This window comes from Gouania willdenowi, chromosome 20, assembly GCF_900634775.1.
Source record: "Gouania willdenowi chromosome 20, fGouWil2.1, whole genome shotgun sequence".
In the NCBI taxonomy this organism is placed as follows: domain Eukaryota; kingdom Metazoa; phylum Chordata; class Actinopteri; order Blenniiformes; family Gobiesocidae; genus Gouania; species Gouania willdenowi.
In genome coordinates, this window is record NC_041063.1 from 13429061 (window position 1) to 13704720 (window position 275660).

The 275660-nt window shown below is 38.5% G+C and overlaps 10 protein-coding genes across 11 annotated transcripts; 3 read left to right on the top strand and 7 right to left on the bottom strand.

Moving 5' to 3' along the window:
* Window positions 1-36375: 36375 nt before the first annotated feature.
* myca (MYC proto-oncogene, bHLH transcription factor a) lies at window positions 36376-38793 on the bottom strand. The gene is made up of 3 exons (XM_028434455.1): window positions 38575-38793; window positions 37633-38330; window positions 36376-37363 (listed from the first exon to the last, which is right to left on the bottom strand). Exons 2-3 carry the CDS (start codon window positions 38288-38290, stop codon window positions 36687-36689), a joined length of 1335 nt encoding a protein of 444 aa, XP_028290256.1. The 5' UTR covers window positions 38291-38330; window positions 38575-38793; the 3' UTR covers window positions 36376-36686.
* A 6923-nt stretch (window positions 38794-45716) lies between these two features.
* ankha (ANKH inorganic pyrophosphate transport regulator a) lies at window positions 45717-59492 on the top strand. The gene is made up of 12 exons (XM_028435035.1): window positions 45717-46323; window positions 48959-49175; window positions 49261-49379; window positions 49586-49669; window positions 49757-49927; window positions 51159-51293; window positions 51842-51934; window positions 52019-52111; window positions 56766-56895; window positions 57703-57826; window positions 57921-58020; window positions 58872-59492. The coding sequence occupies exons 1-12, from the start codon at window positions 46228-46230 to the stop codon at window positions 58995-58997; spliced, it is 1488 nt and encodes a 495-aa protein (XP_028290836.1). The 5' UTR covers window positions 45717-46227; the 3' UTR covers window positions 58998-59492.
* A 1176-nt stretch (window positions 59493-60668) lies between these two features.
* LOC114454459 (uncharacterized) lies at window positions 60669-75181 on the bottom strand. 2 transcript variants are annotated; one of them, XM_028434951.1, is made up of 11 exons: window positions 75011-75181; window positions 73608-73880; window positions 69919-70563; window positions 68918-69112; window positions 67767-68090; window positions 67328-67404; window positions 67087-67193; window positions 66827-66970; window positions 64567-64695; window positions 63685-63954; window positions 60669-62164 (listed from the first exon to the last, which is right to left on the bottom strand). In XM_028434951.1, exons 2-11 carry the CDS (start codon window positions 73754-73756, stop codon window positions 61955-61957), a joined length of 2250 nt encoding a protein of 749 aa, XP_028290752.1. In that variant the 5' UTR covers window positions 73757-73880; window positions 75011-75181; the 3' UTR covers window positions 60669-61954. The 2 variants fall into 2 exon arrangements, with proteins under 2 accessions (XP_028290752.1, XP_028290751.1); XM_028434950.1 differs by having other exon boundaries at window positions 74920-75181.
* Window positions 75182-77096: 1915 nt separating this feature from the next.
* Window positions 77097-79702, bottom strand: LOC114454344 (protein ALP1-like). Its single transcript, XM_028434739.1, has 2 exons — window positions 79439-79702; window positions 77097-78447 (listed from the first exon to the last, which is right to left on the bottom strand). The coding sequence occupies exons 1-2, from the start codon at window positions 79696-79698 to the stop codon at window positions 77388-77390; spliced, it is 1320 nt and encodes a 439-aa protein (XP_028290540.1). The 5' UTR covers window positions 79699-79702; the 3' UTR covers window positions 77097-77387.
* A 1384-nt stretch (window positions 79703-81086) lies between these two features.
* Window positions 81087-83009, bottom strand: otulina (OTU deubiquitinase with linear linkage specificity a). Its single transcript, XM_028434664.1, has 3 exons — window positions 82784-83009; window positions 82580-82701; window positions 81087-81611 (listed from the first exon to the last, which is right to left on the bottom strand). Exons 1-3 carry the CDS (start codon window positions 82895-82897, stop codon window positions 81215-81217), a joined length of 633 nt encoding a protein of 210 aa, XP_028290465.1. The 5' UTR covers window positions 82898-83009; the 3' UTR covers window positions 81087-81214.
* Window positions 83010-99544: 16535 nt separating this feature from the next.
* pou6f2 (POU class 6 homeobox 2) lies at window positions 99545-182351 on the bottom strand. The gene is made up of 11 exons (XM_028434653.1): window positions 182289-182351; window positions 179741-179848; window positions 173464-173641; window positions 158365-158462; window positions 152617-152836; window positions 131980-132269; window positions 119650-119784; window positions 114420-114629; window positions 112578-112734; window positions 106587-106755; window positions 99545-101060 (listed from the first exon to the last, which is right to left on the bottom strand). The coding sequence occupies exons 2-11, from the start codon at window positions 179747-179749 to the stop codon at window positions 100553-100555; spliced, it is 1974 nt and encodes a 657-aa protein (XP_028290454.1). The 5' UTR covers window positions 179750-179848; window positions 182289-182351; the 3' UTR covers window positions 99545-100552.
* Window positions 182352-182405: 54 nt separating this feature from the next.
* vps41 (VPS41 subunit of HOPS complex) lies at window positions 182406-200236 on the top strand. Its single transcript, XM_028434863.1, has 28 exons — window positions 182406-182600; window positions 182864-182902; window positions 187363-187470; window positions 188965-189042; window positions 190913-190987; window positions 191887-191949; window positions 193116-193181; window positions 194368-194487; window positions 194566-194712; window positions 194776-194842; window positions 195618-195712; window positions 195791-195920; window positions 196055-196170; window positions 196261-196379; window positions 197341-197422; window positions 197543-197635; window positions 197703-197830; window positions 198097-198241; window positions 198329-198370; window positions 198452-198502; window positions 198587-198724; window positions 198799-198853; window positions 198927-199067; window positions 199150-199286; window positions 199367-199466; window positions 199557-199601; window positions 199681-199760; window positions 199838-200236. The coding sequence occupies exons 1-28, from the start codon at window positions 182583-182585 to the stop codon at window positions 199916-199918; spliced, it is 2559 nt and encodes an 852-aa protein (XP_028290664.1). The 5' UTR covers window positions 182406-182582; the 3' UTR covers window positions 199919-200236.
* A 1382-nt stretch (window positions 200237-201618) lies between these two features.
* On the top strand, window positions 201619-216327 carry LOC114454184 (uncharacterized). Its single transcript, XM_028434452.1, has 10 exons — window positions 201619-201689; window positions 203170-211572; window positions 211653-211719; window positions 212511-212592; window positions 212675-212783; window positions 213528-213659; window positions 213999-214088; window positions 214188-214331; window positions 215147-215331; window positions 215423-216327. Exons 2-10 carry the CDS (start codon window positions 203173-203175, stop codon window positions 215589-215591), a joined length of 9378 nt encoding a protein of 3125 aa, XP_028290253.1. The 5' UTR covers window positions 201619-201689; window positions 203170-203172; the 3' UTR covers window positions 215592-216327.
* A 2301-nt stretch (window positions 216328-218628) lies between these two features.
* Window positions 218629-227914, bottom strand: LOC114454553 (oxygen-regulated protein 1-like). Its single transcript, XM_028435100.1, has 5 exons — window positions 227801-227914; window positions 225857-226511; window positions 225316-225475; window positions 219389-219680; window positions 218629-218932 (listed from the first exon to the last, which is right to left on the bottom strand). The coding sequence occupies exons 2-5, from the start codon at window positions 226496-226498 to the stop codon at window positions 218629-218631; spliced, it is 1398 nt and encodes a 465-aa protein (XP_028290901.1). The 5' UTR covers window positions 226499-226511; window positions 227801-227914.
* Window positions 227915-245940: 18026 nt separating this feature from the next.
* On the bottom strand, window positions 245941-247582 carry sox17 (SRY-box transcription factor 17). The gene is made up of 2 exons (XM_028434566.1): window positions 247285-247582; window positions 245941-246988 (listed from the first exon to the last, which is right to left on the bottom strand). The coding sequence occupies exons 1-2, from the start codon at window positions 247580-247582 to the stop codon at window positions 246090-246092; spliced, it is 1197 nt and encodes a 398-aa protein (XP_028290367.1). The 3' UTR covers window positions 245941-246089.
* Window positions 247583-275660: the final 28078 nt, after the last annotated feature.

Genomic DNA, 275660 nt, shown 5'->3' on the forward strand with positions numbered 1-275660 from the left:
AGACCGACCTAACTGGCACCGTGCCGCCACTCGCTGCCTCCTCACGTGACTCGACCCTATTTGTGGAGGCTCGGCATCTGAGTCACATGCACTTTCACTGTCGCTTTGCAGAAGCTCCTTTAAAAGAGAAACCAGCGCTGTTGGCTCTGATCTCAGCTCTGTAGTAGCCCTGCTGATATATTTATGTTAAGAGCTGCAAACAAAGTGATCGCAGCTTAAAACACGGGGAGACGCAAGATAGTGTGTGTGACAGTTTATTGATGTGAAAGCTCTTTTTATCTGATGTTCAATAAACCAGGGCAGATCACTGATAGCTGTGGTTCTCATTGACAGTCACACACGAAAACAACAACACAGTGAAAACATTAAAAAAAAAAAAAAGCAATAAACAGAAACAATAAATGAAATCTGTCCAAGTTCTGCTTTTGCTTTACAGCAAATACTCACAAACACACAAATATATATGAATCTTTTTACAATGCATTTCATACAGGGTTGAACAATTTTTTTCCTCAATATTGCGATTGCAATTTAATATGCAATTATTTTTTTCCCAGGGCCTCTTGTCATGTATTTTTCAACGAACACAAGCAATAAATCCATCTGTTTCATAATAAACCAGATTCAGATTTATTTAAACTTTAAATAAATATAAAATATAAATGTTAAAGCACAGATTACAACAATAAAGTAAAACAAATCTGTTCAACTCACTGTATCGAACTAACTTCACGTTTCATGAAACATGTAAACACGTGGACAGCACTTCTTAAACACTCTCTGAACTTAACAGGACAATACAAGAAAAACTAAATTTAAATTGAAAATAAAAAAACAAAAAAAAGGCAGCCTTTGCGATCATAAAATCACGTTACCCATCCTGTACAAAAAGTACAGGATGGGTAAGTAGCAGTAAAGCACAACAACAATATACAATGTGCAAGTAGTTGGTTTAAATGACATACCTGTTTTAGGTATAACCACTCACGCCTTCCCTCTGGTCACAGCCACTATCATTATACCTAAGCTTCACACTTGTCACCATATGCACAACAACAACAACAAAATCATATCTCACTCTTCCCCACCCTTTCCATTTCCTACCTTGAGTCTCTCCTCCCTGTTCCCTTCCCCCTCCCTTAAGTGCAACACTGCCCTCTCTTTTTACATCCTCCCTATAATAAAGTGTTTCTTATCCTTTCTTGGGGGCTGGTTTTTTTTTTTGGCTGATGGCCAATCTTGAAAAAAGTCTCTATATGGGCCTGATATATCAGCCGGCTAATATATCGGTCGACCTCTAATATTTGGCAGGATTTGAGGGTAGGTTTTGACTTCTGTAGCATAGAAAAATACAATTATTACATATAACTTAATTAATCTCTGTTTTGTTATTTTTGGACTCAGTATGTCAGTAATATTATTAAATTGGGTCAAGCCGATCAAACGGAAAGGGGTCTACCTCGAAAGTGAATTTTGTAAAATTTGAAACAGAATACCGGAGACCCTAGGTTTGGCACCTGTGCCATTTGTTTTGCAACCCTATTATTAATATGAGAAACAAAACAAAGTTTTATTTTTGATAAAAAGGGGAGATGCTTCATTTGTACTTTGTTTTTAATCAGTATCACAGACCCAAATGTACCTTTTCTTTATTGACATTTTGTTTCCAAGACTCAGAACTTCACCAGAGGCTCCCGGTCATGCATGGTTCATATGGTACACTCACCATCCAAGCAAGGGCACTTACAGGCTACACTGTACATCTAAAATAAACCTTTGACATTTGTGTGTGAAACCAACTCCCATCATGGTTCTGTGCAGCTTGAAGTCCTCTGCCAACAACACACACATTATAAAAGTGCTTTTTTCTCTTTGGAGTCTTTCAAGTTGGCAAACACTGATGCTGTTGCTCAGCTAACATCTGGCACAGACTGAGCCACATCAGCCCAACACGCTGGTTGCTGCTTTATATCAATGAAAAATCTGTTTTTAACAGAAAGCACAGTGTACACATACACTGAACCAGGGTCACCATTCATTGAAGTCAGGGTTGGGGTCAATTATATTTGTAATTGCATTACTGGTAATGAATTACAATTGTAATTTTAAAAATCTGTTGCTGTTATAATCGTAATTAAGTTTCGATAACTGACTTCGTAATTGGAATTGCCATGAAATTTCTATTTCTATTTAACGCAAAACTGGGGAACCATGTTACAGTACTACCCATATGTAGTTAAAAATTAATAAAATATGTTTCATATCAAGCTTTCCCACATTTTAGCATTTAAAAATATAAATCTCGGGGTATACGTACACAAAAAAGGCTCAGATGCCCACACCAAAAACCTATGTTTTCATTGATTATGAAGCCTAACAAGGTAACCAATAGATCGGAAAGAAATTAGATGATAGATAATTGTTTTTAGTGTGTTTTACAGCTGATTTAGGACCCGTTATCATATGAGATGCTAACAGAAAGCTAACACAAGAGGAACGTTAACTTTTATTAGGTTATTTATTTCAGGTTCAGTGATTGTGAATAATTGTAATTGACATTCTGAGGATTAAAAAAACACTGGAATTTAATTTTAATCGGAAAAAATGCTGGTAACTGTAATCGTAATTGAACTGTAATTGAACATGTGTCATTGAAAATGTAATTGTAATTGACCCCAACCTTGATTGAAATCACCTAAGAAAACTTTTCATTGATTGCAGAGAAATTGAATCAGGAGATAAAAAACTCTTTTTTTTTTTTTTGAACAACTCATGATTGGATGTTATAAGACACAGATTCATCCCTGTTCATTTTCACTGACTCATTGATATTAGAGAATCTGTAGGACAAGATGATCTGCTTCTGACCAGCCACGAGTCACTTAACCGAAGCATCTTCAGCTGCTCCGTATCTCTGTTGAAACGTGAACCAGAAGGAATGCGCAGTAATGTCGATGCCAGCAAGATCTGTGGCCCATCTTTCATCGACAACGAGCTCCTTATCAACAAATCTCCATACAATCACAAGGGGAAGAGATGGACCACCCTGAGGATATTCACCATCTTTGGTCAGAAGAAGAAGAAAAGTTTTTTACGGGACCAATGTAATGATTGTCACATCCGAAAAGTAATCCCAGCGCAGCAGGGGATCCTCATCACATAACACTGGGTGGTGATGCGTTCAGGGCCAGGCTTTTCCTGATGTGTATTTCAGAGATTTACCAACCGATGCACTGATGGACAGCTGCAGCCGAGCAGAGCCAACAGGTTAATGAAGGCGCTCAGTGAAACGAGCACTTCCTCAAATCCCCTCCATCTTTACTGAATCGCCGTTATCCACATGAAGCGTGCTACATTCTTCCCGTGCCAAAGCAGATATAAATTGGCTGCGACTTTTCAGTTACTCTTTGTAATGAGTCAGCGTTGCTAATGTTTCTCTTCACACAGCTGCTGGCCCCATAAAGGACCACACATATGAAAAACTGGAACATTTCAGCGCTCTCTTCCTGCCCCTCTTTGATGCCAATGAATAGATATGAATAAGACCAGAAGGAGGAATAAAAGCACAAAGTTACCTCTTTCAAAATCAGTACAATTGGACAGAAATCAACAGCTGATGAGTGCTCGGTGTTAAATCAGGCTGCTATCAGGTTCAAGGTGCAGCATGAAAAAGAGAGCGAGGGTCCCCCCTATTTTAGACGAGGAGCCAGTGAAGTCACCACAGCTGCTGTCGCTCTGCCACAGAGGCTGAGTGAAAGGTCGTCCCCCCAGCTGAGGCTCGTAAATTCAAGACGTAAAACGGGAAAGACGTACACTTCACCAAACAGGTGCAGAACCGGAATGAATGGCCACCTCTTTTTTTCCTCTGATGGAGCGAAGACAAAGAGTCGAGAGACAGGAGCATTCAGACTCAATAACTTATGATGCTTCAATGGCTTGAAGCGAAACAACGAAACCTTCATGGAACCATGGCACATGGAGAAATAAGGGCTGCTAGCATGTCTCTCTAAAGAAGTGTTTCCCAACTTGTTTTGTCTTGTGGAGCGCCTTACCGAGGGGACCCCCTTATTTTTCTTATTTGATGCTTGTATATGTCAGCAAGCTCTTCTACTTTCACTCCTCTCCTATGCCTTGTGAAACTCTAACTCAGGATTTAAACCCTTTATTCATGTATTTCTTGTGTTTTGGAATTTTCGGAGTTTGTTATTTTCCATTGATGCATCTTTAAAGAGTTATGCGACAATTTCTAAATAATGTAATGGGGGAAAACAGCAATATAAATGTCATCTTATTAAGAAAAATATATGCTAAATGATTCACCATAACTCTAGCAATGTGTTCATGGACCCCAGGTTGGGAATCACTACTCTACGGTGACTTAAACTGTAAGTAGCTGTGTTTCCATTACCGTTAAAAATAAGCAAAATGTAAATAGCGCAATAAAAACTGGTAATGGAAACACTCAAATGTCGCTAAAAAGTTTTTACGCTTTCACGAGGAGGAATTTTAGATATGGAAATGAGTCACTTTTTCAGCAAATGCACATCACAGAACGTGAGGTACCTGGTCACATGACCAAACATGGCGTGGTACGTGTAAACAGAACATCGGAAACACTTCCGTTACGGCCATTTTGCATTCGTGTTGTGACCTTTTTGCATTTGCGTTCATTTCTTTAAATGCATTCACCTTACACTTCCCGGCCACCGGGTTTCCGCAACGGAAGTGTTTCCGCAACGGAAGTGTTTCCGCAACGGAAGTGTTTCCGCAACGGAAGTGTTTCCGCAACGGAAGTGTTTCCGACGGACCGGTATTACAGACGGACACGTTTCTGGTGGATGTTTTTAACCCACCAGAACAGAGAAGAACAAGTAGAAGACATCAAAACACGTATGATAGTAAGTGAAAGTTGATGAGGATGCTCTTATATTTTTCATATCAGGCTATCATATCATAATACCCGTCCGTCTGTAATACCGGTCCGTCGGAAACACTTCCGTTGTGGCCGGTTTGCATTCATGTTGTGACCTGTTTGCATTTGTGTTCGTTTCTGTAAATGCATTCACCTGACACTTCCCGGCCACCGTAGATTTACAATGTTGCCTTTGAAATAAAACTGGAAGCTTTTAAACAGTAGCTTGCTTCATTCAAGTTTACAGTCTGTGTGTGATGTAAAACTTGCATGTGGTTTGGAGTCTTTGAAGTGACAGCGTGTGTCTACATTTGTCGGTGTGTGTGTAATGGACTGGTAGTTGGTCCATTGAGGTCCACGCCTTTTCCTCAAATAAACAGGGATATTTTTTCAGCTATCACCAAACAATGAACACAACAGGTAGAAAAGATAGATGACAAAATACTACATTGTCTCATTTTGACCGTGCAAGTTGATCTGAAAACAGATGGAAATTAAGGAATTCACTTCTTGAAAGGGAAATGACAATATTATCAAAAAAATATTGCGATTTCATGGATAATTCTCCTGAAATAGCTTCCCTAACCTCAATGTTTGAGGACAATATCATGCTTTTCCATGATTTTTCACAATAAAACGGGTGTCCTAATGCGTAGCAAATGTAGCAAAAACTACGCAGACATCTCATGATCGGTAATAGTGATTTCAGCGGATGTTTTTGGTGCACTTCTATAGGAAATAATACCAACAGTTACTTAACAAACAATAATTTCACGTCAAGACAAATGTTAACTTTTAGGCGTGGCAACTCTAACCAGGAATATGGTTACATTATTCTACATCCGTCAATCAGAAATATGTTGACCACAGTTGTGTGGTCTTCTGTGTTATAGCCGACAATAAAAGGTTTATTTTGTGTTTTTCTCGATAGACTGTCCAGTCAGACCCTTCCCATCCCCCAGACCTAAAGCAGAACTAAATAAAGCTGAATAAACCGGTTTTCCATGTAAACCTCAATTTGGGAATTACTATTCCCATGTAAACACAAAGCAGAACACTTTGATTCTGAACTATTTAATTTGGAATAACTAATTCCAAATAAAAAAAAACATTATGTAACTGTGGCTATTGTGGGTGAAGTGTCTTGCCCAAGGACAGATACCACTAGGGTGACCGCCACCCCACCGTGGCACCTGGAATTCCCAGTGGTCTCCCATCCAACTACGATCCAGGACCAGACCTGGTTAGCTTCAGAGACCTAACGTGATCGAGCAATGTCAGGCTGGTTAAATTTAATCAATATAATGCATGACTCTTTAATAAGCAGCTGGGCTCCTCAGACACAGTCCACCTTAACAAAGACTTTATGACTCATTTGTTCTCAGTCTCCCTCAGTTGCAAATATTGTCTGTGAATATCAGAGGTGCCCCTGGCTTCACCTTAATGCCTGATGACACGTGCCCCAGTTTTATCCAACGTCACCTCCCCAGCCACCGATGAGTCAGCATCCGCTGCCTGTGTGATAAATCTAGCAAGTGTTAGACACAGGTAGGTCCTTAAAAACACAGATATACAAGCCGCAGTTAATAATATTCATTCATGTCTAGTGAATGTGTAGACATCTATGCTAACTAGCTGTTTAACATAACAATTCAAGAATAAATCATTAAAAATGGTCCTGAGAAAAACAATACTTAGAGATAATTCAAGCTTTGGTTTTTATTTTATTCAAATTTCCCAAGCATGAGTTGGTTCATGGCCAAGTTTTCCAGTTTCTTTCCAGTGACTAAAACGTGCGCTTACGAATAAAGTTTTCAAACAATCTGCCCTTTATCATGCACTTTATTTTGGGGTTTTACAATAATAGGTTTTGGTTGCTTACACTTTATAGAGTATCAATTCTGATATTATTTTACCATTTCCAGAAATGTAACTAAAGGTTAAACACAAGCTGTTCTTTACAAACAATGATTTCAGGCAACAGAGTTTAGAAGAACTACATGTCTTTCCAAAAGCTGTCTTTTCCTTTTTTCTCATGGAAGCATCAGTAAAATCATACGTTATCATCATTTGATCTGGAAGCTACACACATCGCTGTGTGTGTGGACGGTGCGTCAGTAGTATTGTGATTGACGATCACTCATTATCAAACATTTTAGGAACATATTTTAATAAAATGGTTAGTCCTGAAATAATGCAATGACTTTTAAGAGCTAAAAGACATATTGTATGTGAGGCACTAAGAGGTCACACAGGGGTTTGGATTCACTTAATAAATCCAAACGATTGTGTGCTTTGCCTGGTCATTTCCAGACATGCTCTGAAAATGAGTACATTAGTGTGAAATCTCTGCAGAAATAGCCGGAGGAAGCTGATTCTTATGGAAAGCCGACTGAAGGGAAGGCCAAGTGGTCTCAATGACATTTAGGGGATTTCACCCTGTTTATCTTTCTCTCATCTTTACATCCACTCATTAGAAAACATCCCACACACATCCAATGAAGGAACCAGTCCTCACATTAGCATTCTAATGCAGACAACTTTATTTCCTACGGAAAACTGACACGATTATCTAATTTTTTTTAATCCAAATTCCCTCCAGGCATTGAAATTATCAGAAACTCCTGCATTTCTCGGGAAAATTAGCATAACACAATTCGTCAAACTTTAGGTAATATTTACAAGTCAGACTAATTTCTTCTATTTCCCACAGGACAGGTTTGACATTTCCCATGATGCTGGTTCATATGAATGACCCCATCGTGAACCACTGGATGCAGTAGATAATGAAGATGCACCAAATCTCTTTCTTTTAAATGTCACAAGAAATTTCATGCAGTTAATGTGACCGAGGGGCAGCAGCTGGAGCTCCGTGTGCTGAGGAGGAAACGGTGATAAAACCAGAAACAGTCTAGGCATGAAGTTCATACCAAAGTGACAGGTAACAAATTAACTTTGAGAGGAAGAAAAACCTTTTCTCACGCCTTGATAACACAAACCACAGCGGCGTTGCTCATTTCAGTTAAATATCAAAGAGGATGACGTGTCAGGTTGAGTGTTTAATGTTTATTCAGAGGAGAGAAAAAAAAAAAAAAAAGCCTAAAAGATGACGTCTAATGTAAAAATAACATTCCCTCCGTCAGAACTACCAAAGGTTGTATCTCAGAACAGTGGTTCTCAAAGTTTTTTGGCTCAGGTACCCCCTTTCTCTTATTTCTGAATCCAAGTACCCCCCCTTTGTCAGACTACAACATTTTGCTCAGAAATCTCCATAGAGCATAATGACGGAATGAATGAGTGATAACACACATTTTAAAGAATCTCAATTTGTAAATAAGTGGAATTAAACTGAATAGATTTATTTCTACAGTTTTTTTATAGTTTCCTGTCACTCCCTCCTGATGTGGAACCAAGACTGACCCTTGTATTTTCAGTTCATGTTCTAATCAAGATAATTTCTATCGTCATTTTGTGGGTTTTTTGTATCATTTTGTGGGTTTTGTTGTTGTTGGTCTGTTCTTTTTATTTTTCAGTATATTTTCTTGCATATTTTTCTCTCATTTAGTGTGTCTTTGTTGTCGTTTTGTGTGTTACTGGTAATAGTATGTATTTTTCTCTCTTAGTGCCCTGTGTTTTTGGTGTCGTTTTGTTGTTGTTTTTATTGTTCAGTATATTTTTTCTCTTATTTTGTGTGTTTTTGTTGTCGTTTTTGTGTGTCGTTGGTATTATTTAAATTATTCGCCCTCGCAATGTCTGTGTTTTGGTGTCGTTTGGTCGTTTCTTGTGTCGTTTTATATTTTTTCTCTGTTATTTTTGTGTATTTTGCAGTGATCTTGTGTATTTTTTTCTCATTTAGTGCATCTTTTGTTGTCGTTTTGTGGGTTGCTCGTAATATTTGTATGATTATCATTTTTAACTAAAAATAAACATTATAGAACCAAATCTTTTTTATTTGTAACTTTTACTCTCTATCTCACTAAGTACCCCATTTAGTGCCATACTCCTAGCGGTACTCGTACCCCCATTTGAGAAACACTGCTTTAGAACGACGAGAAAAACTGTCTTTACCAAGCTTCTCACTCATGCCTGATGTGACCTTTAAAGACCCTCAGATTTGATTTTTCACCCCAAACCTTGACCTCCATGACCCTCTCAGGGACACATCCCAGCATGCTTGTTATTTTAGGAAACAACCAATAAATAACCTCACTTCACAGCACGGAGGAGCTTGGATTTGTATTCAGCAACTTAAAGGAGATGTGAAACAGGAAGTTTAAGTGTCTTTTTTGGGTGTTAAAAACCTCACTGTGTTGATGACTACAAGTTCAACTGAGGCATTTCATTGTATACATTATATATATATATATATATATATCTTATTTTATCTCAGTTAGAGGTCGGCGCTTCCCTCCACGTTCATTTCATCAGCCACTTTTGAACTCTTTCAAACACAGAAGGATAAATATTTACACGTCAGCATCGTGCTTGTTTAATGTTAAAGGCGCACTCGCACTGCAGAGTAAATGAATGAGAAAGTTTCAGACAAAAACACCTCCAGCTGCTGATGACTACCAGAGCACGTTACGCGTTCGACCTCCTTTTCGGGGCATTGGAGACACGGGAACACGGGTCTGTGCTCGGGGCTCAGCGGAGAAGCCATGCTGACGCTGCTGTCTCTGTGAAAAGAGGCAATCTGTGCATTTAGAGTTGGCTCAGGCCTGAGAGATTAAAACGAGGTGGGCCGGAGCCCCATGTGAGGGTATTACAACACAAAGACGACAGGTTGTCAGATCAGCTGTGAGCACGAGGCTCATTATCACAAAGGAATGAGGCGTACAACGCCGGCATGAGGCCTGATCCATTCAACCCATAGGACTGCTTATTAGGCCCCTCCCCCAAAAATTATATCCACCAATCACTCCTTAAAGAGGTTAAAATGAATACAACACCTTTGCTGACTGTAAAACTGATCAGAAATAAACTAAATGAACACATACAATATATAAGGCCAAAAACTACATCTTTAAACTCACAATCAGATGTGAAGCTGATGTAAAGGAATGCCATGAATACCAATGAAATAAAAGCAGCAAAAAAACCTTTAAATCATTTTGTTTTAATATTTTTTATGATGAAAGTGACAGCAGATTGATTCCTGCTGATGAGCAATACAAATCCCCAATCAGTTCAGACCTTCAAAAGCCTCCAACAGAGTGTTTTAGTGCCAAACTCCCCCCGTTTGAAGAATAAAACCTTTTCAGGGCCCCCCATTGCGACAAAATTTCAACAAAAAGGTAAATCATCACATTTTACAGTAACAATGAAGTTCTTTGAGTGCAAATATAGTTTTTTTAATTTCTCACCGCAGGCGTTCCCTCCCTGTCTGGAGGTCACACCTCCCCACTGACCTAATCTATTAAGCATGTAATTTACAGTATGTATATGAAGGTTCTCACTCAGTCATCCAGGTCTTGTTAGTTGACCTTAGTTCATTCACAGGAATGTAAACTTTTTTTTGCAGTAAATGAACACTGGCAAAATATTTGGGAACTTTTGCCTTTATAGTAACATGTTGTAATAGAATAATCAGTTCTGAACGAGCCCCATCAAAATAAAATCCCAGTTATTGCAGTTTTTACCAGATATATTGACCAAGGAAAGCAGCGGATCGCCCCATCCATCCATCATCCATTCATCTACATTGACTGTAGAATGTAAGATTATGAACTGATTAAGTTCTTTATTGAAAACTGGCAACGGTTTTATTTCAATCTTTTGAGTTCATATTCCAAAAGATTTTCAAGGTTGTTGTTAAGCAACAGCTTCCAAAAAATAAATCTTGAAAGAACTGTTGGTAAATACACATCTGAGGGAGACTGACAAAGCCAAAGCAATGTGTAGTGAGTACGGTCTAATTAGATAATCACATCAAGTGTATTACAGTGATGCCAAAGGGTGGCAAAGAAGTGTGAACATCTGATTGTATTAAAAACTGCCCTTTATCCTTTTGTAATCAACTAATCAAACCACACCAGTAACATTTACAAAGACTATAACATTTAGTTTTAGGGCATAACAATAGAAGAGCCTTAAACGGGTGGAAAAACGGTATTTGGGGAAAGATGAAAACAGCTGAGCATGGAAAGGAACGTGCTTCAGGGACAGGATCGTCTTCCAAATAATCCCCAATCAGTTTACGTTTGGAGACCTTGCTAATTCTCCACCAATGCAGCATCTGTTTTAGTCGGCTGTTAGGTCGTAAAAATGCCGGGTCTGTCAGAAAGGGGATAGAGTTCAGTTCAGCCTGATGGAAGATTAACCAGAGGAAGGAAGTTTTCACTAAACGTGATCAAGAAACAAATGTCAGGTGTCATTGTTTCACTAGATCCGTCATAAATGCTTTCAATGGCGCTTGTGTAACATCAAAGAACCTGTGCTTTAAATGCTGCGTTGTAGTGTAGTTGGCCACAGGGCCTGTACAATGAATATTACTCTGAATACTAGAGTGCAAACAAGGAATATCACGCTCGAGGACAGCCATCTTATCTGCGGCGAATCAGCAACAACTGAAAAAGTCCCGTCCTGCTTCTTCCTGATAGTGAAAGAACAACAGCCATCAGCAGGAAACAGAAACAATTGTCCAATGTCACAGCAGTGGAGACAGCAGGATAAGAATCCAAATCCTAAAGCTGCTAAACAAAAAAAAATCTGATTGCATCCCTTGTAACAAAAAAAAGGGGGAGTTTTCAGAACCAGATCTGCCAAGATACTTTTGAATCCTCGACAAGTAACGGCAACCCTTTGCATGAAAGGAAGACTCACGAGATGAGACTGCACAGTGCACACCTACACAATGTTTTTTTTTGTTTTTGGAAGCATGTTGCTGTTCATTTCTCATTTGGCAGCACCTGACGATCAGATTCACAGGAACAAACGTCTTGGATGCAAAAATGTTAAGAAAGGTGGAATCTCGAAACACAGTAAAGACCCCACACTGCTTCCCTGTGTTTGAGAAATGACTTCTCACTTGTCCCCTCCACGTTATGACTTATTCTAATAATGAAGGATGTAAGTGCACTATTTATGACACACCCACAACAAGAACATTTTTAAATGATCAATGTCCAGTGAAATACACAAATTGCAGTGCATTTGAACCTATATTCAATATTACAACTGCCTGTTCTGCCCACCGGCATGAGGGACTGTTTATGCCTCAAATATTTGTTGTTCAGTGCTTTAAACTAAATAAATGCTTAGAAATGCAAAACATTGCTTCCAGCAGTCCGTCTTTTCTTTTCTTTCTTGATTCTTTACTGAGATTCCTTGTGTTCTGGTCATTTTTTCTCACACTGTACACATCTCAGTAGTATTATCTGATACCTTGCTATACAGAGGATGTTTTCAGATATTTATTAAATACACACAATATTGTTGACCTTGTACATTATTGTGTGCTTGAATTTAACTGTAAACCTTGTGTAATAGACTTATAGTCAATAAGGAAATTAGTTTGTAAGCGACATCTCTACTAATAATCTATCAAACTTCAACAAAATGTGGCTGGGTTATATTTCACAGGCAGTTTTACAGCTTTTCCGCTGAAATAAAAAATACTGTAAATGGAAGTTTTGGTTTGGATAATACACATTAGATTTACATCCACCTCAGTTATATAAGCTGGTTACTGTCTGAGACTCTCCTTAACCGTAATCCTCTGCAGAGGTGTCTGTAGAAAGATTAAATATATTAATATCTTTATGTGCTGCCAAGAGCTGATGGGTCTCTGGAGCAGTGGGATGGTATTAGGATGATAGTAAATCAATCATATATAACAAAACAGACAAATAGGAACAATAAACATATAATAAACAAGCTTGGATGAACCATGGCCAGGCCCGCAGAACGTCTTCGCGACAAATAGCACGAACCATGTTACCGAGAATTCTGTCAAATGACTCGGTTCCACCGAGTAAAACGAGCATTAATGGTGGAGAAGTCATTTCTGACACATACGGAGTAATGGGCCCCATTCATATATTGGTATGTGTCAATGATTCGGTACCACCAACTGTCGCAATTTTTGACTCACAAATAAATGAGAAAACAACGTTCATGGAAATTGCTGAATAAAGGGGGGTGGGCCCCTAATCGAATTGTGCAAAGCATAATCGTATTCTACATTGAATTTTCTTTGATATGATATATCACACGACTATGTTCCCATAAATTTGGAAATTACCGGAAAAAATTGGGGGGTGGGCCCCCAGTCCCCATTTCCAAAAAAGGGCTCCGAGCATCTCATCATATTCCTTCATAGAGTATTCATACGCGTTCCGATCTAACGAGAACTAACGAAGGAGTAGTCATTTGAAAAATGGGGAAATGGGCCACATTTATATATTGGTCGGTGCCAATAATTCGGTACCACCAACCGTCGTAATATTTGACTCGCAAATAAATAAGATCTCGACTTTTTTTTTTTTTCATTTTGGGGCCCCAAATCAAAAATTGGGCGCCGGACGTTGATGCGTACACATCCATAGATGATAGCTACCAAATTGCAGTTCACGAATAACAAAGGATTTTAACTAGTGTACACAACAACAACAAAGTGAGTGGCGTTTTCAGTGCAGTAGCCCGGCCTGAAAAGAAGTTATACATCAATGTCACGTGGAAACAATTAAAGACTTGTAGATGCATTGTCTTTATAATTAAATTCATAAAAAGGTTTTTATGACACCCAAAGTAATATACATTATAAAGGAACTGGAAGAGGTAAGCTACATCTGTAGCCACAGCTGTTATACCCTCACTCCCATTTATATAAGGCAAGTTATGCTCCCATGGACATAACTTTAGTATTCGAGGACGATAAAGGGAAATCGTGCACTTCACCGCTACAAGATAACCTGGCAACCTGACTTCAGTAATATGCAATAATACCATGTAAGGGTGCAACTAACGACTATTTTGATAATCGACTAGTCATCGATTAATGAAACGATAAGTCAACTAATCAGTTAATCAATTTAACATGATCAAATAATAGACAAAAATATTACTTTGTTAAAAAATGGCTTTTATTTTTTGATCTAGTAAAAAAAAAAATTAAACATTACACTTCATTCCATGAAATGCAAAGACTGAAAAGTGCAAATATGAAATAAATTAAATTCTCTGTAATAAATGTCTAATTAAAAAAAGAGGAAAAAAAACAACTTTCTTTCTTTTCAAATACTTTTCTAACGTAAACAGACTTCTGTAGATTATGGACAATACTTTTCAATGTATAAAACGTTTAACCTGTCACATAAGAGGAAACAAGGAAACCTTCCCCAGGTTGAAATAAGAAAGTGCATTTTTGGTCTGACTCTTTTGCACAAATCTGTCCATGAAACCTTAACGGTACTGCATTGATTTTCCTATAAAACAACAAGTGTGATAAAATAACTGAACAACTCTTTTTAAAGTCTCCGTTTAAGTCTTGAGCATAGTAACGTTGGACTGTGTATTGAATTTAACGCCCTTATATGGTCAGGGTGAGTAGCCAAGATGCTAATGCTAGCAACGACAAGTCTCCAGCATCCAGCAGTCCAATGTGCTTTGTCTTTAAATGCTCATGCATGAGCAACATGCTCCCATCGTAGCCGAGCTCTGCTTCACACATATTGCAGATGTTTATTTCTGTGCAGCTTTTAGTGGGAGATATTCTTAAACTGTAGACATTGTCAGTCGTGACTGTGTAGTCATGTTGCTGCATGGACGCTGAAGACGCTTGCAGAGACGTAAACGACAATTATCGATTAACTTTGTTATTGATTTGTATTCACGTCGACAAATCGCTTCAGCTTTAATACCGTCAATTAGATTTTCAAAGGCCGATGCAAATACGGATTTTTTTTTTATTTTTAATTCAGCCGAGCCGATATCTGAAGCTGATTTTAAAAGCTGAGACATGAGGCTGATATACTTTTTTTTTTTTAAAGCACATTGATTATTAAAGACAACTGAAACACTTAATGTATATGATTGATGTATATATTAGAAATTAAATATAATACACCAATAGAACTCTTAACATTTATTGAACTTTAAACATACCCGTACACAACCAAGTAAAACAAAAATCATATTATATCAGGCACTATTATATTATATTAGGCACTATTATATTATATCTTTATCCTATTATATCGGCTTTTTATTTGTAAGCCTATTGGCTTCTACCTCTCATATGCACATGCTATTATTATTATTATTATTATTATTATTATTATTATTATTATATTGTTCTATATTTATACATCCGAATAGATGTTTTTTATGTTCATTCTTTTTTTCTTTAATGGCTGCTCTAAAGTGCTAAATAAATAAATAAATAAATAAATAAATAAATAAATTATCGGCCCAATATATCGGCCAGCCGATATATTGGTAGACCTCTACCATCAATATCTAGAAAGCTTGTCCTTAAAATTTCAGCATTCTACTGGTGCCAAGACTTGGATGTGATCACCAAGAATAGATGAACATAAGAAATAAGTGAAAACAAGGCATTTAAATGCATATCTGAATATTTACTACAGTTGAGTTTTATCAGGGCCTTCCTTACAGAGGAAACTGTACGATAAACGCAAGGAGACTTTCACGCAATCAGACCGACGCCCAAAACCACAAAGCAGAATTAAATGTACAGTAACTGGATTGGATGAGTGTGTGGAATATTGTTTATGATCTGAACAAAGTCCATGTAATTGAAGATGGAGCTTATTGTGCATGTCTGGTACTTAAATGTATGTCACAATGAACCAGGTTCTACCGCTAAACAGTTTGGGATTGGTTCACTGAATGAATCGGATCAAATATATGATGTCTAAGAATAGCAATGTTAAAAAAACCCCTCCATTAGACCAACCCATATGTAATAAATAGTGCTCATATCCATGTCCAGCTTGTTCTTTGTTGTAACACATCGGGTTTAGCTTTGAAACGATTACAACATAAAACTTTCGATATCAATGACTCACTACTATTGTAAGATATCAAATGTTGGGGCGATGGACCAATCCTTTAGAGGTCACTTGAAGGTCAGGTGGTTGTGCAGAGGAACTTGTTCGCTGATTAAGACGGAGGATGCTGAGCGCAGAAGGCAGGAGAGGTGCAAATGAGTTAAGGGGACGCAGGGGGCCCATCTGTTGTGGGCAAATAAACGGGGGTTTCAGTGAATGGTGAAAACAGGGGCTGCCTGTCCCCCTGTGAGGCCCTGCAGACAGCTCCATTAATCAGCACCAGGATAAGCCTGCTGGGCTCCCAGTGACAAGTCAAGCAGTGGCACCATCTCCCCTTCTGCTCCTCACACTGTATCTCCATTAGAAGCCAAAGGTGTCAGCTGGCTGACACTTCGGTTCCTCTGTCGGCACTATCAATGTTTTCACAACTGTTCTCCAAGAATAACTGTAAAAAAGAGAGAAGCAGAAGAATTTACGACCCGTCTGTATTTCCACTAAGAAATAAACAGGCTCAGGCTCAGGTATCAGAGGCTATCAACTCCGTAGAAACTGTGTATAAACATCCAATGCACTAAAAAAACCTAGTCGTGACTGTAAAGTCAAATGTTTCGTGGTAATGCTTAACATGATGGACTTGGGGTTCAAATTCTGGGGTAAATTTTAGATGTTTCCATGGATTTTTCATGTTCTACTTCTACTTTGGTGGGTTTACTTCACATTCAAATCAAGAACCCCCCCCCCAAATTCCCAAGTGAATCTAAAAGAACCCAACAGAATGATGGAGCCATGTTTTCACGCTCATTCTGCATCGCACTGCTGCAACCGCATACAACCTAAAGTCTGAAGATGACATTGGCTGCACATATGTCACAGTGAAATGATGATATATGTGATGAACACACAGATTTCATGTAATCATCATTATTATAAATAAATGACAATAAAAACACTAACTAAATATGGCTGTATATATCTTGATCATTTTGATAGAAATCAAGTCTTACCAAAAAGACAAATGCAAAAGGTCACACAGGCTACAATAACGTGACGTTGCATTAAGATTGGTAATAAAGAAAAAAAAAAAATCACATAAACATTAAAAGGCACAAAATGACAGCAGAAATTACACAAAATGACAACAAAAATACAAATTAACAAAGAAATACACAAAAGAACAACACAAATAGTTAATAGGAGAACAAATACACAAAAGGAGAAAAAAAATGCAGAATAAGACAACAAAAATGTATAAAAGAACATTAAAAATACACATAAAAAACTACAAAAATGTACAAATAAATAGAGAAATACAAAAGGACACAAAAAGAGAAAACATGCACAAAACAAAAATACATGAAAGAACAAAAATAAACAAAAGGACAACAAAAGATCCAAAAGCAGAAAAAAATACACGATGGGACAAAAAAATCCAAGATACGTAACCGAAAAACACACAAAGAACAAAATACACAAAAGTTCTTCAATACAAAATAAGCTATAAAATAAATATATATATATTGATATAGGCAATATTGTAATTTTCTATATCGCCAAAATAGAAAACTTGATATTTCTAGAATCTCAATATATTGCTCAGCCCTATAACTAATATCAAAAAGGAAAAAAAACAGGTTCCTAACAAATGTAACAAAGTTGCTGTTGGACCTCAATGAATTGGATTGTTCAGAAAGACAATGTAAAACAACACAATTCCACAAAAATATACAAAATATTTACAAGAATCAGGTTTTATCTGGTTAATACAGAAAAACCCCAAAAGCAATAAGATATGACACATGATCTTCAGCAGACAGACAGGAGAGGGTGGGAATGCTGCAAGCAGAGATGGAGGAAAGATGGAGGAGCACTTTAATAGTATGATTCAGCAGAGGTATCATTTCTCACAGATGGTAAGCATGCTCCTATTGACTTACATAGGGGGGAGCCAGGAGGCAATCCAACCCCCCCAAGGGACGGATAGTCAGCGCATCAAAAAAGGGAAGAAGCTGTGAGCTGGAGGCCGTCCGTCGGTGGGGATGCAGGGAGACTAATCGGGAAATGAACGATACATTATTAAGTCCTTTAAATGTCACAGTAAAACCTCTGTCCACTATGGAAGCCTGTTTCCACCACTATAAAAAAATTACCATGGCAAGTCATAATTATGAGATATAAAGTCATAATTATTAGATATAAAGTCATAATTATGAGATATAAAGTCATAATTATGAGATATAAAGTCATAATTATTAGATAGAAAGTCATAATTATGAGAAAGAAAGTAATACGTATGAGATAGAAAGTCATAATTATGAGATATAAAGTCATAATTATTAGATAGAATGTCATAATTATGAGAAAGAAAGTAATACGTATGAGATAGAAAGTAATACGTATGAGATAGAAAGTCATAATTATGAGATATAAAGTCATAATTATTAGAGAGAATGTCATAATTATGAGAAAGTCATACGTATGAGATAGAAAGTCATAATTATGAGATAGAATGTCATAATTATGAGAAAGAAAGTCATACGTATGAGATAGAAAGTCATAATTATGAGATATAAAGTCATAATTATTAGATAGAATGTCATAATTGAGAAAGAAAGTCATACGTATGAGATAGAAAGTCATAATTATGTGAAAGAAAGTAATACGTATGAGATAGAAAGTCATAATTATTAGATAGAATGTCATAATTATGAGAAAGAAAGTCATAATTATGAGAAAGAAAGTCATACGTATGAGATAGAAAGTCATAATTATGAGATATAAAGTCAATTATTAGATAGAATGTCATAATAATGAGATAAAAAGTCATAATTATGAGATACAAACTGATCATTTGCAGCAGTCTACTGTCACTGACTGTTACTGTAATCACTTTATTAAATACACTTTGAATAATAATTCATTCAAAACACATATTGTGCCATAATTCACCACATAGCACATATAGTGTAGTAGTACATAAATAAGTCTTTATTGCAAAATGATTTCATCACATTTCTGTATGTTTCTTTACAAATTTACATTAAAATAATTTTCTCATAATTATGACTTTAGTGGCGGAAACAGGCTTGGATAGTCCACCCTCTGCTCACGTCTGCGTGTATCTACCCTACCCTATTCCTATTCCTATTCCTATTGCATGCTGATGCATTACCCTTGACTTGAGTTTAACGACTACCTGCATCTGTCTATCCAGACGGACAACTGGAAACCCAGAGTGACAACTCAAGGCCATCAGAGCGAGGCTGCGTTCAGGAAGGCCAGGATTTTGTGTCACTTTATGACTGTCAAAGACAAGCATCAGGGGGCTCGTATCAGTGTTCACGCTTGGCACACCGGCTGTTTAAAATAACACAACAACACAAAGTAGAGGGAAGGTGAAAAAAAAACCTGCTCCACCTAGAGATGAAATGATCTCACCTCGTTACTACACCAGCTCCTGATGTGGCAACGACAGCACACACGTCTGTGTCATGCAAATACACAACTACGTACATCCATCCACTGGTAATCAGTCCAATGAGTGTCAGTGTCAGACAGCAGCCTGAACTCAATACCCGAAGGAGATAGTTACTGTAGCTTAGCACTTACAAGACGGGATTAATATTTTATAAATGAAGCTTTAATAAACATTAAACTGTGATGTGGACATATGATCAGTAACTCACTCCAACCACACAAAATATTTGAGCCTCTTGCACTTTAAATACCTTTAGGTTCCAACATGTGACGTGCAGAGGTGGCAAAAGCACTAGTCTTCAGTGCTAGGGATGTCCCGATACAACTTTATTCACTCCCGATACGATACCGATATTGTAGCCTTGGTTATTGTTCGATGCCGACGTCGATGCGATGCGATATCTGGCTGATATCGGACCGATATCAATATCGGATCGGGACACCTCTATTCAGTACTCAAGTAAAAGTATAGATACTTGAATAAAAAATGACTTTGGTAAAAGTTAAAGTGTTGAAGTAAAGTAAATAAACTTGAGTAAAAGTAATAAAGTACAACAAGACACAGTAAAAACTAAAACAAATGTCCCTTCAAATAATAACACAGGGTTTTTAAACCAGCAAATTCCATATCTTTTATTTTTTTAAGAACTTGTACATGGAAATAAATTAAATCTGTTACCGTTGAACGCCTGGAGAATTTAGCAGTCATAATAAATACAATTTGTAAATAAAATGTGTCGTGAAAAAAAATGGAAATGCTCAACTAAACCCAGAGCAGCATTGAGTTTAATAGATGGATGGATTTTTAAAAAATATATAATATCAACTATAAAACTAAGGGACCTGCCTAACCGAAAAAAAGCTAAAATTACCAAAATTTTGCCTCTTTTTACGTCGTGACGTCATCTTCAAAGGTCTTAACTGTAACGAGCTAATTCTAAAATGTAAGGAGTGGGAAGTAGATATTTGTTTAAAAAAGTAAGAAGTAAAATTGAAAAGTCACCAAAAAAAATAAATACTGATACCAGAAAAAGCTACTTAAGTACAGTAACAAAGTATTTGTCACCTCACCTGTCATTATGACATGTCAAATACAAACAATGACAAGAGAAAATAACAGGTTACCATTATTATTGTTATCTATTTAACAGCTAACCAACAAGTCTGCAACGGTGCACTCATTTCAATAGGATACAGGCATGAACTTTGTATGCAAATAAAGGTAAGATCATAAATAATTTTCAAACCTGAAAATGTATTTTATCTAAAATAGGATTTTAAAATCTAACACAAGTTGCATGATAGTTTGATACAAACAGATACAGTGTTAGTAAAATCATTGTTTTATCCCATCCACATTTGTTTGTCCTTGTCAAAAAAAACCCATTTAAACTAGGGGTGGGAACCTCTGGGTACCTCACAATACGATACGATACGCGATACAGCGCTCACGATAACGATTATCTCACAATATGACGATACTACAATTATCGATATATTGGTCAGAAATCAATCTACGATAATCTGACATAAGAAAAAAAAAGATTAAGTGAAAAAATACAATTTTTATTTTATATCTCTGAAAGACAATAAATTGAAAAAGTGTCCTATGAACAGTGACACTCTTTTAGTGCAACATTTCTGTAAATAAGTGTCAACATACCAATGTAAACATATAAGTATCTCCAATAGTGCTTTATGTGAACAAAAACTAGGGTTTTTCTTACCAGTGACACATTATAGTGCAATATTCCAGTAAACAATATATTGGTTCCTTCAACAAACAGTGACAAAATTTATGTGAAAACCTACCTGCACAATTTAGTGAAAAAATAGAAAAGTTTTTGAAAATAATAAAATAAACAATATATGCGCGAGCATATCGATAATCGATCGTGCGGAAAAAATATCGCGATATATCGCTGTCTCGAGATATCGTCACACTCCTAATTTAAACCTAAGAGCAGTTTCTCTTATACAGTACGTCGCATTATTGGCCTGCTTTACAGTTTAACAGTTCAATTAATAATAATAATGGTTCATCTGAAGAACCAAACATGATGAACACGTAATAAATCTAAAACAGGAAGCAATCTCATTGTTCGAAGCAACTTAATTCTTAGGATAATGAAATTAGGATTTATTTTTATTTATTTAATAATCTATTTTCCATTTCTTAAAATCCTCTCACAGTAAATTGGAACCCTGCGTGAGTAGGTGAGGGTTTACATAGCACGCTGGTGACACATGTCAGATTAGTCATCATGCTTGGCATCCTTGCGGCGCATGTGGGTTACACCTTTCACTGCTGTGGGTAAACAAAAGGTGTCCATTCCTCTCATGCTCCTCCTCGGCTCTGTCAGCTCTACAATGGAGTTTTGAAACCGGCTTGTTAACCGCGTGGGCGTGTTTTTCCTTTCAAAACTCCAAGTCCTTCCACTCACACAATGGCAGGACATATAAACACTAAAATGTGGGTCAGTTAAACAGTCTGTGTCTTTTCTTTTATTCCATGCCTGAGGTAAACTTACAGTACAATCCAATACGTTATTTTGCCAAGTGTGACTCATCTCACCCGGTGTAGCCAGGAAGTGCAACAATGTCGCTTTCCAATGCCTTGATCTTGCCCCTATGCTACTGTTTTTGTCATTCCCGACCCAATTCCGTCACAATCTGCTTTTTCCAACTTCATGTTTTCTTTCTCCAATGACAGAAGGACCACAGCCCTCCTGTGTGTGTTTATTGTTGTAAGTGACTAAGTGGAATACACTGCACTGCGCTATTTGGTGAGGAGAGCACTGGCATGATTCTGCTCAGCAAATTACACACATAAAACAACTGGCATGGTCAGTTTTTTTTTTTTTTCTTCATTCATTTGGTATAAGACAGCCATAAAAATATGGTTTTATGGATTTCTGTGACAAGGCTTCAGCAGAGATTTGGAACAATCCCATAAAGAATTTGAAGGACAATGTCAAGCAGTGCGTAAAGACATAATTTGATCCAGTTGAAAAAAAAGACTTTAAATGAGACTCAAGGTCTTGCAAAGGTTAAGGACAGAGTTTTGAATTGAATATACCACTTTAGCCTTGCCTTTTCTAACTAGAAACCTGCTTTCACAATGTAACTGTTGAAATGATTTAGTAAAACTTGAAGGTTGCAGGTTCACTGACGTGTACAAGGAGGAAAACAATAGATTAAAACACTGTTAATGGAACTGCTTATGGCTTTTTGCTGCAATGATTTTGACCCAGAATCATTTTTTCATTGAGAAAAATACATTGAAATATGAATGTTGATCCATATCTCCTCGCCCTGAATACCAGCCCATTGAAATGTCTGTTTTTTCAATGAACGTATCGCACGGGCACTTTTATACCACCATATTTTCTTGGCAGTGACCATCCGTACGGTTGCCGTATCAATATACCGACATTCTATCTGTACGCAGCGCCTCTATTTGACCAGTTTAGGTTGCGTGACTAAGACTAAACCTTACCCTAAACCTAACCCTAGCCCTAAAAATTGTTGCAATATTGGGTTATAACCTTACCCTAACCCAGGGGTCTGCAACCTGCGGCTCTGGAGCCTCATGTGGCTCTTTGACTCTTTAGCAATGGCTCCCGGTAGCTTTCAAAAACTTAATAAAATAATTAATTATTATTTCTTGCAGAGGGTATTGATGAATGACATTAACTTCAAATAAAATTAGGATAAAAACAATTTGTTAACCTAAAAATAAATCACACTGTGCAATAACTTGCGCCTGTGGCTAACCTTAAATTGTAGTGAAATCCCTGGTAAGATAACTAAACTAACAAAAAGACTATTCTGGAAGAAAATAGATATGTTGCAAGAAATTAAATCCATTAACTCATAAAATTATTTGACATTATTTCAACTTTATAGAATTTTATACACTTTGTTTGCATTGAGAAGGTTTTTTTTTTTTTTTTTCCCGGCTCCAGAAGGACTTTAATCCTGGTGAGATTAGGCAAAATGGCTCCTTTGAGAGTAAAGATTGCTGACCCCTGCCCTAACCCAAACCCTAAACCTAAACCTAAGACTCTACATACGTGTACGTGACTTCCTTATTTTCTGTTGCTCTGCTGATTCGTGTATGTTTCTCATTATGTGAATATGATTTCTGAATATTAAACATTGACCATTTTAACCATCTTTGGTTGTGTTTAAATGATTTTTCTGTCAAGAAACCTGGTCAAAATATGTGTCAATACATTTCTACCAAGGGCCCTCAACTGTAACCATTGGTTTGTCTAAAGCAGTAAAGCACATTAACTATGATAAAGGTTTTTAGGCTTTGTTGGGAAAATGATCTATACAGCACTTAATGTATAGAAAGCAGTAGATAAGTTGTGTTGTTTGTGACTTGTTGAGAACACAAAACAAATGCGGAATTTTAAACAACTGGTTTTCAATGGATTCTCTAAATGGATGTCGTGAATAAAGATTTATTTTAAAGGCTTCATATGGTGCAAAAGAGAAGCGTTATGGTTGAGCCTTGGCCACAATTATCTTGGTGTGTGTGTGAACTACAGGGAGTTTAGAGGTTTTATGGTAATTAAGAGAATTGTTGGCTTGTAAGCAGATTGCTTTTGGCTTTAGTGGGAAGAAAAGGTGTGAATCAGCTGCTGTCCAGGGGTGCTGCTTTTTCAAAAGCCTGTTTTTCCCTCTCCAGCATTTGAAGAAAGTCACCAAGGACGGAGGCTCCATGGTGGCTGCTTTCCTGCTGAGCCACGGCTGATAACGGGATTCAAAGGAAATGTTTTGGAGCTTTATGTTTTAAATCAACAGTAAAAGTCAGATTCAAGCCTTCGGTGAGAAGTTGATAACAGACCGTATGAGTCACAAATCACAGCTAAAGCCACTTTTACATCACCGTTAAAACCTCACAAACACAGTTTTAGCTACAGAAATGTTGCTAACTAGCTCTAAAAAAAGCTACTTTTTGACGGTCTAACAACTTTTATTATCTCATGAGCTCACTAACAGCAAGACGCAGAAAAAAGTGACAAATGACTGAACTTTTTGCTTTGGATGTATGCCGGAACTAAAGCTTCGTTTTTCACTGGCCACAGTTACATGATGTTTTTTAATTTGGATTTAATTATTCCGAATTAAATTATTTGGAATATAAGTGTTCTGCTTCGTGTTTACATAGAAATAGTAATTCCCGAATTGAGGTTTACATGGAAAACCGGTTTATTCGGCTTTATTTAATTCTGCTTTATGTATCTGGGGGTTGATCCATAACAGTGAAAACACAAGCACTTCACACTTGTGTAGAAAAGGTCCGGAAAACGTACCCATAGTCATCATCATCATATGTCATCATCGCGGTAAATCGTGCACGCTCCAAACAACCCGAATTAACTTAAAGCGGATTTAAGCAAGTTAAGTGTTTCAAGGAAGTTAATTTGGAATTAAAATCGGAATAAACCAGTCACCTAATTCAGATGTAAGTTTCATTCTGCTTTAAAGAGGAATTAAAGCTCCCATGTAAACGTGGCTATTGTCAGCTTAAAGTTTCTGCAGTTTGGGCTATTGTCATTAGAGAGTTTGGGCAATTCTGTCTTATAATAGAGGTGTGAATTAGAGGTTTATAAGTAAGGGACGAGCTACCCTAGGGGCTTCAAAATACTTTGATGAAAACTTGACAAGCTTGTGAGCGAGTTTGAGTAATCCTCTTAACAGATGTAGAAAATAATCACAGAACTCGTCATTAGACAATTTAGTGACTTTTAAAGTGATTGAGTTCATTAAAAGTAGTCATACAGAAGAAAACTGAATAAAAAAAAACCTAGATTTTATATACTATTTTCAACATCATTTTTGTGGCTGGTGCAAATAAACCTTTTGAAGACAAAACTTTCAGCACATTTTTAGTATAATTGAAATTTGTATAATGAACAATGTCCACACTGCCTTTAAAACTGAAAAAATACTACGTTCCACATTCTTCGTTGAAATTTCGACTGACTTTTGTCTTTTACCAATGATTTAATTCCGAATAATTCATTTTGAATTAAAAAAAAAAAACATCATGCAACAGTGGCCAGTGTGAACTCCACTTAAAACCATTGGGAGCTCAGACCCCCCACTGAGGAATCCCAAGATGGCTGTGATACAGTATAGTGTGAAGGCCCCATAAGGAGGTTTTCTGAGTACGGTTTGGATATTCTCTCATAACAAATTCTCTCAACACCATGAATACAAGGATTTAATAAACTCCAAAGCAAACCATGAATATGAAAGGCATTCCATTTACAAAGGATGCTCATGAATTAAACCAATCTAAGCCAACAATTGTATGTGTTGCTTTAACAACAAAGGATAAATTCCTCTCTACTATAAACAGCTAAACATTTCTCACTTAAGACAAATTAAAATATATATATAAAAAAAACCCCATCATTATTAGAACGTCCAATTTGTTTTCCTAATACTTTATTTTTAGCTACTGTATTCTAAGGTTACTTGGTTGAAAGTTAGGCCAACATTATTTTAGCTTAGTGAATAAAAATATAAATGATGCACACATGGAAACTGTAATCAGGTAATAAACCTTAATGGGATGTGACAATATGTGCAACTGGAGCTCGGTGTGTGTAAAAAAATGATTTCTATGTGAACAGTGAAATGCTTCTAATGACCAATAATGTTAAACACTTTGGCAATTAAAATAGAATAACACATAAGTAATGTTTTTCTGTCCAGGAGAGTGTGTAATTTGCAAATCAAGCTTTAAGACGCTGTGCCCCGCATAGATCTATGATGGTGGTGCCAACAGAATAACAAACAGCTGAAAAGAAGTGTAAACCTTCCAGAAGTGAGGAAGATGAAGCAATCCAACAGGCTCATCTTCATCTTGTGCAAAAAGAGAGGCCACAGCGAGATGACTCCTCCCTTCTAGGGCTGGGATAAACGATTATCTAGCCATTATTTTTTCGATGCATCGATTAATTTAATGATTCATTTTTCCAGTTCGATTCGATTATCTCCCCATGAATTGACTAAAAGTAATTTATACATGTAGATTTACATATCTAAAATGAAAAAAAAAACATGAATTCCTTAACATTGCAATATATGTTTATTGCTCCTCAACTCGAAATTCCAAAATAAAGTTCAAGTAAGAATATAAAAGTACAAAATAATGCATTCAGAGTCAGAGGCAGCGTTCAATAAAATATAAAAAGGCAGTGGGAGGCGGCAGCCTGTCATGGTGTCCTTCCTCAACCAACAGAATTTAAGATTTATGTTGAAAACACATAGGCCTAGTTTACTGAAAAAAGTGCATCTTTCAATTCTTCATTCTCATGAAAATAACATCTTAAAGTAATACAATCCCACTCACATTTTTTTAAACGCATAATTCCAAATGCTAATACAGAAAGTGCCACTGCTGATGTCACGGTGGGTGTTTCCTCTTTGTACCGTCGATGCGCTGATAAAGAACGAGGGTTACGGGGAAACAGCGACCTTCGACGAACGAGTGCGTGCCTTCACTGCCTTGCTCTTTTTAAACTTGGAGGAGCCACTCGCATTAGTTATTCTCCGGCGCCGCCATCTTTGTTTCGGTCGGACGACGCATCGGCGCGCATATTTTGCGTCGACGTCATTGATGACGTCGACGCGTTGTCCCGGCCCTAGTCCTTTCCCATCTGCAAGTAAGAAGATCAGGATGTACTGCAGCTTTCATTTTCTATTTGTCACTAATCGCACCATTTCTTCAACAATTTTGGAATTGGAGAAACTGACGTGGATGGATACAAGCTTCACTCCACACACAACATCCACTTCCTGATTTCTAGCCAAACCAAATTAGCGCCACACTGTGAATTTGGATTGATCGGGCAACCATACATGCGGACCATTGACAAGACTTTGGCAAATTGATTTTAACTGACATTTTAGAGGAAAAGCATTAAGTCCCAGCACAGAAAAGTATGGAGGAGAGGATGATAGTGTGACATCACAAATAAATGAGCACAATTATTCTCCTGACAAAAAAGGACTTTTTGTTAATTTGAAATTGTGACCACTCAAAAAATCACACTTGTGGCTAAGGGGGTGCTTGATTGTAGAAAAAAATAATCATCACGATTATTTGACTCTTAAAATTGTGATTGTTCAAATGATTATTTGCCAACCAAAGAGTTATTTATTTTTTTGTACAAAACAATGTTAAATATATTCTTTAAACATAAATAAAATCCTTCAAACACTAAAATCCACCGAGTTCACTTTTCTGCAAAAAAAAAATTAAAAAAAAAATAAAAAATATATATATATATTAAAATAAAACATTATTTGTATTCAAATAAATAAAAAGGTGCAGAATATTAAATAAAATATTATTAAAGTATGTTAAGGGTGGAGAAACTTGCACGCGCATGTATTAAACAACTCAAAAGTTATTATTAATAATCGTTTTGTTGTGTGTGCCAAGCTTTATTCTTTTAGATGTCCTAAATCATGGATGTTTGTTTTATTTAGCAAATACATTATATGTATAATAAAAAAATATAAATTTTAATAATATTTTTTTTTCAATTGTGTCTTTGTAATCATTGAGTCTAATAATCGAAATCACAATCGAATTTCGAGTAACTGCAAAGTCTTACTTGTGTTGTGTCCAAATGTAAGTTTCAGCCTCTGTTTCTCTCCCTGATCAGAAGTTAAGGATTCTCAGACATACCTATTGAATACCATCGCTGGGGCGTTGGGTTAATGCAAATCAATGCAAATACACACCTTTTGTTACTGCACCCCCACCTGGCTCCTCAGGTATGTGGCAAACCTTGAGAAACTTTCAGGTCTGATTTCTCCCTAAACTACATTGGCGACTGCCAACATTCAAAAGGCCTCCATCTTCTCTCAATATGTTTTTGATTTCTATGTGTATGTATGACATCATTGGAAATCTTTGAACTCAATAACTCATTGTTCCTGGTTTTGTCCTGGTCAATCACAAATGTTAATAAGACAAGGGACCAAAACATGTGATTAGGACAGCCATATATTTAATATTTGTCCAATGAGTTCAAACGTAGTCGTATTTGGTGGATTAATATAGGCAGTGTTTAACATCACATGTATTCCTAAAAAGTCCATGTGTTTAAAAGTCCAGGCTGTGCAGGCATGATTTTGCAGCTGAGCTCATAGCTGCTGCCAGCAAAAACATACTGACTGCTCTCAAACATAAAATGCAAATGATGCAGTAAACCAAAAAAGAAAAAAAGAAGCCTGTCTGTTGTTAATAACTCTGCAGCACAATGACAGAAAAAGCCGATACTGGCAGGCGATCTAAGCTTTTGGGAATAACTGCTGCTTTAAACTGCTCCATTTTCCAGGTCTGAGAAAAAACCATTACATAAGAGCAGACCTCCATGTATTCCAGGGCCTCTGGTGTGTGTGTATGTGTGTGTGTGTGTGTGTGTGTGTGTGTGTGTAGTCCTTGTGGCACAGCGGTGAAGTTTGGCTCATAGCACGTTTGTCTGGAAATCACACAGGTCTCTAAGTTACACTCAAACATACACAGGACTGACTCCGAGAAGCACAAGGCTTCAGTGTCTGGGAGCAGCCAGAGGTGATGTAATCCACCAATGCAAACACTAACTAACATTCCTTTGCTAACTCGAGGAAAAGAAAATATCTTCAGATCTGACTTTCTTGTGACTGCATGGACATGACATTAAACACCAAATAGGCAAAATATTGAGCAACAGATACAAGCCAGAGTCAATGATTCACAGATAGACGGAAGAGCAAACTGTTCATAATTTAGAAAATTCCAGAAAAACGTGTCGAAATTGAAATATCAATACAAAATGAAAGTCTTAAGATAGACTAAATGTATATATCCACCTTATTCATGGGGGCTTTACAATAGATACAAAGGTCAAAATGACAGATAATTTAAACAATTTTAATAGATTTAGTCATAGTTTAGTCATCAGATTATTGGCACGTTCTTCTCAGATTAACTCACAGTTAAAGCTGGGGTACTCAAATTACTTTGAGTATAACGTAAAAGTAATCATTTCTGAAAAAATCATACGTCTGTGTGCTGTCTGTGCCTTATAATGAATTATTTTTGTTAATAAAACCCCAGAAGACAAGACCCTGCATGCTATCAGGCAGATGAACTATCGGTACACCACAATGTTGTCCATTAAGTGCATTGTTCTATTGTAGTTGTTCTAATTTAAATGCATGCGCAATAAACTTTGATTACTAACCTCAATAACATTTACTTCACCCTGTAGCAGCAAAACTATTCTTTTTTTTTTTTTTAAACACATAGAAAAAGATAAAAACCAGTTAAAGCTTCTTTATTTAAATGGTGATTTTTTTGTTTTTGTTTTTGGGGCCTGTTCATGATGTTTCAGATTTTCCGTGACGGCAGAAAACGGATGTACAGTATGTTATAAAATTCACTTCCTTAAACAGAAATCGTAATATTGTAATTTTTTTAGTTTGCATTCACATACAATTTTTCCCAGTAAACAGGTAGGCAAAGACATCCTTATTGACATGTTTTGGGACATTATCACGCATTTCTACAATATTTTTCATCGTAAAACTGGTGGTCTAATGTACACTACCAGTATAAAGTTTTAGAACACCCTCATTTTTCCAGTTATTTATTGCAATTCAAGTCGTGCAAGTCCAATGAATAGCTTGAAATGGTATAAAGGTAAGTACTGAACAGCCAGAGGTTTAAAAAAAAAACTAGGGACGTAAAGATTAATCGTGAGGCAGTAAAAAGTGATTCAAAAGTGTCACGGTTCACATTGATACTCTGAAATTGAATCGCAGTACTTTTTTCTTTTTTTTTTTTTTCACAGCGCTATCTATTTCGAATTCGAAATTCAGGACGTACCACCGTGTTTTAACTGAGAAGTGTGGAAGCATTTTGGCTTCCCCAAGACAAAATGAAAGAGGTGAGAAAGAAAGAACATGTGAAATCCAAGGTAAGAGGGGCACAGAGAGGAACGGGAGAAACAAGAGACTTCCTGTCAATCCCTACGCTGCTTCTCCGGTCCATCAAAAATGTTGTGGACGTGAAGGAGTGTTTTCCTCCGTTCTTCTCCCCCGTCTAATAGGAGTCGTGACACTTGCTGACACAACTCTTGTACAGCATCTACTGCAGCTAAAGCTAGTTGGAGCTCACTAGTCATTTTTGGTGTTTTGTTTACCATCACTGGCGCATGCTTGTGATGTCACCTGTTTGCGACGAGAACCGCAGTTTGCCATTTATACCGTTTACACGGTGGCGAGACAGCGGAGCGTCACCAGGTTTTCCACTTTGGAAGGTGGTCTGGGATTCTCGTGTTTTCACCTCATGAAAACAATACAGGAATCTGGGAAAATATTTTGCTGTTTTCAAACGTGAGCGTTCTGGTGTAAACAGGGCCTCAAGCTGATCACGTTCTCACGGAGCGCTGCTGCACTACGCGAAAAATGGATGGACCTTTCAGGGGGCGGTGCACCTAATAAACGGTCCGAGGAAACATTTCCCCATAAAAAAAAAGCGTTCCTTGCCCCACGGTGACGGCGTTTCATACTGATTCTGTCCATTTCTGCGTTTAACCGTTTTCATTGGTCAATTCCGTGATTCTGTCCACGATTCCGTTAACGCTGATTTTATAGGGCCCTATGTGCTCTACTAAAACTGCGTCCACAGAGATAAAATATCTAACCACGTTAAGGAAACAATGAGTCAGTACAATCTGGTGAGTGTGGAGGCCAATGGAGTCGTGGAACTTGTGATCAAAAAACAGTTTGAGGTGATCAGAGCTTTACAATAGTGAACTGTGATCAAAAAGGAAGTCACATGATCAGCAACAACAATCAGCAATTGATAAGAAGAGTCCTGAGGATTGAGCCTGGTCGCTGCTTAAGTCTAACTGCTTTTTGGTTCAACATGAGGTCAGAGACCATCTCCTGCATACCTTGGTTGTAAAGAGCAGCTATTTGACCTACTGTCTCATTACTATAGGGACAAACCAGTCAGGCTTTTCTCCTGTGACCTCTAACACCAACAAGGCATTTGCCCTCTAGCTCAAAAACTGGTTTTAAAGTCAACTTGCCAATGAGTAACAAATAGTCAACATTAATAATAGCAAACAACACTTTTAGTATTTGTTGAGTTTCCTTATTTGAGAAATATAGACACAATATCCCGAAAGTTTGTGAGTAATCCGGCTTAACTGTGGCTAAGAATAAATTAGGTTTATTTGCTTTTGATAAAAGGTATTTCAGTAATAAGAGGAATCCAACAGACAAGCAGCTGACGCAGACTTTAGTCAGCTAATGTCACTGAGAAAATGCTGTGCTGTGACCAAGAGTTATTTTTTTAGTAATTATTATTATTATTATTGAAAAGGTGTTTTACTTGTTTGAAAGTTTCAGGCACCAAAAAAAAACAAAAACACTTAAACCTGAATTAATTAGCAACAAATGGTGGGAAGTTGAAGAGTGACAAAGAAGGTGTAAGTGTTAGAAAACCAATTAAATAAATCAAGGAACATGAGAACCACTTCTTAGTCAGATACTTAATACATGTTGTTAAAGGATCCTCCACTGTTTTTACAAATGTGGCCTAAAACGTTTGAAATACCTTTATTAGAAAATGCATTATTTTGCACCATATTTGTTTTTTTTAACATTTAAAAAGAGGTTTACATCAACTTTTTGAACTTTTACCCTTTTTTAGAGCAACCCAAAGCAGCACAAAAAGATGTCATGTTGACTGAAAGAAGCTGCTAAATGATCCTGAATGCTTCACCTCCTATAGAACTCATTAGACTAAAAGGGGCGATTAGTGTCATCAATGACGTCAATTCAACATAATGCAAAATATTGCGTTTTGTTAAGCATCGATCTTTTAATAAAGACATTTCAAAGGTTTTAGGCCACATTGGTAAAAACAGTGGAGGATCCCTTGAACAGACTTTTTTTCCTTGTTGACGACACTGAGGTTTTTTTCTAAAGCATTTCAACTTAAGCACAAAATATTCTACAAGGGCAAAAACAAATAAATAAATTGTAACAACAGGCAATAGTAACGTTAATGAACGATGTGATCAACAATCACATTAAACAACAGCAAATCACTACAAAAGGCAACAAAACAAACATTCAAATTCAAAATCATTCATCAGAATGAACAGTATTTCTGTTAAGCTCTTAATAATAACATTCTAGTATCAACAGGGAGATGGAGAATAGGCTAAAAGTATAGGGAAATCCACCTATTACTGAATACAAAGTAGTGAAGCTCTGGCTAATCATACAAACAGAGCAGCCATGTAATCATTACCAGGATAACTTTTAAAACTCCCCAATACACTCACTTTTAATGTCACTTACTCACTCTCTCTCTCATTCCTTTTCACACGTCCACGTGACCACACTTGCAGTCGTTGTTGCCGCTGTGGTTTTTTCCAAATGCACATCTTTGCATAGTATCTGATTTTTTTTGAAAATCTGTCCTTTTATTTTTATCCATTATATTTTTTAAATCTTTCTACTGTTAGTTTACACCGTGGCTCAGAGTTTTCTGTATGTCCAACACATGTTGATAAATTTACCATAAAGATGGATTTGACTTGACACACACCTCTGATCATCATCTCCTCAACTAACTTAATAATCTTTCCATCGAGAAATACTCTCTGCCATGAAATCACGACTTTGTTCCAAAATGTTAATGACATGCTAATCCTAGCTTTCTGAGCTGTGCAGCCTTTGCCATCATTAGATGAAACACACTGGCTGATGCTGATCCAGGTGTTGCTTCAACCCTGTTCAGGTATAGCATAAAAGTTGAAAAGTTGAATATAATTTTGTCGGTTTTGATTCTAAAGTTATTCCAGATAGCGCTAGTTTTGTCTCGAGCCTTCATCGTCCCATGCATGTAGGCTTGTGAGGAGCATCCAGCTGCAGCTCCGGAGAGGAAGCCCCTGACATGGCACAAGCCCCTGGAATGACGGAAGCGACGTAGAATACCAAATTTGGAACTTTGGAATACTTACCTTTCTTTTTTACTAACCCTAAACGCTACCGCCGACATTTTCCTTTCTTTTTTTACTAACCCTAACCCTACCGCCATCACTCCCTGGCTAAATTCAAGGTTTGTCGCACATGTGGGCATTTTTGAATGGCGGCTACAGCGCATTCAAAAATAACTTGGTCCAGCCAGAGGCTTGTGTCACGCCAGGGGCTTCAGCAATTGGGCTGCAGCTGGACACTACTGTTGCATCAGCACGGCCAGTGGCAGAACAGGTAGCATTCAATTGCGTCGCAGTTTGACCACTTCACGAAAATAAATGACTGACCGTTGCAGGGAAAGAGATCTGACACACAACTGGATAGAAATGAGCTTTCGAGAGCATCTGGTTAATATTCATGACGCCTAGTCTACTGGACTATACAGGTCTTACATTAAGACTAAAAACAGATACTTTAGGTCAATTAAACCTATTAGCCCTAAAAATCACCACAAAGGAAAAGCTTTGGTGGGAACAGGTTAGACTACAGGCTCACGCTGTAATATACCACTGAGTTTTACATTTAGTAAACTACACTTTTAATTAACTCAACTCAACTTTATTTATTTATGTAGCACAAATTACAACAAAGTCATCTCAGTGTGCTTAACAAAATATATGGTCCATTGTAAGAAAGAACCCAACAAAAGTCAAATATGGCTGAGTCATTATGAAACGACAAGTTTAGCAATTATAATTGGAAGCCAAAACAAGGAAATGACTGACTAGACATTATGATTTTTTTTTTGTTTATGCCATTGATTCAAGTCTCATTTAAGGAAACATTTGCAATGGTAATAATCCGATTATCTTTTATTGGCGTTTTAAGGAAACAAGACATTTTGGACTGAAGGTCATTGGATTTTTCGTTTTATCTAATTTAAGGTTTTACTTTATTTTATTCAGCATCTGAAAAATGAGTGTTTTTGGAGACATCTCGCTTTGATTGAAGCTTCTTAGATGTTACATCTTTACTGGATTTACCAGATTCATTATGACCTGGATGACTCAGGTCCTTCATAGACATACTCCACTTTTGTTCTTCCAGCCCACACAACTTGTCAATTGACCTTGAATCCACCGAACCCCACCCAAAGACGTTGATCCGTTAAGTACAAACTTCCTTTAGCTGCCAAAATTCCTCGGAACGCCTCTTTGAATAGGGATTTGGACTCCCTTTAGCAGGGAGGATGCACATCAACCTTAAACTTGGGTCAGCCTGTCTCGACCTCGCCGACCCACAATGCATTGCCTATCTAGAAAGACAACACAATAAACCCAGTCTAATCCCATCTGATGCGGTTCTCAGCATGTGTCAGAGTGGCTGCACCATCACCAGGTTCTTTTAGATTCATACAAAAAAAAAAAACATGATCAAATTCTACTTTCTCGAGAAAAGATGGTACAATAGATGATTCTGTGCTATAAAAAAATGCATCTATAGAAAAAAGGTTGGTTTTATTTCTTTGGGATTATACAAGTGCATCAGTACACAGGGGGAGCATGCATGAAGCCATGCTTGAGGCAGATTTTGTGGTCCACAATGCAAGACAGAGGCTTTAAAAGTGCAGCATGTGGACGTCAAATCCACCACAGTTGCATTAAAAAGCATTAAATGTGTATGATTGGATCCTTAGATTACAATAGAACACGTGTTTACACACTAACCAGGGTCCAAACTCTGCAGCACCAGCAGGAGTTGAACAAACAATGGAACCAGACAACAGCACCAGCACCGAGAACAATAGTTACCCTCACAGCTTAATAATCCTCTCCTAACTCTTTACTCTTCACACTTCTATAGTATGAAACATTTAAATGAAGTTACCCATTGAAAAGCAGGAGAATTAAAGGTGTTTAGTTACAGGATCATGAGATGCGTGCGTGCGCGCTCCTGGATTAAAATGAAAACAGTTCTTATTTATGACCGCAGCATTACAAAGAGCTCCTACCTGTCCGATCTGCCTCCACATTCCCGTTTCTGTCGGATTATTCCGTTTCGGCGGTGATCAGAAGTCTCTCTCTCACACACACACACACACACACACATCTCCACTCCACTTCCATGTGCTCTCCACCAGGACCACGCGCTCAGGGGAGCGCTCGGAAAACCACGCGTGACGTCACGGTTGGACCGGCCAGGCAAACACACAGAATGGAAAGACGCTGCTAGAGATGCGTTTCTCAGTGTAATGGAAATAGATTTCCATTACACTAAACTGAATGTATGTATAAGGATTACAACCAGATTGAATGTGTTTGCTGATGGTTGTAAATCAATATCTCTACTAGTTTTTTTAGGGCGTCATCAAATCTTGCCACGTGATTTATTAAATATATATATTTAGTGCCTACTCGAGAAATATGCAGGTTTATGTCAAATTAACCACGCTTCAACTAGAATCACATGGCTTGCAATCACAGTAGAAAGGGGTTTCCATAGCAACCGGTTTGTTATTCATGCATGCAAACGTAATAGCACTGAATATATATATATATATACTTGTATTTAAACTATTCTGGGGTGTTTTTATTATGAATAAAACTGCTCAGACTCAACTTTTATCATAATCTTCACAAAAGTATCTTATAATCAGATCCAAACACTCATGATTTCGAATATATGTGACCTAATGTTTGCTTTTATAACCCATTTAGATTGAATTACAAGTAAAAAATTATTTATCACTACTTCTCAAAACACATGTTCTAGTCTATGGGTATAGATAGATGAAACCAATAAATCCCTATACCTCACCCACCTTTATATACAGGCATGTTTTTTCTGAAATCAGTAATGACATGTTATTGCAAGAACAAGGACACAAACTCAAGAAATTTTTTTATATTTCAAAAACAAGTCTATGAACATAATGAAAAACCCCAAACACCAGGTCTGAACATCCATTGACATCCAAAAATACATTTTCATAAGAATTATATACAAAACATAAAAACGTATTTTCATTTGGGCATCCATCAGATCACCACATTTTCAACATTTTATTAATAAAAAATAAACTCTTAAATATTTTCAGCCACCCTTTAAACTTCAGATGAGGCAGTTTGAACATTGAAATCAAACACGATTCCAAAACAACTTGGGCCATCTTGCATTTGCATGCAACAGCAACTGTACACCCAAAAGTTATCAACTTGTGTAAAAAAAACAAAAAAAAAAAAAAAAAAAAACAGTCTTAACAGTCTTTATTTCAAACTCCTAGAACGAGAAGCCTGCAACTGTGCCAGTCTGTGCTTTAAAAGTTCACTCCTTCTCGTCAGCTGCTCTTTGACTGAGAGGAGTCTCTGTTCGTCTGACTGCATGCTGTAGATGCACTCTGTGGCCTTTTTCAGGATCACCACTTTGGCTGCTTTCTCGTTGTTGGCCACCTCGGGGATCTCATCTCGCAGGGCAAAGAAGCTCAACTTGAGCTCGTTCCTCCTCTGTCGCTCCAACACGTTGTGAGTCCTTCTCTTGTCATAGTCCTCAGTGTCTGACGTTCGGGGGCTGGATCGTGGGCTCGTGCACTTGCGGTTGCTGCTGATCTGTTTGAGGACTCTGCTTTGACCACCGCCGCCTCCCGCCCCTCCTCCTCCACCACCACCACCGCCACCATTACTACCGCTGGTTTCAAGCTTTACCCTCTTGACTGCCGGCTGCTCCTGCCTCATAGATGGATGGGCTGCGTAGTTGTGCTGGTGGGTGGAGACATGGCACCTCTTCAGCACGAGCGGGCTCTGGTGCCTGGTCTCCAATGGGCTGGGGTCGCAACGCTTCACTGCATGCCTCTTTTCCACAGTGACTACATCAATCTCCTCCTCCTCTTCTTCTTCTTCTTCTTCTTCCTCCTCCTCATCATCATCATCTTCATCATCATCATCATCTGCAGAGAGAAGTCAGAGTTATTTCCATTTTTTGTCATGTTACAACATTCTAGAAACCATGTTACAAATGTGGCTGATGCTAAGTCACACCCTTCATTCATTCACATCAGTTACATGATTAAAAAAAAATAATGGTAGATGTGATGCCAGATGATTCTACAACCTTGGACTTTAAATGTCAGTTGTCATCCTGATATAAATATAAATATTTTTAAGACATGGATCCTATCCCTGAGGGGCGTGTCTGTCAGACCCATTCATTCCTTACCAGAGTCACTACAGCCGCTGCTGCCACTGTTGGGTGGTGTGTCTAGTCCCAAATCCTTACTGCAGGGCGTCCCCACACTCTGCTTCTGGATCTCCGCTATGGGGTAGGGGAACACCACCGAGGGGTCAATGCACTCAGACGCAGAGGTGTTGAGGTCCTGCAGGTAGCTGCTGTTAAGCCTCCACGCTGCGGCTCCGGTGGGCTCCACAACGCCTTCGGTACCGGACACCGCCTCCTTCTTGGTGGCGTGCAGGGACGCGAGCCGCTCGGACACAACCTTCTCCAGCTTGGCTGCAGCCGAGAAGCCGCTCCACATACAATCCTGGATGATGATGGACTTGAGGAGGGTCTGGGAGTAGTCGGCGTCGCAGATGATGCTCTGGTTGAAAGCGTCGTCCCCCAGGAACTCAGTGACCATCTCCAGCTGATCGGCCGTGGAGGGGAAGAGGCTACACAGGGACGGCCGCCGGCTAGGGGACAGGGGAGGGGTCGGCAGCAGCTCGAATTTCTTCCAGATGTCTTCACTCGGTGCCGGAGGCTGGAGCTGCTGAGGGTAGAAATCCTCCTCCTCGTTATCGTAGTAGAAATACGGTTGGAGGGAGTCATAGTCGTAGTCATAGTCATAGTTTTTACTCGCTAAACTTGAATTCAGCGGCATGGTGGCCCCGGTGTGTCCCCTGTTCCCCACCGTGTTTAAGCTGGACGAGAGGAGCACAAACAGTAGGTTTAGTTACAGGCTCCTGTGCAGCATTTAAGCAGCTGTTCCGTGCATGCAACGTTTTCTGCAAAACACGGACCGTGCGTGTGTGTGTGTGCACGCCGTACATGCATGCACTCGTGCATGCTGCAGAAACACATATGCGAGCTTTGCATGGGTGTTAAAATGTAATTAAAGCACAGTTAATCACCGCAGAGCTGTAGCAATCCACACTATCGTCTTACCTTTTAGATTTCAGACTCAAATGAAAAAGAAAAACGGAGAAATCGACCGGCGGTGCTTAAAAAAGTGAGCAGGAGGGTTATTCCAATGCGGGAGTAGCATTAAATCCTTCCACGGAGGTGTAGCAGAGGGGCTTCAGTCAGCGCTGTGAAGCGTGTGCATGTGAGCAGAGGACACAGAACTCTCTAGATCAGCAGTGGCATGAGATTCACAGCTGAGCGCGCAGCCGGCGGCTTTATATAGAACCGCAGCACAACCCCCACCACTCCTCTATGCCTCCGCTTGTTTTGCCGCGAAACTGTCACTGGCGATTTAAACCTAGCACGACTCACGCTGACTCTCCACTTTTACCAGCTAAAATAGTAACTCAATGTATGTAAGTTGAATTAATACAAATAAAATGCTACAAAGTACTCGTCGGCAATTGTTACGTGGTTTTTGTGTCGGCTCTAGTTCGTTTCATACAAGTGGGCGGGGTCATAGTAGACTAGTGTCTTCATTGACGGCATGCAAAAAATACTAATGCGAGTCATAGTAACATATTATATTGGCTGCAAATATTTACCACTATACACCCAAACAAACTTATTACACTACATTATTTTTAATCCACAAAATGTAACTTGAATATATTAAGTTAGTGAATAAAGTTAAATAATAATAATAATAATAATAATAATAATAATAATAATAATAATAATAGACAATTTCTTTTCGAATTACATGCATGCATGCATGCATGCAAAAAAAAAAAAAAGTGTTCAACCAGGATTGAACAGTTTGCACCAATTTACCTCAATAAATCTGCATGCAAACTGTCTGGAAGATGTGATTCCTGCAGGGACATGTACTCAATAGCTGCAGTTTGTGCATGAAATGTTTATAAATCACTATATTAACGATGCCCTGAATTTCATCTTTGAGACAGAGCAGATTGGCACTAATTATTCCCAGCAAGGAAGCAATTAACAGAGTCAGATGGGCGCTGCAGATGTATGTGGAACACAGGGGCTGATAGAACGGACTTAGAGCGCCCTCTGCTGCTCATAGCAGCACTTGGACATTAGCCAGCTGGGTGTAGGGTCACAGCAGGGGGATGAGCAGAAAACCCTACAGCTGGCATTTGGGATACACTCAAATAGTTCATCACTGACACAGAGCCAAGGTCTGCAAAGGAATCAGATAAAAAAAAAAAAAAAAAAAAAAAAGCTCCATACCAGCAAAGCTCCAGATTTATGAAGGTTTCTGGGTTATCTTTAAAAAATAACTCCTGGAAGTGCATGGAAACACAAATTTCCTCCATTAGAAACTGTAACAGACAAAGATAGTTTGAAAGAATTACAGAATTCAAGAGCAGTGTGTCTTATTATACATTTGATGATAATATCATGCATTTTATTCACAGTTTTAGTTGTTAGTTTGTACTATATTAGGATGATTTTGAATGCTACTTAAAATATGATAATTAATCAAGTGTGGTGTGTCATCCGAAAAGGTTGAAATTGCAAACAAGTTAAGAACATTCTATTCATCTAATGTTGGGCGGCCCCTAAAGTAAACACACAAAATGACAGAATAACACACAAAATGACAACGGAAATGTACAAAATGACTCCAAAAATACATAAAATGAGAGAAGTATGCACAAAATAACAACAAATTGCAACACAAATGACCCTGAAAACACAAAATGACAATCAAAACATTAAATAAGAGAAAATTATACAAATAAAACAATACAAATATATAAAATGCGCAAAATATATACCAAATGACAACAGAAACACACAAAATGACTCCAAAAAGTAATTTTTTCTTTTCTGTATTAATTTTCTGATTGGTCTTTATTCTAAATGCTGACATGAATGTTGATAACATGGCTCTCAGATCAAAGAATCATATTTTTATGCCACCTGCTGAGATAAAAGTTGCCCATCATCACATTAATATTTTGACTGGAAGACAAAGTATCATCAGAAGCACGGCTTTGCACTCAGAAAAATAAAAGAAAGGCTGAGCCAACTCTTATAAATTCTAACAACACATTTTATTGAGTTGAACGTGCTTCGATTTTGAAGGGAAGAACACTTGGCTTTGTGTGGAAAAAAAAACAAGCATCGTTTAAAAAGTGTTAAATGTGTGTTTTTTATGAATATTTCCCATAGTTAATGATTCCTGTTGTTGATGCTAACCCTGTTATGAGTTTATATTAGTTTAATGCACCAGAACTACTGTAAAAGTTGAGTGTAACGGGGTCAATAAGTACAACAGTGCCATGAAGCTATTTCTGAAATGTGTATAGTGTTACCTATTTGTGTGTGTCACATTTGATCCAACATGCAGGTTTTATTTATCCAGTGTGACAATATAAGACATAATTTTGAAGATAAAGTCAAAATAAAAAGATTGACGAGAGAAGATGGGTTTTAGGAGTGGGGGAAATCCCTGCAGTGAAATGTCACCCTCCTTCCTGTCCTCCATCCTTTGTCTCACGCTCTCCTTTCCTCAGGGCGTGTTAACGAATAGTGATCATAACCTTCATTCTCACACCTCGTGTTCATCGTTTCCGGATGTTTCTTCTTATGTTACTGTGCATTATTTTGCCCGTGGACACGAATAGAGAACCCCTGGCATTGATTTCTGTAATAAGTGAAAGCTTAGCAGATTTGATTGTGTTTTTCTTACAGTTTAACTACACTGTGATTGACACACTCTGCGTACAATCAGGCACACAGGGTGATGGTATTAAGGGCAGTGATTTTAATCTAGTTTGGCTTTAGGAAAACCAATAATACAGATAAAACCCCATCAGTGCAATGTAATGTAGGTCAAAGGTCACCACATAATGGATTCATTTGGGATTGTTTGGTGTAACACAGCTGTTTTTAACCACACCATTAAAGCCAATTTTCTCCAACGCTCTTATTAGTTTTAACTATCCAGCCTATTCCTTGTACTGCTACTTCCTGATTACGGGTGCAAATGTCTTTATGATTGACAGAATGAATAAATATATTTATGAAGCCACTTACATTAGGTTTGAAACTTGGGTAATACCTCACTGAGTAATATTTGATAGATTTGTTCTTTACTCACCCATCAGCGCCCCCAGGAATAAGTATTTTATTAATATAATACTTTACAGCGGAGATGGGCAACTTTTATCACAACGGGGGCCACAAATATGTAATTGTCTGATCTGAGGTCACAAAATCATCATTCATGTCAGCATTTAGAATCATAAGAACATTATCACATAAAAGGGGTGTTGTTTGTAGCGTCGGACCAATCAGAAACACAGAGAAACCTTGCAGAGCAGCCTACGTTACATACTATGAAAGAATAGACAATTATTTTAAAATATGAAGAATTAAAATCCATAATCCAGGCTCAAATCAGTGCTGTTGTCTTTAGGATGTCATTGGGTAAATTACAGGATTACATGTTCATTATTATTCTTTCTTTCCTGAGGGCTGTTGTCAGATCTGCTCCAACCAGGATCTTCTATGGATTGACAGGTCATTTTCCAAGAGAACTGATTGGTCAGGAGGCAGGACTTTTGTACTCGCTAAACTGTAGGGGTGTCACGATCCTATATCGATATCGGTCCGATATTAGCCTGAAAATCAGATTCAAATTTCAGGATTTACCAATATATTTTTTTTTTCCCCCAATTAATTTTTTATTTACTTTATTCAATTGTAGAATGCTGTAGATAATATGATGAAGGTTAACATTCATGTAACCAATTGGTTAATAATAAATGGGTAAGTTTTTCAACCTACTGTTGCTGACTATTGTTCTCTGTTTGAGTAACATCACTTGATTCAGCCTTTTCTAATATTCCACACTACAAAATAAGTAATTATTATTACTTTTTTTTCAAGAAATAATAAAGAAAATAAATAAAATGTATGATTCATGCTGATAGCGGATCAATATCGGTATTGGCTGATACGCAAGGCTGCAATATCGATATATCGGAAATGAAAAAGTTGTATCAAGATATCCCTACTAAACTTATATCCAAAACTTAACCTACTCCTGACCAGGTTAGCCGTTCAGCCTAAGTTACCATGATGATCTACCCTTGTAGGAAGTTAACTAGCGTCGTAGTACAGCACACACAGAGTAATTCTCACAAGTTTGCGCAATAAGAGGAAATCCAGCTTCATAGTACAGGCTGTTTGTGTATTTTTCATGTTATTTTCTCTGTCATTTTCTGTATTTTTTGTGTCCTTTTGTGTTTGTACTTTGGGGGACGCACAAATTTTGACAGAGGGCAGAATGTGGCCCCCGGGCCACCAGTTGCCCATGTCTGCTTTATACTTTGATTCAGTTACCATCTTTGCTGGATTTACTTTTAGAACTAGACTTTGGAAATGACCTCATAAACATTTAGTCATCTTGACAACTTTCAAGTATATGTTGGTTTTGTCATTTTATTGAGTTAAAGCTCATCTTTCCTGCGACCCTGAAAACAGGAACAAGCAGGTATGAAAATGGATGGATGGATGAAGCTCATCTTTGTGTCATTGATGAACAGAGGTATGTAAATACAGTGTAGTGTGTCTGTAGCACAAGGTTGTAGTAAAGTTGATGGTGAGAGATGCTGTGTCAGCAGACACATATTGATGAATTGTGGGTGTGACCCCTGCTCACTGATCAGCACGCCGCACGGAAACGAGCGAGGGAATCAATGGCTGCTTCACTCACTCATTCAGAGTCAATGACAGCGTTGCAGATCAGATGTGTCACACTGCTCCACAGCTAATTGTGTCATTAATTATTTACACTGACAACCGACGGCTATCGACACACTCCTCCACAGTTGAGCTGCGGTGTGTGTTAGTGTAACACAATCACAGCTTTGTGTTTGCGTCTGCAGATTTGATTTGTTTTTAAAATCAGGGACACTCAATCACCACAGTGTCTGTTACTCTGAGCATCTACAAGACATATTTCATTATTCATTAAATAACTGAATTCCAATCAACAGCCATCACACTTGCAGAAAAAACACATTTTGTATTTAATGTTTACTTTAATGTCCTCACACAATAATTAAATTACATTAAAAATGACTGACCCTTTATATTTGTCAAAACACTATCATATATATATATACTGTATATATGGGTTCATTGCTCATTGAGTGAGTGAAGGGATTTAAACATCCCAGTCAAAAGCATGAAACTTTAATAGTTGTTTAATCTGCTGGCTATTTACATAATTGATCTAATTTCAGGGCAACACCCACCCACACAGGCTCAGGGTGAGCATTGGAACTCAGAAAGGTCAGGGGTCACACCTAGGAGTCTGACTTTTATAATGAGTTTATGTGCGCTACAAGAAACTGGTTTCTGATGCTAAAATGACTACACACACACACACACACACACACTGTAAGGAAACGAATCTTCTGAAAGAAGGTGATGGATTGTATTACTAATTGTAAAATATATAATCTAATGCAATATTTATCATTGTATAAAATGAATTCAATATAAAGATGATTTTAGGTGATTAAACCATCTCTACCATTAGCATTTTGCAGTCATTCTAATTTAGATCTTTCATTTTGCTGTACTGCAATGTGTTGTTTTTCTTTTATATTTGGTTTAAAAATCATCAAACTTTGTTTTTAGACATTTGAGGTGTCTAAAAATTTCAATTAACTTGGTCAAGACTCAATGTTGAACAAAATACCATAATGCCTCCCAGCTTTGTGATACTGCCCTTGTTAGAAATCAACCCTTACCTTTTTGTTGTCAAAATATGGGTAAAAAAGTGTGTTTACAACAGAGATTGTCCTCTCAGTCTATAGAGAAGGCTTAGTCTTAAAATAATTCATGATGATGACAACATTATGATCATATCACATATAGTCCACTTTAAAATACATGTATACTGTACTGAAAGTCTATAGGAGTGAATAGACATGGGAATATAATTATCTGCCTATGTGTATGGGGTCCTTAAATTTTAACGTTTTTTTTACTTGTGTTTATTTATTTATTTGACTTTGAACAGTCTACCTCAAAAATTGAAGGATTGATTCTGATGTTATTATTAAGAAATATCCAAAATGGGACAAGAAACAAGTGATTAAATCATGTTGGAGGGGATTCGGATCAATATACTGACTCTGGTTCAGTTTAAAAAATCATTATAATTACCTATGTTCACCTCTGTATGCTGGTTCTACAGCACCTCCTGCTGGACACTGGTCTTTTAACAACGTGTGAGTAATTATGGTACCATGATCAGGATCACTGGTCCATATAACTGTCAATATCTGAGGATATTTGGCTCTGGATGAGGTTTGAGCTAGTTAATGATGAAAACATTATGAACTGTCATAATAATAATAATGATTATAATAATAATACATATTTGGTAAAGATATTTTTTAATATCTAAAGATAATAACACTAGTTTTCTGTTTGGAGGTGCAAACTATTCAACCACTAGATGTCACTGTTTCTTCAAATCAAGGATGATCCTGTTTATGATCTTATTTATTCGGCATGTACAAAAAAAAAAAAAAGTGAATGTAACCATGTCGGAAATAAACTGAATAAATAAATAAATAAAATAAATTATTGCAGGTATGGGTTTATTTCATGAACAAAGTCTATGGGAGTGTCTTTATATACAGAAAACTCACTTAAAACAATGACAATGAAGCAATGAACAAATTATTATAATATATATATATAAGTCTCTCATTATTTATCCAGGGAATTAGAAGATAATCATAAGAAATCAACAGTTGTGAGTGGAAAAATGTCCCCCTTAGTAAAAATGTATTGCACGTGATTTAATTATCGTTGTTTAATATGAAAATTATTTATTTTAGCAGCTGAAGCAGATACTATAGGATGTTTAGTGCAAGTGTGTGGTGTACTCAGAGAAAGGGTTAACAAAATTAAATAAATAAAAAAAACATTTAGGCGGACTTAGAAGTTCAGAATTTATGTGTGGGCTACAATAAAAAACAGAAAGACATGAAGAAAAAAAAACTTACACTGTTACACAAAGTCACCCAGAGGCCGAACTCGACCTTCGCGCGGCCGGGTTGTGCACGCAGCTGTTATTTTTGTCACCGCTGATGTGACTATATTTAAAGCTGTTACATTGGTGTGTCAGTGCGTGTACATGGACAGACAATCACACAGAAATGTTCCAGGTGTGTGTGTTTACAGTGCTGTGAGCCGCGCGCGTGTCTGCGCTGTGCTGTGCCTGTCACTAATGACGTCACAGGGATGCCAGCCCCCCATGTGTTGCAGACAGCAGGGCAGGCTCAGAGGATCCGGGCCGTCAGACCGAGCTGTAGGACGCACTTCACTGGACACGCGCCCCTCTGAACGCTCCTTCCGGTCACACACCGGGACGCTCGCCCGCTGATTGATGTCACCGCGCGCCTCGTTTCCACCGCTGCGACGATGATTTTCGAGGAAAATGCTCCGGTCTGACCTTCGGCTCTTCTCAGCAGCGGTAAACCCGACCCAGGACAGGAGCTACAGCCGAACCAGCAGCCCGTCATCCCCGCTGCATAAGCACAGGTGTCCGGGGACTGTTTTTCGGATCCCTCTCCGTTTATCCAGCAGACCGAGGCAGATGCCCGTCGCTCTGTCCGCGAGGCTTGTACTATGGTGGAGTTCCCATCCCTCAGCCCTTACTGGCCTCTCATCCGGTTCTTGGTGCCTCTGGCCATCACCAATGTAGCCATCGACCTCGGAGAGCAGGTAAGAGTCTGAGTCAACCACCCGCAGCTTAGCAGCGGCTAACCGGCCTCTTTAGTGGCTCCATCCGCCCGTGATGGAGCGTGTGTCGGTGTGTGTGTGAGCCTTCTGAGCATCACTGTGCACGGTTTGGCTAAAGCTGTGAGAGGGTTACTGTGCGTTATTCAGGAGGATGGAGAAATGAAGGCCAAGCACAGCAAATAACGCGTCACCACTGCTAGCTTTAAACAAACAAACACACACATATATACATACGTTCCTGACATCTTATCAACACGCTTAAAGCAGCTGTTGTTTTACTGTAAATGTCCTATTATTGTCTCCTGCTGCTGGACACCGGGCATACAGTGTGAAAACTAAAAACACACACACATGCAGGCTTGGAGATGTCAGGATTAAGCTTATGTAAGGACTGCTGATATAAATAGCTTTGAGTCCCTGCAAAGGATAGAGGTAGCTGGATATTTTCTCTCAAGGTGAAGCTGATGTTTAGGAGATAAGGCCTAAAAACAAAGCAGATAGTTTGACAGGTTTATAGCTGTGGGAAGGCTGAGTAACCCCTTACAGGAAGAACAACAAGCTCTATCACTATTTTTAACCCACAAATGCATCAAAACATCATCTTATTTACTGTAAGATTAACCAAAAAGCAAACCTTTAAAAGCCACATTGCACTGCTCAATCTACTCTGGGAAAGTAAGTAAGAAAAACATTCAAATTTCAGCCATTTTAAAATGCAAACACTCTCCTAAAGTAGATGTAGTGATAAACCTCAGGCCAACAATTCAATTCCACTTTATTTATACTGCACAAATTACAACAAAAGTCATCTCGAAGCGCTATCAAAATATAAAATATGTAAGAAAAAAAACCCCAACAACTCCACATGACCAAGATCAGTGACAGTGGGAAGAAACAACTCCCTTTTAACAGGAAGAAATCTCCATTAAAACCAGGTTCACAGGTGGCAGACATCTGTTTCTACTGGTTGGGGTAAGTGGACAGAAAGAGGAATAGAACAGGATAGAATATAGAGATAGAACATCAGAGTGTCCCAGACTAAATGAGCCGTAAACCACAGATCAGGAACTGCCATCATCAGCTTCAAAACACCTGAAACAGAGAAGAGAGAAACTTAGGTTTGGTCGTATACAAGTAAAACACCACAGTCCAGGTTTAGATAATCAAACCAAATGTGTTTAATATACTGGTATCTGTAAACAGCAATTTATTGAAATAGCTCATATTCTGATATTTAAAGAAGAAAGTGTCTATTTGTACGGACAACCCCCAGTGCTATTGGTACGGTTACCAAAGTACACATACGTAGCGTCTTAGGTTTACGGTTAGGTTATAACCCATTATCGCAACAATATTTATGGTTAGGGTTAGGTTTAGTCTTAGTCACGTGACTTAAACTGATCAAATAGGGGTGCTGCGTATGGATAGAATATCGGTATATTGATCCGATAACCACTGCCTTTGAAGAAATAGTTGGCTTTGTTTAGCCTGTATGTGGCCCCTTAACTAAGACCAGTTTAACATCCCAGCCACATCTGTACCTACTTATATGAGGCCTCATCCTAACTGCAGCACTTTTCTTTCTGTATGTTTAAACACACACAGTTTAGGACTTTAGTCTACACAGCTCATGTTCCATGCAGTGAAACAAGTGTTCTGTGAGAACGTATGCCATAGAAAGGCTGAAAATGCTTTCTGTGATTACTTGGACAGATCAGAGGATTATGTTAGAACAAGGGCTGTAATAATAATATCCCTGTGCATACTTGTTGTTGTTGTAATATATCTTAATGTATTTAGTTTGCAGTCTAAACAGATTGTGAATGATCACTTTTATAACCAGCTGCAGCAGCTGTTTATATAGATGAATACATTAAAACCACTTGTGTAACCACTGAGTTATTATAGTTGCTGTAGATGAGAGATGGGTAGTATTTATTACAGTTGGGGCCACAAAAATGGAAATGTCTGATCCAAGGGCCACATTAACAACATTCATGTCTTAACATCTGAACATCTGTGTATCGTTGTTGTCATTTTACATTTCTTTATTTTTATAGTGATCTCGTGTGTTTTTTTTTTGTTTTTGTTGGAGTGATTTTGTACATTTTCTATTATTTGATGTTTTGGTTATTGTTTAGTATGTTTTCATTGTCAATTTATGTATTTTTCTCTCTCATTTTGCATTTTTTTGAGTCCATTTATTTAGTTTTCTTTCTGATTTTTGTGTTTTAGGACTTGTTTTTGCATTTTTTTGAGTCCATTTATTTAGTTTTCTTTCTGATTTTTGTGTTTTAGGATTTGTTTTTGCATATTTTTGATGATTTTTGTAGTCATTTTGTTTGTTTTTGGTGTCATTTTGTGCATTTACTTTGGGGGCATCCAGTCGCCCATGTCTGCTCTTGATTCTTTACTCGCCAACTGCTTCTTCCCTTATGTAGGAACATGTTTCCATTTTCACATCTCCAGTAGTTTTTCCAGGCCTTTTATTCATAAAGTACAATAAAGTATTTTTTTTTTTTCTTTCAATGTAGGCTGCGCTGAAGTTGCAACTATTAAAGATGAAGTTTTAGCAAGTCATGGTCTGAGTTCTCCTCTTTCTCTTTCTCTGTTCCAGGCCCTGAACAGAGGCATTGCCACAGTCAAAGAGGATGCGGTGGAGATGTTGGCCAGCTATGGCTTGGCCTATTCCCTGATGAAGTTCTTCACCGGACCCATGAGTGACTTCAAGAATGTGGGTTTGGTGTTCATAAATAGCAAGCGGGACCGGAGAAAGGCCGTGTTGTGCATGGCAGTAGCTGGAGCCATCGCCTTTGTCCTGCATATCCTCATAGGTGTGTGTTCTTAGGCTTTGTGTGTGCGCGCGTGTGATAGAGACTTGTGGAAATACTGTATGGTTTGTCTCTTGTTTCTGCTCAGCTTACACTGACCTGGGATACTACATTATTAATAAGCTTCACCATGTGGATGATTCTGTGGGGCACAAGACAAGAAAGGCCTTCTTATACCTCGCTGCATTCCCTGTATTGGACGCAATGGTTAGTGTGCAAAGTGACCTGATTATTCAACGTGAGCAGTCGCCTTTATTTTATTATTTTCCTTTTATACACCTGGAAAAGGTTTTTAATCTCTTAACCTCTTATAATCTCTTGAGAGGTTTGCTATGATGCAGTATAGATTGCATTGTTTTCTGCACAGCGCTCCGTGTCTTTGGCTAACCTGTCTATCATTGTTGTGTTTGAAGGCATGGATTCATGCAGGAATTCTTCTTAAGCACAAGTTCAGCGTTATAGTGGGTTCAGCCTCCATCTCTGATGTTGTAGCTCAGGTAATTAAATCCTTTCATTGGTTATGAATAAAAAAAAAGACAACAGTTATTTAGAGGTGAATAACATGTTCTGTTTGTCCCATGCAGATTGTGTTCGTGGCCATTCTGTTGCACAGTAACCTGGAGTGTGTGGAGCCTTTACTCATCCCCATCCTCTCCCTATATATGGGTGCCTTGGTTCGTTTCACAATTGTCGGTTTGGGTTACTACTGTAACATTCACGACAACATCCCAGACTCCAGTGGGCTTGATGTTGGGGTATGTTTAGTTATCTGTCTGTGAACATCTGCTTTAGACACAAAGGAAGGAGTCACTAAAGTTTGTTTTTCGAAAAACTGTGCTACAAGTGTTTGTTGGCAGTTTCTTGGTTCAGTTGGTGTCATTAGAAATTGGTGACTGATATGGTTGCTTGCTTACAGTAATTGTAATAACAAACAGTAAAAAATGTGTTATTTTGCCTAAAATCTATAGACCCTTTGATTGTTTGTAAACATTGTGACGTATTTTGTTGGGCGTGGCTTAACCACCACAGATATATATAACACAATGGGGAGCGACGTAGCAACGTGTGGGCCTTTTTACCTCAGACAGCTGGCCCCCATCGTTACATTGATGTCAATGGTTTATGTACTATTTAAATAATCCTAACTTGCTCAATTTTCAACCAATTTGCAAACGGCAAGCGACATTTTCAACAAGTACAAGCATCCTATGTCATACCTACGTGTAATAAGGTTTATAATAAGGCAAACCATTTGTAAATTTGTCAATATTTCATCAAGTTAAGGGTATTTTTGTTTAAGCTGATCACTCGCCTTCCAACAGCTACCATAGAGTGAGTCAGAATGTCAGAACGTCAGTTATCTGAGGTAGGATGGCTGCCGTTGAGCTACGCTGGCGAATCCCGCTTGTGCCGTAGTGTTCATATACATCTATGCTTTAGCTAGCGGAATTTCCTTTTTTTTTTTTTTTTTCCCTGTTTTTGCCTCCAGCCCATTAAAGGGTTTATTATGAGTCAGTAAACAAATGTATGAGAGAAAAGTAACATTTTGTTGTTTTTTGCTAGTTTTGAATAGAACAGCTTCTATTACTTTCAGCAACGCACTCAGCTGTTTGCCTCAAGTTAAAATGAATACCAGCTGAACTGAAACACTGGCCACTATAACTGATTATGTTCCTCACATTATTGACCTTTGCACCAATGTTTATTTCCTCAGTTCAGACAAACAAACATTCAGAAAATTGCTTTTGTTAAAATAAAAATAAATAAATAATGTTTTCTAATTTTTCAAAGTGATTCTAAAGGCTATTAGTTAAGTTAAAAAGTTTTTTCTACAGTTGGCTAAACGGGGCTAAAAGGGATGTTTTTATAAATTATAGGAATGCTGAATGCACCAATAAATAAAGATGTGTAGCTGTAGCACATTTCTACCACATTTTTCCTTTTCAAAAAACAAAAGGAGCATCTCATTTGTCTTGGTGTTTACAGGGCGATGCCACCATCAAAAAGATGCTGAGCTTCTGGTGGCCTTTGGCTTTAATTCTGGCGACTCAGCGCATCAGCCGACCAATCGTCAACCTTTTTGTGTCTCGGGACCTGAAGGGGACCGGTGATGCCACAGAGGTGTGTGTCTAAGCTAAAACACTTTCTCACAAGGGGCTACAAAACACTTAATTCACCCGCTAATGTTAGTTGAACAGATACGAGAACTCAACACATACTTTACGTCTACACAAAGCTGTTGCACTGATCCTCTCTTAAGTTGATTCACACCAGAAGCAGACAAACTCCCTCTGGAGTTTTCCAGCTCACAAATGCTAACAGCCAATACAAAGCTGTTTACCAGAATGAACTGGAAATCACTGAAAACACCAGCAGCCAGTGGTTTGGGTGATTCACTACGTACATGGGAAACTGCATGATTACAGGGAGTGAAAACATTCCAACATGTCTCCACTGTCCCTGCCCCTAGTGTGACACTTCCCATTGTTCTTCAGGATATGACAACAAAGTCAAGATGTTTCTCTATTATAAACCTGTTATAAGTGAGACGGGAAACCGAGACATCCTTTGATGTTTGCTATTGTTAGACACGTGTCATTAATTTAGCCTTTGATGCTATGACTGGTATTTGCAGCGTTGAAGGTGATGACTTGGTCTTGTCATTCCAGGCTGTGGCCGTCCTCACCGCCACGTACCCTGTAGGCCACATGCCTTACGGTTGGTTAACGGAGCTGAGAGCAGTGTACCCTGCATTTGACAAGGTAAACCACAGCAATGACAGTGTGCCGTACTGTACTGGTCGTAGGGTTGCAGCTGTATCACTAAAACACTTATTTTTTTGACAGAACAACCCCAGCAACAGACTGAACGCCAGCAGCGCTGTCAACAAGTCGCATATTAAAAAGTTCACATTCTGCTGCCTGGCACTGTCTCTCACGGTAAGATGTGGATTTTTTCTTTATCTCTAGAAGTCTGGTGTGTTTTTTTATTCCACCTGAGTATCAATAGCTACAATCACCTACCTGTGCTTTGTGATGAAATATAATATTAATCGTCATCACATTTCTTAGCCACCCAACAGAGATTAAAGATTAAAGCTAATATTGTCATATTGAGACACGTAAAATGAACTGTGAATAACTTACAATGGGGAACAGTTCAAATGCCATATAGTGACTTAAAGTTCTACTCAAGGTGTGTAACAAACCTGGTACCAACCTTATTCCAGGGGCTGCTACTATCTAATTAAGGGTGTAATTGATATAGTTAGGTTTTATTATTGTTCATTGTGGTGTTGTGTAGAGAACAAATGGTGTAAATCTAAGTATAATTATTATTGTTAGTTCCACTTTGGAAAAGCAGTCGACCACATTTAGAATGTTTTGCTGCAACAAAAGGAAACATGTGCGTCGATGTACAGAGCCTCAGTGTTAGGTTTCATAAAGGCAGCTCCACTCTGCAGGGTGTTTGTTTACAGTGTGTGAGGTCCCTCTTTGAGACTGTTCCCTCAAGCCTCACAAACTGTGCTTTTATGATACAAAAGTTCAGTCTCACTGCAGAAAGTAGTAGTTTTTTTAATGCACAATTTTTTTTCTTCCTGAGTTTTTGTTGTTGTTTTTCTTCCTAATCCTGCTGCATCACAGATTAAGGCTCTTTTAGTGGACCATATATCCCAGACTAACATAACCGGTTCAGTGTTAGGCAGAAACATGTTTGGCATCGTATTTGCGCTGTATGCCAAAGGCAAGACTGAGAGTTTACACTGGCTTATTGTGAAACTCAGTGTCTTTAAAGAAGAGCTGAAGGCTTCGAGCCTTAAATAAATGTCAAATATTTAAGGTGGTTTGTCGAAGTCTTAAATCCCACAGTAAAAATCCATCCTCAGTTGATGTTGCAAGTTAAAAGATAGACGTTTGACCCACCTACGCTTTAGGAGCTTATTAAAATAGGTATTCACATAAAACATATCCATTAACACATTCCAAAGCCCTGGTCAGCTCAGTAAAGACTGCTGTAGTCATGCTATTTACGCTGCTGCTGCTGCTGCTGAGGGCTGTGGACAGTCATGACACAGATCAGCAACAACACTCCATGATTCAGCCTCTCTAATCACATTCACCGCTTATTCACAGGTGATGCAATTATTCAGATTGAATCTCTGTCAGGAGCCTTTGCCCCAGTTTGCTGTCTGAGCAGCTTCAAATAAGAAAAACAGGAAGTGTGTGGCGAAGGTTGGGTGTTTTTTTTTTTTTTTTTCTTCTTCTTTTCTTTTTCACGTGCCAGATGTGTGGGACCGAATTTGCAAGCACGTTAGGGTGTGTGCGTTTGCATGAGGTGAACAGAGGCAAATACTGTAGGTATGGCCTGCTGTAGTGTTGAAAACATGCCTTCATGCTTGGACTTGTTCTAATTACTGATGTTGGAAAAAAGAAAGGCAAAGTTTCCTGAGGAAACCATGAGCAAAGCAAACAGTCTCATCTAAAAAAAAAAAAAAAACCAGTCATTGCAGAGAGCTCGGAGGCAGTGAGTGTGTGTAAAGAAAAACCACATGGATGCAAGTAATGGTAGCAGGAGCGGTGACACCAAAGGAATCAAACTCACAAACACATCTGAGACAGTGTAAACAGTTTGTGTGGTTACAACTATAACTTGGCCTGATTAATAACTAAGTATTGATATCATCTACTTTAACTTTACTTATTGCAAAAAATCAAAAAGAAGAGGCAAACATTGTAGAATTAGACATAATGCTGGTTCTTTTACCCAGCTGCTGATTTGAAGAGAATAACATTAAAACATCACTACCTCCTGGATTAATACATTTTTATTAAACTTTTATTGGGGATGAGAGAAGATACTTTTCTTTGGTTTTTCCCCATATTTACACTTCACAAGTGTCAACATTCCCAATGCTGTGAAAACAAATGGAAGCCATTGCTATGATTGGTGAATCTGTGTGTGCAGTGTGAGCCAAAGATGAATTAGTAACTCTGTGAATCTTTCCTTGTATCTGCTCAGAATGTCCAGTGTAGGAATAGTACAAAGCAAATGTGTTTTGTGTGTTTACTGGTATTTAGATGCTAAGTTAGAAATCGAACCAAAGTGCAGTGGTTTATGAAAGACAGGAGCTGTATAGTATATCATCCCTCTGTTACAGTATCTGCTTTATTTTGAGGCACAAATTACAGTTAAAGAGTTGAACTTTGATCCAAAATACACATGAATCAATGATATGGTCCAATTTGTCTTGAGGAGAAGCTGAGCAGTGTTTTCAATGTATTACTATTGGACCTGATTTGACCGAATGGATCAATTTAAAAAAAATGTGACCTCAAATCTACTTTATTGTGCTGATTATTCGGGTGTAAAGGAGAGTTGTTGATTGATCCTACTCCCACTCTTCACATTTCAAAGTATTTAAATTTGGCATATTTTGTTGTAAAAATGTAAGAATAACTGCCCTCTATGCTATTACAATCAAACGTAACTATTGGCTGAGAATGGTTGTTCTTATTTCACTGTTAGCCCCGCCCCTTCTATAAAAACTAACACCTGTGGACTCTGCAATCTGTAGCGAGTAGGTTGGATTGAGGGAATTGTGAATAGAGAGGCACAGCACAGCACAGCACAGCACAGCACAGCACAGCACAGCACAGCACAGCACAGCACAGCACAGCACAGCACAGCACAGCACAGCACAGCACAGCACAGCATAGCTTGTTTTTTATAACTGCTGCAGTAGCAGGATTTATTTACCCTTTAAAATGATCCCATCACCTCTTTTAACACAGATAACACATAGTCTAGGCCTCATACGTAGAGCAATAAATCTAAGGTATTTATTCCTGAAAAATGGGAGAATTTACACACAAACAAATGTTGAGGCTTGAAATTGCCACACGCAACGTTGTTTGACTCCATTTCAAACATTGGATTTGTTGATAAATGGTCATGTGACTTAAACTTTGGAAAAGTTTAGCAGAATCCCATAAAAGAATGTAAAAATGTCTGAAACTGAAAAGTCTAATGGCAGATTTGCCAAGAAAGAGTGAAGTTAGTTTAAAGGAGCAACATCCTTTTTCAAGGTTTCGTTGCAACTTCTACAAAATGCCTGACTTTATGGTGCTAAAAGCACAATACAAGGTTAGTCTACGATGTTCAAAGTTACATTTCTGTGATGACACATTTCAGTTGTACTTGAGTGTTTTCATGAAAAGCCACTAAATCAACATCCACCATTGTTTAGGCACAATTTTCCATCTGTGAACACACTAGAAATGTGTTGGGAAGTCACTGAGGCATCAGTAATACATGAGAGCAACTTCTGGATGAAATCTAGGTACAGTTTACAAATGTTGGGGATCGTCCAGCTTTAACTTCATAGTTCACACAGAGCTGTGAGCAAATGTCTGGTCATCACTATCATGTCTTTATTCCATGTGGAAAAAACAATCAAGCTGAGTCACAGGCTCATTATATGGAGTCATGTCCATGTCTTTATATATGTTTCCTCAAACTAATTTTAACCTCGCACATGAAGATGAATCTGTTTGTTTTTTTTTTTTTATTACCAAGTCTTATTTAATAATCCCATAATTTAACATGTATTATAATACCATTTGTACACAACTGTGTGATATTTATTATGTTTTCATGGTTTTGTGGAGCTGATTTATTTGAACTGGTGGAGGATCTTTTAATTTTGCAGTGTCACTTTTTTTTGGTTTTACACATTTTTCTCACTGCTGCTCTTATTTTAGTCTATTATGGTTAAAGTGTCTCCCATGCCTGCTTCACTCCTTCGTCACCCATTCATTAGAAGCAGGCGTTGGGTAAAATGACATCTTAAATATGGAGTAATGGTTTCTCTGCAGGGCCAGCCTGGGAACATATGGTTGGGAGTGTTTCATGGAACTGTACAGTGCTGTGGTTGCGTCTTCATGAGTTTTAATTGGTTAAAAATATTGAGGCTATGAGACAAAACCTCACTGAAAGTACTGAGGGAAAAACTGCTGAAAGGGTTGTTTTTTTATTTGAGGACATGAGTGAATGATTGCTGCTAGAGCTGGTTAGATATTAGTTTGCATTTAATATTTGTATAACAAAGGGGAACGTTCTATATTCCTGAAGCACATTAAGTTTCCTCGTCTGTTAAATGAGTGAAACAAATAAACTTTTCTTAAACCACATGGTTTGTGCTTTTAACTTCTTTTAGTTTATTTACTAGTTGTTTACGATTACGAGCAATAATTGAAATACAGTGTTTTCAGTTCATGAGCAACAAAACCAACAGGATTTGCAAAAAAAAAAAAAAAAAAAACACATTTAGCATGCTGTTGCTAAAGAGTGTATAGTTTTAGCTAATTTCCGCTAACAAACATGTGGATCTTTGATCTTTGCTTTGAGGTTCTTAATTGTGTTGCACACGCCTCTTCAACAGCTTCTAGAAACAACCACGTTGTGTTTCTTGTTTGTCTGTCCTGAGCTTCAAACGCTCACATCCAGGCAGTGCCCCCTAAGCTAATGAAAGCTAATGAGGTGTGTGGTAAACACTTATTGTGCTGAACCTGCTTTTGTTCACCCTTTGTGCAGCTCTGCTTCGTGGTGTTTTGGACTCCTCACGTATCTGAGAAAATCCTGGTGGACGTGATCGGGGTGGACTACGCGTTCGCTGAGCTGTGTGTGGTCCCGCTCAGAATCTTCTCCTTTTTTCCTCTGCCAGGTAAGAAACATCAGTGCATGTCAGGGTTGGGATCAATTCTAATTGTAATTGATCAATAATGCGGTGTCAGACTGCTCTGCACTACTGTAATATGTCATAGTTATATTTATAGAGATTTATTTTAATATTCATATCTGCACTCGACAATAAAGCTGACTTTGGCATAATCATATTTTAAAAATCTGTTGGTGTCGTAATCTTAATTAAATTGCATTTGACTTCAGACTCTACAATTGACTTTGTAATTGTAATTGCCATCAATTATGATTTAATGAAAAACAATGTTAAGTTCTACATACTGTATGTATTTAACAATTATTAAAATGTTTCATATCTTTTCCACATTTTACCATTAAGAAAAATTGAAATCTAGGGGTATACGACACAAAAAAGTTCATACGCCCACACCAAAAATATTAAAACCTATTATTTCATTGATTAGGAAGCCTAACAAGGTAATCAATAAATAGGAAAGGAATTAGATGATAGATATTTGTTTTTAGTGTGTTTTACAGCTTATATAGGACTTGTTATCATATGAGATGCTGATAGAAAGCTAACACAAGAGGAAAGTTCACTTTTATTTTTTTACGTTATTTATTTCAGGCTCAGTAATTGTGATTAATTGTAAATTAACTTTAGTAATTGAGAACGTAATTGTATTTGGAGAAAAAGCTGGTCACTGTAATCTTAACCAAATTGTAATTGCACATGGATAATTGAAAATGTAATTGACCCCAACCCTGCTGCATGTGTTTAACTTCCTGCTCTATCCAGTTTGGTTTCATACTTTGTGTCTGTGTGCAGTGACTGTTCGGGCCCATTTGACTGGTTGGCTCATGACCCTGAAAAAGACCTTTGTGCTGGCGCCCAGTTCAGTTCTCCGCATCATCGTCCTCATCACCAGCCTGGTCGTGCTGCCTTATTTGGGGTAAAGTCAACACAGTTGGACTCAGTGAAGATCTGCCACTAAACCTTTAAACTCTACGAGTTCTGCTTTGAACATAACCGTTCCCTTTACCCAGGGTGCATGGGGCCACGCTCGGGGTCGGATCGCTCTTAGCTGGTTTCATTGGGGAGTCGACAATGGTTGCCATAGCAGCCTGCTATGTTTATCGAAAACAGGTGAGAACACTTCAAACTGGAGAAGACTCGCCTGAGTCTATGTCGTTTTTAACCAAGATGAGTCCCTGCAAATGTTAGAGGATGAAGGAGATCTGAGGACTGCATCTTTATGACACGTCACCTTTTACAAACCAGAAATTTAAGAGTAAAAGTAAATATTTAACTTTAAAAATGACTAAAGATCCCTGAATGCTGTTTGAGTCACAATATTCTGTAGCTTTTTGTTCGTTTTACCAACTCAACAATGCTCCAAGCAATGTTTGTGTGTGTCTTTTGCTAATTATCTTATTTTCAGTGTACATGTGTTTTTCACTTCAGTGCTCAAAGCTACATCTTTGTCAATAATGGAATTTAGTTATTCTATCATTTTCATATCTGGGTCCTTAGTGACCTTTTTCCACCAGTTTACAATGCTAATTTAAATAGAGCAGCTGTCCTCCCTGCTCCAACACACCTGAATCTGATTAATGATCATGTGACCTGTTTAATGCCTACTAAGGAGCTTACAGGTGTGTTAAGTGAATCAGGGGATATTAAATATATGAATTCAATATTTGTTTCAAAGTCTGAGCAAAAGAAATGTGTTTTGGTTGAAATATGCTACATGTCTGTTTGTTCAACTTTAGAAACCAACGTGTTAAGCTAACATTAGCTTAACTATACTCGAGGGTTCAAAGTGTTTTGCTTTTATTGCATGTAAATTATTTCAGTATTTTAAACTTAAACTGTGACTTCCAGCTAAATGGCAGTTCCATCACTTTCTAAGTCAATATCTCAGTGAGTCGCCTTATACGTTTAGCATAATGAAGTTGACTTTTTACCTGATTGTTGTCCTGATCTGTTGTATCCAGAGGAACAGTGAGTTGTCCAATGAGCTGGTGGTGGAAGGAGAGGACGCAGCCCCCATGAGCGAGGTGGGCTCCAGGCCTCAGATGGATGCCATCGAGGAGCTGCAGGAGGAAGAGGAGCAGGAGTGATGTGATGTGACCTGGGTTTGAAGGTAACGCTGACCTGGACTCTTTGTGTCAGACTGTTCCACCTGAGCCTGGAAAGACCTGCACCCTCAAACTGAACTGTAGACACACCCATCAGTATAAATACCATCATGTCGGACCCTTCAGTTTTACATCATCACAACCTTTGGTGTGTTACCACTTTAATGTGTTTACTGGCAAACAATGGAAAAGGAAACAGGCTGAAGATCTGTCTCAGCTGAATGGTAGTGGAGTTGCCAAACTACTTTTATTTTATTTTATGTCCTTTTATTCTCATTAAGCAGCAATCCTGGCTTGAATTTAAATATTGACATATTATGGGAATTGTTGGGTTGTGCAATCATATTTTACATACAGTGGTGTACAGAATATTGTCATTTTCTATGGGTAATACGATGTGTAAATTTATTTTGCTCAGAGGGGTCGGGAATTCCTCTTTATTTCTGCGTATTAAAACCGTTATGATTGTTCACTTTTCATGCAGTCTGGAAGTCAATCTACTTTTATTTTCACAAGGCCTGGTAGTATTCAGACTCTCATACTTTGTATATACTGTATAGGCATTCTTATCTGGCAAATAAATTGCTTTGTTAATAACCAGAATTGGGACTGTTGACCAACTGATTCTACACTTTGTCTTTGTTATAATAGTTCAATGGTAAGTATTGATAGACCATCTCTATCTTTTTAACTCTGGCAAACCTATTTACAGTATGTATTTTATTCACACTCAGTCTGCCCCAGGGCAGTTGTAGCTACAATAGTAGCTTACCACCATTAAGTGTGGAGTGAAGGAATAATGCCTTAATTCTATAAAGCGCTATATAAAATCCAAATAATTCCTGCAAATAGACTTATATATAAAATAAGAAAATTAGTGTGGAATGTTAGAAAAGGCTTGATCAAGTGATGTTACTCAGAACATTTATTATTTACCAATAGGTTACATACATTTTAACCTTTAGCATAATCTCTACAGTATTCTACAATTGAATAAAATTAATAAATATTTAATTGAGGGAAAAAACAAATAAAAATCGGAGAATCCGATATTTGCTTTCAGGCAAATATCGAACCGATGTCAAATCAAGACACCCCTAATTTTTCATTTACTATATATTTTGTACAATTATAAAAAAGACATATGGTGCTGAAAGAAGCAGAAAGCTCAGAGCCTAAATGTTTTTATTCTTTTTCCAATTAAAACACTACACCGCAATCTCAAACAACTGTATTTTATACATAAACTTTCTCAAATATAAATCTAGTTCAAATCAAACGCAGTGCAAAATTAGCTGAGACGGCACATAGTCACTTTGTGCACTGATCTTTACTACTCTGTATTTGTTAAAAAAAGTCTTTGGGGTCACCAGAAATTAGTGATATAAAATAAGGTCACACCCAGGGCTCATATGGGAATGAGCTCAATGTTTGTTTGAAGTAAACAAAAATCCCAAGTGTAAATTCACTTTGATCCTTATAAAGTCATTTAAGAATACTTTTTTTTTTTTTTTTGCTTACCTGATCCACTGAAGGTCAGGCCCATCCATCAACGTCAGTATCAAATATACACACGTTTTTAAATCTGTTATTCAGACAATACTTTAAAAATCTAAAAATAGGGGAAATCAATGGGTCATCAAAACAAAGACATTTTTAGATAATCTTCCATTTTATTGTAATGCCATCCTTGCCTTGTGACAGAGCAACAATAATACTGTAAATGGCATAATCAGTGCAACGCTGCTCACTGATCTCCATCATCTGCCATCAAATCAGGGCCACAAACGACCTCTTCTTTTCCAGCCAACATTCATTCTCATTGTGCATTATTCTAAGGCAACATGGAGAACCAAGCAGGCCTTTTCCCTCTGAGTGCGGTGGTTGGCGGATGGGACTGCTGTGGCCGTCTGTATCTGCAGCAGACCTGGCAACTTTCTCCTGGTTGGGGCAGCTTGGTTAAAGGCAACATGTTACACATTAAGTTTAACACACACTTGCATGCATACACACACACACACACATTGTATTTTAATCGCATTTTGGTGCAAATGTCGACTAAACTGGTCTAGACACATTACACAACCTTTCACTGATCAACTCAGTCATTCATCCATTTTTACACGCATTTAACTTAAATGTATTTTAGACAATAAAACAAAATTCCAGTGTAAACAGACATCGCTCTGACATGTTTGTTTTATAAAAGTCATTGTTGCTGCGAGCCTCGTCCAGACACACTTGAAACAAGACTCCTGAAAAAAAATAAAGCTTGAGAAAAAAAACATTTGTTTGGTGCTATTGGCAGGTTGACTGATCTAAATAAAACAAAACAGCTGAAAATGTCAGCTTCTCTTTTTGACACTTCAATGATCACACATACCATCATAAAACTAAAAGTCAGGAGTCTTTCTCTGAACGAATAGAGACAAACAAATGTGAGCAGTAAAGTGAAATCATGTCCCTTTCAAACCCTTTAGTGTGTCCTTTGTCCACTGTTAGTAAAAATTTCAAAACCATTCAGATCAGACATCACTCCATTTCCCGTATATACACATTACTCCATACAAAACTGGTTACACAACAGTGTGTACAAAACGTGCAAACCACATCTTGTATCAGGTCAATCAGCATATTGTTTAAAGAAAGAAGCTATTGGGACAGGATTGTGTGTTTGTCTGCAGTTGGATGAATGGATACTAGCCCACCCCCTCACAAAGCTCTAAATCTGCCTTGTAGAGCATCTAAAGCACACACCGAGTCCTTTTCTCCAGCTTCAGGCTGTTATGATTTAAAGGTGTTGACAGTTCAACTTTTGGAAGCAAGCAAACAAGCAAGCAACAACGGCTTCCTTTAATTAATTAGAAAAAGGGGGAAAAAGCATTTCATCTTGCTGAACCTGAGAAATGTTTGTATGGCAAGAAGCTCTTCAGCAGCCATCAACTGGAGGAGAGCTCTTTGTGGAATTCTGCAGCTTCTACCACGGGCACGTTGTAGTGCCGGTCGTCCTCGGTGATGAGGCACACAGACTGCCACTCGTCTATGTGGTCGTCCGGGTAGTACGTGACAAACTCCTCTGTGTCGGCCTTGTACAGTCTGTAAACTTGGATGGTGCAGTGCAGGGCGTAGCCCAGCAGAAACATCTCTACCTGCACAAACACGACAGCATGTTGGGGTGAGATTATGAATGTCTGCTCCATCTACTCTCTCACCCCCAGGGCTGATGATGCAAACACATCAAATCAAACACATGACAAGCAGCAGCATGTTTAACAAAGCTGCACAATAACACTAACCCTGGATTTCCACTGGATGTGTAACTGCAGCGCAATCTGTCATCAGTCAATCCCCACTGCGCAGCATAACTGTTGCAGCAAGAACCCACTAATTCACATGTAATCATGCAATATATATATATATATATATATATATATATATATATATATATATATATATATATATATGTGTGTGTGTGTGTGTGTGTGATTCAACCATGAATAAGTGCAATATTTGTATGTGAAATACCAGGGTTGGGGTCAATTACATTTTTCAGTTACAATTACATATTTAATTATCCATGTTCAATTTTAACGCTATGATTACAGTGAGGAGCATTTTTTCTAACTACAATTAAATTACAATGATTTTTTTATCCTCAGAAAGTTCAAATATAATTAATAACATTTACCGAGTGTGAAATAACCTGTTAAAAGTCAACCTTCCTCTTATGTTTGTGTGATGACAGGTCCTAAATCAGCTGTAAAATACACTAAAAATCATCTAATTTCTGTTTTTTCTATTGGTTACATTGTTAGGCTTCCTAATCAATGAAAATATAATTTTTCATATTTTTGGTGTGGAAATCTGAGCCTTTTTTGTGTTGATTCAAAAAAAATTGAAATGATAAAATGTAAGAAAGCTTGATATGAAACTTTTTTTTGATAATTATTAACTGCATATGTGTAGAACTGTACATAGAACTGTAACATGGTTTCCCAGTTTTGGGTTTTTATAGAATTTTCACTGCAATTACATTTACTCAGTCAATTATATAAAGTCAATTACAATTTAATTGCGATTACAACAGCAACAGATTTTTTAACTTTACAATTGTAATTACACCATAACTGTAATTAATGATCAATTACGTAATTACAAATATAAGTGATCCCAACCCTGTGAAATACAATTTTGCTCGGATTAGGTTAATCGTGGTATCAACAGAAAGGTCTGGTCCCCTTCAAGTCTGAATATGTGCTTGGTTTTCCTCTGAATTGCACCCGCTACAACCGAAATGCTCAATTTTCGGGCCGTAAAATTTTTAATTTTGTCAAAAACGTGGTATTAGCAGACAGTTTTTATTCCCCTGAGTCTGAATATGTACTCGTTTTTTGGCTAGAGTCTAAAATGGGCCTGCTATAGGCCCTTTAAGGTCGGTGTTTTCCTCTGCCAGGGGTGACCTCGGTCAATGGATGGAATTGCCTTGAACATGGAGTATTTTATTTTGAAAATAATCCGGATATTTCTTTGTCTATGCACTACTTCCTGTCCCGCATGGGCTCATCTTTGTTAAATAGCTGTAGCACAACTCCAACGGAGGGTACCAGCATGATGTAGCAGATTTGCAATGCGGTGGAAATTGGGGGTCACATCAAAGATAGGGTCTCACCTGCTCCATGCCGGCGCTCAGGCCCACGCGGCTCAGGTGATTTGAGAGGAAAGAACGCGGACAGTCGGACGAGTCCCGTGCAAACAGCAGCCAACAGAAGAGCGGTACGTCGCCCCCCGCCTGCATGCAGCCGTACAGCTCCACGGCTCGGCCCAGCATCAGCAGCTTCACGGCCTCCAGCAGCCCCAGCTCCTCCTCTCCGCACTGGAACAGACGCTCACACAGCTGCTGCCGCTCTGCAGCCGAGGAACAATCCACAGCTGCTCGCCACTGCACATGCAAACGTTCACATTAATCACACGGGTTCTGCAGAAATTATAGATGCAAACACTCAAAGGTTTAGCAATCATTTGTTTTTAATCTATTATCTATTAGCAGACATCTTCAATCTCTAAACAATCATGTTTACATTTTCTTGAAGACAGGAAGTGTTTTTTTCTTGGCAATACTAGGAAACTAAATACAGTAAATTGGACATTTTTTACAGATCTCTTACTTGTTTTACTTCAAACTAGAAAAGCTAATTGTAGATATTGACATTAGTTTGATACTTTTATTAAAGCTTAAGACTGTATGTCACTAAATGGTGATGTCTCCTTGACCAGTGCTTCCCAAACAGGGGTACAGGAGCACATTGCAGGGGGTACTCGGAAAGATTTAACAATTATTTGAAAAATAAATCAGGAAATGCTCCAAGTTCCTCTTTAGGCTATTTCTTGGACAAATTCACCACAAACTAACAGTACTATTGCTCAATATTATATAATAGCAACATTTTACAAAAGGAGACTGTATTTACTTATTATTGAAGGTTCTGTGTAGCTACACCAACATCCTCAGAGTCCGTCTTTAAGCGTTTTACTGCAGAATCACAGCCAGTACCTTATTTTGAAGGAGCTCCATGTAGCCTCCAAGCCGCTGCGTGGCATCTCCTCTGTCTTCCAGCAGACAGTCACTAGGAAACGTCCACTGACTTATCAGTCCTTCCTGGGCCTGCAGATGTTTGGGCAGCTGCAAACAGAAAATAACCACATTTCCTTCAACTACTGAGGAACATTAGGAGAAAACTTTTTAAGGTATTTACTACAGCTGTCGTCAACCAAGGAAATGGTTGTTGGTCGACCAAGACTATGGCACACGTAGTGATTCGTCGACCAAAAAAAAGAAAGAAACAAAAAAACAATATGAATAACCAACAACGACGACTATGGCGTTGTTGTTGTTGCTTAAAATCATTAGTTTAGTCCCACAAAGCCACATCCACATTTCAACACGACCAAAAAATGTTAATAAAATATGGTAATGCAGTGAATTCTAAACAGAGCATTTAATTTGGAAATTCTTAAATTCTTAAACAATGAACTGCAACTTCAAACTAGTCACTAGAAATAAGCATTATTGCATTCATCATTGAACAGATATTATAATACCATGAGATGACTTTTGTGCACATTAGATTTGTGTCTCAAAGACAGATGCTACAAGTTAGATATTTCTAGTGTTAATACATCATATGTTCGCGTGTGATTACATATCCATGCTCCACATATACATTATTCATCTGTGGTGATTCATTAAGGTTTGATATCAAAATATCAAAGCTCCATATACTGTAGTGTGTTATCTAATTGCATATTGTGAAGTTCTTCTTCTAAGTTCTCCTGATGACCTGTCCCATAACTCTGTCACATACTGTAGATAACACGCCCTCAAAGAGATACGTGCCTAAGACAAGACCTTCAGGCCACAAGAACAGCACCTTCACATACGTAGAAACCCAAAACAGTCAGATAAATACACACACACACACCTCTCTGTGCAGAGGGGTTCATTGTGCTCACTTCTTTTTAATTATTTTGTTACTTTGATTTACATTGCCTCCGTCTGGATTTCATCATCACAGAGCAAGTATACTGTCTAAAACGAGGGGTGCTGAAGATCTGCTGTGACACTAGTGTTTACTGGTAGTCTCTCATTAGCTGTGCTTTACAAATAAACACTGTTTTTTTAAAAAAAAAAAAGAAAACACACACACAAGCCAAACAAACACCAGTTTTAGAAAATCACAGAGACTTCTGTTGTGAGACTGAGGATTTCCAGGAATAGATTACTCACAGTACTTCATCAGATGTCATTTATCTAACCAAGAGCTAATGCGTCGCCAATGCTTAAGTCTATAAAAAGTACTTTATGACATAAATATTTGAAAATAGTTTCCTGTGGCCCACTAACTGACCTTTAAATAAATACTTTGGAAAATGACGACTCATTGACGCTGCTTCCAGAGTTGAATGCTTTAGTTCAGATTTTTGTAACTATCTTTCAGTTACATAATGATAAATTGTATTTGTACATAGTTACGTAGAGCTCATAACACAACCTGAAAATAAAAAGAGGCAGAGCCGTCGAGGGACCATAGATGCAGCTATTACTTTTCTGCACTGAAGAACCTTGTTTCACTTAAAAAACAAGCAATACGTTATGTTCAGAATAAAGAATATTTGCACCAAACCGAGCCACTATCAATAAATCTAAATTACTTACATTACCAGAAATTGCAGCTTTTAAAGCACAACAAAAACGTCTCCCTAAAAATATTCAGAAACTATTTATTGAAAAAGCTGAAACTTATAACTTAAGAGACAAAATAAACTTTTGGATACTGCAAGCACGGACAACAAAAAAAAAGCTTTTGTGTGTCAATTTAAACATAAATACATAAAGTTTATCTTCTCGAAGCATAAGTGTTAAAGGGAAAAAATTGTAAATAGGTGTGTATATACTTCTGTGTGGACAGATGAATGTATAGCGGATTGTACAATTATATTTATATATATACATAAATAAATTATGTGCATATATATGTATATTTATAGTGTAAATAAGTGTATATTATAAGAAGATCTTATGTATAGTACTAAATAAGTTTATACTCCCTCCTACTCATTTTCAAACATGTACAGGAATTATAAGCAGGATTTTCTAACAATTTGTTCTCTCTTTGCTTTGTTTGATACATTTATTTTTATTTGTATTATTATTATTAGTTTTTCATTGTGGTAGATACACTGCTGTTGTGTTCATGTTCGAAATAAAATTAAATCAAATTGAAAATTGAGCACAACTTTCATACACAACTCACCGACGTGATGTCATCATCCTGCAGCCACGTGGGCAGCTGTGTGCTGTGGGACAACACCTGGAACAGCGTAGCCCTGAGGGCGCAGTAGTTGTCTCCCCTCACTCTCCTCAGACTGCTGAACCTGTGGGACATTTCTTTATATCCCTACACACACACACACACACACACGAGGAAGCTTTCCTTTAGTCACAAACATGAAAACATGTGACAGTGGGGCTTTGATGTGACATGTTTGTTTCCAGAGGATTTCAGACTCTGACCTTTTTAATGAGAGCACTTTTGGCAGTGTTTCCTTTCCACTCCCTCTCGCTGTAGGTCAGAATCCCAACAGCCGTGGACAAACTGCATCTCTCCTCCACCTTTAATACTGAGCAAGCAGCAGAGAGGAACATTATGCAATATTCAAAACGAAAGCTCCACTGTTTACAATCTGCTTAGTCGGCAAACAAGATCAGCAGCTGTTTAAAATAGGTACTTAAAATAGATGCAGAATGGACTAACATTGAGTTCCCATGTCAGGCAAAGTAATCTGTTCTGATGCATTCAGCTCTTCTGCTCCTCTGTACAGATCCTCTTCACTGAGGAGAAAACAAAGCTGTGTCAGGTCAATGATGTACAACTAAATCACTAATATAAAATCATATGTTAAGGTTTCATTTATTCAGGCAACTTTATTCCACGATCTCCTTACAACTGTCAGTCTTCTACAGAGGCATTGAGTGATTGCTTTGATGTATCCCTACAAGTTCTATAATAATAAAAGCATCTACTAATGACTTTCATGTGTCCTTAATGAGTTCTTTGATGCTTTCCTTATGAAATAACTTGTCTAATCAACAGCCTACACATTTTAACAGAAATAAAATTAAGAGCCACCACATGTTTTCCACTTTCAACTCAATCTTGGCCTGTTAAAAAATCCAGACTTGCCACTGCACACCTGTCCTGATGGCCGTTGTCTTTTTGTGCAGCTGATACAGAAGCTATAACTGACTCTTCCACTTCAACTTCAGCGGTAGTTTCTGACTCTTCCACTGTGATGGTGAGCTCCTGGACTTCACCTTCTTCACCAACACATGCTTCGACCTCGTCTGAGGGAACCCTTCCAACCTGTGTCTCCAACTCCACATTTATCTCATGGTCGTCCTTTGCTTTGGTAACGTCTTCAGCTTTGTCCATTTCTTCTAGCATCATTTCTTCCTCAGAAACCTCTGTTAGGCTCATTGTTAAGCACTCAGGATCTGGCTTTAAGTCCGGCTTAAAGCTGAAATAAGAAAAGCAACATAAATGTCTTCATATAAAACTGGAACTTTAACAGGTTTTCAATACTTTGCAGATGCTAGGCTGTGCTAATCACAGTGCAATGGACCTGGATGGCCCTAATTAGGCTTTGCTTTTAGGGGAAATTGGGACTCGGAAAAGGGACAGAAAACGCTGAATTCACGTTCTGAAACAGAAAAATCTCTCAGGATTCCCCCCTCTTTATTTAAGATCAGGGCCCGATATGACATGGAAATACTTCCATTGAATGTTTTGGGACAATATCACACATTTACACAATATTTTCAGTTGGAAAACTGGTGATTTAATGCCGAGCAAATCAGCAAACAGATGAGTATGTCCAAGTTTGCTCAATGTCTCGTTCTAAATCTTGCGCTACATGCTACGATTGGACTAGTGATCATGTTATCATGTGACTGAAAATGAGTGCAGAGCTTCATCTGAAGTGTGTTTTGTGCTGAACAAGATTTTGAGATTATTATGACTGCATTCAAATCTGAAAAAAGACAAGTTTAGCTGTTGGTGTATTAGATCAACTGGTGGTCATTTTACTTGGTGACAGGTCACATTAGAAGCAGTGACAAAATGCATGTGCAGACATAATAATGTTTGAATGCCGACATCTATAAATGGTCAGAAAACAACGAGTTTTCCAAAAACATTTCCCCCCAAAAAATACTGACCTCTGTTGATGACGTAAGGAGACAGAATCAGAAATATGTCGCCCTCTTGTGGCCACAGTGCCAATATCATAAACACAGAATAAGAAAACAATTGCTTATTACTAATAAACGTCTTTTCGTCACTAACCTTTCACAGGCCTGTGCTGGAGTTGTGCTCTCTGGCTCTGTAACTGGGCTGTATGAGTTCTGCTCATCCTCACTGCAGTCCAAACCTTCAGGTTCTGGTTCAGATGAAGCCTTTGCGACATTATGGCTTTGTTGTTTTTGTAGTTCTTCCCTAAACTCTGAGGATGCATTGGTTTCTGAGCCATCCGTCGCAGCACTAGATGACACATCAGAAAATGTACAGATCTCATTACATGGAACCAGTAACTTACAGTGCAGTGATCCTGGACAGCTAATTCATGTTAGAGATCAGTGGAGAATGGTTAAACTGGTCTCACATTTACATGACAAGGACATCTAAGCATTAACACAGAAGAACATCTTTGACTACATAACACATCGAAAGTTGAAGTGAGTTTGTTAGAGCTAAGGCAGGGCGATATGGAACAAAATTCATATCTCAATATTTTCTCTCAAAATGGCTGACTCGGAATCTTCTTTCTGGCAGGAATAAAATTCAGTTTCTAAGTCACTGGTGTAAAATGCCTCATGGGCATTTTTTATTAACAAACAGCTGCACAATATCAACATGTTGAGCTATGTTTATGTTTTCCTCACGCAAAAATAGCTTTAAAACAAAAATATATTGTTGAATGCGATATTGTCATTTTCTATACCACCTAAAAAAATAAATCTCTATATATCACCCAGGCTTAGTTAGAGCAAAAGGTGTGCTGCACACTCCAATCATACTGTAAGGGAAACACTACTATATTACACACATAATATATTGAACCCAGCCGTATGTGATACTGCAGAAAGGACAAAAGAACTGATCAAATTAAAAAAACATTGTATGGGTAACATTTTTCCTACAAGATTTATTCACAGAGGAAATCATACATGTTAGCAAGTGAAAAACATTCAAAAACTGAAACAAAAGTTGAACTGATCTGAGAGCAGATTATGATACATAAAGTATATGCTGATCTTAAGCATTGATAGTGATGTCATGTGACTTACCAGCTTAGAGGTTGTGGGTTGGGTAGCTGACTGATCATGGAAATGGGTAAAAGCTGACCCAATGGTGCAGAGGGAGCAGAGTTTAGCACAGATATCTCTTCATTATGCGTGGACATATCCTCTGACTCACACACAGCCTCATCACCAGCCACTCTGGATGCTGCTGCTGCTGCTGCTGCTTCTTCCTCATCATCTTCATCATGAGGATTGGTGATCTCTCCAATTTGTTCGCCTGTGTTCGTCTCAGTATGGGAAGCTTTTTTCACACAGGCCTTCTGCTCTGTGTGGGAAACATCATCTGCAGGTCTGTCTTCATTGGGAGAAGCCTTTCCTTCTTTCTCTTCAGCATTTGATGGTGGAAAGACTTCCCATTCTGTTGTGGGCTTTCCATTCTGCAGAGAGTTTGGAGTACACTGCAGCTGCTGAGCAGGACTGCTGTCAGCAGCAGCGTTTGTCAGCGTGTCTTTATCTTGAGCTCTGGCCCCATTTCCTGTGCGTGGAGATATATTGTGTGGACAGGATGTTGCAGTCTGGAGGCTTTCTGTCTGAGTGGGTCTGTTTTCCTGAGTGTTTTTGAGCTCCGTCTCTATGTTGTCATAGCTCGGCACTTTCATTGTGGCTTCAACCGCCTCATCGGGAGTTTTTCTGAGTGATTTGGCACAAAGAGAAACAATGATATTACACAAGAAAACCAAACTCAATACAGGATTTCTACCAGAAAACTTGCTAAGGCTGGTGGTAGAGAAGCCCACCGGCAGACCACCGTGTTTTTGTAAAAAAAAACAATGTTAACAGTTGACAGGAATTTTGAAATTATGACTATTGTGTTATTATAAGCCATTTATTAACTATACTTAAATGTAGAGTCTTACAAAAAGACAAAATCTTGAAATACGGTTTTAACAAACAAAAAAATACAATGAAAAACGTGAAAGCTATTAGTTAATTTTATAATTGATATTACATTTTAGTCAGTGTACTGTATTTACATCAGATATTTGTTTCGAGCAGCAGAGGACGATGGTAACCCAGCGGTCGGTTGGCATTCAGCTATTTTAGCAGTGATGAAGAGATGCTATGCTAGCAGACAGAGCTAACAGAAAAACGTGACTTTTACAGATATTTATGTAATAATACAGATGCTCTTTCGGTGCTAAAGGGGTAAGGAATCATTTATGAACATGTTTAAGAGTTCCCGCCGCCTTCGCTTCTGGACAGTCCTGCATCACTGTTTTGGTGCATAAAAAAACTAAAAATAAATAAAACGAGTGACGCATAGCCTGGCGGAGGGGCAAGAAAAGCCTGGCGGTCCGCCAGGCCTATAAAGCACTGGGGAAAACCCTGTAATATTTCCTTTTCAAATGCAGGGTTGGTGATTTTAGTTATAAGGAGAATGTAAACTAGAAAGGCTGCAGCAGAGGACTTTAGGGTTTGTCACAGATCCTACAAATCGAGTTTATCTTATGGAATCTCCACAGGGTTCTTACAGCTTCAGTGAAATTAAATTCAAGACTTTTTATTGCCATTTAAAATTAAATTTAAGGACAACTTCACAGTAAACATAATTGGGGGGAAAAAAGCTGCATCAATTACATAGGGTTAGTGTCAGTTTTTTATAGTGTCTAGTGTAGACGTGCAACTGGCGGCCCCCAAAGTAAACACACAAAAATACACAAAATAACAGTAAAATCCACCTATAAAAGCAAGGCAGGTCTGTGTGTGTGTGCGTGCGTGCGGAGCAAATATCTCCCAGATGCGGTGCGAGTTCGACCTGAAACTCGGTCAACGGGTTCCAAATACCCCGAGTGTGTGTATCTGTTATTTTGGAGTAATTTGGTCATTTCAAAATGTTTATTTTAATTTTATTTCACTTCTGGACGGCCCCGAAATGAACCCTATTCAACTTTTGACCTCAGGGTGTGAGGGGGCGCTAGCGCACCATCTATCTCTATTTCACTACACAGCTCCTCACGCGAGGAAGAGTCACGTCCTCCTGTGCCATGCTAGCGTTAGCTTCTCTAACACGGGAGCTCTCTGAATAGATAATTTGAAACCATCAGCCACTGGTGAGTCTTTTGCAGACACGTTTCCCAATGTTTAAACCATATAACTGTTGTTCAATAACGCGCTGTTTCACTAGAGTCAGTATTGAACTCAACCTGTTCAATACTCCATCTGGAAAACTGCAGATTCTCTGTGGTGCCGTGCATGGAAGCTAAGCTCTGGCCACTCGAAGGTAAAACATGATTTTTTTAATTTTTTTTTAAAAAGACAGCCGAATTGTAGATAATACTTTAATTTACTTACTCACTCATGTAGTTTGTAGTTTTACGTTCTGTTTTGCGCAGTTTTGTTGTTTTTCTGATTGGCGCTACAATGTCTATGGAGTTTGGTTATCAGTGTCTCAAACATTTCACGGAGCACAAACACACGGTATTTATTTATTTATAATAAAAATATACTAAACGAGTAAAGTAAAACACACACACAAAAAAAAAAAAAATGCACAAAAAGACAACTGAAAGAATAAAAAATACACATGACTCCAAAAAATATACATTACAGAAAAATACAATGTGGGTGCATGGAGGAGATGGCTGTACACACAAACACAAACAGTATTTATAATCAAAATATGCTAAATGTGTAAAATAAAACTGAACAATATTTATACAAAAAGTACACACAATTACAACAGAAATGCATAAAGATACACAAAATTAAATATTTATACAAAAAAATACACAAAATGACAAAAGAATCACACTACAATGGCAACAAAAAAACTATAATTATACAAAAACACAACAGAAAAAGACACAAATACACATGACTCCAGAAAAATACACCAAACAAAAAAATATATAAGTGAGTTTAAAAAAAACAACAAACACATTTATCATGTTCATGTCCCATAGAATTAAACCAGGGAAATCGCACACAATGTTTTACTTTGCACCCGCAAATAAACCCTTTATAACACTAGAGTACAGAGTATGTACACCTCTTTGTACATCCAATCTTCAAACATATACTTACTTGGCCATAATTAACTCCCACATGAATACATACTTCCGACGGGCACTGTACTAGTACACTCAAAAAACAAACAAAAATAATCAAAATCACTCAAAACACACAAGATGACGACAAAAATAGCCATAAATCTATAAAACAACAAAAAACAAAAATTTAAAACCATTAAGAAAAATCTTTGGACAGGAAATTTTTGTTGAATGTAAATTTTTCCACGTTTATACATTTTTAAAGAAACAAATGTTATCATTGATTTTGAAACCTGAGACTAATTACAATCATAAAATCATACTTGTGTTAAAAGTATAACTTTTTGAAACATTATTTAAGACATTTTAATGACAATCAAGGCCTTATTTTTAGATTAATGCCTTTTAAGACTGTTTAAGGATCGGCAGGAACCCTGCTCCAGTAATTTTATATCTAACCTGTTGTTTCAGAACAAGATGTAAACCCAATATGTTTCAAACCCAGGCTGAGCACTTATTCTGATTTTATTTTGAGGAGCTAATCCCTTCCTTCTCACAGGAATCAAGTAGAAGACAAACTGTAGTGACATAAGACCTTTATTCTTAAATTGTGAGCACCCGTTTAGTTTAGAATCAAATTATCTCTCTGTCCCAGTCATTTATTAACATCTCGACATTTCTTACCTTAAGTCATCATCTCCTCCAGGACCACAGGTGCCGACCCCCACAGTGTCTCCCGTGCACGCAGCAGGCTTTGAGTCATCTTTTAACAAAACACTCCGTTCCTCCACACTACCACAGGGACTTTCTGCTGGACAGCAACTGTTCCCCATCAGCTCGCTCCCTCTGCACGGGAGGTCAGACGGGTCGTATCGGTCCAACAACCCACCACGAGCGACCAGGTTAGTCGCTGGGACTTTATATTCTCATGAATGCATGATGGTGACCGTCAAGATGCTGATGAAGGAAAGAAAGCCTATTATAAATCTCCAAAATAAAAACTAACTAACTGAAAACATGATAATTTGTGTTTTATTATTGTAATTTTTTTTAAAAATATTATCTTTGTATGATGTGAAGACAATGTGCAAAACATGACCACCATAACATGCATTGTTTTGGAGTGAGAAAAATATAACTTAATTATTTGTTCTATATTGTTTTTTTCAGTTTGTAATCCTGAGATTCTCAGGAATATGAATAGACTGAGATGTCAGTGAATTTATATTAAATTAAAAGACCTTGAAACTAAACAATTAATTAATCTCCACAATATTCTGCTGCTGTTGTACATAAAGATATAGAATTAACGATTCTATGATGGGTAAACGGTCAACAATCCTATCATTACTGAGCTTTCCAATATTGATTCCCAAAAACTTTGTTACATACACCCTTTCAATTTCTATCTGAAGAATTTCGATTGTACCTGGTTTGTTAACTTTCCTGTTTCCAAATGCAATATATTTAGTTTTATGCAGATTTATAGAAAGTTTTATCACACCATTTTTTTTTTTTGTATCTTAAGTTCAGTTCCTATTGTATTTAAAAGCAGCTCAACATCTCATCAGACCAGTACAAACTGGTTATATCAGCAAACAGGATGCACTGTAATTTGCTTGGGACTTCACTGGAAGTCTATTGATACGTGTCCGTATCAACAGCCACGGCCAATATTATAATATTTGTAATAACAATCTTGTTAGAAGTGGCTGAATTAATTATTATGAATATGCTTCAACATCTATATCAGTATGTTTAAGCCATAAAAGATGAGATGTGTTGTATAGTAAACGCTGACATGACATTCAGGTTAGGAATGACGCTGACTGTAAACACAGGACACATACATGTTTGTCAGCGTCTGAGAAGTATAATTAAAAAATAAATAAATAAACAAGCAGCTAAATGTTTATTTTATTTTCCATACTCAGGTTATATATTACAGTGTCAGAACTGATATCTCCGCAGTTCGCAGTGGCTGTTCAAAGCCTACCTTGTCTTCTCGGTAGTGCAGTGCGGCTGTCGGAGCTAACCAGCTAGCTGTGCTAAAACTTCAGCCCAGACATACATAGCTTAACACGGACCTGAAAACACCGACGCCACCGCCGACCTCCACTCACGAGCTTCCGCCGTGGAACCGTTTAGAGCCGCTCATGTCAATAGTAAAGGGGTTTTTTCACGCTGAGCAGCAGCAGCTGTGCATACTTTAGCATTAGCATTAGCCGGAGCAGCAGGTCAAGGTTCGGTCCTAGCGTATGACGTCACAGTCATGTGCACGGCGCTCCCCCAACCTGGAGGGTTTGCTATTAAATGGAAAATTACTTCAAGCGCTGGATTAATAATATTCATTTTAACTGTATATGTATTAAGTACTTTGAACATAGGAAAAACAGAGTTGATTTCATTGCAAACCTGTTCATTTTACATGATAAATTCTACATACACAAGTGTAAATTCAACACATCTTCTCCTCTCTTTGTAGCTTTCTGTGTGAATTTAAAGTTAATTCCTTATTCATACAGAAAAAAAAAGTGACAAAATAATTTTTTTTCTTCTTTCAATTCTGTATGTATGTGTGATTCTGGCTTGCTTGTCCTCTTTCTGTATGTTTGTATAGTGTACACTTGTGACTTGTTATAAATTTGTATTTTTCAAATAAAATAAAAAATCTGGAAGGTTTTCTGCATTTATGTGAAGCTGGGAAATTTGACGCTTCAAATGTACAATATTATTGCTGTCTTGTAGTCCCAGTTCTTTATTGGAAAAACCCTTTGGCTGACGATGGTCCAGGATCTCCACCAAACATTAAGTTCATTACACTAACTCTTGTTGTAGAAACCACATAGATACATACAAACATATATTCTAATTAGGGACATTTGTATGGAATTTGTCATTCTGATTTGTCGTACTTGAACTGTTGCTGTCCTTTTTTTTTATTATTATACTATGTCTGAAATTGATCTGTAAACAATAACATTTGGTTTTGAACACTGGGGGGCGGATTCATTAAAACGCGCGCAAACGTCACTCATGCACTAATAAGGGGTACAAACCACAAGGAATCAAGACTGCACGTCACAACGCGCCCACAATCCATTTAGCGTGTTTCCCTCTAAGGAATATGTAAAGTAGGCAGATCTCATAAGGGGCGCAAAAAAATGGGAGGAGGAAATACAAATAAAGTACTGCAGTGAGTGCAATGCAATCCATCAAATCTGTTTGCGCCGATTGTTTTAGCACCGGAAAATAGTACGACCGACAAGCAGGTGCAAACACACGCAGAGATCAGCTGTAGTAAATGTTGACACAAAACACAGCAGAGATGAAAAAAAAGACTCCAGTTAACCTTTCTTGTATAAGAAAATAATTGATAGTGTTTGATGTGGCTATGGTGCAGTCGCTGCGGACGCTCCTGTGTCTTTCCATGTTTTCACCATAAAACTGTCGTGTTGCATTGATGGGAGGAACGTACTTGCCTTTCCACGTTGAACGAGCAGAATGTTCATTTAAATAGGGCGTTCTCAACCACGTCTATACGTGCAGCTATTAGTGCCGCAATGTTAGTGAATTCCCTAAAGCAGGTGAGGAAACAGTGCCACCAAAAGATTTAGGGACACACCTGGTTTACCCCCCTTTATTTAAGATCTTAGTGAATCCGCCCCTCTGTGTTTGTTTATTAAAAGGTTCTTGTTATCCTTTTTTGTTGAATCTACTCATTTAAGGGAATAGTTTAATGTTCAAGATGAAACCATTTGAAAAGACAAAACACATTTTGCAAAACCTGAAGTTGATAAATACTTCAGTACCCAACATGGTCAGAGTCACACTACCCTTTATTGCCTACATCCACTATATATTTACAGAATAGGGGTGTGTATTGCCTGGCATCTGGCGATACAATTTGTATCACGATACGATATATTCCGATATTAAAGTATAAGGCGATTATTGCAAAAAAATTTAATACATATGACTTAAAAAACAACTAATCTGTAAATGTGTACACCTTCATGAGAACATTACATATGAAATATATTTTACACTCAATACATTGGCTTTAACATGCCATGTGCCAATAATGTAAAATAAAAAAATAACATACAATCTGCCTGTGGCTTTTAAACCAACTTTGACTTTAGTGCAAGTTAACTGAGGTATATGCCTAGAACAACAAATAAATGCAAAAAGTTAGTACTTTCTTTTTAGATTTTATTGAAAAAAACACAAGCTGGTCAACATGTCCAGGTTTCAGAGCACTTCTGTGTGCAGTTATGTCTCCTGCAGTGGAAAAGACTTTCCTGGTTAGATAAAGGTAAAAAAAATTAAATTTAAATAAAAAAACAAACAGATATGGATGCATTTAGAATTGATCAGAGAATCGCGCAACGTAATATCGCAATATATCGCCGAATCGTTTTTTTCAACACCCCATTACAGAATATAATGCAGTTTTTCAGATCACAAGCTAGCGCTACCACTTGCAAAATATGCACACACAGCGTCTCTAATGGCGCGTGAAGCTTCTGTAGAATCCTTGCAGATATTAGCGTTCGCCTGCACATCAGCCTGTTGCACATCTGTGCCATCGTAGTCCTCTCGGTTGTCCTCGCAGAAATTGTGCAGCACGCAACAGGCTGAAATCACTGTGTTGAGGTTGTTTATTTTGCAGTCACATCTCTTCAACAGACACCTCCACCTTCCTTTGAGACGCCCTATCGCCCTGTCCACCATCATCCGAGCCCTGCCCAGGTTGTTGTTGAAAGTAAGCTGTGCGGGGGCCATGTTTGGGTTCTCATGGTACGGCTTCATAAGCCATGGTAGAAGTGGATATGCTGCATCTCCCAGTAAAACCACTGGCACCTTTACACCAGCAAATCTCTCTGTGACTTTAGGGAACAGTGTACCACTTTGACCTCTTTTATACAAAGAGGAGTTGGTAAAAACGCAGGCATCGTGGATTTTGCCAGGCGAACCCACATTGATGTCCCAGAAACGAAGACGATGGTCGACCACAACTTGCAGGAACACCGAGTAAAAACCTTCGCGGTTTTTGTAGTCTGATGGACAGCCAGGTGGGGTTAGAATCCCAATATGAGTTGCGTCAATAGCCCCTCCACATTGTGGGAAACCCCACTGGTCTCTGAACTCCTGTATGATGACTTTGAACTCATCTTCTGAGGGCTTTTTGATGTACCGGGGCAGCATCTGATCAACAATGACTGAAGCAACGTGGTTTGTAATTGTCACGGCAGTGGACTGGCCGATTCCAAATAAATGGGAAATTGTCCGGTACTCCATATTCGTGGCCAGTCTCCAGATACATATTGCCACGCGTTGCTCCACAGGTAATGGTTTCCTAAATGTGGTTAACTGTCTAGAAAGGTGTGGTTTTAGGATGTCACACAACTGACGGAATGTGGTTTTTCTCATTCTGAAATTCAACTGAAACTCATAATCGGTCCAATTGGTGGTGACGTGCTCCCACCACATACTACTTCTGTGCTGAATCCAGACAGTCCTGCAGCAAAGGGAGGAGACAGATTCATTAACGTAACAATGATGCAAACTTATGGAAACATTTTCAGATTAATAAAACAAATAGGCTGCAGCTAAAGTCCAATTTACACTTGTTGGAAACTGTTATCTACCCTTTTCATCTTCTTTAGAACACTTTGATCAGCTCTTAAGTTACTGGTTATTTATTGGATGCTAACTAACTAGCATATAGCATCTTGAGGAATAGATACATAAACAGGTTAAGATATGTATCATCCAAACATGGGCAACATTTAACACATTAGGGGCAACATTAATGTGATTATCTGAATCTGATCCAAGGGCCATATCATCAACATAAATGTCGGCATAATAACCAATCTGAAGATCACAGGAAATAAAACACGTGTACTTTTGTTGTCGTTTTGTACATTTTTCTATTTAAAAACAATTAAATCATATGTGTTTTTAGAGGCATTGGAGTGTATTTTGGAGATTTACTCCTATTTTTTGTGTTTGTTTTATCTTTGTGGTCATCTTGGCCCTCGTTCATCAATTTTTTTAACCTTGAAAAGCACATTGAGCGAAATAATTTTGTATGAAAAGCGCTCTATAAATCAAGTTTTGATTTATTTGATCGATTCTTCTGTCATTCTTTGTATTTTTGTTGTGGTTTGGAATAATTTAGTGTCACAGTGGGTGTTGTTGAAGTGAATGTGGGTTTTAAGAGACATTTTTGTGTATTTTTAATGAGGGCCGCACAAAATTAGACTGAGGGCGGCATGTGGCTCCCGGACCGCCAGTTGCCCATGCAATTAATTCATAGCATAATCAGACACATATTTAGGAAAGAAACGCGTTTAGTGAAGTAACTTTAACATGTATCCAATGTAAAAAAAAAAAAAAAAAAAAAAAGTGATATACTTAATTACTAACACACATTGGTGAATATCATGTAAAATGAGTCCCTCCTAGATTGTTTAGAAAGGTTCTAGTTGCAGTAATGTTCTTACCTTTTGGCTGGAGGTGAATTGTAGTTAGCCATTAGAGCTTCGAAGGCTCTCCGTGTTTCCTGCTGCCTTCGTAAAAACCTTTGTACACGTGCAGCGCGATTAACTGCAAATCTCCGCCTCGCGCACTCAATAAACCTGGACATCTGGGAGCGCTGATTATTCTGTAAATGAACCCAAAAGACCAATAGTGTCAACAAGGAGTGGGTTATGGTATCAGGTTGGTTCTCCATCGCAGTGTCGCACGGCTGCGGCCACAACATTCAAACAACAGTCGCTCAATGATGACGTTGCGTCCCGCGTAACAGAAACACGCGAGATTAGACGTGATTTCGCGAGAAACGGTAGCGCGCGGCAGCCATGTTTCACAGGACAAACTACGAGCAGCTTCCTTTAGTACATGTAAATAAAAAAGACCAATAAGAAATCCATCATATTAACTATTGTTTAAAAATATGTTTAATGTCAATAAAATAGGGGTTTTTTACAGCCACCACATAGTAACACAGTCTTCAAGCACTGGCATAAACACTTGTGTCCTTTCTGTGCAGAGTTTGCATGTTCTCCCCATGCTTACATTGGCTTCCTCCCACAATCAAATCCAAAAACATTGTTAAGTTGGTGTATGTGTGTTAATTGATTTTGTTTTATTGTAACCAAGTGGCAGTAAATTACATTTTTATGTGTTTTCTTAAGGGACCACTGCCATGCTTTAGTACTGTATTGAGCGTTCATGTTTTTTCTTTCTTTCTTTATTTATGTCTGATCGTAAAACTTAGTGGTTCCAAAAGCTTTTCTGTTTTGCCCCCTTTGAAGAATGACCCCCCCCCCCCCCCATCGTTACAAATCTTCAACAAAAGTTTTTTTATTTAGTTTTTTCATTTAATGCATTGTTTTGAATATTTTTCATTATGTACATAAAATGGGCAGTCATATATTTTAGGAAAGTAATAATTCTTTGAGTGCAGAAAAAAAAAAAAAAAAATTTCTTGCTTAACTAGGCTCAGCAAGGCCATTCTTGTGCATTCCCATGATTTAAAAAAAAAAAAAAAAAGATTTTCTTTTTAACATAATTATTTTTTGTTGAATATCTTAACTATTATACAGTTTTGTTTAATTAATAGATGGGATTTCCAGATTTTTCCTTCACATTAACTAAAATCCAACTTTTCATTTTCCTTTTAAAGCATTATATTATTATTATATTGTTAGCATTTGAGGGATGTTGATGCACGCATGGTTAAAAAAACATGATTCTGAAACTACTTTTCTCACAACGACATATAAGATAATACTTTTGAAACAACTGTTGCTGAATGTTGAAAGATTAACTTTCTTTAAAATAAAATAAGAGGTCAGGTTATTTGTAGGGTGAAGTACGGAAAGTACAAAAGTGATCAAAAATTAAACCATGAAGACTAGTATCAATGAAAGGATCAATAATTCATTAAACTAACTGAAAGGTTTAAACTTCTGTAAACACAGTCGAGTTTGCACAAGTTAATTTTAGCATTGCAAACATTATATGGCTAAAAAATAAAACTTACTGCTTCCAATTATTGTTTAACATGTAAATAATACAACATTTTGAGGATCTGAATAATTTAATCTAACATGTAAACACCATTAGGAAGGAATTCAAGTCTTTGAAGATGGTTAGCAATGTGTGTTTATTTACAAAATATCTTCTTAAATCAACCAAAAATATAAAATATTCAATTCCTTTACAAAATTATGAATTGTATTGTGCAACACATAAAAATTTATTGTCATAATGTTTTATTGGGTTTTAAGCTTCTCAAGGTCATCCTTTATTTCATGTGGCAGTCCCAACTCTGTCACTATGTCCATGCAGCGCTGCACCAGATGGTTTAGACTTTGGCTCAGGCTGAACGTGGTCTTTACGGACTCTGGGCAGTTTGTGTGTGGCTGGGAAGGAGAATCCATGTCCATGTTTTCTGCTCTCTTGCAGCAGTCCGACTCACTGCATCCTTTCACCTCCAAGTCCTCCATGCTCTCAGAAATGTCACTCACAGTTTGAGGAGGATTCTCCAAATCCTTGTTGATGCTGTCCAGGACCTGGTGCTCATGCTGCGTAATGAGCTGCAGGAGCTCTGTCACTGAGGCAGGGACAGGGGTTCCTGGGTGCTGGATCTGATACCAGCTCTGTATAGCACTGACACACACACACACACAGAGAGAGAGAGAGCAGTGTCACACACAATAGAACAAACAAAACTGTGAGAGGTGAGTGAGGCACATGATGGATGTATAGGTGCAGAATCTGGAAGGATTTTTACTGAGTTTAACATATTGTAACATCATTAGTGAACAAAACAAAGTAGGGTCCACAACAAACGAGGACGGACAAGTTTATAGTTTGACGTAACATAACTGACCATTATTAAAGCCTTTAGTTGTATTTAAATACTTTTTTCTGATCAAAGCTGTTCTTTGCAACACGTGTCAAACTCGAGGCTTGATGGTCGAATCCGGCCCTTTAGAGTAGGGTTTTCTCAAACGCGGGTACGTGTACTCCTAGCGGTACGCAATGGCACTACATGGGGTACTTAGAGAGAGAGAAGAACATAAACAAATAAAGTGTCAGTCTTAGTCCCACCCCAGATGTAAGATGACAGGAAATAATAATTTAAAAAAAAAGTAATAAATTCATTCAGGAGTTACTAAATCAAATACTTGAAATCAAATTTTCAACCTTGGGGTCAGGATATCATGTGGGGTCGCCTGGAGTCTAAATGGGGTCAAAATCCAATTTAAAAAAAAAAAAAAAATATTTAAAACAATTTTAATTAACGCAACACACTTTCACTTTGTGAAGTATAAAGCTAGCTCAACTAAAATGCAGTTAAAAAAAAATAAATAAAATAATAATAATAATAATAATAATAATAATAATAAATCTGAGCTCAAACATGATCAAAAACTAATTCTTAAGAAAAAAAAAAAATGGACTAAAACTTAGTTAATAGATACATTTTTCAGGGAACTTCCTGAAAACAAATTGGCCTGAATAAATGAAACCTTAACATATTATTAAAAAAAAGAAAACACAATGAACTTGTTGAAATTCAAACTTAGTTGCACTTTAGTAAAGTGACAATGACTAAATGAAGACAGTCTTACCAAACAGTTCCTTTAAGTGTCCCGACAGCAGCAGTTCTAGCAGCTCCTTCTATGAAACCCTGGTTAAAACCTTCCTGTAGTGAAGCGTCCTCCCCGGCATCTGCTCCGTCCACATAGCCGTCCTGTGAGCGTCCACAGTGACTGTCACGAAATAATAATAATAATAATAATAATAAAATGTGACCACAGTTAGTCTGACTTTACCAGCACGCGTTTCTTCATGTTGTTCGTCCATTCTTTATCCATCAAACTGAGCTCATCCGCGGTCTCATCGAACACATCATCACTACTGAGGACCGAAGCGTTCAGCCATGACATTATTATCAGTTTATAGTGAGTCTACGATGGATGAAACATGTAAAACTCTCAGAAAAGAGACAAACTCAGCGGACCAGCTTTAGCAATGGAGAGACAAGCCATGCGTCATCACCCCGCGACGGATGAAGAACTATCACCGGAAAAACTAGGACTACAAAATAAAATAACTTCTCCAATTATGTTTCTACTTTTGAAATTAAAAAGCTATTAAGATTGATTTTTTGTGTTGGAAAACCCCCCAAAAGAAAACAGAGATATAATGCTATTATTATTATTATTATTATTATTATTATTATTATTATTATTATTATTAGTTATGTGTGTGACAGATGGGTAATATTGATCACTAGGGGCCACAAAGATGCACGTCTCATCCGAGAGCCACATTATAACGTTTCAATCGGTCGCCAATAGAATAATGACCAGTCTGAACATTATCACAGAAAACATCAAAAGATGTTGTGTGTTTTTGTCATTTTGTATTTTTTCTTATTATTTTTTTGTGTGTATTTTTGCAGCCTTTCTTGTATGTTTCTGGAGTCGTTTTGTGTATTTTTTGTTTAATTATTTTCTCATTTTGTGTGTGTTTTTTATTTTTTGTCTTCTGTTATTTAGTAGACATCTTTTATGTTTTGGACTGATTTTGTGTCATGTCGGTTATAGTTTTGTATTTTCAATGTTATTTGTTTGTTTTTTTTTTTTTTAGAGTCATTTTGTGCAATTTTGTTCTATTTCATCCTTACTGACCGCAAGAGGCGGTGCTTAAAGCACTGGACGTTCCATCTCGCGCATGCGCAGGTCGAGTAATTATATCAACAAAGTCACCTGTGACCCCTGGATGACCCGGAGAGTCTATATCTACCGGTGTCATCAGCTGATCTGTTTCTTCTATCTTCTCGCGATTGCGGATAACGATGGCAGGTCGGTTGTTTCCTATTACAGCTTGTAGCTTCGTAACTGTAAGGTTGGCGCCTCGAGTGTTCTCGTCCGCTAGAAGCTGCGACTCGCTGTTTTTAGGACTTAGTGACCAGTTTACCAGGGGCTGCCTGAGGTGGTGAGTACCGTAGACTGGATGTCATCGGCGGTGTTTCGCCTTGTGATTGTGTGCTGGTTCAGACTCGGTAGCTCCACGGCTACGCCACTGTCTCTTTTCAGTGATTAAATGGCTACGGTTAATCTGCTGTGTTACTATGCTGCTCTGTTAGCATCGTTGTGGTTACTCTGACCGGTGGATTTGCCGGTGTGAGGCCAACACGGACCTCCCGGCAAGTTGCTGCCGGTGTTTTGAGTGTTCATGTTGAGGTGCTGCGATGCCTCGCCGCTGCGCACACACGCTCTCTCTCGCTCTCTCACGCTGCATTTTGTCGGGTGTTGCTCCAGTTAGATTCACTGGCAGCACAGTTAGATTCACTCCAGGCCGGTGCGGGCAGCTCGGCGGTTATCAATATAACTATTATTAATATAATTATTATTTGTATATAATTATTCATATGATAATAATTTGTATATAATTATTCATATGATAATAATTTGTATATAATTATTCATATGATAATAATTTGTAAAATTATTATTCATATGATAATAATTTGTAAAATTATTATTCATATGATAATAATTTGTAAAATTAATAGTGTTAATTACTATTAAGGAAGAATTGGAGAAGAATGGACTGCCATTTGTGTGTCTCCTGCATGGCCCCCCTTTCAGGCAGTGGATGGTCACGATCAGTGTCCTGCTTGCCTGGGCATTGACCACCTAAGAGAGGGGGTGTCCGGTAATCCCTGCATGAACTGCAGTTTTATGCCTCATGCACTCCGACTCTCCAGGTTGGCTGAGGCAAGGAAGGTTGATGCTCTGGCTAATAAGGTGGATGCTCTCACCACCGAGTTTGCGCAGATTAAGGCCATCTTGCTTAACCGGCCTTGGCACGCCTTAGGTTGTATGACGCCCCGGTCCCTACCCAAACTGCAAATGCTTTTTTCAGGCAGGCCCCCAACACCTCGGCCTTTGTGGTGCCTCCCTCTGACCCGTACATTGCGGAGCTCCACAGATGCTGGCCTGACTCGAGGGTTCTCTCCCATCATACAAGCGATGGCAGGGCTCTGGCAGCCATGCATGATTCTGGCAGCTATGGCTTGGAACAGCTAGCTCCAGTTGAGCCTGCCATTGCAGCCCTGATAGTTTCCCCAGATGATGCTGTGAGACCGGATGCACGTGCCCCCAGCCTCAGTGCTGGTTGACTGACGATCTTCTGACTCGCAGTTATAACATTGCTGCCCGAATGGGATGGTTAGGTAATTTTCTGTCACCCCTGGTACTGGCTTTGTCGAGTACCTTGCAGGATTCCGGGGTGGAACCTGCAGCTCAGTCCCTCAGCGATGCCTCATTGCAGACATTCGCACTTATGACCAGGGAGCTGGGCAGGCTAATGTCGACGATAACGCTGACTCCTCGCCAGGTCTGGCTGGCACAGTCCCCTCTATCCGAGCCATGTCGCATAACATTGTGTTCTCTTCCGGTTGTGCCGGTCCGGACCTTTGGCCCAGCGGCATTGCAGGCCTTGGAGCGTAGCGTGCAGGTTGGCCAAGGGAGGCAGCAGTTTGCCAGTTTGCGCCAGGCTCCTCATGCCCCTCCTAGGCAGGGACATTTTGCAGGAATGGGTGCAGATCACCCATACCCACGACTGACTGCTCGTCCGTCTGGGCAGCCCAGGGGCCTGCAGGTCACAGTGCCAAGGAATCGGCAATGCCGTGCAGCCACACGTTAATCTGTTCAGTGGCCAAGGGGTTCTGCACCAAGTCGCCACCCCCCCAGATCCCCAAGAGGCAAGGGGGGTGGAACCTGAACCTCAGGGGTGAGTCGTCGGACTCTTTTCCCAAGAGCAGCTCCTCTGCTGGGAAGAGCAGACCACAGACCCTTGGGTAGTGTCCACGCTATCCAGAGGTTACACATTACAGTTTCGACGCCGGCTCCCTACATTCAGTGAGATCAAACGCACTGTGGTCAGAGATTCTGTAAAATCCCTCATGCTAGGTCACGAGGTAGTCACCCTTCTGGGGAAGGGTGCTATCGAGCTAGTGGAACCGGAGGCTTGCCTCAGCAGGTTTTACGCCACTTATTTTCTTGTGCCCAAAAAAGAGGGTGGATTTCACCCGATCCTGGACTTGAGGAGGTTGAACCGGTTTCTCAAAGTTCTCCCCTTTTATATGCTGCGTGTAGCAGATGTCCTTCAGACTGTCTCAGCAGGAGACTGGTTGGTGACGGTGGATCTGAAAGATGCTTACTTTCATGTTCCCATTGCCCCTCATCACAGACCGTTCCTTCGTCTCATGTTCATGGTCAAGGTTTATCAGTTCATTGTTCTGCCGTTTGGGCTTCTAACACTGCGCCCATTTCAGGTGTGGATGAACAGCCTGCATTTAGACCTTAGCCGCCACCGGCACAAGGTGGTCAGGGTGTCTGCCCAGTGTCTCCTTACCACGTTTGGCAGAGCAGCAGTGGACCTCTTTGCCTCAGAGGCTACGACTCACTGTCCTCTCTGGTTCTGTCTGAGAGAAGAGACCAGCCCCCTCGGACGGGACGCCCTGGTGCATTACTGGCCAGACGGCCTACTTTATGCCTTTCCTCCACTCCCCCTCATACCAGCAATGGTTCACAGGGCCCAGCAGGGTGGTCTCCGCCTGCTTCTGGTTGCCTCATGCTGGCCAGGAAGACCATGGTTCCCGCTGTTGTTCAAACTCCTGCGGGGGACACTGTGGCGTCTTCCGGAGAGGAAAGACCTCCTGTCTCAGGTCAACAGCCGCATATGACACCCGAGTCCGGGTCGTTGGGGGCTGTTCTTGTGGCCCCTATAGTTGTGGACCCACTTTTGGCGTCCTGCAATGGGGCGGTTGCCCACACAATTTTAAACTGTCGAGCACCATCCACCAGGGCGCGTTACGCTATCAGGTGGAGGATATTTGTGGAGTGGTGTGACTCTCACAATGAGGTGCCGGGGACATGTTCAGTGGTGGCAATACTGCGTTTCCTGCAGTCAGTTTTTGACAAAAACAGGAGTACTTCCACCCTCAGGGTGTATGTGGCTGCTATCTCGGCCAATCATACAAAGGTGGATGGCCAGACAATGGGATCACATTATCTGGTCAAGCAGTTTTGGAAAGGAACTCAGGGACTCAGATCACGTCGGGTCTATGGGTTGCAAGTTGTCCTTCAGTCCCTTTTCCAGCTGCCCTTTGAGCCGCTGGGACACACTGATTTGAAGTGGCTGTCTCTCAAGATGGCCTTTCTTCTTCCTGTGGCAACGGCAAAACGTGTGGGGGAGCTGCATGCGCTGTCAGTGAGCCAGGCATGTCTTCGCTGGAAGGCTGATGGCTCTGGGGTGAGTCTCAGGCCAAATCCTTTGTTTTTGCCAAGCGGTTGCCCCCTCATCATGTGAACCAGCCTATCAAGTTGGCTGCCTTTAGTCCTCCGGGCTCCTCTGGGGGGAATGGCGAGCCATCAACACTGTTGTGCCCTGTGCGGGCGCTTAAGGCTTACATGAAGGCGACAGCTAGCCTACGAACGACAGACTGCCTTTTTGTCTGCCATGGAGGCTGTAGAAGGGGGACCGCATTTTCTAAACAGAGACTCTCTCACTGGGTAGTGGAGGTCATTCAGTATGCCTATAGTGCACTGAACATCCCAGTGCCTCAGGGCATAAAGTGCCATTCTACTAGAGGCATGGCCGCGTCATGGGCTGCCTTGAGAGGCGTTCCCCTGCAGGACATCTGTGCTGCAGCTACCTGGTCCTCATCATGCACCTTTGGACATTTCTACAGGGTGAACGTTGCTGGTCTCCAGCCTATGGCAATGGCCATGCGGTCCACAGCTTCAGGCCTTGAGTAGATGAGGATTATTTTGTGACCTTTCTGGTATAAGTCATCCAGTGCTTTAAGCACTGCCTCTGGTGGTCAGTAAGGATGAAATAGAAAGAGAGTTACGTATGTAACTACGGTTCTATGAATCCTGGATGACCACCAGAATATCCTGTCACTCAGGATCCTTGTGTTCTTGCGAGAAGATTTTGACAGGAACAGATCACCTGATGACACCGGTAGATGTAGACTCTCCGGGTCATCCAGGAGTCACAGGTGACTTTGTTGATATAATTACTTGACTTGCGCGAGATGGAACATCCAATGCTTTAAGCACCACCTCTGGCGGTCATCCAGGATTCATAGAACCGTAGTTACATACGTTACTCTCGTTTTTTGGAGTCATTTTTGTATTTTTTTTTTTGTTTTGTATATTTTTGTCATTCTGTGTATTTTTTGTTTTTCTTTTTTATGTCATTTTGTTGGTTTTTGGAGTCAATTTGTGGTGTTTTTGTGATTTTTGTGTTAATTTTTCTGTATTCTACTGTCATTTTGTGTCTTTTTGGTGCCACTATGTACCTTTCTTTGGGGCCCGCACAAAACTAGACCAAGGGCCACATGTTACCAGTTATGTATGATTTCAAAAATCACTTTTATTACTTACTTGCTAAATAACTTACCTTGCTCAGGAGGACACTTTTGCTACAATTACGGTGAGTCCAAAATCAGGCTTTTGGAATCAAAATATTTGAATGGGTGAAAACCAGTTTATTCATCATAGATATATCAAAATTCTAATAATATCAAAAATATTTTCCGATTAATCTTTTTTTCTTCATTTAAATAAAATAATCCTGTTAAAAACATTGAAATGTATTTTTGAATATTAAATAATCTGCAACTTATTACAGCCTTATTGTAATGCTGGAATACAAAAGTAAATACTTTAAATGTTGATTATTAATTACATTATCAGACATTTCAGATTAATATTTCCTACTTATTGAAGGAGCCAGTAGATGGCAGTATTGATAAACAAGACACATTAGATTGTAATAGCTGATGTTTTAAATATATCCAGCAGGGGGCGACAGAGCTTTACTGTATAAATTAAGTGATCTAACAATGATAAAATAAATATGAAGGTTTTCATCAATTATATTTGAAACATAAATGATGTGTTAAACAGTGTTTTAATTGTTCTGTATTAAACACAAAATGCCTTGCACAGACTATTGCCTTTACTAAAAACTCAACATGAAAACTATAAAATAAGATAATAAATTGACACAAACTGTAAGAGTTAACACTAAACATTCATCCAAATATTAAACTAGGCCTTTGAATTATGTGAATTGTCCTCCATATATTCTATTTCAGTGGGTATTTACAGGAAGTCACGCAACTTTGATAATGATGATGTCACAAATCATTTCGTGTGGAATAAAGAACAAATAATTAGTTATTGCATATTCAATTTATATCTTTAAAATTAGGTGGATCGCTCAGAATATTTCATAATTATTTGAATGAGTTTGAAAAAAAAAGCATTTAGTAAAAGTCTTTTTTTTCCCATCAAATTATGTTATTGTGATTGTTTCTTCTTTAAAACCCAAAAAAAAAGAACAATTAAGTACATGACATTTAGAACGTGTTAGAACATAAGGAGTTAAGTAGCAATTTTCTTTATCTGAAAACAATTTAAAAAAAAGAAGTCAAAAATGGAAAAAGTGAAATACAGGCCATCAAATGTTAAAAGTTTGAGGCAGAATGATGTAGAAAGTTGTTTCTTTTTGTTGTTGTGTTTTTCAGAAAAATGGCGAGCGTCTTCACAAATGTTAAGTGCATCCTGAACGCCTCAGCTGTTCAAATCACCGTCCGTTGCATCTTTAAAGCTTCCTGCTGAAGTTCTCAAGCAGGAAAATGTCATCCGTCATGACAAACACATTATTCACTCATCAATAATGCACCGTGCTTTGCTTTTTCTCACTCTGGGGCAACGAGAGGGGTTAGAGGAAATATAAGGGCTTCTTGCTTTATTTTTTAGATTTCCTTACATTTCATACCGGGCGTTATGGGATACACAGGAGCGGCTGGAGAATGGGTAAATGCATTTCACCTTGGCGGAGTGCATTTGCAGCTGCATGGACAACAATGGCCTTGAGAATACTGTGCAGGCCACAGTGGAGTTGTCTGTTGTGGAAATGGAGGCCTCATTCAGCAGCAGCCACACCTTCAGCTGCCCCTCGCTTTAAGAGTCAAAACAAGCAGCCGGGGCAATCACCTGACACATTTCCATCCAATTTCCACCTCAGAATGTGTTCATTTTCAGGCTAATGGCATGTCATTTTGCAGAAGCCTTTGGTCAAGAATTAATCCTGGAATCAAAACAGATTTTCCGGGGAGCAATCTTCCATCAAGTATTGATTTTTTTACACTCACGGAGCCTGTACTCCCTAATTTAAGCTGACAGCCAGCAGCACAATGGACTGGGAGCACCTTGGTGTCTCACAGAGGGAGCTCTCCACCTCCTCTTCCTCTCCATGAGGTGAAAGAGAGATGGAGAGGGGGAGAAAAAGGACTCCCAGATGAATAAAACAAAGAGCACTGCTTACAGAAAACAGAGAGATAAAGCTTCTGTCTCTGTTTTAGCTCTAATTATGTTTTCTAGGATAGAGCAACTTGGGCAGGTGAGGTTGAGAGGGTCGAGAGGGTAGAGTGTTCTGGGGCCATCAGCTATCATTATGGGCCTGTTGACAACTCCCTGTCTTTGAGTGATTCTCATCTGTGATTTCCCGCGGCCATTTTCTGCAGATGCACCAAGAGGGGTTCCATCATGGGCCCATAAAAAGGCCCAAAGTGTCCACCCAGGGCGTCACTAATAAGAAAGCAGCCATGTGTTCGAGCATGTCACTCCTCTGCTTCTCTTTTCTCTTTTCTACCTCCTTCCTGTGCATGTGCACGTGCATAGACTGAGAGGTCATGGGATGAGTGGATGATGGAGGGCAGGGCTGAGTCTTTTTTACCAGCTCTTAAAACAGCCATGACCTGTACTGGGCACAATGGTTGCACTTTGCAAAAGATTTGTTCACAAACTGCTTTCAAACTACCTGACAAAGGAGAAACTTAGTTTCCATCTGCTACTTTTATCTCAATCAAACAATTGCAGAAAATGGTGTGAATCCTGTGCCAACTTGTATTAAGGTGTTCAGTCCATCTATTCACTCTGGAAACTCTTATAGGAAGCAAAAAGATGCAGATGAAATTTGTTTCATGCTTTTTTTTATGTGCCGGAGCAAATTCTACGGACACAGTTCATGTAGTTTGGCTTTAAAAAGAACTTTGACAGTCATTCTTCACGTTGTGGCAAACTTTTCAGCTGTATATGCTTTATTAGGGGCCGAAACCTTTTATTATACTGCGTGTTTTTTTTCTTCTTCTTCTTCTTCTTCTTCTTCTGAGGAAATCATACCTCCCAGCCTCGGATAATCTCCAAATTGTTGGATTTATAAAAAAAAACACTAAGCCAACTGCATCAAAATGTTTGACTGTAAATGGTGACGTAAACATATAGTTACAAATTCTTGCTAATTACATATTTAATGTAATAAAAAAAAAGACAGTTTTGGAGTTATTGCTGATGTTTCAGGGAAAAACACGGAATTTTAGCTAAAAACAATTGAGCATTGCTTTAGTTCAGGCAGGCACGGAAGTCAAGCTAACCCAGCTCCATCAGCCGACAGTAGCTGTTAACTGACCGCATCCATCGCCTAATTCAGTTAATCATCCAGCTCATCATGTCCCATGCTTCATTGGTTAGAGTTAGTAATGGCGCTATATTTTAACCACTGCAACAGGTCTACTTCCAGCTGTGCTTCTGTCCCGCTGACCGCTCTCTCTGCTTGTGCCTTTCCATGTAGCTCATGGAAGAGCGAAGGGGAGCTTTCCACACAGCTGTGGGAAAGGGCAGAGAGTTCCCAGAAAAGAGCCTTACCGACATGCTCTGATGCCAACAATTGGAGCCAATGCTGAAATGGCATTTTTAGATATAATTTTTTTTACTTGTGAAGCTAATAAATCATTCTCAAAATGTCTAGATGCTATATGTGTATTTGATTTTTTAAAATTTTTTTTTTTATCTTAACTGAATTTTTTGTTTGAAATCTGCTGTCTTGTTTTGCCTAAAATTGCCTGGCTTCAATCATTCCTGCACAACAGCTAAAATTCTTATTGTTGTGTGGTCTAAATTAAAGCCCTTTTTTATGTATACAGTGTGTGCTTTATTTGTCAGTGTAATGAAGTGTCACAATGTTTGTATTCACTCCTGTGGCTCACTCTATAATTTGCGTTACATTCACAAACAAAATGCTGAAAAGCCATCGTAAAAAGCCTTAAAAACCAGAATCGGTAGTTTGCATTGAGAAGCTGAGTAGAACCATGACAGGCCTTCTTTTCTTTGTGTGCAGCAGCAGTGTTTCAGACTTTAGCTAAAGAGGCCTGTCCAAAGAAGACGTCACGCGCTAAAGACATGCATCCAAAAAGTGTGCTGCTGGAGTGTTAAATGGACTATAGGCCAATGCAATCAGCTGCTCAACCCAGACAGGTGTCTCTGTAAATACCTGGGCTATTAACTCCTCTTACAGAAAATACCTCACAGGAAAAAAAAAAGGCTTTAAAGAAAGGAACAACGGTGAAAGCAAAAGGGATCATATGCATGGCCAACCTCGATTGCATGTGAGGATTGGTAATTGCAGCCCCAGAGGCATCTGGGTGTGCACGGAGCAGCAAAGTGGGAGACGCCTGAGCTGCTCAGTGTAGCAACATCTCAGCCCAGAGAAGGAAGTGAGAACAAGAAGAGGCTGAGGGATATACAGACAGTTCATTTAGTCACAACATCTGCCCACCGTGCGTCGTCTGAAAGATAAGGAAAGTAAATGCTTCATGCCTGATGGGAAACAAAGGCAGCAATTTAAAACCATCTGCATCCAACATGTGCACCTCTGCCTCTCTGCGTCCTCGCTGATATTGAAACATAATCCATTTGGAGCGCTGACGTGCCATTATATTCCTCTCCAGCCTCCCCGTTCAGGACAATTTCAGGTGTTTGTGGGAATGTTTTATTCTGACAAGTCAGAGACAGTCTTTACTTTTATTCAGTTTGGGGGGGGGGGGCAGTGGTTAGATGGATGGATGCAAAGAAAAGGAGTACTTTAAGTTTACTTTGAGCTCCTAAAGGAGACCTGACCAACCTGTGCAGCTAGGAGACGAAATCATAAACATGTCTTTTCTGCTTTACGGTGCTGTCGAACTTTGATCCTGGAGGGCTACTGTTCTGCATGATCTGGGATTGACAGCTCAACACAACGTTTTCTTTTTGGTTCGTGAATACATTTTTAAAGATTTCTATATACAGAGAAGATCTGAGCAAACCTGGGCATAGTTTTTAATATCTTTATTCCCACTGCTGGAACAAATATTGTAATTATTATAGGAAATGAGAAGTTATTTATTTCCTTCTGGTCTGATAATACTAAAATGTCACCTTTGTTTGTGTTAAAAAAGGAAAAAACAAACAATAAAAACAGTGAATAAATAACCTTTTTAGCTTTATTTTGAAAGGAAAACTAAAGTTGAGTTTTGCTGCTAAAAGTGCCGATGACAGAATTCAACTCATCACTCTTTTTGGAGTGAAGCGTTTTCCATTGAAAACTCGTCAACACAATAAAATGCCAACATTTTGACTTAATTCATTCAAATGTGATTCACATTTAGCAGCGATGAATCAAAATCTTCATCCCTGACATTTATCCTGTAGGTGTTTGAGCTGTGGTGCTGTTTTAGGCAGAAAGCAAACTTCTATCAGTAGCAAAATGCAAACGGCTCGTGAAAAACAAACAGGATATGGGTCAGGAGCTGCATCTGCACAATTACACTGTTCATGGCAAAGACAGTGTGAACGGCACCAATAGGAAACAAAAGGATATCAAACAAGTCGTACACCTCAGCCATCAGCGCTCACAAATAGATCCAGGGTTTGGGGAAATAACGGGGGGAGAGAGAAAGAGCTGAAGGGAAGACGAAAAAGCATCTTGAACATCAGGGTTTCAGTCTAATGTTAATAATTTATGTTGTCTGTGCTTTTTAATATTATTATTTATTTATTTACCACTTTCTTTTCAGCAGCCTGTTCACTTTTCAAAGGCGTCATGGACAGGGAAGCCGGAGCAAACTTTTGAGTTCAGTTTTCAAAAGGCTTTTTACCTTGTTTATGTCTATATATTTATTTCTTTTCTTTACACTTGTCTTGACGTTATTTGGCGAGCCAAACGCATGAAGCTTTGATGGGAAGCAAACCGTACACGTATTCTTCTGCACTGAACTCAAGGAAATGTAAATGAATGGTAAAACATTGTGCGTAGAACCCTTTCTTTCGTTGCACATGCACTCATTGAAGGACTTCAAGTGGACAGTGTGATTCATTCATCAAGCAGGGGGTCAAACAGGTCACATAAATGGATGCCACCTTATTTTGAGAAGCGTGGATGGGGTAATTGAAGATACACTTGACCATGACCTCTCGGAGAGTAAAAGTCAGAACAAGTTGGGTTTGATTTGACATTTTCAATAGCCGTGTTTATGCGTGCAGTTTGAAAAGATGAAAAGAGAACGTGGGGTGTTTGTGAACGTTTAGACATGGATGAAAACTTTGAACTCAGCAGAGGCCTGCGCTCCCCCGTTACCCGTTTATCTGATATTTCTCTAGATTATAAAACAGAAACTGAACAGAAATAAAAACAGCATAAAAAATGGGTCTTAAGGCAAGTTTCACTATATTTGTTTCTTCATTAGAATTTACACACAAATGTTAAAAAGCAGGCATTTAAAAAAACTCACAAACTGAAAGAAAAACACAAAATGGACTCCAAAAACAGACAGATAAGTGTGCAAAACAGCAAAGAAAGTTACCCCAAAAACAAAGTCACAACAAAAATACACAAGACGACGACTAAAATAACAGAAAAACACACCAAATAAGAGAAAAAAACCAACAAAAATAAACAATTCTGTAATAATGTTCAGATTGGCGTGACGTCTGTTAAGAAATAGTTTAAAAAAAGAAATAAAGCAGGTGTTTAAAAAATTCACAAACTGGAAGAAAATCACAAAAAAATTGAAAAATGGCCTCCAAAAACCACAAAATGAGGGAAAATATACAAACCAAAACATAAATACACAGAATGACAGACAAATATACAAAACAACAAAGAAAATTACAAAAAAAAACCACCCAAAAAAACAAACTAACACAAAGTCACAACAAAAATACACAAGATGACTTCTAAAATAACAGAAAAACACACCAAATTAAAAAAAAAGAACAAAAATGAACAAAACACTGATCTTTTCTTTAACAATCTTCAGATTGGTGTGGCTTAGGGGTTAGCACGTCTGTTAAAAAATGTTTTAAAAAAGATATAAAGCAGGCTTTTCAAAAACTCACAAAAAACAACAAAATGAACTCCAAAAACACACAAAATGAGGGAAAATATACAAACCAAAACATAAATACACAGAACGACAGACAAATACACAAAACAACAATGAAAATTGCAAAAAAAAAAAAATAAAAGTCACAACAAAAATACACCAAATTAGAGAAAAATGTGGATTAGTGGTTAGCACGTCTGCTCCACAGCAAAATGGTCCTGGGTTCAAGCCCAGAGGTCAAGACTTGGATTCTTCATGTGTGGAGTTTGCATGTTCTCCCCATGCTTGTGTGGGTTTTCTACGACTTCTCCACAATCCAAAAATATGACTGATGGGATGATTGGAGCGTCGAGATTGCCTGTAGGAGTGTGTGTGTGTGTGTGTGTGTGTGTGTGTGTGTGTGTGTGTGTTGCCCTAATGAGAGCTGGAGACAGGCAGCGACCCTGAATAAATGAACAAGAAGGTCAGAAAATGGATGGATGTTCAGATTGGTCATTATTCTAAATGCTGATGTGAATGTTGATTATGTGGCCCTCGGATCAGACAATTACATATTTGTGGCCCCCACTGTGAAAAAAGATGCCCATCTTTGCTTTAGGATTATGACGCTTGAAAAAACAAAGGTGTGAGAATTGTCTTGATCTTGGGAGTTTTATTGTGAAAGTTCTGGAATCTTTCTTTGACGAGTTGCAACAAAAATATACAAAATGACTTCAAAAACTGCAGTAAATGAATAAATAAATAAGAAAAAAATTTTTTTTTTCCTGTTTTAATGCTGAGATTGGTCATTATTAGTTATTTATTTGTTTGTCGGTCAACAGGATTACATCTAAGTACTTCACAGATTTGAACAAGGTTTCAACCAGAGATAGACCATATACTATAAGATTCCATTAATATTTTGGAGGAAATCCTCACAATATATTGATTATGGATCAGTTTAAAAAATGGACAAATCCCATTATCTCATCATTGGCAAAATTTGAAAACTGTATATCCTGGTTTGTAATTGATGAATCGTTGTGAAATGTGACTCAATTATATGAGGTTCTTCAAAAATCAACTTTCACCTAGATTGGATCTGGATTGCACATTTAATGGCATTTTTTTGAAAAAAAAATAAAATAAAAAAAAAATAGGGCTGTTCATAAATGTAAACCTACTGTATCGTCATTAATGTGTATAGAGATTTTTCCCAAGCCTTTAAAGTGTGAATGAATGACCCAGATAACTGTATATCTGACAAAGAGGAGATTATTTTACTAAGTAATGACATGAATGTTGATAATCAGGTGCTCTTATCCAACAATTACATTTTTTGACATGAAATCAATAATATTTCTTGAATTTAAATGTGCTTTGGAGTAGCAATAGCAGAATCACAGCACACGCTAAAGCTGTGCTAACTACAGTGGAGGATACTGTACTTCCTGTTTGATGGAATGGTTGCAGAGCATTGCACTTTATGATCAAATTAACTTGTTTAAAGCGTATAATGTGGTGTAACTCCTAATATTAATGTACGTCTCACGTAAATCATAAACACCCACTGATGTTGTGACATGTTTAGTTTATGAATATTCATATTCATTTATTGTGATTAATCATGTTACTGATGAGTTGCAATTGTTTTTCTACTTCTTTAAATGACTTGTCAAGCATGTCAGTAGTGGTATTTCAAAATAAAAGCACACACCCTCTACATCAGTGTTTTTCAAATGGGGGGTACGCGATGGCACTACAGGGGGTACTTGAGAGAGAGAAATTAACAAATGAAGTGATAAAAACTACTAAATTAGTGGTTTTCAACCTTGGGGTTGGGACCCCATGTGGGGTAGCCTGGAGTTTAAATGGGGTCGCCAAATATTTCAGAAAAATCTAAATAAATTTTAGAATTTTTTGAATTATTATTCTTTTTTTTATTATTATTAAAACACAATCTAGAGATGACTATTGTTGTAATTTACACTATATACTGTATATCTGAGCTCAAACATGATCAAAAACTAATTCTAGAAGAAAAAAATGTCTTTGGGGGTCACCAGAAATTCTGGATATCAAAATAGGGTCACGATCCAAAAAAGACTGAGAACGACTGCACTAAATACGGTTTGTTTCCATTTATTTAGAAAATAAAATTCTTTAAAATGTGTTATCATTTGTTCATTCCACCATTATGCTCTCTAGTTGTTGTTAATTAGTTTTCTAAGTATGATGTTGTAGTCGGACAAAGGGGGTACATGGATTCAGAACGACTGCTCTACATGATATGATGCATATATAATCAGAACATAACACAAATCTCATGTCAAACAATTGTTTATTACTAATTATGGTACAAATCAATGTGACAGACTTGGAGCTTTTTTTTTTTTTTTGTTGTTATTTTTTTTTTTTTTTTTGTATAAATACACAAAGTGCCGATTAACTGACCAAACAGATATTGCTCTATAGAGTAACAGTTTACAGTTTTCAGTCTATAAAAAAAAATGAAAACCAACTTCTGCAGGATATTCAGCTGGCTTTGGTTTGGATTTCTATTAACAAACTGTTAAAACCAGATTATCTGTGTTAGTAAACTTTGACAAAAGCAGTCGAGTGTGATTCATTCCTCTAATCGAGCACAGAGCAAGATCGTTGGGATTTCCCTTTTCTGAGAGCAGGAGCGTGAGAACGCAAAGGTGGTGCGACACACACACATAGTAAACAAAAAGAGTTGTAGAAAAGTGAAATAAAAACAATCCCATGCCACACATGCCTGGTTGTACTGAAGGTGAACATGGAACAGTGCACTGATCATCTTTTCTCACTCTGAGGTAAACCTGTCATCATCTGCTGCACTTTTTCTGCTCCTCCCTTTTTTTTTTTTTTTTTTACATTTTTGAAGATTGTCAACATCATGAACCGACTGGTCTGTACAATGTGCATAACTATAGAGCTTTGGTCCAGATGAAAGGTAGCGAGAAGGCGTGACTCAAGATCATTTTATTATTTTTATTTATTTTTTGGTTTTAACCGCCTCAGAACTAAATTACAGCTGGTTTCTAACGTTCCTATAGGGTTGGGGTCAGTGACATTTTTCAGTTAAAAGGATTTTTTTATCCATAGAAAGTCAATTACAATCACATTCTCAATTAAAGTTACTGAGCCTGAAATAAATAACCTAATAAAAGTTATGATAACAGGTCCTAAATCAGCTGTAAAATACACTAAAAACCAATATCTATCATTTAATTTATTGGTTATCTATTGGTTAATTTGTTAGGCTTCCTAATCAATGAAAATATAGGTTTTTAAAAAAAAAAAAAAAATTTTTAAATGGTAAAATGTGGGAAATCTTGATAGGAAACATATTTTAATAATTGCGCAAAGAACTGTAACGTGTTTCACCAGTTTTGCGTTAAATTAAAATTGATGATTTTCATGGAATTTGAACACAATTACAATTTAGTTACATTTGCGACAGCTTCAGTTTTTTTTTTTTAAAATTACAATTGCGCGATGATTGTAATTCATTATTAATTACATGATTACAACTATAACTGACCCCAACCCTGGTTCCTACTATACGTACACAGATGTAAAGTAGATTCACTGGCCAGAGGTTTGACTGGAGGCCAGCAAGCAAAAAAAAAAAAAAATTTAAATAAATGAAAAAAAATTGTGATTTCGTTTCTAAGTAGATCTTTTCTTGCAGATTTCTACGTAAAGCATTGTTTTCTTTTTTTTTTTTTTTAAAGAACATTTTAAAGCGTGTGTTTTCCGAGGATAACCAAAGCGACATGAACGGACGAGCATCAAACGGACACGATTCTGAATAAGTTGCATTAAACTTCACCTCCCTTCAGATGAAGCTCACTCATAGCGACACGTGACACTTATCCTCAGCATTCCTCTTCCTCTACTTCTTTTATTCCTGTAAGGGCTTTAGAGCAGCCAGATGTGTGTGTGTGCGGATGTTTCAATGTGGATATTGGGACGTTTTCCAGACGTCGGTGAAATCAAAGTGACAACGCTGTAACAGAATACTGTTGATTGTAGCTCTCAGTTGTTGTTGTTGTTTGGTCAGTGGCGAAAAAAAAAAAAAAAAAAAAAAACCCCAACAAATGACACAAATAATGGTATTTTAGGGCAAATAACTGAGTATGTAAACCTAAAATCACACAATCTTTCCAGTTATGTGATTAAAACACTGGCTGTTGAACAGTTGGTGCATGCAGAGACAAAGCTGATGTCGCTGTTTGACATTCTATTTTTATTCTGTTGGAACTACAAAATAAAACACCTTAGGAAGTGTGTGTGTGTGTGTGTGTGTGTGAGAGAGAGATAAATAACAAATAAATAAATAAATGGTAAACTCTTCTGCAGTCCTTGAGCTGAAGTTTGTGTTCTTTGGCTATCAGGCTTTGGCAACAGAATGACACAATAGCTCAAAAACAAAGCTGCGCGCAGATTCGACGGACACTGAGAAACTCATCATCATCATCATCATCATCATCATCATCATCATCTGACAGTCCTTCTGTTAAATCTCCCTCTCCATCCATTTACTGTCAAATCTCAGCAGATCATCAATAAATACCTGTAAAAGTTATACAAAGTTACACTGTGACTGAAGATAAACTCAAACATCATCATTATGCAACTGTTTAACAGCAAAAGTTTTTTTTTTTTTTTTTTTTTTTTTTTTTTTAATCCAAAAAGAGAACTTTATCGGTGTGATTTTATTTTAAAGACAGCAGTTTGAATTGTTTTTTTTTCTCCTCCTCCTCAGAGATATTTACATACAAACAATAAAAGACAAAATAAAAAGACAAGGATAAAGTGTATACTCACACAAATAGCTTAGATTTTTTTTGCCAGTACAAATGTAGAAATTTAGAGCACATTTACATTACAAAATTATTCTTCGATGCAACAGACTTTGGTAAATAGTGTTTTGGTTTGGTATGATCTCTTTACTAAACTCCTCCTGGTTGGAACTAAAGTGTAGAGTTTCAGATTCTGTTGAGGCCAGAATCAGAAACTCTTCAAAACGTCACTTCTGTGTTTTCTTTTTTTTTTTTTTTTGTCTTTTTTTTCTTCTTCTTCTTTTCTTTACATAATTCTCACATATTAATCTCTTTTTTTTGTTTTTGGTTTTGCCAAGCTCATGTACATAACTGTGGTAATCACACTGACAACACGTAGTTTTTGTTTGCAAACTTAGGACAGTCCATCCTGGAGATTGGGAAACGTTTTTTTTTTTTTTTTTTTTCTCTGCTCCTATTTCGAGGAGTTTTGTCCAACTTTTGTCAGTTTTAACGGTCGCTCATTTGGGAAGCTCCTCCAGAGAGTCGGTGAGAGGGTCCATTGGCGTCGAAGCTTCGAGGTCGGGCTGTTTCAAACGCTTTATCGTGTTTTTTAAAGCTTGCCTCTTGTTGCAGAACCACACCCGCACCACCTCCCTGTCGTAGTTCAGTTTCTCGGCTATTTCCGTCATTTCCTGTCCGGAGGGGTGCGTGTTCTTCTCAAAGTGGCTGTTGAGGATCTCCAGTGCCTGCGGGGTGAAAGAGGTTCGCCGCTTGCGTTTTTTCGAAGGCTCGCTGCCGATAAACTCAGTCAGGTTCTGCATGCCGGATCGGTGGCGGGCTTCAGCCTCGGCCATCCAGCGCTCCAGAACGGGCTTAATCTTCTGAGCGCTTTTAGGGGTGATGTCCAACTTCTCAAACCTGGCAGGATATAAAAGGCCAGGGTTCAGTTTGCCTGTCAGACTGCTACCTATAGTGTTCTCTTGGGCTTCCTGTGGTAGGAAAAAGTGGCTTCTCAGGATGGTGTGTCTGGGGAGAATTGAGAAAAAAGAATCGTACTTAAGTGCCCTGGCAGAACAATAGGATAAGGCTATCTGTCTTTATTTATTTATTTTTTTTTTTCCTCCTCAACCAGAATGCCACAGGGACGGAGACTAACATCTGGGTGCACACCTGGCACAACGCCCTCTGCACCTACAGCAGCAGGAGGCCACTGCTGCCAGTTGTGAGCAACTCTTTCTGATTGAAACTGTGGATCTCTGTCCCACGTTGGCAATAATGGAACAAGGAGATATAGATATTAGCAAAGACTAGAAATCAAATCAAAACACATCAGCTCAGAAAACACTGCAGTGCGGTCACCAACAGAAAAATGAAACAGATGTCGTGGAAATGCCATTATTTCCCCTCAGGTGACAGAAACCAGAGGGAAAGTCCACTAATGCATGCAGTTCACTACGGCACCATCATTTATTTACCAAAAAGAAGATGAATTATTGATCAAAATGTACATTTAATACATTTTTCAGAATTTCTTTCATCTTCTAATGACCTCACATTTTATATTTAATAGGAATACATTTACGCGCTCTAATGCTGAAAGTTTCTGCGACTTTGCACATAATTCATACGTCACGTATTCTTTTAGCGAGTCCCAGGAAGAGAGCAGAACGAGGCCTTTACTGAAGGTCCAGCAGCTCCTGGACGCACGACATACAAAGCTCTAGTGCGCTTTAGTTTGAAAGGAATTCCTCTCATGTCTGGAATATTTATGCTTGTCCAAAAAAGTAGATAAAAAGCTGTGGAATTCACAATGAAGACAATTCCTCTGCAATACCGATCAGACCCTATTTAAAGTCAGAATAAAAAGATAAAAACACTAAAACAAATGTACTATTTCAATCAATCAAACTTGATTTATTTATATTTATTTCAGATTAAATTTTAGATCAAAGTGCTTTACAGAAATTTGCTCATGTGATTGACAAAAGATAAAAAATGATAAAAAGGTTTAGAGACTAATGTAAAAAATTATAAAAAAATATGATCAAATAAGAAAGAGTCAGAAATAAAAACAAAGGAGAGAAGGAGAGAATTTTAAAAATATAAAGCTTTAAAATGAGCATTAAAAAACTAAGAACCCTAAAAAAAAAAAGACTGAATAAATAGGTTTTTATCTTGCGTTTTAAAATTGTGATACTATTTTTGTCTGAAAACTTGAAAGTCCAGATCTTGGCCTTGATGTGATAACATACAGTATTTGCTTTTTGGTCAGTTTTGTTTTTTAATGCTAAAATAATACAGCTCATACAGTGTTTATTTTATCATTTAACTCCTAAAATCTAAAATCTCATTTTATTGTGGAGGAAACTTGTGCAGCTTCTACATGTTTGATGTGAAAGGAGGTTTTAAGCGTCCTCACATTTGAAAATGTTCATAGATTAGATAATATCATAATATCTTTATTGAACACAAGGGGAAATGATTAGGATTTAGCAGTTTGCTTCTAAATAATGATTAAAATATGATTTTCGTAGCGAAACAAACATTAAAGGCTGAAGCTCCGCACTCACTCACTCAAACAAAGTTAAAAAAACAGCTTTTAAGGCGGAGGTGAGCTGGGGGCAGATGCCCATGCATGCGTGAACTTCCTGTTTCTACACCTCGTTGGTGCATCCCTGCTTGTCGACAGGCGGTATTATTTATAAGCCGGGCTCCTAAACAGAGGGCAGAACGAGGGCTCCATACTGCAGGGAATACATTAGTAAATATGACGAGTCACCAGAGACGGGACATTTCATGGATCAACAGGAAGCTCATACACTAGAAGGAGATGCATGTGCACCAGTGAAGGCGTGACCATCGTCTTCACATGAACAGAAAGGACTGTTCACGTTAAATTCCTATAATCCAATCAGATTCTCTCACCCGTAATCTCCTCAAATGTACAGTTTTGACCTTTTTCCACATATTTTTTGCTTTAGTTTACTTTATGGTCACAGATATTGTCCCTGGTGTTATGTTTGTAACTCTGTAGATCAGAGATGGGCCGCAAAAATGTAATTTTCTGATCCATTATCAACATTCATATCTGATCTGAATATTATGACAGGAAAGATTAAAGGGTTTGATGTATTTTTGCAGCCGTTTTGTTGTTTTCTGTTATTTTTGTAGACATTGTTCATGTTTTGGGAGTCATTTTTCTCTTATTTGGTGCGCTTTTATTGTTGTTTTGTGTGTTTTTTTGTTATTGTATTTTTTGGTCACCTTGTGTGTTTTTGGTGTCATTTAGTGCAGGGGTTCTCAACTGGTCTCAACCTGGAACCCACATTTTTCCATTTAATCGTGACCCACGTTTTTCAAAAACAGCTGTTGAAAACACACTTTCTCTTTTTTAAAAACATAAATCTATAAGTAAAGTTTCTTTCAAAATAAAAGACAAGTCCAACATGAGAGACTAAGTATTTATTTTTTATTTATTTTATCTCAGCACAGATCCGCGACTCACTTTTGGGTCCTGACCCACCAGTTGAGAATCACTGATTTAGAGCATTTACTTTGGGGGCCGCACAAGGGCCGCCTGTTGTCCATGTCTGCTGTAAAGGGTTGTGTCCATTTAATGTAAATTTATATAATTTATCGTGCTTTAATGGCCGTTAACTTCCTACACACTTCTGATTCTCAGAATTTAAACATGATATGATTGTTATCTAATAATCAAATGACTATTTTTTAAATATACAGATCAAATGAGAGCTGGACTGACTGTGAACCAATTTAATTTCCCTAAAAATATTTTATTCCACTTCCTGTTGAATTTGTTGTTTCTTCTCCGTAATGCTTTTTATAAAATTCCCTAAAGTTAATTGTTCTAATTGTGTTCCTAAAGGAAAACACTATGAAGATCCCAGGTCTGCAGCAGCCCCCCTGTGCAATGCTTGTGCCTGTTTAGATGAACTATTACTGTGAGCAATGGGAGCAGACAAGATGGAAGCATCTGTCAGTGTCTGTTGGCTGTCTGCCTTCAGAGCTGCAGCCCCACAGCTACAGTGACGTCCTGCTCCTCCTTAAACTTCATGTCTATGTTGATGTTAACTAAACTAAAGCATGGGGGAAGTTTGCTCCACTACTTAAAACATCAGGATGTCATGTTCGATGTCATACCGATGCAAAAAAAAAAAAAAATCGTCTTAACAGCCTGAATAACAGCCCGCAGAGTGTTTATTTTGAAGCTAATGGCTTTTAATGTATGTTATAAATATTTGAATTATGTCTCGTCGTGAATATTTCATGCGCGATTTTAAGACTTTAAACATTAGTCTGGGCTTCATAAGGAGCTCGGCTCACATTTTATCGGCTCTTTGATGTTGATGTGATGAAATTTTTAAAGGTGCGTGGCGGCGCCGTGTCACATGAGCAGCACGGGTCATCAGAACAGCATGTACAAAGTAAAGAACATTATAGAGATGATAAATCGGCACAGGAAACCCCCATGTCTTTAATCCCACGTGTGTTTTATTAATCAAAGGAAAGAGTTTCACTTTTTATCGGAAATTATTCTGACTTATAAGTGAAATGTGGCTCTTTTGTCATCTTCGTGATAAATGTTAATCAAGTGGAACAACGGGAGCAATGAAACGCTGATATGTGTGATTGTCTCATGAATATATAACGCCGCGTTTATGACTAAACGATCCTCATGGAAGCAGTAAAACACGGCAATCTTATTAACAGATCATTGCCGTCAAGTTCTCTCATGTTCAGCCGGTGTGAGCAGCAGCAGCGGGCCTTAGTAATTATTAAATGCTTTAAGTGCTCCGTGTAATACTTGTGCATGTATTTTGCATAAGTGATGCACGGCTGTCATGTCAGAGGGTGTGAGGTGGACGAGGAGGAACTACAGACATGAGAGGTTTCACCGTCACTTCATTTGGAATTGAAATACTTTAATATTGTCTTTTAAGACAGTGGTTCTCCAACTTTTCAGCCCGTGACCCCCAAAATAAAGGTTCCAGAGACCGGGGACCCCCTGAAGGTGATTGAACACAGACATGGACATTGTAGAACAGTCACGTGGAGACAGGGCCATCTATAAGAGGGAATTAAGGGGAGTGCTTTTTGGGGCTCATCCATAAAGTCAGTAAAATGATGGTCCATTAATACATAACCACATTTATTTATTTATCTGAATATTATCCACTGTAATCCAGGAAGTGTAGTATTATCTGAGCCCTAGTATATACTCGTCTTAAAGATGTACTGTAAATCCTTGTTTTACTCAGAAATAAAATAAGATAAAAGGGACCAAAATGGTGGAAAAGGTGATGAAATGGGATTTTAAAAACCACAGAAATGATTAAAAGTAAAAAGAACTACAGTCGTCAAAAACGGACAGAAAAAGTGGTAAAAAGGGTTCAAAGTGTCAATATTGGAACAATTAATTTAAACTGGCAAAAATTGGGCATGACAAATTGTGAATGTGAGTATTGGCAAGGATGTTGCAATACAATACGTATCGCGATATATCGTGATATTCTACCCAGTTAACATCAAAATTAAATGTAGAGATGAAAAATCAAGTTGCTGTATATGTTCATCAGAAGATATTGATCATTCAGAGGACAATTTGAGTCAAAACTATTCGCTTCAAAACATCCTATTTATTATTTATTATGTTTTTGCACATTTTCACTGAAAAAAAAGAGAATACAGTGTTACACATTGGCATCATAAAATAAAGTTTCACTGAAACCTTGACAACATAATGACGGCATTTTAACTGTAACTGTAAGCGAGAACATTAAGGATAAATCACTGTTACAGTTACTGATAATGCACAAAAATAAGAAAAACATTTGTATCTTATTGTATCAGTTTCAACACTGATCTGAACAGATTATATGAAAATAAAATGTCTGTGCATACATAAATATTGCAGGTATTACACACCAAATATATAAAAAATAAATAAATAAAAATAAAAAAATTGATTTAAAAACGGCACCCAAAAAAATCGCAATATATGGTGAAATTTTTTTCACACCCTAATAAATTGGCAAAAATATGCATGAAATATGGTGAAAAGAAGTTAAAAGTGACAATAATGGGTCAACATAAGTGACATTAGGTGGTAAAAAGAGGTGGAAAAGGGTTTACAAGTGCCGGAAATGTCTTGAAATTGGAAAAAATGTGCAGAAAAGGCAGAAATTGAAGAAATGTTGCAAAAATGCATTAAAAAAATATATGAAAATAGGTTAAAATATTGCAAGTTTGGTGTAGTTGCAGAAAAAGAGTAAAAAAAGCAAAAATGGGCTCAAAATGTTCAGAAAATATTCTTAGTTCCTTGAATGAATCTGGCGACCCCCTCCCAGTGTTTTGTGACCCCAAGGTTGAGAACCCCTGTTTTAAGAAACGGAATAACGTAGTTTTGAGCATCAGACAGTGACCTGAGCCCTCACAGGCTCTTCTACCTTCATTTGACACAATCAGAACATGCTTATTATGAAGTCATTCATCTCTAATAGTGGTTTTGGGTTGGTTTAGGCTCGTCCTTACCTGCAGATGGCAGACTGGCTGTACGCTGGCCCTTCGGCTGCACTCAGAGCTTGGCCCACCTGAGTCTGCGTCAGGCCCAGGGACAGCCGGCGGATCTTAAAAGCTTTGGCGAATTCGCGAATCTCCTCCAGGTTGACCCCGTCCACCTCACTGGGAGCCGTCTGTGGGTCTACAACACAACACATACATCTCGTTTTATCAGCCCTCTGAATGAAGCAAACACGCAGTCTATGCAATTATCAACACCTCAAACATACTAAGAAAATAGCTCTGCTCTAGGTCAGAACTCATTATTTCTCTTTGCTGTAAACTACACACGTCTGAGGGATGTTATAGACATTGCATTCATCAAGTGTGAATCAGACACATAAAGGCTTTGAGGCAAGTCTAAATCCTTAAAGCAAATGAGCAAAGACACATTTTTAATTAAATAGAGGCAGAAAGATACAGAGATGCCAGATTCTCTGTATAAAAACTTCTATATACTTGTTTTTTTAATTTCTTTCATCCATTGACCATTTATGAAGACATTCTAAGCCCTAAACACAAACAGAACATGGAGTTTATAAAGGCCCACATACGAGCACAGCTTAAGAAAGCATGAATGAAGCCTTTTGAAATATTGCCCTGCTAATAAAATGTGATTTGACATCATACATCAATGTCAGGTGCCCTGGCATCCTGCTTACCAAAGCAAAGTTTGTGCGTCTGAATAATTCATCGTGGTCATTATCAATGAATTATTAAAGGAATCCTCCAAGCGTATTTAAGCAAAAATCCATGTGGCTGCCATCTCGCTGTGCCTCATAAGTGACGTGTAGCGTATGTAGCGTGGAGCTTCAGACGTGTGAACACTCGGAGGACGAGGGGACTGAGGGGTCCCATTATGTGGACAGAGATGAGCATGTGCTCATCTTTCCCAGAGGAAGTTTGCTTTGGAGGACCAATGACAAAACACTTCCAAACTGGATGTCCAAATCACGCATTGTTTCTGATTAATTTTTGACTTTAAAAGATAAAAACCTGATTAGCTTCAGTTTAAAGTTTACCACGCAGGGGCTACAAACCCAGAATCCATGCAAAGTCTATGAAAAGATGGACACAGTGGGAAAAAAAGAGACAAATTGTTATTTTTCTCTACCAGACAGGAAGAACTGGAGTAATCAATCAATGTTGCTCCTTATTTTTCAGTTTGATATTACAATTTAATCACGGCAAATGATGGGGAAGTGGGTGTTGCTCCTGTTCTTCCATTCTTTAAAGTACATTTTAATGTGGAGAAAGCTTGAATATAAGTCAGTGTACTGTTTGCATCTCACCCAGAATGTGAACAGTTTTTGATTGTGCTCTCAGATATATCTGCACTTTATTCAGGTCTACAACGACTATTTTAATAGTCAACTAATTGGATGACAAATCGTGCAACTATTCGCTCTACGTTGCTACAATCGTTTCAATTTATAGATAATAGATAACGATAGATGAATGAATAAAACAATTCCCAACTTAAAGTGTAAACAGGTTCCTTACAAACACAAAATAAATTGAATACGTCAACACTAGAATCTCAGTAATAACATTTATACATTTAAAAAGGCTACAATAGATGCTGACTCAAAATAGCAGCCCATGTTTGTGTATGTGGGTCAATCTATTAGTGGTGTTGTATACAATAATATATTTATTTCCTCTCATTTATAATGAAATTGTTTTCTAAAAAAATAAATAAATATATATATTTTTTTACTGTTTAATATAAACCACTGCCGCTGAATCTTTATCTGATAATGAGTTACATAAAGTTATAGTTGATAAATATCAGATCAGACTTAAATATGTAATCATTCATTGCTGAGAGAACTACTAATGGGATATTTAGGTCTAATAATCACAATAGGTACATTACTGTGTATTGGTTCCAGGATTGTCTGTGAACACGTGAAATATAATCAAAAATATTGTTTTTTATACAAGTCGAGAAGCGATGAATAGTGTCATTAGTTTTATGCCAACATATGTTCTGCACTACGTGTGACATGTTAGCTTTTATCCTTTCATACAAGAGTTAAATCTGACAATAAGAAAAGTAACAAGTGATTGTAATATATTTCTTGTAATATAACGCATTACTGAAACAAAAGTCAACAATATATGACTCGTTACAATCCCAGTAACGCAAGTTACATTGAGATTCGAATGAATTCCACTGATATTCCAATGAAAATGAAAACAAAGACACCATCGTAAAATTCTACACATTTCTGCAGCGTAGAAGAAGAAGCTCAGCATCGACTTCCTTCCTGCAGAGCGAACTGTAGCAAATCATAGCGTGTGGCCATGGAAACGGACGACACATTTAGGTGGAATTACTCTCACTATTGTAAATGAATGAATTCATACCTAATAACACCTGAACATTAAGGCTTTCTTTTGTGTTTTTGTTTCATAGATACATTTTTGTTTGTGAGTATTTATTTAAAAGGAAAAAATCAAGTGTTTTGTGGTGTCACATTTGCAAACAATAATCTGTAATGGTATCGATAGTATAATTCATATTTTTAAAATGGCTTCACGTAACATAAACGTGCGATTAGCTCAAAGTAACTTAAAGTAGTGTAACTCAGTTACATTTTGGAGGTGGTAATAATGTACTGTAACACAAATATGCTACATTTTTATGACTGTAATTAGTAATATGTAATGTAATACAATTTTAGTATAACTTACCCAACATTGTTGGTCACTGAAACAGATGAATGTTCACATTTTAAGGTTACAAAATAAACTTAATTGTGAATTTTGAAAATGAGTAATAATAATAATAATAATAATAATAATAATGAAAAAAATCATTAAAGTTGTTTATAGCAGTATTTACAGAGGTCAGAAAGTGTAAAAAAAAACACAATGTGTGTATCTACCTTATTGCTTTACAATTGCTAAATCATCAAAAGGAGCTCTGATGTACCGATGAGGAAGGTGTTTTCTACATTATTACACAACAAAATGGGTTTCTAACAAATAATAAGAAATATTATTTCAGAACTGTTGGAATTGAACAAAAAACAAGTACTTTTTTGATAAAGAAAATGTATTAAAACCAAACTAAATCAGAATAGTTTTATTTGCTAAGTAGAGTTTAAAAAACCAAACAAACCAGAAACACTAAAATAATAATAATAATAATAATAATAATAATAATGATAAATATTTAAATAAATACATAAAATGGCTTTGAGTCATTACTTTACTGCAGTATGAATCATTTACTATTCACTAAGACACAACTTAATTTTTAAAAAAATATGATGAACGATAACATTTCATCCTCTGTATGAAAATGTGTTTTGCTGTTAGTGGTTTTGTGATAAAGTAACAGGTTTTTTTTTTTTTTTTCTCCAACGCTCACAACAAGTTGATCAATGTTGACTTGTTATTTTTTCTTCTTTCTTTTTTTTTTTATTAGATTCAGCTGCATTGTTGCTGCCTTTGAAATGAGTTTACGGGGAGTTTTAGGAGAATCGACCCTGACAAATGAAATTTATCTGAATAAGCCTGAGCTTTTAAGGGCGGTGGCCTCGTGCTGACAGGCTGTGGCTCAATGATTTATAAGGCCCTGCCAAAGGCCCACACACTGGGAGAGCCAAACTTATGTTCATTATACATAACACACGCCACTTTAGGTTGTTTAATAAAGCAGAGAAATGACAGTTGAGCAGAAATAAAGGAAGGCGATGATCAGTCATGAGCTGTCCAGTGAGTAAATAACACACACATCCACATCGACATATTCATGCTTGTAAATATTAGCTTTCGTTTATATATTTGGGGCGTCTCAACGGAATAATAGTTATACAAATTTTATTACCAAGAATAAGACGTCGCTGAACACACTAAATGTTCTTGCATCAGTGTTTTTTATAATTCCCATTACTTTCTATTGGATTTTGCAGCAGCTTTAACAGATAAAAACAAGATTTTATTTCAATAATGAACATATATATATATATATATATATAAATATATATATATATATATACATATTAGTGTAGTCCAAATTTTTTTTTTAGATTCTGTACATTAGAACCTTCCATTTGGTTCCATATCTGACCAAATTATTTGGGTCCAAATTTTACGCAAATAAATGAATATCTAGAGGTTGCACATGATAATTGAAAATTGCTCCATACTATAACATAGCAAGCCAAATAACAGAGGCATATTGGATGAATTTGTGATTTTTTTCAACCAACTGAAACGCATATTAAAATGTTAGTTGGGAAGTCCAGCAAGCACTGTGGCTTTGTCACCATCTGCTTAAGAGCTAAGAGTGGCAGATCCAGAGTTTCAACGATGCGCACCGTGCTGGTGACGACATCATCACCGATCTGCTTCCATTCAGAAACTGCTTGATTAAGGGCATCAGAAACACTTCGGTGGAATCTCTGAACCTTCCTTTTCCATAATGTCACATGTGTATAATGTATATGTATGGGCAATTAGTCCATTTACAGGAAACTTTGAGCAGCTTGTGCAACCTCTAAAAAATCTCCTTTTTCCCCCAAATGTCTTCATAAATCATCTTCAGGATGGCAAAACCTAATGCAGGCTTCTAATCGATCAAGTTTAACATATATATATATATATATATATGATTTTCACACAAAATGAGCAGGTTGCTTCAAAAATAATAAGAAAAGGGCATTTGAGAACAAATATATATTTACACCCTTTACTCACCCTTACCTTTGCAGTTCAGCAGGTGTTTGACACAAAAGCACTGCATGTGCAGAAGTCTATTGACAAATGCTGACATTTACAGCACATTTTGTTGTTTGGAGGTAAGGTCTTCATATTTAAATGTTTTTTTAAATGTGTTTTAACGTCCTTAGTGCTAGAAACAAGGTTTGTAACTAAAGGAAGAGCTTACAGATGTTAATGTCTACATTATAATTGTTATACTTGTGGAAAACAGAACAGGTCACAGAGGACAGAAATGTGTTTGCAGTATGGAATTAAATAACAAAAAATACCACCTTTTATTGTTACGTTTTTATTGTTAAAGTCTTGAGGCCTCACTGTGGCAACTACCATTTGTGAGGAGCCTATTTGATCTGTGTACTGTTCTTTCTTTAGTTATTCCGTTTTAAAACCAAATCAAAATAACAAACGGTGTGGTTATTTTGTATTACTGACTTAAAACTTAAACAGAAATACAGAAAAATAAAAAAAACAGACAAACAGTGTTTTTTTTTGTTTGTTTAAAAATTAAATATTTAATATTTAAGGGAAACCAGGACGAGAGCTTCATGTTTGAAGCTCACCACACAGAGTGGACCCACAGACGGGGGTGGACTTTTACTCCCGGACAAATACAAAGGAGCAACGCATAAGTCACATCAATTATTAACTGGTGAATTAAAACGTTGTTAATACATAAAAAAATCAAATAAAAATGGATGTTACGAAATCACATGCATGATATGTGATTAAATGAACCAGAAGTGGTGTAATGAATCTACTGGTGCTCCTCGTTTTTTGTGATCAACTTCCGTGTGGGTTGACGGCTGTCGCTGGTGGCTTGCGGTATTATAATGTGCATTGTAATTGTTTTTGCTAAAGTGTCACATCGTAGAAGTTCCAACATTTATTGTTCCTCACAGTAGAGAGTCAGTCACCAGTTTATTTGGATACTATTTCGCTCTGAGAGAATGTGACGTGCTTCGGTCTAATTTCCCTGTGAATATCCAAATATCTCACGTAATATTTTAATTTTAAAACAGAAAAATACTTTTCTGGCTTTTGTTGTTTCTGTATTTCTGTTATGGTTTTAAATCGGTAAAACAAAATGAAAAAACACACCATTTATTTGTTATTTTGATTTGGTTTAAAAATGGAATAACCAAAGAACAAAAGTACACCGATTGTAATTGTTTGTGTTTTCCTTATAGTGGAATGTGGATGTGCACTGAAGGCATGTTGGACACTTACTGCTGACCAGCTGCCCCACGCTGAGAGCTGAGGAGGAGGAGGAGGAGGTGGAGGAGGACGAGGAGGCCTGGTGCAGAGGACTCTGTCTGTGGGGCATGTGGAGCAGGTTGGGCTGAGACGATGCAGGACCGGTCTGACCCTGCTGAGCCTGAGGCAGCTGGACACACACCACACACACACACACACACACAAACAAGGCGCTGACACTCACTGACAGCAACAGTACGAGAGAGTATTCATTACACACCGTCTTAATCATCATAATCTAAACTCATCTGGTCATTATGGTGATTGGACAATAGCATCAAATCAAATCACCCAATCAACAGTAATCAGGTTAGCCACTTAGATCACCAAACTAATATGATTCACCCTTAACCTGATGATGAATAAATGTGATTATTGCTTAAAGTAATGTGACTGACAGAGGATAATGTAGTGCCAACGGTCGGCTCAATAGACTGGTTACAGTAGCAGGAGTAAGTGTTTGTACTTCACCGTTTCTGGAGCTAACAAAGTGACTCTGAGCTCAACAATGGCTTCTCTGCAGAAATTAGCTCTAAGTCCTCGTAATAGAAGCCTGAACTGAAAACATGTGGACGAAGCAGTCCTCGTATCAAACCTAATTCATGATCCATGAGCTGCGTGCTCACATGGAGGAAAAAAAAAACCCCCAAAAACGATGTATTTTCATGTTTTATGGACATTTGAATTGCTTTTACAAGATCAAGAGGGTGCGTTTTCACTTTTAAAGCAAAAAGCTGTCTCTGCCATAAACTGGGCAACTTTGTCCTCTCCCTTTCTTTGCTATTAATTATTTTCTCTGTGGCATGTGTTTGTTTGGATGGTGGGGGGGTGTCAACAGCGATGCACACAGTGTCAGGACTGTTGACAGGCTCAGAGAATTATCTGGCTTCACTGGAAATATTCTCGACTGCAAGCTCTGACAACCGCAAATTATACCCGTGGAACCGTGTGTACATGCAGGCTTTGAAGTGGAGACAAAAGCATAAACATTAATACGAATGCATTAATTCATTCAACAGTATGATCGCCTGTTTCAGCGGGCCATTATTAGGCGTCCATCTCCGGGGAGTTCATCCATTTTTACTGGCTTTGATGTGAACTTTTACCCTATAATTCAGCACCAGCTTCATCATTATCAAGTCAATAACATTTTCATTGTCAGCGCATGTGGCGCTACATTTGTGCATCATCTACATCGCCAGTTTGAGAGGAGGAGGAGATTCGAGTATCTCTACTCCCCAAAGTGTGTTGTCACATCAAAAGGACAAATGAGGGGGGGGGGGAAATGTGCCTTACTTTAATAAAAACAAAAAAACTTGTACAGGTCAGAGAGGACAAATCATACGGCTTGAGTGTGTGACTGAGGAAGGTGAGGACAAAATTGGAAGGCAGAGAAACTGAAAGAGGTGTTTGAGTTTTAAGTGGGGTGATGAAAAGCGTTGTTTTGTTGAGTGTCTGTTTTCAGTTTGGGGCTCTGCAGGAGTTTCACAGTCTCAGTCTGAGAAGTTGGTTGACAAGTGCCTTCCGAACTTGCATAGACGCGGGAAAACAAACAAACAAACATAATGTGCTGAACAACTGCACCCAACCCAAGGATTTTTCCAAAGTGGAGCGATGCAAATGAGTGTAATGAATGTTGAAGTGAGAAAAATGCTACGTATTTAGCATAAAACGGAGATGGCTGTGGGATAAATGTTGCTCATTCATTCTATAAACGTGTTTTTTTAACGGAGCTTAACGGTGTTCTACAAAGCTTATGTGCACCAGTGTGTGTGTGTGTGTGTGTGTGTGTGCATGTGTGTGTACATATGTTACCTGCTGTCCAGGCTTGATTGGTGACAGCGTGATTCCCTGGGTGTTGATGACAGGCAGGATCTGATTGCCGATCACCGTGGCGATGATCTGGCCTTGAGCATTGGTCAGAAGCTGAGGTGTAATTGGCTGTACCTGCAGGGCTGGGTTGCCACCCCCTGATTGGCTGGAGGGCCCTGCAGAGTTGGGCATCAGTGGGATTGTTCCAATTATCTACAAAGAGGGGGAGGATGAGGTTTTAAAAAATGAGGACAGGACTGACAACTGTGTATTTGTAGTACAGTATAACAAACCTGATCAAAAACGAATTCTAGAAGAAAAAAATTAAATAAAATTATTGATATCAAAATGGGGTCAAGACTCAAAAAAAGGTTGGGAACCACTGGGATAAATGTTAGTTAACAGCTTACTATCTGCTGCAGGGAACCTTTGATTTTCTTACAATATATTGATCAGTTTCAGCTTTAACAACACACACAACAACGATATAACCTCTCAGACACAAAGAATGACAAGTTACAAAAATGTGCAGAGACTTCAATATTTTTAAGAAAAAAAGAAAGAAAAAGGTAAATTAAAATTAAAAATTAAAAAAACTCAAACAAGCAAGGTGCAATCCCAAGTCCGATCAGTCTGAAGAGTCCTCTAGATCCATACGTTCCACATAGGTGAGAAAAGGCCTCCATAGAGACTCAAACAGGTCATTTTTTCCTTTCGAGAGATGTAATCCGTTACCTTGTTATTTTTTTATACACTTAGCATAAACATTTCTGCATGTCATGAGGCTAATCAGAGCTTCTGCTTCTGAGATGCTCTGTGCATAACAAGCCAAAGTGTGCAGTGATCGTCTGTCACTGTGAAGGTTTTACAGGCTGGAGCGAGTGCAGCCAAAGAGGACTGCTGGGAGCGAACTGCAAAGGTCAGCGCTGAATACCTGTGTGTGTGATGGTGCACACCACTGACTGTATTATCCATCACCAGGCCAAGACCAGGATGATTGTGTATGTGAGAGGGTGTGTGTTGTTCTTAAGTGTCTTTGTCTGTATCTGGTGGAAAGTCTGCAGAGAGACATGGACCCTGGTTCCTTTCTCCCTGTTCTCTCCCTCACACACACACACACACAGACACTCACACACACACACAACACATGCACACACACATAGATGTTGAAAGAACAAGCAAGAAAGGAAACAATAAGAGGGAAAAATATGAGCATCAGAGAGTGAGACAGAAGTGAGACAGAACCCTGTGTCTCTAATTCAACTCTCTGGGTCCCAGGGGGTACTTCACCCCTCCTCCATCGCCTGCTCTGCTCTCCTCTGTGGCTGTAATCAGGAAGGGCAGATCAAAGGGGGCGTCAGAGTGTCACTGCAACGTTTTAGCTCTCAGGGCTGCCAGAGTGTGGCCAAGAGTGGCGCTTTAGGGGGGACTTAGCGCCTCTTCACCATGATGAAGGTTAATGTCATCTGGGGACTGGTTCTGGGCAGCTTCTGAGCAGCAGTCCCTCTGCACCAACCTCATTACAGTGAGGAGTAGCTCAACAAGGATGAGATGCCCATCATTCTTTAAATCCTGTTTTTTAGCCGCCTTGGACTTTTTATGTTTATGATGCAGCCACGTCGCAGCCCCGAAGCAACACATAACTACAAAAAGATGCTTTCTGGCTCCCTTTTTGCCACTTCTGTTAATATGCTCCAGTGCATGACACAACCCAAAGCCCCTCCTCTCTGCCTTGGCCTCTTTGACATAATACGGAGAGAACAGGGTGAGTAAGGTGCGTGGGTGATCTGTAATTCATCCCTGCTACGGCTCATTTGCTTACGTTGCTTCGCATTAGGGGGGAGATAATTTATCTCTCTCTCTCCGTGCCAGCCTTACAAATTCCATGCGATGCTCTTCTGCCACTTAGCATATTTTATTGCCCTGGCTGACGCCCGTGTCTCCCGAGTCCCACTGATCCCGCTTTGCATGCCACAGTGGCAGGGAACTTGTTCCGCTCAATTATTCATCATCATTGGACTAAGTGGTTGTTCTATAAGCATAATAAAGGAGCATGGAGCTGACAGCTTCGCTCTCATCCCACCACGCCAGACCTCTTCATCTGCCCATCTCTAGAGCAAAGCTCCAATCCGACAAACACCATCACCAATTACTTACGCTGATGTTCAGATCATATATAAGGCTTTTCAAAAATAATAATATTATAAATAGTCATTGACAATGATTAACTTCTAAACAATGTCCAAAAGGCCAAATGCATTGTTCTCTGATTAAAGAGCTTTGAGCAATAATATTTCAGCTCTTTAATCAGGAAAAATTATTTAATTTGCTGTTAATAATTTTACTGACATGTTTGCAGGATGTTGAATGAGTCAATTAAAAGTAGTTCTTTGGTGGGAATATTAGACATACCATCTTGGTAAATATGTATGTTCAGTTTGTTAAATCTGCCACAGATTTAACTTAATAAACTATTTTGAATATAGTCGACTGATACAAAAGTAAATCAAAGTTTTGTCTGAAGACTAAAAATGAATTTTGTTGTGACAATTAACACTGGTTTGTACAAAGTTAAGGCCTTAAATGTTCACATTGGATAAGAAAAACAGAATCCACAGATTCCTGAACACAAAATAGATTGGGCATCATATTTCAATTTTCCTTACATGAGCTAAGGAATATATTTGGGAGGAAACATTTTCAGTTGAATTTTCTTTCCATTTCCACAGGCTGAAATTATTAGTAACATTCTATTCATCAAATTTTCTTCTATAAATGCTTGGTTGTGGTTGTATTTTAGTAGAAAAATCACTACACAATAATTAAGATGCACTAAATACCTTAGAATCCTTTTAGTTATATCTATTTTTTTCATTGATATAAAGAACATTTAAAAACTTAATAAATACTATGAACACTGAATTATAGTTATTCTTCGGCAATAATATTTCTTTCTATTCTGTTATCTTAATTTTAAATTTTAAGGATTAACAGAAACTGAAAAGTCTGAGCAGCCGTTGTTAAAATGTCGGACTCTGGGTCTCTTTAGGGGCAAATTCATGACACTACATTTTCACAAATAAACAGCCATCAGAGTTAGCTACCACTCCGAGCTGACCCTCTTCTAACTCAACTCGGAGTTTCTTAGCCTGAGAGAAACACACCCCTCTCCATGCAGCAGATCTCATTAAGCTTAAGCTGCTCTTGTTCCCACAGAAATGTCCTCTCATCTCTGCAGCCAGCACAATCTGTGTCTTTAGCCATGGTGGCCAGGCAATATGTCTGCCTATTTCCTCTCCTCCCCTGTTCCTGCAGCGAATTGATGCTGAGGAAGGGAAATGTTTGGGAAGTTTCAACACGTTCATAGAAAAGTCCAAGAACAATAAAATTCAGAGCAAATTAAAGAAGATAGTCTAATATACTCATAATTGTAGCAGTACTTTTATACCTATAGAGAAAGATCACGATCAATTTTAACAATACATTAATAACATAATCAATAGCATTTCGTCATATCTGTAAGTCAATATTAACCTTGAACATCAGTACGCTGCTGTCTTTTAAAAATGTGAACTTTTTGTCACTTTACATTGTTAAACATTTCATATTGTTTGGTTTGTGTGTGGGGACAAGCCATCAGGACTCACAGGACATCAACAGATTTATTGAAGAAATCAATGACTTCAGCCCTGCTGCTGATTTACAATCACAAGGGTCAATGGCATGTTTACGCTGCGGTTACACTTGATATACAGACTAAAGGCTTGTGCTTTGCTAAAGTTGGCTTTAAAAGCAACAGTAACTGCAGTAACTATACCTGTTGCTTCCTATCTATAGAGCTCAAGGCCTTAGCAAAGACTACAGAGGATACAAGAAGGAAGCCAGTTTTCTACACAAAGAAAAAGATTCATGGTGAACTGAACTAAGGCCATTTCACGACAGGAATTCTTCCTCAGTGCAAATGAAAGAGGAGATATTTTTTTCGTTAAAATAAATACATCAGATTTCACAGAAAGGAAAAACATCTTGGTCAAGAGTGACTTAATAGTTGTGGCTTTCATCAGTAGCCTCAAACACAGTGGTAGAGGTGTTGAGGATAAAAGAGCCTCATTTATTCTCCTTGGGAAAAAACAAGGCCCTGGCCGATATAATTAATGTTTAAAAATGCCCAGAATGCTGAACGTTCATCAGATCTGACACTAGTGTTCAAGGTCCTCTGTGCTGTTAGAAACGCAAAACTTTTAAAAAGAAGGCAGTGCATGTGTCAATCTAAAGACACACAAGAACTCTCTTAACAAAAAAAAAATATTTTCCAGCCTTGTTTGAGATGTATTAGTCTGTATAATATCCTCTGTGTAGTGGGAGAGGAGGGGTCGGACCTCCTGATAGGGAAGTGCAGTTTCAGAGCCCTCAGTCTGAATAATGCTGTGGAATAATAAGGTGGGGAGCAAAGGCAGTAGCCCAGGGCTTTGACCATCTCTGTGACCTGATTATGTCAGGGAGTGTCAGCCACCAAGACACTACAAAAGCACAGAGCATCCCGTCAAGTCCATATCCACAGTGATCTGTTCCCAGCGCTCCAGGCACCTTGTGGGCCAGGAAAGTCCATACTGTCTCATTAGCAGCGTTTAGCATCAACCACTCGCACACAGACAACACTTTACTAGATACGATAAAGCCTGGTTGCACTGGTGGATCTGGAGAGTTACTTCTAAAACTTGAACGAGCCAGTCTAAATTTGTCTCAGAGGTATCACATTTATATAGCTTTTCTATAAATGTATTTAATCGACAGGAAAACTACAGTGCAATTGTTAAAATATGATACGGGTTAAAGGTAAATAATACAAGGGAGCACAAAAGGGCACATTGTCCATAAAATATTCCTTTAATATGTGCTGTGTGCACCTGAGATAAGATGATTCATTAGATGGAGCCCCACAATGACAAGCATCATCGTTCAAGCCTCTGGCTACTGATGGAACAATTCTGCAGCCACCCTGTAAATATGACAAGGTCAGCGTTTTACTGCGACAGGCGCATGTGAATGAGAGAAAGAGGAGCTTTGTTTATTCCCAAAATGAACAGAAGAACAACAGATCCTTGACATCACAGGAGGCCATCAGTGGAAATGTGTGCGGCATGAACCGGAATGCAATGAAAAGTTTTCTAATGCTGTTTACTTTGCTGCAGTTGTGAGTTCCCGTGTGGTATACGTGGTGTGCAGTGCTCACCTGTCCCTGTGCGTTGGTGACCAGCTGCCCCGTAGCTCCTTGCAGGTTTGACAGAGTGTTGCCAAACACCTGAGAGCCGGCGATGGAACCCATTGCTGCTGCTGCTGCTACTGCCTGACTTGCCAAAGGATTCAACTGGAAACAAGAAATAAAAGCATTTCTTAGCTTTGATGGTTTACAAATGTGTAGACAATCCAGATGCAATAATATGTTGGAGAGAATGTGGAATGGTTGGGGACCATTCACATATATTTTGGGATTGCCCAATTGTGATTCCTTTCTGGAGGGGTGTGAAGAGGGACATCTGGGAGTTGATTCACTGTACAAGCCAGTTTCTTTGCGAACATCCACACAAAAGATTAAAATCACCTGCTACATATACTCTTGATGATTTTTAGGAAAATGGTGTCAATAAAGTGGAGGAATTCAAAGCCGCCAACAGTGGAAACAGAAACTGAGAGAGGTACAGTATATGGAATGGAATGGAGGCTTTCACTGTTACTTGTGTAACTGAAGGGACACCTATACTCTGCTGTAACGACTTATTTGTCCATCTGTTTGTTTGTTTGTCTCTTGCCGACTTTGTTCCGTTTACTGGGACGCAACATGTTTTTCCTTATTTATTTTTTTCTCATGTATGTCATGTTGTCTTGCAGTCAGGGAAGGTTCCGTAACTTGTTTTCTCATGTTTATTATTAAAAAGAGAATAATACATTTCTAAAAAAAAAAAAAAAAAAAAGCATTTCTTAAAACAAAACAGGTTCAAAGTTTACACTCTAGCATTGTGGCTAAAACCAGATTAGGCTAACTGCCGTGTGTGTACAGGCCAGCATTGAGGGTTATGTAGTCCATCATTTTCTTTCCCAGAGGTGTGTACTCCTGGACCCAGTGGGATGCTGGAAGGTAGGGAGGAGCAGTGAAAACTGGAGGGCGTCTGTGAATAAGTGACCATTTTACCACTCTTAAGTGCTTTCTTTGGCCCCCGGGGCTCCCACAGGCCGAGTTGAGTCTTTCCTCCCTCAGCAGTGGCCCGACAGCTCCCAGCTCTCACAATAGAGCTGAGCAGCGCGGCCATGCATCACTGTGTCGTCAACCGCTTCAATACGCTTTGAGTAAGAAATCCACCTGCTTCGTACGGCCCCAACACACTGATACTGTTGAAGCAGAGGACAGTTATAATGTCCAATCTTTAGCTTTACTGTAATGGACTCATTTGGCCCGACCTGTCGTTGTGAAAGAAGGTCCGTGTTTCAAGAAGAGGTTGTAGAGTCCTGCCACGTCACTGAGATTATCCCTATAAATCAAGCTAACCACTTATTAGGGGGCTGAAAATGCACTGCTGATTTGGTTGTAGCGCAGCAGAGCAAAGTCTTATTAGGTTGAGTAAGTAGATCAAAAGACCAAGATGAGATAGGAGACATACCAATTACTCGACAAAATAGAGAAATAATAGAAACTCCACCCAGATGCAAGCTTCCTGCTCACTGCTGCTTATATTAATAGAGCGTATATTCAAATAGGACAGCTGAAATTAATAGCAGAGTTTATACACAGCCTTAAACATATAGTATTCCCCACAAATATCAACTTCCTCAGACTGTGCACTCTGCAGATAATTCAGCTTTGCTCATCTGAGATCATGCGGTTACCATTCATCTTTTATCTTACCACACCACCATATATTATTACACTTTCTGAAATCAAATGATGAAAAAATGCCATAGAGCGATCAATACTTTTTCATTGACAGTAAAGGTTAAGCACATTAAGAATGACACCGCATTTGTCTTATGAAATCATATTTCATGTTGGTGGCCTGAAATTGGCCGTGATTGATATTGCCTTTCCTCGTCTGAAAGTCATTCCACTTTTTCCTCGATAATCGGAAGATTGTCTTTTATGTGTTCGGCACTTGTCCTTCCGAGTTTTGAAGATCTTAAACAGTGACATGTATTAATTTTGTTTCTGACTGTAAACTAAAGATTGCATAGCTCAATATATAAAGGTGTGCTTTTTTTCTGTCAGGGCATCAGATATCTCTGTTTATTGGTTAAAAAATCTGAAAAAAAAAGAGTTTTAGGTTCTTTTCGCCGTCTCTGTTTGTCAGCCTTATGGTAAATCGTCCTGTATTAACCCGTGAAGTATGAAATATATTAATAATAATATAATATATAAACATAAGTTTAACACTGACCAAAATAAACTAAGACATGGAAGAAAACTAGATCAAAACATCATCAAATGTGTTTATACAAAAACAATAACTTAAGCCTGTATTCCAACAACTAAAATACTTTTACTTTTTTAATATATTTACATTACAATAACATTTGTAAAAGGGGCAAAGCATTTGTGTTTTTTGTCGGTGAGAAGACGGTATTGACGGTGTTGAAGTCGTGAATGGGCACACTGTTAAAAGCCAACACGCTCAGTTAAACAGAGTTAAACAGAGGCTACAGATCAAAACACCGATAATGTGATCTGCCCGACTGAGCAAACCCACGCTCTCTGAAAATCTGCTGTGCCTGATGTCGTTGTGTGACTGATTGTTGTTGGAGAAGCTTTCAGGTGTATTTGAAATATTGTTATTGTGCCTCATTCAATGATAGCCCTTTCAGATACTGTGTTTATCTAGCAAATCTATGGAAAAAAAAAGAAGAGCAGGCTTTATTGCTGCATCCCTGCCACTGCGTTATTATGAATAGCAGTTGGAAGGAGAGCTAAGATTGAGGAGAGGCAATCCTGTGTTCAACATCTAAACAGGTGATTTTCCGCCACAGTAACTCCTCTCAACACCTCGACAGGAGGCACAAAATGACAGACTTGGCCATGCATTTGTGTTGATTGCATGTGTTGTAGGAGATAAACAGTGATCTTCCAGTTTGAGAACTGGCATGCTAATCACTGTGTATCTTCTTATTTGCCAATAAAAAGAAACACTTTTAGTGTTGTTTGAAGGGCCAAACTTAAGCACAAACAAACACATTAAAGTATTTTTCCACCTTTGACTAAATCTTTCGCTCTCCACTGTCCCACCTTAGTAGAGCACAAAAAAAGAAATGCATAATGCCGAACACCGAAGACAAAACATAAGTCTCAGCAGGAAAAAAAACCTTGCAAATTGTTAAAAATGCACCTTTTCTTTGTAAGGCATGAGGGAGACTGAGTCTAACTCTGAGGGTCACCTAATGCAGCAACCCGTGTAATCTCACGAAAAGAGGAAAAATAGTGTCGCCGAAAATCACGGAGAGATCACTGGAAGCTTGGATCGTCTGACACCAACTAACTACAGTTTATTCTTGGCTTTTGCTCTTTTCATGTGGTTGTTTTTAAACTTAATTGCTTTTTTTTCGTGGACCGGCATGAGACATCAAGGAGCACAGCTGAATGGACAAGAGGTGCAGGGGTACAAATTTGTTTAAACCTGAGCTTCACTGAGGTGTAAAACTTGTTTCAGCTCTTCTCTGCAGAGAATCAAATGTTTATTTCTCAGAGGAAATTTCAAGGGACAGTAATTGTTTTTATTTTGGTGTTAAGTCTCCCCAAGGTAGTGACTAAAACTCTGAGGTATATAGGGTTGAATTTAATGTAACTCGAAATATAAAAACATGTATCAGTCTTTACTTGTTTATCTTTCTTGCCGAATCTGAAGTGTACACAGGATGAGATATTACCAGTCAATACCGTTATTGTTTGATGACAAGCAGGATGTTCTTTATCTAGAATGACTTGGAAGTTTCTTTCACTCGGCCTCACGTCTCGGTCTCCACCCTGCTCTTTTCCCACCCTAGAGTGAATGTAATCAGCAGTGACAAGAGAAAACACGCTCTCTGTCAATCTAGTCTTGCACTAGCAGTCTTCTGCTGACTCTCCTCTCCCTTCTCTAACAAAACGGCCTCTCCCCACCACTTCCCAGCCTCCCTGTCCTCACATCTAGTTTTCTTATGAACATCAAAATGCCATTAGGGCCTCCAAAACACCTCTGGTCCCTTGGTTGGCAGGGTCTGCTTCTGGCGTTGTGTATTTCAAGCACCCCGAGCACCTCCTACACTCACCTCTGAGCCTCAACTTGGGCTTTTGTGAAAAATACCCCCACCGACCGAAAATAAACAACTCGACAAAAAAAGATTGAGATGTGACAGACTGATCGAACAATAGGGGGACATAACATCCAGCAAATACAATAGGTGTGCACCCAGTGACAGTTGGACACTTTAATTACTGAAGACAGTGAAGGTATGGTGGTGGCAGGGGGCGTGGCACGGCAAGTGTTAATGGAGTGATGTCATCTGAGGTGCCAGAATGGCAGCTAGTTAACGGTAAAGGGTTGGCTGATCAAATAAAACGCATTAACTGCAGGAAATGGATATCACTGGAAGTCTCAGAAATGGCAAGATCTAATGAGGCAAAATGCAAATGAAGGAGGGAAGGAGTCGTGAAAACGTTTTAACCAACGATAAAAGGATGATGGAGTGTCGGACAGTGGCCGTCAATCTCCCCGCTCATTACCTTCATGTGAAATTAACAGCAGCTTTAATCATTACATAGAATCTGCTCCAGCCCATTTGTTGATAATTGTGAGGCACAGCAGTTCAGAGTGGGCTCCTCGTCATCAATCATGGCTGCAGTATATTTCCTCTGGTTTAGGAGAAGCATTGTGAGTAAAAACATAAGTTACACCAAGATCCACTTCCACTATTTCTCTTGCTGAAGAATGATCTATAATATTTAGCTGTTTCTGGATGTATTAAATTTGAAATGGCACAGTGATTAAGTATCTACAGGAAAGTGCTGACCATTACAGCTCATGATTTGACATATTTGGTGCAGTTATTTCTGTAGCATACCAGTGCAGGGTTGAAAATCAAAGCAGTGACCAGTGTTGCAGTAAATCTAATGCTTCCCCTGCAATGACTTTAAAGTGGTTACCATGCCATGTTCTAAGCTTCTGTGAGAAATAAAAAAAAAACATTATTCTGAAAAACTATTGAGAAAACACTATTCAGTGCATGAACAAGAGCTCTGCTTAGTGTTTAGTTAATGAGCATAACGGCAAATGTTCGATATGGAATAAATATTTCATGTTTATAAGAGTTTTGTTTCCAGACTGTTAACATCTCCATTTATTTTGGCAGAAATAGCTTTGCTTTGTGCGCTGCTGGTGTTTGACATACAAATATAACATTTGAATGGATTTAATATCCTCCTAATCAATGTCCAGTGATCTTTTGATGCTCTCAATTCAATATAGGAAGGGTCACCCATGCCACAGCTTTATAAACACAATAAAGGTAAATGATTACTCTCCGTTGCGGTGTCCAAAATACGGCCGGTAATGAAGAGAAATGGAGGAATTTGAGGAGCAGACCTGTCATGTGTCATTGGCCAACTCTAAGCCTGAAGATGAATCACTGGAGAGGGGCTCTGTGGTGGGATGTGGTCACTCTTGATCAATAAATGCGACACCATTCTTCTCTCTATGTGCTGCGCTCTGTCTTTTCTTCCAAAAAAGAAGATAATAATCTCTTTTTTCACTAAAACCTTTATCAGCATAAGTGGAATGATAAGTTGAGGAAATGAAAAGTCATGTTTGTATTGATCACTTCAGTTTGACTTCTTGTACATGTCGATCCCTCATCTGCAGAGTCCAGTTCATATTAAAAAGGGTCGGAAAATCTAACAGCAAAGTAAAATGTATCAATTCAAAGCACTGCTAATAGATTACAGGGCAAAAAGTTGAAAGGATATCCAATTCACTCAACCAACTATATATATATAACAAAAACCCACTAAATCCAGCCGTAGCCAACCACATGTGAATACTCTACAGAGTGGAATTCTTGCTAATATTCTGCAGGGACCACAAATGGGACTTTTGACTTGGTCTGTGAGGAGGGCATAATGCAATAACATTGCGTTAAAAGGGTCTTTTTACAGCGTGGCAGTGCTGCGCAGCTGTATTCCTTGTGCGAGCCTGGTGCTCTGTTTGCGGTCACTAATGGGCATCAGAAATTACAGGCAGTGGAATCGCGCCCCGCGGGGGTAGTGGCCTCCTCAGCAGAGCAGAGCACTTAGACGGTGTCTAGGAGGCTGCTGGAGGAGAAAAGGGGGGGGACTCAATGTCACAGCCCTGCCTCATAATTAAAGAAACCCTATTCCTTATCCACTGTTAGGTGAGCCCTAGCCCAGAGCTCGATCCGAGGGCTCCCCTGTGGGCGTCTAATGCGTGTTGCCCTGAGTGTGCATGTGGGCCGATCAGGGAGCGGAGTCTTTCTGTTGGGTGTCTGAGAAGAAGGCCCTCTGCCCACCTCTGGAGTAATGGAGCCACAGGTTTAGAAGAATCACAGATCTAAAAACGTGAAGTAAATATGAACTTGTCGAGGTCGGAGAACCCAAAGCGCATACTGTAGGAGCAATTTCAAAAGTGAAAGTGCCTTCAAACTTTTGCACACGAACCATACAAAACATGAGAAACGTAACTTTTCCCAGTATTTAGTCTGAAGATTTTCTCCCTGTCTAATCCCTCATTTGAAGTAAATAAAAGTAGTAGAGCTGTCATGGTCAGGTTGTTTTCCTCATCTAGCTCCCATGCTTTATAATTATTCATATGAAATGTGGTGCTGTTGATGGGCAACAGTCTTATTTTCTGCTTCAGTCAACAGTGCACATTTGTATTTCTAAATTGTGAAGCGCTTGTTATGTAAGGCAATTTTCTGCCTTCTTAAGAGCCAGAGCTCCAGTGCATTAATAAGACCCTAGGCTGAGCTGCAGGAGAGCTGAGGGGCCTGTTCATGCTCTAAACCACACTGTAGTCAGTTAAGGAAACAGCAGTATGCCTTCACATTGCACTGATGTATTCAGAAAGACCATAATATTTTTTATTTTCTCTAAATTATTTGAAAATGTCAAAACAAAATAAAAATTCAGTAATAGCCCTGTCATGTCTAATGATTTAAAAAATGAGTACACTTTTTAATCAAACGGTTCCTCCAATAAATCTTTCTCGCCCACTGAGGAATTTGCGCGATGAAAGATAATTCACTCTTCCCTTTTAAATTCAGAGTTGACACTTTCATTGACAAGCCACAATATTAACTTTTGGTTCTACTCTGGAGTACGTCATTTTAATTTTGATTTAATATCCTCTAGAATGATGGTGGCCCAAATCTGTAAATTAAGTGAACATGGAGCTAATCGAAAACATGTATTAATCAATAAGCAGGTCTCATTCAATCAACATCGACATCATTAGAGAAACAGTGAAAACACATTAAAAATGTGGAAATTGGACAAAGGTGATTGTAACGGCGGTTGACATAAGAAAAAGTGCAGTGCAGCAGAACGTGGTGACATGAGTGTCAGGGAGGGCCTCAGCTGGAAACAAAAGAAGCAGATTTGAGGATGCTGGAGTGAGCAGATTTGGGAGGAGCAGAGGAAGAGGACAAGGAGTAAGAGGATGAAAAGACGTGGATGAAAAGATGGAAAGTGCAGACAGCCGGGCCTTTGAAAAGCTGTTGTGGTTGGCAGCAGCTGACCTTGGTGACGATGGGTTTTTCACCAGAGGCTTCTAATGAAGGCTGATTGCCAGGGAATGGGGAGAGAGCCAAGGGGAGGGGAATGGGAGAGAGACAGAGAAGGACTGAGGAGAGACTCAGGTAATTGCAGCACTTGTGGGTTGAGGCCCTGCGGTCCTGTGATGTCCGGGTGCAGTGAGGAAGAAGAGAGATGTCTGTGGATGCTTTGGTGGTAAATTGTGGAGCACAGGGAAAGGAGGCAGACCCCAAGGCTGTAATTACCCCATGAGTGTGCGGATGGAGAGTGGACAGGCCCAGTGTGGGGCTCTGACAGCGATCAACGCGACGGGGAGAGAGAGACAGACAGCGGGAGTCTGACGGAGGAGGAGGAGGAGGACAGGGCTTCTTCACCTCAGCAAGGCCGCAGATCCCTCCCAGACAGACAGTGGACCAAGGTCAAAGGCTATTAGTAAACATTAGGGGTGTAATGATTCATTTTTGCAACCATTCAATTCACGATTTGTTGATGCCGATTCGATTCAAAGACGATATTGGTTCATTTAGAACGATTTCTTGTGAGGGAATCATCTATACATTTATTATGGACATAAACAAACAAACAACATTTAATAACAACTGTATTCACATTTCATTTGAAAAAAGTTCAACCAACACTTCAGTTTAAACGGGATGTTAACCTTTCTGCTCATACTGAATACCTTTTCAATAAAAATACATTTTAGGTTCACTTGACTCTTCTACTTTGTTTTTTTAAACATAAAAGTAAAATAATAAATGAAGTACAACCAAGATCTGTTCAGGTAAGATGAGCAGTGGTTGAACCTGATACTTGAGCCTGAGGCTTTCTCCAGAGCTAATGCTAACGAGCTAATGCTATCACGCAGCCAGAAGGGCCTGGTGGTCGACGATCGACACAGCGTGCTTAAATCCAATGAGTCATTCCTTTTTATCGATACAATCAATTGATTACCTTTTAAAACAATTTTAGATCGATAAACGTCAATCGGAAAGGCCAACTTGCCGAGCACAGATCGATGTAGTTGGATCGAAGAAATAGAAATCGATTATTGGATGATTCGTTACACCCTTGGTAAACATACAACATGCTGATGACAGGTCGGCATATCAACTGAAGTGTTGCTATGGGTGGTGATCAAGTGTGTTGATGAGGAAAATACATAAAGCTAAAAGAAAACACATTAAGAAGCCTCTGATTTGTTCAAATCCACAGAGGGAGAGGTGCAGGTGCTCCGCTGGAGGGCGCAGCAGGGTCAGCGGGGCCGAGGCATACGTAGCAGAATAACAGATTTGATAGGCTGGCCTAAGCTTCCCACTTCCACGGATCAGTATGTGCTGCCTCTCCTCTCCCTGCCTGGGCTGATGTAAGTCACTGGAGTGGCAAATTACACCAGACCTACAGCTGTAGCCCGACATTATGATTAATTTGATCAGTAATTTCTCCTGTTTTTCATTTTAATCGCCGCGACCATTCTGCTGTGGCAGGTCTTTCAGATCTAATTAAGATCAATTCCGGTGTAACAGACTTGGTGCGCCTCCACCCCGTCAAATCCCTGAGCTCTCTGGGCGTGGAGAAAAACCGCAGTTCTAATCAATCAACCTCCAGCAAAAATCCACGGGTTCCCACAATCAGCCCATTAACACACTTAAGAAAATTTCATAATCTTTGCCCGTCTATTTGTCATCACGGTGCTGGTTATTTAAGGCAGCTACTCTGTATGTTGGCCAGCAGGCAGACTTTTAAAGGTAAATCCTGAAATAATGTAATCATATTAGGAGTAATAATCTAAGCCTGGAGCGTAGGCTCGAGGGGACACAGGCTGCTCTGCTGTGATTTCAACTCTAATGTGGATATTAATGAGCCAATTAATGCATTTTATCCAGGAAATTAAAAACACAAAAATCTCCTGGGATGTAATGAATGCTCAGGATTTTCTTACTCAGTATCACTCAGCTCCCACGGGAGAGGAATTACAATGGGACATTAATTGGAACATAATGAGGGTTTGTCTCTGCAGCTCTGCACTGTTTTTCTTGCAAACAGTTGAATAGCTCTAGGATTCTACTTGTCGGCATAATGACAGTGGAAAACAGGTGTGTTATCTGTTTAATGCTTATTATATTATGGCAATTATAGCTCCACTTTTCTACACATAGCAGCTCCTCTGGCAGAAGAAAACGTAGAAACACAACCAATGGCCTTAAGTGACTTCAATTAAAATACACAAAAGGATGATCACAATGACTTTCTGTGAGGGTTTAGAACAAACTAAAGCCCGCTAACAAGCTTTTTCAACTTCAGTAAATTAAACAATGACGTACTGGAAATCAAAGCAGGTGGATAAATGTCATTGCAGCTTTGAGAGGGTGCTGAGGCCATGGCCTGTCCTTGAGCAAGGCCCCCCCAGTGGGTGACAGTCTTTGACAGTACCTGCACCGACCCAGGAAACGAAACCTTTTACATCCATTCTGCACAACTCTGTCTCACTTACACACTCCATAATCCTATTTGACGACACAATATCTTAATGACACCTGATGCGGCCCCTCCCTCCCACCTCCAGGGAGGACTATCCTCCATCATCATAATCATCTATATTAGGTGGGTGAACGGTTTTGTCAGTGCATGAGCTTTTCCTAAAATAGCAACTTCTGTTGTTTAAGTTCAGAAAACAATCACAGATTTTCATAAATGTAACAGGTATAAAACAAAAGTTTTTACTGTTCAAGGACTACCTGATGCTAAGGTGTCTCTGGCTGAGGGGAAATGCAGCATTGTGTATGTTGGTCACTGCCTGCTGTGCCCCAAGTCTGACTGGCCAGTGTGTTTCGTGCGATGCAGCCGCTCGCCCTTGGAGCCCATTAAAACCAGAGGCTGTTTTTCCTGCTGAGTCTCACTAGGCCGTGACAGGGCCGGAGAGGGCTGCAAGAGGAAACAAATAGCCCAACTCATCCTGGCCATAAAGAAGCTTGCGCCACAACCCAATAAGGGCCTGACGCTGATGAATGTGACCAGGGACAGAACGGCGACCCAAGCCAGTCTCCACCAGAAATGAAACCACGGGGATATAAAATAGGTTATTATCGTCACACAGTGACAGGCGGACGGACAGTAGGCCAGAGACGGATGGACGTACAAAATGACTAAAAAGCACGTTGAGAAGGAAAAGCAGCAAAGATAAAGGAGCTGATTACCACAACAGAGCCTGAGGACACATAACCCCAGTACCCTAACTGAATCTACATTTACAGAACGTGAGACATGCAGGGAGGGCTGAAATGTGTCCAAGCTTTGAACAAGAAGATGCTAATTCAGTAGCTTAAAAATGCCAGAAAACAAACTGATAGACAGATCTCATCAAGAGTAAGGGAATGATCGACTAAGATCTCAAATAAAGGGTGCAAAATTACTTGCTTGCTCTAACACTTTGGATGTGCCATTTCCTTACCTTCTATTGTGGTTTGCTACGATTGCAGCACAAATTGGTGCACATGCAGACTAGTTGAAAGACAACCCTACTTAGTAAATGACCATTTTGCGTGTTCAACATAGTAAAAGCAGGACAGCTGAGTGGGTGAAGGTGCAAAATCAAATTTGAAGCAGTTGAATTGGAGGTGATCAACGGGTAGAGTTCTCGCTCTGCTAGAGCAGGAAACTGCACAAACTCATTTCTTTTAGTGAATACACTGAATTGATTCAATCATGTAGGTTACAAAATAAATATAAATGAAAGTGCTGTTATTTGAATCAACTTAAGGTAACGTAATGGTATTTTTTTCTAAATCTATTATACCCTGCCCGGCCGCTGTCAAATTCCTCAAATCTGCCTGAAACAAGCGCTTTGGCAAAGGCCAGAAACCGTCCTGTCGATGATATTGATCTTGAGTTGCTGCAGTAACAAAGAAAGCAGTCGGACTTGAAGATGCGTTACAGGTCATCACCCAGGAGATCAAAGCTGTATCCGCTGTGTCGCACGTGAAGAAAACTAGACTAAACTAATCTACAATCATTTCATGCAGTTTAAATCTTCACAAGGAAAAAAGTCATCCTGATCTTTATAAAAAGGCAGTAATGTGTTTTCATGTACTGCATGTGTTAGGAATTGCGTGTTAGGAAGTTAGTCTTTGGTTGTTGTTGTTTTTTTGGTTCAAACAAACAATAATTGACAATAACAATAATTCTGATAACTTCATTACAAAAGACAATATAACATTGTTGTTACTGTCTGTATTTTTGAATTCTGTGCTGCAGGAGATTTTCAAATATTTTAAAGCAAGCACAAACGTCTAAAAGAAACACTCGACAACATTCATTCTATCATTAAATATATATTAAATGTTTTATTTGGTTGATTTGTGCTGCTACTAAATTGATTTATTTATAAAAACCTTTACTTTGAAAACAGGGCAGCTGCAGTATTTGGTTGAATACCAAATGACTTGTTATATTTAATTACAACATCTGCAGATATTTGACTATTTAAAGAAAATGTTATTGAAATTACATAATTTATTTTAAAAACAAAACATTAAAGCACATAGACAGCTGAGTTTGTCCCATATGCTTTTCTCCAAACCCTTTACTGTATAGGCGTATATAAGACCTTAAATCAGCAAATCAGTAAAGGCTCCACCCCTAAGTCCGTACTCCAAAAAACTTAAATCTGTCATTTAGGAAATAAAAAAAAAATCCTGAACAATTGATGAATGTTGTAGGTTGCTTTAGAAAATTGATTTGTGAGTTTTCAATGGAAACAGACATGCTTAGTGGACTCACCGCCAAAGGCATGGGTGGAGTCACCGGTGAAGGAAGGCTTCGGGCTGGGGAGTGGTTGGGCCTGTGTGGAGGAGACTGGTGCGGCTGTCCAGAGGTGGAGGAGCAGGTGGAGCCTGGAGACGGGACTGAGGTCTGCTGATGGTTGAGTTGGGTCATGTGGTGCTGGGGTGGTAGCTGGTTCTGGGTGTGGGTCTGTTGGTGATGGTGTTGCTGTTGCTGCTGGTGGTGGTGCTGCTGCATCTGATGGAGCTGCTGCAGATGCTGGAGCTGGGAGTTCAGCGATGAGGTAGCTGTTGTTGGAAAGGACAGTGGTTTGGGTGTTTATTGGTTCCAACATCCAGACTTATCAGGTACGGTGTAACCAAGACAAAGTGACAACCTGACAATGAGTGGTCCAACACGAAAAACAGATCCTCATTATTTAAGGCATATTTTAGCACCTCGGATAGAAACATATGCATGCAAGGCAGCGTGGGATCTATTGGGTGGAAAGTGAGAGACTGATGTAAATTGCATGGAGCCACAAATAAAGTCCTCTTGGGGTTTTTAGCTTGGACTGATAGAGTCAGTGAATTTAATTTAGCTGGTTGGAGGACAAAGCTATCAAGCCAGACTGATATAATTGCTCTCTCTGGAGCCAAAAGTCGTCATTGTCACTTGGAGAATGACAGAATCTTTGCTTTAATGGCTTAAAATCTCATAAGAAAGAGACATCCATCTTCACTGGAAGGGTTCAGAAATAAACCCATTAACTAATTGGATCCAATAACGGCAGACCATTAGAAGTTAATTTCTACATTTAAATGCTTATAAATTTTCACACTGTTTAAAAAAAAAAAAAAAGAAAAAAGGAAAAATCATTCGGCACTCAGCCTATGCAGAGCAGAAATATCATAGTACATCCAGAATAAAAAAAAACCTGGAATATAAGCAGAATATTAGCGGAATATAGTGTGAAGAAAAAAAAGCTAGCAAGTGTACGCTAAAACCCCTAAAATGCAGCATTACTTTGTATTTGATTGATAAAAACAACAATAACATTAACACAAAATACTGTAATGCCCACTAAATGCACAAATTGTAACAATGTGGGAAAATGGAATAAAAACACACTCTTAGATGACCTTCACAAAACCTTCATTTCAGAGAAGTTTTTCACCACGGGAGCCAAGTGCATTGGGAAAAGTTATTTAGGATGCTTTTGCAGGAAATTAATTTTCCTCAAGAGAAAAAAGATAGTAAGTTGAAATTAGCTCTATGCAATTTAAACTGATTTGAAACTTGATTTATTACTCACATACATATATATTTTACTTTCAATTTAAAAAAAAACAATATCAATCAAATTGTGTATTGAATTCTCAGACTAAGCTGATATTAAAAACAAAACAATAAAATGCAATAGTTGTAAATAATTGAAATGATTGGAAGCTTAAAGGAGCGAATAACAAACAAGCATTCACTGATCATAAAAACGACACTTGTGAATGCAACATAGGCAAGCTTGTATTAACAGTAAATCAATGCACTTAAAATATTGATGCATGTATGTCTCAAAAGAGAAGAATCAAATGTTACGGCAGGGCTGTGTTTGATTATTGTGAACATTTGATGAATAACGGCTCATCCTCTTCTTTCCTCACTTTGCAGCACAAGTGCTAAAAGAGAGCCGGCCAGTAAACAGTACACTTTTACATTTCTTCTACCTCCTGACACATTGACACTCTTCCCACAAGCTCTACTATAAATTATATATTATCTGTGCAAACAGCAAGAGTCCAATTCTAGCTTGAAGTGTTGGGCCAAGTTGTCTTGCAAGTCTCTTCTTTTGCAACTTCTCAACGACAAAATGCTGAGCCCCATTTAAAGATGGAATGAAAAGGGAACAGACAAGGAAAACAAAAGGGGGGCAAAATGAGATTTCTGTCAAAAAATTATCAAAACCAGGCAAAGATCAAAGACGATTGAAGAATTTCCTCAAGCCCAAGCCATTACGCCGAGGAACAAGAGGCACAACAAAAGAGTAAGAGGCAAAAGAAAACAAATACAGAGGGAATATGGAAGAAGCCCCATGTGGCCTTATTATCAGGGCTACACTGCAGGTAACTATATTCTTTAACAGCAGTGCTTTATAAATTCTGTCATCTTGTTATGACTGTCAAGACCACTGACCCTCCTTTTCCCTTTAAATGGACAACTGGCATTTTGAAGCTCATTCTTTTAACCACAGCTGTCTGATTGCTTTGCTTGAGCACATAATCCAAGCGCCTTGTCTCAGCTAATTGTTTGTGCTTCTTCCTCCAGCAGACACAGGGCCGGGGATGAGAGCAAGAGCTTTACTTATGATGGAGCGAGGGCAAAGAGGCGTCAGAGATCCTGGAGTGCTCATTACAACTCCTACTGTCTCTTTGTTGTGCTTTGTATTCACCAGTTCTTCTCTGCCGTGACACAAGCAGTGCTCTCACTTAGGCATAGTAGCACCCAAGGGGTGAAAGGGCAAAAGGTTTTAGTCCAACTGTAGTCATAAACTTGTGTATGTTTAAAATGACGAATGAGCAACTTTATTCAGATAAAATAATCAACTGAACTCTGGATTTCATGGCTCAGTTTAAACATTCAGGATTCTGAGGTCTCCAAACCCATCTTTCTTTAAAACCTTGTTTTCTTCTTGAGAGCCACAGTAGATATTAACTGTTATCGTTGACTGTCCCAGCCCCAGTTTCTGATGTACTTGAGGACGAGGCAAGACTGATTGTCAGAGGTCGAAAGGCTAGGTCAAAGCTGGCTCATTCGTCAGACAAAATGCTATTTTTGTTTCCTGAGCAGTTGAGGAGCGGGGTGGGGGTGTGTTGCCTGCACTCTCATTACCACTGCTATCTCAGTAGTCTCTGCCAACCTTCCTATTACAGCACTTTTCTCTCTGGGGTTGATTCAAGCTCGACTTCTTGTTTTCTCTGCAATGTACAACACCTGCATTTACAACGATGCCCCGTGAGTTGCCTTTCACATTGATGTAAGAAAGACTGTTTGTTCAGTCTGTCAGATGTATTCAAAACCTAAGGTTTTATTGCTCAGATGTATTCAAAGTCCAAGGTTGTTAATGCTTGAATGTCTAACACAACAATGTGCATATTTTGTTATATTTGATAGGAGTCCAGTGCCCTGACATTACTTCATATACAACTTCCACTTTTTCATTTTGAAATGAAAGTAAAAATGAAAACACACAATTTAGCCTTTCTACTTAGTCCCAGTTATTACAAAAAGCTTTGTCAAGGCCAATATAGAGAGTGATTATGGTGTCAAACCAATCATATGTGCACAAAAGGACTTTGCTTGTCTTTTATTCTGAACGAGTGAATGCCCTCTATATCACACAGTGTGCAATCAGAAGGAAGTGGAGATGATCATCTCATGACAGAAGAATTCAAGAGATCTGAACATCAGGAGTTTATAAAGCGTGAAGAAATGCACTGAGGTCATGAGAATAAATTAAATCTAGCCATGCCTTTTGTGTTCAATTGGTAATGCATGTATGCCGCTTTCATCAAATGCAGAAATTAATTCTGAAGTAGTTTTTAAATAGAAGTTAATTGAATTTAGAGCTGAAAAATGTTTTAAATTGCAGCTGATGTACCATCCAATGTCTTAAAGGGCAATAGAAACAAATTGTGTAAGAAGCATTTTTTTTATTATTTTGGATTAATTGATAAAAAGGACTGATGTTTTGTTGTTAGTGTTTTTGTTGTTGTTAATGAATACAATGCAGGCCTTTTGAAAATAACAGTTTTAAAGCATGCAATCTGGTATTTTCTTGATTTGTCACTGTAAACAGCAATAACAACATAGCCAGTAACATGCACGCTTCAACAAGTGCAAAGAAAAACTGCTGTCGAATGATTTAATGAGCCATTCGCAGTTTAACTATACCGGCTGTGCGCACTTAGACTTGCATGGCTTAATCTTTAGAACAAACTGGCTGGTAAACTATGCTAGCGGGTTGAACAGCTGATCGACTTACAGCTGACTCACTGTAAACAAACCAGCTTCAAGCCTCCATAAAAGTTCCCTGCTACAGAGGATTTCCAAGACATTAAAAAGTCATTTGAATTCCTAACGGAGGAGGTTTCTGCTGTGAGGTTGTAGCAGAAGGATGTGATGAGGCTGGTGGATGAGGTAAAAGAGCTGTGGGTCCAGAATGCAGGGAAAAGATGAGGATAACATAATATACATTTATATTGGTATATAATCTATACAATAAATTGTCAACAAAGCTGAGGAATGCTGGATAATAAGGTATTTCAGGCTGTGACGTCACACTGCAATTAAGCCAAAATGGTTAAATAGTATGGAGTTTATACCCAGGACATGGAAAATAATGGGTGTTTTCATATACATAAAATATGTACTTGTTTTGATACACATTGGGGGAATTCATTAAGACCTGAAATAAAGGGTGATAAACCAGGTGTGTCCCTAATTCCTTTGGAGGCGCCGTTTCCTCACCTGCTGTGGGGAATTCACTATCATTGCGCCACAAGGTGCGCACATAGACGTGGTTGAGACCGCTCTATTAAAATGAACATTTTGCTCGTTCAATGTGGAGGGGTGAGTGCACAGAAGCACAAAATGACATTTGAAGTTGTTCAGTTGGAGGCTGGTGGACTTCTCTGTCTGCTGCACTAACATCTAATAATGTAGAAAACAAAATAAACAAATTAAAATATTTTTTAAATTTTCTTTTTAAACAACAAAAAAAAAACCAACTTCCTGGAACGTTGCGTTCGGAGCGACATCCATGAATCTTCGGACACAGCATCCTCTCTGGACCGCAGCCACACCAGACTGCACATGCACCGTCGTCCAGCTTTTTCTCTCTCACACTTTACTCTGCATTTTCTTATTCAGTGGATGTTAATATTCACCATTGTTTTATTTAAATTATTTTCTCATGCTAAAAAGGTGGAGTTTTTTTTTCCATCTCTGCTGTGTTTTGTGTCAACATTTACTGCAGCTCATCTCTGCGTGTGTTTGCACCTGCTTGTCAGTCGTACTATTTTTTGATGCTGAGACAATGACCGCAAACACTTCCAAATTTGATGACTTGCATTGCGCCCACTGCATTTATTTATTTGCATTTCCTCCTCCCATTCTTATGAGATCTGCCTACTTTACATATTCATCAGAGAGAAACACACTAAATGGATTGTGGGCGCATTGTCACACACAGAAAAGGTGCAGTCCTGATTCCTTTAGTGAATCCGCCCCACAATGTTTACCAAAGACTCCCATAGACTTAATCAAAGGCTTTTATTTGTGTGATGCTATTCTGTTGGTATTGCAACCCTGTAAAATTAAGAGTTAATCAGAAAAAGCTGCTAAGCCTTTCAGTAGTTGATGAGACTTGCCAAAATGACCCACCCTGTATTTTTAGGGAAGTGCTGCCAGCTAAACACAGCTGTCGCTCTCTAATAAGAGAGGTGAGAGGGGACAAACAAGTTCCCCATTACTGCGCTGCCTCACGTTCCACCATGTGAGTCCATAAACCTCTGTCTCAATTGCCTTTTCAGTGAGTCACACTGATAATTACTCCAATGGATGTAAGGGGATTTAGACTCTATGAGATCTGGTAATTATAAAGGTGGTCAGAGGAAGGTCATTTTTTACTCTGTGGATTAGAAGGGAGCACTTGCACACTGATGAGGGAGATAATATCACTGCCTCATATACGTTCACTGTTCATTTACCTCACTGGTCACTGAGGGCCTTATTCTTCCATGTGGTTAAGTCAGAAAAGCTGTGCAGATTCTGGCTGCGCAGAATCCCCCCACTCCACTCACAACGCGCCTTCATCCCAGTTACGTGCTCTGGGCGGCGCATCCCCGAAACATTGGCGTTCCCAGTTAAATCTGGCCTTACGCCTATCTCCCGTCTGCTTAGGCACTTTTGCCCTTACGCGCACATTATATTGCACTTGGAATTTGGACGTGGTTACAATTTGTGCCACATACACTAATATTATTGCAAAAGATACTCCCACAAATAATCTATCCAAACTGCCACTGTTTTTTAGTTTATTTCTCCTGCCTTCATTATTTAATGCATAATATTATAAACCATTTTCCTTCTCTTTCCACTGCACCATTCATTGATCTGCAATGAACCTGCAGCGCATCACACTTACGCAGGCTTTGTAGCTCACAGGGTATTAATGACAGATGGTGATGATGATTGATGCGCTCATCATTTCTGAATGTTCCTACAGTACCCAAATTAAATTGGGGGCTTTCCACACAAACAAACGTTCATGTGTCGTTAATATGAGAATAAAGAGAGATTTAAACTGTGGCTCGGACAGAAAAACGCAGCAGATCCTCAAACAGCAATAATCTTATCAAATAAATAGTTACATTGTTCAACAAATAAGGCTTTTTCAAATTCCAAGCGTGTGTTATCATTTTAACAGATTTCAAAACCTTTTACATTTGTTAGGAGAACTCCATACTTCATGGTTTCCAGTCAGCCAGAAAAAATGACATCATGACCCAGTCCGCCTCCTTGTAAATGATGTACATCCGACCGCCTTCGTTCACGGACTTACGCACGTTGGGTCTCTTTATGTGTAGTGAGTGTGTCCTAGTCTGGATGGGAGAATATGTGTTAGAGATACGCGTGTAAATGCATTCGCAAAAAATAGCTTAAGCGCAACTGGGATAATAGGGCCCTTTGTTCTCTGAGATCTGTTTGTGTCTACTGTGACTACTGATGCTATTGTTTTTCGTTGTTTATGCAATATACTGTATATTCTGCACTGTAAGTCATCTTTAAATACAGAAAGACAAAAAAGATCATTTAAAATATTTTTTCAGGAAGGATGACATAAACCAAATATGAGATAATTGATTGTGAAAACTTTTTGTAAAACAAGGTTTTAAAAATACTCAAGATTCTTAAAAAGTACAAAAAACATACAGCTGTGATATATTCACTGACCTTCTGTCCTTATCTCGCTGCATACATCTTTCAATTTTCTTTTAATTTTTAAAGCTTAAAGACACATTTGGGAAAACAGAAATTTTATTTTGCCAGTTGTTTTACAAGTGTCTTTTCTGGGAGCCGATAGTTGCCAACTGGTCCGGTGTAGTCAGGTTTGACATGGTATATTTTGTAGCCACATGCTTATGCAGCCCAGTTGTTCTGAGATCCAGGCGACATTTTCCTCCACAGAAGTTTGCAATAGCTTGAATACAGTCTGAACCCCGAAAATGTCTCAATACCGTGGGCCTTGCAAACACAAAAAGCTTCTCTTCCAGGACCCCACATGTCAATCTATGTGTGAAGAGGAGCTCCAGAGAGTTGACCATCATGGGTGCCATGACTATCGGTGCAGGTCGACCATGGGTAACAACTAATGAAGTGCCTCTAGAGTTTCCTTTTCAGTCCAGAGTTTCACGTCCCTGTATGAAAATATAGATAATGGCACACCTGCAACCCTGCCCTCTCTGCATCAGCTGAAGAGTATGATTTCTGTCATAGCCACTTTCACCAGGCCTTTGTCGATGGAGTCTCAGCCAATTCAATGCCATTCCCGTTATTCATTTGACTGAGACAGTAATGCAACTTTTGGACAGACAGTTGCAGATGATACTAACTCATTCCACTTTGGAGCGCGAACCTGCTGAAACTCTGTGGCTTTCTTCACCAGCTCGATGTCGTCCAGGATCAGGTCGTTGGTTTGAGGTGCTTGCTGACTAATGCATTTCTCAGTTTGGTGGGTAGTGATGTGGTAAGAAATGAGTAGGTACATATCACAGGTGGACCTTACAGCTTCAACAGTCTTTATATAGGGCTTTATGCTCCCATGTATTCTCTAATCTCCCCCTGTGCTTAAGTCAGTCACTGTGCGCCTCCATCCCAGTTACACACTCTTTGTGGAGTGGCAATGAAATGTGGGCGTTCCCGTTCAAATCTGGCCTTGCGCGTATTCTTACGTCTGCTTAAGTTCTTTTTCTCTTACACGCTTCTGAACCTGGAATAAGTGCAGCGCCCCGTAACGCCCGTGTATTTTTGGGATGAAAAAACGGTAACCTCGCTTCCAGTGTCCTAATTGCCAGTGCACCCACACATGCACACACTCGCAAACAAACAAAATAATTTATACATATAAACAGGTGACGGGACTTGGATAAGCAAACTGCTTCTCTCGTCTCCTTTTTCGGCACGGACAGAAAAAAAAAAAAAAAAAGGAATAACAAAACTTCTGTGAATGCAACCATGTTGGAAATAAACTGAATAAATAAATAAATAAATAAAATAAAATAAAATATACACACAGCCAGACAATTTTAGAGGGCTTGTAAGGATCGAGAGATAATGCTTTCACTTTGTGATGCAAGACAATATCAAGCTGTGTTGTAGAGTTCTCACTCAGGGGGAAACTGTTTCAAAGAATCAAATGCTCTCAATGGAGTTGTTACATACACAAGAAAATCCTTGTGTGCTCAATAACATTGCACTTTTGGCGGCGCTTAGACATTGTTATTGATTTCCAACGTGTGGTCCAGGCACCTCTGGGTACCTTATGAAAAATGTTAGGTGGTCCAAGGTAAAGATATTTTTATAACTTTAGCTTTATTCAACTGAAAAAATGCAAAAGAGGCACTTCGTAGTCACGTGAACCATCAGTTTTATTTTATGTTTTTGATGTATGAGTAAGAAACAGTTTTTTTTTTCAAAGAGATACAATGTGCTAAATTCTATGTAGTCTCAAATATCTACCGATGAACAATAATCAAATAATCAATGAAGGAACTGTTCCTTTTTGCTCCACTTTCCAACACGGACAGTGTGTGATGCTGAGGAACAGTCAAGAGGGGTCTTTTGTGTTTTTTCTTCAGAGTCCAGAAGGTGTTGGACCCCCTACCTTCTCTTTGTTGTTTATTTTCCAGAAAAATAGTCTGCCTGGTAGGACAGAATGGGTTGTTACGGCATGTTCACGGTCCCATCATGTGTCGTCAGACCAAAGCGGAGGCCGCGAGTAAAAGCCTCATGCAAAATTTATGTTCATGCGGCGGTTTCAGTGGGTGGAAAAATCAATATTGCGGGCCTGATGCACGGAGATGACTGAGTGCTCTCTGACTGACAGTAAAAGCTGAGAAAGATTGAGGGGCTACATTTACTGCTCAAGAAATAGAGTGGAGTAGAGTTGCCCTAATAGTCTAGTTCACCCTAAATTTGAATTTCATTGTGGCTTATTTTAGAAACAACTTGGATATTAGGGGTTTGAAAAATTACACCAGGAGAGCAAAGGAGGACTTAGTGAGCTTGTTTCCAAATTGTCAAAAACCCATCTTGAATTGTGGCTTCTGAGCAACTACAGTATTGTATATTATGAGGTTATTAAGCCTTCCCATCCTTTCCAACTTTCACAGATACAAAATGATGTCGAATAATCAAAAGACAATGTGGGTATGAGGAGAACATCACAAGGCTTTTTGTTCTGTGCTGCTTCGCTTACATATGCTTTTGATAATGTGCCACATACCCACAGTGCATTTGGGGAGGAATGGGAGAAGAGAGCAAAAGAAAGTGAGAAAAAGAAATTCAGTGGGATGAAATAACCCCAAACAATGGGATTTGCTTTCCATTCTTCTGCCTCCATCTTCTGTCTTTAATTATTCCCTTTGGTTGTCTGAGGGAGCGTGTAAGCACTTTCACACAGCACAACATGCCCGGCAGCACAACACTGTCTGCCTTAGTGATGTGGAGACTTCTGAGTGACACTCAGCCTCTTGTGATTATTAATGCTGTTTAATACAACACAGAGCAGCCACTATGACTGAAGGAAAAAACAGATTTCAAAATGCACGCATTCAAAATGCAACGTGAATGGCATTATGTACAACATGTGCACTGCATTGGAGAAACATTTTCCTTCTGCGGCACAAACAATATGTACACAATGAAATCAATGTTTTCTCGATGCAACAATGAAACTATGTATTTGATAACAAGTATGCTCTGTTTTGTACGTGGCATTTAATAGAACTTCAGCTGATGCTGGTTGCATTCTTTGTGCCGGCTTGTAGTTTCTTCCTGAATCACATATGAGATATATGAGAGCCCAGAACGATGTATGATGAATGAAGTAGCATGCTACTTATACGCTTATCATGCTCACTGACTAGCAACAGGTTCAGCAAAGGGCAGCCGCAGTAAATGAAATTCTGCGCAAGGACAATATATCATCAAAAGTAATGTATGCACCCGAAACTTACAAGCCTTCTTCAAATGCGGACAAGGTGCCTGACGGGGCTAGGGGAGGGGGGAGGGAGACGAGGTGGTAAGAAAAGAAGCAATGGTGGGAGTATAAAGAAGGGGAATGTAAGGTTTTTTTTTTTTTTTGGTGGATGGCTGAGGAGCAAGCGAGGAAGCTGTAAAATTTGTTGAATCAGTTTAATGCTCATACTGGCTGATCTGGGTCTTTTAACCATTTCACTGCAGCTGGAAAATGAAAGAAGCGGGGATAATTTCACAGTTACAGCTCACTGAACAAACCGCCCCACGATGTGTGGAAAAAAGGTTCTCAGTCTACTTTGTCAACGAGAATTACAAAAGTGTAATTCAGGAAACAGCCTCGAGGATGAGGGAGAATACTCAAGACCTTCCCTAAAAATAATGAGATTAATGATTTGTGTTAGACTATGCACCTAATTTGGCTTTGATGCAATCTGTAAGTAACAGATACATGTCTTCAAACTTGCTGTCACAGGATCCATCTGTGATGTGCTGGCAGTTAGTTCAGAAATAGCACCCATGGGACTTACATGGACTCCAGGCCTCCTGCGGGACCTTTTAAGCTGCGCCGATAGTGATAAAAGCCCCTGCAAATCTGGACCCCAGATACCTCCACCATTAATTAAGGTAATTAGGCCCTAGTCAGCAATCAGTAACCACAGATAGCTTTTAGCAGTGGCTAAAACATCCCTGCTGGTGAGGGGTTTGGTTCCACTCCATCTGCTAACAAATGCCACCGTGGACTCTTTGGTTTCACACATGGGAAACTGGAGAACGTGTTTAAAAGTGACCTCTGTGTGATCCAGGCCACATCCCAGTCTACCACTGCTTCTCTGCTGCTGCAGGATGACTTTGTTTATCCCTTTGAACTCTCACTGCTTTCCAGGAGCGTATGTTTGATAGAAATCCATACAAGGAAACGTTGACTGCACAACGTATTGAACGAAATTAAAACATCAGGGCTCAGAGTAAGTAATATTGATTAGATGGTGGTGCTGCATTGATTTTCTTGTATTGTTAAGTTCATTATAGATCCATATTGATAATATGTTAATTCACATTAAAATGTTACATGGTTATTTTTTTAGGCTGAATGTGTGCATTGTGTGCAATTGACAAGCAGTTCATGTTTAACATATGTGAGGAACATACGCTACTTAATTTTCAAACACAGCTGTGTGTGCGTTTCATCCTGTGACGAAGGTGTGTGATACGTCCCTTCCCCAGTGGAACAGGCTGATAACACACGCGCTCAGCCGTGCAGGACAAATCATGCAATAACTCACATCACAGGGAAATGGGAAATAGAAGATGCCGCTTTGCTACTTGCTACACAATTCCACATTTAAAACAATCGGCGCTAACACCATTTTTATTCCAGTTCACTCCCATAAAATTACCATTATCATTACGACTCATGCAGAACACAGATAAATGTAAAATGTCACCTAGTTCTGCCAGGCAGGAACTCAAGTTCCACAAGATTACCATCTCTGTCCGCTCCCTCCCACTGCACCTTGTCTAATATTTCATTTACAACATTTCATAAGTTCATTTTCCCCTCACTGGTCATGTAAATCACAAATCAATTTTCATTTAAAATGCTTCACTACAGATTGTTGCTGAAAGCTTCGGAATTGCATCTCAGCAATATTGCAGACCTTTAGCAAATCTTTCGGAAACAGTGTGTCTGGAAAATAAGGGGGAAAGTGAGATGTAATTTCTTCAAAACAACTCTGGGGCCAAGTGGTCAAGGCATTTACGGTAAACAAACTGCAAGTGCTGAAATATCATGAAAACACTCTGTATTGTAGTGTATATTAAATTCAATGTATCTTTAATTACCAAAAATTATGACTGGTTTCCTTGAGATGAACAGTTTCAGTGCTATTGACTCGTACATTCACATCAAACATCACATCATGAACATAGATGGCCTTATTAAATAGTCTTATTAAATAATAGAAGCTTCTTGGTAAGGCCTAGGAAAGCAGTAGAGTTTACACTACTGGACGACTGACAATACAGAATATACAACAACAGAAAAGCTTGTATTCCAACCTTTATCAGAACACCTATGTTTTTGTAACCACTGTATATATATATATATATATATATATATATATATATATATATATATATATTTTTTTTTTTAACAATGGCACTAAAGTCCTTCTAGTGTTAAATATCACTTCAACACACTGACTGCCAATAAATGAACAGGGCAGCTAAGTTTTTTACAGTAATTGGTGAGAGAAATATTACTTCTTATTTGCGGGAGCAACTGTTTGTGCAAAAAAAAAAAATAAATAAATAAATAGAACAGGATACAAATAAAGTAATACCATGATGTCCAAGCATACAGTTTGCATTAAATATGTTTTAGTGTGTGAATTACTTCAAAAGAAGTTCAGGCAACTTTGGTTTCAATCACCAACAGCAGCCAACAAGTAATATGTTTTGCTACAACAGACAGTCGTAGGCATTGTTTATAATTTGATTAAAAGTTTGTATTTTGTAGTCTTGGGAATATTTTTTGCAACAACTATAAAATAATGAATTAATCACAGACAAGGTCCTGATTCAGAAGATGATCGTAGAAATCATAGACTTGTGTAAAATCATATAATGTAGACACAATAAGGGAGTTTTTCTCCTCACTGTAGCTGATGCATGTTCATGTGGAATCATTAGAATTTTATATTTTGATAAGCGCTACGAGATGACAATTGTTGTAATTGGTGCGATATAAATAGAATATTCCCTCTGCATTTACAGCGTAGAGAGCTGCTGAGGCCCTTGGACTGCATTTTCATGGCAGCAGTTTTCTAAATGATTCCTCTGTGTTTACCAGGGAGGGCAGATGTCAGGGTCTGCTGTGGAGGAGCAGACGGAGCCACATCTGATTAACAATATTATTCTCCTCCTCAACACCATCACAAAGACTCATTCCTTCCCCACCTCCATCCTCTTTCTATTTCTGTCGCTCGCTAGCGCGCTGTCCAGTGGCATGGCTGAACCAGAGTGACACTGCCACCATCCACACAAAACAAAACACGAGTCACAGGCCAAAAGGTTATGACAAACAGTGCGGCTGCTTCTGAACAGATAAAGAGCAGATAAAAATGCACAGAGACAGAAATACATCAAACTATTTGCTGTAATTATTCAAAGGCAGGGCGGATCATGCCGTTCGGTTTGTGCCATTATGTAAAGTATGTAACCTGAATCCTGAACAAATCATTAGCACTTGTCTGAAACAAGTGAAACAGCAGGCGCTAAAATTCACACATATGTCTTCAAAAACCATGTCAAAGTATAAATCAGTCCCACGGGAGTGTGTGTGTGGGTGTGTTTGTATATGTACAGAAGAACTGAGCCTGGGAGGAAATGTGTGTGTGATTGTAACCCTCTGGTTACTATTGTGCATCTTGATTGGTGATTTTTGTATTTTTTTTTTTATCTCCAAATTGTCACAAAGGCACTAACCCCACACGCTTCCAAGCTGCTTATTGAAGACAAACAATAAACCAGTGGCAGATATCAATGGCAGAGATGAGAACCTGGGTGCTGTATCTGCTGGGACTGTCTGGCAAACGTGCCTGTGCCTGCGCTTCATCTCCAGCAGCACCTCTCACTCTCAATTATTTGGCTGCTGTCACAACAAATCAATCAAATTACTGCTCCAGGACTGTGTGCAGCTGCTCCTATTGCGCTGCTAGTTACATTAGCTTTGAAATGTATGAGGTCCACATTTTATCACTGTTATTTATTTAATGCAGCTCTATCACCTGCTAGTCATACTACAACCACAGTCATGTTAAATCATTAAGGACAATGTGGGGGAAACACTGCTACAGAAGACGTCAAATTAAACAGCAATGAGGCTAAAGGGAGAGGACTGGCCTCTGTTGTGTTGATGAGTGGGAGTGTGGAACATGGTTGGGGTCAATTACAATTACATTTTCAATTATCCAACTCAATTATCAACAACAGAGATTTTTTCCAATTACGATTAAAATTACCATTATGATTTTTCCCCTGAAAGTCAATAAAAATGATGTTCTCAATTACAAAAGTGCAATTGCAATTAATCACAATTACATAGTCTTTAATAAATAAGCCTATGAAACTAAACCTTCCTTTTGTGTTTGAATCTCTTGGTTACCTTGTTAGGCTTTTTGTTCAGGAAAAAAAAAAATCAGAAATGTTTCCATCTTTATGACTTACTATATAGTCAAACCTCTGAAATTTGTGTGTTTTTCACATTTTTGATGCCTTACTGGATTTTCACCCCAGGTTTAGGTGTGCTCAACATATTTGAACTAGTTTTTAGGGTTTTATGATATCTCAGAAAAAACTAAAAATTGCCATTTTTATGCTTTACTATATAGTCTTACCTTCGAAAGTTGGGTGTTCTATTTCATAATATTTTGTGAGATGTCTTACTATGGGATGCACACATCTGCAGCCCTCAGAAGGTTTTTTTCCCAATCCTGATTGGCTGGTGAAACATGTCCACCTGCCAGGGACACTCCCATCTCCTATAAGAGGAGAAGGTGGACGAGCACACCTCATTAAAACACCTCATCTCACTTTCAAGCATATCTCGCGTCTTCTACCAGCTCAACTGTCCACAGTTGGATCTTCTTTTGGCCTCCGTCGACAGACGCTGATAAGACTGGACGCACTTGCTTTGTGGACCACACCAGGTCAAAAAGAAGCCAGCGCTTACCTTGCCTCCGCTTGGTGCAACACCACGGTCTTGAACCTCCGGGCGTTGGCACATCAGCCAACGGCCTGGCTCCAACGCTGCCCCCGACGTTCCTGACGGTCTGGTGCACGTTGGTCCTCCTCATGGACGTTCACACTCCAGTGGACGGCCGGTCTCCACACTCGACACCACACCACAATATTTAAGCTTCCAGACGCCAGCACACCAGCTGTCCTCGACGTCCTTCAACGCTCCGGTGCACGTTGGCCCACATCCCGGCTATCATACCTGCTAGCCGCCACATGGTAGCATTGGGCTATCCACCTGTTCTCAATGGCACCACAGACCTGCCACCATGGCAGCCTGCGGTGTTTCCTCTGAAACTAACGTTGCCGATCAGGGCGAATCGTCTCCAGTCGGACCTGTCTGGCAGAGCTTATGCAGCGGCCACGCTCTCGGTCAGAGCTCTGAATGTCTTCTCTCTGTTTACAGCCTACCAAGCTGAGCTGTGTGAGGATTTCGGACAGATTCAGGACCCAGCGAAGTGGCACGAGTGGTTCTACTATCCTAATGTATACAGACTTCTGCAATACGGGAGTTTCCATATCCCATAGTGAGGCATCTCACAAAATATTATGAAATGGAGCTGTCTCACCAGACAACCCTTCTTGCTTGGGAGAGTGAGAAGAGGTGCTTATTTTGAATGATGTGTGTGAAACGTGTCCGTCCGCCTTCTCCTCTTATAGGAGGTGGGAGTGTCCCTGGCGGACGGACACTTCATTAGCCAATCAGGATTGGCAGATTGAGAAAAATGCTTCTGAGGGCTGCAGATGGGAGTGCATCCCATAGTGAGACATCTCAATCATATTACTCATAGAACCGTGGTTATGTAAATAACCTAAAGTTTTTCACATTTTCTATGCCTTACTACATTTTCACCCCAGTTTAAGTGTGTTCATTATATTTGAACTAGTTTTTAGGGTCTCAGAAAAAAAAAAGATAAAATATTCTTCCCTTTATCTCTTGGCACTGATTGTTTTTATAGAATTTGCATCCAAATCACAATTACAAAGTTAATTATCTGCACTCAATTACAACTCAATTATAATTACAACAGCAACAGAGTTTTTCAAATATATATATAAGTATTTAATATTTTTCATGGAGTACAGTCCAACAGTGTCCATATTTTATAGCTTATTTTGTATTAAAATACTTTTAAGGAGTTTTAGGAGAAGAGCTCTCACTACTTCTCAGAACAGGATGACAACCACAGTTAGATGGATTTCTGAATGTGTTCTAACCCAGACCTTCCCCTAAACCACACGACAGAACTCACTCACACGTGCTGTCCCTTGGAGCAGAAAAAGCCACAAGTGCAGCTGTTCGTTAATAAATGTGCCTGTGTGGCATTTTTCATCAGTAAATTTAACCCAAAATTATCTTTTCTGGTACTTTATTGAGTTAAAAATATTGAGATTTAAATTGTATGGTCCATATCGCCCAGCCCTACTGCTGTGGACTGCATACATCTCTTCCCTTTAATACCATGAGTAAGCACACAAGCAACTGGTCATTTCTTTTTGTATCCCACAATCAGGAAGACATTGTACAAAAAGTGACTACAACGACCACAAAAAAAGGATGTGGGACTCCCCCAGCCTTGATAATGTAATGGGTAAAGGGACACACAGACATTCCCACAACAGACAGAGGTTAAGCCAATGGCCCTGCCTGGTGAGGTAAACTGTTAAAGGAGCAGAAGTCGTCTGAGGCAGAAAAAATGCAGGCTGACATGCCTAACTAGTGTGGAAACATTTGTCTCATCCCCCAGGAGCCCACCCTTTGGTGGTGTAATAAGCAGAGTCATTTCCCTAATTTGTACCACGTCTAAGCCGGCAACCTGCGCGCGACACCGCCGAGCATTTCATCAAAAAACGACAGACACGGCTTTGATTGGCACTGACACAGGGTCTCATTACTGCAGTTGAGTGGGATGCCGACCTTTATCAGAAAGCCTGAGAGCTGTTTTGTGTTTCCTGCGGACGAGTACAGAGGAACAGTGCTCTCAGCCTCACCATTAGAACTCAGCTCTCTGATGTGATGCACTGCCTGGCTTTACACTGAGAGCAAATCAGATGGGATATGCTTATTAATATGAAGGCGCTGCGGTAAACTAGCTTCTTGCATTAACTTTGAGTGACTCGTTGGAAAGAGGAGTTAGACAGACTTTGTCCTGCTTCCTCCCATTGTGCATTACATGCATAGTCCTTTGATACAACTAGTTCTACAAGTATGGTAATAATGCTTTGCTTGTTATGAAATCATTTGAAATAAAAACCTATTAAAAAATGAAATGTAGCAGGAATTCGATAGCCAAGAACAGGAATCTTGAATTCATTTTGCCTGCATCCTTTTAACATACAGTACATCAAAATCATGTCTAATTTTTTAAGTCCTATCAGCCACCACATATGCAGGTCTCTAACATGACCCAACCTAGTTTTTGCCTCTGTGAAGTCAGCTGGAATTGTGTGCACTCTGTTAAAAAAGATAACTTTCTCCCTTGTTTAGTTTCATTGGGAATTTGTTTTTTTTTCGGCATCTTTTGCCGGCATAAATCATTTTGACAAATAACCGGTTACACTGCTGCCCGTGTTTACTGAGTCTGCCACAAGATGCTGCTCAGTTTTATTTAAGCAACTGCTCTAACTTTACAGCACGACCCCATTACAGTGATAGTTATTCATCACAGTCGGACAGTGGTGCCCTCCTGAAGCTGCAAGAAATCCACTCCTTTCTCCTTTGTCAACTTTCCGCCTCACTGAGCCAGTGATTATTAACATGGTCAAAATGTTGGATCAGAGAATCAGAAAATATATATTTATATCTACAATTAAAAGAAAATTACTTTGTGGAATATCAGTCGAGCCATAGATTTGTGTTTATTTAAAACTGGAAGATATGCCTTTTATCCACATTATTCCTGGGGATGCTACTTCTATATTATAGGTAGGCTGGGTAATATATCGATATCCAAGATATATCAAGTTTTCTATTTTGGCGATATAGAAAATTACAATATTGCCTATATTGATATACGTATTTATTATAGCTAGCTTTTGTATCAAAACACTTGTTTTAGGAGTAGCTGCTTTCACTACTTCTCAGAACAGCATGATAAGCACAGTTAGAGGGATTTCTCAGTACTACCAAACATAGATATTCCTTTATAGGAGAAAAAGCTAAAAGTGGCCAAAATTGTGTCCGTATGGCATTTTGTAAACGTAACCCAGGAATTTTATTTCTGGTCCGGCATAATTTGAATTTAAATTATTGAGATTTTGAGAAAAAAAACTGAAATATGAGTTTTGGGGTATATTGCCCAGCCCTTATTATAGGTACAACTTCCTGTTTAATAAACAAATAATATTGAAATAAACAGGAATGATAAGATTAATTGTTGAGCTCACTGTCTTTTTTGCAACACAAATTCAAATGTCATGTACAAAAACTTCCAACTTCCTTCTTCTCAAAAGCCCCTGGACATAGACCTGTAATTAACAGATCATTTCAACTCCCGTTAACTGATGAAATAGCTTGCAAAAATGAACTAATATCTACCTTAGAACTGTTGCCAGGATAAATTTGCCTAAATCACACGGGAAGTTGTGCCTGGTTCAGCTGGAGATTTCCTCCTGTTAAAAGGGAGTTTTTTCTCCCCACTGTAGCTGATGCATGTTCATGTGGATTTATTGGGTTTTTTTTCTTAAGAATTTTCTATTTTGTTAGCGCTTCGAGATGACTATTCTTGTAAGTTGCGCTATATAAATAAAGTAGAATTGATTTGAAATCTACAATACAACTCTAAGAATATGAGGGATAAGCAATGCATAAGCAGTTGGCTTAAAGTTGCCTCATTGCATTTAAATGGAGCTTTTGGCGTTATGTCTTCCTGGGGTCTCATTACAGAGCCTGATGGTTGTCTGGTGTCTAATCTGACACTAATTAGCTAACCGTGTGAATGCTGTAAAGCACACTTGCTCTCGGCGAGTGAAATGAGATGACTGTTCCCCGATGACAGCGCAACACTATCATGTGTGTGATTAATCAGGCATGGAGCGGAGTGGAGTGGGCGGGGCATCAGGGCAGAGGCTAGGGCTGCTGTTGTCTGACAGAGGTGCTGTGCCAGCAGGCCTCATTCAGCAGAGCTGTGATGGAGTCAGACAGGGGAGAGTAGAGGAGGGCTGCGTGGCCAGAGGGGCCCGGACACAGTCAAGACATTTAGCTTCACTCGTGACTTGTGTCACTTTCTCTCTATGGAGATCCCATCAATGCATCCCCTTCAGATAACAGGACGTGCGAACACAGTGTGTCAGTCCACACACACCATTAAAAAAAAAGATCTGCCATGGATGCCTTTCTCCTCTCTGCTCCTTTTTTCCCTCTATTTCTCATGGTTGGAGATTTCTATCAGCACGCTGGATTCATTGGATTGAGGGTGTGGCAGTGCTGGACAATATAGATGACTATTAAATGTTTACTTTGGTTCTCTGACACCCTGACAATGTGTTAGTCCAGCAGTTCATCAGATCACTAAAGCTTCTGGGTTGTCCCTCAAGCATCGAGATGAAGGACTGTTGAAGTGTGAGTCAGCGAAGCCTTTCGGGGCCATGATCATCCATTACTGACGGATACATAGAAGGTTTCGTTGGATAGAATTGGGTTTATTAAAAGCTCTGCTCACAGCAATGGCTGCTGTTATTTATGCATGTTTGTGTCCATTAGGCTTCTACCCTCACAATTCTCCACTCAGGGCATCTGTCCGTCCATTTCCCCACATGAAGATAGCCTTCTCTGCACTTTGTGCTGCACTGGCATTATTGTAATCTTCATCCAAAAAACACACTGCTTTACATGTAGCCTGGCATCTTTTTACATTAGTGCACCTCTCTCATCAAAGATTTATGCCTAACGTTCCCCATCCATTCCTCAACCTAATACTATAAAAGAGACAATGTTTTAAACATTAAAATGAAAACCATTTACAACTATGATCAGAAGAGAACACTTGGGCATTAAACTTTAAAAGGCAGGATAAGTACAGCCATGTGGATGGACAGATGATGAAGAAGATATAACAGAGTGAAGCAGCGTGCGCCCCTATGCACAGGAAAGAGGCATAAAGTGCTTTTGCGCTGCACTCCAATACGTTGACCTGTAATTAATATGGTTGTTCCTCTGGGCAAGTTAGGATAGCAGCTTTTTGGGATGCAAACCCCAAGGAATCTTATCTGGTCAAGACCTCAGCAAAGTGCTTTTATTGAGAAAAAGAAAAAAAACACTCCTCCAAGATGCACAGTTGATGTATAACAAACTCTTTTTGAGTAATATTTACATTTATTTATTATGCATGTACTACTTATGGCCCTGTCTTGGGTCAGTGAATCATCATGTGAAAAAACACAAAAGCATCAGATTTACAGTACCTGACAAAGACGAAGTAGATTCACGTAAACCTTCCACTAGCCGCTCATATAGTTTCTAATTTTGTCATTTATACAACATTCTTCGACTTAGGATAAGCTGTTTGTTGGCGTCGTGTCTACCATGAACTTTTTCCTCACCTTGCAGGTTCTGGAGGGGGAGCGACATTATGCCCCCTGCAGCAGCAGCAGCCACCAGGCTTTGGATGTTAGCTGTGGGCAGAGAGAGCACCAGGCCCTGCTGGCCGCCCAGGTGTCCGCCTGCAGTGAATGGGATGAGGACGGGCTGGTTCATGCTAGGCGCCGCCCCTGACATCACGCCACCAACTGCGTTGGCTAATTGCTGGGCCACCAGGAGAGACTGAGGAAAGACAAACACGTGAATGATCCATCTTTAACCACGACAACCAAACGAAGTCTCAATATGTTTTTGAAAGTATTAGTTATTCTTTGTCCAATTTAATCTCATATCTTCATATTTTTACTAAATATATTTTAAATACACTCTTTCAAAATTTTACAGTGAATTAAACTTGTGGTTAAAGAATAACTTTTTGCTGAAACCCACGACTTTAGCGTCTCTATAGTCTTATAATAAAATAGAATAGAATAGAATAACGTTTATTGCCATGTGCCAAAAAAAGAACAGGAACAACAGAGTTTTTGTGCATGTCCCAGAGTCAGATTGATTTTTTTTTTTTTTTTTTTACAAACAACAAGAAATCAGCCAAGAATCTTATGATTAGAAGTCTTTAATAAGTCTTAGAATGTATTTAAATTTCAGACATGTATAATAAAGTTTTTATTAACAAACTAAATGGCAACTGTTAATATTAACCAAGGAATGTGATGTTCCAAAGTGTTCCATTACATGGAAATTTACATTTAAAAAAATGTGAAAACAGGATTAAGACAACATAATAAGACAATATAATGTCACGTGTTTGCTACCGAATATCTCATGTTAAACTAAATTCAAACTCAGATGTTTAGGTTTCCCCTTATTTACATTTTAGTAGCTTACGTTTCAGTGATGACAGATAAAAAGCAATTGTACTTTAATGTAAACGTCACCCTTAACTTGAAAAGTTCTTGTCAGTTCAAAGTTTGTTTACGTTTTTGCAGTTCCATGTTTATTTATATTATATACATAAATAACTTTTGTGCAATCAGTTTTTGAAGGTAATTCTGATGTTTGTGGGTTGGTTTAAATAAAATTCATCCAGCTACTGTAGAGGGTTTGATTAAATCAGCACTATTAGTTAAAGAAGACATTTATAATGTACACCTCAGACATAATACACGCTGATTTACACAATTTTCTCCTCATGACAGAATGTAAAACACTCGTTCGATCCAAAGTGTCACATGCAAAAGAAAATCTAACAAAGGATCAGGAAACTGATGCATGGCAGGAAATATTATCACTGACGTCGCAGGTAAGATTTTGAGGTTTTTTTGACCTTCCTTGTCAAAAGCATGAACATGTTTACTTATACCTGCTTCAAATTCAAATTCTACAAACATGACATAATCTAAAAATGTAGAATACAGTCAGCGCTTTAATATTTTGTTCAACCACAGCGATTTCTTCTTAACCAGTAACCACCTTTTTAAGTTTGTGAAATTATTTCCGTTTGTCTCCCAGAGGAATTCCACACAATACAGACATCATGTATAAACGATGAAGGCACAGTCTTATTCATCTCGGGGTGCTTAATTGAGACAGTAAAGCAGTGAAGCCGATGTCACCAAATTGACTCATCTCTCAGTGATGTGTTCTGATGAATGTGTTTGTTTTGCTGTGCAGTGCTAAGCCGCGCGCACAGTGAAGTCAAAACCCCTCGGCTGCTGGTGCTGAGGAAAATCAAACTTCATCCTTGTGAAAGTGTCCAAAATTCCAGAGTGATTTCTGTAACATTTCACTGAACAAAACCCACGCTACCAGGAAATAATGTGCTTGAAATACACATCGCTTAAAAAAAAAAAAAAAAAAAGTAGAAGTACTTCAGCCTTGTGATGAGAGATACAGTACAACACATCATTCTCCACTTTCCAGGCACCTGTTAGTGCCTAAATTAGTTAACATGGAATTGGTGCAGCCTTACCCATAGACGGAAAAGATTTGATATCAGAAATATAGCTCAGATATTTTATGCAGACGAAAATGTCTTTAAATATATTTTTCACCAAGTGGGGTTTGAACACACCCACGTACTTTTCATTGAAAGTTTTTAGCCAGGAACAGAAAACGCTTCATTAAAAACTAGTCAGATCAGTAGGGCTGGGCGATATGGACGAAAACTCATATCTCAATTATTTTTTTCGTAAAATTACAATATTAATCTCAATAATTCAGGGGTAAATTTTATGATGCAAAATGCCATACAGGCACATTTATTAACAAACTGTTAATACAAATACAAATGTGCCACTTTTGGCTTTTTCTACTAAAAGGGACAGTGTTTGGAGGAAGGTCTGTGTTAGGACGCAATCAGCAATCCATCTAACTGAGCTTTTCATGCTGTTCTGAGAAGCAACAAAAGCAGTGACTCCTAAAACGAGCATTTTAATACAAAATTACCAATAATAAAAAAAAAAAAAATAATGAAAGGAAGAGACTCGTAAAAAGTCCACATCTTAACGTCATTAGACCACAAAGGGCCACAGATTTATTAATGATCAGATTTAACACTTTTATGGAAAACTATCATCGCTATTCATCTGTCCCAACTTGTGAAATGCAATATTTGTAATTATGTTTCATGTGTTCATAGACAAAGCTGGCCCCATTAGACAGTAATATAAATATTGTGATTATTACACCAGAACGTCCCATTATTATTGCTCTCAGTATATTAATGATTAAATCATCAAGTCTGATCTGGTTTAATTATAGGAAATCAGTGAGACATTTACCAACCATAACTTTATGTAACTCATTATCAGATATAAAATAAACATGATTCAGCAGCAGTAAAAACACTTTAAGTTGGGAATTGTTTTATCTATGTATTTATTTAATGTTTTTATTTGTCGTAATTTGACCCAAGCCAAATTTAAAAGATTATAGCATTATAGAGAAAATAATTGTACGATTTGTCATCCAATTAGTCGATTAATCGTTTCAATAATCAATGACTAGTTGACTATTAAAATACTGGTTAGCTGCAGCCCTACTCGATACATCGCCCAGCCCTATAAAGTGTTTCACAGTAAATCATGTCGGGCCTCATTATCACAAAGTGACTGAAAACGCAGGAAATCAATCTAACAAAGCCATAAAAAGCTACTGTCCATTCAAAACAAGCAGCTTTAGATGTTGCTGAGGTGAGCCTAACTGCATAGTGTTGACATATGTTCACATGCCTTTACCTGCAATTGTCAGTACTGTGTGTTTGCAGCATGCGTGGAAGGCAGAGCAGGCTGACTGGTGCAAATAGCCCACCCTGTTACCCCGCCTGGTGCTCCTAGGTGACAGGCACGTCACTGTGATAACGCCGCACCAAGTGCAATGCCCGCACCGGCTCCAACGTACTCCTCTCTTTAGGAGGTAGGAGGTCACGTGGGTTTAAAGCCGCAAAGCACGGGGACAATTTCAGGTCACAACGGTTGGCACAAGTCCACAACTGAACGCACGTTTGTTTCTGATCACCTTGAATAAACAAACTCGAGAGGTGAGTGCTGCAGGCGGGAAAATACCGTATACACACTTTCTGCAAAGAATTTGTCCGTCTCAATATTTGCTTTGATACGCAGCGACAGTATAACAAGTGACAATCTTGACGTATCTGAGAGCAGACACAATGACATTTGCCATTACATTAAAAAAAATGAATTGTCATTTTGAGAGTTCAAAGGATCCTCAAAGGACATCAACAAAGGCAACATGTTAAGCTTCAATGACATATGTTTAATCTGTCTTTTTCTTTTTTTTTCCAGCTGAATTTAATCTCAAATCGAAGCTGCCAAAAAAATCAAAGATGCTCTTTGAACATTTCATTATGGAATCAAACAAAATGCGATTGCAAGGCTTGACAGCAAAGATCGCCTCACATAGAAGAGAATAACATTAAAAGACAATTCCACAATTATCAGATGTAGCACTGATTTATTTATTATTACAGGCAGCTTTGGAGCTGTAGGCAGCTGTTAGGCATGTAGCTGCAGAGGGGAAAAAAATACACTTTCTGTGCACTTCCAGTGTTTTAACTGAGGTGAAAATGATGCAAAAACAGAGCTAAAATATTTGAGATCATAATTAGCTGTCATTTGCATCCTTAAAGGATGCTTTAGTTGTATACATTCAAAGCAATTCACCTTCAGTTTTTTTGTTTTTTGTTTTGCCTGATAATCTCACTCCTCTCCTCCGGTGCTGCTGTACAATGTTTGGCAGGACTGACAGCTGAGTTTTGAGAAGGGGTCTCCTAGGGGCCACGTGGACGCACAGACGAGGATGTGTGCTAGGATTTGGATTGGGAAACAGCCCCACTCATGACTGGATGTGGTACCCAGGCTGTCTGCCCATCAGGGGAGAATAGGCCCCTCCATCTGCTTGGCAGCTATGGCACTGAGAAATTGCCCTTAATCACCCAGATAGCAGACTTTTGTCATCCTAACTGCAAGTGGGAAACAGAAGGAACATAGATTCATGTTGGGTAAACTACCATTGGATAATGGTTGTTCGAACAATATCCGGCTCTGGAGCGAGAATCTATCAAAACATATTGATCCTGGAACAAGAGAATTGGGTATGGCATGCGGAGCGCCTTTGTTTCTGAAAAGTGTTAGCTTCACTGAGACTGTACTGACAGCATTAATATATTAGATGGTGACTGTCGAGAGCCGCCTGCTGAGACTAAGGCTCAGGCTTTTTACTGCTGCCTGTGCTGCTTCTTCTTCTGTTTATTTCTTGTGTTAAACATACCATGAGTTTGACCTCTAAAAGAATGTTTAATCATAAAAAAAAAAAAAAAGCACCATTAATTTAGCTTAATTTCTGTGTCCACTAATAGACGACTAAGGATTGTTTAACCTGAAAACCTTTTCATCTAAACTGTATGGCTTTCTCCTCGTCTCATGTTTCCTCTTGTCTCTCCTGATGAGGGCTGACTGTCATTGAGTAACACTGAGAGCCTGCAGAATGGCCTTATTAACGAGGGTGGAGGAAACCTGATGCTTGTGTGTGTGTGTGTGTGTGTGTGTGTGTGTGTGATGCACTGACATTGAACAACACTAATGAGATAGTTGTTTATTAAACACCGCGGAGCCACCAGGCCAATAAATTCAATCAGATAGAACAATGCCTGATTGAGCTTTTAACAAGGCTGCAGGCTCAGGCTCTTTTGCTCCCCCGGCCTGTTTTGACATGGCCTGTGTTGTCAGCTCATTAGCGCCACGACTCAGTTACATTACAGGACAGTGTGTGATGACCAAACAATTTAAGATTTCACACTTTGATCCAAGAGGGTTTAGTATTTAGCACTGGGTGTTTGCATGCTTTTTATGCGTTATGTGAGCAGACAAGAGCAGAGAAAATATCTACCTAATATCAGATTTTTTCAAATTACTTGTATAGATAAACAAAATCTAGGTGTAACCACTTTAACCTCGCAGCTTCTTGTACTGTATATATCTGTATTATCGTTAATATTATTATTAAATGTGTGCACTTGTATTTAACCCTTATTTACATATTATTTTACTTAATAATGTACATTTTCTTTTTCATTTTTTCCTTCTTTCTTTTGTAAAATTTCCCTCTGGGATAAATGAAGTACTACTGATCAAAAAAGGATGAGTACGACTCTGTGGACGACTACATTGTTACTCAAATCTAACCAATAACTGTGATAGTTTGATGGGTTTGACATGTCGTGTTTCACTTACCTGTGGACCCAATGGATACCCTGGGTGAGACAAACCCAGTTGACTCTGCTCTGAAGGACTGCTGCTTGCATCAGACTGAACCGATCCGTCGCGAGCCCCTAAAAAACACAAACGTGAGCTGTGAATCGTGGGAAAAGCCAAAAGAGAAAAACAGCAGAAACAAATATCCCACTGGAGATCAGATAAAACAAGTGGGATAAAACAAACAAAGCAGGCCGTGCTGTGATATTACAATCCGACCTGTTGTACCGAGCAGCGGCGGAGAGCTCGTAGAGGAGGGGGAATTTGTATCTAAGTGCTTTATCAATAACCGCTATAGCACCGAATAAATTACCAACCAGTGGAGAGGCTCATTGATGAAGGATGATGCATACTGGCGGGTCCCCGATGGCCTAGATTACTGCTGAGAGATAGAGCTCCACCACAAACGTGGGGGCCATATTATTCAGCCATTTACATCACTGAGTATCATTCATCTAAGCCCGCTCCCCCCTCTGCCCTGAGCCTGCAGCTACGGGACACAATTAGACCTGTTTGCTATGAGGGCAGAGAGGAGCGGAGCAGACAGGGACATGATAATAAGCTTGCAGATAGCTGCAGGGAAAATAAAGGGCACTAACGATTGGTTATCACAGCAATCCCTATCTCACAGAATCTGTAAGTGGTGCGTGGAGGGTGCACTACTCTAATAGGTCCAAAAGGGTCAAGTAACCTCCAGCCTTTGACCACCAGGATATCGAGACCCTCACTGATGATATAAAGAGAGAAAAAGACCTGAGCCTTTATGGTCTGACAGATGTTTATTAGCTAGAATTACTTTTAAAAGTGGGTGGTCAGACATGCAAAGAGAACAACAAAAACCCCACACTGCATTGATCTTCATGTTTTATCCTTATATAGGAATGTATAGAAGAGGGATCAGTCATTTATACATATGATTACTGCACACATATCTATAGTCTTCTTGATGTTTTCTGATATACAGTATGCCTTAACTGTTATCATGCCATCATGTGATTTTCAAATGTTTAAATAATACATTTTCACTGTGACTGATCTCTGTACAACTGTAATATGTATAGGAAAGTTGTTTTTGTCAGTTTCTAACCTTACAGTCATTCTTGGAGTTTGTATTTTAACTTCTCCAGCATGCACATGTTCTTTAAAACATGTGTGTTAATGCTTTACCATTTTATCTTTTCTATAAAACATCTGTGTTTCACACACACTAAGACCTCAGAGTGTATGAAACTCTTTGAAACTGGACTTGTTGAAGGTTATAGTAAATACTTTACAGCCAATTTCTTTTCAAGATCAGAACTAAGGGTGAAGTCAGGTGAAGTTTACAAATGCTGCCTTTTGAAAATCTGCAGCACAATCACGTTTGATGTCGTACTCTGCTCCCAATTTGATGATCATCTAATGCTCTGTCTTTTACATTTTATAGATTTATAGAGTATAGATGCTATGTTGTAGAGGTTTTTAAAGCTTTTATTTTTCTGACACACCCATGATTTTTGCTTTCTATAGAATGACGTTAAGTCTTTTTTACTTGGGCACACGGAAACTGTTTGTAGTCCAACACGTGCACAGGCCCAGCTATTCTGAGAATGCACAGCACATAGAGTGCCACTTTGCAGGATTACAACATAGACATCTACACATTCACAAAGCGTGTTTCATTTTATGTTTATAAGAGACATTTATGTTGTCTCACCCTTTATAGTTTATCGTTTATGGGAAAGGCTGATCAGCAGTCATAAGTACTTATGAATACTAGCTGTAGTAACTGGGGACAAACTGGAAGGGAAAATGACCACTATAATTAGGTGCTGGAGAGAACTAACAGCTTTCAACTACATCTGCATAAATTCCACCAAAATTCAATGAAGGCCCAAGTGCAGGATACAGTTTGAGATATTTTCCCACTTGAAAATAAGGCCAACCTTGAATATTGACATTGACACTTTATTGACATTTCCATCCAGCATTGTCACTAAACGGCCCATAATGTCTACTTTTAATGCAACTATTTTAGTGAAATATGAGGATAACAGAAGAAAAGTTTATTTTAAATAAATTATGTATTTATTTTAAATAATAGCTACTAATAATTAGGGCAGAGATGGGCAACTTTTATTACAGTGGGAGCCACAAAAATGGAATTGTCCATCCAAGGGCACTTGAAAATATAACATGTAGTTTTGTTGTCATTTTGTGTGTTTTATTGTTGTTCTGTGTGTTTTTGGAGCCATTTTGTATATTTTTCTGTCATTTTGTATATTTTTTTTTCTCTTTTTTTTTTTTTGTATTTTGGCATTTATTTTGTGTGTTTATTATGGGGGCCACACAGAATTGGTGGCTCCTGTGCCACCAGTTGCCCATGTCTGACCTTCAGCAATGATATAAATGTAACTCCTTTATGCTATACATTGACATCTGCAATTAAATTATTCAAAATAATACATTGTTCTTTTACAATGCAATCAAGAAAGTAATGTGAAAATGCATCTGAAGGTTACAAAACCTTAAAGAACCTCAGGACACCATATGTAAAATAATAAGAAAAAAAACTTGTGTCATCTTTCTACAGTAAGATCAACATTTTAAATGATATATCATGCTTTTAAGTCAATAATGTGTCTCCGTCTTTTAATTCATGCTTGAAAAGCTTTTTTTGTTCAACATCCAGGACATTAATGGTTTCCAGCACTTTTATTAAAGCTTCATACAGAACGCACTATTCAATAGCCTTTCAAGGAAGATCTCATTGCCTGTCAACTATATTTATGCAGTACATTTAAAACTCGCCTCCGCCAACTGAAATCATTTCATCTTTGCATAAAGTCCAAATAATTGGTGAATGGCATGACCCAACAAATGAACCTCAAGCGTTTGATGGTTGATGTGAGAGCCCAAGGGGAAGCGCGCGTTTCGAGCTGGTTTCTACCTCTGGCTGGATGGCCCTGCTTCTCGGTAAAACGTCCGCATCCTCTCGCTTATCAACTTCCTAACGCAGAGGCTATTTTGACAAGCCAGTCTCCTTTCACCAATTATTTCACCCATTACGGATCACGTTGTGCACGGCTCCACCCTGTGCACCCAGTATCTGAAATCAGATCAATTCACACACAGCAAGTACACCGTGTTTGTCGAGAGAGCAAAAGATAAATCCAGCAACGAAGACTCATCATTACTTTCATCATAAGCCGTTCATTTATTTACTTACAGACAATAGTCGCTTAATGTGCTACTTGTGTCTAGGTTGGACTCTTTCTGTTTGACTGTAATCAAAATAATATAGCATCTCTGTTCGTGACTAAAAAGTCAAGTTTATTGTTCACCATGACTCGAACATTTAAAGCAACTTAAAGACAATTTTCCGAATGCACCTGCCTCTCTTTGATAACACTCAAAGCTATTCACTTGCCAGCATAACAAAGTCAATTATCAAAATAGAGCAACTCAACCAATATTGGAGGACAGAGACTTCATCAATAAGCTCCAGACTGTGTGGCTGATGACTGTAGCTGAAATGAATAATGTATTCTATTTGAAAAACAGTCAGAGACACTTATGATTTCTTGATGCTTTTCATTGCATCCTTTCACAGTAACTCAGCAAGCATTGTCCCTCTTGCAAATATCTGCACCGTTAATATGTTTATCACAAGAGATAAGAATCAATAATAAATAAATACGCATGCACATCTTCACCCAAAGGATTTGTGTAATTTCTTTAACTAAATAAATAACGCAGGAGAAACACCTTGGGAGGTAATTTTCATTTATTTTTATTACTACCGGTATATTCTTTGGACATGTTATGCTTTTATTTTATTTATTTTTTTAGAAATCTATTTGTCCAATGTGAATGATTTTTTTAAATGAATTTCCAGATGGAGATTAATCCTGCTGAGAGAGGAGAATAAAGAAGGGGAAAGCATCTCGATCAAATCTGTACCGCAAAGAAAGTCTTTTGATGCTGTGATTACGCACAGGTCACATAATGGATAAAATGCAGTAAATGGTTGTATTGATGTGAGTAGAGATGAAAGAAGAGGCCAATCGGATGAAAGAATAGCCAACTGACATTGATCGTCGCTTCACATTTATGCAGGACATCCATGCTATGATATTTTCTGTACTTTCTGTACAAAAGAACTGGAGCTGCAAAAGTACAAATACAAATACAAAATACAATACGTCAGGATGTCGAAATTGACAAGAGTGATTAATTTTAATCTAAGATAAAAAATGATATGCTAAGAATTTAAATGACAATAGTACCTTGATGTTTGTGAAATAAACATGTTTATTACAGGGCACAGAGTACAATTTGGTGTGACTTATGTCTTGGAAATATTGCCAATATCCGCCACTATATAAAATTCTTTCTCATTGATCACCAAAGTGGCCACTGGAGAGTGACTTTCAATGGCACACAAGGCTGAAGGCCTCTGCTGGTAGCGTGTGTGCGAGTGTGTGTACGTGTGTGAGTGAGAGTGTGTATTGCGATGGGGGGTAGAAAGCTATATTTATTTGACTTGATTTGGCCGATCTTAATGCACGGTGCCCCCAAGGACTTCACCACAAAACAATTAGCCTGGATTTCAAAAAGCAATCACCATGCCACCTTGTCTAATGCAACCACTTCATACATTGACAGTCTGTATAAAATGGGTGTTATTGAAAGCTTTGTGTTCACGTTAGCCTTTGCCTCAGTGCATTTATGAATCAATTTTTGCCCATAAAAGAAGCTTTAACACTTAAGCTATTTTAGTGGAAATGCATTATGTAAGTTGTCAAATGTACGAGAAAAGCCTGGTAACGATTCAGGCTATTCAGAATGAACAGCCAAATCCCATTTTTATAATGGTCCTTTTGAAAACGTCTGGCTGAGTGCATGTGTTTGCTATTGAGATGTTGTCAATCACTTTTCCTCTGAAATCCAATCCATGGGAATAAAAATTCCCCTGTGAAAAGACTGAAGATTCAAAGTGAATAGCATGCTTAATTTTATTACTGTGGAAATAAAAAAATGTGCAGGCAGAAGTTAAAAAAAAAATTATAATTTGATTTTAACATCTTAGTGAATGTTTCACAGCGATCTGTGGGATGTCAAAGCATAAAGGACGGGCCCGGATTTACAAGTCACACGATACACATGTTTAATTCTATCAAAATTAATCCAATTGCCAGAAATTGCTGGACAACTGATTCTTTAGATCAGTGTTTACCAAATGGGGGTAAGTGTACCCCTAGAGGTGTGTGATGGCACCACAGGGGGTGGAACATTAACAAATGAAATGAAATAATTGAAAATATGCGGTATTATGTTTATTTTTAATGAAAAATGGTCATGATAATGATGATGGAAATGATCTTGATTGGAACATGAACAGAAAATAGGGTCCCACACCACGCAGGAGATGATCAGAATCAAATGATAAAAAACTATAGAATTACATTTATATTCATGAGACACTAAATACTGCTTATTTAAAAAAATGGGATTCTTTAAAATGTGTTATCACTCATTAATTGCATGATTGATATCTATTGTAGTTTTTTTCATAGTATTCTGAGCAAAAGGCTGGAGATGGACAAACGGGGTACATGGATTCAGAAACAAGAAAAATGTAATACTTAAGCAAAAAAAGTTTGAGAACCACTTTTGTAGATGATGCTTCAAAAGTGAAGGTTACTTTGTTGGTAACCAAGACTGAAAAGTTTACATTTCTGCATCTTAATCTCAAGTAGCTGAAAAAGTAATAGCACATCAAACAATATATATACCGTATACAGTAAACAGTGTGTATATATATATATAGATATATATATATATATAGAGAGAGAGATAAAAGCTCAATGTGAGTGATATAATGACTGACTTAACTGTGTAGCATGGAAGAAAGCCAAAATCACCAGTGATTTAGCTCAGCATTTCATTACTCTAACCAAAGCCCTCAACAATAACACAGAGCATTATCTGCTGCCAATATCTCCAGGTGCTCTTAGTCAGATGGTTCCCTCTGGACCCTCAGAGGAGTAATACTCTATGTCTAGAGGCAGGGCTGGAGAAGCCTCGATAGGTTTAGGTCAGTGGAGTTTCCTGGGACAGATATTCAGCAGAGACCCACTTTTGAGAGTGCGTCTGCAACATTATTAGCCACATTACGGCTGCCGCTGCCGCGAGGAGAGTTGATATTTCCTTAATTAAGATCAGCAGGGGGCAGGAGGGGGAGGAGACCACAACCATTTCTCAACATTAATGCACAACTCCTCAACAGTCCGGGGGCGTGGACCTTACAGGGGAGGGGGGAAAAACCTATATCTCATTCATTAGAGGAATGATTGGGTTAGGGAATTACACAGTAAGTGTTGCTGTAGAGTGAGCACCGATGATTTTGCACCTTGCAGCTTTCTGACTTTTAAAGGTGAATGTTCAGCCATGAGGAAGGTATAGACTTAAGTGGCAGACTAAGAAAAAATAAAATAACATTAAGTAAGATAACCCTTTGTCACCAATTGAATGTTTAAAAAGTAAACGACAGAAAATAGATCAAATTAATATCAAGAAAGACTAAACTAAAACACATTATAATTTACTAATATTTATAGATAAGATTATTTTAACCGGCCAACTGAGATTATTTTAAGAAAAGATCAAATACTCCCACCATATCGACTTCAAACACCAACTTAGTCACCAATTGTCCTAATACCAACTATTTACAAATGTCTGTTTTCTTTTTAGAGCTTTTCACTTATGAAACAAATTTCCTAGGAACCTGAAAGACATGTCAATTTTAAAAATGCTTTAAAATCATATGTTTATCAATCTAAATGTACAGTATCATGTATTTTTTTTATGTATTTGCTGGTGTAATAAAAAAGTGTCTTGATGAACCTTTTTATGTAATGTTTCTGTATATTTTTAACTGTCTTTAATGTTTCCTGTTCTTACATGGACAAGAACTTTGTTTTTATGTTTTCTATGTACCCCAGAAAGATCAGCTCACTCCACGGTGGAAGCAAATGGGGATCCAATGAACAAATAAATAAATAAACTTCATGATGAAAAGAGGAAGTATCTGCATGCAAACAATGCTTAAGGGTCTGGTGGTCTGACTCTTAAGCTCTCACATGTGGTCACAGGGTCTCCATCGAGGGGCTCTCTGCCATGAGAGTGCTCTGCTCCTGCTCTTACCTGTCCTTCCCCTGATACCAGAGTGGAGATGGAGGCAGCACAAGCACAAGAGGGACTGCAGGGAGGTAAATTGGTGAGAAGAGGCAATGCCAGTTTCAAAGGTCAAGAAGGAGGGATGGATAGTGTGACGGAGAGTGGGAAGATAGAGAAGAGGAAGAGGACGAGGAGAAGAAGAAAGGGGGAAAAGAGGGCTTTTGTGTTGCATCCTCACAGGAGACTTAGGAACACTTTGCACATGAGCACATCTGTGATACAGCGTCCTCCTCATTCCCAAAGCAATGTCAACCTGATTAGCTCAGGGTTGGAGGAGGCAAATAACAATCTGAATTATTCCTCATCCTTTTATGGCTGTCAGCAAAGGCAGGACGTGGGGATGAGGACTAGCTTAGAGAGCTGTAAGCCTTTTAGGAGAAATCTGCTTCCCTATTGCTCCTCCTTCTAAATTACCTAAATGATATTTGCTGTAAATAGGATTCTGCTGCCTGCAGCGTACAACCCTGTGATGACAAAAGCTCCTCGTCCTGTTCCTTTATTCTTCATAAACACACTGCTCAGCTGATCAAAGCCAACATTTGTGGAAAGATTTTCTTTTTTTTTAAAATCTTATTTCAGGCAAAATAATTCTGAATTTTGAGTAAACATTAAATTAGAGAATTTTTTTTTAAACCCATTTTAATCCTTGTCAGAATGTACACTACATAATCTGAAGCTTTGTACCTTATACCTTTGTAACAAACAAAGAAAATATGTTCATCTAAGGATTTTGAAATACTTCTTTTAGGGTCACATTTTACTTTTCATCATCTGCTTGTGCATTAAATATCCAAAAATGTATATTTATATAAAAAATATCTATATTTATGAAGACATTTTTAAAGTAAGTTTGACTCAATTCTATCTATAAAGCACAAAATGTCCTTTAATGGTACTTATATTACATTTAGATGATTTGTTTTTGATAAATGTTGAATGTAGTTTATGTATGTAGCATTTATATTACATACTGTAGCTAATAATCAAACTGAAGATGGTTATATCTTTTAGTTTTGAGTAAAAGTAAAGATACATTTACATCCTTGTATTTATTCTGGCAACTTGAACTGGACTTGGGAGTTTTGTGTGAAGATATTTCAAAAGGGTGAGTTACACTTAATTAAGTTACCAGAATTTTCGTGAACATTGCCGTATTAACTGCTTTTTTTCTATAATAATCCTTCTTGAGTAGCACCTGGTCAAAGGTAAGACATTAGGAGGTAGGCTGAGAGGTTAGAGGACAGTCCAGCACTGCATGTGCATGTGTGTGTGTGTGTGTGTGTGTGTGTGTGTGTGTGTGTGTGTGAGAGGGGACTAGACACTCACATGTCATGGCTGACACATCAGCCTCGGCCCCTCAGGCTATCCAGCACTCATGCCGCCTATGTCCCACTTTCTACCCTTTGCCCCTCAAAGCCTCTCCTCCACCCCTCACCCCCACCTTCTGTCATAGAGGTATAATAACAATGGATCACAGCATCGCTCCAGCACTGCTTCAATCACTGCAGGATACCATCAGGTGATACATGCAACACTAGAGCGTATCTTACCTCCTCTGAACCTCAGGTAAACGTGGCTTATCAAGAAATAGTGTCTGTGCATTGGTTTTTAACTGAGTGTGTACACACACACACACACACACACACAAAAAAAAGCAAATAATCATGTTGCTAAAAGACAGCTCACCTCCCATCCCAGCACTCCCAGCACATTATTCTGAGGGAGAGGAAGGAAAGACGTCAGGAAATGGTATTGCTTTGAACCACATAACTCTATTCTGTAGAAAAGAAGCATCACGGTGTTATTCCACATCCTCAGATATAAAGGAGAAAAACATAATAACTTCTCTATAGCCTGGATCGCTACTGGCCTATACCAGCTCTCCCCCCCACTGCCTGCCCACACCCGTGCCTCATCCACCATACACCCACTTCTCCTGGCTCAATCTTTGGTTTCAAAGGAAGCGAATCAGCCAGAAGGACAGAAGGTTATGCATTAGTACTGGTCATTGCTCAAAGAGCGGGCGTTATAAATATTAAAGGCTTGTGAAGGACACGAGGGCTGTGGGATGCATCCCTGGTTCACGCCACACAAGTCAAAGAAAAGACTGTAATTTATATTCTGAAAATGTGACCCTCGCAGCTTCAATTACATCTCAACAACACCAGACGTGTCCGTGCCAGGAGACGTGATGCCTCTTTGTTAGCTCAACATGAAAGGCTTATTGATATTGGTTATGGTGCGCATGATATACACGGGCATTATTTTCTGAGTCCTAAAGAAAGTGTGTGGGTAAATTAGAGGCTGAATCTCAATTTTTCTTCACTCAATCTGCCCATCGATGGAGTTCTTTCTTGTCCAGGCAAAAACAATATACTTTATTATGCATAAAGTAGATTATTTCTATTAGTTTGGAAACACAAAGCAAGGTGTTGCTCAAAGTCATTTTTTCGATGAACAAGCATCTGTAAAAAGCCAAAGGTCTTCCCAGCTGTTTACGCCTTGTCCTTATCCCCCCTTCCTGTCCTCTACGCCATGCAGTGTTTCTGTAGCCACGAGCGCTGCGGGCACATTAGCAAATGTATTACACCTGCTTTATAGGCATGCATTAAGCTTGTTTTCAAGTTTGTACAGACAGCTGAAATCCCCATAATGAGATCCACCTCCTGGGGAGAGACTTGTTCTCCCTCGGTCTCCTTTATCCACTCTTATTTACTCGTGGCCTATTCAGCGCTGGTTTCTGCGTCACTTTATTACTTAACCTCACCACACAACATTACGAGGCTCTTTGCATCAGCAAGCAGCCTATCCCACCATGCATCTTGCTCACTAAGCTGATTACACAAAAATAATACAAACTGGTGCCTGGAGCGGTGAAGGTCTGTGCATGTCTTATTGTTAGGACGTATGAAAGAGGACTTCTGCATGAGAAACAAGACTTTAATACAATATGGAGAAAATGCGCTCAATGTGTTAACAGCCGTATATTAACTAAGTATTGCATTAAAAAAAGACGGCACATGATAATGCGCTAAACAAACTAGAAATGGATTTAAGTTTTGTTCTCCAGGCATGATTTTGTTTGATTTGCCATCAAATCCTTTTAGAGTGTATTTCAAAGATTAAATTAATACAAGTATTCATCAACAGGACATTCAGTTTAAACAAAAAAAAGCACACTTAAGCTTTCTCTCAGCTTGCCAGTACAATAAATATTTTTTTAAGCAAAACACTTTATGGACAAAAACTCATATCTCAATATTTTTTTTCCTCAAAATGGCGATATATGATATAAATCTGATATTTTCAATTCAAATAAAGTCAGACCAGATAAACATATCTGGGTTATGTTTTCTAATGCAAAACGCCACACAGGCTCATTTATTAACAAACAGCTGCACAATACATGCCACTTTTGGTTTTTTCCCTATAAGGGACAGCAAGTGTGAGTGAGATCTGTAGTGTGGTTTGTTTAGTTGAAGGTCTGCGTTAGGATGCACTCAGCCATCCATTTAACGGTGCTATTCATGCTGTTCTGAAATGTAGCGGAAGCAGCAACTCCTAAAACGAGTATTTTAATACAAAATGAGCTATATAAAATATATATATATTGATATAGGCGATATTGTAATTGCCAAAATAGAAAACTCAATATATCTTGAATCTTGATATATTGCCCAGCCATATTTAAAATATATGAAATAATGAAGTGAAACACATTTTGTCCCATGTTTATTTGGACATTTAAAGCACTAATTGCAACAGTTAAGCTAATTCAACTGAAATTTGCTGTCAAAAGTTGTACATTTTTCCAGTGCGATTAGTGCAACTGGTCAAAACCACTCACACATATCCAGTGTTTAATCGGACAGCAGATGAAGCCCAATGAGCCTGAAGAAACCATAAAAGCAAGGTGCAGCATAACAGCAAATTCACTCTCCGCGCTGGACGCTTTGTTCTGACTGACCTCCAACACCAGAATCAATGAAGATTCATTTTGCTTTTTGGGTAAGGGGGTCTCTAGGGGTGACCTTTGTGAAAATGTTCCACCATTTTGGCAGAATCCGTATAAGTGCAGACCATTTCATGTAGACAGTAAGTGTATGAAATGAGTGCTGCCGTCGTTCTTGCCTGGCTCTCTTTGACAGCTTGATGATAGAAGCGTCACATCCTTGAGAGAGTAAATGCAAACTGACAAGAGATGAGCCTTTGGTTGCTGAATATAATACGGAATTGTGCTCTGAGTGTCTTATTATCTTGTCTGTTGATGTTTGAAAGGGGGAGATTTGCTGGAGAAGAGAAGACAGAAACTGTAAGCATCCAACACCATCTCGTCCTTTAAAAAAAAAAAAAAAAGAAAGAAAAATTGCTTGCTCTACTAACCACAGCTTTTCCACCTAATGTCCACTTCTACTTGGAATAAATACAAGGCAGCAGGATGTTTGTGGTGCCATGTAGCACCCTGTTACCTGAAGTGGAAGACTATTTGCACAGCAAGCTTTTAGGAGGAGAACGAGCCATTCACCACAGCAGTAAGCATGTGGTGGGTGTGGATCGTGGATACTTTAGTGTAGAACAACATGACCGCTGCTGTCATTGTCTCACACTGACTTCTCCTTTTGACACAAACTTGTATAAACAGCATTAAAGCACGATGACAAGACATACATGTCAACAGTGGAAAACTGCAGTTGAGTATTCCACAAACACAGTGTAGGCGCAAAAAAAAAAAAAACGGCACAAATATTTTCTTCACATTCAAAAATACATGAAAGTGAAAACAACGTGGGACAATATTTCGTCTTTGTGGTGAAATGGAGTCTTTTGTGTTTATTGTAATTATTAAATTAACAGAAAACTTGATCATTTCTGAGTAACTTCCACACATGAAATGATATTGAAGCTGATGTGCGGGAAAAAAACTTGTGATTCAATATTAGGCCTGGGCAATATATTGAGAGTCAAAATATATTGAGACTTCTGTTTTGGAAATATAGAAAATTACAATATCGCCTCTAATGATATATATATATTTTTTTTATTTTATAGCTTATTTTCTTATTAAAATACTCATTTTAAGAGTTGCTGCTTTTGCTACTTTTCAGAGCAGCATGAAAAACACAGTTAGATGGAACAAGCCACAGTACAGAACTCACTCACACGTGCTGTCCCTTATAGGAGAAAAAGCCAAAAGTGGCACATATTGTGCAGCTGTTTGTTAATAAACGTGCCTGTGTGGCATCAGCAAATTTAACATAAAATTGTCATTCTGGTAAAACTTTACTGAGTTAAAAATGTTGAGATTTATATCGTATATCGAGATATAAATTATGGCCCGTATCGCCCAGCCCTATTCAATGTAAAACCTTTTTCCCCACTTCAGCAATACTGTTTAAAGGAGACGCGATTCACAGGCTGTTTTGTACGGGCGGAAGGTTTGCGTATCGTTGTACATCTTTTTACCTCTAAAGGTGAGAAATCAAAGTAAATATTCACCTGCTGCCTCTTTACCACAGACCCAGTAGAACGGGCAAGGTTCCTTTTATAGTGGTTTCTGCACAGTGTAGAGCCACATCAAGAGAACCACTGAATAAAGTGCTGCTTTGAAGACTCATTTCAGGGTTGTTCTCCTAACAATGGCATTCATGTTGATAATAGAGCCTTGAATAACAAACTTGATATGATCTGCTGCCAGGGGAGTTCATCGCCAATACAAATAGCAGTTATTGCAACACAAATAGCTTGAATAAGAAACAGAAAATGGGAACAGATTGAAAGTAGGATTATTGTAGTTTTCAAGGATGATAACCAAATTGCTCACCCTGCATGGTAAGTGTCACCTTTTTCTCTTTTTGTCCTCAGCTGGTTTACCTGGAGCTTTAATCAAACTTTGCTGTACAGAAAATAATCTATGACATATGCACTCAAACTTCAGTCATTAATTAAACGTCATGATTATCGTCACCATCCCCAGTGCTTGTAAATGTAAAAGCATTATCGAAAGAATCATGAGCAACACTTAAAGAAAAAAGATGCTGACTCTTTTTTTCTTTAACCCCACCCCCCCCAAACCTCTGCCTCCTTCCCAACCCCCCCCCCCTCGCAGTGGACACAACTCCCCCGCTGTTCCTCGCCATCCCCTGACAGGTCATGTGGGCAGCGGCTCGCTGACTGAACCTGCTCCTGGCACAGCCCAGGGCTTCACCACCGGGCACAGCCACCAAAATTCACAGTTGCTCAAAAAGCGGCTTCAAGCTCGACAGCGACCAAACATCAAGAAACACCAAGCAATAAATGTTTAAAAAAAAAAAAAAAAGAAAAAGTGACTCAAAATACACACACACACGCCCAAAAAATATACAATGTAAATAATAAAATAAAGTAAAATACAAGAAAGCAGAGAGTGACAAACAAAGTCAGTTAATAACAGATTAAAAACACTCAAAGAAGAGCATTTTGATGCTTATTAAAGCAAATTGCAACACCTCCTGCCGTACGGGCGCCTTGTTTAGAAGACAAGCCTCAGGTTATATATTGAAGAGAGGATTTCAAAGACAGCAGAACTCTCTCTGATTAACTTTGAGCGTACTATTATCATTTTTATTTTGTTCTCCACAAACATTTGGCAAGCACAGCCTGAGGGCGCTTTACTTTACTTTCTGCTTCCCAATGCACACACTATATACACACACACTGTGGACACTGTAATTATGCACAGTAGCAACAAATCACACAGATATTACTTAGGTTAAAACACACACACACACACACATCAATTCAATATACATACTAATTATAAGCAAAATAGTCATTTGACATCTTGCATTAACATGAAACTTTGAACAAGATGTATTTTAAAAAAGAAAACTCAACAAATGGGTTAAACATAAGAAAATGATCTTTCTCGGCTTTTTCAGTTAAAAAACTTTTTTCCTAGGTTTAGCATTTTGTATGTTTTCTTTTTTATCTGACATTAGTAATTAATAATTTTAATTAACTCAATCGGCAATGAAAAAACAGCAACACACTATACAGCAAGTAAAGAAGACCAGAGTTTATACTAACATAACTTTTAAATTATCTAAATTAACTAGAAAATCTATTGATTCAAATTCTTTAATTAATAATCATGCTCTAATAATAATGATTACTATAATAATAATTACTATTATTATTATTATAATTATAATAATAATAATAATAATAATTATTATTATTATTATTATTATTATTATTATTATTATTATAACAATATATCTAAAAATCTTGCTGGAAATGCAACTTACTAATTTTGCACCTGGACGATTAAGACAGTAGAAAAAACACAGGGTTTAGATATATTTATCATTGATTAAGTTACTTAATTACAGTAATCTAAAATGTTAGTAATTAATTTAAATCAGAAATTTGAAATATGTGGCGTTTAATAAATTATCTCAAATAAACAACCTAATAATATGATATTAACAGGGTGGCTTAGATAATTACAATACGTTTTCTGTATGATAATCTGTTTTTGACAAAGCGTTTTAAATGAGTGACTGTTTTGGAGCTGGATCAACACATGCAGAAAAGTAAATATACATTTTGTTTAACAGTCATAACATGTTTTACACAGACAATTCTAAATGTTGGAAATGCATTTCTCATCAACTTTCTGCCACTTTCCCTTTAATAAACTTAAGAAGTCACACGGCATCAGTTTCTAAACTATCACATCCCAACTTGAGTTTCCCAGTGAGTTTCCAGTCCATGCTGACCACTGTCCCTTGTTTCCACATCCCTGCTGCCTAAACCAAACCTTCTAGAATTTGGGAAAAACGTGAATGACAGCGGTGAGTTGTGCTGACTTACCGTAAAGCTTGTTGGGAGTGCCCTCTCTGTCCATGGACTCAGAGGGCAGAAGCAGGGGCTCGTCGTTTAGATCGCTGTCTGGAGTGACCGCTTTCTCATCTGCCCGTAGTTCAGCCGCGCTCATGTCGCTGTGCAGGGAGAGCAGCGGCTTGCTGAGCTGCCCTGTAATCATTGGATCCTGGAGGGGAGTTGGGGAGCCCAGGTTGGGGGGGGGGGAAAGAAGCAAAGAATTCCCCTGGTTAGATGTGCTTCAGTGTCTCACCCTCAGTGGCTCCTTCTCAATGTCTCTACACACTCTCTCTATCCAGCTTCTCCTTTCTATGGCTCACTCATCACTCTGCTCCCTCCCTCTCTCCACAGCTCCCTCTTTTATCTGAGGCTGGTGCTACCCCGCTGATACAGCCGGCTGCCGCCTGGTGAAGAACTGTTACAGATCGCGTGGCTTCACCATTATACCCTGCAGTCCTAAAGCGGTGATACATCCTTCTCCAAGGGCTCATTACTACCTGACATGTGCCTCATCTCCTGCAAACACCGAGCTGACAGCACTCTACAAAGAAGGCTGGGACCTGATAAATACATGAAATAAATGTAATTCCACATCCAGGGAGGAAGAATGAGTGAAAGTACACACCACAGATTATGCCAATTTTTACCCAGTTTGTGGACATAGAGTAAGATCAAAGGTGACATCCTGCAGCAGAGAGACAGAGACGACATGAACTTTAAGGCCTGATTTGAATGAGAGATGAAGTCACGACGATTCTCCAATTTTTCAACCCAATTATTTTCATTGTTTTGTCTGCCCCTTGAAACAAGAGACCAATTGTATTCGAATGACATTAATTTATGACAACCAGGAGTTACTGAAGTGTCAAATTAACCAAAATTGCAATTTCAAAAGCTAAAACAAATTGCAACAGATTTTGTTCAAGGCTTACGTTACACAAATAACATAGAATAAGCTTTTAGTAAAAGTTCACAGCATGTTTTTTTTTTTCTTTCTTAAAACTTCTCTTACCTATTAAAAGCTCCAGAAGAACAAGAAAAAGAGTGCTTTCTGAGAGTCCAGTTGCTAAAAATCAATAAAAGCGTAGCTAAAACATGTCACTACAGCTTGTGAACGCTTTCTACAGCAGAAGCATCCTTCCTCTGTCTGCGCTCAGCTGAATGGCCACCACAGGTTCAAGCCTAAGGTTGCTTCCTGAGACAAGCCTGAAAGATGTCACCTCCTCCTTTTTCCCCTCTCCCTCTCCTTTGTACACAAACACACACACACACACACACACACACACACACACACACACACACACACACACCCTCCCTCTGTCTCTTCAGCCCTGTGTCCTCATGCTGGAAAGCTCCACAGACAGTGGTCACCCCACCTCAGGCTTCGAGGCACAGGCAGAGCAGCAGGACCACAAACGTTTTTTCTTATTTATGGAGAAAGTCCTCCCTAAATACGTCTGACCAAAGAGCAAGTCACCCATTCTTGTATGTATAGACACAAAAATGTAAAACAAATAAAATAAATGGGCCATCTCATTCGCACCCCCCTTTAACCATCGACACCCGCTCTTCGCCTAACCTGCCCGTCTATTTGTGTGGTCTATGAATTTATGCCCCGAGGCGTTCTTTTAATGTGCCCATCATGGCAATCTGCTTTCTTTGATATGACACATGATAATCTATGAAAATGTTAATCAATAGCAGTACTTAAAAAACATCGCGCGGCTGGTCAATACTCATATTCCCGGTACAATGTCACTAGTCATCAGCACTTTATTTGTGAGGCACTTAAATGTGGGACACTGCGCATCAATGCACCCCCTCTGCCCGCCGAGGTAAACACATTTTCCCCTCTGTCTGCGCTGGGCCCACACTCTGCATGCGTTTGGCTCCAACCCCCGCCTCCCGCCTCCACTCCTTTGACTTGCTTGATAGGTCCACTGGAGGGCAAAATTAATACCTAATTGAATCTTGCAGTCATCAAAATAATCAATACTTTTTTATTATTTATTCTTCACAGTCTGTTGACTGTTTGAAAGCTCAGAGGGACATCGGAGGCAGCCCAGAAATTTCCACCGTTTCACAATGTAATTTTCGGTGGAGCATGAGAGTTTGCAAGACCTATAAAAAATGAGAGGAGTGGTTTTTGTTCAGGGGGGGGGTGGGGGCGAAAAAAAAATAAAAGGAGAAATGGGAATCTTTGGCCCAGCAGCTACAATGAAAAATAGAATAAACAAGCCAGTGACACTTCAGAGAAGAAGGGCAGCGTCCTTTTTGTCCATCCCTTCATCCTTTTCCCTTTCCCCTTTTCTCCTTATTTCATCATATCGGGAGTGTGGCGCTACCTCTGTAATGCTGGCATTTCTCTTCCTGACAGACTCCAAACAAGTGCTGGGAATGAGATCACAACTCTAATCTTCCTCTGGCCTCTGAGGCTCCCGGATAAGGAGGCAACCCATCTCTCACCATTTCACACAGCTGTTAATTATGTCAAAATGATCAGCTTTGCCTCTCAGCAATCGTGCCCCTAAACTACTTGTTTGGATTAATTTAATCAGACAGGAGTAATGCAATTACACGTAATGGGATGACTGAGATCTTATTGTACAGATTACATTATAAAAAGTGACACGTAATAAAAAATCAGTGAGAAATTACCTTCCCTGCCTTTAAGCAGTGGAAGTGGAACAGATTATTTTCAATTTTTTAAAGAACCCCGAGCCATTAAAGCAATAATGTAAGCTGGTCATAATGTGCGTGCATGTGCGTGTGTGTGCGTGCATGTGTGTGTGCGTGAGTGAGTGAGAGAGAGCAGGCCGGCAGGAGCAGACACCAGGGAGAAGGTTTGTCTTGTTTCTCGCTGTTCACTCCGTCTGGCCACAGCTCAGGAACAGGTTAGAGAAACAGGAAAAAGCTCTTGATGTCCCGCCTCCTGCCTCCTGCTCATCAAATACACCATGTGAACATCATCAGATAACAAAGGGACACCAGGTAAGAGTTTCAGTAAAGCACAGTATAACGTAAAAGATGATTATAGACAAAATGAGGATAACATTGCTTAAGACACCTGTGTTTAATATCGTTTGGGGAACAATATCAACAGCTATACTTTATATGCTTTAAAGTAGATTTCAATGAATTTTTTAAAAAAGGCTGCAAATCTAAATCCACAACACGAGTTGTGAGGTGTTGCAATATGAAGAATGGACATTTAAAAGAGTTAAATGTATATTAAATTTCTTGTATGCACTATGCACATACATGTAAATATTGAACGAGGGCAGTTTAATAGGATTTGTGGTGTAATTCTGATTGTTTACTTTAGCGAGGAAGACCAAATACACATTTGCAGCTTTTAATTTAAAATGTTAAACTGTGATCTCTATTTGGCAAAGACGGAATTGAAAATTATTTTATTTATTTATTTATTTATTGTAGAGGAAATACAATTTTTGTTAAACAGTAGTCGACTACTAGTAAATATAGAACTTTTGTTTCCAACATTTGGTGACGATTTAAACTGTATATCACGACAAATATTGAATTGACAATGACATAACATTTATGTACTATATATTATGTACTTGAGATTAAAAGTACAATATATGATTGATCAAGGAAAAAAAAAAAGCCTAAACCAAACACAGATCCAAAAACCTGAAGAAAAAAACGGGGGAAAAAACTGGATAAATTAAAAGAAAAAACTATCAGTGAAATGTCTTAAATCGATTGTATTCCTCATGTCAGGCAAAAGAAGCAAGGTAAGAAGGAGCCTTACCAAACACTATAGGTCTTGTCGGGGGAAAAAATAAACATTTAACTCAGATTACTGTCTTTGTACTGAGAATGGACAACCAAAAAAAAAAAAAAAAATCAAGGGAGAGAAAAACTGCTAAAAATAAAAGAAAAGCAGAGAATTAAGATACTTTTAACCTGTTCCTGTTTATGTTTCCTCTAAAAAAAGTGTCATTCCATGTCATTTCAACAAAGTTTGAGGACTCAAAAAATTTTGACATTTCTACCAATTGTTCCTCAATAATTCAATAGGCACACGGTAAAATATTTTTAGTTTGATCGGATTAACACTTTTTGAGATGTGGCCAATTTAGTGAGGGGGGTATGTGTTGATTTTGGTGCATCCTAATCTTTCTTCCAATTTTTCAAAAATGACAGCACAAGGAAACTGAAACTTGGTAGTAATACAGCTCCACCTACTCTCTCAGAAGATACAAAAGGATCTGCTTTACATCCTGTCTAGTGGACATGCCAGCTCCTCAAAATTGGAGAAAAGTTTGTCGGGGTTTCGGACATGTTTGCGCCTTCAGTAAACAACTTAGCATATGCCTCAGCTTCCTGTAATCTGATCATCTTTGAGCTATGTACATAGACTGTGTTAAATCACTAATGATTAGTCACATACAGTATATGCATTGGTTCTTGGGTGACAGGCTCTTCAAATCCAAAAAAATACATTATTTTTGACTATTTTCATTGGCCCATAACTGCAATTTTTCTTTATGCGACTTCATTTATTGTTTATTTTTCACTAGCAACATAAAAAATATCTCAAAAAGTGTACGATCAAACTAAAAATGTACAGTGTGCCTATTGAATAATCACGGAACATTTGGTAAAAAATTCAGAATTTTATGAGACCGAAGTGAGTGGGCCATTTGTGAAATGACATGGAATAATCCAAAAGCTAATACAAGTTTATTCTACAATGTTAAACCCCACTTACATTCACATATTTTACATAATCAAGTGTATTCCATTAATGTTAAAAATAAAGCCTATAACAGTGTTATCTTGTTGGGTTTTTTCTTTCTTATTATGAATTTTATATTTTGATAAGTGCATTGAGATTACTTTGTTTTAAATTGTTCTGTACAAATAAAGTTGAATTGAAATTAATTGAATTACAGTATCTTCGGCATGCAAAAACAAAATGTGTTCAATAACTTTTTTGGAATGAAATACTTTCCTGTGGCTCAGCAACTGTTGTTTTTATTTTTTTATTTTAATTACGAGAATATTATTTGAATATGTTCACCTGAACCACAGCACACATTATACTTCAGGTGCACAATCACCACAATCATCTTTGTATTCATATATTACAGCACAATTAATTAAATGATGGTTTATATCACATTTTGGGTGTTTTTTTTCTCCTGCTGCGCTTAGGAAACTATGCACATAAGTTGTTGGCTAATATGGTTTGGTTAGATGATGATTTGTCTCCCCCTTAGGGTTATTAACCAAACTGTTCCTCTATCACGGTCCCATACAGTAATGAATGAAGGTCATTATCATTATGAAGAACACCCCTCCCTGCAGTTATTAGTTGCTGTAATTTGTATTGCAGCATATGAAACATTACTGGCTAATCTACTTTGTTCAGTGGTGTAAATAATATCACTGTCTTCTCCACTCGTTATTAATATGATCAACAGTTATCACCCCCCCCCACTCCCTCAGTAAAAACGCTCCCCAGTGAATGGTGGATGGGTCAGTGAGGGCTGAGGGCTATCAAAGCAGTGTATTAAAGGGAGCTCTTTGAAGCTTGTAAACCACGGTGCTCAGCAGGTCCACAACAGATAGATGCCTCTGATTGGTCAGGTGTATGCGCGTGTGTTTTGTGGGATCGATCCAGAGGCCTGGCATTCTGGAACATCAAAGCCTTCAGTGCTCTAATCTGACTCCTCCTACGAGGGCAAGGGTTGTTTTGATTATTTTCTCTATTTGTCTATGAAGTGTTTTTGTTTTGTTTTTTTTTTACCATAAAGAGGCTCTTGTTGGAGCCAATCTTTATTTTAATGGTGTGAAAGTGGAGGAAAATAAGCCGAAATCAAGTTTGAACACTGTATTTATCGCCCGATAAATAATGTAATACGATAGACAGTGATGGGGGAAAGATGCACAAAATCACAGGGACATCTATTGGATATACCATTGGCAGCAGAGGAGTGACACCACAGAGATTCACACACGACTGCACCTCAAAGTCAGTTTCCCCTCACATGGTCTCTGGAGACCTGTGCCACATACACACTCATGAAAGGTGTGAAAATCTGATTTCCCAAAAAGGATCGGTAATTCTCTGTGAGGGTGGAAGCCACAATCAATAAATCATTGCTAAGCAGATTGTAAAAGAAGGAGAAAAAAAATATTCCCCTTTGGTGTCAGTGCATTAGGATTCTCTGGAGGATGGATGAGCGAAGATGGGGGTGTGAGACAATCTCAATAAAGAAGAGGCAAATCATACCTTTGGCATTCATCTGGACTCTGGCAAGCAGCTGTCAGCAGAGTGACAGAGGAGCAGAGCCGTCAGTAATATACCAGGGCTTCATTTGGACGCCTTATTCAGAGCTGTCTGTAAAAGCACAAATAAACTGTGAATTCGCAGTTACTTTAAGTGCTTTAACAACTTATACTGACAAAAATGCAACACATGATTTGATGGATTCCTGGATGTTTTAGGGAGATGCAAAAAGATCACAGATAAGAAAAACACAATCCTTCATTATGGATGCTTTAGTTGCCACCTTGTTATTACTCAAATGATGTAAAATATAGCTCATTATCAAGCTTTCTGCAGAGCTGCATGATGACACTTTCATTAGATGCAGGAAGACATTAGGTATACTGGAAAGTAAGGGTGAAAGAAAAAAATCGATTCGGCCATATATCGTAATATTTCACCCCGCGATTATCGCATCGATCCAAAAAATGTCCAAATTGATTTTTTGAATCATGTTTTTTTAACAAAAAAACAAAATATTTTAAAGCACTAACATATGCATAGCACATAAACGCCTGGTCCCTAGGTGTCAGTGAACCACATCAGACCTTATTTTCATAAAACATACATTTATAGATGTATGTGATTACTCTAAAAAAAATATATTTAAGAACTTAACAGAATCAAAATATAATGTAGAAGAAAAAAGTTAAACTTTTTAGAAAAAAATTATTTGACAGTTTGTAATCATACCATTTGTTTTTTATATTGGTATTGAATTACAGTTAGTTATCGTTTACTTGTTCTCGCAAGTTGAAAAAAAAAATGAAATAAATTGTATTTCATAAATTCGTGTACCCTTTGTTCTTTGGTTATTCCGTTTTAAAACCAAATCAAAATAACAAATAAACAGTGTGGTTATTTTTGTTTTACTGATTTAAAACCAAAACAGAAATACAGAAAAACCAAACACCAGATAAGCAGCGTTTTTCTGTTTTATTTATATTTCTTTTAACTTGTTTCGTTTGTGTGATATTTTGATATTTACAGGGAAATTAGAGCGAGAACTGAAGTCCGCTGCACCTTGTTTCCCTCCACAGGTCCTGGACCAGGTCTCCTCACACAATAGGATGGTTAAGAATTTATTTCAGCAGTTTTCTGGTCCTGCTCCTGTCTTCATTCTGTGTGTGGATGTTTTAGCTCGTAAAAAGCTGCTCACATTTATGTTTTGTTTTGCGATGTTACGATCCAAATAGCATCCAAATTAACTGGTGACTGACTATCAATTGTGATGCTGGTGTGACGAACAATGGATGTTAGAATTTCTACAATTTGACACTTTTGCAAAGACAATTACGGCTTTTTTGAGGTCAGTGAAAATGTTGATCACAAGAAACAAGGAGCACCAGTAGATTCATTATCTATTTTTTTGGTTTTGATTTCGTTTCAATTCACCAGTAATGTGACTTATGCATTGCTTCTATATATAACCGAACCGTGAGCAAAAGTCTACCCAGTCACCAGTTTATCTGGATACTATTTGGACCGTAACACTGTTTGGTAAAGTTGGCAGATATTCACGGATTCAGACTTCCAGCATCAAAGACTCTAACGAAACGTAATCAACACACAAATTATGCCTCAGCTATCGGTGTGAGGTGGACAACATGCTACAAGATCATTTTTGTCAAACGCAGCAGAATAAAAGTTCCGTGTGGCGAGATTAAAACATGAAGCTCTCGTCCGAGTTTCCCCGCAAATATCCAAATATCACACCAACAGAACCGGATTTAATTTTAAAACAGAAAAACGCTGCTTGTTTGGTTTTTCTGTTTTCCTGTTTCTGGTTTGAAATTAATAAAATGAAAAAAAAAATTAAAAAACAATCTGTTTTTTCTATTTTATAATTTAGTTCTGAAACAAAATAACCAAAGAGCGAAAGGTACACGGATTTTCATACCATTTTGTACTTGAAATTTGCAATTATTGATATCGCGATATATCACAAGGTATATCGTATTGCTTAATACCGGGTCAGATTCGTGGCAATGCACAGCCCTACTAGAAAGGGGTTCTCCATGATCAGTCACTTAATAGTTCAATTAAAAATTTGCATTGTTTCTTTAAACGCTGAATAAAATTGGCTGACGAGGGTGTTCATTTGCAGCTGAAAGATTTTTTCTTTTTAAATGACAATGTATGTATTTATTTATTTTTTAAATAAATCCTAATAAACTAATGTACATGCTCCCTGAACGTAATAGGTTTTTACTTTTCTTTTTAGCCACTACTGGAACAATTTAGTAAAAGTTAGCATTTAAGCAAGAGTTGCTCTATAATATTGAAAAAAAAAAAACTTAATTTAGTCAAATAATTGATTATATATTTACACATGCAACGACGCAGTCGATCAACCAATTCGATGTTTTTCAGTCAATTCCTCTTACATAAAAAAAAAAAAAAAAAAACGTGAAACAAGTTGAAAATGGTTAAAAAGTATCTTCTCCTGAGTGGAAAACCCCTGTTAACATTCGACATCTCGATAGCATCGGACACATTATAAAGGTTTCACCTGATAAAATCGGTCATTGCTGCCACGACTTTCCACCACTCTCACCTCATCCATCGACGTAGGCTCGCCTCTCACACCCTTGTTTAAAGACTTCAACTCCCACAATGCCTCTGGCTCTGTCTGCCTGTCATGTGATTTAGCTTGAGAGCAGCTTTTCCCTCATCACATCACTTTGTAACCTTACAGTGTCTGTTTATGACACTGGGCGAAACAAGCGATGCTTTTATTAAACTCGATATAAAACTAATTTTCATTTTTTAAACCCTTGTGGAAGTTACGTTTGCTACGAGCGAAATGGAAGTGGAGGAAAAGGTAAGCTAACCATGCTAATGCTAACTGCGCGATGTTTACTACAAAACTACTTACTACAAAGCTTTTAAATTTAGAATAAAAGAGCATATATCGAGATTATTTCGTCAACGATGTTCTTTTAAATATTGCTTATTAGCATATATTTACAGAGACAGGGAGATAGCAATCACTATTGATAATAAATAAGCTTTCCTTATTAAAATCGTTTAATGTACAGTATCCAACCATTCATAGCAATGTTTTTTTTTAAATCTCTTTTATAGGCAGAAAAACCAAGTGAGGAATTCACGAGTGAGTCTGAGGTAAGACACGGAAGTATTATATTATATTATGTTATATTTGTGCTGCCATTTATTGGCATGTATAGTGAATGTTAGTGTGATCAGTTGATGGAGAAATGCATCAGTGACATTCAATTTTAGGAGTACAAACCTCTGTCAGGCTTGACAAATGTATCCTGGTTATTATAAAAACCTGTAAGAGTGGTGGTGCCAAACACTCATGAATTACATATAGCTCTCTCCAGATCTGTCATTATCAACAGTGCTAAATAAATGATACCAGTACATTGCAGCCTTGTGGGAAAGGGAGTTTTACTTGAAGGAAAGCATATGGTTAAACTACATGGAATCCAAAGTATATAGAGTCTACAAAAAGTGCAAGTTCTTTACATCTAACATGATTAGAGAGACTCCGGAAATATTTTGTCCCACTGTATAACACCCCAGCATATTAACGACAGCCAAGCTACAGAAAACAAGAGGTTGGAACATTTTCATATGATGATGATGATGATGATGATGATGATGATGATGATGATGATGATTGATGATGATGATGATGATGATGATTATTATTATTATATAATATATATATCCTAACTGGTCCAGCTTTAGAACCAATCATACAATTTCATTTCAAGAAAAATGTTGAAACCATTAAACATGTCTAATAAGAAGTTATGGCAGTTTGAGCTTGATTATTTAGCAGATTACAGTAAGTCTACATTAGAATATCATAATAAAATTGAAATGTCTGTTAGATGAGACTGCACTTTAATCAAAAGCAAAAGGAAAAAGATTATCTACATTTTTTGACTATTGTTAGAGTTGTAATTAAAGGGTACTGAGCTGCATAAATAAGTCCCTTTAAATTCAATTCTAGCTCTTTTTCTTTTTTAAACACCAGTCTAAGAACCATGAGTTGATAACCTTCGGAAAAGGACACACAATTACATTTAAATTAAATTACATTTGAATTAAAATTTAAATATACAATGGTTCACAAATTTGTAGGGATGTCCCAATACAACTTTTCACTTCCGATACAATACCGATATTGCAACCTTGCTTGTTGACCGATATCGATACGATACGATATCAGCATGAATCATACATACGTTTATTACTTATTTTGTAGAGAAAAGGTTTGATCAAGTGATGTCACTCAAACAGAGAACAATAGTCAGCAACAGTAGGTATGAGAAAAACTGACCCATTAATTATTAACCAATTGGTTACATACATTTAACCTTCAACATAAGATCTGCAATATTCTACAATTTAATAACATCAATAAATTATCGGAGAGCTTATATCGGAGATTTTTGATGCAGTCCGATAAAATCCGATATTTGTTTTCTGGCTGATGTTGGACCGATATCTGATATCAATATTGGATCAGGACACCCCTACAAATTTGTGTTTAAACAAGTTACAGGTAATATATATGTAAATATATATATATATTTATATACATACATACATACAGTTAATAGAATAGAACACCTACAGTTATTATTAGGACACCTGTTAACGAAGCACAAATATTTTTGGGATGCAGAAAAGACTCAAGTACACCTGTAAAAAGACATATTCAGTTGTGTTTTTTATAACTAAGTCTGGTCTTTAATGTATGTTTGTTCATCAAGGGTTTAGCCAGGTGTTTTTTTTAAACAGTTAAAAGACAAAAATTGACAAATTGATCACAAACATAAAGAAGACCGTCTCAGTCATTGGCAAAACGGAGAGCAACTTATAAAAGATGGCAAAAGTTTTGAAATGTGCCATTTCTTTTGGAAAATGAAGTTTTCCTTTGTTGTTAAATTGATACGCCTTCAAAAGCCGTGACAAATGCCCTCGCATCAGAAATCTCCCAAACCAGAATACACAGGAAATAGCCTAGATATGGCGTTATTGAGTGGGAATGGATTGTTTTTGAAAATAACCTTTTTTTTTTTTTTTTCTTCTCCACGCTATTGTCCCCCACCTCAAACCCCAGTAGCACATAATGGCAGACAACGTTTTGAGTTGATGCACCCTCTGGGCAGCCACAAACTGTGCAGCTTTGGGTATAAACTGAATTATGGGTAATATTCAGGCTGTGACTGGCCGCAAATGTTGACTCATGCTGGAGCGGATAACGTGAAATACCTCGGGTTTGCCATATGAAAAGACTAAATCTGTGTATCTCAGTGTGAATAGATGGTCTCTGAAGGAAGGAAATGGTTTTATTCAGAATTTCATGCCAGGTAATGGAAATTTGTCTTTGTGCTTTTATCTTATCATATACACACACCTGACTCCAAAAGGAGATTAGTTCCACATTACGCAGAGTCGACTGGAAATTGTTACAGGAATGCTTCTAAATGTTGTAAAGAAACACCTGTTTTATTATTGTCTTTATAAAAGTTTAGTGGTGTCTATTCTAAATAATCCAATTGAAATCCCACAGCAGGATTGTGGGAGCTCCGATTTTACAAATGTCTTTAGCAACAAGTTAGCACTGAAATCATTATGAGCTCCTGAAATTTGTCTGTGTCCCTTTGTGCTCAGAACATCATGAACTTTATAGATCTATAAATCTGTGCTGTGGTATCTGGGACCAATGCTTTCCTTGAAGTTGCATTGTAACTTCTCCAAAGATTTCCATGATTTCTCCAGCAGTTACAACAGATTTCATTATGTTGTGCAAAACAATTTTAAATCTATGGGTTTAAAAGCAGAACTCAGACACTTTATTACCTTAATAAATCTTTTTCGTTGTCCCTGTGAGGGTAATACCAGTGTTTATGGGGTGATTTGGGGGTCTTTCGTCTTTCCCTGCTGTCTCTGGACAGAAAACTGCACTTGCAACGATTCCAAAAATGAATAAAATAAGAAAATAATAAACTAAACAGATGAAATAAATGCCCATTGCCCACGCCCTCCCACAGACTGCACATATCAGCTATCTCTAAGATAAGATATCAAAGGTTGCCATATTTTTTCAAATTCAATCACATTGCCATTTATGGCTTGCCTTATTTTCTCTAAACGTAGTGTGTCAATGAGTTCTGTGACCCACACTTTTAAAGAAGGGGTGTCTTTTCCTTTCCACAGTTGAATAATACGTTTCTTTGCAGTAATTCGTGGGTATGATGTGACCAAGAGTTTCTGTCTTTTGAAATATTCCAAAAACTATGAGGAGTGGGGTTGGAGTTATTTTCACCTTCAGTACATTTGATAAATAATCAAAAATGTTATTCCTAAAACCTTGAAGATTAGGACAAAGTGCGTAACTATGCCTCATTCTACTGTACATTTCTCACACATGGGTGAACTATCAGGATACATTTTATTGATTTTCTCTCTTGAGTAATGTAATCTATGTACAATTTTGTATTGGATTAGGCAATGGCGTGCATTTATGGAGGTGGTCTTTATTTTGTGTAAAGCTTGTTGCCAGATCTCTGATTTTTTTTTTCCAAAGAAAAATTCGAGTTTCGATTCAGTTTTCAGTTTATTTATTTTTTGTTAATGCACTTAAACATGACTCCAGACATCAGATATATTGTCAAAAAGTGCAACTTTATTGCTGTGATTGTCCTCAAGAGTTAAAATGCATAGAACAATCCCAAAATAAAAAGTAAATGAGGCTGTCATTCAACAATTTCAAGCTTTAACCCAGGTTTAAGCAAAAGTGTAACAGCTACTTCACAGTAGATAAAATTTTCTGATTAAGAAAATCAGATAACTACATATTTTTTAACATATAACATTACAATTGAAAAAATAAACTCTCCCATTAGCATCTCAGCATAGTGTGAATAAAAAATTGAACATGCCTGTGGCACACATATAGCCTACTCAAAGGGTAAACACATGTAAACAAAGAGGGGGCTGGCTCATATCGGAACATGAAAAAGTCAGAAAAAACTGTGGTGGGAAAAATAATAATAATAATAATAATAATAATTTTTTTTATTTTTTAAACTCGAATTTGCAAAATAAAAATGATTTTTATCTACAATTTCAATTAATCGATTAAATCGATTTTTTTGCCCAGTCCTACTCTTGGTGCTTATATTGCATGAATGCAGTCATTTTTAGTGTTAAACTGTTTTAAAAAAAAAAAAAATCCTTCAATTTTCCTCAAATTATTACATAATATTTCTCTTAAATATGAATCTAGGAAATTTAAAGTGAGGATCCTGTTGCGACTGATATCTGTCACTTATTGCTTGGATATTGTCGTGTTTTATGAATATGTAGAAGTGCAAACTAGGGCACAATAATGTTGAAATTATTTATTTTCCCACATGAAGTCTATGGCCCACTTCAGATCAAACTGCTCTGTATTTGGCCCCTGAGCTAAAATGAGTTTGACACCCCTGTCCTAGTGGATCATGTTTTGAAAGGTATACCTATAGGAAGTTTTAGAGTTTGCTGTTGCAGAGGTGACCCTGTAAAGTGTTACAGTGTGAGTATATTCTCTTCACCAGGAGGAAGACAGCGAGGAGGAGCCCAAGCTGAAGTATGAGAGGCTCTCCAACGGGGTGACTGAAATCCTTCAGAATGATGCAGCCAGCTGCATGACCGTCCATGACAAGGTATGGCTTCTTAAACGTCGTGGATAAGGACGTTTCTGGTTCAAGTCCACTCGTGTCCAGAAGATGCGCCCTTGATTTTATGTTCATGTTGAAGAGAGGTCGTCTTCAAAGTTGATTTTCATTGTCTGTGTTCAATCTGAGCAGGCAGGCCATTCTTTTCTCACCTTCCCCAGCTTAATCTCACAGGGAGGTGCATCAGAAAACTGGGAGCCTTTGTCTTCGCCTGTTTTTGTTCCCACTCTAACATATTTTTGCTCCTCTCTTCTGTTTGTTCACTGTTGATATTTTAAAAGGAGGGCACTCTTCAGGAGATGCTTAATCGTCGTGGCACCGGCAGCACACTCGCGCGCCGCGGCCTGAGCACAAGTCATACAACGTTATGTCTCCTCACCTGTTGTTTTATTAAACCACTATTGATTTTCATTTATTTATTTGTTCTTTGTCGACTCAGTCCCAGTGTTGGTTTTTTTTGTGTGTGCTGGTTTTCCTTCAAAGCAGCAGCCACGCCACAGCAAGAGACTGCTTTGCTGAAACTCTAAAATCGATCTGACTCTTTTCTTTTTCCATCGGATTCCTTTGCTTATGTACCTCCTGCCATTCAGTTTCCTGTGCGCGTGCACATCAGGACCCCCCCACCCTTCTGCCACGACACACGCCACAAACCTTAAAGCTGCTGGCAGCACATATTGCTGTATGTTGCCTCATAATTTAAGTGTCTAAATCGGAATTTCATTTGAACAATTTCATTCTGATAAATCCCTTTAAGAGCCGCTCCGCCTTACAAGGTTGAACCCTTTATTTATTTATTTTTGGTTATTTTATTTTGGGGAGATTGCAGGGGGCTCTGTCTGACATGCTCAGCTGTGCCTGTAAATATAAGCATTTCATTATAGACTGCACTGAAGCATGGTGGGCTTGCCTCACATCCACACGCCGCTCTAAAGGGGAGGGGGATTAGGAGGGGTGCATGGAGCAGGAGGGAGGGGGGGTGCTGGGGTGAAAGAACGCACATTTAATCTAATGCCCAAAGCCTGCAGCTTCTAATTTTTTTGTCCCAGTGGACTCACACACATACGCACATCAACACACACTTTTGCACCCATACGCACACATGCTTTTATGCCGAAGCAGAAAACCCAGAAACCAGTTGCTGCTAAGTAGAAATAATGGTTCTTTGCTGGGTGGGGAAGTCATGTGGTTGCACAGGGTAGAAGTCAGATATACAGTGAATTTATTATGCTTAAGCATTTTAATTTGAGAAAGGGTGGAAATACCATTTCACACTGTCTGCTTTATTAAATAGGGCTTTTCCACCCCCTGCAATTTCACAGTTTTGCATCCAAGCCCACCCAATCCCCTCTTTGCCCATCGCGCCACAGCACCAGGAAATGTTTTTTTTTTTTTTTTTATCCTCTTCTGCTGCCATCATAAACACCAGGCAATCATTTTTATCCCTTTTCTGCTCTTATTCTCTTTACATTTTTCTCTTGTCAGTTCCTCGCCCTCGGAACGTACTGTGGAAAAGTCTTTCTGCTGGACATCCAAGGAAATGTGACTCAGAAGTTTGAAATTGTGAGTATCTAATGGTTGATCATTGAAAAGTATTAGACGCAGCTTTGTTAGCTGAAATATGTCAATTACGGCTGTGGTTTCTAAACTTTCCCTGCTAGGCGTCTCTTTTGTGGGTTAAAATAGGGCCCCAGCTGAGCTCATTGAAAGGATCCTGAAACATGGAGGTCAAGTTGAATAAAAGGAGACCCTGCAGGGTCTATTTGTTGATGTTGTAAAAACTAAAATGGAGAAAAGCAAACAAATAAGTAAGAATAAGAAGTGTTCTGAATACATTCACCTTATTACAGGAGATGCTAGTGGAGATGATTATGAGCAACACTTCTTTTTTCATTGAAAAGGTATCAGTTAGCGAGTGGCTAATCAATAAGTTAGCCAGTAGTTATTTTTGACAACAGTCGACTGCAGTTAAAGTGATATGTTTATTATCATAATTATAGGAAGTCTATATCAGTGATGGTAACTTTTATTACAGCGCAGGCCACAAAATGTAATTATCTGATCCGAGGGACCGCATCATCAACATTTATGTCAGCGTTGAAAATAATGACCAATCTGAGCATTTAGGCATGAAACAAACCAAGGGTTTTGTGTATTTTGTAGTCATTTTTTGTGTTTTTGTTATGAATCTGTATATTTTTCTCTTACGTTATTTCAATGTCATTTTGTGTGTTTTGCTTGTTATTGAGTCTTTTTGTGTATTTTTGTTGCCGTTTTGTATATTTTTCTTTTATTGCATGTTTTTTGGGCATTTTGTGTGTTTTTATTGTTTTTGGAGTCCTTTTGTTTATTTTTGTTGTCATATTGTGTTTTTGGAGTCCGTTATGTGTGTGTTTTCTTTGTCATTTTGTGTATTTTTGTTGTCATTTTGATTATTATACTCTCTCATTTTTTTATGTTTTTGTTTGTGTTTTATTTGTTGTTGTTTTTTGGGTCATTTTTGTATTACTTTTTGTGTTTTGGGACTAATTCCATGAGTTTACTTTGGTTGGTGCACAAAATTAGGCCACTTACTACTGCCTCCTGGTCTAAATCCAGGGCACTAGTTGTGAAAGGCTAGAAGTGAAAGTTTATGTTCTTAGGTGCATCCTTTCAGCTGTATAACCTCACAAAGACTAGTTTGGGTAACACTTTAGTTTAGGGAACATCTATTAACCATTAATTAGTTGCTTATTAATATTAGTAACATATTGGCTCTTGATTTGTAATTATTAAGTACTTATTAATGCCTTAATATACACTTAATGGCAATCTCGCCATTCAAAGAGGGTTAGGGTTATGATTAGGATTAGGGTTAGGGTTTGTGTTAACCTTAATCCTAACCCTAATCCTAACCCTAGCATGTTAAGATTGTAATTCATATACAACAACTTCCTTACTTAAGTAATAATTCTGAGGTTATTGAGGGAAAACTCTTAGTTAATGGCTTTCTTGTTGTATATTAAGGCCATGCAGAATAAGGCATTAATAAGTACTTAATAATGACTAATTAACAGTCAATATGTTACAAATATGCATACTAATAAGCAACTAATTATTGATTAATAGGTGTTCCCTAAACTAAAGTGTTACCCTAGTTTTTTTTTGTTTTTTTTAATCTTATTACACAGAAAGTTGCATTCATTATCAAGTATTGGTGGTTTTAAGGTAATGTTTAGTAATTGGACGCTTTGATTGGTTCGTCTAACCTTAGATTTAGAATGGTAGACGCTGCAGCAGTTTTCCATGTTTCTCACACCATAAGGTTGTGCATCCAGTACCATCTACATCTGTTGCTTTTTCTGTTTTTTTGTCTGGTTGGAGTAAAATATCATCCGGCAACATTTTTTGCCATCCCCAAAGAAAAAAACACAGTGATATTATGTCTCCGCAGAGTTCAGTGAAGATCAACCAGATCAGTCTGGATGAAAGTGGAGAGCATGTGGGCATCTGCTCCGAGGATGGGAAGGTGAGATTTCTGTGCTCATCATCACCATGTCTGCTTATCCTCAGGCCTGCAGAGTTTTCTATCTTTCATAATTCAGCTCCGCTTGAAACTTTATGCTAATCATTGGAAACTTGAGCTGTTTTGTGGGGGTGAAAATGTAGGTTTAACACTTCTTACACAATCAGAGCATTAACCCCGAGCTTCATCTTCATCGATGCGCACCGATTTTATAAAAAGCTCATAACAATTTTGAAGGATAGAAGTAATGATTCAACTCAGATCCGCTCAGCTGTCAATCAGCCATCAGCCTTCTATGGTTACCCTCTCCCATGTTCTCTACCTCACTGTTATCTTGTCTCTTCTCATCATTACTACCATCCTTCATGGATTTCGCAGTCAAGATATGCTCTCTGATATCACACACCCCCCCTACTTCCCGCACTCCGGTGGCAAAAAAGATCTTGTCGCAAAAACGTGGAGCAGACAATTAAAATCAATGCTACAGCATTTGTTTGCCCCCGTCAATTGAGTTGGCTTTTAATCCTTTGAAATCTAACCTAATCCTGAATCAGTGAGGCAGGTCGAGAGGAGAGATAACGTCAGAGCTTTATGTATTCCCCCATCTTCAAAACATTTCTCTGTTTGGGTCGTCAGTGAAAGGAAAAGTGGGTCTTATGGGCTCTAATGATGCATTCCCGTCCACTGTCCAAGTTTAGGACTTCTGTTCTAAACCCTGCAGGGTTCCAAGAATCATCGTGTTCACTAATTGGTAACCCAGCGGAGAAACAGGGAGCCAATCAAAGTCCTTACTGAACACACCTCTCCCTGCTGGCCTCGGATAGTTGCAGAGGCAGCAATTAAAGCACAGGTTTCCAGGTGTTCCCTTTGCTTTTTGTTCCTCTGCCCCTTCTCTGTTTCAGGTTCAAGTTTTTGGCCTTTATACGAGAGAGGGCTTCCACGAGAACTTCGACTGTCCCATCAAAGTAAGTTTTTCTGATTCTGTGCAGTCTTTTTTGGAGAAGCTTAGAAAGTGCTGCAGTCATTAGCTGGATATCTTTAAAACAAGAGTGAGAACATATCTGAGGACAATACATTTGTCAGGTTTGATAAGCAGGTCCACAGAATGTGATGTGATTAAGTGGAAGGTTGAGATATTAATGTAGCAAAGACCAAATATTTAAAAACATAGCAAACAAGAGATGTGACAGGAATGTTCTTTAGTTCAGTGTTGAAAGGGAAAGTTCAGACAGTTTCTGACACATCCTCGACTTGTTCCCCGACTTGCCTAATTTTCTTTTTTGTGAACAGTCATTTGATTTAACCCTAGAACACTAACAACGGCTAATTAACATTATTTTAATGAAGTTGTGTTTGCCAGAGTGTTTTTGGTTCCGGGGTAGTTTTACAAAGTGTGGAAGTTTCTCTAATCCAAAGCCCACTTTTTCCTACAGACTAATGTTTGGGTGATTTTCACACAGCAATTGTGCTAGTGTCCTGTTATTATTACTAACCTGTATGTACTGTGTACATCTAAAAAATAAAGTAAGTAAAGGTGGTCCTGAAATGTCCATGCTATTTTTAATTAGTCCAGTAGTTGAAAATTAATAGCACAAAATGCTGATTTCCATGGATATTCATTTTAAAAAAAAATAAAAAATTTACCCAATAGAAAAATGCCATTTTTTGTTCCACTCTTCTGCAGCCATTCATGTGTCAAGGAGGTTTTCACCAGGGAATCCTTAAATGCCCAAGAAATGGGTGGACCAAAGACCACGTTTCCAGTTTATATTATGTATTTATTTACTTTTTTTTTCTTCTTACATTCCTAATTTTTCAGTAATTTTGGTTAATATACTACCATGGTTTTTTTTTTTCTTTCATTTTGTTAGGCCTGGCATAATTGAAAATAAAAGAACACAACTCTAACGTGTCATATTTGGATTATAATAACTTTTTATTGGGTAGAATATGTAAGGTAAAAATCACCCAGCGATAGTGAGGGTGTTAGTAATTTTAGCGATGGTGTTCTAGGGTTAAACTAACTTATACCTCTATTTCAGTTAGGTTAATGTTATGTTCACATTCAGGTTTAGTTAAATTAAAGTTGAGTTTAACAAGTGACAATGCTAATAGTTATGCATCTTTGCAGGTGGTGGCGTTGCATCCCCAGTTCACCCGAACAAACTACAAACAGTTTGTCACCGGGGGCAACAAGGTAAGCTTGAATAATACTTTTTACATCCACAATCATTAAGTACAGCTATTTCCACTGACATTAACTTGTCCTCATCGTGCTATAATGAATCCCAATCCCACTGCCGAGCCTTTGTCTGGTGTGGAAGCTTCGTACTTTTGTGTCTCTTTGCTGGAGTGCTCTCATGAGAGCTGCCCATTTTATTAAAGTGCTGCTCGCTCAACAGTGTTTGAAAGGCAATGTCTCACAAGCGCAGCAAATAGATGCCATAATCAAAAGGCTGCATGGTCTTAGTAGTAGTAGTAGTACACTGGATATTTTTTCCAGGAAGTTGTCTGCTCGGTAAGTCTTTGCTGAAGGTGGAACGTACGGATTTGTCATTTTATTTTTCTGAACTAAAACTCATCTCCTGTCACAACGGGCCCACAACACGGCTATAGACTGCTCCTATGTGGCATCATTGCACACCTGCCTATAAATAAAGTATAGTGACATTTATACAACAGGGTTGAGGGAAAACTTCTGTGAAACTCCATTGTTAGTGTTACTCTGCCATTTTCTTTCAATTGCCGCTGATTCCTCTCAGTTCCAAGTTGTGAAGGCCTCCACGCGGTGCCTGTGATGAAAATCAATGTGCCTCAATGGGAGCCACATCCTGTCAAAGGAAATTCAATTTTGTCGGCACCGTTCTTTTGTCATATTGTCTCTATGTGAAGCAAACTGTTTATTAACATTCTCCTGCCCCCACCCTGTTTTTAGACTATTTTGGGGACTTTTTTTTGTTCGTTTATATAGACTAAGAACAATAACAAGGCAGGAAATGTAAACAAGTGGCTTTGTCCTGAAGAGGCCTGAACTGCAATTTATCACTGTGGTCTAGAACGCAGGCCAGATGATAACAAACATTCAAAAATATGTGATATATTATATGTTTATATATTATAAACGTGTTTATATGTCTTATTTTGAAAACCTACATTTTTTTAAATAAATTGTGGTGACACCTTAAGAATAAAGGTATGAAACTTTTATTTCAGTACATTTTTGATAATATACAAGCCTTATTTTGTACTTTTTTAGAAATACCAGTGATTTTTATACTTGTTTGCTTTTTTGCAATATGCTGTTCATCTACTGCCCTCTGTAGGCAGGGGTTGGCTACTGCACCCATGTTATGAAATTGAATGTTTCGCTTTCTTCTTCCTAGCTGCTTCTGTATGAAAGGAACTGGCTGAACCGCTGGAAGACCACACCTCTACATGAAGGCGAGGGTAGCATCACAAACGTGCAGTGGAGAGCCAACCTGATCGCTTGGTCCAACACTGTGGTCAGTGCTATGTGACACACACCAGACACTTTCTCCACAATAAATGCTGCAAATACTTTTATTTTTGGGTTTTCCTAGGGAGTGAAAATCTATGACATCAGTACAAAGCAGCGAATCACCAACGTGGTTAGGGACAACATCAGCCTCCGGCCTGACATGTATCCCTGCAGCCTCTGCTGGAAAGATGACGCCACTCTCATCGTCGGCTGGGGGACCTCCATCAAGGTCTGCAACACCATAACTCCTTTTTGTGGCACTCTTTCAGTGTGACTTTTGCTTTCTTTTCAGATTTGTGTCGTTAAAGGACGTAATCCCACAGAGATGAGGGATCTGCCCAGTCGCTATGTGGAGATAGGTATGAGAATTACACCAGTGAGCAGGTTGTTTGCTGCTTATTTCATCCTCTATACAGGAAGTAGTCAAACTAGGGGTGTCCCAATACAACTTTTTCACTTTGGATACGATACTGATATAGTAGCCTTGAGTATTGATCAATATTAATATGAATCAGATGTAGAACAATAGTCAGCAACAGTAGGTATGAGAAAAGATGACCCCAACATAGATTTTAACCCTAAACGAAAGAATATTTCACAATTAAATGGAAAAAAAATAACAGACCTTAAAAATATATATATTATATCAGAGATTTTTTGATAAAGGTAGATATAATTCAACACTTTTTTTTTTGCTAATATCGGACATCAGGATACCCTTACGTACAACATTATTAGTAAGGTCTGTGTGTTAGACACTAATCTCTATATTTTTTTGCTGCAAACAGCATTACTGTCTTTGTTTTTGATTTGCACAAATCAATAAAAAGAGACTTGTCATATTTATAAAGCAATAGTTGGCTTTTTAATTATTTTGCTAAATGATGTCCCAAGGTGAGATGTTGTGAAAAAGCAATAAGTCTTTGAATGCATTTCATGAGTTTTTAATGGAAACCAAGGTGTTGATGCCGAATGTAAAATTTGATTTTCTTTTTTCACAAGAGATTCCGTTTACTAGTTTTGCTGTGATTTTAGTTTATAAAGCATGAGCAGTAAATATTTAATATTTTTAAAGCGATTCAAAGTGCCACAGTTATAGAAATGAATGTTTAAATCTTAAATATTTACTTTCAGTGTTTGCATTTGAGACTGAGTTCTTCATCAGTGGTTTGGCTCCCCTGGCTGATCAGCTGGTCACACTTTTCTTTGTAAGAGAAAGTTCAGATCAGGTAAACGTCATTTTCAAATCTTTATATGAAAAAGGAGAAGTAAGTGCAGAAATGAGTAATGTAAGTGTTATTGTGCAGGATGAAGAGTTTCGTGCGCGCCCTCGCCTCGACATCATCCAACCACTGCCTGAGACCTGTGAGGAGATCTCCTCAGATGCGCTGACTGTGCGCAACTTCAAGAACAACGAGTGCAGAGACTACCGGCTCGGTGAGACCATCAAAGCCGACCTCGGAGAAATGTCACACAGCATTTGACTGTGTTTTGATGTCATTATGCGTCGGCTATTAAATGTCATCTGTAATGCACAGTACATAGAGGCATAAATGTATTTTCATTAACAGAGCATTCAGAGGGAGAGTCGCTCTATTACATCATCAGTCCCAAAGACATCGTTGTGGCCAAAGAGCGCGACCAAGACGACCACATCGATTGGCTGCTTGAAAAGAAGAAATATGAGGTTTGGTTTGTGGAATTTCATAAAGGTTACTAAAGGTTAACATCTGCTTTGGCAGTGTTTGATTTTTTTATGCTGTCGCTGTGGTAACAGGAGGCTTTGATGGCCGCAGAGATCAGCTTCAAAAACATTAGGAGACACGATGTCCAGAAGATTGGAATGGCCTACATCAATCACCTAGTGGAGAAAGGAGACTATGACAGCGCTGCACGGTACGCACTCTTTGTTTTGTGTATTTAAACTAAGGCATGGGACATTTTAACACAATATTTTTATATTTATTTCAGTATTTTAACATAATACATACAATGATCACACATAGGTAGACTATTACACACATGTAAAACTCAAGGCCCGGGGGCCAAATCCGGCCCTTTAGAGCGTCAAATTCGGCCCGCTCGAGAAAGTAAAAATGATAGAACAAACATAAAACATTTTGTAAATGACTAACTTATCCACTTGTAGATATATTAGCTATTTTTAATCTCAAATTGTTGAAAGAACTCTCAATTTTTCCAAAATCTGGCAAATTATTTCAAAGAATGTCCTTAAATTCCCATTATTAGTTAAATTTAAGTGAAGACTGATATACTCACATACTTAATAATTTGTGTATCAAGGTTCAAGGTTTTTTTTTATTGTCGTTTTTATGTTAACATAAAAACGAAATTTGTGTCTCGGGACCAGCAGCATACAAGAAAAGAAGAAAATAAATATTAACTGAAATATAGTGCAATATAAGCATAATACCACATAAATGAGTCATATAAATAAATCATAAAGAAAGAAACTACACACAAGTACAGTATAAATAAGAGTGCAATTTGTTTATTTTTATAATTTATATGTAAGTGCAAACCACGGCACATTAATTTTGATCCATTTAAGCTCAAACTGGTCTGTTTGTCCCCTAAATTAAAATGAGTTTGACATCCCTGCCTTAGAATCAGTTTTCACTGATAGAGTTCACTGCATCTGTGTGGAAATTAGGACTTTAAAGAGAATTTGATCTTTTTAATAACCTAAGGATAAAAGGGACCATCTTTTTTCACTGTTTTGGCAATGGTTAAAATGTATCAACTTTAGTTTATGTGAATTTATAAGAAAAACTGCTGGTTAAAAATATGTTGTGTTCATGGTTTGGTTGATTTAAAAGAAATGTGTCTGTTGTAGGAAGTGCCAAAAGGTTCTGGGGAAAAACATGGATCTGTGGGAGAACGAAGTGTACAGGTTCAAAACTATCGGCCAACTGAAGGTACGCCAAGATGATTTTGTTTAAGGAAAAATCAACTAACATCTCTCTTTAAAGAAAAAAAAAAAAACAAGGTGATGTTATGTCTTTCCTGCAGTCTCTTATCAGTCTGTTCGTTTTCAGGCCATCAGTCAGTATTTACCCAGAGGTGACCTCCGTCTGAGACCAGCCATCTATGAGATGATCCTGCATGAATTTTTGAAAACAGACTATGAGGTACTCGGTTTGACGCTATTTTCACCCAATGAAATGAATCCACTGATTAATCGTTTTAATCTCTCAGGGTTTTGCGACACTGATCAGAGAGTGGCCAGGAGAGCTTTATAACAACATGGCAATTGTTCAGGCAGTGACAGATCACCTTAAGAAGGATCCTACCAACAGCACGCTGCTTACAACCCTCGCTGAGCTGTAAGTGATGGAAACATCTGTGCCATGGAGTTGGAATCTTGGACTATGTCACAGATAATTAATATTGGGGTTTTTTTTATTTTTGCATTCATTAGAAGGCATAAGACCAGCTTACAATGAGATATAATTTTTATTAAGAAATAAACTCACATTTTATATTTGGGGGAAAAAATTTAAGGTTTTCTGGAGATTTTTCAGGACGTTTTTGAAGCTGAATCGATGCCATTTTGCAAATGTGATGAAGGGTTTTTGAAACTCTGTTGCAGGTACACCTACGATCAACGATACGATCGAGCTTTAGAAATCTACCTGAGACTGCGGCACAAGGATGTTTATCAGCTGATCCACAAACACAACCTGTTCTCCTCCATTGAAGATAAGATTGTGCTCCTCATGGACTTTGATAAGGAGGTAAAAAAGCTGCTTGTGTGAATTCTCATCATAATCAACAGGTTACACTTGCTTCGTCATTTAACCAAAATGAGTTTTGTTTTTTAGAAAGCTGTTGACATGCTTCTTGACAATGAAGACAAAATATCAGTAAGTCCAACTTAATTTAGAAGTTTTAAAAATTGATCGACTATTTTCAAAATAAAAGGCTGTTTTTTTTCACTATAACAGATAGACAAAGTGGTGGAAGAACTTGCGGATAGACCTGAGCTGCTGCACGTGGTGAGCTGTGTGCAGACTAAGAATGCATCTTTAAACTGTAAGACTCTTGATGCAATGACTGTTTGCTCCATTTGTCTCCTGCAGTACCTCCATAAACTGTTCAAACGAGACCACCACAAAGGCCAGAAGTACCACGAGAGACAGATCAGCCTGTACGCAGAGTACGACCAGAAGAATCTGCTGCCTTTCCTCAGAGACAGCACACACTGCCCCCTGGAGAAGGTTACTCTCTCTACACTTTACACATCTATGCTCCAACATGGAGAAAATCTCACATTTTACCTTTTTTTTTTTAGGCTCTTGAGATTTGTCAACAGAGGAACTTTGTAGAAGAGACTGTCTTCCTTCTCAGTAAGTGTTTCTGTGAACGAAAATACACATTAATGCATCTACACCTTCTTCCTCCTCTCTATGTGGTTCCCAGGCAGGATGGGGAACTGCAGAAGAGCCCTGCAGATGATCATGGAGGAGCTGGAGGATGTGGACAAAGCCATCGAGTTTGCCAAAGAGCAGGACGACGCAGAGCTATGGAAGGATCTCATCACCTACTCCATCGATAAACCCCGTACGGCATTATATCCCCCCCTGAGTCAGATCGACCTGATTCTGCTGCTCATGTTTCCACTCTGTTTTGTTACTGACTCTAGCATTCATCACCGGCCTCCTCAATAACATCGGTACTCACGTGGATCCCATTCTTCTCATCCATCGCATCAAGGAAGGCATGGAGATCCCTAATCTTAGAGATTCCTTAGTGAAAATCCTACAGGACTATAACCTGCAGGTCAGACATGCTAAAAAATACATGTTTTGAATGAATTTGAAATTAATATTTCTGATTCAGTCTTTTTTTCTTATTTTAAGATTCTTTTGCGAGAAGGGTGCAAGAAGATCTTGGTAGCAGACTCTCTTTCCCTTCTCCAGAAGATGCATCGAACACAGATGAGAGGAGTCTGTGTTGATGGTTGGTAACTGATTTACTTTTTTATTGCTTTAATCTAGATTCACAAGAGTTGAGTTATAATAAATGTGTTGATTATATTTGTGGTTTTAGAGGAGAGCATTTGCGAATCCTGCCATGCCACAATATTACCCTCAGGTATGTCATTTAGAACAGAGCATTTGATGTCTTTCGCTTTGCTTTTAAATGCTAATCTTTGGACATTTTTTTGTTTTAGAGATGGCCCAAACCTTCAGCGTGGTGGTGTTTCACTGCAGACACATATTTCATAGAGAATGTTTACCATCACCAGGAACAGTGAGTGACATCCTCGCGTTATCTATTACAAAAACAATGACAGCATCAGCGTGACTAAGGCTACTTTTCTCTTGTAGATTCATGGAATGCAGTTTTGCAACATCTGCAGTGCAAAGAAGCGAGGGCCTGGAAGTGGAATCCTTGAGATGAAGAAGTAGTGATGGTTTTATGCACTTTAACAGTTCAGGTGTTGCATTTTTGTTGCTTTGTTCTGTGCTTTATTGTAATTGTCGTGACCACTCAATATCACTTTTACCGAATCACTGAACTGTAAGCTTACACAAATGCTAAAGTTAATTTAAACAGAAGGATTGTTGGATATTGTCTTTTTTTTATTCTTGTTTTGCTTATTGCATCTGTATAATATTTTGGTGATGATGTAAAAAACAAAGCTAAACTCCTAAACAACCCTTAGGTTTGTGTCTGATTCCTCTACAGCTGCTGTCGGAAAATAAAACCTTTGTTCCAGATGCAAACAGAAGTGACTTCTTATTCCCTTAACAAAGATAAATCATGATTATAAAAACTAATAAAAAGAACCTCATTAATGGAAGAAACAAAATAGATGTCTGTATCACGTATGATCCATGGTAATAGCTAAAATGAACTAAAAATCACAGTTTGGGGAAATGTGATGATTCATTGTTGATTGTTAAAATGTCAGATTATTATCGTCCCCTTCATCATTTAATGATAGTATTATAGTGTCATTAATGCAGCTCGATCATCTCATGGCAACTAATCTAGCAAATGCAGAAGTTCTATTTAATGGGGAAAAATCAACAGTTTCACATAAGCAAGTATAATACTAACTTTATGTATTATGTGGTTCCTATTACATTGCCTTCTATTGTGTTATTATTCACTCTATAGACTGCCATGGTGTATCCACATGTTTGGCCTCAATCAGAATCAGAAATACTTCATTGATCCCAGGGGGGAATTTCTTTTTTTTTTTATAGAGGGTTCAGAAATATTTCAGATGAAAAGAAGAAATGCTAAACAAATAAAAGAATAAGAAAAACATACATAATTAAGTAAAAGACTGTTAATTAAATGCAAATGCTCATTTCAGTAAATTATACAATGGATAAATACAAGTATAGTATAGTGAGCAATCTACCAACTCATAACAATGTAACAATGATCTCATTATAGATGTGCAGGTAAATAGTCTACAAACCACAAGCAATCGGATTAACAGGATTCACCTATGCCAGAAAAGGTACAACAGATTTATTGAGATTATTTATTAAGATTATGTCCCAAACCCTTTGAATGAAAAAGGATGTTTGATTGGCTTCAATGTTACTGCCTCAGCACATCATTATCACTGCGACATTTTTATGCTCCCAACTTTGTGGAAAAAGTTTGCTGATGGGCCTGACCTGTTCGAATAAATAATCTCATCATAAATTTATAAAACAAGGTCCATACAGACACAGAGGTGCACATGTGTGTTCTGTCTGGGTACACGGGTGTCCTCACACAATCCAGGATGGATGGATGGAAGTTTACTGGACCGGTCCTCTGGAATTAGGACAGTGTTTGCAATCCAAGCCAACAAAGATCTCTGACCTCCCATATGCATTTTCCCAAAAACACTACTGAGCTTTAAAAATATGGAGAGTAAACTCCATCTTTAACACCATAGCATATATTGTTATTATTATTATTATTATTATTATTATTATTATTATTATTATTATCCATCTATCCATTTTCTTATCTGCTTTGTCCTATTTTCTCCATATTATGTAATGTTTGAAACATTATTTTTTAAATGTTTTAAAAAGATGATTTAGAGTTGGTACGCTTGAAGAGATCATACGTCACATCCGCTGTGTGTTTCCGGAAGTACAGTTAATTTTTTATTCACAGGAAAGAAAAAAAAAAACACAGCTGTTGTTGAAGAAGAAAACATCAAGAGTGAGTTACTTTGACATTTTACCGCACTGCTTTTTACTCTGTGACAGCGTTAAGGGGATGGGTGGTGTATGGAGGCTCGGTTCGCTGTGCTTAGCCGCTGTTGGGAGTCTCAGTTTGCACATTTCTAGCGAGTTGGCTCCTGCAGCTAACGATTAGCTCCATCAGTGCTAGCCGCTCTTAGCTCCGTATCGGACTGTTTGTGAGGAACTGCTTTGCCCTGTTGTGTCTGTTTGCTCTTATAAAGACAGTCAGGTCATCACACTGATCAGTAGTTCATGGTCGAATTACGTCCGCTATGGTTTATATGTGTTCTATTATTGCATTGCCGCCGCCGGACACAATTTGTGCTAAAAGGATAAATAACACTTAACAGGCTACTGCTTTAGTCAGTAGGTACATTTGCACCTATGTTGTATGGGATATAACCAATATTACAATTTATCACCTGTCAAAATTCTCAAATATGATCAGATTTTTTCTATTTACTTAGACTGTCACGATGAATCCTGACGTATTTTTCTCCATTAATATCAAATTTGATCCTTTTCACTCATTTAAGCTACAATGAAATCGGCATTGTCAGGTTAGAATTGAAGTTGTACTATTTGTAGACATTGCAGCTTCCAACTTTTGACAAGAATCAGTAATACATTTTAGGTAAATTTGACCTACATTCCAAAAGAACAATTGTAAGGTCAAGCACTGTCATTGGACAACATGGCTTTTTGTTTCTGCTCTAAATTTTAATGTTTTGTGCAGTCCGTCAAGGCTATATATACATACTTTGTGAATAGTTATGTTTCAACTGGAATGTGATATCTGCCAACTTTCTACAAGTTTATGATCATTTGATTGAATCTTTAGAAACATCATGATTTGATTATAGGGACTGCGAATCTCTGCATCTTAAATCAATACATCTAGATCTACATTTTCACACTATTTCTTTGTTTCTCTCTGAGGAATTGCTGTAAAAAAAAACACAGCATTTGCATTCAGTGGCTGGAAACATTTACCTCTTTTACTCTTTATCAAACTAGCAGAGGATATCCTTAAACTGTTTAATTAGAATTGCATGGTAAAGTGCCAAAGTAGCAACATCCTTGCTTGTAACATATACACTTAACAAAAATGACTCCTCTAAATGATAGAATATGTACAGTTTATTGTATATAATAAACAAAATCAGCAGCTCAAACATAGTGCTTTTAAAATACCTGTTAACATTCCATTTACAGTATTTCATGTAATTTACCATTAAAATCATTGAAAATATATGCATTGATTATCACTTAATATGTCTGAATCCTATCACAATGCACTTAATGTTGCGTAGCTCCAAAAAGCAACCCAAAAGTTTGTAGAAGTAGTCTTCATGGCAGGGTTGACTTTGGTGTCCCTTTAGTTTTATTGTGTTATGTTAACAGCATATGTTCTCAGAACTTTTCACCCATGTTATGTTTTTATAAACTCTTTCCAGAGTATGCCGGCCCCGAAGAGACCATCAACTCCTCATGATCCACTGCCCAGGAATACTGATGAGGTCGAGGAGGCTTCACCAGCAACTATCAACGAGTCTCTAGTATCACGAGGGTTAGATGAAAACACAACAGCACCACACACTAAAAACAAACTGTCAGTGGAAGGTGGTGAGGATAAACAGAGCTCCTCCATAACAGATGCTAGCATAATGGTCTATGACCCACCTGTCAAAAAAGCCAAGCTCCTAAATGCCGCAAGTGCCTCCTGCGTTGAAGCAGAATCACAGCGAGGAAACTCGAAAACCTCCCTGAAGCGAACAGCCTCCACTGATTCTGAGGAAGAATTAAGTGGTGACGATGGCAGGGCTGACTTTTTTCGAGCGAGGGACAATGACGACAAGGCCCGATGTGTCAGACAGTATTCTAATCGTAAAGCCAAACGTAGGACTGAGGAAAGTCTTGAATCGCAAGACCCAATCCACAGTTCACCACCTGTACCTGTCAGCCCTGTACAAATGGATCATGACTATGGTAGATTTTCAGAGTCGGCGTCTTCTCAGAGCACAGATCAAGCTCACACGACAGAGGAATTGTCAAAGTCAACACAAAAGTCCACAGATAATGCAATAATCGATGTGTCAAAGGATATGTTTGCAACACAGAGCCCAGCATTAGTAAACATACAGGGAGAAGCAACAAGTGCGGATATTCAACAGGCTGAGGTTGTATTATCGGATTTCTCTGAGCAAATAATAGACTTTGAGCCAGCAGTGGAGAAAAATGGACCATTGGATACTCCAGAGTGTAAGGAGGGGGAGAATATTCAAAACTCATCACCATCCTCTTTTTTTGTTATTGAATCCATTAATACCAGCCATATTAAGGAGGATCAAGCAGATGAAAAGCGAGATTCAACAAGCCAAGAAAAAGAAAATACAATCGTAGGCAGTGAAAATCGATCTGATGGCTCGACAAATTTAGTTCCAAAAGAAAATGAGGTAATCATAAAATGCCACAATGATATTATTGACCTGCACAAGCTGGAAGTTGATTCTGCAGAAGTTTCAATGAGTGAGAGTTGTGTTTTAAAAGAAGTCGTTTCTATTGAAACAAACTCTTCCCCTATAATGGGTGAAGCGAGTCATCAAGAAGGTCAAACTCAAACAAATGAAGTTCTCATAACAAATGCATCAACCGACCAGTTAGACACTAAAACAGACTCTGAAGTTAAAATACAAGTGGAATTGGAAAATCAAGTTAAATCTGTAAATGCACAGGAGCAGATGGCAGACATTAGCTCAAACACTGATGTGAACACAGTGGATGGAAAGCCTGAGGAGCCCTTTGAAGAAAGTAATGAAAAAGAGCCAGACTCTCAATCTGCTGAGATGCCTACTCAACCTCAAGACAGCAATAATACTCCATTATTGACTCATGATTTTGAGCAAAATCACAGAGACAGGGCTGCAGATTGTTTTACTGTAGAAAGTAGTTTGAGTTCAACAAAAGCTGTACAAGAAAATCAAGAGAACCACAAGTTTCCAGAAAAGACTGAAGAAATAACCGATAATGATGAAAAGGACACAGACCAAATAGAAGATGTTGGTGTAGATAGCAAGAGTATACATATTTGTCATAAACATATGGATTCAGAAGATTTGGTGAGTTCAAATGAGCTACCAGTATCCAACCTGAGAACACTGGATGGTGACAAACTTTCAACAAATATTATGCTACATGAAAACAGAAAAAGTACAGAAGGTTTCGTAGGAGATGGCAACATCACTGAAAAGAAAATACTGAGTATACAAGCATCAGGGAATTCTACAGATGGATCTTGTGTTAAAGTAGAGTGTGAGGAGAATCAGCAGGTCCATGAACCACCTGCAGCTCTAGCTACTGACATTCATCCTGTGGCTGAAAACCTTGAAAATATTGAAAACTTTGAATGTGCAAGTGGATCTGAGAGTCAGGATAAAATTGAAATGGAGACACAAGCAATTTCAACTTGCTCAAACTCTGCAGCTCACATGGAGCCGCAGACCTGTGAGAAACCAAAAGATGGTGAATCCACCACGTCAAAGAGCAATGAAGATGCTGAATGTGTGGCTGTTGCAGAGAATGAAGTGGAAGAGAAAACACACGTTGCAACCATGACAGGAGAGGCCTGCAATATTTTACCAAAGGCTGAAAGGGAAGCAGAGATAATTGACGAGGTCAAAGATCATCCCATGGAGCCATCTACTGAATATCATGTAGATAACAAAGTGGGACCTGTAACAGTTTTTGAAAATTACACACGGGTGGAATTTAATTGTATGACACAAGACGGTCAAACCATTGCAGACATGCAGACATCAATGCAGCAGACAAGCAAAGCAGATTCATTAACAGACATGAAAAAAAGCCCTAATGAAGCTCCGATAATGGAAGTACAAAATCAAGAAACTGGAGAACAAATTACAGGTGACACACCTGAAGTACAAGACTTAACATCAGAAGCTTCTAATACTGTGTGTAGTGAGAACAACCGGACTTTTGGATCTGTGACTGAAGAAGAAAATCAAACTCTGATGGAAGTTTCATCATCCTCAGATGACTCCAAAGCAATGGAAACACAAAGCGATGAAAATCAAATTGATGCTGATGTAGATGCCACTGCAACTTCAGAGATTAGCAATACGGCACCTGCAGTGAAAATTCAAACCCAGGGCTGGGATGTTCCAGAAGACACAACAGGAATGTCTGCCAATGTTGATGATAATGAGAAAGAGGGTCAGACAACAGTGCGTGTGAAAAATGGAGTCTCGGAGCATTTTACTGAAACACAGAGTCCAGAAGAAGTAGAGAGACAGACAACAGACAAACAAGATGATGGTACAAATGTACAAAGTGTTGAAATGCAAAATCAACAACACCAGCAGCATGACAGTAAACATAGTACTGACAGTATACCCAGTACTGTCTGTAAACTAAGTACTGAGGGTAAACCCAGTACTGACAGTGAACCCAGTACTATCGGTAAACAAAGTACTGACAGTGAACCCAGTACTATCGGTAAACAAAGTACTGACAGTGAACCCAGTACTATCGGTAAACAAAGTACTGACAGTGAACCCAGTACTATCGGTAAACAAAGTACTGACAGTGAACCCAGTACTATCGGTAAACAAAGTACTGACAGTGAACCCAGAACTATCGGTAAACCAAGCACTGACAGTGAACCCAGTACTGTCGGTAAACCAAGCACTGACAGTGAACCCAGTACTGTCGGTAAACCAAGTACTGACAGTGAACCCAGTACTGACAGTAAACTATGTACTGATAGTAAACCCAATACTGACAGTAAACCATGTACTGATAGTGAACCCTGTACTGACAGTGAAGTTCCAAAAGATCTAATGAACTCAGATGGTGAAATGAATGACTTGATGCCTGTACCTAAAAATCACGTAATGAGGGGCACTGACACAACAGCGTCAATAAAGGAGATGCCTGATCTGAGATCTGACATGGTAGTACAAGAGCAGGTTGATATGGAGGTCAGTGAAGTCATCGCAGTAGACAGAATTCCAAATGATTCAATGTGTGAGGACCCAAAGCATATTGAAGACAGAGCTATCTCTGAAGTCATTAATGTTCCAGAAACACAAGCTAATGTAGAAAGAGTTCCTTCATTGGAAGAAGACTCACATTCAGCAACAGTAGCTGAACAGAAAAACCACATGCCCTCAGAGGAGGTCTGTGAACACTCTGCAGCTCAGTCAGAGCCAATTCCTAATGCAGAAAATCAAATTGACACACTGATGGAGGGTGATATTGATGATGATGGGGATAAGATGGAGTATCTAATAGAAAGTTGTGGTAAAAAGGAAGAAATTGTGAGTCAAGAAATAAACAAGGATAATATGTATGAATCTGTGAGTGACGCTGAAGGACAAGAAGAAGGAGCTGAAAGCAGTGAAGGAATATTTATGGTTTGTGACCAATCACACACTGATATTGAAATTCAGGTACCAGAAGAACAGATTAAGACAATTAATCAATCTGAGTATCATGAAACCCAAATAGTTTATGAGCCCATCAGTAGTCCAGAGAGCAATGTCGACGACAAGGAGGTTTCAGCAGCTGCAGAGAAACATGTGGGAATCTCTTTACTGGACTTACATGCTGAACAAATGGAACAAAGCTCCATCAGCTATCTTGAAAACAAAGTTACAGAAGAAATTGCTCCTTCATTGATTGAAAGTGTGGACATTGTTGGCAATGAAACTTGTATCCCACATGATGAAGAAGTTACTGCAGTGAGAGTACAAACTACTAGTTTGGATGAAAGTCCTGTTTCTGGAAAAATGGCAAAAGCTGAGAACGTAATTGAAAACTCTGATCTTCAGCCGTCCACCTTAATAATGGACATTGATTCGTCACAGATCTATGCAGAGAAACAAGTGGGCGTCTCTTTACTGGACTTACACTCTGAACAGATCAAACAAAGCTCCATCAACTTTCTTGAAAACAAAGTTACACAAGAAATTGCTGCTCCATCGATTGTAAGTGTGAACATTGTTGGTGTTGAAACTTGTGTCCCACATGATGAAGAAGTTACTGCAGTGAGGGTGCAAACTACCAGTTTGGATGAAACTCTTTTTTCTGAAAAAATGCCAAAAGCTGAGAATGTAATTGAAAACTCTGATCAGCAGCCGTCCACCATGATAATGGACATTGATTCATCACAGACAGATGCAGAGACGCATGTGGGCATTTCTTTACCGGACTTACACTCTGAACAAATGAAACAAAGCTCCATCAACTTTCTTGAAAACAAAATTTCAGAAGAAATTGCTGCTCTATCAACTGAAAGTCCAAACATTGTTAACAATGAAACATGTGTCCCAAATGATCAAGAAGTTACTGCAGTGATGGTGCAAACTACCAGTTTGGATGAAACTCTTTTTTCTGAAAAAATGCCAAAAGCTGAGAATGTAATTGAAAACTCTGATCAGCAGCCGTCCACCATGATAATGGACATTGATTCATCACAGACAGATGCAGAGACGCATGAGGGCATCTCGTTACTGGACTTACACTCTGAACAAATGAAACAAAGCTCCATCAACTTTCTTGAAAACAAAGTTGCAGAAGAAATTGCTGCTCCATCAACTGAAAGTGTGAACATTGTTGGTGTTAAAACTTGTGTCCCAAATGATCAAGAAGTTACTGCAGTGAGGGTAGAAGATGCCACTTTGGATAAAATTCCTAATTCAGAAAAAATGGCAAAAGCAGAGAATGTAATTGAAAACTCTGATCAGCAGCCATCCACCATGATAATGGACATTGATTCCTCACAGACAGTTGCAGAGAAGCATGTGGGCTTCTCGTTACCGGACTTACACTCTGAACAAATGAAACAAAGCTCCATCAACTTTCTTGAAAACAAAGTTACAGAAGAAATTTCTGCTCCATCAACTGAAAGTGTGAACATTGTTGGCGATGAAACGTGTGTCCCAAATGATCAAAAAGTTACTGCAGTTAGGGTAGAAGATACCAGTTTGGATAAAAGTCCTAATTCTGAAGGAATGGTAAAAGCTAAGAATGTAATTGAAAACTCTGATCAGCAGCCGTTCACTATGATATTGGACATTGATTCGTCACAGACGGATGCAGAGAAACATGTGGGAATCTCTTTACTGGACTTACACTCTGACCAATTGAAACAAAGCCCCATCAACTTTCTTGAAAACAAAGTTCCAGAAGAAATTGCTGCTTCATCAACTGAAAGTGTGAACATTGTTGGCGATGAAACGTGTGTCCCAAATGATGAAGTTAATGCAGTGAGGGTACAAACTCCCAGTTTGAATGAAAGTCCTGTTTCTTCACAGTTGGATGAAACTAATGAAACTGCAAATGTAGAAAGTGTCACAATCGTCAGCCTGAGTGATGAAATCAGCACACCAAATGGCCATTTGGAAGTTTCCACAGAAAAAAATGAAAATGATCAAGAGAACGGCAGTGTTCCAGACTTTTCTCAGCAGGTGCAGGAGACGACAGAACTTCAGGAGGTTGCAGATGTCACACCAACAACTACAGCTACTATGGAAGTTCAGATCATGGACGATTCAACTGAAGAGTATATGATCTTAGAACCAGTCCCAGAGAGTGACACTCACTTTGATATCATCACTCAGGCTGCTGCTGAATCAGGCCTGTCAGGGGAGGTCGAGGCCACTGAAAATCAAAGCATATTAAATGGTTCCCAATCTGTAACAGAAACACTGTTGTGTGAAGCTGCTAATGAAGTCAAAGAATATCTAGTGCCTTCTTCAAATGAGGCATTAGATCAAGAAAAAATGGCACAAGAAAATTTAATTCCAAACTCCGATCAGCAGTTGTCCACCATGATGATGGATGTTGATTCGTCACAGACGGATGCTCAAGACACTACTTATGATAGTTGTGCAAGGGGAATGCAAAACTCTGAAGGCCATTTGGATCTGCAAGAAGTTCAAATCTTGGAGGATATGGAGCTAGGACATGAGGTTGTAGTTGTAGAAGAGGAAGACGATAAAGATGATTCGATAATGATAATAGAAAAGCCAACACAAACACCTGAAGCAGAAGCTCCTCAAAAGGTTGACATAAAGTTAGAAGAGAAGAGCAAAGAGGATACCTCTGCAGTCAACATTAGCCAAACCACTGCAGATCAAAAGACTGAAGATAGGAAGACAGAACCAAACATGGAAAAACCCAAAAAGCAAGAAATGAACACCCAGGCAAGAACCAAAGCTCGACTTGCGGCCCTGGCTGAACAAAAAGCTGCAGCAGCCAAAAGGTCTGCGAAGAGGGAGCAGCTCAATCTTTTGGCGCTCTGTCATGAAATCGCAGAGGACATTGCCACCGACAGCATGCTGCTGAAAAAGATTGAGGAGGAAAAGCTCGCAGTCGCAGCAGCCAAGGCTCAAGCTATTGCCAAGGAAAGTACCCGCAAAGAAACGGAAGCCTCAGAGCCCATCAACGTCAAAAATCCTGTCAAAGCAGAGGAGTGCCCATCTTCAGCAACTCCTGCTGAGGAGGCACCAGCAGCCGAGCCCTGCCAAGCAACAAGTTCAGCTGAGGAAAAGCCAGCTGCAGAACCTCAAAAGAGACGTTTCTTCATCAGTCAGATTTCAGTGCCATTAAAAGCACACGAGAAAAAGAAGCTCACTCGATATCAACGACTGAGACAGGTTGAGTTGCAGAGAGAGAAGATGTCCTGGGCAAGAGTGAAGAAACTCAAATCCGACCAGGCTAACCAGATGTTTTCTGACATAGACTGGCAGGCGCCCTATTCTGCCACCTCCCTGTTTCTAGGTGGTATATCAACTCCACTTGCAGCCAGTCCACTAAAAACATCCCCTCCAAGTCCTGCTCCTAGTGGCATATCTGCTCCAGTTAAGGAAGAGCCTCTGAAAATGGACGAAGCTACAAGTGAACCAGCAAAAACCGATAGCTTAAAAACCGATCTCGCCAAAACTGAATCCTCTAAAAAGAAACCTGTAAAATCTGAAACTCCTGAAACTAAAGTCGCAAAATCTGAAACTACCAAATTGGAAGCTCCTCAACCTGAACCCCCGGCTACAGAAAATCGCAGAATTACAAGACAAAGTAAGGCCCAGGCTTCTAAAGCTGCAGCTGCTCCAGCTGCTGCAGTTCCTGCTCCAAAATCAGTTAGAGCTGCAACAAAGAGAAGCCTTCCTGCAGTGCCTCCCCCCATGCCCAACGGACTTACGGCTCAGAAACACAAAGGTAAAATTGAGTACAAGCCGTACAGGCCAAGGCCCAAGTACTCCTTTGCTGACTTTGAACTGGATGATGAGCCTTTACCAGTTCCTCCAGTAAAGACCAATCCACAATCCATCCGCTCCAACCCACCGTCAAACACAAGTGTTCAATCTAAAGCTGCTGCTCCATCCAAACTAGCGCTTCCATCTCCGCTTTCCAACCAAGCAAATCTCAAAGCTCACCCCACACCTTCCCAACGCACCGGTCAGTCCAAGCCTACCGCTGCAGCTCCATGCCCCACAAAAGTTGCTCAAGCAAAGCCCACAGTTGCACCAGTGGCTCAGTCAAAGATCTCACTGAACAACACAGCTTCATCAACACCGTCCTCACCACAGCTACCAGTCTCCACTGCAGCACAGTCTAAGGCTGTTTCAGCTCCAAGCCAGTGCCAGTCCAAGCCTGCTGCCTCTGCTTCCCTCCAGTCAGACCCAGCTGCTACCAGTAAGGTACCAGTGAAGCAGTCTATACCTCCAGCAGCTCAGCCGGTTGTTTCAGCCATACCTGTGAACAAATCATCGTCTACAGAGGCTGATGTTCCTCAGGAAGCGTCCAACGCCTCGTCACAGGACAACAGCCATTGCACAGTATGTCAATAAGTTAAACGCAGTTGTTGGTGAAGATGAAACATTTGGAGCTACCTTTCACCTGTTTTTCTGATCTACAGGAAACTGCTGAGTCACTTTCACCTCCTCATACCTCCTCATCCAACACAGAAGAAGATAAGCCTTCAGGTCTACTTTCCATGCATGTTTAATTACAATAATGATGTTTTAGAAGCAATGTTAATTTTGACAAGAATATTTTATTTAATTTTAGACTTAAAGTGGTGGATTTATTTAAAGTCACATTTTAGTCTTTTAGTTTTGTTTTAGTTAAACAATAGTCCGTTGTCTTCAGTTTTATTTTCTCATTTTTAGTTTTTTTTTTTCAGTAGTTTGCCAGTTTTGTTATACTGTAATAGATTTTGCAAAATTTTACTCTACTTGTCATGGTACCATATCATGTGTTTAGTCTTTTAAACTAAGAATGTACTATATTACTCTTGTATGATAAAATAAAACAAAAAATGTCTAAGGCCTGCTAGAAAAAGTGCAATACATAATCATGTTCTTCAGTTTTTTGTTTACTTCCTATACATTTGAAACAATGACTTACAGCATGCAAGAATAAAGCTCCAATCCTCAGTTTACATTTGAGTTAGGATAATTAATCAAAAAAGCAGAATATTCAAGGCAGCAAACCAGATCGTTCAGCTGGCCAGCATCAACTTTTTTTCATCACGGTTTCACTTGTCAGTTGATCGTGATTTTGTTTTAGTTGTTGTCAGTACTTCTTAAATTTACATTCTCATCACAGAATAAAAGGTTGTGACAGTAAAGTTCCAGCTAAGTTTTAGTTGGCAAAATAACACTGTATAGGAGGATTATATGATTGGGGTTTATACTGATACTTTGTTGCAATTATGATTTCAATTATCAGCTTTACCGTAATTTACGAATGGATAAAAAAATCTTTCCTACAGTTGTAACTGTTGCCAGTTCTCAAGAGACCAAGATGGAAACAGTTAAGACGACAGAGGAGACGTCAGAAAAGCCTGCTCAAGAGTAAGAAGATTTTCTGAATTTGTTTGAAATGTCTTCCTTTAGCAGATCAAATCATTTCATGTTTGTGTGATTGTTATCACAGCGGAGCAGCGAAGCAACAAGACGCTGAGATTCCTCTGTCTGACAGTTGTCTACAAAGAGAGGTCCGAAAGTTGAAGGATGCTGATAAAGACGGCACTCAAACTATTATTGTAAGTGAGCTGCTCCTGTGTTCATCCTCAAGGGCCTAAAGTGTGGCTCATTTCATTATTTTGTGTTTTAATTGAGTAAAGTTACAATTTAAACCTAGGCCTATTGTTTTTAATTAAACGTGACTTTTAGTTGTGAAAGAAGAAAAGCCTTTTTAAGAGCATACATTTTATATAGTCCCCTAAATATTAAGCGATATTAAAGGCTTTAACCTTTAACAAATTCACATTTTTTAAAGGCTTGAAAATGATGAAGAAATTTTGTGGAATAGGGAAAAAAGAATTAGAAAAAAAACTTTTTTAAAAAAAATAACCGATTTTTGCTGTGATCTTTAACAATTGAAGCTCCTGCACGAATCTTTTTTAATATATCAATCCATAATAAAGATAGATTAATAAATTCAAGATTAATTGCTCAAAAAACGATGTAAAATGTTGAAATTCCCACTCAAAAGTTAGTTTTCATCTCCACCTTAAACACTCTGTTGCCATTTTGTGTGCATTGTGGGATGTGGAGTCCCTTAGATGGATGCGTGAGTGTTTTTGCTTCATTCTTTTCATGATTTTATTGTTTTTTTGCCAGACAAGGAGCACGATGATTCACTTGACACCATTTTGGTTGTAGTTTGTTCCCAGTGTTCCCTAGTGAAGTAAAAACACTTCTATGCATTCGTCTCTGACTAGTGAAGTATTTTCCACTCTTAGGAACATTTTACAGTGTGGGTTCTGTTTTCTTTTGCCTGCTAGGATGCAGGCCAGAAGCACTTTGGACCAGTGGCCTGCAGCGTGTGTGGGATGCTCTACTCTGCTGCCAACCCTGAGGATGAGTCTCAGCACCTACTCTTCCACAACCAGTTCATCAGTGCTGTCAAATATGTGGTGAGAAGGACCTGCTTGTGTCTAAACTGTGATGATCAAAGTGATTAAAACCACAGAATCCAAGTTTATTATTTATCACATTAAAAACAGGAATAATATAAAATAATAAATGTTTTTCTATATTTGTATAAAGAATATAAATGTACTGATTTAAAGAAAAAAAAAAACATTTCAGTTTTTTTGCTAAGTAAAGTTTTTAGACAATACAAGGGATTTTACTTGGTTGATGGTGCAAAAAAAACCTGAAAAACAAACCACAAACAGTATAATAATAATAAATATAAGGATGATAGAAATAAGTACATATATACAAAGATTTCTTTCTATGTTTTCTTTCAGGGATGGAAGAAAGAAAGGATTCTGGGTGAATATCCAGATGGCAAGATCATCCTCGTGCTGCCTGACGATCCCAAATATGCTTTAAAGAAGGTGTGTGTACAGATAACTGAGCATATGTGTTTCCCACAGCTGTGTCACATGGTTTGTGGCTAGATTGCATTTGTTGACTGTTGTACCTCGGTTCCACAGGTGGAGGAGATCCGCGAGATGGTGGACAATGACCTGGGCTTCCAGCAGGTGGAGACCAAGTGTCCTTCCCAGACCAAAACATTCCTTTTCATCTCCAACGACAAGAAAGTGGCTGGATGTCTCATAGCAGAGCACATACAGGAGGTGTGAGGTTTAGATATTAGATATTATACTATAAAACACAACCTGTTGGATCGGGTCAATTATAGTTGTAATTGTAAATGGCATAATTATTATAATTGTAATTGGAAAATGATGTTGCTAATGTAATTGAATTGTAATTGAGTTCAGATAATTGACTTTGTAATTGTAAAAGGCATGGAAATTATCTGAAAACTGTCATTTACAATTTAATTAAACGCAAACCAAGGGGTATACTGTTACAGTTCTATGGTTTACACATACGTAGTTAATTCACTTCAATTCAACTTTATTTATATAGCGCAAAAAACAACAGTCATCACAAAGTGCTCAACAATATAAAATTCATAATAAGAAAGAAAGAACCCAACAAGATTCACATGAACAAGCATTTAGCGACAGTAAAGGAAGACATATCTGGCAGAACCAGGTTCAGGTGGCAGTCATCTGCCTCGACTGGTTAATAATTATTAAAATATGTTTCATATCAACTTTTCCCACTACCTGTCACTTCTTTCTAGGATCATTTTACCATAAAAAAATAATAATCTTGGGCTATACAGACAGAAAAAAAGGGTCACACTCCCACACCAAAAATATTAATACCAATATTTCCATTTATTAGGAAGCCTGACAAGGTAAGCAAGAGATGAGAAACAAATTAGCCGAACATGGATAATTGAAGACATAATTGAGAAATGTAATTGACCTCAACTCTGGATACATTGGTTTTTATATTTCAAGTCATTTGGTGATTTTTAAAAAAAATGTGTCTTTAGTTTGGTTTGACTTCACCATGTGATCCCGTTCACCCACAGGGCTACAGGGTGATAGAAGAGTCTGTGCCCGAGGGCTCAGAGGGGGAGAAGCTGATGTTTGAGCGTCAGAGAGCCTGGTGCTGCTCCACATCGCCCGAGCCGGCCATCTGTGGCATCAGCCGCATCTGGGTGGTCAACATGATGCGACGCCAGGGCATCGCCTCACGCATGCTGGAGTGCCTCAGGTCAGCGTCGCTTCACAGTGGCAGGTGAAAGAGTTTAAATTAAAGCAGCTAACTTTCTTTGCTCTGTTTGTTTGTCTGTCTGTCTGCACAGGAACAACTTCATCTACGGCTCGTACCTGAGCAAAGACGAGATCGCTTTCTCAGACCCCACTCCTGATGGAAAACTCTTTGCCACCCGTTATTTCGGTACCTCTCAGTTTTTGGTTTATAACTTTGTGAGCAGCACACCCTCCTCCCAGCCCAAAACCGACACAGTATGACAGTCTTTAATAAATTTATCTGAAATCTCAGATACTGAATCATTTCATGTTGTTTCTGAAACAGCAACTACAATTTACTAAGTTTCACATTAGGTTAATAAATCTCAGGATTAGGAAACAACAAAGTGTTTTTAAAATGCTTTTAATACGTCTTTAATCCTTGCCTTTATAGTGTTTTAATTAAACAGTATTTTCTTTGCATATTTTTGAAGTCAAACAGCAATACAAAACGTTAAAGTTCTTGATTAGAATAACACAAATTCACTGCAAAAATCTATGGTTTATTTTAAGACTTTGTCCTCATGCTGTCCACTTGTTACCTGTAGGTTGTTTTTTTTTTTTTTTTTAGCAGTAAAGCTCAACTTGTTACACACCAACTCTTTAAGTTTGATTAATTTGAATCTTTTTCATCCACCCTTTTAATTAAAACAGAATCATTTTAAAACGACGAATGAGAAGACGTGGGTTACAATTGTAGCTCAGCCGTTCTTCGTGTGCCCTGAGATCACTTTGCCTAAAATGTTGTTTTTAAAGCCGAGCCATATACTGTACACAACTAAGAAGGGCATTATCGCCTACGCTGTACCTCATCTGTTTTTTCTAGACTTCACCAAGGCTGTCTTTTCCTTTTTTGTGCCTGACTGAATTGTATTCAACTTAAATTGTTGCTTTTTTTCTTCTTCTTCTCACCCATATGTTCCTCTGACCTGCATGTGGACTTTTATTTTTCTTAGCATGTAGCATATTTTTTACTGTTTTTTTTTTTTTTTTTTTTTTTTTTTTTTTTAGTACTGATGATCTAAAAAGTATATCAAATAATTATGTAGATTCATGCATATTCTTACTAGATTTATAATGGAAGATGAGTGAGGCCTTGGAGCTCACGTGTAAAATGTTTTTATGTGTGTGATGATTGAGTTTTAGCCTTTAATACTGAATATTTACTCAGTGATTCACACCAGGGCTTCAGATGAACTTTGGCCTTTCTTAACGACACAAATTAACTTTCCCCTTGTAATCCATCCCTTATCTTTTTCCCTGTCAAATACGTTGCTTTTCAAAAAAAATGTGTTCTGTAAGAGGAAAATCAATTTATACGAAGCTGTTATGTAAATATTTATTTAAATAAACACTTTGAAAACCTAACTCGTTCCATTGGTAGCCTTACCACCCAGTGGATGGATGGATGTGTCTGTTTTGTCTTTGCAGTAGCAGATGTAAACGTTCCTTTTTGGTGCATTCCTCGACACTCCTGTCACAACACAAAGCTGCTCAATGGCAACTTCTGAGAAGCAAATCAACCTTGAAACAACACAAATACTTCCTCAAACAGAGAGAGAAAACAGAGGCTTCCACTTCTCAGACATCGCAATCCTAATCAGCGAAAACAAGGAGCTCCTGTGCCCACCCCCTGAGGTGTCTTTAACAGAGTCTCACACATGTCCACATGCGGCCCGCAGTCTAATTTTAGGCTACCCCAAAATCGCACAATATTAATAGATTAGATAGATTTAATACACAAATAAAACAAATTTCCTCAAAACGACAACAAAAATAGATACAATTACGCCATTGACAGAAAATAAAAAAACAAAACACAGGCTCACACACAAAACATCACAAATACATACGTATATTGACTCCAGAAAAACAACAGAAATTTAAAAATTACCTCCAAAAATACAGAACGTGAGAACAAATTATATGACAGGAATATATACACAATGGCACAACAGTTAAAAACAAATGCCTTTTTTCTTTCCTGTAACAAAAGTCAGATTTGTTCTTTACATGCTGAAATGAATTGTGGTAATTGAGCAATCACATGTTTGTGGCTCCTACTGTGATAAAAGTTGGCCTTTTCATATTTACCTTAACTTCTTAAATAAATAAATAAATAAAAATTCTTTCAAATTTGGCCTGTGTAATGACATTTCTCATTAGAAGCTACAGTGAAACAATTCATTGAAAAATGAGTGGTTTTAACTGATCTAAATCAGAAATCAAAACTTATTTTTGCTTAAAAAATATTTGCATTAATTGTGAAAATGATAAATTGATTTAAAATATACAACTTGGGATTTAAAGTGATACGATATAAAAATATATATGTATTATCTTTAGTAAAAGGTTTCTTGTTTAATACCGTTGTGATCAATAGTGTCCAAAAAATGAGAAACAATTGTTGCAAACACATGTTTATTCTTACACATGAATTTCAGCTGCCACAATGAACATCATAAAACTGTAGATTCCAATGACAGTTTGTTAGTTTACAAAGCTACATACAAATACTGTTTATTTACATTGTATACATGTGTATATATAATTATAGTATTTTTTGTTTTTACTACAAACATCCACATTTGGAGTTGACTGTATTGTGTTTATCTTGAGTATAAGAAAAGAAAGCAGTCCTGACCCAACCCAATGCTGGCCTGTTCAGTCGGTGCAGCTGGGATTGGTGTGACCTGACATCTGTGAGGACCTGATCTGTTTAAAGGGTTTTAAAGTGAGATTACAGTAATACTGTTTAAGTACTCGTCCTGTTGACATGCAACCTAGAAGAGGAAGAAGAGCTGCTCTGGAGAGGCAAATACGCTGGCCAAGATATTCAAAGATAATATAGTCAAACTGATCAACCAAATATTGGGCGACACATCACTTCATTGGTGACAGTAATGGTTCGATCAGTAGTATGACTATGGCATCATCATTTTGTAGGCACCAGAAAGAATATGAAGAAAAGTTTACCTATAAATTCAAAATTAAGGATTAATTTTGAAAACATTTTATGTGAATCATTGGTGTGACTTGTGGCACTGCATTGCCATGGTAACAACTATGTTGATCTGTTTATAAGTTACCCCTATACATGCAGGTGTTTCTCATTAGCCACCTGCTAGCTGCTACTTCTGCTACTACAAAGGAAGTTGTACCCATCATAATTTAGTGTAAATGTAAAGTTCCTCTGATGATTTCTAAAAAAAAAAAAAAAAAAAGTGAAAATGTAGTTATACAAACAAGAGAAAGACTTTTACAGAATTGGACAATTCTGACCGCAAAAGTTATACAGGAAGTCCAACATGTCAGGTTCATAAACCTGTCTGTTAACAACACCCTGACCTTTGCCGGGCTGCTGTACCACCACATCACCATCAGTGGGAGGATTTCCCAGTGGGTGAACTCTGTTGTCCTTCAGTTTAATGTCTCCCACAGCTGGCAGCAGACTGTTCCTCTCTGTCAGCAGTTTGGTGTCCTTTGAAATATCTTCTAACTCTATCAAACTTTCCTCATTCACGCTGCCCTTGTTCACATCATCCTGGCAAGGCTCTGAGTCGCTGCCGTGGGGCAAAGAAAAGTAGATGCACTTTCTAGAAAATGATTTTTTATGCTCCTCCTGTGCAGTCTTTGTACTAAAGAGAGAATATGGAGTGTTGTCCTCTGGACTTTCATGTGTTTCTTTGCTTTCAGAAGAATTTGTGATGGTTTTGTTTATCCCAACTGGATCTGAAACAGACTTTCTGATCTGACTGTTTTCTTTAAGCAGCCAACGTCCATTATCAATAGAAAGGCTATCTTCAGGGCCAACCTGAGCATTAAAAGCGATGCATCTTGTTGCTTCTGTGAATGTCTCTGAGGCGTTGGTGGAGTTCAAGTAATGTAATTCAGTCATGGCTTTGGATCGGGCAGCTTGGAGGGAGGAAAAAAAGCTTTGACGTTCTTTATCTTTGTGCTTTGCTTCTGGTGCAGCTCGATCAGCAGCTGCTTCATCGGGTTGAGCTTTCTTTCCATACAGCCTTTCAATTGTTCTCCTCACAAAGCCTTTGGTGATGGATCTCCGAGGTGAATCATCCTCAAAGCTGGACAGGTCATCTGAAGTCTGGGACTGATAGCCACCGCTAACCGAAGTCTCAGCTCTGATCTTTGGCCGCATTGACGAGTTTGGCCTCGGGAAACGTCTTGGCTGAACGTCTATTGGGCTCTTTGCTAAGAACATCTGCCTGATGGATCTGACTGTGTTGCTCTCAGGCTCCGTGGTTATGACAATGCTGGAGTCGTAGCTGAAGGACAGCGATGACTGAGGAGCTGATCGGGTACACAAAGGTAAGGGAGATGTGGGCGATTCAGAAGACACTTCAGCATCTGAGTCTAGATGAGCATTTCTTTGTGACAAACATCTGACAGCTGAATTTTTTGTTGAATAAGTTCTTTTTTGGGACTCAGCAGCTTGTTGCTCCAAAAGAACTACTCTCTCTGCCACAGACTGTGATGTTATTTGGTTTTCCACTGAAATCTCATGTCCGGTGCTGTCTTCTATGTGTTTTCCTACACTGACTCTCTCCTCCTCTGAACTGGACTCTTTGCCTAAGTAACTTAATTCTTCTTCCAATGAACTGCTAATTTGTTCGTCTTCTGTCTTTGGTTGAACTTCGCCCAAAATTTCCTCACAGCTGCTGTGATTATTCCCAATATCACCGTCTGTCACAAGCTCATTACGTTGGTTTGAACCTTTGTTGTCTTCATGAATCAATAATTTCAGATTTTCTGTTACAGGGCTTCTGTTTTTTTCTACTTTGCCTTCTGGTTTTTCACAACTCCTATCCTTCAAGCGTACGGGGTTCTTCTCTTTCGGTCCTGTCAAAGTCTCAATTTGTTCACATATTAGGTTGTCAACCTGAGAAGAAGCATAAACACACCCTTCCTCTTCTTTCTCTTCTTCATTACCAGACAAGTTTTCCTCAACAATCATTTGTGAATGGTCAGATTCAACTTCTGGCTGTTCTTCTGATGAAGGCTCCCCCATATCTGAGTTTCCTGTGCTTTCATCAATACTGACACTGTAGCCCATAATGAAGGATTGGGGCTCCTGTTTTTTACAGGCAGCTGAAGGTTCCACCTCCTCTGATGAGAAAACATATTCACTCTTAGAGTTGGACACACTGTCTTTCGCTATGACACTTACGTTTACATTGCTCTGATCTAGCTTCTTGTTCACTTTCTCAGGGTCAACTTTGTAGTTGGAGAAGTCTTCACTGCTGAGCTGTTCGGTCTCACTGTGTTCTGCTTCTGAACCATGCTGATCACTTTCTCTTCGGGATGGTGACCATTGAATAATGCCTTGCAAATCTTTATTGGCACTTGATAATGTTTGTTCGTCCTTGGCTGATCTTTTGTTTTCGATGAAGCCATTCTCAGCAGTGTGTTCATCATTTACGCTCTGCTGTTTTTGGTGTGTTCTTTCTGTGATTGATTTCTCTTTTTTGTGCTCTCTTTCTTTTTGTTTTTCTTCAACCACATCATCCACCTGAACATCCTTTTTGTTCTCATGTATTAATGATCTGAACTCTTCAGCTGTTACATCACTCTGCCCACTTTGGTCTTTAAATGTCTGACTCACTGGTTTGAGCATTTCTCTCTGGTGAACACGTGCCATGCTGTCAGCCTCTTGTTGGTTGATCATTGAGAATTTTTTGATAATGTTCCTCACATCAACATTAGTGTTGTACTGGTTCCCAAATCCATCACTGCTTTTTCCAGATGACAGCTGATTTTCTTCACAGTTGCCATTTTCTGCTTCTGCTGAAAATGAAGCAAGTTCTTCTTTGAGCATTTCAGGTACTTCCAGACTCTCCATGAGCTCATCAATAGCCCTTTCTACAGGGCTGTTGTCTTGTTCTAAACTAACTAAGCCATTGACTTCTGGATCCGAACTGATTTTCATTGAGCTCTGACTTTTGCATCTGTTGCTGATTTCCTGAAAGCCTCTCCAGCTTTGCAGGAGCTGTTTTGAGGCTGATAGTTGTAATCTAGACAAACTAGCTTTGAGTTTGTGAGAATCCTCGATGTTCGCAATTTCTTTGAGGGAATAAATCATTTTTAAAGCCTCTGCACAGCTGACATTATTTGCATTTAGCTCATCCATGTGAAAGCTGGTCATACCTTCCTTTAGGGTCATGACTGACAAAAAAGCAAGAAGTGCTTTGGATGAAGACCCAAAAGCAGATGCAACATGGGAGGAGAAGTCAGGCATACTGTTGGACTTCTCCAGGCATGAAGGTTGTTTGCTCTGAGTGATATTCCTGATGGACTTGATTGAGTAGCAAATCTTCTCCAGAACTGGTTTCATGTTTGGCTGGTTTGTTGTGCTAAATGACTGTAGTGATACTCGCATTTCAGACAATTTGTCTTGATTTGTTGCCACAGGATCAAATCCAAGCTTTTGATCATCCTCCACGGAGGACAGGGTGTCACAATTTTTGTCGGTGTAATTACTGGAAAGAGTAGCTTTTCTTACTGACAACACTTTCTTTTTGTTGGTTGGTTCTGATGGGTTTTGGAGGGATAGATTTCTGGAAAGCAGTTTTCTCATTGAGTTGTGTCTAACAGGTGGAGAGCCTACGTTCAACGACTGAGAATATGGTGAGAGCCTGTTTTTCAACTTTGGTTTATTGAGCTTTTGGTTTCTCTCAATTGATGGGCTAACGTTTAGTGTTGCAGTCTTTTTTGAACTACCATCTGGTGTTGTTTTTATAGGAAGACTTTGTAATGATGATACCTTTGAGTCATTATTTGAAAGTCCCAAAGAAGGTTTTTTATCATAAGCTTTTCTCTCTGATGATGGACTTGCCTTCGGTTTCACCTTCTTCGTTGAGGTTTTAAGAGAAGCTGCATTCTTTGAGGTTGGAATTTGTGTTTTTGTTTGTGGTGTCTCTTCCACAGTGAGACTGCTTGTTTCTGAAGCCGTGATTGATGCAATGCTGGGTGATAATTCTCTCTCCTCTGATGTCAAACTACAAGGATATACAGAAGTGCAACCTGATTGATAGCTTAACACATCTGTACAAGTCTCTTGTTTCTCTTCTTGTGGTAGATTCATTGATGCATTGATGATACATGTTCCTTTTAGACATGTGCCATTTGGTAGAACACTGTCAGGACTGTTATTGGGAGTGGTGGCCATCTGTGTGTGTTTTTCCAGGTTGGCCTTTCTGAGTGACATCTTTCTTTCAAAAGACAAATGACTGACCAATGGAGCTCTTTTAATGGATGGAACTCTTGATAATGAAGCTTCATCCAAGCTGTTGGGAACATTGGCCAAAACAAGATTGTCTGATACAGAGGTGACTGGTAAGGTATGAGTATCTGGTCTTATACTGCTTGATGAGGTGAGTCTGTATAAAGAACAGCTGGCCTCTGATGATGCTTGCGTCATGATATCATCACTACATGCTAGTTCTGCCAGTTCGACAGCTGATGGTGGTGGTGGCAGCTCCAGTAAGGGTGATACTGGTCTTTCTTCTTGTAAAAAAACACTTTTTTCCACACTTTTCTGCAGAGTTTCCTCTTTAGTCCGAATAATTGGTGGAAGTGGTTTGGAGTCTATTCCAATTAAATGAGGTTTGGTGTCTTGAGAAAAGCCTTTGGAGTTATCGGTATTGTTAGAGGTGATTAGTTTGATCTGCTGACTAACAGTTGTTTTCTCCTTCAATGAGTTTGTAGAATTAATTTCAAAAGATTTCACTCTCATTTTGACCGAAGTCCTCTGCACACTCTTAGGAAGAGGTTCAGCAGTTTGAGATGTTTCTGTGTTGGATGTCTTGACTAAACATTTGCGTTCTCCTGGCCCTGTGATCAAGCCCGGCAGAAGTTCAGTCTCTTCGCAGCTGCTATTATCCGTATGTGGTCTAAGATGGGTTTTCTCTAGCCAATTTTCAACATACTGCCTAGTAAGAGTACTGGATGAAATAAAATCAGGTAGAGCCACTCTTTCACTTACATCCTCATCTTTGTTTTCTTCCTGTTTTCCCATGTGCATTGAAGTCTGCCTAGTCAGTGCTGCCCGTGGTTGGCTTACATTAGCAGAACTAAACCTTACTCTGGCACTTGACTTATTTTTCCAAATTGGTGTTTTAATTAAATTGTGAACCACATTTCTTTTTGTGTCATCAGATAAGCTGTTTGTGGTAACACTTCTGTCCCTGTTTAGTGACACCTTCTTTCGAGGGTGTTTAGTAGACTTTTGCTTATTTCCATAAATTTTCTTAAGGAATCCTGCACTTGAGAAAATTTTTGGCTTTTTTGGCACCCGACTATCACCAGTGACCTTTCTTTTTTGTCTTTTTCTTGGGCTTAAAAGCCACCAGACATGTTTATTAGTCATTTTGGCTTTTGTTGACAGCTTTTTAAATTTACTGACCTCTATATGATGAGGCTTGACATAATTTTTTTTTGCCTTTCTGTATTTTCTTTGCCTATTTTTAGCTTGAATTGGATCCGTGTCTAAAAAAGTTGGGTTTGCATCTGATGTTGCAGAATTGTTCTCTGCCTTCCAAATGCTAATAGACTCAGAGGCAGTTGAGGGCCTACATTGTTCTGGTTTAAACTCATTACTACAGTAGTGATGCCCATTTTCTGAAGTGGCTGGTCTACTTCTAGTGGCTGACATATTGTTGACAGAAATGTTTGCTAAAAAATTGTCTTGGCAGGTTTTCTGCTCATATATGTTTAAGACAGATTCAGTCACCTCCTCTCCACGTGACTCAATCTGCATCATTTCATTCAGTCCTGAAGATTTATATTCACACACATTTTTATGGTTTGCATCCAAAGAGGCAAGTCGTCTTGGTTTTGGAACTGGTCTACCGGTACTCTGTTTAACCATGCAATACTGCTCTGTCATTGTTCCATTTCCTGTGTGTTCCTGGTAGGAATAAGAGCCCATCATTTGTTCTTGGATCCCTTGTTCTGTCACAGATGTGACACTCTCCACAGATGCTTGCTTTTTGCTCAGTTGTGTATATCCTATAGTTGGAACATGGCCTGGAAACACATCATTTGTAAGGTGTTTGATGTCATGCTCTTCATTACTACTCTTCCTAAAAGCTGCATTGCACTGTGATGACGGGTCCACATTATATTTGTCCTTGTTAATGGAGCCCAGAGAAGAAGTACTTTGTAAATCCAGTGAATTTGATTTAGATGAGCAGACCAGTTGCTCAGGATCCATGGCATCAAGATTGTTGGCTGTACTTGAGCGTGACACTGTGGTCGTCCAATGAATGGTTTCCTCTTCCTTTAGAGTTAACCGTACCTTCATTTCCACTGTCATGCTACCATCCTGATTTACTTGAAAGGATTTCTCGATGTCATCTTCGTTGGGCAGTGAGCAGGGTTGCCTTGGGATTCCATCACCAAGGCAGGTGTCATCTTCCATTTCAGCAACAGACTCCAGTATCCTATTGGAATCCATCTCTATGGAGTTAGTGGGAATAGCACATGTTTTCTCTGCCATGGTGTTATGAATCTGATGGACAACGTATCTTTCAGAAGATGGGGAGAAATTCCTTAACTTTGAAGGGTATGACACCCTCTTTTTGCCTTTGGATCAGCCAGAAAATCCAAATGAGTAGGAAGGGTGGCAGTTTGGAAATGGCATCAGTGGAGCATGAAAAAACACAGAAGAGAAGATCAGTCAATGAAAATGAGTGGCCAGTGCTCATAAAAAAGCTATCGAGGTGGTAGACAGTGTATGTAGGTCGTCTACAGTATTAGCTACATTATTATTGCCTCAGCACTTCGTCAAGCTTTATCCAATGAGACCAGGTAGATTACCGTATTGCATTAGTCATAGTTATAAAAGGTTGTTGGATAGAGGCAACCATTCAGAATGAAGTTGTAAAGAATAGTCATGATCTATCGAAACAGTAAGATCATATTTTACATTGATTGATAAACTTACGTTTCAAATTCTTTTGTCTCCTGGTCTGTAGCCATGCAGAAGGTGGTGCTTTTGTTGAACTATAGATGGCAGGTTTAAAAGGCTCCCTGCCAACAGCAACCACAATCCCAGAGCACAAAATCAACCCTGGAAGCCCATCAACCTGCAGTAGAAAGAAAGCAGAACATGCTTTATTATAGAGCAACCATTTAAAAATCTACCTAAACTTCCATCCATAACTCCAAATATTAATTGGTATATGAAGTATATTTTTGTCAAGCCTTGACCCCTGTGTCCCATTATTCTTTACTGGCTATTATGGTGCTTAATTATAGATCTGAAATCATCTTCAGTTTCTGCTTCATGTAAGTTATATTCCCTACCAGGTGTAATTCAATGTTTTTGTAGTCAAATTATAACAATTTTGTAGATTTTGGTTAACATTGTGTAGAGTTTTAAGTGCGGTAGAGCACCAACATCAAAAAGCAGTCAAAATGAAACAGAAGAAGAGATTTACAATCGCTGATGACAAAAAAGAACTTACACGTTTGCCATCAGGAGTGAGTAGTTTCACCACATGGAACTGCATCAGCTGGGAGATGTATTCCAGGATGGACTCATAACTGGGGGTAGTCTTTTTGTGAAGCAACACAGTGTGTTTTTCTGTTGGATCTCCATTACGGAAAACTGTCAGCTTCTTGGGTGTGCGCACAACTACCTGTTCCCTCTTGTGGATACTGCGGCCTGGGAAAAACCTGGCCTTCTGCACATTCCTTCGATTCGAGCTCACAGGTCTGGCATGGTACCAGGGTGGCAGCTTTTTTCTGGCCTGGGCCAGATTTATAGGTTTTATTTTACGGCTGTCCGAGCAGATGTAAGATTTTCCATCCTCCAGTTCGTCTAAAGTCCTGATTCCATGGACCCCCCGGGGAGTTGTGATGTTCCTCACTCCAAATGGCAGGGGAACCTTTTTAGAGAGACTGTCCAAGAGTGCATCAAAGGTTTTGAAGGTGCGGTTGTTAATGACCAGCCGCAGGCCACTGAACTGAGGGTCGCCACTTTTGTAGAAGCAAACCCTCTTTGACAGTATGGGGTTGTTGACGCTTGGGTGACGAGAGGTACCAAAGGTGTGCCCACTCCCTGATGACTGATCAGGGAGTGCCCTCCGCAGACCTTCCTCATTCATCTCTGCTGACTGTCTACACAGGAGGAAAAAAGTTGGTTAGAAGCTTTTCAAAAACACTTTTTTTCTATACTAATCCACAGAGCAAATGCTACACTAGAACCATATTCTTTAAAAAGATGAGGTTGAAATGATTTTAAACAAACTCCACACGTGTTATTTTAATCGACAAGACTACACAAAGCAAGATGACTGTGAAATTTTTGCCAAAAATTAAAAACTTGCCAAAATTACTCATGGTTTATCAAGAGGACAAAATTTAATCTAACTAATTTTGCTTTATCTATATAATTTTAGGGGCAAGTTTGTGCGATGGGATGTGATTTTGATTAAGCCAATCAGAAGTAACCTCAAGGTGTGAAGTTAAGACAAACCAATAGCATTTTAATATTATACATACATTTTATAATCCTTTCATAATTTCATTAATTTCATTACTTTGTGTGGGAGTTTGTTTTCCACATATACTAAATGAATCTCTAAGTGAGTTGTGCATTGGCCCTGTGGTGGTTGTAGCCTATTGTGCTAGTAGTAGTTAGCAGGATGGATGGATGGGTTATTATTACAGCACTGGTTCCTTTTTGCCGCTGCCAGCTGTGTTAATAAAAGTGAGATGTGGTTTTCATGTTGGATATGTTTCACCAAGATTTACAATATTTTGTTAGAACCTCAGAAGGATTTATAGCACCACCATGAAACTTGTTGTTGGTTTGTGTCTGAAATAACACAAAAACAACAACACAGCTTGTTCAATGCCACTATAAATAGGGTCTTAAGACCTAAGTGGCATATGTTGTTTACTTGGTGAAACTGATGTCACCAGGTCATGTGACCTGAGAGTTCAGGTGTTACGTGATGATTTACCAGGGAATTTAAAAAAAAAAAAAAAAATAGCAATGCTCGGCAAGCAAGGAGCAATAATCCTCAATGTGTTTTTTTCTCTTTCACTTTAGTTAATTTTTCTTATTATTGTTTAACAATGTTTTGCCCATTTTAAATCCTTGAATCTAAACAATTACTGAAAACTTCACAGCACTAATCTGACAATTTCAACATTTACCCCCAATCTGGATTATTTTTGATAAATGTTACGAGAGAAACCTTACTAAAAGATGCAGATTTTAAAAAGACATGTTGATTTTGGACTAAGTGTTAGTCACAATGTTTTCACAAACAGGATGTTAAAAATTTGTGATCAAGATCTTGTTACTCCAACGAAAAGCAAGTCGAACTAAACTTAAACTGAGTTGACAAATAAAACACTGTCAGCAAACACACAAAAACTGAATCTGAAAGAAAACCAACCTTCTCCGGCATCACGGTCGTCCCAACGACAAATTTCCAAGGATCCATGAATTGTTTTTCCGTGCTCTACATCACCACTGCTGCGGAGCGAGTTGCACGGTGACAGTTTATTTCAGGAGACGCCATCGTGCCTAATTTGCTTAATCTTTGCTCAGAGGTAATCTTCTCAACAAGTGCAGTGCAGAAAAAATACTCCACGCTAAGGTGTGTCACACAGATGCTTGTAGCCATGCCAATAAAGAGCACAGAGTAGTTCTCCAGTCATTGTTTGGGATCTTTTTCTCCCTATTTGTTGATACAGGTTTTTGACTTTGTATTGATATTGGCCTTTTTATCCAGGATTTGTCATCATTATACTGTATAATGATTACTACAAAAATTCTCATACAGAAATAGTAATGAATAGTTTTAGAGGATAAGAAATAATTGTACGATGCACAAACTAAAACAAGGGGTTTCCTGCACCAGTGAAAAAGACGATGTCCGTGCAGTATGTGTGTGTGGCTGTAATCTCACTGAGCACTTCTTAACGTAAGAAGGCTTATGGCTCTTCATTATCAGGACCCTCAGTAGTGTGCACTAGTTTTCATTCATTCATTTTTTTTTTTACCTCACAGTAATTAACTGTAACATTTCTAACTTGTCAATATTAGATATCTGCACCACCCTGTGCTAGCTCAATGCACAGAATAGTATTAGGAGGGTTAAAAGCAACATGAAGGATCTTATAGAAACGTGTTTTATTTTTTTTTAGTCTTTATTTATAGCTCTTGTTCTACAAATACAATTAGGTTTAGAGGAGTAGTGGTCCTAGTGGACTATGGTAGATTAGGTTTGAACCGCATTACTAGGGGGCATTAGCCACATATGTCCATGAACTATCATGAGTTACATAACAGTTACCAAAACTGGACTGAACTGAGTCTATTCCTGTAGTGAAAGGGATTAGTGTGGCAGGGATGACTTCATTCCTCCGTAAACCTGAGGCTGACATGAAGGAATCAAAGCAATATACAAAGGTGTCATGTTTCAGCTCAGTATAAAAAGCTTCAGTGCCACTGTTTAATTTAGTGATGTAAAAATATCACAGGTGTGCGCAGAAACATGAGCGATATCATGTGCAGTAGGAAAGAATTCCCGCTGACTCCAAGCAGACGGAGTTTTAGGAATGCTGCAGGAGGCCCCGATGATAGCGGGCCAAGTCTTGTTCCCAAAACAACAGCAGGAACAAAAATGTGAAAAATCCTTGAAAGGAAACTGGGAGTGGGGGGAGCTGGGAGGAACAATGGAGGAAGTGCTCAGTGAAAACAGGTAGACCTGAAGCCTGCATGCTCCTCATTCCAGCCCTGCTGCAGAGATAAGAGCCAAGCAAACATTACAGACCAGTTTATACAGCAAGCACATCCCAGAGCAGGTAATTGCCACAAATGTCACACAACTTATAGAATTACAACAAACCAGCTGCTGATTTGAACACTTTTTTCACCACTATTTGTTGATTTAAATTATTAGCCATGGTTTTTTATTTTTTAAATTCTATATATCCCTTTTTTTTTTTTTAGAATACACTTTATTGTCATATATGTACAGCTACATACACAACATTTGTTCTCTGCATTTAACCCATCCCTGAGCATGCAGTGGGCAGCCACGGTGTAGCACCCAGGGAGCAGTCAGGGCTAAGGGACTTGCTCAGCATCCCACAGTGATGGTCCAGGTGAGACTCAAACCAGTGACCCTCCGATTACAAGCCAGTTTCCTTATTAATAATCCCGTTGATAAAATATATTCTCAGTCAGGCCAACGTTTTTCAAAGCCTATTTTCGGGGACAAGGACAAAGTTTCAAAACATCTGATTTCAACGTATTCTAAATATAACAACAAAAGCATGTATGTAATCAATGAGACAAATCAGATATACTGTATACAACCTCATAGGACAGTCAGAATATCAGTAAAAGACAGTTTGAGAGCAAAATGCACAAAATCGAAATCATTAACAAATAAAAATAATTGTATTTTAAATACTAAACTTAATATACATCAAACAACTCATATACATATACCAAATAAATGAAATATGCAGGCACAATAAACCTCTAAATGATGAAATCAATTAATAATCTTATACATAATTCATATTGCTTTAAATCAGCAGTAAATAATGAATAAATAACTCATCGTTTGATTTCTATATGTAAAGCATCTTCTAATGAAAAGACAATTGTTAGATATAACTTTTTGAATTTCTTCCTGCATGTGTATGTCTTTATCTCTTGATGAGCTCATGTTTTTGACCCTGACACTCACAAATGTCTTATGTATCATAATAAAGAAGACACATGGGCCATGTGCCAGCCAAAGGGGAGGAGATACCAGATAACAACACTGGATAAAATACTAAGAAGAATTACAATCAGGGCTGGAGTCAACCAAACCTGAGGCTCTGAGTACCCAGGGCAGAGGGGGCCCTCAGATGTCTGTTTTATATATGTACGACAAGGCATTTTAAATATTTTTAGACTATTTATATTGGAATGAAAAGGACTAAAAACTACTAATCATGCTGCAGGGCCCTAGCTACCATCCCCTTTAAAACAGTACAAATGGTTCGACCCACGTTTGGATGTGACAAGGAGCGGCAGATAGACAGCAGCAGGAAACCGTGTCTTTCCTCAAGAAAGGAAAACCAGGCCAAAACTGCAAGGAAAAAAGAGGAGAGTGAGAGAAGGTGAAATGAGGCAACGCAACTGCTTACAAAATTCTTCAGAGGTGAGCTTTAAAACTCATATCTTTTTTAGGCAATATACAGTATTATTTTTGATTGAAATTAACTATGTGCATTTGAATGCTGGATAGATGCCCATCAAACCTTAATTGGAATCAAAATGATTTAAAATAATTATTTTGAAAACGAAATTTTGCTGCTCTGTTAGGACGTCTCGATGTCCCGCTCTCAACAGCTCTACCTCCTCCCCCTGCCTCTGCAATCTACCCGAAGCCACGCCTCTACTTTTCAGCACGCACACTGCGGAACATAACAAGGTCGCATCGGGTCGCACTGATTAAGGTCTATGGGTCCGGTAAGAACCAAAATCATATTTACCGGTTTGCTGTTGTGACGTGCGACTTTGTTTCCGTGCACATTTCCTCATTCACTTTGATTGACAGTCTCAAAAACAGGAAGTTGTAGCCTATTGGCTGGGTGCAGCCCGCGATCATTTCCATTTGTATAGGGGTCTATAGGACTTATATACATTAATGCATATGAATGACCACCGGCAGTAGACCATAGTAAAAGACTAGATAGGTATTTTTATGGGTTTCAAAAGAATCATACATAAACATAGATTTCTCAGAAACTCCAGATATCAGCTTTAAGTTGGTGGCCACAGTGTCCGCGTGATTCTAAGCATTCTATATTTACCTTTTATTAACCAGATTAAAAATATAGTTGAATGGATTTATAAAATACAAACAATAGATATGGAATCATTAGGTTATTGTGAAGAAAAAAGAAAGCTTATAAAAAACAGTGACATACAGTAACTTGGTTTGTACCCAGGGCCCAAAATGTGGTGCTAGTGTGAATTATGATGAGTGCCTGACATGATATGACCTTGTTGATTCATTTCTGTTCATTTGTTAATAAATTGATTGATTGACTGATTCAGCAAAGCAAAACCTCTGACTATGTCTCTCTGAATGCAATCTCAGGTTTGAACACGAGAGTAACACCCACCCATTATTACATGTGATATCACACGCCGACATGGCCAAGATGTCTGTCCCTGCACTCAGGGTACATTGCAACCCCTGCCGCACTATTTTTAAAGCCTTTCCGTCTATACCACAAACTAATTGGCGCCAAGTGAGATTCAAACCTATGTTGTTAATGGGAAAAAATGTGTGATATGTTTTGGCCCTTGTCCCCTTTCTATATTTGTCCCTGTTCCCTCTGTGCAGCTGCTCCTCCAGATCTGTCCCACTGTGCTCCGATCAAACACCTCCTCGGTCTGGATATTGTCTCAATTTAAGCGAGCGAAGAGTCTCTGCCAGCTTCACTCAGCTCCTGCTCCAAAGGTCACATGTACATCAGTGGCTTCATAGGAAATAAAAACAGTTTGCTCTGATGTGCGGCCACGATTGGCCCGAGAAGCAAATAAATAAAGCACCCACGCCATTTTTTTAGCCCTGATAATGGGTTAAAATTCAGAGCATGGCAGCTGTGAAGAATTGAATTAAAAGGGATGCAGCTGCTCCGCGACCAAAAACCATTTTAAACGTTCACTTTAATTAGAAGTTAAATCCGCTGATCTTGCAAATATGTACATTCTGTAACTTTTTGACGTCTCACTTCCCGCTCCGGTCCCTAAAAATTGATCAAATAATGGGCAGTAAAGGAATGTGACTTTCCCCTTGAGAGACAGGAAGATATAACGTGGCTTGGCACCATTTCAGACAAGTATATGTCTATAGTGTTAAACAATCCATTGATGTTCCACATGCTACGTCTAATTTCCCGTATTTTGATGGAACTCTTGCCAAAGCAGGACTTCTGAGGTCACAGTACCAGCGCCTGTTCTTCAGCACGGCAGTGAGAGGTCCCCACCCCGTCCATTTTCAGCCCTCTGTATCAGCTGTGCCAAGCTTTTAATCTGCCTGGTGACATCCCAGTGTTTCCTGACTAGGACAGAGGGAGAGATAAGCACGCGTCTCTGTGTGGTAAATCACTCCACGCGCCCCACTCGTTCACTAATATCACCATTATTCAATTAGTCTGCATTTAAAACTGACCACAGTACTTGGCCATTACAGGGTTTGAAGGTTGTTTTCACAAAGACAGTAGCGACCTCCGTAACTTCACGGCACAACAAAAGTGAATTTGTGAAAAAATACTTGTTTGAGTGTATACTGTACTACAGCAGTATAAATTACTGTTATTTCACTATGTATACAATAAGCCTCATTTATATTTTACGACATGTACAAAAAAATTGTTGAATGAAAGCAAAGTCATATTGTTATACACTGCATTGAAAAAGTGCTGCAATATGTTTTATATCTCTGGAAAGTATTTGATGTTTGTTCTTTGGTTTAACTCAACACATTTAAACAACTGGTTTGCGTATGAAATTGAAAAGTGTAGGTTTGCTAGGAATTATTAAAGATAACCTTTGTTATAATGATGCTGAAACAAGAACTTCTGACTAATTTAACGATTAACTTATCTAATGCTACAGCTAGATAACGTAGCTAACACACATGTTGCTATTGTGCAACATTTATTCTTAAAGCATTATTAGAATTCATAAAGCTAAGCGTAGGATTAGCCCGACGCTAAGGCAATAAGTTAAAAGCTGTCAATAATTTAACTTAAGCATAGACCTGTAGTCTTACGCAAAATGAATGGGTTAAATAAAAGTTATTCTTTTTAAAAGTAACTGCTGCTCCCTGAAATAATTCATATGTTGTTGGATAGATGTCGCAAATGTGTTTAGGAAAGTTAATTAGTGACCAAAAACCTGAATATCTTTGGTGAGTAACTCAAATGCAGCTAGCACTAGCTCTTAGTTAGCACGAGCGCTTAGCTAGCACTAGCTTTTAGCTAGCACAAGCTCTTAGCTCGCGCCAGCTCTTAGCTCGCGCCAGCTCTTAGCTCGCGCCAGCTCTTAGCTCACGCCAGCTCTTAGCTAGCACTAGCTCTTAGCTAGCACTAGCTCTTAGCATCTAGCTTAACATTTTTTAGCGAATTGAATATTCCTGTAGTATGAAAATAGAAAACATTTATGACAAATGTTCAAGTCAAAGAGTTGCGTTCACAAGCAACACGATCTTACAGGGGATCAAAAAACTGTCACGTTAATTACAACTAAATAGAACATTTTATTTAGGGTTAGGGTAAGAGTTATAGTTTGGGACATAACTTCTTATTAAAATACATCAGTTTACAATTTATTCTGAGCTGCATAAAAAAAAATAGTTTCGAGCATGATGCACGAAAAAAAATATTGATGTATTAAAATGACAGTGTAAAGATCCCAATTAGCTCTAGTTATAAGCTTAGTGGTGTGATTACTTTGTTTCAACAATAGCATTTCATTCCTATAAATGGGAAAATAATTTAATTTGGTTTGTCACAAAACTTATATCCTTGATCTCATATATTCTTTTTTTAATGATTTTTTTTTTTTTTTTTTTTTCTAGCTTAGTCAGCTATTATGCTCACAAAATATGACAGCCTATTTTTTTTTGCCTGCAAAACTAGAACAATCTTGAAATGGAAAGAACATTTGCAAATATAATACATAAACATTGGCAGAGGAAGGTGGTTGTGAGTGGGGTAGAAATTATGCCAACATACTGTATATACCAACTCACCCATTTTTATATAAACACACATATTAACAAATAAGTTATTATAGTATAATTTGCTAAAATAGGAAAAAAAAAAAAAACAAAAAAAAAAAAAAACTTTGACTGGCAATCAAAATTCACCGGGATTTGAACCCATGACCCTGGGCATGCAAATCGAGTATAATACCACTGCATCACATGGTGTATTTTTTAAATCAAATTAGATGACCTCAAATTGTGACATATTTCTGTGAGAGTAATATACAGAATAGAATAGAATAATTTTATTGTTATTGCACAAAGTAAAATCAATTATATTAACCATATCAGCAAATTAATATTTAATAATTGGTTATAGGCAGGAAAATACCTACATAATAAATTGATATTATCAAACTGTTGATTAACCTGTATTTGGGCCAGCATTTCAATAATTGTATTGGGGTGAAACTAGAAATACCAATGGAATATATTTCAATATATCAGAGGAAAAGAGGACAAATTCAAACAACTGCTATATGTTATTTGTGCAATATTGATGACTAACACGGAAATACAAACAGAAGTTAGTTTATTGACAGAGGGAATAAAATACTGAAACAATGATGTTTGCTATCAAACATAAGAACAAAGCAGCGTGAACCAAGTACAGCAAACCAGAGTCTGATGCAGCAAAGCAACAACCAAGGCTCTGCACAGAAATATGAATACTGATATGCAAAGAATGCAGACGTTTATTCCCTGAAGGCAGCAGCAGCAGCAGCAACAGGCACAATCCTCATCACCAAAGCGTGGAAAACCACACGGGTGTTCGCTTTGGAGCTAGGGCCCGGGCTGAGGGCCAGTCTGCTGACGGGACGGCCTGATAGCAGCTCAGGGCGTGGAGTGATTTATCCGCCTGCGCTCGCATCAGACAACTTTCCTCTGATTAGGACACAGTCACTGAGTCTCTGAGACACCACCACTCATATGGACTTTCCAGACCAGTGCAGCACTACGTGTCCACCACCACCACACATTCAGGGTCACAAACTGGATGTAAACAACTTTGAGGCCATAAAACCACAGTATAAGTCAAATATAATAACAAAATAAAAATGATAAGAAAAGTTTTGGATTAGTAGGTTAAACCTGGAACACTTCACTGTTCTGTTATCACGGGATTGTTTTTATTTTATTCAGTATTTTCTCATTGATTTTAGTCATATTCATCCTTTGATGAATTAAAATTCCATTTGTTTATTTATTGAAATATATTCTTTGTAGGTCTGATAAAGCTATGAAGATCGAACTTTACCCCATACATTTTGGCAACGGCAAAAAAATGCATCTGTTAACATAAACTGAATGGTTATTATAGAGATTACAAACATACAGTAACATTTTTACTGGGGGTGGTTAATCAACCTAATTTCCCAATTCTATTTGATTCTGTTCTTTGAAGTATTGATTTGATAAAAATCTGATTTTTCGATTTTTAACAATTATTAGTCTTCTGCTGAATTATTTGACCTCACAGCACCTTCAATACTGTATACAGTGTAATTCAAATATCCAAATTAAAAGGACTCACCTGGTTTTTTTTTTTACAATTTGAAAAATGTAAATAACTGATCTGTGGGAATTTAAGAATCGATTCAAAATCATCAATATTAGATCATTGTTTTGTTTTGTTTTTTTATCCTCCTAATTTTTACTGCCAACACTTTAACATGAAACGTTCCTTTTACAGGAGAAAAAAGTGTGGATTTTATTTTCTTGTTGTTAAAAGCTGTAGAAAATCAGACTTTATGTTTAAAATACTTCCAGCTTTTAATTCTGGGAAGTGTCAAGTGACATTTTACTGTCTCGTTCTCTATAGAATTTTATGTCAAACAAACCAAAAAAAAAAAATATGCAACAATCAAGAAAAGGCCCATGCCTATGTGTGTATATATATCTTCCATTTTTTATTATTACGCTCTTTATTTATCTACTGCTGCTGAAACACTGCAAATTTCCCTTTTGTGGGACGAATAAAGGTTATTGTATCTTATCTTAAATAACTTAAAACAAGCAGAAAACGAGGATGTAATTTCAAATGTTGGAATTATCCTTTTTTTTCCTGTTTGCAGACTTTTACATTGAGTATAGTGCTTTTTCTAGGTCTGACAAAGAATTTTAATGCTGTTAATGGTGTAGAAGATGTCAATTAAAGCGACATTTTACAGATCATTAGGTTGAAAACATGAGAGGATAAAATAGATTTGTTACTCTGATATATTTATATGTTAATTCTATGTTTTGTCTAAAAAAAAAAAGGATTTTAACTCTAAATTATACATAGAGTTAATCTATATTCATTTATTTTTCATTGTCTTAAAAATGAGAAAAACTGCTACTACTTAGTTTTAGTTTTTAGTAGAGATGTCCCGATACAACTTTTTCATTTCCGATATGATACCGATATTGAAGCCTTGCATATCGGCCGTTATCGATATTGATCCGATACGATATCGGCATGAATCATACATACTTTTATTACATTTGTTTTTTCCAATAAAAAATTGTAATTAATTATTTTATAGTGTGGAATGTTAGAAAGAATTGATCAAGTGATGTTTCACAAACAGAGAACAATAGTCAGCATTTATTATTAAGCAATTGGTCACATACATTTTAACCTTCAACATAATATCTACAGTAGTCCACAACTGAATAAAACACCCCTAGTTTTTAGTTGATTGAATTTATGACAAACCGAGTAACACTAAATGTAATTATTGCAATGGAGAGTAAGAATGTTCTGCTTCAAACTATATGGATTAAAATAAATATAACGTAATGTGACCTGACCCTGGGTTGATGTTGACATACACTACATGACCAAAACAAACCCTTTCAGTGGTGTGTGATCATACATTCCATGGTAAAAGTGAGAGTGGAGTTGCTTCCTAAAATACCAGCCTCTGCGTGACCACAGAAGGACTTTGTCAGGGATTATTATGGGCTACGTCACTTCACCTGATTCCATGTGGGACTCCACAGGCTGCAGGCTCACGTGCACTCACTAACCTCAGATACAGGAGAGCATTTTATTTCACCTTTTATTATGTATCCAAACCACGTGTGATGTCTGCTTTTTCATTTTTTGCTTATTTTGTACTAAACAAAATAAATATTTTGTTTATTTTATAATATTTTATATACTGTCCCATTGAATGTGTTAATGTGAGTGTGAATGCACTTTGGGACTACCTCAGTGGTAATAAAGCACTATATAAATCATGTCCGTTTACCATTTATGTGACAAATTTAGAAACATAAATAACAGCAATTTATCTAAATTCCTTTACTGTCACGATTACAATTTATTTTTTATTTATATTTGGAGAAATGTATTAAATCATTTACAGAATCCATTGCAATTGAATTTTAATAGGTAATTTACTTGGAATAACATACATTATATACAGTCCCCTCCAAAAGTATTGGAATGGCAAGGTCAATTCCTTTGTTTTTGTTGTATACTGAAGACATTTAATATAATGTAATAGAATAAAATATAATAAAACAAAAATAGAATAGATTTTATTGATCCCCCAAAAGGGAAATTCACATATATGTTACAGGGAGTAATAAGAATTTAGAAATTAAAACTAAATACTGTTTCAGAAAATTGTGTAATCTATAGGTGATCTTTTTCTTTACATATCATTTTTATATCATAGCTCAAAGGTGACCCTATAAACTCCAAAGAACATTTAAAAAGTAGCCTAACATATTGCAAACCTTGTGGTTAATTTTGCACACAACATAAAATATTATTTTGTAGATTTTTATACAAATTACTGTGATTATATTATCAAAGGAATATATATTTAGAGATTATTTTGCACCAAACAAACAAACAAAAAAAAAAACAACACACACAAAGCACTTCCTGTTGTGCTGTGCACAGCTGCCCTCTAGTGGCTTCATCTTACAGCACAACAAAATCAACCACCCATCCATCCACACAGCACATTTATGTCATTTTGCACCATTAAAAATAAATAAATATAATTGTATTCATTGTTATATGAGAGTGGTGTTGTTGATGATGACATAACTAACAGGACAGACTGGTCCCTCACACTGAGTCCACAGACGTGCAGACGGAGGAACCCACTCTACAGGGAACTGGAAGTGAGCTGTTTGCTGTTTCAGTAGAAAAGTGTTTGATATTTGTTTGAAGTTCATAATCCCATAACATGAGCACAAATCCTGTTCCTGTGTAAGAGACTGCTTTCCGATTGATACCATCACAGAAAAATATGGGTCTAGACTTTGTTGTGCTGTAGGCCTACACGTGTGATCTGCTCAGACATGAGATGATAACTTTAATCAGCTAAAAGAAAACCTGCCTGACATTTTATTTATCGCCTATTAATTATATAGAGAAAAACTGGTATGACATCGTCGCTCAAACACATTCACACACACACACAGTCACCTACAGACAGTGAGATAAGGATAACAAAGGCAGTTGACCCGGGTCATGACACCCTGACTCCCCCTGCTTTATTTAGGCCATATTTTAATGTATTTTTCTTTTTAGGAAGTCCAACCGGTTGTTCCCAAACTGGGGTGGCATGGCTTCCTCTCTGACAGAGGATGTTCCCAGCTAATCTTTCATGGATGAAGCAAACAGGACTCATCATAGCAAGGAAGTAGGAACAGGTGCTCTCTGGAAGACTGGGAGCACGTCAACAGACAATAGTCAATTCAGCTCATTGCAAATAACAAAAGAAATGCATTGATCTTTGCATGGGGCACCGATTGGAAAGTGGCACATGCTAAAATAATAAAAAGCAACTTTTTGCAACATTTAGCAACAAACCAAGTTTAAAAAAAAAAAACTTGTGTGATTTGTTATTCTTGACCAGATTTACAGCAATACTTGTGATTTTTTCTCTCGTGAAAATATAATGTCAATGTTAAATGTCAATGTTAAATGTCAATGTTAAATGTCAATGTTAAATATCTATGCTAAATATCTATGCTAAATGTTAAATCTAAATGTTAAATATATCTAAATCTAAATGCTAAATGTTAAATCTAAATGTTAAATATATATCTAAATCTAAATGCTAAATGTTAAATCTAAATGTTAAATATATATTTAAATCTAAATGTTTAATGCTAAATGTTAAATCCATCCATCCATCTTCACACCCGCTTTTTCCCGTTTATCAGGGTCGCGGGGTAAATGTTAAATATTAATATGAAATGTAAATGTCACAGGTCAAACTAAATATTTAGCTAATATGCAAATTCACTAGAATGAGTTTTTGTTTTGGTACTTCCGGTGAATTAGCTAAATATTTAGTTTCACCCGTGACATTTAGATTTAACATTTAAATCTAGAATTAGATTTGACATTTAGATTTAGATTTACCTTTTAGATTTAGGTTTAACATTTAATGTTTATATTTAACATTCATATCTAACATTTAGATTTACCATTTAGATTCAACCTTTATATTTAACATTTATATTAAATATTTGACGTTTAGATTTTGATTTAAAATTGACATTATCTTTACGAGAAAAGAAATATCACAAATATTGCTGTGAATCTTGTCAAAAGTAACATTAAAAAATGCAAACGTTTTTTTAAACGTGGTTTGTTGCTAAATATTGCAAAAAGTTTCTGTTTATTTTAGCATGCACAACTTTACAATTGGCACCCCATATATTTTTACTGTATTTGTCGAAAGTCTGTTTGTTACTGTACACACATTGAACTTGTGCCTCAGCTAAAGAACATTAGCTTCCAGTCTCCTACAACAAGCTAGTTAGCTACTGTTAGCATAACCTGCACTCAGTCACTACCATTTTCCTCTTTAATCACACAGAACATGTTTTTACCTGTATTTATATCCACAGTAGCATTGTTGAGAAGCTTTTTGTTTAATTAAATGCTAGTAATTCAAAATATCCTCTCCATATGTACAGGTTTAAATCTTCAACCTTATTACTTTGCCAATTGTTTCATAACCTTAGCTTTTTTATCACTTGTGAAAATAAATAAAATTTAGCTAGCAATTTTAAATGTATCAGTTTTTATTATCAAAGTCCCTTTTAGCTCACCAAATATGATAGCCAATAATTAGCTTTTGCTAAGGCAGAAGATTGGTTCGCCAACTATAGCACAAGATTATTATTATTATTTTTTTTAAAAAAGAAAAAAAAAAGTTTAGCATTCTTGTTTAAACTAAATGTGTTACATTTGTACCTCTAATGTGGGTGTTTCTTTGCTAATTTAGGCTATGAAGTTGGTTAACAAGAAACCCCTGAAAGTCTTTTTAACAAACTCCTATTTCAAAATGCCATGGTTTCACTTTTTCATGCTGTTCTGCAGTTATTCAGTCAACGTGTTAATATCTGTGATAAACTCTGTTTTGAGACCACAGTTCTCATTTAATTATGAAAGTGTCTATTCATACGGTTGGCGTACGGACAACCCCCAGTGCTATTGGTACGTTTACCAAAGTACACGTACGTAGCGTTTAAGGGTTAGGCTTAGGTTTAGGGTTAGGTTTAGGTTATAACCCTATATCGCAACAATTTTAGGCTTAGGGTTAAGGTTAGGGTTAGGTTTACTGCTAGGTTTAGTCTTAGTCACGTGACCTAAACTGACCACGTGACTAAGACGTGATAAGGTCAGTCAGATAATGAATGACCTTTTCACGTGACCTAAAGTGGCCAATGACTGACCTTATCACGTGACCTAAACTGGCCAATGACTGACCTTATCACGTGACCTAAACTGGCCAATGACTGACCTTATCACGTGACCTAAACTGGCCAATGACTGACCTTATCACGTGACCTAAACTGGCCAATGACTGACCTTATCACGTGACCTAAAGTGGCCAATGACTGACCTTATCACGTGACCTAAACTGGCCAATGACTGACCTTATCACGTGACCTAAACTGGCCAATGAATGACCTTATCACGTGACCTAAACTGGCCAATGAATGACCTTATCACGTGACCTAAACTGGCCAATGAGGGCCGCTGTGTACGGATAGAATGTCGGTATTTTGATACGGCAACCGTACGGATAGCCACTGCCTTCAATTATCAAGTTTAAATGTTAATTTTCTAATATACTTCATATTAAAAGGTGCTTTTATAATTAAATAATTCGTGCTATCCATTTTTTACCTGCTAGTGGTCAGAATGATTTTATTTCTTGACCAAATTAGTCATTGGAGGTGTTGGCTCAGCGCTGGAGTCTTTCCCTTACTCACTTTCCTTACATATTTCCTGAGAAGGAAGGTCTGCCCCAAAAGAGACTCAAAAAGGACATGAGGAATACAAAGCAGAGCGCTGCCAATACCTTTCAGCATCCCCAAGAAAAAACACAGCTGAGAGGAAGCTGAGTGCTGATGTAGTCATCATCTTATACCAACAACCTTTCTGGACCGAGCTAAAAACTGTACCGAGCGCCATGAGGGGATTCAAACAAAAGACGGGAGAGCGCTGAGCTGATCAGGAGAGGCCTGGAGTCCATTCAGCTCTCTGACTCAATTCCTGACTGTGAAAAGAAAAGTGCTAGCCAGATTGAAAAATGTTCCCTGGCTCCCGGCTGGTCCTTGTGGTCCAAGCGTCTGTCCGATCGTTTGTGTTCCAACGTTTGATCATAACCACACATTTCTTTTCCATTTAACGACAATAATGTGTTTATAACACTTGTATGTGCACTCACTTAAATATATAAATGTTTACAGTATAACGTTAATAGATAATTTAAGGATAATTTTAACAAAATTGTTTTAAATGTGAGTTTGATTCTATTCTCTTTTATTTTTCACAAATAATCATTCCAAATTCCAACAACTTGACCAGGTTTTTGAAATATAGACATTTTTTTTTTTGAAGAGGACCACATTTAAATGAACACAAAATCATTTTTATTAGAACTTGTGTTTTAAACGAGGATTGTGATTCTATTCTCTTTTATTTTTCATAAATAGCCATTCTAATTTTCCAGCAACTTGACCAGGTTTTTAAATAAAGACAACTTTTAGAAGAGAACCACGTTTAAATGATCATAAAAGAATGAAGAGATTTGTTGAACACAATAGGGAGGAAAAATGAGTCATGCCTGATTGTGGCTAGATCAATGTTGCATTGTAATATTGGAATAAAAATACAACTAATATGTGAAACATTTGTGTGAATTTTAACAAAGCAGCTGACAACTGAGCATAAACAGTGAAGGTCATTGTGTAATTTATTATTTTGTTTAAAAAAAACAAAACAAAAAAAAAACATGACTATTTATAACTCGGCGTGTGACAAAGCGTGGAAGAAACAGTAGAAAAATAAACTATTGAGTGACTGTGTTGAGTGGAGATTGACTGTATCTATGAAACTATATTTAGTGGGAGTACAACTGGACGCTGGTGTGACTGGCAGGGACCATAAAAGCGATCAGGCTGAAAAGGGGGACAGCATATGCCTGGGATTATGAACAACCAGCCCTGCTTTAGACGAGCAACACACCCTCTCCTGCAGCTGTCTCACATGCTGCATTCGCAATCTACTATCAATGACTTAATCAGTTTGGGCCCTCGCTGCATCTATTTATTGCTTTCCCAGAAACCAAACAAATGTACACATTTCAGTGGAACACAATATAATGAGTGCACCAGTAATCCTTAAATATGATCAACCCTGTTTAATTTAAATTAAAGACAAAATGTTGCTTGGTGTCGGATTGACCTTTAATTAGAACTGATAGTTACAGGATTATTGATATGATCGTATGGTACATAGTGGAAAGTGCCATTAAAAATTCAGAAGTGAACTAAAATATGACAATATTATCAATTATAATACATTCAGATACCACAATACAAATATTCACTGCTTTAGCCTTTAACAGGTTTCAATTCAACTCATTTCAGTCTCATATATAAAGTGTAATAACAATCCTGTCATTGTCCTAAATAGTATTTATGAGGGACGTACAAATCATTGATAACATTTTCAATATTTGTTAAAAAGTGAAGACACCGATGGGTTAAATATTACAGTAAAACACGAGTGAATTAATTTTCTTTCAGCTAATAAATTAGTTGACAGTATAAAGTTTCCTCACTGAGGCTGTCTCTAAGTGTCTGCCAGTTTTGTTTTTGTTTTTTTTAATTTTTGTCACACAACTTTTTGATGCATTAAAAAAAAAAAAAAACTTCACTACTTTCTTTCAAACTAGTTTCATAACTTTATAGATTCTCTCTGCTGAATGATGATAACTTCTGCACATACAGATGCAGCAGTGTGTGTGTGTGTGTGTGTGTGTGTGTGTGTGTGGGTGTGTGTGTGTGTGTGTGTTGGCAGCTACCTGAGATGAGCTTATAGAGCAGTGCCATGATTAAGTGCTGCTGTGTTAATGTATAGCCGGCAGTGCTGCTGTAATCTCTGAGTGGCTGTCGGCAGACTGTCGACACTGAAGCCTCAGGACACACACACACACACACACACACACACACACACACACACACACACACACACACACACACACACACACACACACACACACACACACACACACACACACACACACACACACACAAATGGACATTTCTACATGCATACTGTATATGCAATTTTCCTACATGGTCTCAGATTGATCAAATGACAAAAGATTTTCACGTCTGTTTATTCATATTTTACACAATAAGCAAGTGTTATATAGTGTAAAAGGAGCTGTCCTATTTCCTTGTTTCTTGCATAGTTTCACCAAAATCTTATTCGATGAAAATCTTACTCTAACATAACAATATTACGTATAACAATGTATCTTACAGTCCCATTACCACCGTGTATTAATATTTATCCCTGGTAACAGATGAGCATTGGTTCTTGGGCTCATGATTTCGTTAGTTATCTGTTTCAAAAACAACAAAATAGAATAAAATAAAACAAACTTCTTGAAGCGAAATAGCGAGTGCTATGTTGATTTGAGGTTTCGTTAATTCAGGCAAGGGTTTTCAGGACGTTTTTATAAAAACTTAACCTACTGTTAAAAAAAAGAGACAAAATGGAAGGAAATGAGTGAACTGCATATGAAACTTTTCACAGATACCGTTTTTTACAGTCAAATGATTCATTTTGACCTTTTATACTTGTTAAATCAATCAAACTATTTCACATTAGTGATATACATAAATAAATAAATGACCTCATACAAAGTGTCCAGCACATTTCCAACTTTGTGAGCATCCCGTCAGCTTCTCGAGGTCAGTCGGTCTACAGAGATCATATCACACTGACATGGGGGGTCTGTCTCCCCTTTAAATCTGCACAGGTGACCCCCCACCTGGTTTGTTGATGCCTCGGGGATTGTGGCCTGAGCCTGTTGTTATGCAGCCATTAGCAACAACTCGAGGGAGGATAAACCTTCCACTCAGTTGCGGACTGAATTTAAACACATTTACAACAATTACAGTGGATTCTCCTGCAAGGCCTGAAGGCAGATAAGAGAGAGGACGGGGGAGGACAAATGTGCATCAAGTGTTTTATTTTTAACTTTTTTTTTTTTTTCTTCCATGGACCAAACAAACACTCAGAGAACGCGTCACCAAAAGAAGCCCGAGTTGACATCATTCGTGATTAGCGTGGGAAGAACGAGCAGTATTTACCTTGAGCTCCAAAATGTGCGTCTGCATAAGAGAATTGTTTAAAACATTCAGCATGAACTGAGCACACAAATAAACACACCTCTGCAACATGTTTCCTCTGAAGTGCTAAATGTGGATAGTGAGGTCAGGGTGATTGACCTCTTTCAAGAAGAACCTCTTCCTTTAAAAAATGGGGGAAAAGCTCTATTTTTAAAACGGGAATCTTTCTGGGTTATAAATACACCGGATTCAACTCAAAGGACGTAACGCTTTCATTTCTTAAAGATTTTTTACCTGAAAGCTTGAAATTGTGGTGACGCAACAGTTGGTTATAGACATATTAGAGGCGTTCAACATGCACACAGAAATACAGACTGATGTCATTGCTTCAGTATTGTGCACAGCTGGAGGATTGACAGCAAAGTGAAGCTTCTATCCGGGTGTACAAATACACCAAACAACATGCTGCCATTTGTTTATTCATTTATTCGTTTATTTAAAAAAAAAAAAAAGGTGCAGGAGTCCGTGCCATTGATTTAATTAATCAGAAGCCATCAAATCATTCCCAGAGAGGATTTCTGGAGCCTAAACTATGAAAACAAGGCGCCGTGTGTAACTCAGATACTGAGATGAACTCCACAAGGGCCGGGCCAGGAAGCCGGGTCGCTGCCCTCCTCTTCCAGGTGAACAACTGCAGCTGGAAGCCCGTAGAGCTCTGAGTTGTAGGAAAAACAGGCTTAGATCATCTATATAAACAGCTGCATGCCACAGGAGAACTTTGACTCATGCTGAAATATTTTAAAGGCAAATTTTTCAAGGTTTTATTTGACAAAATTAAAAAAAAAAAATCTAATTTAAAAAGCAGTATATTTGAAGATTTATTTAGCTTCTTCTATGCTATGTTGAATGAATATTAACTACGAGACACAAAAAAAGTCGTTGAAATGTTTTATTTGAAAAAGTGCAAAAGTATAAAAAACACATTCAGTATTTACATCAGCTTTAAAATAGTGACTTTACAACAACAATATCCATCATCACAAGATGCAATAAGTAATAATTCCCTGCAAGAATACAAAGAAAGAAAGAAAAAAAAAAAAAACAACCTAAATCCAGTGTTCATTAAAAAAAAAAATTGTATATGGCTTTATTAAGTACAAATAGGCCTAAAAGCTGCATTCAAATTTTGGTATCAGTAGTAATGGAAAACAGTGGTAATCAAAAGTCTTGTCCATTTCTAGCCACAGAGGTTTGAGGTCAGATCATGAGGTTAGGAGTTGTTGAAGCTACAGTAATACACGGCTGTGCTGGCGTCTGACAGCACTGATGATATGAGGTTCTCAGGTCCCTGTATGCCAGTCTCATGTGGCCCATATGCCAAACCCGACATGTCGACGCGCCCAGACGTGGAGCTCAGATACTGCTCGAACTCGCTGCGGTCCACCTCTGCCAACAGCTCTGAGTGGTGCATCTGCTCCACGCCGTCTGTGGAGTGATGGTGGGGGTCAGGAGGTGGTGAGAGCTGCCCTGCTCCACCTGGGTGGCGTTTGGGGTGGCTGCAGTGTTGGGTGTAATACATGGTCAGGGGGTTGGGGCAGTAGGTGGGAGCTGAGAGGGTCTGAGAGGTCTGCTCTGGGGGTGCGTGCCGCTGAAGGATGGGGTTGGGGTTACTGTGGTGGTGGTGGTTGGTCAAGGTTTCCTGTGCTTGATAGTCAGCAGCCTGCGAGTGGTAAGAGTACGAAGTCATCATGTGGATGTCCTCCTGTGGATGTGGAGAAAAGAACATGGAGTCGGACTCCACAGCGTCCAGAGGGGAGGTGTCAGGGGTGGGAAGGCTGTAGGACTCGTACGGCGAGCCCCCGAGGGCCTGCTGAGCATCTCGATAGTGACTCAGAGGCTGAGAGGGAACCTGGAAGCCATGCTCGTGGTAACCGTGGCCCAGGCCGTCCACACACATTCTGCCGTCACCCTGCATGGAGGCGGACTGGTGCTCGGATACGCTGTGCATCAGAAAACCAGAGTCCAACCTTTTAATCCTCTTCACCTGCTTCCTGCGTCGGGGCCGGTACTTGTAGTTGGGGTGATCCTGCATGTGCTGGACCCTCAGTCGCTCTGCCTCCTCCACAAAGGGCTGCTTCTCTGGGACAGGAAGGGCTTTCCATGATTTACCTGCAGGTTTAGAGGAGAGTGCACGTCAGTGAGAAGTCGTATATATACTTTTTCTACATTTATTATTATTATTATTATTATGCAAAAATGTCAGATATACATGCACATAGAAATAGCATATTACCATTTTAGGGTGTTTTAAAGGATCAATCTACAGCAGACATATAGTAACTTTAAAAAGATGCCCAAACAGTACACAGTTTATATAATATATTATATATAATATTGAAAGTGCACTATATATATATACATGTATATAAACTGTGAACATATTGTCTACATAATATTGCACTCACCCAACATTTTGCTGAGCTCTGCATTGTGCAGGTCCGGGTTCTGCTGAGCCAGTCTCTTGCGCTCATCTTTGGCCCAAACCATGAACGCGTTCATTGGTCTCCGGATCCTCGGCTCGCTCTTCCCGCGGTTCTGACTCCCAGATCCGGACGGCTCGTTTTTCACTTTGGTGTCCCCGATGGGACTGATCGGATCGGCCCACTGACAGTGTCCCATTCCAGGCATCATGACTGACATCGCACTACTACACCTTGCCTGGGTCTGATCGTCGCTGGCGTAGCCCGCATCAGGACTGCTCATCTCTGTCCTACTGGGAGTGTTGGGAAAAGCCCGCAGAGGCGACACTGCACGAAGGATAAACTTAAAAAAAAAAAAAAGAAAAAGAAAGAAAAAGAAAGAAAGAAAAAAGTCTGTTAAAGCAAACTCGTCCAGTAAAGAGAAGTGATTGACATTCGTAAAGTGTTTCCAGGATCAGAATTGAGTGAAAAACACTGAGTGTGAAGCTGAGCGCACTAAGGCTGCTGGGCTATAAACGCACAGGCAGCCAATGACAGGAGGAGGGAGTGACCACCACTACTACAAAGGTGATAAAAAAAGTCCTACCAAGAGTCCCCCCCCCACCCCCCACCCTTTCTATCTTTGCATTTTAGTGAAATCATGTGTACCCCCTCTTCATATCATAAGTACCCTCTCCATCATTTCATATGCGTTTGTGTCTTGTACATTGGTTCCCTGAGGCTTAATCTACAAATTAAATAAAAACAAAAACAAAAAACAAACCATGTGATAACTTCAATAGTAAATAAATTACATGTAGATGTACATGCATTCAAAACTGCACCACTCTGGACTTTCAAATTACGCCTCAAATTCATTTATTCAGACATGCTTTTAACTGTTAAAGCTACTTTTAGCAGTAAAACCTTCATTATTACATGGACTATTTTTTCTTTATCATCTGTACTTTCATTGTAAAGTGTCTGAGTTTTTTTTCTTTTTTTTTTAAAGCGCTATATGAAAAATAAATACATTAATAATAATAAATCCGGTCTCCTTTTGTAAAATGCAACTTATTTGTTTCTCCTATTGTCAGAAGTGTGATAAAATGGCCTCTGCAGCATTAAATAATTGTGTTTCAATAAATTACAAGATTAAAAAAAAAAAAGTATTTTATTGAATACTATCAATAAAAGTGATAACAATAATACTGTTCGTTTGTGGTGAATTTGTCCAAAAAAAAAAAAAAAAAAACAGCCTAAAAAGGAACTATAGGAACATTTCCCAGATTACTTTTAAATACATTTTTAAATATTTCAGAGTACCCCCTGCAATGTGCTCCTGTACCCCCAGGCTTACACGTACCCCTTTTTGGAAACCACGAGACTAGGACATTTTGTTCTGAATTCTGTAAAAAGAAACAACCATGAAGCATAATGATGGGATGAATGAGTGATAACACACATTTTGGTGTCATTTTGTTGTTGTTTGTCTGATCTTTTTATTTTTCAATATATTTTTCTCTTATTTAGTGTGTTTTTGTTGTCGTTTTGTGAGTTGCTGGTAATAGTATGATCATCTTTTTTTTTTAAAAAAAATAAACATTATAAAACTCCATATTTTTAATGCTTTCATTTTGTTAATTTACCACCCCCACCCCCCCTCTCTCAAGTACCCCCGTAGTACATTGCATACCCCTAGTGGTACCTCCATTTGAGAAACACTGCCCTAAAGCACCGGTTCTCAAACTTTTTAGCCTGTGACCCCCAAATTAAAGGTTCCAGAGACCGGGGACCCCCCACGGTTCCTGAAGGTGGTTGAACGCAGACATGAACATTGAAGAACAGTCATGTGGAGACGGGGCCATCTATAAGGGGGAATAAATAGGAGAACTTTTTGGGGCCCATTTATAAAGTCAGCAAAATGATGGTCCATTGTTCTAATAATCATGAAATATGGTGAAAAGTGGCTAAAAGTGACAATAATGGATCAACATTAATTATGTAACATTATTTGGGAAAAGTGGTGGAAAAGGTTTATAAGTGCCAAAAATGTATTGAAAGTGGGAAAAAAAATGCAGAAAAGGCATTGAAGGCCTTTGCAACACTCCTGATGTGTGTATTGAGCTGCATGTAACTATCTGGATTTTCAGGTTTACACCTTCACAGCCTGTTTATCTCTTTAATTGAATCTCCACAAAAAACTCAATCAAGGGCTTTGAAAGAGAATCTTCCGAGCCAGGAAACGGGAATGTAGAATAAACATAATTGGTTAGGTGACTCATTCTGTGCCAGACTTTAAAACATTAGTTTCTCCCATGCAAGAACATGCTTGTTACCAAAGTGTGAACTTAAGGTGGGGGGTTGCAATGAGCTAAATATAAAGAATCATGTGACTTCAATGAGGAATCTTTCAACTTTACAATAGATGGGTAAAATCAACATGAAAAAGCCAATGTGAATTCTTAAAAACTTCCCAACAGCGTTGATTCCAACAAATAAAGTTACATTTACCTTATACTGTTGGAATCCAATTGAAAAATACTCGCTCTCCATTTTTTATGTGACTAAATGAATTAAAAGTTTAGGAAAAATCATAATATTTTTATTCTCATTTTGTTACTCAGTGTCTGTTTTGGCAATTCAACGTCCTATTATCACTTTAAATATATTGTGCAAATTAAGTTCTTTCATAAACGTAGAATATTTCTGTCAAAAGATGAAGTCTGATTGTGGGACGGTGGTCCATATTAAAAATAGAAATACTGGCTAATCATTGAGGAGTAGGATACACACAATAGTTTATTTGCAATTGCAGGCTTTTGATGCTTCATGAGTTAGTTCAAAGCTAATTCACATTTCACAATAAATAACCACTGTTTGGGTAAAATAAAGATTCAAATACAAAAAAACATCTTTATTAGCTTCAACATCAAGTGGAAAAAGCCCTAAGCAGCATAAATGAATTTACAAGTCATTTGCAGAAATTGTTTTGTTTAGAGAACAACTTTACTTAAGACTTGAAGTAAAACTGAGCAGCAGCCATCTTCCTTTTGATAACAGTGAATGACATCATCACGCTGTCAAATATAAACTCCAATCTTATGATAAAATGTGTAATCGTCACATTTCAGAGGTGTTGATCCGTTCCTGGATAAGTGAAAAGGTTAAATCAACCTGCTGTAAATACCTTGACTCTGTGTGTGTTTACGCAGGAGAGAATGGATCCTCTGTTTGTGGAACAGAAATACAAACATCTCCCACAGACTGCAGAGTTTCTTATCAGAGCCAGCAGGCCACAACCTGTCAGCTTCCTCTTATATTGGACTTTTCTCATCTCACTTTAGTCTCTGACATGTCAAAAGGTACTGACAGAAATATGAGAAAAGCGTAGGCAACCTTTTCATGCCCCGAGCAGACAGCAGTGCCGACCCCAGAGCGTGTCATGTGACCCGGGAGGGCTTATTTTCGGGGCATGTTTGGATGGAGTGTCCAGCCCATCAAGCAATACATGGGACAGGATCTGGACTATAATACTGTCATCGTGTATTTTACAGCTGATGACCTGATAGGGTTTTCCCTAAGACACAGGAGAATGAGGGACCCTACATGTCTGCAGTGTGCGTCTGCGAATGTGTTCGATCACATGGGCGTGGGTCTGAGCGTGCCGCGGTCGCCTCTCTGTGTGGGAGTGAAAAATCCTGGCGTTTGATGGGAGAAGTCATAAAGTCTGGAGTCGTAGCCACATTTCCTCCACAAGGTGAGGTTCAGAGTCGAGCCAAAGGCGGGGATCTGGTGTTGGTGGAGGACAAGGGGATGGGACATGCCTCTTGTACAACCCCCCCCCCCCCCCCCCCCCCCCCGCCCCCCATCTCCAGTCATTCCTCCTCCAGTCCCTCCACAGAGTCCCCCACCCCGTGCCTGGGGAGTCTGGGCTGGGTGGGGGCCAGGGCTCTCGACGCCAGCCTCTGGGCTCTCCGCTCAGGGAGAGGTCACTTGGCTTGCTTACACAATGGCATTATCTCAGTTCCAGCCTCGGCTACTGCAGCGGTGAGCACTTCCCGTCCCTCTGCAAGCACTTCCTGTCCTTGGCGCAGCGGCACAAACTGTCCGCCTTCCCGAAGCAAAGATGTGAAACACGGTTGAGCTGCTGGTCGCCAGTCTTTGCTGTAAATGTCTGTGGGTGGCTTTCTTGGGAATTGCACAATGTGTTTGCTGGCTCCTTTGTGCTGCGCTGTGAGGCAGGAGTGTTAGTTTAAATCACATGGACGGAAGGTGTATATATGTTCGCACTTTGACTTGATCCCCTGAGCCACTGGAGCTGCTACAGGCCTGAACTGGACAAAGCCACTCAGCTGAACCAACACTGCTAATTAGCTGCAAGTGCTTTTGTTTTCATGAGTCAGGCCACCAATGGAACGCTACCTTCATCAACTGATGACAACAATACTCATGGCTACTTAATCAAGTCAGATGCAAACTCTCTCAAAACCTACCTGTAATTCCTGAATGACCTGTTAATCGTTCTGGTGATTTCAGTTGCCAACACTTACCCACTTCCTGATTTAGGTAAAACACCTCATGCACTCACCTGCACGACATCAAAAAAACAAACATACAAATAAAATCAGCATTCATTTAGTCATTCATCTTCCGAGTCGCTTATTCCTATTTAGGGTCAAGAGAGTCCTCGAGTGCAGAGGTTCTCAACTGGTCTCACCCCGGGACCCACATTTTGCCACGGTCATTAAATTGTGACCCACTTTTTTTTTTCTTTTTTTTTTTAGAATCAACCAACCAAATATTGTTTTTCAAAAATAGCTGTAAACATATATCATCTTTTTAAAAACATAAATCTATATATTTTCCTGTGCAACATGCATTTCACAGCATGCCTGTCAAAAGACAAGTTTCTTTCAAAATAAAAGACCAAAAGTCCAACATGAGAGACATTAAGTATGTATTTATTTTTGACCAGCTGTCCTCGACCCACCCAGTACAGGTCCGCGACCCACTTTAGGGTCCCTACCCACCACTTGAGAATCGCTGCTCTAGTGCCTGTGTCCAGCTCTCAACATTGCATGGACAAGGCACCAGTAGATCCCACTGCAAACACAAACAGACAGACAACCACTCGCACTCGCTCTTATGGACATTCTACAGACTCTAGTTAACATACATTGGAGCAAAAAAGTATTTGGCAGCCACCGATTGTGCAAGTTTTTCTACTTAAAAAGATGAGAGAGGTCTGTAATTGTCATCATAGGTACACTTCAACTGTGAGAGACAGGCTGTGGGGAAAAACAATCCAGGAAATCACATTTTGTGATTTTTAAAGACTTTATTTGCACATTCTTGTGTAAAATAAGTATTTTGCACCAGCAAACAAGCAAGAATTCTGGCCCACACGTACCTGTTACTTCTTCTTTAAGAAGCTCTCCTCTCCTCCACTCGTTACCTGTATTAATGGCACCTGTTTGAACTTGTTATCTGAATAAAAGACACCTGTCCACACCTTCAAACAGCCAGACTCGAACCTCCAACATGGCAAAGACCAGAGAGCGGTCTAAGCACACCAGGGACAACATTGTACTGGCGCCCTGTCCAGGGTGTACCCCCGCCCAGCGCCCTATGAGAGTCGGAGATTGGCACCGGCAGACCCCCGCGACCCTGATAAACGGGAATAAGCGGGTATGAAGATGGATGGATGGATGGATGGATGGATGGATGGGACAACATTGTACACCTGCATAAGACTGGGATGAGCCAATCTACAATAGGCAAGCAGCTTGGTGTTGTCATGTTTTAAGATGGTGGAAGGAAACTGGATTAATCTGAGAAAACATGCACAAACACGGGGAGACATTGCTCCAACTCCACACACAATTGATCTAAAGTGTCCCCCATGGCTTAAACCTAGACCTTGTTTTAGTGAGATAGATAATGCTGCTCTGAAGAATTATCATTCAGTAATAACATTCATTACCAAATATCTTAGGAATATATTCACTGATATTACTTAACTTTCATGAGTTAGCACCCTAAGCCACCTATACACATCTATGACCATATTTTTTCTTCTTCTTGAAATGAAGCAACAATTATACAAAAGAAAGAAAAAAAAATAAACACAAAGGCCTAGAGGCTTAAAATGTTACGTAACCCATCACAAGAATGCACTTAAGATAAATGGTCTAAAGCTCAAACTTTGTACTATTTGTTGTAGAAATAGTAATTTATGTAAACATTTAGGCTTCAAATACTCATAATAATCCTCAATATGTGGGCATTGCCATATTGGAGATTTCAGCCAATAAGCGTTTGTATATCAATGTTTCTGATCGACACGACTGTTTGTATTTCCGCTCACTTAGATAGTATATGAAAATATAGCATCTCAATTTTATGTTTTAGCACTTAGTTGCATGTCAACCAGTTCCATTGACGTTACAATGTTATTCCCAAGAACACCAGGAACATTATGGCGGACAGATTTTCACATTGTACTTACCAGGAAACGAGAAATCGGACTTCGAAAATGCCAGTCAGTGCAGCATTTGGATGCCACTATCAGCCATCTTACCACAGATCCACACATGCCTTCCAGCTGAACATGGATGATACCTTAAAACTGGCAAGTCTATGCTGCAATTGGAACCATTGCATGCCTTTAACCTCATAAAACCAGTTTGGCGTCACATGAATGTACTTCCTAAATACTAGGTTACAGTTTGTCAAACAGGTTGACCTCTATAAGTGTGCATTTGAAGTGCTTTCTATTGCACGTGCAGCCTCTAAATCATCTCTCATACAAGTAAAGTTTGCTATAATAATCCTTCAGTTCAGCTGGCTTCGTCATTTTTCATTCAAAACATCATGTACAGTATCTTCATTCATTGATCTTTTACACTCACCTTATACCTAAATATAAAGTAAGTTGACTCAAAGACATGTATCAATGTTGAACTGGTTTTGGCCCATCACGGAAAACCCCCACTTGTGACTAATTATTCAGCCAAATGAATGATACCAAGTAAATTAGAATGTATGAGTTTAAACTATACTAACAAATGTAATACATCATACAGGAAAAAAAAACTAAGCAAATACTAATACATAGTTAGATCATCAAGGCCATTGTTAGGGGGAGAAGATAAATTGGTAGTTCTGTTTCATAATAATTTGTGAGATGTCTCACTATGTGATGCACTCCCCCATCAGCAGCATTTTTCTTCATCTGCCAATCCTGATTGGCTGGTGAAAGGTGTCCGTCCGCCAGGGACACTCCCACCTCCAATGAGAGGAGGAGGCAGATGGGCATACCTCATTCAAACACCTCTTTTTACTCTCAAGCATATCTCGACAAGTTTAACTGTCCACGCCGCTTGGTCAGCGCTGTCCCCATCCGACACCACTAAACGGACTCGAACCTCCGGGCATTGGCACACCAGCCAACAGCTCAGCTCCAACGCCGCCTCTGATGTTCTTGACAATCCGGCTCACTTTGGCCCACCTTGTGGGTGCTCATCCGGCAGTGGACTGCCCAGCTCCACGCTCCACGCCAGCACCCACTGATCTGCTGGTTTATGTAGGGAGCGTGCAGGCTCCTCCCCGTGTCCAGACTACTGGTACCACCGTGGGCTCTAGCTGTGGTTCTGGAGGGACCTAAATGTCCTCCTTTTGAACCGCTGGGAGAGACGAGCCTGAAGTTTGCCTCTCTGAAGGCTGTTTTGTAACTGGCTCTGGCATCAGCTACGCAGGTCAGTGACATCTATGCTTTCTCGGTGCATCCGTCATGCGCTCAGCTCTTACCGGGCGATGTGAGGATGATTTTGAAGTCCAATCCTGCCTTTGTGCTAAAGGTAGTGGGCGCTTGTTCTACCATTGACCTGTTGGCCTTTTCTGCCTCACAAGGTGGGCAGCGGCCTCATGTGCTGTGTCCGGGTTGTGCGATGCGCACTTACATGGACATGACAAGGAGCCTCAGGAGGAGCGATCAACTGTCTCCTGGGCTAATCCCCGTAAGGGGATGCCTGTTACTAAGCAACTCCTATCACACTGGGTTGTGGGGGCCATTGCTTTGGCTCACACGAGTCAGGGTCTGCAGCCGCCTGAGGGTCTGTGTGCACACTCTACTTGGGGTCTCGCCACATCCTGGGCTTTGTTCAGGGGAGTGTCTGTTCAGGACATTTGTGCGGCAGCGAGTTGGACCTCGCCTCTCACTTTTGTCCGCTTTTACATGCTGGACATCGCCAATATGTGTGTAGCATGGGCAGTTTCACTGTCCTAATGTGTGCAGATCTCTGCCCTGCGGGCTTGTCTTCACTTCATAAGCATGTCTGCAATACAGGAGCTACCCCATATTGAGACATCTCACTAACAGAACTTTAGGTTATTTACATAACCCCAGTTCTATGAGTAATATGAGTGAGATGTCTCACCAGACAACCCTTCTTGCTTGGGCGAGTGAGAAGAGGTGCTTATTTTGAATGATGTGTGCCCAGCTGCCTCCTCCTCTTATAGGAGGTGGGAGTGTCCCTGGCAGACGGACAGGTTTCACCAGCCAATCAGGATTGGCAGATTGAGAGAAATGGTTCTGAGGGCTGCAGATGGGAGTGCATCCCATAGTGAGACATCTCACTCATATTACTCATTTAACCGGGGTTATGTAAATAACCTAAAGCTATACAACCTTTCAGTGTACAGACATCTGTCATTATCAGTACTGAGATAGAAACTTTTTAGATTGTGTGATTACACTCAAGAATTCCTCCAACACCTGCGTCTGGAGAGCAGGAGGTGTTTCAGGATGGGGGGAAGGGTCTCAGAAACGGGATTGTGGGGAGTTTGTGAAGAAGTGCATATAGCAGGTGTGTGGAAGAGTGTCGGTTGTCAGTCAAAATCTGAAGACGCTGAAATCTGAATGTTTCAATGTACCCAATTAACTTTTTGGTTTTCGATATTTTGTTTTCAATTTAAGGTAATTGTAACATGTAGATTACAGATGTGAACGACAATGCTAATAAGCTGGCTTTATTGGCTATAGAGTCTGTTTGATACCCCATGACACTCATTAATGGAGACTTGAAGTTTGTGTCAAGTGAAGCCAAAAAAACTTTTGCTGTTGTATTGTCGGATCATCGTTCTCGAGCTCACACAGATGTTTTTATGAGTTGTTGGTGGTATAGTCTTCCTCCTCCCTCTGGGGATTGCTGGGAACATTTCCTTGCCCAAGAACACACACACCCCAACCCTGCAGAAAGAGCAGCATTGGGATGTAGCTTTCTGCAGACGAGTGGGGACAGAGGAAGTGGTCTCCGCTCTTGTCTCATTGTTCTGGAGGTGTTAATCTGTCAAAGATCTGCTGGGAATCAGGTGGAAATCTACTTAGTCCCGTTGTGTGTTTATTGGTCTTTTCGTAGATTCTCATAATTTCAACCCATTCCCCGTTCTCTGCAGCACCATCCTGCCTCCATCTCATCAAAATGCACTGAAGACAAAAATGTTTCTTGTTGATTTTGGCTGTTTGGTGATGAACGCATCTGTCTTATCTCGTCCTCTGCCAGCATTTCCCTGTATGTTTCACAAAAGTGAAGCTCCAGTCCAAGATAAACCCTAAATATGCCTTTAGTCATGCTAACACAAGGATGTTTGGAAGCTTTTCAACACAAATTGTGGTGACCTCTGAGTTTGCGAGCTGCCAGGAGTCGCCCAACAATAAAGCGGAAGCAACAAGTAAAATAATCAAAGTCTATTTCCTTACAACCTCCAAAGAGCAGCAGTTTTACTCAAGGGACTAAGTAGGATACGTACAGCAACATGAATGTACATTATAATGTATGGAGACTATATAACCCTTTTAAAACGGAATACATTTTCTTTTCCCCAGTGCATAAGTAGTCCTCACAAATTGACTCTTTTCTATTAAAAATTCAACCCCACTGAAAACCTCTTCTAGATTATTATTAGTGATCATCCCTATGTGTCTCTCACCCTGTGGAGTGACTCTTACCAAAACCAACCTTAATATGGTGCTTTACCACTTCTTTAAGTAATGACAGTGTATTTGAAACATTTTTAAAAAGAAGAAATTAGTTTAATATCCAACGACTCCCCAGTTGTATCTCCATCCTTACTCTTGGAAATTGATAGTTGGAGACAAAACTACTAATTCACCTCCTACAAGAAACAACAAAAATAGATGGCATTGAAGAAAAAAAAAAAAAAAAAACATCGAACAATACAATATTATGTAGCAGATCCCAAATGAACCCTTGAAAACTACAAAACTTCTCTTGGACGACATTCTAAAAGAAAACAGACTTTGTTTTACAATGATTATGATTCAAAAACTTGGACTAAAATTGCAACCAACTTAAAGAAAACATATTTATACCAACAATTGTGGATAAATTTGGTCAACCCTCACATTTACTTGAGGAAAATAAAGTATTTTATGATAATTGAAAAAGATTTCACTCAACAGATGTAAATCCTAAAATTGAAGATATTAAGACATTCCTTAATAACTTTAACCTCCCTCAGCTTTCCTTAGAACAGAAAACCATCTTAGACTCTCCACTGACTTTACTTTTTTAGATGTTATGCCAAAAGGCAAGGCACTCAGTTCAGATAGATTCCAAGGTGAACGTTTAAAACACTTTGGGTTTTCTTCAGGTTACTTCTTCAAGTAAAGGCTGCACATGAATACAGAAAACATTGAAATACAACCCCATGCTACCCTCCAGTAGCTGACTTATTCACTAAATAACACAGACATAAAACTTATCTCCCAAGCACTCACTTCCAGACTAGAAAAAGTGACTCAGTTTTATTATTTTTACCATGATAATCTAATTGAGATTAAGAATATATTTTTCAAGAGGGTCTTGGAAGCGGTTAGGTTCAAGGGACATGTTCAAGGTGACCCACAGTGGATTGGAACCGATGATCCTCTGGTTATAAGCCCACTGCTTTATGTGTTAAACGGAACCTCCACAATGTCAGAAGACTTTAATTTAATGAACTTGGTAACTCCAATAGGAAGACAATCATTATGTCACTCAATGAAGAAAAAGCGACTGTGTACTACAAACCTAAGGTTACAGTAACAACAAATAGAATAACCTCTCAAAGATTCGCACGGCCAAGTTGGGGGAACCTGGCAAGGCTGTCCACTTCCACCCATACTGTTTGCAAAATTCATTGAACCTCGAGCAGCAGTGGTCTGTCAGAACTCCATTATCAAAAGTATTCATTCACTCATCCATCTCAGAACACAAAATTAATCTGTATACAGTTGATATTTAAATTTATTTAGAACAACCCCAATCCTTATTACGTTCATTATAATTCAAACAATATTTAATCTAATAAATAACTTCTATGTATATAAAACACTGTCCCATAGATGTAATACATTTGAGTTTGTGAACTTCCTGCAACAATAGAAATACATACATATATTTATCACTGGAACAAGTTGGTGCATTAGTGTTTTCTGAAACATCTTGTGAATTGAAGTGTTTTGGAAAACACAAGTTGGTCAGTTTGGAGATTTTTGGGAAACTCTTAATTTGACTACAAAAGTTAGATAGTAATAGATACATCATCATATATTGAAATGTATTTTTAAACTGTTTAATCTCTTGGTTATTCATAAATTGGAGAATAATGGGGGGAAATTCGGGGAACGCTGCAGTTACACAGACACAGCAGATACTTTCAAACAAATTGATTAATGTGTATCCTCTCTGAAGAAGCCTGTTTATAAAGTGGGATCAATATCATAATGACATATATAGCAAACATTTTGACGACTTGTCGATGTATGGTGGACTTCTTTCAGCTTGGCCGATGCTTGTTTTCTTTAATTTTTTTTTTTGTAATTTGTAAGTTTGCAAAGTGGTTAGCGTAATGTCTATTAATGAATCATTTTGACTGATTGATGAATTGCCATTAGTGCAAAGGGGAAAAGGGAAAGCCCAGGTTTCCTCAGTAAAGCCAGCAGGGAGGTCAGCCACACGGGAGGGCAGACGGACTCTTTCATCTTTTCACTTTTTCTGGCCCGACCCAAACCCTCCCCGCCAGCCTGCAGCTCATTGTCCTGACGGAGGCTAATTGAAATGCATGTTTATCATTTTTATGACTTTATCCATGAAGACAGGGCTATGGTGGGTTTCCTGTTCTCTGGGTTGCTTGACAGAGCAGTCACATTATTAGGGTCAAACTGGGCTCCCATCTTGCCCCAGGCATTGTTTCCAGTGGTGCTATGACCATTCCCAAACTGATAAGATATGTCTATTTTGGTCTTTCTTGTCTTTTTGCCCTTGGCTCATGAGCATGCGCCTAAAATAACTTCTAAAGGTATAAAAAGCTTTTACCTATAAGCAAAAAAAAAAAAATATTTAGCTACTCAGGTGAATGTTACTTTATGCCTTTGAGCAAGACAAAGGCCATTTCTGGCATAAAAGAAGTACTACGTCAATGCCAGATTTCCTCTTTTTTTTTTTTTTTTTTTAACATGAAAAAAGATTTGTGGTGTGAAACAAGCAATAATTTAATGATTTCTTTGCAAAAAGCAAACAATAGCTCAAGCTCCAGCCACATTATTGTTTCCCTGTCAAAATTGACCACATTAATAAGACTCTTTACAACTTGACCTGCATTTAACCTAACCGCCCAAAGAAGCTCTTCAATACATCAAATCTGTTCACCCACAACATAACAATGAGCAGATTGACCTTTTTATATCTCGGACAAATGAGCATCTAACAAATTAATATAGAATTCTGCATCTTCACACACACAAAAAAAAAAAAATCAAATAAGAAAATTACTGAACACTCTCTTTGATATCGGAATTTTGGAATTGACAAGATAGAGACAGTGAGGCCTTTGTATATGACAGTCTGGGTGTGAATTGATTCCTGAGTCGCTCAAACACACCAAATCCTTTCATGTTTGGCCTTTGCCTTGTTGAGGCGCTAAAGCATCACCACAGAACAAAATGCTGATACCACGAGGGTGCTAACACGATGCCATGTCGGCCCACGGTGTTCAGTCGCGATCAATATTAGCGTGTGTCATCAGTGACTTTGCAGCTGGAAGGAATCTGGATCAATAGAAGGAAGCAAAGGAAGCTTCACGGGCCACAGATAAGGTGAGGATCTCCAGAGCTTTGTAAAGACAGAATCAGACAAACACAATATATGCAATGCATGTATTAAATATGTGCTTTAATATTAAGTGTACCATTTCTTAGAATGCATGCTCCAAAACCCAAAACTGGAACTTCCTCATAGTGTAGTAACTTCTCTTTATGTGTTCAATGCTCATAAAGAGGTTCTTAAATCTGTTTTTTTTTTTTTTTTTTTTCACATTAACATATGACTCATGTTTCAAACTATAAAGTCAAAACAACTTTGCTCTCTGCACTTAGGCGACTATGGTCATACTCATACATCCAAAAAAAAACAAAAAAACAACAACTCTACTCAATGAGCTCTGCAGAGCCTGTTGTTTTAATTTGTACCAAAGTGAAAGAAACGACCGAGGAATGTATCTCGTGTTGTTTTCACACAGCTGTGGTTTTATGGGGGAAATGCACTGTGTGTGTGTGTGTGTGTGTGTGTGTGTGTGTGTGTGTGTGTGTGTGTGTGTGTGTGTGTGTGTGTGTGTGTGTGTGTGTGTGTGTGTGTGTGTGTGTGTGTGTGTGTGTGTGTGTGTGTGTGTGTGTGTGTGTGTGTGTGTGTGTGTGAGTTCTTCCTCCCTCTGTTGTTCCCTTTACACCAAACGCCACATAAAATCCATCCTTGCTGATATGAAGAATCGACCCACCTTAAAATGAGAATCACACTAGGTTTTTACAGATTTTTTTTTTCTTTCAGAGTTGAAAAAAAAAACCAAAAAAAAAAAACCAGTATTTTCTCGTGAAGCCTCTTCATCACAATAACATCCCTTCATACTAATTAAAAATCGCTAGACAGACGGATGGGTGTCAAATTAACAATAGGAGAAGTGGAATAAAAATCTACCAAAGGTGTGAAAACTTCACCTTTTATTTAATCTTTTCTTTTTCTTTCTTTTTTCCCGTGAATAAAGTGAGCGGTGATGTCAAAGTGTTAAAAATGTCAGGTTAGGAGGAGACCTAAAGATAAATGCTGAGATTTCTTCATCAATATGTTATCTCACATATCTGACCTATCTCAAACTTCAAGGAGTTCCTGTGTTTGACTAAACCTCAGTGTCTGAGTTCACCTGACAGTGATTATCTCCTCATTTCACCATTGTGTTCATTTACACACAATGGTCAGGATCGCCAATATCTGCTCAGTGCTTTACCTTAGTTGTAACGCTCTGAGGAAGTGGTCAAGTGGCCAAGGTTTAGGGACATTTAGAAAAGCACTGATGGGCTTTTTGGGGCTTTCAGAAAGGAAAACTGCTAATACGGATTTATGTTGTGACATTTCTCCATAGCATCTCCATGAATAGTAGATATGGAATGAATCCTAAGCATTCATCAGTCTTTATCCCTAAGAGTAAGAAATCTGAAAACTTACGAAAATAATATATGTCTCATGGTGAGAAAGAAGCCCTCAGATTTGGCATGGGCAGACTTTAGATATCTAAGTGTTTAGGAAAGACTTTTGAGACATATACCAATACACCATAAGCTAATACATGGTAGCAAAACCATGAGTAGTGGCTTACTACTGATCTTACCACTATATTTGTGAATTGTAGGGTACTGTACAGTAGATCTCTGCAAAACAGGTAGTAAAAAAGAAACTTGGGAATATGGATGTAGTCTTGGCTAGAAACACTTGTCAACAACTTTACAAAAAGATGTGTTAATTGAACCAAATTTCCAAACACCAACAAGGACAACAATTTTTGAGGACTCAACAAAGCAAGGATAAAGACTAATAAATAATAGCAAAATCTCGTAATAGAAGTCTGAGAATAAAAGACAATTGTGTCCTCAAAGTTTTAAATAATGTAGGGCTTCATACAGCTCAGTTACAGTCAGTGTCTTAGATTCAATATTTCTAAGTGATGCTATAATCTGCTTTGCTGAAAAAAATATTGATCCCTAAAATAAACTCTTTGTTTTGTTTCATCATCTATACATACTAGTGCAGTGCAGTACCCATAGGAAGTAGTTATTGCTATGGAAAAGTGGGAGGTTAAGTAGCTTTGTCATGGATGGCCAAATGAGGTTGTGTTTGAAGGTGGGACGTCAGGGACATTTAGGTTTGTTGTGTAATGTGTAGAGTGATAACTATTGTGTTTTCACATATTTTGGCTTTTAGCAAAGACACTGTCGGAAGTTGAACCCCATCTATTCTGATTCCAGTTTGTTGTCATCACGGATCCGGATCTTCTCAGACCAGAACAGATTTGGTCCGGACTCGTTTAGTGTCATCAATCCACAACAGTCAGTTTAGAGGCACACGGAATTTGTAAAGCATTTATGAAATTTCTTGCTTTTCTAGAAAGATGATTTATTAACGGTATCATTGCAGTCCAAACAAATCCAACGTCGCACACCCTTGAACCAAGCAGCAGCCATGCGCACGTTCCGCAAGCAACAGTCACTTTTGCGGTAGGACAGATGACATCATCAATCTAGGACTGATGACATCATCAGTTGGAACATTAGAACATTGGAACATTGATCCTACCTCCAAAGTGATTATGTCATCAGTTAGAAATAATTTATTAGCCAATCACTGCACACGTGCGCGCCAGAGCCAATCATTGGAGAGCCCACCCCCACACCCCACCCATTTTGGAACATTAGAACATTGTAATATTAGAACATTGGAACATTGGTCCTACTACAGTGATGATATCATCAGTTAGAAATAATTTACTAGCCAATCACTGCACACCGTAGCCACGTGGGTGCCAGAGCCAATCACGAGAGAGCCCACCCCCTCCCATTTTGGAACATTGGAATATTACAACATTAGAACATTGGAACATTGGTCCCACCTCCACAGTGACGATGTCATCAGTCCCACTTACAGTGATGATGTCATCAGCCCTGCTTCCACAGTGATGATGTCATCCCTATGTTCCAATGTTCTAATCCAATCACTGGAGAACCCACCCCCACGCCACACCCATTTTGGAACATTGGAACATTGGAATATTGGTCAAAACAAATTCGACGTAGCACACCCTTGAACCAAGCAGGAGGCGTGTTGAAAGTCTCAGCTCTGTCAAAAAAACTCAAAATTTGTGGATGCACAAATGTGGGCTAAATCACAGGTACAAATCACATTTTAGTGCTCTTGCCAGAAACACAGCACAGTCCTAATACGAGCTCTAACTTTAAAAACGACAACTTCCAGTGTCACCAAATAAAAAAAATGGCCTTTTTTGGTTCTGACTTCTATCATTTCATCTTTGTGTTTTTAGGAAGAAAGATTAAAAATCAACCGTTTTCTAAAATTTTGTTTATCCCTTCTCAACCCTGATAAAAAATAAATAAAAAATAATGATTTCCTTTTCTAAACAGAAAATCCAATGACCAAAATATACTGACTGTTATCCATGCGTCCCTCTGTTCTGTAGCTCTTGTGAGGTGGTTATGAAAAACATTGATCTAAAAAGCACCAAGCGTCTGATGGCAGCAGATCAAAAATGTTTTATGCACCGCAGTTTATAGGCTTTTATTTGACCCAATCACAGGAGGCTAGGATATCACTATCTTTCATAACTGAGAGGTGAAATGATCAGATATGAAAAAGAAGAGGATTTAATCCCCACCACAAACAAGTCTTACATTCCTTACATATTGGATATTTTGATGACATAAATTATAATAAATAAATAAATAGAAATATCAGAATATAAAAAGTTATTGACTTAATCACAGAACTGTATTTGCTTAAAGTTTTTAAATGCTTTGCAATATAAGCCTAGTGTGTGGTAAAACGGTGAGAATCACTGTGATAGATTCATATGTCAGCAGGTGGTGATTCATGGTGGGTGATTAATCACAGGTGTAGTGCATTGTGATTAATTACACGTTTCATGTTTTCTAGGGATGGAGCTACTGACAGCTTGCAGCATGCAGACAGGCTTAAAACTCCTGTAAAGGAGCAGCTGACTAGAGCTAACAATGCTAACAAAGCTAATTATTTTTCAACAGTTGCTATCAGACAATAAAACCCAAAAAAATAAAAAAACAAACCTACAAACCAGTCTGTGAGCATGTCTTCAAACCCTGAAGAGGGAGGGAAGTTTCCTTCTGTCTGTACTGTTGTGATTGTACTTTTGTAGCTTTTGTTACCATATCCAACACAAATGTTATTTTTTTTAACAAAAATTCCTATGCTTAATGCATTGTTGGCATATTTTCTTTGATATTTCAGTAGAATAACTGCAAATGGTTCAGTTAGTCAAAGTTCAATTACAACATATTAGAAATATTTACCACCCAATAAAAACAACATTCTATGACACCTGATTGACCTCATTCCATTTTTCCTCATTTGATAAACCTGGGAAAGCTCCAATCCGGAAACTCGGGGGAAATTCCCCACATGACGACATTGAGACAAAGACCACGCTACCTGCGCTAAAGCTGCTGCGTAACAAACAATGGAGACCCAAGAGGACTCCTTTAGCAGCTGAAAAATGCCATCTATATTTTCTGATCAATGGCTTTGAAACTTTTGCAGAGATTCTTGCAGCAGCAGGTTCAGCTGCGTTGGCTCGGCACCATCTAAAACACACATTATCGCCCCAGGCCGTGCAACACGAGGGCTTATCAGATGGCCTTGTGGCCTTACAATAACACACACTCTATCATGCTTCAGCAGACCTCTATCTGGGAACAGTGTCCTAGATCAACAACAAATACAGCTTGTATAAGCATGGGCAGCTTTACTCAAGATCCTCCCATAAACTTGGAAATCTCGATTTTTGGGGGATGCTCTGAAAAAAGACCCGATGTCATTGACCTCACTTATGAAAATTAGGACATTTCTATGCTTATTTCCAAAAATTCAATGTACTCTTTTCTCTTTCACCACTCTCACCGTCTTGGCCTTGGGCTCCGACTGATTTGAAGAGTAAATCAAAGCAGACAATTTCCTCAGCTCAGAGGAAAACCCCTTGGAGGAAAAGGAGTTAATATTGTCCCAGTGTGCCCACAGCTTCCTGTCAGATAAATAAATACATAAATAAAATCACGCCCGACCACTTCAGATTTATTGTTCCTCTGCAGCCTGTGAAGTAGATGCTCTGATGTTTATAATAAATAAGTCCATTAACAGATTTGGCTCAGGTGGGTGACGGGGCGCCCCAGTGACATCCCCGTCACCCCCCCCCCGTGAACACCAAAGCCTCTTTCCATTTAAGGCAGTGATGGCTCGGGGAAAAGCGGGACTTCAGGGGTGAGCGTGGGTCTGACTGGGCTGAGACTGTGTCACATTTTCTGGAGTGATAAGAGCTGCAACAGGAAGCTGTGAGAGGGCAGGAAGGAAGAGAGCTTAGGTCTGGAAGGGGAAAGGGGAGCTGCTGAGATGGAGTATGAGGCCAGAGAGAGATGTTAAGAAAGGGGAGCTGAGGAGAAAATAGAAAGATATACAAATCGCAACAAATCCTGATTCAACTCATTGGTACAGATTAATGCTTGGCTTCGCGTGGGTTGTGAGGTTGGAGGAAGAGCTTTGCTCTGCTGGGAAACAGAGAGAACCTGAGGTCCAGGAGGAAGGAAGTGAATGACTAAATTTGGTCAGAAACCAACGTACACCTGTTTCCCGCAATCAAACCGGCTAATGATGATATCAGATATCAAGCTTCTCTTGCTGTTAGAAAGACAAATAATCTCCACTAGTCTTTACCAAAAAGTAGAAAATGAAAAGTGAAGAAACATATGTTTTTCAAATATCTCAGATGTGCTGAGATGCCTTTTTTCCCCTTCAATATCCAGACAAAAATTGACTGAAAACCCTTCAAACACTTTTTCGCATAAAAACTTATATTCACGCTTTTAGAGAAGAAAAAAAAAAAAAACTTTAAAAATGATCACAATAATCACAATATCTACAACATGTTTCAAATCAAAGCAACATGTTTAGCGTCTGTAGTACGAGATTTTTCTCTTTTTTTCAATTACAAACTGATATTTTTTTAAGTTCAGAGGTCAGTTTTTATCTCATCACTGTGCACTGTTCATTACCAGCTTGTGAGAATTTATTTATGAAAAAAAAAATCATTCAGATCCAAATGAACAATAAATTACACAGTTGCACACAAAACTTGAGGAGTCGGCAACGGTGGCCTGAACACACGTCTCACACCTTCCTCCTGGTCTGCATGGACTAAAGAATCACAGTGGGATGACTGTAGAGGCTACTGTTTCGGTTCTAGGCTGAATTTGCACTCTGCTGCCTCATCGGAGACTGGAATTACAACTTCAGCTCAAGTTCTAAAATGAAGTGTTCGACACTTCACATTCCGCAATGCAAGCACTTGCTTCGGCATGAGGAAATCACTCAGCATAGCTAGCTGATGTGCTCATTTGCCACCTGGTGGCCCAGGGCATGAACTGCAATCCTTCAAAAATCCGGATGCCGTTAAAAAAAGAAAGTGTCTATTTGTACGGTTGCCGTACGTACAAACCCCGGTGCTATTGGTACGGTTACCGAAGTACAAGTACGTAGCGTCTTAGGGTTAGGGCTAGGATTAGGTTCTAGCCCAATATCGCAACATTTTTTAGGGTTAGGGTTAGTGTTAGGTTTAGGGTTAGTCACGTGACCTAAACTGGCCAATGACTTACCTGTCACATGACCTAAACTGGCCAAATAGGGGCGCTGCGTATGGATTGAATGTCGGTATATTGATACGGCAATCGTACGGATAGCCACTGCCTTAAAAACTGTTGTCGAACCTGGTCCTTAGTGTCGTTCATACTCAAAAACACTGATAAGTAATCTAAACTACATTTCAAATAAAATCAAAATGTTATTAAGCAAGTAAAGCTATTAAAACATCCATCTAATCAACAGCTATGGGTAGTGATGCTATTCAATAAGGCTGGGAAAATATGGGTTCACGATATATCGCGATATTATTGTGATATTTCGATAATTACATTTTTTATTTACATATTTTTAACAGTGTGTGTATTTTTTGTCATGGGTTAACACTGCATGTACTGTAACGCACTTTCATCTGCTGTTGGGACAAAAGGGTATTGTCCTAGCCTAGAGCTGCAAGTGGCCTCTACTTTAATTGTGACTAAATACATTAAAATTTCCACTCAAACTTTGGCGTATCTTCAAATAACTGTAAACATTATGCAAGATACGCTGTAAAATAATGTCACAGTTGGCATTTTTGTCCAAAACTTACCATGAACATTGCATGGAATACTGTGGGAAGCTGGAGTTGTTGCTCATGAGTTCCAACTCTGATATTTCGGGCAGACATTTTTATATAAATTTTACATTACATATCCATTTTTATGGTCTTTTTAAAAGATATCTTTGAGAATTTGATATCTACAATCTCATATATCGATTTTGTCACACCTGGACGGAGGAATTTTAGTTGAATTATTGTGAAAGTGATTGAAGCCATGTTGGTCTTAAATTCAAACAAGTTGTTTGTGATGTGAATTCTGTGCTGATGGGAAACAGCAGAAGTAAGTGTTTCCAGATGGTCTTTAGTTGCCAGGTATAGCATGTCATCCGCTCAGTTCCTCCTGCACACTCATCGTTCCGCCTTTTTAATCAACCTGTTCATCTGAAAAGGATTTCTCTATTTTGAGATTTTAATCCAGTGTCTGAGTTAATCTCTGTAACTGTGGGATTGGAGGAGGGGAGTGGACGTCACATCAAAGCCACTCAACATCACCCCCGCTCTCACAATTACACCAGCAAGGCATCAAGGCTACCAATAGATCACACTCCCATAATTCCTCGCTTGGAAAATTAATTTATTTTTGAGGCACAATCGCCTGGTCATGTAGGTCAGATGGTTGATGCAGGTTCGGTCATTTTCTGCAAAGATTATAATATGCAGTGAAACAAGTGTAAGTAATGGTCAAGCCTTAGTTTGTGTTTGAAAACAGAAGATCAGCTGAGTTTAACATCTTCAATTTGACCTTTTGGTACAAAAACAGGGAATTAACCTGCTTATGGATATTAATGCTAGAGTTTAAAAGGAAAACACATCCTGCCTGACATGAAGAAAGATATTTGGTGAAAAATAAACACGTTTATGTGTATATCATCAGACCACCCGCTGAGTTTCTCTGTCACTCACTATGAGCTACAAAGGGAATAGAAGCATGACAGAGAGAGCCCCCCACTGGAGATGGGCAGTATTACACCTTAGCTAGATAATTGTGGATGGATACATGCTTCATTTTATTGCTGCTTTTGCATTTTGCTCTATTTGTTACAAATTAAGATAGACAATTGTTAATGTGTCAAATGTGATCAAAATTATATATATATATATATAGAAAAAACAGATTACAACCCAATATATGTTTTTAAACTGGTTGAGGAAACTGAGTAGTTTCATGACATAAAAATAAAAAAATAAATAAATGAATTTTGTTTCTTGTTTCGTACAAAAATCTTGATTGTGAGCGGCAAAGGATGTACCAATGTATGTTGTCTGAAAGTGTGTACTGTATTTTGATATTTTGCTCTTACTAAATGAAAATAGAAAATGTAAAAGAGGAAAAAAAATGCCCAATTTAAATTCAGTAATGTGTAAGCGTTATTGTATCATCTAATCATTGATGCATTTTAAGCATCAGTCCTGATCAAAGTCACTGAGTCTGAAGCCCCAAGGCTTTGATATGCACACAATAAATCACACAAAATCTGAAATAAGTCCTTTAATATGCTGGTTTTTGATTGTGTGAGACGTATAACACAGTAATACGCAAACAAATTTAAAGGGATGTCCACACAGATTAAATATAGTCTGAGAATGTTTATTTAGTGTTCTTAACTTTTTAGTGTAAAATCGATATACAACCCTTAACTAGGATTACTAGAAAGTTGTAGATGTTTGACACTTATTTAGATCAAATCACACTATATTAATAAAGCTCTGGTCAAAGAAATGCAAAGAAGTCCAAGACACTGTTTGAAATTAAACACTCATCTCCAAACTACAAATTCCTACCAACCCACTACCCCATGACCAACTATACCCACTTAACTTGTTCTGATCTGGAGGAGTAAACACCATCATGGGACAATTTGTGTAAATTGAAATAGAAATCTGCAGAAGTTTCACTTTTTATGTCCTCGTGTATCCATCAAAGGTCCTGTTAGGAGGACAGAGCCACAGAGTCTAGCCTCTGCGTGCCCCCAGAGGTCTTTATTAGTGGTGTATGACTGTAAAGCTGCTATCAGCAGCAGGGAGGGCCAGGGAGGGTCCCCCCGGCTGCTACTAAGCAGTAAATAAATATGAGCCTATTGTATTCCTGTATCCCACTGTCCTTGCTCTCCCATGCTGAGTAAACGCTCCCGTACAATGGGAGGCTGGACTGCCTTGTCACTGCTGATCCACCACCACCACCACCACCCATGCACTGCATCCAGGGTCCTCTGCCTGGGAAAGAGGAAGCAAATAAGAGGGGGGTCTGATATCAGAGCCTGTTGTTTCATCTCAAGAAAGAAATAATAAAACAAAAATCTTCATTTCTCTGCAGTTTATCAGACCTTTGGTGCATAAAAGAGAAAAATAACAACCAGAGTGTCTGAATATTATGCAATAAACACTCGTTTTGATGCATTTTTTCTTTACTGTTTTGTTTTTAAAACTAAATCCCACTTATTTTGAAAGCAAATCATGAAAAACATTGACAAAATCCCAACATACAAAGTCCAAATGTACAAAATCCTTGCAGAATTACAACTTCTTAACAAAATCTCAGTTTTAGTTTTTTTTTTTTCCATTTATCAAATGTCTAACCCTTATTATAACTGTAAACTTCTAGCCCTAACTGTCTAACCATAGTCCTTTATTTTTAATGTAATGTTTCTTATAAAATATTGTTATATACTGGTTTATGAGATTGTGGTTTGGACCATTTTTTAATTGGGCATTGGGATTTGGTCACTGATGGAAGTGTAATCCATTTTCAACCATTGAGTTAGGGCTGGGCGATAAATCAATATTCAAGATATATCAAGTTTTTTATTTTGGAGATATAAAAAATTTCAATGTTGCCTATATGAATATACATATTTAATACTTGTTTAAGGAGTCGCTGCTTTTGCTGCTTCTCAGAACAGCACGAAAAGCACAGTTAGATGGATTACTGAGGTCGTCCTAACACAGACCTTTCCCTAAACAAGCCACACTACAGAACTCACTCGCACATGCTGTCCCATATAGCAGAAAAGGCCAAAAGTGGCACATATCATGCAGCTGTTTGTTATTAAATGTGCCTGTGCGGCATTTTGCATTAGCAAATTTATCCCAGAATTGTCTTTCTGATAAGACTCAATTTAAATTAAAATGATGGAGGTTTATATAGCATATCGCCATTTTGAGAAAAAAATATTGAGATATGACTTTTGGTCCACATTGAGTTGTGACACTTCATCAGGAAAACTATTACAATTGTAGTCAAATTGTCCAAAAATGTGCTATTGCAATTACTATTAGTATAATTCTGCTGTAGAATGTGCAGAAAATAGCTGTTGAAAGGGCGTACGGTCACGCCGGGCATCACCGAGGCTTCCCCGAGCCCGAGCATGAGGCTGCCATTGTTAGACGCAGGCGTACGCGGCTGTTCCATGTTATACACAAAGTAGTTTTCAAGCTCGGTCTTCCTGTCCGTCCAGCTGAGAGTGGAGCAAACAGCACAGGAAGAATAACACAGGGAATGTGGCCTTTACAAACACTGCACGGATTAAGAAAAATGTAAAAGGCACGCTGCTCTCCTCAGAGTGAGGGAAGTGAGGCTACGTCCTGAGAGAAGGTCCAACCTTCCTCAACATGTTAGACTCAACAATAAGCTGCCAGTCAAAGGGACGGTGTTTACTCTGTGTTATACCTGCCCGCACGTCTTTTCTGTCAGGCAGGGCTTTGGCTTTTTGCTTTTTAACTAATCTTCAGCCAGCCACCTCTGCGTGTTGAATCAGTCTGCTTATTTCAATATTTTCAAAGAAAACTCCAACCAGTAGGCCGAGGAAACTTCTCCCTATAAAGTGTTTATTTGTCATACGGACGACCCCCGGTGCTATTGGTATGGTCACCGAAGTACACATACGTCGCGTTCTAGGGTTAGGGTTAGGTTATAACCCAATATCGCAACAATTTTTAGGGTTAGTTTTAGGTTAAGGTTTAGTCTTAGTCACGTGACCTAAACTGGCCAATGAGGGGCGCTGCATACGGATGGAATGTCGGTATATTGATACGATAACCTTAACGTGAGTTAAGTCGTCACACTGCTGCAGGATTGGTTTCAATTACATTTTAAAATTACAATTACGCTTTCAATTATCCATGTTTAATTACTATTCAATTACAATGACAGTGCCTGGCATTTTCCCTCAATTACAATTAAATTATGATGACTTTTTATCCCCTGAAAGTCAATTACAATTACGTTTTCAACAGGGTTGGGGTCGATTATAATTGTAATTGAGTCATTGATAATTAATTACAATTATGATGTAATTATAATAGTATTTGTAACTGGAAAATGTGGTTGTTGTTGTAATTGTATTTGGCATAAAAATTCTATAAAAAATGTCATTAACAATTTCATTCAACGCAAAACTGGGGAACCATGTTATAGTTCTATAGCGTACACATACGTCGTGAACAATTATTTAGATATGTTTCATATCAAGTTTTAGCATTATAAAAAAATTTAAATTGAGGGGTATAGTTACAGAAAAAAGGACCACATTAAAAAAATTAAAACCAATATTTTCATTGATTAGGAAGCCTAATAACCAAGAGATGAAAAACTAATTAGATGATAGATCATATTTTTAGTGTATTTACAGCTGATGTAGGACATGGGTCAAAACTGACCCGTTATGCTAACAGAAAGCTAACACACAAGGAAGGCTAAGTTTTATGGGCTTGTTTAATAAAAGCTCAACAATTTGGATTAATCGTAATTCAACTCTAGTAATTGAGAACATAATTGTAATTTACTTTTAGGGGAAAACAATAATTGTAATTTTAATTGGAAAAATAGTTAACGTATTGTAAATGAGTTGTAATTGAACATGCATAATTGAAGGCATAATTGTAATTTGACCCCAAACCTGATTTTCAACTACTAAAGTTAAATTACAATTACCGGCAATCACAATTTCCAAGTCAAAAATGAATAATGCCATAGAACTTAATGCTCCTCTTGTGTTAGCTTTCTGTTAGCATCTTAACTGAACTGTCAACTAGCTGTAAATTACACAAAAAATATTATTTATCCATAGAACTGTAACATTTTTCTCCGGTTTTGCATTTAATCAAGTTATAATTCACAATTACATTTACAAAGTCAATTATCCGTACTCAATTACATATTAATTACAATTGCAATGGCAACATATTTTCAAATTACAAATACAATTATAATACGCCGTAATTGTAATTAATATTCAATTACACAATCACAATTATGATTGTAATCGCGTAATTGCCTCGGTAAGTAACTACATCTATAACTTATCTATAACTTTTTGCTGTTGTAATTGTAATTCATTTGTCATTGAGTTCAGATAATTGACTTTGTAATTGTAATTGTAATGGAAATACTATTAAAATTTAATTTCATTTACAATGTAATTAAAGGCAAACCTGAGGAACCATGTTACAGATCTATGACGTACACATACGTAGTTGATAACTATTAAAATGTGTTTCATATCACGTTTACCTGTCACTTCTCTTGAGGATCATTTTCACTATTTAAAAAGAATTTGAAATCTAGACGCCCAGACCAAAAATATTAATATCAATATTTTCATGGACAAGGAGCCAAATAAGGCAAGAGATGAAAAAGAAATTGGATGAAAAATAACATTTATTATACTGTATATTATATATTATATTTTAGCTTGTTTTACAGATATTTTAAGACATGGGTCAAAACAAACCGACCCGTTATCTAAGAGATGCTAATAGAAAGCTACTACAAGAAGAAGGTTAAGTTTTATTAAAGGCTCAGTAAGTGTAATTAATTGTAATTGAACTTTGAGAATGTAATTGTAATTGACTTTCAGGGGAAAATTAATAATAGTAAATCAAATGTAATTGGAAAAAACACAGGTCACCGCAATCGTAACTGAGTTGTAATTGAAGATGGATAATTGAATTGTAATTTTAAAATGTAATTGACCCCAACCCTGCTCCTCTGTGTTAAAAACAAGCTTTTATTTGACTTTCAGACCCAGTTTGATGTGAAAAATGTGACTTATTTTCTGTTGTATGAGTTTGTTTCTTCCATCACATCATGCAAACTACGCCATGACCCCATCCTTTATTTAGTGACCCTTTGTGAGGCTCCTTTGGCAGCTTGGTGTGCTTTCACTGCTACCTCGGTGTCATTGCATTCGAACCAAAGAGCTTTTTACAGCCACAGTTTAGCACACAATGCATGGCTGTCAGGTGCCACCAGCTCGCTTCATGCACACAGTGCCGCTACCTGCTGAGAGGCCTCGGTGAGGATTGAAGTCAATCAGCCAGGGCGTTAAAGACATCACGTCAACACAAACCTTTAACCGTTCACTGACAAGGTGGAGGAAGACACTGGGAGGGACGGACTGACACTCACGCACCAATTTAATACAGAGCAAGTGACACAAAAATCTGCAAAGTAAAAGGGTCTAAAGCCCCAAAAAGACCATGTCTCTGTTCCTCCAAATGTATAACATGATGTGTGGACACAATTCAACACAATTTGCAAATTGGTCATGGGGTTTGGTTCAAACCGTCATTAATGATACATGATCCACTCCACGTGTGAGTGTGACACACTGAAATAATATGACAAAAGGTACACTTTATACCAGCGATTCTCAACTGGTGGGTCGGGACCGAAAAGTGGGTCGCGGAAATCTGGCCAAAAAAATTAAATGAAATACTTAATGTCTGTCATGTTGGACTTGTCTCTTATTTTGAAAGAAACTTGTCTTTTGACAAACATGCTGTGAAATGCATGTTGCACAGAAAAATTAATAGATTTATGTTTTTAAAAAGATTATGTATTGATGACTGTGGCAAAATGTGGGTCCCAGGGTGAGACCAGTTGAGAACCCCTGCTTTATACAATAGGTTTTTTCAGTGCATCATCAGCATCCATTACAGCATTGAAAAGTCAACTAACTGAACTCTCTTAATCCTTATTGTGACTTTTTTTAATATTTGACTCACAATGCAAAATGTCAGCCAAAAAGCAAATAATGGATGTTGTGCATGACATTAGGTTTTTAGTTTGGTTTGGTGAAGTTATTTTGTATTCCATGAAAACATACAATACTTACAACGAACATTTGCTTCATATTTCAGCTCAGGTGTTTAATGGTCGCACTATTATCAAATGTGCATCACATTTCAAATAGGATTTTGCCTTTAATATTTGAGCACCTTCATGGTTCAGTTCAAAATCATCCAACTATTTTGGACACACAAGTCTGTATCTAAATGTCGATGCGTGCAAGTTTACTGTTGATGGTAACTGAAAATGCAAAATACATTAAAAAGGAAATATAACTAGCATCATTCTTCCTCTCTGCTTTATGGTTTTATTCCTCTTGGCGTAACTTAAAAAAAAAAACACAGTGCAAAAATAGGAAACTACATAGCTGATTATTATTTAATATACTTCAAAAGTCATTTTAATATCTGCATCCTGATCGAATTGTAAAATACATAATCATTTAGTAGGTGCAAGTTGTTAGACAGACATACAGCAGTTCACAGCTACTCATTTAGTGTCTGTCAGCATCTGGTACAGACACATTACAGCACAGACACGACACTATCTATGAGACTTTGTAAAAAAAAAGTTCAACTCTCTTTATGTAAGTATGTATGTCTCATTCTTTTGGGAAATCCAATATATCTTTTTTTTTTTGCACAGTGGGTTACAATTAAACCAAATAACTATAAAGATTGAAGGATGTAATAATTACTTGCAAACATGCACATTGATCAAGGTTTTTGTATTGTTTCTGAACAAATAGACTTCCGATTTGTATCGATACGTTCTAAACAATACCTTTTAGTTTTAGTAATCATGTGATGTTCCCAGCTGATTTGTTCTTAAACGTTACATTTAATTTGAACATACATCCTGTTTGAATCTGTCCATCTCTCTGTTCAGCCTCCCTGCGTCATATGATCATTCGGATTACGTCTAA

Coding starts and splice junctions, on each gene's coding strand:
- myca (XM_028434455.1), bottom strand. CDS start 38,290: ATGCCGCTGAATTCAAGTTTAGCGAGTAAAAACTATGACTATGACTAC. Junction 37,364..37,632: donor CAGCGGCTGTAGTGACTCTG/GTAAGGAATGAA, acceptor TTCTCTCTGCAG/ATGATGATGATGATGAAGAT.
- ankha (XM_028435035.1), top strand. CDS start 46,228: ATGGTGGAGTTCCCATCCCTCAGCCCTTACTGGCCTCTCATCCGGTTC. Junction 49,928..51,158: donor CCAGTGGGCTTGATGTTGGG/GTATGTTTAGTT, acceptor TGGTGTTTACAG/GGCGATGCCACCATCAAAAA. Junction 52,112..56,765: donor GCCTGGCACTGTCTCTCACG/GTAAGATGTGGA, acceptor CCCTTTGTGCAG/CTCTGCTTCGTGGTGTTTTG.
- LOC114454459 (XM_028434951.1), bottom strand. CDS start 73,756: ATGGGGAACAGTTGCTGTCCAGCAGAAAGTCCCTGTGGTAGTGTGGAG. Junction 69,113..69,918: donor AACCCACAACCTCTAAGCTG/GTAAGTCACATG, acceptor TGTGTCATCTAG/TGCTGCGACGGATGGCTCAG. Junction 67,194..67,327: donor GCCTGACATGGGAACTCAAT/GTTAGTCCATTC, acceptor CTGCTTGCTCAG/TATTAAAGGTGGAGGAGAGA.
- LOC114454344 (XM_028434739.1), bottom strand. CDS start 79,698: ATGTTGTGGCCGCAGCCGTGCGACACTGCGATGGAGAACCAACCTGAT. Junction 78,448..79,438: donor AATTCACCTCCAGCCAAAAG/GTAAGAACATTA, acceptor CCTTTGCTGCAG/GACTGTCTGGATTCAGCACA.
- otulina (XM_028434664.1), bottom strand. CDS start 82,897: ATGTCATGGCTGAACGCTTCGGTCCTCAGTAGTGATGATGTGTTCGAT. Junction 82,702..82,783: donor ACATGAAGAAACGCGTGCTG/GTAAAGTCAGAC, acceptor GGACGCTCACAG/GACGGCTATGTGGACGGAGC. Junction 81,612..82,579: donor ACACTTAAAGGAACTGTTTG/GTAAGACTGTCT, acceptor TGTGTGTGTCAG/TGCTATACAGAGCTGGTATC.
- pou6f2 (XM_028434653.1), bottom strand. Junction 152,837..158,364: donor GGTATCCATTGGGTCCACAG/GTAAGTGAAACA, acceptor GTCTTTCCTCAG/TCTCTCCTGGTGGCCCAGCA. Junction 101,061..106,586: donor AGCCAGTCTGCCATCTGCAG/GTAAGGACGAGC, acceptor AATTCTCCCCAG/ACACACCATCCTGAGAAGCC.
- vps41 (XM_028434863.1), top strand. Junction 190,988..191,886: donor TCTGCTCCGAGGATGGGAAG/GTGAGATTTCTG, acceptor TCTCTGTTTCAG/GTTCAAGTTTTTGGCCTTTA. Junction 195,921..196,054: donor GTGCAGAGACTACCGGCTCG/GTGAGACCATCA, acceptor TTTCATTAACAG/AGCATTCAGAGGGAGAGTCG.
- LOC114454184 (XM_028434452.1), top strand. CDS start 203,173: ATGCCGGCCCCGAAGAGACCATCAACTCCTCATGATCCACTGCCCAGG. Junction 211,720..212,510: donor AGAAGAAGATAAGCCTTCAG/GTCTACTTTCCA, acceptor TCTTTCCTACAG/TTGTAACTGTTGCCAGTTCT. Junction 213,660..213,998: donor TCAGTGCTGTCAAATATGTG/GTGAGAAGGACC, acceptor GTTTTCTTTCAG/GGATGGAAGAAAGAAAGGAT.
- LOC114454553 (XM_028435100.1), bottom strand. CDS start 226,498: ATGAATGAGGAAGGTCTGCGGAGGGCACTCCCTGATCAGTCATCAGGG. Junction 225,476..225,856: donor TCACTCCTGATGGCAAACGT/GTAAGTTCTTTT, acceptor TTTCTACTGCAG/GTTGATGGGCTTCCAGGGTT. Junction 219,681..225,315: donor ACGTAAGTTTATCAATCAAT/GTAAAATATGAT, acceptor GTACCCGATCAG/CTCCTCAGTCATCGCTGTCC.
- sox17 (XM_028434566.1), bottom strand. CDS start 247,582: ATGAGCAGTCCTGATGCGGGCTACGCCAGCGACGATCAGACCCAGGCA. Junction 246,989..247,284: donor AGAGCTCAGCAAAATGTTGG/GTGAGTGCAATA, acceptor CTAAACCTGCAG/GTAAATCATGGAAAGCCCTT.